Here is a 246359-nt window from a genome sequence, read left to right as displayed (position 1 = left end):
AATATTACAAAACCCAAAAACCAGAACGCTTAAGCCGAACACCTGAATTTATTCCGAAGAGAAACAAGAAGAAACTTATATAGTAGCAGTTTTATAATGCTATATCTTAACTACTAAAGTAATTTGATAAATTTTCCAACTTAACATTACATTCCTTCATGCTTTGGCATAAAAAAAAAATTAGAAGACTGATAGGTATAACGTTATATGACAGTACCAAATACCAACATATAAAATTTATACTATTAATTTTAACGAGATTGCCCCTTTGTCGTTCGTACGTGTGTAGTTCTCTTATCCCCGAAATACTCTTAACTCCTGGGATAAATCATCACACTTATCCTCGAAAAAGGACCCTTTTCTAATTATTTATTTTGTTATGTTATACCTTGAATTGTTATTTTAAAGGAAACTCGTTGAATAAATAACACTATTATATTGCATGACTATATTTAGTAATCATAGAGAAAAAATGATGTCTTAATTCTTATTAAGAACAAATAAGAATTCACAGAATTTTTGCCCCAAAACCTCGGTCTCTACAACTCTATGGTGATGCAACATATATTTGCATAGATTAAAGAAAGTTATCTCTTACAGTATACATGTATATGACCATATTTGAGGCTTTTTTTTTGTTCGAGCTAACGAGTTAATTTTCCGGGTTGAGAGTACTTGTCGGCTAATTTATAAAGCTCAAAATACAAGGTAGTTACCAATCATTCATCAGTATTTAAAATGTCGTTATACTAATAAGGGTAATCTCTCATTAAGTAATATTAGAACCAAATACATTATGAAGATCGACTGTATATATGCAAGTTCTCAAAAATAAAAATATCGAAGTAAGAAGGTAGAAACCAAAGCCAGCACCAAGAAGTTCTATCATGTGCAATACAAGGAATGAAGCCTCAATGTTGTAAGCGTTTTGAATTATGTAATATGGTAAACTTCGGTGAATAATTCATGCTAAAATAAAAATCAGACAAGGTCAGACAACTGGCCTGGTGAATACCCTCAGATATATTGGGTCCATCTGCTGTTGCATGGACACAGTGGTTTCTAAATACTAAAGCACTAATTATTTTATAGATATGTTGTGTACCTTTTATCATATTGTACGAATCATTACTCCATAGAAATATCGTAAATTATTACTTGTATTTTGGTACCATACAAGTTATTACCTGAACAATCTGGATTGTACAAGTATTACTAGTACAATTTTCTCAGTCAAAGTAGCAATAGTTTGTACATGGACATAAATACGATGTCCCTGGATTGGATTCATTTCCTCCCATCATACTGAAAATAAAGTATTTATACTATATATACTAGTGACATCTGATATTGTTACTACACTAAGATGAAAAATGTTTCGTCATTAGTAGAAAATATCATATTCAATTAAAATTATATCATGGTGATTTTTTAATAAGAATTAACTAAGGCTAAAGGTAAGAGACTGCAACTTATACTGTAATTTCAAGACTATGTCGTGAAAACGAAGAATACTGTCATATCAGAGGGCAATACCAAAACTCGCACTGTATCAAATGCTTGGAGCATGTACAATGTGTACTTACATGTAAGAGATAATTCTTTCTGTGCGATATTCATTTAGTATGTGCAATTTCTTTCTACCATCAGTTTATTTTGAAGTGCAAAATATTTACGTATTTAAGAAATACTTGTACAAAACAAAATTGTGCAGGTTATAACTTGTATGATGCCATTATATTAATTGCGTATACAATATTTCATACAAATAATTATAGCTTTGATAAGATAATGATATGCACAACATTGCAAATTTCAATATATGCGGTGCACATGATTCGAGGAGTAATCTCTCATCAGCAATATTAGAACCAAATGCATTGAAATGTTGTTATCCAAAAATAATCTTAGTGTGTTACTGTGTGTATACTAGCATACATGCTATAACACTATATAAACAGTGGGAAAGAGTAAAAACAACCGAGAATATTGCATTTAGCCAATTTTAACTTTTAAATAATGAGAAAAAATTAATACTAACATTTAAAACGTAACCATGATAACCGATCATGAATAAAAAGAAGGAATTAAACAACATTTTTTATTTTAGAAAATAATGTCTATCTTACCGCATTACTATAAAGTAGGGTGATTCAGCTTCTTGAGGAATTGGTCAAAAACTTTTTTTGTTCAAGTAGCACTTACTTTTATGAAACATCCGATATTTCATTTGCTCAAACACATTTTCAATAAATGGTCATGTCATTTGTCTCATTAGGAGACACTCATTTATAAAGTTAATTAAAAGTTTTAATAATACAGTAGATTTGCCGTCTAATAGTTTATATATAAAGTTAGTAGAACATTAATTTATCTTTGTGTTATATGGGAATATTTAAGAAAAATAATTCAAAGAAGACTTTACATTTAACAAGGAAGTGGAGCTCTTCTTCTATCTCTACACTTTTACAACTAAGACAAATTCTGCTTTGTTTTGGTATAATATAAGACCGTTCAGTGGACACTACATGTGCATTTATTCTAATTTTAGCAAGTGTTGACCTATTGAATTTGCTAAGATCTACATAACAATGTTTGCTATTTGATAGCTGCACACTGTTGAAATATTCTTCTTTCAATGTCTGTTATATTTATTTTTAGTGAGAATGGATTATTAAAGATAAATGAAAAACCAATATTATTTAAAGTATTTTTGAGTTGATTTACCCAAAAGTTTGGTTTCTCTTGTTGCTTTTAATGGTAATCGATTTAATTCCGCTAAGCTTGCCGCATTGGATGCTTTACAGTTAACCGAAAGTATCTTTGATTGATTTTATATGATGTTTCTCATATGGTGCAGAGTTACCATAATAGATTGACAAAGCCCATATTTCACTACCGTATAAGGAAGGAACTACTGATGTGTCAATTAGTAATAAGTTATATGATTTGTTTAGAACTATTAGTTTTTTGTTTTTGTTTTTGTTTTTGTTTTTAAGCGCTTTTCTTCTTTTCCTATCAGAATTGATCCAGATAATTTAATGTTTCTTGTATAGTTGATTGTCATGCCAAGATAGCAATATGAAGTCACGGTTTCTAGGGAGACAAAAAATGTCGCTATTGCAAGTAGAATTTGTTAGAATTAAATTTAATTAGTTTAGATTTATTGCTGTTCAAGAATAAAATTCTTGTAAAACGTGAAGGGCTATTTGAAGTCACTTTTCCGAATTGGATAAAAGGATTAAGTCGCCTGCGCATAATATTGAGTTTATTGTTGTTTCCCAAATTAAAATTGGGTCAACTTCATTTTATTCAAGAGTAGGAACAATGTTATTTATGTACATATTGAACAAAAAGGGGCTTAGTACTTCCCCTTGTTGTACTCTACATAAAGAATTGGGGAAGTCAAAACTATTTTTTAAACAGTAGCACTTATATTTCTGAGATAAGATATCGAAAATATTTGTCGAACCACTGAAGTTACCACCCAAAATAGCATTATTCGTGGTAAAACCCTTCTGCGGTCTTCTGGTTGCTTGTTCTACTTTTAAAAGTATAAATGGCGTCAAATCTCGAATGACTTGTAGTATGCAAGTGCTTTATGCGAGTATTATCAAGTTTAAATGATTCGGGGTTTAACCTGTGTAAAGGCTAAAAACCACTAATTCCACTTCCCATAGGCTTCTATGCTAATTTCACAATATTCAATGGCTTCTCTGGACTTTACCTTTACTTTAACCTGCAGAGGACTATATATCAGCATGATTCTACATATGTCAGCTCACAATCCTCAGAATGGCATGTGGGGTTAGCAGACTTGCAGTGCAGTACTGGTCACCGGAAGTGAAGGGTCTATAAATAGCATGGGAAATCCCAGTGTTTTCACAAGATAGGGGTATATTTAAAAATCATTATGGAGATTAGGCTTCACATCACAAGAAGCAAAATGCACCTATAAAATGTACAGAAATGTTTTTCCTTTCAGAAACTGTTTAAATTTTTTAAATAAGATGAGAACTTTTTTCACAGCACTATGAGGAACAGGGGTAATTTCTGCGTAGGACTATTTTTGCGTACGTTCCAAATGCTCATTGGTTGAATTGGTGGTCTGTAACCTAAAGCAGGGTCTTCCCGACCTAACATGAGACATACATCCTTTACCTAATCATTCAATCACTCCACCAGAATAGTTTATATCATTTTGACTGTAACATAATAATTAATTTCAAGGTTAAATTGACATTACAATTATTTTTAAACAAGTAGCAATCAAAGTCATCTTTCAAACACGACAAATTAAATGTCAATCACCTCCTAATTTCATATCATGTCCATCGATATTTGTATCACGTCAAAATGTAATTTATTACATAACATTTTAGGAATACATTATAAGCATTGAATCTTTAATTGAAACTGATATACAAGAAATAAGTCACAGTACAAGCTCGGGAAGACACCAAAAATTCCAGTGAATATGTCAATGAGTTCGAAATGATTTTTAATGGGTTTATTACATACCAAAGGCTTGTATGCTTAATACATACATGCTTATGTTAGAAAGAAAGACCATTTCTGGAAAGAATCGGTGACATACAATTTAAAATGAGATCGTCATCATCAATTGATATCGCATGCCCGTTTCCAATACGACAATCAATTTCCATTTGTCACATATTTTTTCTTCTTCTTTCACCAAACTACAAGACACAATAAGTGCTCACCCTTCCAGAGTACCATAGTTCGACTTGTTTTGTGTCTTATGTCCCTTTGGTTCCATCCCCAAGATTAACCTTCGTTTGTTTAATGATCCATTTTGCCACTTCTGCAAGATCTTTTTGTTAAAATTTTGGAAACATTTTTTTTTCAAAAAGACTTTTGACTATATTTATTTTCCTGACCCGTTTGTTCAATACGCATTTTACTATTTTTTACTAATTTACTAATGGCACATATGGTATGTATTCTTAAGTTCTTTTGAAGATACAAATATTCGAGATTTTTTAGTATTAAAATAAAAAGCAGTCGGTTGTATTTATTTCTTTACTGCCATAGTAAGTTTTGTATATGATGTTTTTGTCAAATTCAATATTTTGTCAGTCTCTTTGCAATTAGAAGTCTGTTTTTTATGGACCGTCAAAGTACTGTCGCTGCCTTTTTTGATTTTTTTAAATGATGCCCTTCTCAATGCTTATTATATTGTTTCGCCATATTTATCAATAGTATTTTCGTGAAATTGGTAGGTGCATTTAGATAAGGAAGTCGTTATTAGGGAGTTAAAGATATACATTAATAGTTTCTGAACTTGTAATTATATCGACGCGTGTTATTACTAAGAATATTTACGTAGTTTTGACATTTGACAATATTGATAGCATTTATTATTAACTTTTATGTATTAAAATACACAAATAGAAATTTTTGTTCCAATTTCATTAATGCAAAAAGTATAAGCAATGTTAACTAAGTTACATGTGCCTGTTGTAATATTTCTATCTTAGTTAAACAGTTGAAGCTCTCTTTTTACTTACAATATCAAATTATGTGAAGAAGGTGATAAACATCCAAAAGTTGTAGCATTTCTTGCAACACAAAATTATTTGTATTTTCAGTTCTTATTTATGTCGCAAGCTAAATTAAGTTTGTATACTTTGTTTTCGATTTTTTCGCAGGTCTACATCAATGTTTGTGCTACTTGAACCTCCATTTGGCTCAAGATGAAGATGGCGAGTCGTTCCCTGTTGTAGACAACACACTGAACACAGGCGAGTCGTTCCCTGTCGTAGACAACACACTGAACACAATTTTAGATATAAAAAAAGCTGTCCAAGATGCCATTAGAATGTTATCAATGCAACAAACTATGAGTTCATTAAAGCAGGTATCACAAAATGTATCAGATTCAAATAGAAATTCTTTGTTCAGTAAACTAAACCAAATAAAAGACATGCAGAGAAAATTTCGAAGCCCTCTGTCACCTGCTAGTGGATCAGCCAAATCAGATGCAATACATTTAAGCTCTATTCCACAGGATGCAAAAACGAGTGTTCCAACAAAGAACCACTTTACGACTTCAACACATACCTCGAATGGAGACAGATCATTAACAATCAATCAACATGTATCAAACTCACATTCTTTAGTCGTACAAGCTATGCCAATGCCCTTTGGATACAGAACACAACCTGTTCTCCAACCTTTATTACCAGAAAACAAAATTAATTATGCCGAAACAAGCTTAGATGGAACAACAGAACCGAAATCGTTAAAAAATAATGGAGCTAAATTCATGGCGTCGAAGATTTTAACAGGTCAGGATTCAACACTTTCAAACAAATTCATATCAGATCAAAAGTTTGATTCGATGAATATGCCATCCAATTTTCAAAACTCTGCATCGTCAAAAGATAACAAAAACTCAGCTTTAGATTCTGGCATAAGAATCTATTCGGAACCTAAGAATGCAGGGAAAAAAAGTTCATTAAACAACCAGCAGGAATCAAGTTCTCACTCGTCAATTAACGAACACGATTCACGTTCTCAACGGTCGAACAACAAACAGGGATTGAATTCTCTTTTGTCGGATAACCAAATAGAATCACGTTCCCATTTTTATAGTAACAAAGATGAACCAAGTTCAAATTGGTCAAATAAGCAACAAAGACCAAGTTCTCATTTGTCAAATAATCAACAGGGATCAAGTTCTCACTCATCAAATAACCAGCACGGACCAAGTTCTCATTCGTCAAATAACCAACAGGGACCAAGTTCTCATTTGTCAAATAAACAACAGGGATCAAGTTCTCACTCATCAAAAAACCAACAAGAATCAAGTTCTCATTCACCAAATAACCAACAGGGACCAAATTCAAATTATTCTAATAAACAACAAGGATCGAGATCCCACCCGTCAAATGACTACCAGGAATCGAGTTCTCATTCGTCAAATAATCAAAATGTGTGGAGATCACATTCATCAAATAACCAACAAGGTTCGAGTTCGCCTTCGTCAAATAACCAACATGGACCAAGTTCTCACTCGTTAAATAACAAAAAGGAATCGAGTTCCCACTCTTCAAATAACCAGCAAGAATCAATGTCTCGCACGTCAAATAACCAACAGGAATCGAGTTCTCGCTATTCAAATAATCAACAGGAATCGAGTTCTCGCTATTCAAATAACCAACATGAATCAAAATCCCACTCGTCAAATAACCAACAGAAATCAAGTTCTCACTCGTTAAATAGCAAACAGGAATCGAGTTCTCACTCTTCAAATAACCAGCAAGAATCAAGGTCTCACTCGTCAAATAACCAACTGAAATCAAGTTCTCACTCGTCAAATAACCAACAGAAATCAAGTTCTCACTCGTTAAATAGCAAACAGGAATCAAGTTCTCACTCGTCAAATAACAAACATGAGTCGAGTTCCCACTCGTCAAATAATCAACAGGAATCAAGTTCTCACTTGTCAAACAACCAGCAGGAATCAAGTTCTCACTCATCAAATAACCAACATGAATCAAGTTCCCACTCATTAAATAACCAACAGGAAATAAACTCCCGTTTATCTAAAACCAAAGGGAAATCACATTCGCATTCGTCAAAAAACCAAATGTCAACAAGTTCTGATTTGTCAAAGAATAAACAGTCTTTCAGTTCAGGTTCATCTTTTAGTCGGACAACTTCTCACTCTAGTCGAAAATCAAGTTCACACTCGTCTTTCAGCCGGAAAACGAGCTCCAAGTCTAGCCGAAAATCAGGATCCCACTCTAGCAGAAGAACAAGTTCCCACTCATCTTACAGCCGAAAATCAAGTTACCATTCGTCTAATAGGCGGAGAACTAGTTCTCATTCCTCTTATAGACGAAAATTCCATAACCGAGACTCTAAAAGTGCCAATACGTCAAATGAAAAACAGGCACCTAGTTCTGCTTTAGAAAACGATAAACAGAACAATTTGACTCCAAGTGAAACATATAACACACATTCTTTCCAATTGCGAAATAAAACTAAACAATTTGATCTTTCAACTAAAAGCGACAAAGGGCTAGCTGCTCAACCAATCGACGAAAATGAGATAAATAGACAAAGCTACGAGACAACACAGATGAAAACTAGTCAAATTGCAAACGGTTCTAGTTTTCAACATAAAACAGGAGAACAATTCAAATCATTGAACAAATTATCAACCGGACAAAAGCTGGCAAGTTCACAAAGATCGGGCTCGTCTGTGAACAATCTCAAGTTGAATAATAAGAGAAATGAAAGGAAAAGTCCATATAAACATCATACTAATACTTTAGAGTCAAGAATAACATCAACATCCAGAGAAAACGGCTTAGAACAGAACAGTGGTAAAAGCATCAAAATTTCAGAAAACATGTTGCCTGATATTGTACAACAATCTAAGTTTTCATTTCAAGATGCACATAAACATAAGTCGAACATTGACTCTAGTAATTTTTCCGCCGTGTCTCCCCAACATCAAATAAATACTTATTCGAGAAATGATCATGGAACAAACAATATGAAACTGATGGGAATATCTGAAGGAATTGTTTCTGGAATAAAAAGAAATACTAAAACTGTTGAATTAGGAAATAAACACACTTCTCAGACAGACATGGATATTCACAATATCCATACAGAAAGTGAGTATCCTCATTTAAGTGGACAGACACCATCTTTGGAGAAAAATAAAGTATTGCGTGGAAGCAGGTTTTCATTCAGTAATGGTCGTTCTAGTGACAATGTTAACTCATTTAGTGCAAATAGAAACATTCCAAGCAGCAGTGTTAATCCGACTCCTAAAGATGCCTCTGAAGGACATCATGAACTTTCTCAAATATCTGAACCTAATGAAAAATCTGAGGGACCAACAACCCTGCCTAAAGGCGTAAAAATGATAAAATCGACAAATTTAAACAGCAGCAGGAAGACTTCGATGAATACAAATAATTCATATCAAACGGATATACCAATCAACCATGCAAAGTCGCCTAGAAAATCAACGCAGATATTATCACAAAAGAGTGTGCCAAAAACATCTTCAGCTCCGATAACCTTTAGCAGGTTTTCTCACACAGTTAACTCAAAGTTATTAACTAATACTGGTGCCGTACCTAGCTTACAGTCTGTCATTTATTCAAAAGAAACGGCAAATAGTGACACTTATGGTAATAGGTTGAAAAATAAAACATTGGATATGAACCCAGTTCACCAAATCAACCAGTTCAATGAAAATGTTTATAACATTAGAGAGAAGACCAGTAAATTTATGCAAAATAATAACATACAAAAGAACATACAGTTGTCAGGCAATGGATATATACAATTATCAAAAGATGGTCAAACGGAACATGAGTTAGAGAATACTCCTAGTCTTTCGAATGTCCAGGGAGAGAATACTGTAACATCTATACAGTCTGGTGATAATTCAACATTCTCGCAAGGAACAATCATAGTTGAAAAAATACAAAGTGGCAATAAAAAGGATACACAGAGTAAAAAGGGGTATTTGCAAAAGAAATTGACGACCAATAATGCTGAACCTAAATCACACGATACTCAACATAGAACAAGAGTTCAGATGTCAACGTCTGCTAAACATACACCGAAGGAAAAACTTTTTCTGTCTCGACAGGAGTTGGAATCAAAACGTCATACACTCAGTCTTGATTTTCGTGTACATGTTTCGCCTGATAAAACAAACTCTAATGCAAGATACAATACATCACCAAAACCAGTTGATTCAAGTAATGCCGTTTCAATAGGAAGAAATAGTGACAGGTCCGAGCTTAGACAGAACGACAACATAAAAAGTTCACAACAAACTGGGCATCATCAAATGAACTTAAAGCAAATACAAAACAGAGTACTGAATACTACTGTAATTAATGATCGACGGGGAACTGCTGAAACGAATAAAGCTCTTCAAAGCAAGTTACCAGATAGTTTGACAGTCAACATGCACGTGTCGGATTATAACAGACAAAGCGAAATGAATAGATTCAACGATTATTCAGATCCTACTAAACCTTCTAGCATTAAAAATAATAATAATGGTGAAAACACTTTTACTGGAACCACAAGTAGTAGAAACCAGTTTACAAATCAGGAAATTGACAATAACCCTATTATTAGTGGCTCAATGTTAAAAATTATCCCAAAATCGAAAGACTCAAATAGTATGTTCCAAACAAGTTCGTTGCTCACTCCTAATAACCTTCCTGGTAAGTTTCCAACTCAGTCATCTATTAAAATACTAACAAGAAATACAGTTAAAATACAATCAGATAAAGTAAAAGGAAAATCAAGTGTTAACACTGGAGGTTCGGGAAAAGTGACCAGCGCTCCTATGGTACGAAGAGTACGACCAGATAATGAACGTGTTGAATATGCTATGGAAAGACCCATCTTTGGATCTAAACAACAGGCAAAGAACAGAGTTACGGACAGAGTACGTGAATTAAACGCTGAACGCGTTGAGTTTCTTTCTGATATGGTACGTCCAAAGCACAATTTGCTTCGTAACAAAAATAGTGATGGTTCTAGGTCGAAGACCAAAGGCATGAAAGCTCGCGAAAACGAAAGTTTGATTCATCGAAAGGAATTTGCCCAAGAGACGAGGGCTGATATAGCACATAGTTCGCCTACTAAAATAGGTAAAACACACGGTGGATTCATAAATAATGAAGTAGAGCCAGCTGAACATACTGGAGCACAACACAAAACTTCACCTAAAGACACCATAAATGATATTCACATTTCCAATCCTCAAATGACTTTAAAGTCACAAGGTCAACACCCTGGCAACAAAGATATTGCGAATAACAAAACTCGAGCTACTGACCCACTGCAAACTGTATCTGGTACAAAACAACAACCTCCATTGTCAACTAACATTATTCAAATTGCAAAGTTAGGTACAGCTACAATCTTCAAAAGTGTTGGAAAACAATCACCTGATACAAATGAAGTAGAGGCAACTGAACCATCTGAGATTGTTACAAGGACTCAACATTCAAACATAACAGTAACAACTGATTATTCTGGAAGACAATTTGAAGGCAACTTAGCAGACGTTTCAAAAAATTTACCGTATGGCTCGTTAGGAACCGAACCTCCCGAATTTCCGTCGAACTCTTTTAGCCGAGGTCCAATATTGATGAACAACCATTCAAGGGGAAATGAATACGGAAGCTCCGTCAGCCACAGTTCTCAAAGAGGTACTGTCAAAATACAAGTAGCACCCTTTAACGATCCATCAAAATCAAAATTAAAGATTCAGTCACAAAGCCAGCACTCGGATAATTATTCAACTGTACGAAACAAAAAAGAAAGAACCGGACTAGACTCTTTAAGTGGTCAAAACTTGCCAACCCGAATACTCGATAGTTACGGTGGTGCTGCTATTGGAGCAAGTCAAATAAGTGAATTCCATACTGGTCCTGTCGTAAAAGCAGGAGCCATTCGCAAGCCGATTCGAACTTCTCAAAGAATACCGCCATCCATTATAGGAAACCATAAAAACTCCCAACTACAAAGTGCGAATACACATAAGGGAATTCGGAATCAGATTACTTTTGGTAATAAAACACAGAAATCTGACTATGTAGCAGAAACAAAGACGCGGTCAGGACATGATACAAACATGGACCAAACATTAACCCGTACAGAAACAAGCCCACAAATAACTATTTCTCGATTTAAGACTCCTCGTCAAATTATAGGAAACAATGTAGAAATGTATGGAAACAAAGTAAATCATGGGAGTGGAAGTAGTCAAACCTTTACCCAAGGTTATGATCGTTTAAAAATTACAGATAACCTTCAAATCAGCCATCATCCGAAATCGCCAGTTTCCCAAACTTCAAAATTAAATTTGCACATATCAGGAGCTATGAATGATTTTCCTCCTGCGAATTTGGCATTAAATAGTAATAAACTTCAAAATATGAAAAATGAATTAGGTACAAGCGGAAAAATACCAGGAAGTATAGGGGCTAAAACCTCGTCTTTTGATTCACAGAGACACGAATTGGCAATTGAAACACGAGGAGAAGTTGAAAACACATCTACTATGGTTAACACGAAACGCGGTAAGGCCAAAAGTATGGAAATGGCAGAACCGTTGGAAATTCCAGAGGGGTTATCAACTTCTAAGATGTCAAAACTTGTATCTTTACGACATCTGAGTGGTGGTAATACAGAGAGATTAGAAAATGTTTTGGACGGAAGATTAGAAATGAATTACATAAATGAACAAACAATCAATAAAAATGGTAAAACACAAAACATAGGAGCAATAACAAGTCCTATCGAAATGAACAAAAACGTTGATGCGATTAAAAGCTCACAACAAAATAAAAGTGTTAGAATCTATAGTATAGATTCGCCATATACTAACCATAAACTTACCGAGTCTATATCCAAATTTTCTTCAAATAATTTTAGGACAAGCAATGCTGATTTACCAGTTGGTTTCCATCAATCAGTTTCAGTACCAAGCCCAGAAGTGATAGGACCGTCCAATGTGATAAAAACAGGGATAAACAAAGGTTTAACTGAAACAGTCCAATTAAACAATGATGGGAGAAGTAACTACAGAAATTCTCAAGTTCAACCAAGTACGACGAATGTTTTAAAAGGCACTCGAACAAAATTGAGTTCAAGCGATGTTTTACAAGAAAGAGTTATGGCAAATGATCTTAGGACAAGCAATGCTGATTTGCCGATTGATGTCCATCACCCAGTTTCAGTACCTAGCGCAGTGGTGGTAGGACCATCTAATATACTTAAAGTAGGGATAAACAAAGGTTTATCTGAAACGGTCCAAATTAACAATGATGTGAGAAGTAACTACAGAACTTCTCAAGTTCAACCAAGTACGACGAATGTTTTAAAAGGCACTCAAACAAAATTGAGTTCAAACGATGTTTTACAAGAGAGAGTTATGGCAAATGATTTAAGGATAAGCAATACTGATTTGCCAGTTGATGTCCATCAACCAGTTTCACTACCAAGCACAGTGGTGATAGAACCATCTAACGTAGCTAAAACAGGGATAAATAAAGGTTTAACTGAAACGTTCCAAACTAACAATGATGTAAAAAATAACTACAGAACTTTACCAGTTCAACCAAGTAAGACGAATGTTTTAGCAGACACTCAAACAAACATTATTTTACAGGAAAGAGGTAATACTAGTAAAGACTTTCGAACGTCCGGATTGGTCCATCAAACACAACCTCAAAGAACATCAGCTTTAAGTAAAGGAAATTTAGCAGTAGCTGACACTTATTCGGCTGTTGTAAGCTACGAACCAATAGTAAATGTCAGAAATTCGGACTCAAACAAACTTCTGCGTAATAATGGGGAACATAATGTAAAAACACCTTTCACTTCATCTCAACATGGCTCCAGTCAGGGTTCTGCTGACAATACAGCAGTCATTTCGTATAAGGGAGTTTCTGATATGACCAAAAATGCTGATAAAAATAAATATGTTTCAAATATGTCGAATTTACAATTAAATAATCCTCAGTCAAGCGTTAGCATCGATAGGGGTTCGCACAATGATATTCAGCTGGGATCAGGTGTTGATAAGTCAAAGAGTACTGAGAAAAACCAAGGTTCTCCAATAATTGGTCGGGGCGGGAGAAATGTAGGAAAAAGAGTTAATACTAACTACAATGCTAAAAATATAAATGATGCAACTCAGTTTCAAACTACATCGACTGACATTAATGGATTAAACAACAACAGATTTGCTCAAGGCAACTTCTTGACGAATGAATTGAATAGCAATATTGAAAGACAACCTGACACTACACGCCAAGACTTTAGAGGTATTAAATCAGCCAGTGGGACCTTTCGTACAATAGATGCGTCAATCGGTACTGTCTTACCAGAAAACTATCATTCTAGCACTCATGTTCACAATGAATATGAGTCATTTAAAAAACAACATGCTCCTGTAAGCTCTTATACAAGTAGTAATAATCAAATCCAAAACAGTGAAAATCCTTCTCCTACAACTGTATTACAACCCGCTATATCACAAAAGAAGCATTTTTCTAATCGAATACCAAACATAAGCGGCGAACATCTAGACATTGATCTTCCTGATGCCCCTGAACCGAATGAAGCACCAGATGGGGCACCTCAACTTCAAAGGTCAAAACAGAGCAAACTAAAGAACAGAATTGAAAGGTTGAAAATGGTACAGGAAAGGAGCGAAGAGACAACAGGAGGTACAAGTAAAACGTTGTCGGCAGGAAAGATCGAACGCTTAGAAAATGTATTGGATTCACATAGTGAAGTTTCAACTCCAATTAAACCTTTATCGAAAAATTTATCAAAAGCAGTAGAAGTACCAGTAAAGAATGTCAACAATATTCATACATCAGCAGGTCAGTCGTATACAAATCTAAATGCATCGCCTTCTCAAACTTCCATGTCGACAAAGATAATTCCAAGCACTCCAGTTTCAGGCTTTGAAACAAGCGGTTATGACAAAAAAGAACCACTCGGTTCTATTCAAGGGTCAAATGTAATTTACCAAAGTAACAGGACACATCCTGTGACACATGTGATTAATAACCAACGTATTTCAAACTCGAATACAAATGCTGAAAGAACAGAACAAGGAACTCAAAACAACTTGGCGGGCTTTGCACATATCGAGGCCTCTTCGATCCAAAATGAAATCGGATTAGATAAAATACGTTATATTCCTGTGGTAGGAAATAATCATAAAACTATATCAGCGGATAATCAGGTCATTAAACCAAGTATAAAACCAAGAATACAAGGTAAAGTGCAGATTTATGCAACGAATACAGAAAGAATTGAATCAGCTATGGAGTCGAGACCAGTACCTTCAAAGTCAAAAACATCAAATAAATTACGACGGATAAAAAGTGCTCTGGAGACGCGCTCTGAAGTGATTGAACCTTCTGATCAAACCGTTCTTTCAATTACGACACATCAAGCGAATGCTTTAAACCAGACAAATAAGCCGAAAAAAGGTTTGTGATTTTGTTTTATGCTATGCTTTACATTTTAAAATTCACATGATGGAGTTTTTAAGATGTAATCTTTTTTTTTCAATATTTCATTCTAGATGAATAATAAGTTTTTTTTAATATTAAATATGTAGATGCTAATCAAATTGATGCTAATGGTAAATAAAAAGTGTTGTGTTCATTCCATTTCTAAAAATGGATCAGTCAACTATTTTTTAACGCATTATATTTTTGTGTATTTTCTGCTTTAGAACTCAATGGCAGAGAGAATAGTGCCAGAATAGAACAAGCCTCGGACATCGGAACAATGGGACAGAGTATTACCAATTTCGATAATAATCGTCTTCTGTATAATGCATTTCGTCAATACCAACTGAAGCAAAGGACAAGACAAAAACGATCGGTTTCTTCAGTTTTTATAGGTCATTTGTTGGATAAACCTGTTAATGTCTTTGGAAACTCATTAGGAGACTTAAATTATCATGGAAACTCACTTGTACAAGGCAGTGTTGATAAATCTGTAAATAACCATGTTTATGTCGAAGCTCGAGACATATTAAACTCTAACTTTCGTAAAACTACAGTTAAAGTACCATCAACTACACCAAATACACGCAAACCTCTGTTAAAGCATATACAAATACAAACTATGGGGAGCGCACAAAAAGATGGTCAATATAAGTATTGGATGCATAAAGCACAACAATTATTGAAAAAATATAAAAATAACAATTTCCCATATAATCATTTATCTTACTTTGGAAAGAGAAAACGGCACAAGAAACGACATATAGATGAAAATATATATCAACTGATAAGCAGACCTGCGTTGAAAGGTTTACCTATAATATCCGTTAAAGATACATTTTCTGACGACAACAATAATCATGAAAAGAAAAGTCAAAACAACAACGATCAGAGACAAGAGAACTTTTTTAAAGGCAGTAGCTTCAATAATCAAATACCTCTTTCCGGAAAGCAAAACGATTTCAACAAGTTTGAAACTCATCAGAGGAATTTACATGGACTTTACCCCAAAGCATCCACAAACATCCAAACCAAAGATGCTTACGCAGCAATTGGATTATCTAATATTAACCAGATGATTTTTGAGAACAATCAGAACAGTTTTGACAAAGAAAAAAAGTCTGCTAGTAAAGCGGACAAAACAAAGGCCGAAAACAAAGTTAAGGATCTGGTTATCGATCATATTGAAATGAAAAACCAGAAAATGAAAGATTTTGTTTCAGACCACATGGATAATGCTAAATCGCAAGACATTCCTGAAGATATTTCTTTGTCAAAAGTCAAGATAGTTCCTGGTGGTTGTATAATTGAGGGAACTTTTTACCGTTACGAGGAGTTGCCAACTTTTCTCAAGGAGCACTACAAGGCTAAAGTTTTGAATGAACACACAAAACTTTCTATAGGCGATATTGAAAATGTTCTAAGTGACTACACAGATAGTAAAGGATCTATTTCGCAGGGGATTTCAGCCGATATTCCTATGGTTAACATGATAAAAACAATTGACGGAAAGCCCTTTTCTATACAACTACCTGGAGATTCTCAAGGATATGACATCTTAGTAGAGCCACATCTTCATGAGGGTTCACTGGAATTGGCAATCAAACATGCCAGAGATGTTGGAGGTAATTATTTGGAAACAAATTTATACATGTCATAGATAAAGGTCATATATGTATTGCCCTTAGTATCATATACTTTATAAAAAATCAGTAATATCATATGCGGATATTCTCCCAAATTTATATGATAAATACGATTATCTATAGGTTATCGTTAATAACCAAAATTAAATTTCTCGTGGCAAGAACACATTAAGAATTAATTTCAACACGTTTATAAAATCTAGGCGTTCTCCGGTGCTCGTGATCATATTTTGTTTAGTCAATATTTCCAATTATACATCCTGTTATTAATTAAACTTTATAAAGATTTTCGATGTTTTGTAATTGTAACAAATCAAAATAAAAAATAAAAAGCAGACATAACATTTATTAACTATAAAACATGCACAAATTTCTTTAAACGATATAACATATGTTTTAAATGTGTCTTACTACAAACAACTTTATAATACAAACCAAATGACAAAAAAAAATTACTTTTTTTTTCACAGTGCATAAAGAAAACCGAAAACCAAAGATAACTGCTAATCGCCAAAACAATTTAGAGATTGAGACATTGAATGAATTGAAAAAGAAAGGTGAACCAAAATTAAGAACTGACATCTTTGACAAAGCAGGTTCAAACCTTGCAAGCCTTGGAACAAATACAAAAATTGGAAACTTTCTTTCTAATGATAATTTCTATCCAAGCTATCAAGGCATGGACAGTCATCAAGTTACAAAAGTACCAACATCTTCGCAAAATAGACATCAACAAGATTTCTCCTCGAACACGTTTAACTCTGACCAAGGATCAAGTAGAAATGATATTAGTATGAACACCTTGCAAGTGAAGAGAATTTCAGGAACAGCTGGTATGCATGATATGACCGGATCTCTTATTTTATCAACAGAAAATAGGCATTCGTCAAGTGCTTCACCCAAACGAAGTCAGTCTATGCTTACTTATCGGGATACTGCTCGATCATCGTTTGGCGATGGTTTAAACTCTCTCAATATAAACACAAAAAGTATCAATTCTTTAAATTGGAATAAAAAAGGCATACAAAATTTGAGACAACATTTCAAACAAGTCGTTCCTAGATTATCAGCTCTGAAGGACAATTTCGCAGTGCAACTGAATTCTGCAGGACATTTTAACCAAGGCTTTCCAGTGGACTATAAATTGAACAAAATTAACGATATACACATGGTCGAAAATCATGACTTAATTCCGACTCCAGATATTCCACTCAAGTTATCAGGACAACACAACTTACATACTGTCATGAGCAAACTGATTAAGTCACCATTTCGTCATAAACCGTACCAAATCATGCATGTGCTAGCTTAAATATTATACTCTATGAGTCTCTCGTGTCGACGCTTTTTCATATTTCTATAGTTGTGAATTTAAGTAAGATGTAAGTTCGCTTATGGGTACTTTAGATTCTTCAGTCAATTATCTTTGGCTATTGCAGTTGAATTTATTTTCAAAAACATTTGGACATGGTTATTTTAATCATGTCAAATATTACTTATTTTTTCAGGTCAAACTGGTTTACAAGGCCATAATAGTGCAATGACCTAGAATTTGATATTGTCAGTGAATCATAACATGTAATCGAATTTCATTTTTTATGCTCTTCTATGAAAACTTTTGATATTATTCATTTTTTTTTGGAACAGAAATGCAAATAAGAAAAATGCTGCAACTTCTTTGTTATTTTATTTTAAACCAACTCGATGATTTTTTTCTGCCCTTTTCACATTTCACAATTACTATTATCTAACCTCACTTTGATGGTCACTAAATATTTTTTTTACTATTGTGGGTATTGGTAATCTTTACCATGCAATGTACTATATAATAATGATATTTCATAGTTTTCATTTTTATATAACGTGTGATTGAACAATTCCATTTCCTCTTAGCTGTCACTTTTATTACTAATTGACAACCTTTTGCTTTTCTTGTTTTCATAATTCAATAGTGTTTTAATTAATCTTTGTTAATATCATATATTGTTTTGTAACTTATATAATGTCTTTATTGTTATGAAATAACTGTCTTGTGTCTTGTTAATCATGATGTTACACTTCTGTGCCATTTTACACATTTTTTCATTGTGTAAATTATTATGATGTAAGTTGTTTAAACTCATCCTGAACATGCATTGTAGTACTTCAAGAAAAAAATCGGTTACATGCCTTATGCTATGAAATAAATAATTTATATACTGAAGCAGCAGTTGAAATATGTTTGTTCTTCCATTATTAAAACTAAATATATATATAAATACACACACACACATACACATATATATATATATATAGAGGGAGAGAGAGAGAGAGAGAGAGAGAGAGGTCTGAAAATTCCCAACGATGTTAGTACTGTCAAATTTGCAATGCAAATTTTTTGTCGTTCCCTCCGCGGGACTCGAATTCGTACCGCTGTGACATCTATGGCAACACCGCCTGCACAAAGTCCAGCGCCCTAGACCACTCAGCCAGCTAGGCTTTATAAAATTATAGCTTTCGCTGGCCGGGTCATTCCCCCTCGTAGGATTTATCTAGGGCTCTAACTTGGTACACGATGTATGGTAGAACGGGACAGTGGTCACAGCGGTACGAGTTCGAGTCCCGCGGAGGGAACGACCAAAAATTTGCATCGCAAATTTGACAGTTCTAACATCGTTGGGAATTTTTCAGACCTTTCTATACGTTTACATATCTTCCCTGTATCAATATGATCCGATGGAGCAGTGTAGCGAATAGAGTCGTCACATTCTGAGACGTTTGTGTAATGTTGATTTGTTGTGACATGCATCATTAATTTGATCCTCTATCCTACATAATAACATCTAAATCAACTGTCCCGTACTACTATACATCGTGTATTGAGTTACATCCCTAGATTACCCGGCCAGCGAAAGCTATATTTTTATATAGCCTAGCTGGCCGAGTGGTCTAGGGCGCTGGACTTTGTGCAGGCGGTGTTGCCATAGATGTCACAGCGGTACGAGTTCGAGTCCCGCGGAGGGAACGACCAAAAACTTGCATTCCAAATTTGACAGATCTAACATCGTATATATATATATATATATAGATATATATATATATATATATATATTACCTTGCTTCCAAAATAAACAGCATGAGCTATAAGAAAGTTAATAAAGGCCACATTAAACAAAAAACAAAATGTTCTTTATTTTAAGAAACCAATGAAATAACTAGTAATGACACATCGACATTAAACATCATTAATCAGTACGTATACATGAAAACCATTTTTTGTTTTGTTTTGTTTTGTTTTTGTTTTGTTTTGTTTTTTGTTTTGTTTTGTTTTACTTTTTTTGTTAGTTCGTTTACAAGCAAATCTATTTATATCATAACAATGACATACTTTAATTGATAATTGGGTTCGCCAATCAAACAATATTAAATTTACTCTGGTTTTGTCAAAAAAAAAATTTCAATGTAAGCATACACATCATTTAAGACTTTTCAAATTGATTAATACTTTTAAATTGTTTTTTAATCAAAATTTTTTGGTACATTACATTACGAAATAGTACCAACCGAATTCAATCATGTAACAACTTTATTGACGTTGAAAACACACTACTGTTAGGAAAGCTAATATTATAAACTCGAAATTTATTTATCTTGTTTTTATAACAATTTGCCTCAGTTTCATACAACAGATTCAATAGAAAGTGGACTAAGAGGCATAATTTAGACATACTAATCTTATGACTATTCATATAAAAAGCATTGATCTTAACAGTAATACATATTTATTTTATTGTTTGTGTCTGAAATAAATAATGGATGAAGTACATGGCGTCATTTCTGTGATGATCCAGATTAAACCAAGTTGTTTGGAAAGGACAAGGGCTAATATATTACCAAACATGATAAAAATACCGTAACAGTCTTAATTTTAATTTCAGAAAATACATTTGTACTAACTGACTATGTTTTCTGCTTTGTTTTTTTAAATATTTTCGAAATTGCACGCCGCTTGAGATTAATGATACTACAGACACTGTGAAGTCAGCTTCATATCTCGACCTACACTCAGAGATCGTAAAAAAGGAAATCTATTGACCGAACTATATGATAAACGCGATGACTTTTCATTCCGTATTGTCAACTTTCCTTTTATCAGTGGCAACATCTTTTCAGCACCTGTGTATGGAGTTTTCATATCACACCTCATACGTTATACCAGAGCTTGCCGTAACTATTCAGACTTTTTGTACCGCGTTAGACTTCTTACAATTAGGCTTCTTGTATGGAGTTATGTTAATTTAAGATTGAAGTCATCACTACAACAATTTGAGGTCGTCATCATGAACTCGTTACGGTGCATTCATCTGCAACATAATTCAACGCGTCAAAGTTTTCCCTTCCTCTCTCGTCTTCCCCGACTTTGTCCCTGGATTACATTCTTTAATTTTCCGCTAGAATATTAGTTCACTTGATTAATCTATCAATCCGACGTCTAAAAATACTGCTCTGAAAAAGAAATAATAAAAAGGTAAACTGCTTCTACAATTCGCATTTTTTTAAATATAGATATTTAACAATTTGAAAATGATAAATCAATTTTAATAATAATCACAATAGCCTCGAGCTTACATAGTTATGCTTAATTTGGAAACACGTGGGTTTTTTAATTTATTTATTGCACTTAAGTGCGTAATTTTAAGATATATGAATGTTCATTTTAAAGAAGTACTATATTATTTCTGACAAAGAAGGCATAATTGAATTTCACTGTATTGTATTCCTGAATAAATGTTAATAATATTATACGCCATTAAAGAAGAATGTGACTTTTCCTTGTTGTCTAGGTTGTTATAAAAAAAATATGATTTATTTAATTCACAGAATTTGACCAAATCATATAAATTCATTATTGGAAACAATTTTCTTCACAAAACAATGAAAAATGTACCTGAGTGAGAATATGAAATTACCAATTATCATGATTACAACACGAGAAATTTTCACTGATCCGGTATTGTCTTCAATTTGTACTAGGCTGAGATAAAGTCATTTAAGTCGTGGGTTAACTAATGTAACAAATTCAATGCCAAAAGGCACTTTCCTGTTTACATGGAGAGGCACACAATACTTACTTTTGATTAAATTTTGGAATTGAGACCATTTGAGAGAAAAAAAATATTGGGCCTCATTAAAGTATACTTTTTAATGCCCCATGTTTAAAAATAATATATTTTACATATTATGTAACTGTCTTATTTTGTAAAATTATGTAAAATTGAAATTTGGCAAATTGTTGTAAATATAGTAACAATAGTAATTTAATACCTGCTTAAAATTGTTTTACTGAATTTATAGTTTGTTGTTCCTATTTAAGTCAACATGCCGTTGCTGTCATGAAGTTATTTTTATCACTTAAATGTCAAAATATTTATGCAATGAGACAAGTCTTAAAAATATTTCTCACTTACTTAAGATGATATATTGATAGAAATGTAGGAAAAATTGCTTTTGTGTCTGTCTGTACTTCCGTGAGGTTAATCTTACACTTTCTTGTAAAACTGTTAACAGTTTCCAAAAAAGTCTTCTACATAATTCGTGAAAGTACTAATTAAGCCTGCTAAGAAAACTAGCATGAAAGAGTCTTTAATAAGGCATTACCTCTAGAAACACCCCTACTTGGCCTCAGTTGATTTTCGGTGATTTACATGTTTTTTTTACCTATGATTAGTATATGATATTTATATCAGTAGTTGACCAAAACAAGCAACGTTTATTACACCTATGATTAGGGGAGAAATCACTACAATGGACATACTCAAAGTATTCACCAGTGTTATTCTTGGATTCTTATACTTAAGTAAGTACTACAAAAATGAACTGTATTCATTCAATAGGTACAAACTATTTGAAACATATGCAGGATGCAAACGAACAAAACGTAGTCATTATCTTAAATCGGTCAAAATCTTAGTAAAACTGTTTGTTTTTATCATTTGAAACTTATTTCATCAATTAATTAAAGATACAAATATGTGTCTGGACTAAATGCGATTTTTACTTTGTTGTTTTTTATTTTATATTACCCACATCTCACAATGCATGTAGGATCCAGAAGTAATACATGTCGGCACATTCCTTAAAGTTCAAAGAGGATGTTTAACAACCAAATAATCCTAGATTTGATTACTATTCTCATCATACCTACCAAATATAATTTACAAAACGTCTGCCCCTTGCCCATTTTATTGACCTTCATCTAGAAATTATCATAATAAAAAAAAGCTGAACTCTATATAAAGAGCAAAGACTTTGTTTCACCAATCGTAAACAGCTCCACCACAGCTGCGAACGAATGCAGATTAGTCTATCAATTCATACGCTTCGCCAGATATTATGTCTAAGATTACTTATGGCTCGGTGATCAATACAAAAACTATGTTTCCATAGACTTATATCATCATTTCAAAAACTACGATCATCATGACCTGACCGACTGATTTAAATTGGAGTGTCCTTTTCCAATATGACAAACAACACATAGATATTCTTCCTCTTTCACTGAACTTGATCATAATCAAATAGAAAGGCCGGTGTTCTAAAAGAAACAGGGACTGCTAACCCTTACGAAGAACTTACGGTTTTAAAGAGATTTGTTCTAATCGTTTTCAAAATGTACTTGTTAATTTTTTTTGTGTAATGCGACTTGTTCTTTGTTTAATATCCTTCTTGGTTATTCCTGCATAAATCTTTTGTGTAATGCGCCTTGTTCTTTGTTAAAAGTATTTTTTCTTTCTGTTACTTCATCTGTTAACAGATAACACCTGGACTTCCTGGTTATTCCAGCATTGTTCTTTTGTGTAATGAGACTTTTTCTTTGTTTAATACCTTTTCGGTTATTCCTGCATTGTTCTTTTGTGTAATGCGACTTGTTCTTTGTTTAATGTCTTTCTTGGTTATTCCTGCAAAGTTCTTTTGCGTAATGCGACTTATTCTATGTCTAATGTCCTTCTTGGTAATTCCTGTATAGTTTTGTACATGGATTTCCATATGAACTTCCGGTATTGCTACTTCATCTGTTAGCAGATAACACCTGTAACACATTTGTTATTTATTTGTACTTCAGTACCAATGCTGTATCTATAATATTAGGCATTTTAATGTTTTATCTTTCCAAAAATAAAGTTTTTCTGTTTAATCTTACTGAACTTGTTTACTAAGCTGATAAACAAAGTAAAGTTTATTCGATAATTTGTGTTTTCATTAACATGCAGTTTACTTCTACAATTCCCAACGTTGACACACTAGTCTTTTTTTCAATTTCACTTTCTATACTTCTTAGACTTATATATATATATATATCCTTCTTGGGTTTTTTTTGTATTTGTATTTGTATTTTGAATTTAAGAAACTTCCAAATCGATTATCGTTTCATCTTGATTGTAATCGTTTCATCTTGATTGGATTTATACTTTTGATACATTTTAGGTACTTAATAAAAAAATATTCTCCATTATTCTTATGCATGACAAAGTTGATAGTCGTGTACCGTACTTACCGGCCTTGTCAATTAAACAAGAATTACTCATTGTTACAGTTCTATTGTTTTTATGCTTGTCATAACCACTATATTGTTAAACAGTAAATACAGCATGTTATTTCCATTAATGCTGAAGAGTTGAATCTGTAAAGTTTAGTATTAAAGATATCTGCTTACACGCCACAAAGCGGAGATTTTATGCGTTTTTATTATAAAGTGCATATATCTTCACATATGTGATCGTTTAAATAATGAAATTTGGTCCATGATTTAATATTGCCTCTCATATTTACTCTTTTTACAAACTGATGTTAGGTTGATTCTAGAAAAGCAGAAATGTATTTCCAAGGTAATTGATGTATTGAAGATATATGGTATTTGTTTCAACAGTTTTGTGTTCGGTCTTTACGAACTTGCTGTTACCATTTCCAGGAATGTTTTTTTAGTTTGTTTGATTTTATTATTTGCTTTTTTTCTGTTTTGCCCTGTGATGAGAAGCGATAATTTTATTTAAAATGGTTGAGTTTTGTTTTATTTCTAAATCGTACGATATTTCAGTTCGGTTTGTCGATGATCATCTACTTTTGGCACCCATCAACACAGAAGGAACACATATATGATATTGTACATTACCACCTGTACATGTGACATTAAGTGTTAGACCACCACACTTTATTACTTATTTATGTTCTAGTTCTAATTAATAACACTCCTTGTTAATTGTCTTGTAATCAATAGGGAAATGACCTGTTTCGGAAGCCTTCTGAACTAGATCTGGTCATTAAAAAAATGAAATACCAGGTAAATACAGACGTGTCAAAAGTTTGTCCTAAATACAAGTTATGTGGTTTGAACTTCTTCCGCGTTTGTAATAATGTTTTGCTGTCTAGCTAGTCTTTGGACAATACATCAAAAATAATGTTTGGAATAAAGTTTACAGTAATAATTTCTTATCTTATAGAACAATATCAAAGTTGCTTAAATAGAGAAATACACTGTGTCCCATCTCATTTACTCTTAAATCACAGTTTGAGCAATATATAGAGATATTCTACAATTTAACAAACATGGAATGTTTAAAATGGTATACTTTCTTTCTATAAATGAATGATGACTTTTTATATATTTATCCGTTAAAATCTCTCAAATCATTTTACATACAAAATTGTTAGAAGGGACTTAATTATTGCTATATTATAATAGAATATTTGCTCTATTAATTATGACAATTATCAAACATCAATTTTTTTAAGAATTGACCCTTATCAAAGAAACTAAACATCATGAGTTCCTAAAGCATTGAGAAAATGAAAAAAAAAGAAACAATGACACATTTATTTGAAACAAAGAATATGAAATAGTGACCACAACAATGACTTACTATCACGGTTTAGGCGTATCCAACTTTGATGTTCAGTAATGAAATAACGCCCTCGTATTTCCTACAGTCTACACAAAAAATTATGTCAGCGCTGCTATGTATATATCTAAATTTGTATTTAATGAATATGAATATGAATTTGGCCTTCTAGTCGTGTTACCTTCCTTTGAAGTATTTGTTGTTCTATCTTAGACCAAGTCAAAGAAACAAATGGACCAAAAATTGAAACATATTTGGATATATATACAAATATTTTTCATGAATTTGACAAAAATAAGTAGGGAAGAGAAAACACTTAATAGGGACATGGATGATAAATCCTAGTATGGAATTTTTAGTTGTCTCCTTTTGAACCAATACTTTCCAATCTTCAACTTCAAGTAATGATTTGACTTGAAGAAAGGTTTGGGGAAAATCTCAATTTGAGAACTGGGAACTGGCCTGGCATTCAAGAAAAAAGTTTGGGATTTCCTCAAATCCTATTTTTTTCGCAAATATTTATTTTCTAATGATCTGATTGGTCGAAATTTGAGTTGAGGATGGGTTTGGGCAAAACCTCAATTTTAGATTTTTTTAAACCGGGCTCTCAGAACTCCTTTTCATGACCACCAATATGATAATAACAAAACTTTTCAACAAACTCGACAACGGTAGTAAAATGTATAGCTATTTTTGCAGATATTGGACCAACAAAAGCACAGTGGGGTTTACAATGGGGCTGGCTTCCCGGATCACTAGGAAAAGTACGACCCATACGTTTAATTGGGAATCTCAAAACAGGAAAACATGGTAGAGTTTTATGGCGTCCTTTGAAAAATGACTTAATATTAGAACGTGATAGTTCTGATTCAAGTGATAGCTCAGACGAGTACAAAAAGAAATTTATCAAAAAACTGAAACGTCGACTGTCAAAGAGGAAGCGCACTTCTTTGCGGCGAAAATCAGCTAATGCATTAATTGAGAAATTCGTCAAGGACAAAATTTTGAGAAATAAAAAGGTAAATCGTTTCAAAAATAGTACAAATAATAAAAAGAGACTGCTTATTCATTCAAAAGATAAAGGGTCGGACAAAGTTAAACCAATAAGAAAGACTAGTTTAGTACCGAGACTCCGTCATAGACTACTGCCTGATTTTGATTATGGTACTACAATTACTCCTTTTAAAGCTCAAAATGTTCAGAAAATTCGAGGCAAAGGAGCTTCGCTTATCAAAGATGCAACAAAATTTGGTGGTGGAAGTATAAAAAGAAACAAATATGATGAACATGAAACCGAGATTGACGATGAGCCTACAGGCAACACAAACGGTGGACCTTATACAACCGAACAAACAGAATTTGAGGAGTCCTCACACAACACAACGAGTGGTACTAAACAGACAACTGAAGGGCAGGAAGTCGAAACGGAGGACACAACCCCGAAGTCTTCTTCAAAATATACTACAGAGGGTGAAATTGAAGCGGAAGAAACAACAACTGCTGGTTACAAAAAAAGTACAGCACAAACATCCTCTAAAACAACGAGCAGCGAACGAGAGACTGAAGCAGAGGAAGTTACTACCGTTACAGCTCTTAGTGGAACTGGAATTAAGAATAATTCGCATGATCATGAAATTGAAGTTGAACAAACAACAGGTCTGTCGACCTTGACTACAACACTAAGAATATTAACCGCTAAGTTTGTATCTAAGCAACAAAAAAGTACTAACTCCGGTCACTACACAAACCTTTCAGGCATTAACGATGGAGGATTAGCAACACCTTCCATGAAACTAAACGTGCCTCCTCCTCCTCCGAAGAGAGAACCTGGATCAGTTGCAAAAATATTCCCTGACACTATATCTACGAATAACTCTGGAACAAAACAAACTCAAAAAGATTTTGTTGATAGTCCTCTACCCGTTCATTTAGGAGATATAGCGCCTAGCAGTCCAATCGATTCAATCAGAGCCACGAACGTGGTAGGAAAAACACAAGACTCCTATAAAGATAAGTTAGGTAGCGGAAGAAGGCGTGTTGATGATAATGGTAAAACTACTTTGAAACCAACTGAAACAAATAAAAGAAAAGAAATCTTGACATTTAGTGGCAGAGTTATAAATAGTAGGATACCGGAAAGTGCGCATGAAGTTATATCTACAAAGAATGAAATCATTAATATACAATCATCAACACACAAACTGCCTACATCAATTACAAATAAAGATACAGGTGTAATTAATCCACAGAGAAGTAGTCTTATGCCAACGTCAGGAATGGTGAATGTTCAAAATACTCCAATTAACAGAAGTATTATGTTTCAGAGACATGGTATAACAATTCTAAAACCAACTAACTCTATAATTAGAACAAATGAAAAGGTTCTTAGTGAGTCTCCCGTAAAAAGAACAATTAATATAGCAAAAGTTGGTGCGAGTCATATTACTAAAACTACAAGCAAAATGCACCCTTCTGCAGTAAAGCAAGTCATGCTTGGTTCAAAGGGACTGAGACAAGGTTCAAATCAATTTAAGAAAGTTACAAAGTCAGAATCGATTGACAAAGCCATCGATTTGAAATTAACTAAAGGCGTGAATAACGGAGTCAATGGTAGGAGAAATGTCATTAAACACATCGGTGCTGGAAATGGAATAGGCGGTAAAGATATAGCTAAAAATCATGTGGTTGGCATTTCTAAAGGAATGCAAGACAATATAGCTGTAAATGAAAACAGGCCAATCCTGCAAGGGAACAAACCTTTTGTATCTAAGAAATCGGTAAGGAGTGGTACGTTCGGCATCGATGAACCACGAAATCCGGAGAATTATACAACTATAGACAATAGTGCTCAGCTGAAAAAAAGTGCTGATAGCAAAGCAGAAATTGCATGGCAACACAGAGTAACAAGTCCCCCCGTTTATCGGCAACAATCAGAAAATCGAAAGAAAAAAGCTGTTCAGACAAGTGATGCAATCAAAAATAGAAATCGCGTAATCGGGAAAACTGAAAAGACTGATATTTCTTGGGGTCCTGTAGCAACTAGTAATCCGATGTCACCGACTAGGAGTGGAAGTGTACTGACAGACACAATGAAATGGGGACATAAGGCTACTAGTAAACCAGTTTACCGAACAAAAGCACCTTCTCTAAAAGCACCAAATTCTCAAAGTATATCATGGGGTCCAAGGGCAACAAGTGGCCCTATAGAAAATCAACGATTCAGTACTGAAACCCCATTTAAACAAACGATTTCCAATCTAGTTTATAAAAATGATATTTCATCGAACAACCAACCAACAAGACAAATCAAAACTAGTCCTTCTGGTGGGTTATTCGATCAATTGAGAGCTCCTACAACTAGAAACTTAGGTTCTAACAGAGGTAGATTGACCATATCAGATGCTGGGAACAGTTCTAGATTAATGCCTTTATCGAATGGGCATGTAAAAAGTAAGATTCAGAAAAAGATTCAAGCAGATGAAACAATGACAAAGAAGTGGATAGAAACAAAACAAAGACAAGCAGTAGACATTGCTACAGAGTTAGAGGGAACCTGGAAAGGTAAAATAATAACATCTACGTATTTTTTTTATCTATTCTATTATTTATTTTGATTTTGATTTTGATTTCTTGTTTATTTTGATCATGAACTTTTGTTTTCAATTATTTCTCAACAATACTATTTCTCGGTATGATTCTTAAGTTCTTCTTAAACTTAATCACTTTATTTCATTTGCATATTTATCTCACTAAAATAGTTTTAAAAATGACGAATGTTTTTTTTTTAAATAACTGTGTCGGTGATTGTAATAATCCCTTCATTGCCCAAATAAAATCGGTTAACAGATATAAATCCGAATTTGTCTTTAGGCTGTTCTGGTATTTTTCTAGATATTTTAAGCTTCTGAATTGTGATTGCAGATGTTAATACAACTAAAATTGGTAATGCAGTAAGTGAATGTCCTGTATACAAAATCAAATATCAGGCTAATTCTGTCATATTAGATACAGTGGACAATAAGTGCAGAACGTATGTGTGAGAGAGTACTAGCGCTAGGTCTGCTATTGTGATATGCTAGTATTTAAAACTGAGAAGAAAGTCTAAAAGTAATGTTGAAAATGCAATGAATACATTTGTTTCTAGTAGTTGTAGAAAAAACAAAGAATTGTTTGAAAAGTCAAGCGTCAATTTCACAAAAAGTCGTAAGTGTAAAATTGATCGTAAGTTATGACGTAACAATGCTGTTTTCTGTTATGACAACATTACTTACGATCAACTTTACACATTAAGACTTTTTTGTGAAATAGATGCCAGAATCAATATTCTATTCCCCTGTATTTTATATATAATCAGATAAAAAGAAAATCGGAAATGTTAAAATTGGTATTGTTGTTATTCACTAGAAATAGGCGATATATACGTTTCTGGAGGCATTCTTCTCAGGACAGATAGATTTTTATGTGTATGCGCTTATTGTAACTTTTTTTGTCTTTTTATATACGGCAGTGCCAACATCATACACATTTTTTTTACCAAACTGAAAAATGTTGATGATCGTTAGCAAACTTGAACTTCAATTACATAATATATGTATTACACATTTCAATGAAATTCAGACAAAGAAAATGGTATGAAGATGAAATGGTACTTTCAAATAAAAATGAATTGCCACAACTTTCCTTTCATGATTTTTTTTTAACAAAACATTTTTGTGTTTAAGTTTTTGTCCTTTGATAAAGAGACAGTTACCTTTGCGTAGAAAGGGAAACATTTTTCACATCAGCTTTTTGTGGTTTACAGGGTCATCACTTGGCACAAGAAAACAAAACGTGAACAAATTCGTGAAAATACGTGGTATGGAACAAAAGTCTCCTACAGAGAAAGGTTAGTGCGTGTCTTTTTTGTTGTTCTTGTTTGTTTGGTTGGTTTGTTTTTGTTTTGTTTTGTTTTGTTTTTTGTTTCATTCTTTTCTGTAAGATCGATTTAATAATACCTGAGAAAGTATAATAAATGTTGAAGAGTATGGAATAGATCACATAAATGCATATAAAAGCAGGGTTATGTAGGCATTAACTACGGTTTACTGTATATTTCATGATAGAGAATAACACATTTATTCGAGCGATGATAGCTCTCGTTTACAAAGTTTTTGTAATTAATTAATCTTCACTTGCCTGAGCAATAAGTTGACAATTCATAGTCGACACAAATATATCCACCTAATAAAAAATAAATTCAAGTTTGATTAGCCACATTTTAGTATGGTTTAATGGAAAAGTTATATGCGAAATACTACAAAAATGGCACCGAAAGAAGCCATTGTTCAGTATTGTATCGTGCTGATAATGAATATACAAGGAATGTAGATCAATTGATGAGAAAACAAACATATCTAAAATTGACATTAATGACTACTCGGATTGTAACATAGTCATAATGGTAATTTATTATTTATGTCTACATTATTTTTTTTCAGACCCTATTACATTCCGGTGGTCACATACGTGGATTTAGCTAAAGTGTAAAGAGTATATTTTACTACCTGCTGAGAATTCCATAGTTCCTTATCATTGGAACGTCATCCTACAATTTCACATTTTCCGTGAAACACACGCATTTTGCGTTTGGCGTCAGATTTTTATTTTATTTTTATTTTTGAGGGGTTGTTTTCCATGGGCGTGGATTTTTGTGACTGTACATTTTCGAGTTTTTTATTCAGTCATCATCTTCTGGTCCAGTTTTCGAACTTTTTTGGAATCGAACACGCGAGTACTTCATGAAAGATTAAGTTTCCGCTTATAAACATTGTACAGTAGTGCTATATACATGTATGCACTTAACATGATTCTGTGACCATGAATTTTCTGGTTTGTGTCGATCACATCACAACAGATGTCTTCGAGGAAAATATCTTGAACTGTGTGTCTTTTGTTTAAGGAGAATAACACTGCAAACATTATACCTCCAACTTTTATGATTTCTCTACTTATACAGCTAATGCTGTATGTCTAACGCTGTCTGTCTATAAAATTATTACAATAAATGCTAATGAATGAATTTGTCTTGTTTTTCTTATTGCAATGTTTTAATGATATGTTACCTCTACAAATGAAAGAGGAAGCAAATCATATTCTCTCGAATACGTTCATATGTAATGATGTTTGCTGTATCATATTCATGATTTTGATATGAAGTGCACGATTGCAACATTACATGCAGGACATTCAGGATAACTAGTCAAAGGGTGGAATATCCCAGTAAGCAAAATTGTAAAATAAATTCACATTTTAAGGTTAGATCAAACGCTCTGTTCTTCACGAAAGTGGCGTTGATAATTTTACAGGCCTGATTTTCTGAAATTGGACTTGCGTAAAAGTAATAGATTAGAAGCAGTTTGTCCGATCGTCTCCAAACTTGGGTGATGTGCTGGTAATGATATAATCTTGAAAAGTATTGGATAAGTTTTCATAAAAAATGGCTGTGGGAAAAATATGCTTAATGCTCATTGCCTAGACATCGTCTTCAGTCTTCAAACTTGGAATAGGATTGATTTCCATAGAAGTACATTGGCGACGGGTGTCTTATTGGAACCGAATGTCTAATATGGAGGCGTGTGAACTTTCTTCGTAATCAAAAATTCGAATCAAAATTCAACCTCTCTCAGATAAATAAAACTAAAAAAAAACACATAAGCTTTGACTAAATTAGTGTACACGGCATAATGAAAACCCAATTGGTATCTATGAGAGTTCTACTTAGCACTTAAAAAACCTTTTTCCTGTAAATTGGTTGGTTTTTGAAATACATGCAAGAAAAGTTTGTCACTAGAAAATCCATGCATCTTCATTATATACTTGAAAAATAACAAGGGTCATTCCAAGAAACTACATAATCCTTGCATAATTGCAAAAGCAATTTAAATATTGGATGCACATTTGATATAAATATATCTAAATGGCACATTGCTTTACCATTTTAAAACGCATTTAGAATATTTCATAGAAAAATATTTCGAAATAGTGGTAGCAAACGGGATTAGGATATCAGCACTGTGAAACACATGAAACGCATATATTGGATCATCAGTTAAATATTCAATGGAATGTCCATGTATGTGTCCCCCATCCGCTCCGGGTATTCGCACAATGTTAGTCAGTCACCGTTATTTTTAAGCTAGTACGAGAGATTCTTGGTAACAACCCGTTAGAATTAATTTTAATGGAATCTGTCTCAGGGAAATATAGCCGGGTATCCACTTTGGCAGAAGAGACCTATTTTTAAAGATTAAATTTATTTGATGAAGAAGAAATGTTATTTGTGTGAAATTGAAGTAAGATACAGGAGCCATGGAATAGTAGGTTATTTTCGTTCTTCGTGATGGGCGAATTTTCGCTATTGTGATCCGTTTCTCTGCAGATTTATTTTTCGTGATTCGTGATGAAAGCGTTGTTCGTGAATCGGTTTCATTGGAGTTTTATGTTCGTTCTACGTGATTGAGACATATATTTCGTTCTCGTGATTTTTTTTCTATTCGGAAATAAAGAGTTCCATTGGGTTGTCTTTCTTTTTTTTTATTTGTTTATATCATAGCCAGGATTGTACATTACCACCTGACAAGGGTATTCAGGTAAAAGTAGGGAAAAAATAATATAAACAATAGAACAAAGATTACAATGTACACTGACTATTAATTTTATAACAATCTATATAAATTTATCCAAAGTAAGTATAACAAAAAAAGCAACCAAAAAAATAATAAAAAAAAGAAAAAATATGTATCACACATACGCACAATCAATTCACATATCATTTTGGAAATCTCAATAGTTTGACGGTATTGTTTGCTATTTACATTTTTATATGATTTATGAAAGAATAATAAAATATTACATGTTCAATTGGAATATAGTAAAAAAAATACTGAAAATTGATATTAAGAGGGGCCCAAAATCTCTCGTAATTCATAAGTTTACCATTCTTAATTGCTATCTGATATTCGAAGGATTTTTACTGCTCAATTTTGCACTGAACCCCAATAGTGTTCGATAAAGTTTCATTTAATTTACATATATAAATATACTTTTTTGCAATGAAAAACAATAAATTTAGCAAAAGTGATTAATAGATATAATCAAGGAGAATGTTAACTTTACTAAGAGTACAATTCACAAAAAATAACTTAATCCTATTATGAAAGCATTTCCAGAACCGACGAGTCACTCTACAACTATTAAATAAATGTTCTACTGTTTCCTCATCAGTTTTACAGAAAGTGCATATTTTGGATTCCTTAAGTTTTATTGTATACAAAAAACTATTTGTCGGAATAATTCTATGTAAAAATTTATACAGAAAGTTGTATAGGTAGGAATCTTTACATGTTTTTTTTTTTTTTTTTTCACAATAACAAAATATTCAGACCAATTAGCTATTTCAATGTCGAAACAGTCTTCCCATTTCAAATATTGCCTTTCTTGGCTTAAAAAGTTGTAGTGGCGCGATTTAATTTAGAACCTGAGAGAAGTCAACACGTAAACAAGTATTGAGCCAGTAATGTATTTGATTGTAGATTAATTGAACCAATCTATAACACAAAACAACCAGCTTCTGAATCTCTATTATCGAGATTGAGTGGGGATACTCCTTTACATTTTCGTGATCCGTGATCATGGAAATTTATTTTCTGTGAATCGTGATTGAGAAAAAAATCAATTCGTGAATCGTGATGAGACCCCCCCTCCAAATCAGGCCCCTAAATTGGAAGAGTAAATACTGTTACATTTCACCATATCCGTTCTTTTTCTTTATATGTGCTCGTTTTGTTTGTTGCTTATTGATTGTCGTTTTTGTTGTTTGGGGTTTTTTATTGTTTATTGTTTTTTTTTTTTTTTTTTTTATTTGTTTGTTTTATTTAATTCACCCTCACCGTGGATTCGCAACTGCATTACCGAGCTGCATGTGTTACATTAGTCCGAAAAGTAAATGGTACGACTTTATAAAACTTCGGTTATTTTGAATTTAATCGGAACCTGTCAGACTTTCTCGCCGAATAAATTTTGTTGAAAGGAAATGTCCGAGTAGTTCCAATTATTTGAATTTAGATGACGTCATGAAACGCTTTCGATAATGCTGCTAATGGTAAAATCCCGAGGAATCTTAGGGAAGCCGTCTGCTCGTTAAACTGAAGTCATGTAGATAGGTAGTTTTGTGAGAAAATACCACAACTTCAAGGGCAAATCACGAATTTCAGGGTGGCAGGGTGCACAAAAAGCTGTACTGTATGTGCTGTGGGGAACGAGACGCGTTTTTTTCGTATTGAGAACAATTTTAAAGTTTTCTTTTCCACTTCTTTCAGGAGCCAGGGGCAGGACAGGTGTAGCCCATCTGAGTTTGTTTTTTTTTGTGCATTACAGTATCTCCGCGTATTTGAGGTCCACCTTAAAGACACCGACAAATACATTTGTTTGTTTATCTCAATACTCGAATCTGACGTGAAAAAAAGAATGCTGATTTTGAAATTCCCGCCCCAATATTATATTTATGTTCACTTTTTAGGGGTGGAGCCACTGGAGGGGATGAAAAACTACAAATTAATTTTATTGGGCCTTATGTCTGCACATCAACTTACTCACATTTGTAGCTATATTTAAAATTTGTGCATTGGCTGCAAAAGTAGGGAGGTCAGTCAAAATATGAAGTATATAGAAAATGTACAAGTTTATATTAGTTTGATAGAGCCCAAGAAATGTAACTTACTGGTGCAAAAATTTTTAAAATCGGTCAAGGGGTTCAAAAGTTATTACAATTTAAAGTTCAAAATTTTGGTCATTTTTCTTGCGAAGGCAAAAATGTCACATTTTGAGCACTTCTGTGGCCCACATAAGTCAAACAGGTAAATAAATTCATACATTGTGTCTTAATCATTTAAATAAAGCCATTTCATACTTTGATTTAAGCCATTCAGGAAACTTGTATCTTAGATACAAAGAAAATTACACTTTTTTAAAATTGGCAAATAAACACTTTGGACTTAGTTTTTTTTTCCTATGTGTCAACAGCATCGTGAATTAAAGTGCCATTTTTGGATATTCATATTTGGAAATTGGAAGGTAGTAGAAATCTGATACTTTGCTGTTCTTTCAAGAGTAATCCATTAAACAGAAATAAATAAACAAATATTATGTCAAAACCTGATTTGTTTTTCATTGGAATCAGAAACACTGCGGCAGACCCCCTTTTTTTAAATGCATTTTTTCAACAAAAAAATACATTTTTGCTTACTAAGAATTCAAAAAAAATATTTAATTTTTTCTGTCACTTGTTTTGTGTGGCAATAAAGTTGCTTGACTTGAAAAATCATGTTTTTCAGCTCAAAAAAATTTTTTGAGATCGAAAATTTACATTTTAGGGTAAATTTTAGAGCTATTTTCAGTGGAAAAAATGGCGAAAGGTCAGACCAAAAAAGACATTTTGAATTTAAAAGCAGTTTTTAGCACATGACAGTTATTGTTATTGTGATTAAATATGTAAAAACACATTTTTATCAAGAAATAATTGAATTATATTTAAAAACCAACAAGCAAATGTTGAAAAATGGGGGTAAATCGAACATTTTTGAAAATTTCAGATTTTAAAAAAAACCCACATATTTATGCTTATATTGATCAAAATATCAACCTACCATATACTTATGTGGTACCATTTTAAAGCTTAGAATCTAAGCTATCACATGAAGATACTTTCATCTTATTTTGCTATAAAATGTTTAATGTGGATGAAAATTTGTTAGGCCTATACCTTAAATGAAGCCAGACGATAATCAAAATAAACATACATTTTTGCCGCAAAAAGTGGCAAAATAATATTATATCAAGGTCTGGTCAATTCTAAGATTCCTAATGTAGTCTTGTAATGTTTTCTTGTTTAAATAGGGTCTTTTAACATAATTATCTCATTATTATGTTAAAATTGAATAAAATTTCAAAAACAAATGCTGTTTTCCCAAGAAATTGAGAAAATTTTTATGAATACATTGACTTGAACCAATGCGCATCCTTTCACTATGGAACTTTGAAGCCCTAGCTGTTTCCTCATGTGTACTATTATGTACATTCAATGATAATAAACAAAATATCATCATTTGATTAAGTTTAATGAACTTTCCGAAGTTTCCATTTCAGGCCAGAAGGGTTTCTTCACCAGGATCTACTATGTCTGCCAAATCTACAAAAGAGATTATGTACATAAGGACATTACACCTATTAACATCATTTACCTTATCAATTTACTTACAGTTAGTTTACTTTCTATTAAATCATAATCTGGTTTGCTAACAATCTGAAAAAATGTAAAACTTTATTTGATGTTGGTTGCTCACAAAGCGGTTGACAAAAGATGTGGCGAGGAGTTAAAAACACCAAACTTCCTTTTCCAGAATAATTATCTTCATTTCAAAACAAGAAGATTGTTTTATAAGGTTATATTAATGTTATGTTAAATAACTTAATATGAATAATTTCGCTGCGTGATCCGTCTAGTTCTTCTATCAAGTGTTGAACTCTCTTACCAATCAGGTTATCGGGTTCAGGTGTGTCTGGAACTACCCTACTTACTGTACCCCACATGGTCCTACCTCAGACTCAGCCCATATTCGTCTCATAGCATAGCCCACTATGCTGCTCAGGCCATCTGAAATAAACAAGTAGTGGAATTCAATGAATATGTACTGTGAAGCAGTTTTAAAGCAGAGTCTAAACACAAAACTAATCGACAGTTCTTGTAAGTAATATATGATTCAAATGTAAATGCTTATTTGTTACCATAATTAAAAGACTCAAAAGTTTTACTATTAAAATAAATAAAGCTACTAAACTAAATCAAAGTATAAAAACTAACTTACCATGAATTCGAAACATTCCAGAACTCAACAAAATGAAACTAAAATGATGAAAAACAAACAGAAAATAAAACTAAATCATAATAAAATTTACATCAGTGTTTACTTTTTATATGACAAAATTTAATAAATATTTAGGCAGCCTGTTTACTAATACTTTCTTCTGAAATAAATCAATAATTAGAAGAAAAAACACAGTACAAGTATGTTTCATATACATACAACAAAAGATTGGTATTATGAGTCAATTAATGTGATCCTAAAAAGGCAAAAAAAATATTAAACCATAATTAATTAAAATTTAATGATAAATAATGTATATTACTAGGATTTTAAACCTTTTCCAAGCAATTGTACATGTATATGAATATTAAATAAGTAGAGCATCTACAATCCTCTAAAAAATGAATATGTAAGTTAGCTGTTAAAAATTGTACAATATGAATATATAAAGTAAACTTAAGAAGATGCAGGTCATATGTAAAATATGCAATTGCCACATATATAAATCTCATCAAATAAGTTCTATTTATCAAGTAAAGTACAAGCAGGGCTACATGATAATTGTTCTAATAAAAGTCATAATTAATATATATTAACTGATAAAATGAAAACCAGAAAAAAAAGTTGTGTATCATTTGAAGAAGCAATTTAAGGTTGAATTTTTTTTCTACATATGATAATTTTGAATAAATAAAACAGTTAAAATAAATATAAAGAAGGTTTATGCTTAAACATGTGAGTTTCATATAAATTGGGCACTACATATAAATTAAAATTGAATTATCAAGGAAATTAAATGCAATATGTGCAAATTCTCCCAACCAATAGAAAAAAAGCAAGGTAAAATACAGAGACTTCCGATAATATAGGAAAGTCGATAAAGTCCGAAAGATTTTGAATGGATTGCAATCAAACGTTGGGAGAATTAACCTCATTACATATTCATCGTTTAATAAAAATGTTATGGAAACATATTCCAACTAATGCTAAATGAGAGTAATCTTTTTTAAATCAGCTCATGCAGAATCAAACGAAAATCAGACCTTCCAAGAAGGTGAATATAGTTTTTAAGCTTGCAGATGATAAAAGGTCATTCTAGAATTTGACCTTACGGAAACAGGGCGATTAGGCTTATATTAGACATAATTTAGGTACTTACCGTAAGTGATTGGCCTCCATGGCCTAGGTCCATCGTTGTCTGCACCACCAGTCAAAAATCCGTCCAGAAAACAGTCGGTAAAAGGCATTTATCCACGAGTGTTCGAAAATCTTAACAGAAGCTATGGCGGATCAGTAACATCCGGTTAGCAAGAACGATAACCGGTCCCGCTTTAATTTTTGTGAAAACCACGCCCTGACCACCCTAATATCCAATCGATTCCGCAAGCTATTATTGTTTTTCTTCTGAAACCAGGGTTACGGATGGACGCAGAAAGGATTAAATTTTCGGAATCCGACTGTCAGTGCATTCCGGGTACGCAATAACTATTTTTTTTCAACATGTTTTTCCTTAAAATTGCGTAAAAAATATGTTTTGTAACCAAAAAATTAGCCTGACAACCGGATTATCAAAATTGAAGATATTTCCAAAAATTTAAGCCATAAATGAAGAAAATCGGTCCAGTAATAGCTTGCGGAATGAATTTTGAAATAGGTATGATCTTTGACACATAGTTTTTCAGGCGGCCATTTTTCTCAAAGTATCGTCACTTCAAACGTTTGTACCAAATGACCATCAACTCCAATAACAATGAAAGTTGTATATTTAGAAAGAGAAATGTCTCATCTTCAATTACATATATTTTTTATTGTCATGCAATGGATTTTTAACCATTTTCTAACTTGTTAAAGTTGACTCAAAATTGAGAATTTTGCTCTCGCAAGAATATCGATAAACGCACTACCGACCTCCCTAGCAAAAGATAGTTTTGTACTCCATTTCAACCAGTTGATGATTGAATATGTTTGAGAAGTTCCAAGAGTGTGGATAAGTCCAGATAATCATACATGTATGTCAGCTGAGGCATTTTTAAATTTGACATTTATAACACATTTATTACAGTCGGCCTCCAAAGAAGGCATCCTCTTTAAATAATTTTTTTTTTAAATGGCAGATCAGACTTTTGATAAAATTGGTTTTACAGTCATTTTTGTAGTAGACATATTATTCATGTTTCCAATTCCCTTTTTAATTTGTTTTTTGCCATTTTTGTCTCATCTGCGACAAAAGTAGCTGAAGGCGGAACTTAAGTTTTGTTCCAGTGACAGGGGCAGTTGATAGAAGTTCCCAATTTAACACCCATATGCTCTGTACTTACATTGATGACATTCCCAAACTTTTAATACAGACACCAAGTCTAAAAAATCTGGGACTGGCAGTAGGAGCAAAAAATCATTCCATCTTGTATGCTACTGTTGCAGGGGTTTCATTATTTTTTTTTTGCAAAGCAGGTACCTTAGGTTTTGTAGGAGGTACTTTTCATCATTTTCTTTTATGAACATATATGAAATTTTTAAATTCTGGAGATACATGTACATGTACCACTCCGCCCCTCCCTTTTTTGTTTTCTTAGGTGTACAGACTTATAATCAGGTGCTGTACTTGGGTTTGAATAGAAGAAATATTTCATTTGGGAATTTTTTTTCTCCCCTCCAAAAAAAAAACACCATGTCCCCAATTTTGTTTGCCTGGACCAAAGGTACATATTGTGAGCTATTTTCATCCCATTCATCACTCTGTCTGGTGTACACAGTGTATGTGAAATTGGTGTAGAGATCACAAGACCAAATCTCATATTTTTAACTTTTCTTCTATTTGGGCAACTAAAATAAAACAATATTTTTTACTGTACTGAAGACATTTTTACCAGACATATTGTCTGTCCTGCAGTATTTTATAGTCATTAACTTTTTAAAAAATTATCCTTATGACAAGCCTATATGGTCAAAATTGCAGTATGTTTATTTGGTTTTTTTTGTTTTTTTTTTTTCATAGACTTTCAGCCATAGATGAGTTTTATTCTGTAGTTGTTTTTAATATATTTCAAATGATGTCTTTTACTGATCCTGAAACTTCCGCAAATTTTTATTTAGTGATCAAGTCTTTGCCATATAAATTTCTGACAAGCCCCATCTCAAATTTAATGAACATGTTTAGTAATCATTGTTACGTTAGCCAAAGTCTACAAGCCAAGCATTTTTACCAGCCATGGATGTCGGCCTGGTGGCAAATTCAAAGAATGGTGATCCTCGAGGTTCCCAAGAATAAATTTAATTGGAAAAGAAGTACCTTTATTCATCAATCTTCTGACGAGAAATGAATGTTTTATACATTATAGATTTCTTGTATTTCACATTTCCCTAGTCAATATGAACTCACAATGTTTCCCTCGCGTAATGCACTTTGCTAAAGTATGCCAGTCAATGCCTACATGTATGTTGAATGCATGGCCCGAAATTTTTGGGGGGGCTAGTACCATTTAGAGAATTAGACTGAGAAGTTCTCAGAAAGATGGTGGAAGAGAGAAATTTCTTTATTGAAAAATTAAAGCAGTATGAAATATCAACTTTGTCACAGAACACAGGATGTGAACATACATGTACATGTACACAAGAATGACATGGCACATGCTCATGATCTCAATTTGATGTTTAGCTCACACTTTTTTTACAAAAATTACAAAGCACTTTGCTCTGAACTGAAAAAAAAAACATAACTTATTGATAAGTATTAAAATTGTGGTGAATCATACCATTCAATTAAAAAAAAACCTCTTACCTAACACCTTGAACAACTGTCCACGAAAGCCTGAACATACACATTGATTTTCCAACCCTTATTTAAGGTCAGAATTTCAGCCCCATTCCCAATGAGAAAAATGCTCTAAAAATCGCAATTGTTGGTTGTAAGATTTCCAATTGTCAATAGACATCCGGTTGCCTCGAGATAGTGATCGTGTTGTTATTTTTTTTTTTCCTACTGTGTCATACTTTGTTTATTTACATTTGGATCATCTGTCAGGTGTTTCGTTAGTTTTCCTTATACTATCAATGCCATTATGATTGCGTTGCAATCTATTCGATTCTGTCATCGTTGCGCTTGAAGGGAACTAAAAAAAGTAAAACAGACAAGCCAAAAAATGACCCATACAATATGTCGATAATATTTCTGACTGGGCAATTCAATTGCTGGCATGGCGATGTCTCATAATTCTAAGTTCTATAAAAAAAAAAAACGAGCTCAGCTGATAGTGCTTAATGTCAGAAATTAGATTCATTTGGCTTAATAAAATCAACATGAAAGAAAACTTAATTTTTAATATACATGTACTATTAAATGATTCAAATGACAAATGTTTTATTAATGTTTAAAACTAATGAAAAAGGAAAAAAAATCGCATTTTTAAGACGAATTTTTGATGAGAAATGTACATTTACAAACTTTTCTTCAGTCTCTGTTGTATTCAAATTGTCTTCCAAAGGAGATCTGCACTCTTCAATACTGAGGGAACTGTAGTGTTTCTCATCTTCATATCATTTCCCAAATTAGCAATTTTACACCCTTTTTTTCCCAATTGCATGGGCCCCGTGCCCCTTCCCAAGAACAGTAGGAAAATCACTGATACATGTACTATTACTTTTTTATTTTTAGTGTTGATAGCTGTACATTTCAAATATGTCATTTCTTTCTCCTGATGGAACTCCACATGGAGTGGGAGATAGAAGGCAAAGTGTTGCTATTGGTGTTTCGCCAACTCTACATGGAAGAAGGAGAAGTACTATTGGAAATCTTCTCAATATGGAAAGTCTGAAAGAGAGACAGGTAACTTCAAAGCCTAAAGTACATTGTATATCTATGAACATGTACATGATTGCAATAAAAAGTTCTAATTGTTCAGTCTATTTTCTGTATTTCTGTCAGCAGTAGTATAGCAGAGGTGTTTACTTACACAGATTTTCTGTATTTTCTAAGAATTTTGACTGCAAATTACGCTCTACAGACTGTGAATAACTCCATAGTACCTTTGTTAAAATTTCAGAAAGTTCAGGATTTTGCATATCATTTCCATAGAATACTGTGAAAAATATGGATTGTCATCAAGTAGTGTAAACAGGTTTGGTATAGGAGTGAACAGGGACATTAAGTTTTACTGCTTTATTTAATGAGATGTAACATCATCATTTCATGTTCATTTTATCATCAATTTCATGTTCATCATCTGAATATAGCTGAAATATTGCTGCTCGGACGTTAAACCCCAACAAACAAACAAACAATGTAACAATTTTGTAATTGCCAATTGTGGATAATCCTTATTCTTTTGATTTAGCAAAAAGCTAAAGAAGCAAGAGATGTAAGAAAATTACTGCTGCAAGCACAACACAAGTACATTCTACAAATGGTTGCATATCACCTGTCTTTGGACTATGGTGTGGTTGAAGAATGTGTGTTAGATTCAGAAAGGGTATGTCAAAATTTTACTTGAATTGCCAAAGGCAGAAGTAGACCATAGAGTCAGCTAGGTCACTATCATAAGTCTCATCCATCCCAAATACAGTCAAACTGGGATGGCTCAAACACATTGGATTTCTCTAACACAATTTAAAGTACCAAGTATGAAGTTGATTTGTGGGTAAACAATCATACAGTTCACAGACAAAAGGAAAGTAATCTATTCTAATGCTGCAACATATTCCAAGTAAAGGGCATTTGAAAGTACATTCTCGTTTTGCTAACATCTAATGCAAAGAAGTCAACATGTGAGATGTTAATGCCCTTATCATATATTTTAAGTGACCATTGTGTTAGTGATAATTACCAGGTGATGTTCCACAGGGAAATGATAAGTTACACTTAGGTATATGGCCTAGCAACACTTAGGCATGTGGGATTTGTTAAGACATGTTCCTAACTAATCAAAATCCTAGTATTTTACTAGTATGGGGAAAATGTAAACTATGCTACTGATACTTCAAGTACTTTTTGGTATGACTATCTTTACACATCTATACTAGTTTACAAAAACTGTATCTTAGATAATACTATAAACATTTTGATAGTTTTTATTTTAAAAAAAAGCATTGTTAATGCTTTTAAAGATGGAAAATACTTATTCATCTTTTAATATTGCAGCAAGTTACCTTGATAACAAGTTTTTGTGAAAAAGATGGATCTCGAAGTGTCATGTTCTTCTATCAGGATGCTATGGTCCCTACTCTTGAAGGCAAGTTTTATATTCTATCTTATAAAAGCTCTAAGACTATTTGATTCACATTAGCAATATTAATTTTAACCTATGAATCTTGCTGGAGCCTCCAAATTTGTCGCAGGGCATATATGCAGACTATATCTCCATTGTCAGGACAAGTTTCACCAACCATTAAGAGCCAAAATCTTTATAAACTGTAGATATATTTATTAACAAACTGTACATATTTATTCATTTTTCGGGAAAAATTCAATAACTCAATTATACACAACCCGAAAACACAATAAAATGACCCTACGGCTGAGAAACTTGCAAAGCGCTTTCGCAATTTATGAAAAAAAGGATTTCTATCGCAAATTTCAGCAAATATCCAAATAATAGCTAAATTATAGACAAACGTTAAAATGTAATATAGCACAATAAAACGATTATCTAAGCCTAAACCAAAAACTAAATTTATCAATGAAACTTTCAGTAAACTTTAGAAAAACCATGCAAATTCACTATACATGTAAATATATTGCTTCTGCATTATAGTGTCAGCTAAGCTAGGCTATCAGGCAGTTGATGAAATATAGAATGCCCAGTTGAGCTATGCCTGAATGGGTATTATTCATTTCGCGCCAAGCATGCAATGTTAGTAAATGATATGCATACATCAATAAAAGAAGTTGTTGATAATGTAATGATGGGTATGATATATGATATGATAATACGTAATGAAAATTACACATACAGTGACAATAGTATTTTTTGTACATTTGTAAATAGATCTGAACAATATATCCCTTTTTTGCTATTATGTAATAACAACAAGTTCAATTTCATGGTACTTCAGTGATTAAAACTGCAAATTTGTCAGCAGTATTCTCAAGTGAAAGGGGTCTTTCTAGCCATTTGTTATTTGTTTACCCATTATAAAAACTAAAACAAACATCTATTGATTAACACTTCATTTGTGTAATTAACTCCTTATGAGAAAATTCATTAGTAATGTTGCCATCTTTATTTCAGAGTGATGCATTGACAAATATTGGTGAAAAAAATCCACTGTTGACAAATAAATATTCTTTCTGTAAATTTGAAAGTAATCAAAATATTGGTAGCAAATATAGCCACCAAGAAGAACTTAGACTTAACATACCTGTTAACCTAGTCAGGCCTAATTGTGGGAGATCTCCATCAGTCCGTCATAAAATTGAGAGAGATTTGACAACATTATCAGCATATTTTTCAATGTTATAAATAAAATAAAACAGGATTTTAAATATTTTTTTTTCAAAACCATAAATACATGATATATACAAACGAATCAACAAAATTATTACACATTTATTCACAGAAGTGATGGTTGGTATGGCATAAAATAGATTTTGCCCTGTTCCAATGTTTATCACTGGCATGTCAATGAATCTGGCTTTGATGGACCTGCTTCCATCTTTAAAAATGCGAACAAGAGTAGCAAATAACATTTTGGCACCCCTTCTATTGCTTTCATCACTTAAAATACTGAAGGTTTCTGTTTACAGTTTTCAATCACTGTATGTTTGTAGCCTCAAGACTTAGTACGATAACCTGCTTTATGATTTGGGTGCATTTAGTCCTTTAACATTAAATTTCTCTGCAATTTTATTGTCAAGGAATGTTTTTTTTTTTTTTTTTTTTTCACAAAGTCAGTAAAATGATTAGCCATATGGAACGGCAAGTTGTGTTCGGCCCCAAAGTTCGTAAAATCTTGACATAACTATCCATTCAAAATTGTAAATCATGCTATTTGTAGATATGAACGAAGATAACTCTAGAGAGACTTGTATGTCAATCAGCTATTCCAAGCGTTTCGACAATAAAGCGCTTTCATGACCCATACAGTTGTTGACATAAACAAAAATGGAGCACAAAAATTGATGAAAGTTTGAGAAATTCAATTACGGGAGGTTTAACTAAGGAATTCTTGAAACCGGCAGATTGATGCCTCCTGCACAGGAGACTTATTTTTTGTGGGTCAAAAGGTAAAATAATGGGAGACTCTCACAAAAAACGGGAGGGTTAACACCTACGAGTGACTTGATGTTAAAAGTTCACTTTGGCTTCTAGATTGAGGGCTTTAGTTACGTTTTCCTTTTTTGTCTGATTATGCTTTTTCAGAATGTGGAAGAGTTGTTCCTGGTACTGTAAAAGGAACAATTGCACCTAGAGTTTTAGTAACAAGTGGAACTGGAGAAAAACTAAGAGGGACATGTATCTATTTTATAAGAACCAAGCAAGAAGTAGCATTAACAACCAAGAATATAAATGAAGTTAGTGACAACAAGTACTATCTTTTAAAAAAAAGAATAGCTTACGCAGTAAAATTTGTTCTTTTTATTATAAATTTTCTACATTAAAAAAAATTCTATTCTATTTTCTCCATGGTAGGAAATTTAACTGTATGAACATTAATGATATATTTTGCTGCATTTATAAATAGTTTCAACAACAACCTTGATGAAGATTATCTGACCTAAAACTCAGTGTTAACATGGTCACCTGTAGACCAAGTCAAAGTTCAAAAGAAATATCTCCTGGATTTATATGATTTTTGTCTGACATGCCATGTACAAATTTCAACATGACTGAAAGAGCTACTGATTGTAAAATTTTACAAACTTTAGAAAGATTTAAGCGTTCTTCTTTGCTTATAGGAGGTCACATTTGGTGTTCTAGATGCTACTGAACCTTCAGGAATTTTATCAGCATTTGAATGCATTATGTCCAAGCTGTATCAACAGTATTTAGGATCTTTGGAGACTTGGGGAGAACTGGACTCTGATCCTAATGGCAGAAAGTTAAGATCAGCATTTTTGGATGGCTTTGAAAGTTTTGTTAACTACCTTGGACGTAAGTTATGCTTTAGCAGTTAAGCATTTTGTGACTTTTGCACATATTCTTTTTATCAAGGGCTGTCTGTGCTAAGAACTATATCAGCTGCAATAAATGTTTTCTAGGCTAGTGGCTGAAGACACAAACTTGAAGGGGATAATGACAGGTTTTTTTATACTGCCTCCATTTAAAGTAAATATGAATTGTTCAATATATTTATTTGTCCCCAGCTCTCATCTGATACTCATCAGAAACTGCTGAATGGAATTTCTTGAAACTTTCACACATTCTATATTACATGAAGTTATTGCACGTCTTCTTTTCTGCATTTCCTTCTGATTGACTTTTTGGGTTTCATGATTGATATTAGTATTTGTATGTGAAATTGGAGTTGGTGGGATCAATAAGCTTACTTTTTGTAGCTTAAAAATGTTTTAACACCTATTTCTCGATATTTTTAGTGGTGATATATGTTCTATCTGAATTTTTTTTTTTAAACCCCTAATCATTAGTGAGCCATTGCTCAGATTTCTTGATGTTTTTTTTTTTTTTTTGTCACTGTAACTCAAGGGGACATGGAATACCAGGCATCCGTCCGTCTGTCGTACCATCTGTCCTCGTTTTCTGCACTTTTATTTTGTAGTGCTTTTACCAAATAAGTTTGTTTTTGGTATGTGGCCTTATTATGAAGAGTTGCAGTTACAGTTCAATGATTTTTTTTATGGTAGTTATGGCCTGTCGACTTCAGTGAATTTACAGTTTTCCACACTTTTTATTGAAATGCTTTTATCAATTGATTTTATCTTTTGTATGTGGCCTTATTACAAAGAGTTACAGATTAAGTTCGACTTTATAGCTGAATGATTTTTACAGAAGTTATTGCCCAAATGGACTTACCAAATATGAGTGAATTTAAAGTTTTCCACACTTTTTTTTTTTTTTTTTATCGTAGGAGACATTGGAACGCTGTTCTTTTATTGTTTTTTTGTTTTTGTTTTTTCAACTCACTTGTGTTTTTAAACAGTTTTAGCAGGGTAGAAAACTGACTCAAATTCTAGCCAGTCCTGAATACAATTTTTCAATATACTTACTATATGGCTATATAGATTTTTGCAAAAAATAGCCAGTCTCAGACTGGCGGGCAGGCTACTATTTCTAACTCTGGTTTCAGTAGCTGAGTTAGTAAAGTTAATACTTCATGTTTGTCTCATCCAGGTGAATTGCCACTATTATTTTTTATTTTTTATAAGATGCCCAAGCTAACTCAGGAGAAGGCGTAAGACTTGCAGCCAATACTAGTGAGAAGATAAATCTAAATACAGTCAAAAGTGCACAGGACTGTATCCAAGCTGCAGCTAATCCTGAAATTGTATCTGATTTAGAAGAATTGGCAACTGTATGGTGCAAACAGATAGAGCAGGTAACCACTTTCTAGGATCAGGACACCTCAGTTTTATTATCTGTGTTTTATTGTACCCTGCTTAACCCATTCAAGGCAAATGATGCCTCAAGGCATCACCAGGGTATGCAGAGTTGAAAATTATAGACTGCCCAACTGCCCGAGACTGCCTGTTTTATGATCGGGCAGTCACATGTTAAATTTCAACAGCCCGGTGGTCAGGCTATTTTTACAGGTGATTGGGATTACCCTTTTCTATTTTTGTAACGAGTTCTCGGTATTACCTCATTCATAATGGAACTTAAGAATCAAACCGATCAAGTAACATTACATTATCATGTGTTTTGCTTCAATCTCTGCAGGGAGCATGGTAAACTCTTGTGTTTCAAATCAAATCCCATTGGCTGATTTTTATTGAATCAACCAATAGCGATCGCGCTTATAAAACAAAAATATTGACGGAAAGGGAAAAAATGAATTTGTTTTTGTTAGATCTTCAAAAGTTGTGTCTACATATGTATGTGAACCTACCATTGGTAGGTCATTTCTACTGGAATGAGAACCTTTTTACAGTTCTACTGTGGGAACAGAAAATATACCGCTTTCTGAACTGTCAAAAAATATCTAGAAATACCAGTATTCAAACCCCAAAATTTGTATTTCAATCTCATTCCTTTGATAATCTAATGAGCCATAAATTTGACAACAGGTGTTAATTGTGTCGAAATAGGTAAAGAAATGTTTTATGACCAGTAAATATTCTCCGTGGAGCAATCAGCTGATCAGTGTTATCGAGGATGATTGACAATTACAAGAATGGATTCCGATTGGATACATCCGCATTTAATGTACAGCCAATCATTTAATAAAGATCAATTTAATTTGTTAATTACTGTCAATTTAACAGTCTTAATTTTGTAGAGCCAAGTGTGTTAACAAATTTTAGAATTACCATTTTTGATTAAAAATGTCAGTTACCTCCCTTATAATTCTTATTTTACATTTTCTGTAATTTCAACAATACAGTACATTTCCCAAGTTTCGTTTGCAATAATTAAAGAAAATAATACTCCTTTAGACTTGTGATGATTTCGGAAATTTGGTATCAGCATTATTGAATATTTGCTTTATTTCCCCAAATATTTAACCTCATGGTATGCAGTTAATGAAAAAATCCTTTCACGTCAATTTTCATTATAGATGGTAGTGATCAGAAGACTGAAAATTGGTTGGTGCATTAATTTGAATATAACTTGTTGCAAGTGAATTAATATTCAGCATAGTTTATAACTAAACAAAAAAAATAACTTGTGGCAAGTGAATAAATATTCAGCATAGTTTATAACTAAACAAACTTCAAGTTTAAGGCTGTCCATAAACATCACACATAATTTACTTGTAATGCTAGTAGAAAACAAGTACTATCTTTAAAAAAAGATAGCCGTCGCAGTAAAATTTGTTCTTTGTACTTATAATTTTCATCAGGAAATAACACATGGCACGCTATTTCAATTTTCTTTTTTTAACCCCACTAAGTTATCAGTATTTGGCCAATCAGGAAAAAGAACTGCAGTCAGGCGACTTGCGTTTCCATAGAAGAGCATCTTTAAGGTCAAAGGGTAAAAAACGAAGCTATAACTGACTGCGTCAGAAAAACACTGATTACAAACCTCCAGTTTTCTAACCAACTCTCCAACTGAAAAATAACTAATCTCCAGTTTTGAAGGAACCACTTTATTACATGTAACAGTCTTTACGACAATATTTTAAACTTCCCTCCCCAAAAAATGACCTTGATTCCAAGGAAAAGAATGAATTGTATGATCAATCTAAGCCAAAATGATTAATTGTTCCAAGCTTTAAAACAGAGTTTCAAATGGTTGATTTGTGACAACTTGCATGGAAAGTTATATTGTCAACTATGCCGTTCAGCTGTCTGGAGATCAGTCTGAGGATATTGACAGTATCTGAGTTTTTCAATTTGTTTAAAAGTAAAGTAACAATAATTGAAATCAAAATCTAATTTTCATTTCCTTAAAGCAGAACTTTTCAGATTGCATGCTGAATTACATTGTAGACTGAAAATGAAATGCTCTTTAAAGTCACCAGTAGTGTCTCAATTATATATGCACTTGTTGCAATGTGTTTTCATCAAGTGACAAATCATAAGTCATACATAGTGCAGAACATCTTTAGGTATATCAAATCATACTTTTTTGTCATGCCAACATTTTAAACATCAATACATTAGAATCTGAAAAGGAAAATAGATTGGCATTTTATTGCATAAATGTTCAGGGCGGGTAAATTTTAATCAGGACAGGTAACGTTTTGATGTAGACAGCCTTGTGGTCTGGTAGATATTTCTATGAGTTTCCTACCCTGGGCTGTGGCTGTATGATGACTTGAATGATGCCTCAAGGCATCACTGGGCTATGGATATATGATGCCTCAAGGCATCACCGGGCTATGGACGTATGATGCCTCAAGGCATCTTGAAACAAGTAAAATTATAAATTTTTTTAAAGGGAGTTTTCATACATACTTAACTTCAATGTTCCATACTAATTGTTAAAACCATATTTGTTATATCTCAAATTTTCATTTAATGCATTGAGTTTGAGAAAAATAAACATTTGAGCCAAGTATGAGTGGTTTTAATTATACTTTTATTTTGAGGTTACGTCAAGCCGCCATATTAACATCTCACCGGACAGATGCTTGCAATGTGGATGCCAAAAGATAGTTTTTTCTTAAATTACTCGATAGCTTTTGGAACACATACAGTACTGATTTCATTTTTGCTATCAAACTTTTAACAGAAAAAAAATAACGCATGAAAAAAGGCTTTATACCAGTACTTTCTGATACTGAGTAGGTGGTCAGGCTTTCGCTTCCTCTAGCATCGGAAATATTATTCTACGAACTTTCCCACAACTTAGTAGGTCTCTTGCCATATTAGGTTTCTCTGTATTATATAAAGTCAATGCTATCATGAGCAAATTTGTAGACAAGATGGTCTATCAGTATGTACCCAAGAGACAAGTTTCTGTAGATGAAGTAATGGTTCAAGGAAGGTTATCTTTCAAGCAATACATGCCAGCAAACCCTACAAAATGGGGAATCAGAAGCTGACACTGGATATACATGTATTTCGTTCTGCAAAATATACAGTGGTAGAACTGATTGGACAGCTAATGGTCTTGCCCATCATGTTGTAAAATCATGCTTAGAAGGAGCTGAAGTCCTAGGGCAGGGATACCATGTTTATATGGATAATGTTTTTACAACATCTGCTTGATGATCTATTTGAAAATCACAACACTGGTACCTGTGGTACAGTCAGGTCAAATCGTAGGGAGCTACCTAGGAACATTATGAGAAAGAACCCTGAAGGAATAACCAATCGTGGGAACATGCAGTTCAGGCAGAAAGGGGCCATCAATGCAACAGTATGGAAAGACAAAAAAAATGTAAGCGTTATTTCTACCATACATGACAGCAGCACTGGAACAGTACAAAGAAATGTACAACCGCCGAATGGTCAATACCAACAGCAGGACATACCATGCCCTCAAATGATTGTAGACTATACTAAGTATGTGGGTGGTGTTGATAGGGCTGATCAGTATATTCAGTATTATGTTTTCCAACACAAGACCTGAAATGGCCAAAGAGGATTTTACTATGCTTGAAATTCTGAAATTTAATGCCTTTAGGCTCTTCTTGTGCTCTCCAAACCATCAACCTGGACCAAATAGGAGATCATAGACCTTCTTAGATTTTTCTAAAGCTGTGGCTGAAGAATTGATTGGTGAACGTCCGTCACTAGTACTCGTGGAAGCTTGTCTTTCACAGAAACATCTACCAGGAACTTTCCAAACAAAAAGCTGGTGCCATGTGTGTCATTGGAGAGTGCACTCCAACCAAAAAGACAAATGAAACAAACCAGGTATAGACTGCATAGACTGTGGAAAACATTTATGTCTCCCTGATTGTTTTACCATCTTCCATAACAGAAAATCCTACTATTAACTGTCCATGCATCTTTATTGATGTTGACTTTGTTGTTTGAAACCTTATTTGAACTTTTTTTATTTGGAATTTTGGAGTTTAATGTTTGTTTAATTAATTTTTGAACTATAAAGAGTGGATTGTACATCTTAAGATGACTGATATTATCAGGCAGTTGCAAGAAAAAACTACAAAATACAAGCTCAATTTTAGCAGGCAAGTAAATTTATGTATTGATTTTTTTATGTTTGTTTCCTAAAATATTTTATTGAATGACTATTCAAAGCTATCAACTCCTGAAAAAGGCCCCTACTCAAACCTGAATATAGAATATCAGATTTAGAGAAAATTGAAAACAATTACAAGGTTAGAAAAATATTCTGCAATAAAAAAAATAATCTGGTAAAATTAATTAATTAACAAAATAATTAATTTAATTTAACTTGTCCTTTTTGCACAGAGTAATAAATCCAGATAAATCTACAATAAATTTTTAGTTTTATTCACTCAATATAGAACAATAAAATTAATCAATACAATGCATGATATTGGTAAACCATATGTGGTCGCTCGTCAAAATTAAGTTGAGTTATCTTTCTTTGCTTCATGTTTACATAACCACAAAATGGTGGATTATCTCGCCAGGTTTCTTTCGACATTTCTTCAGGATATCAGGCATTATATTGAGATTGTATTCCTTCCGATGAAGCAAAAACATTTTTTGACATCATGTAAAACTTCAGGAAACTCATTTTGTAAATGAACATGACGATATTAGGGGGAAAACAAAGGCTGGAAAACAGTCGTACTTGATAAATACTTGTCAATATTTCCCCACTCCCTTAGACTTTAAACTCAAGTCTCGGATACTGAAATTTCATAGAAGTTTGACTTTCCTGTTGGTTGTCTGATATAAATTGACAATTTTTTAGTAAGCCCCTAAAATTTCAAACCGCTAATCAACGTCAAATTTTATTACTCGTCCTTCAAAGTTGAGAAACACGTTGTAGCAAGCACATGTCAAAAATAAGTCCAGCCAGGAAACCACTCATGCTAACATTTAGTCCGGCGTTAGGAATGTGCAGTCAGATAAAATTCAGTACTGAAAGTGTTAAATCTGAAATAGTAATGATTTATTCCCTCTATTTGTCTGATTGTCACACTTATCCTGTGTCTAATAGAAATTATATACTAGTTGATAGATCAAAAAGAAGTTTGAACTTAGCATTTCTTCATTTCGTTGACAACTATAGTAAGAAGCTATCTCGTGAAACTGGAGATATACCGAAAAGATTTTTTAAAAAGCCTTTTTATGGTGTATTTATATATTTTTGCATTGGTCTCAGCAACTGCATGTCACAGCCAGATGATATCTGTTTATGCAACCTCAGTAAAAGGTCATATAACACACTTAGCAAATTCAAACATTTCACTAACCTACTTTCTGTTTACCTATTTAGTGGATATTTTCAAGCTGTTATGACGAAAGACAAGATTTGTTTCTACTTGTTCAGCAACTACATTTCAGAGTCACGTTATATTTGTTATACAACCTCATTTAGGTGTCTCTCACATTGTTTTACCAAATTCAGATCTTTTGCAAAACAACTTTTTTTTACCAACTTAATGGATATTTCCAAGCCTTCATGAATTAAAACATATTTGTTTCACTTAACCCAGCAATTTAAGATATGCCATATCAATTTTGATTTCAATTTAGGCGAATACAATTTCCTGTTTGTACTTTGACAAAGTGGTTATAATATGTATGGTTAAGTTGACATTACTATTTCATTTGTGACATTTGTTTGTTTTCATTGTATGACTTGACAGGTTTGCATAATTTTTTTGCCATTTTTTTAGATTTTAGCTGAAAGTGACCAGATGAGGAAGGAAGCTGATGATACAGGGCCAATGGCCGAGTTAGATCACTGGCGACAGCTTATGGCTAGATTTAATGCTCTGTTAGAACAGATCAAAAGTCACCAATGTCGCATGGTTATCAATACTATCAATATAGCAAAGTCAAAAGTTCTCAAGGTACAAAATTAATTTTCATAATTCAATTTGATATAGTTGTTTTGTATAGTCCTTTTTTATAAAAAAAATCTTTGAATAGTCATCAAATATTTTTTTTCAAATGATGTTTGTTTTTAGGAAATAAAATGATTTTGATTCATTTCACTTTCAGAAGATTTACATACAATGCTTAACCCTTAGGCTGCTACACGCGGCATATGTCGTTCCGGTAATTCGACTCGTCATTGCTACACGCGACAATTGTCGTTTCTCGGACCCATTTGTTTATCATAGTTTCTAAGCAACAAAGGGAATTCCCTTACCGACAATTACGTATGATAATTGTTACAGAGGTTTTGATTGGTTGAAATCTGAAGTATATTTGTACTTCTCGGACGTTTTTACTGTTTACAATGAAAAATAAAAATCGTAAATAAATTTTTGAAAATGTCGACCAAATGGCCGACGTAGATTGGAGTGATGATAAACAAGTGGCTAATTTTTTCATTGATAACGATGATGATGAGGAATTCGACTTAGTAGCATTTGAATCTTTTGATTGAAGCATTTTATCATTATGAAAATTTTATCTGAAGTTTCAAAATAGTTCTAACTATGAATTTACTATTTTTGAGTTAACGAGCTTTTTACTCACCTTTAACGAGTTTTTTGCTTACCTGGGACTTACCTGTAACTGTTCAAAGTATTTTTTCTTACTGTGAAACTGTTTTATGAAGTTTTATGTTTACTAATGTTGTGTTGTTGCAGAGTTTATTTTGATTGTTAGCATTAAATTATAAATACTAAATTTTCACCTTTATTTGCACCTGTACAGGTAAAAGTTGGCCAATGACAGAAAACAATAACAGAAATGGAAACTAGAGAATCTAACAATACATATACATATAACTTTTATTGGTGTATGATTAAAAATATTGAAGTTATACTTGATGAAACTTGGTATGCATTCCAGATCAAAATTGTCATTTTTTATTCAGCAGTACATAATAAAACAATAGAATTTATATTGGCAGTTGAAGGGTTAAGGAGATTAATAAAAAGAAATGGTAGTACTTGCTTTAGATACTGTGAATGTATTAATTGCATGGTGTACTAGTTTTCGCTATTTTTGCGGTTGCCTGAAGAACACGAAAAATAGTACCCATGAACATATATTCACATTACCAAGTCCTTTGACTGTTATAATCATGGTTTCCACAATTTTGAATAGAAACATTGTTTTGTGTGAGGGTCGTATCATTCAATGCAATCAAGTATGAATTTGTACTAAGTCTAGCATAAAAACGTATACAGTAAAAGTGAATCTTTAGATAAGAATATATACACTGTTAGATTAAAATAGTCATAGGAAATTAAATATGTGGACTTGTCAATTTGTTAATGACGTATTAACAGCTGTCATTAATTTATTGAAATATGAACAGTAAAGTAACTGATCATAAGAGGAATCGCACACTGCCCAAACTATTGAAAAACTATTTTCTTCAACCTTGAAAAGGTTTCAGAAACCGCAAAAATTAATATGTTTACAGTATTGGGTTATGCATAATCACTATCATTTCTATGATATGTTACAGAAATGGAAAGAGCTAGACAAGAAGATTACTGACAGTGCAAATGAAACCAAAGATAATGTTAAGTACTTGTATACACTAGAAAAGTACTGTGAACCTCTCTACAGATGTGATCCGGTAAATAAATTAAAACTACTATATAGGAATTCGTCCGTTATGATACTTATTTATAATTTTACACTTGTATAAGTTTGTTGAATTTTGTATTCGCAACTAACAATACTTTGCTTTTAGAAAAAACATATTCTGCATTTTAATTTCCTTGTACTTGGCATTTTATCAAAAATGCTGATTACACTCTGCAAATTTTTACAAAGTCAGTTGAGTCCTTTCTTAGCCCTGTTAAAATACCCCATCCAAAATATTCAAGAAGAAATTAAATGGGTTTCATATACTGTAGGTTTCCATGACCAACTCGTTACCTGGATTGATCAATGCCATTCGCATGATCCATAGTATTTCAAGATATTACAACACATCTGAAAGAATGACATCATTATTTATAAAGGTTTGTTATTTGGGGCTGACTACGAACAAGATGAAAAGAATTTCTTGAAAAAATGTGTCTAGTTGTACTGTAGTATATTTACTTAACTGAAAACATTGAAAAGTTTACATCATAGATTTATAAGCTCATTTTTTATTAAATATAGCTGCTCAGGTGTTAAACCCCAATAATCAATCAATCAATCGTTTTTTCATGAGGCAGGGTCCTTTGTTTCACCCATGGCCTTGTCTAAAGCAATAACTGAATAGAAATGTAATTGTGATGAGACATAAACCTATACAACTGAAAGAAATTCAAGCAAACAATACCATCCGACCTTCAGAATGTAGAAATCAGTACACATTTACGATTACTGTTATTGTTAGCATGTATTGTATCATTTATGTAAGTACATACTTGAATAAAATAAAATCCACTCAAATGATTTTTCATGTAGCTTGTTACCTCATTCTTTAATTCAATAAGTCTCAAATTATAAATAAAAACATACATTTGAAATGTTTCTTGCAGATTACAAACCAAATGGTTACTGCATGTAAGAACTACATCACAGATCAAGGATTGAGCAGGATTTGGGACCAAGAAAGGGAATCTTTGGTAGAGAAGCTAAAGAACTGTGTGTCCCTTTATAGGAACTATCAAAATGTATTTCAAAGAACAAAGCAGAAAATAGAACAAACACCTGGGGAAAAGCCATTTGAATTTTCAGAAATGTACATTTTTGGGAAGTTTGAAACATTCTGTAAGAGACTTGACAAGGTAAAGGTTGATAAAAAGAATGTAAAATGTGCTTGCATAGTAAAATGTGTCTCTCTTTGCCTTAAAAATGTGGTTTCTCAGTTAATTAAGTTTTACATACCTCAGTTTTTTAAAATTTAAATTCTAATGAAATAATTTTTTGCTTTTTATTAGCTTTCTGAAATCATGTCTCATACCTGTACATTTAATTACACTTATTTTAAACCCAATCTGAAGAAAGAACCTTATAATAGGGATGCAGCTTTAGCAACATCCTATATATGTAGATGCTCTGAAACATGAATAGATTATATTTGTTCTGTTGGAAGTTAAATATTTCAGAAATGATGTATGTAGTAAGGATGTGATTGTTTGAACTTTTAATGCAGACATACAGTGTGTGTGTGTGCTATATGAAGTTTGCATAATCCTATTGGTCAAGACATCAGCAATACAGCAATTTAGGGGTGCCTTATGAACAAAGTTAAATGTTCTTATATATACCCCCACTTGCAAGGGGGGATTTATAGTGATAGGGGTGTCCTGCATTCCATCACCCTAGGGGACCCATCTCTTATCTCTTACTCCTCCTGTACCACTGAATGGAAGTCCTTTCCTTAAAAATTCTCAACAACTTGCCTGAATAATAGGGGAATGTATAGGATTCAACCAGTCTGAAACAAGAAAAGTATGTATCATTTCACTAGCCTGAATCAATCTTTATTAGCCCTGGGCTTTGGGCTGGTGGCTAAAGAAAAGCACTGCAGTAAAACTTTCACCGATTTTTACTACTTATATCCATTGTGCACTTCCTATTTTAGATTTTGACCCAAATCAATATGGAGGTCCAAAGGTGCATGTTAACAAATGTGGGAGTAGGGATATCAAGTTAGTGAGCATTGCTCACAGTTTTTCTAGTTTTAGTACAAATAACTGTCCTTTATAGGCAAAGCCTAATTACACAGAGTTCCTATATATACTATTAATTTATAAAATTGAAACATTGACATTTTATTTTTAGATAATCACTCTCCTTAACTATATTGAGGCATTTTCAACACTGACAGAGTCGAAAATCGAAGGGATAGATCAATATTCTGGCAGATTTCAACAGATATTGGGAAGCATAAAGAAAAAGCCTTATGATGTGCTTGATCAGAGAAAACCAGACTTCGACAATGATTTTGAAGATTTCAAAAGACAGCTTTCAGATTTAGAAGTATGTTTAGTGTAACTTTTTTAGGTTGCTGTGATTATTTTGTTTCAATGACACAATTGAAATACACGAGTTTTATAAGTCTTTAGAATCAAATGGTGAAAGCATAATAATTTATTTAGGTATTTGTCACTTAGTACCTTGTTAATCCTCTTTACTCATTTATTTTTAGTTTGCAGCTACAATGCAGATTTCATACATATTGTAATGATCATAAAACATTTCAGTGTTCAGCCATCCACTTTTTCCTATGGACAGGAAATGACATTAAATTTCTGTTAAACTTCTCCTACAGTTGCCCTTTAGATAACTGTGATCTGAATTCCACTTGTCCTAAAGTCAGTTTTACTTGCCCAAGGCCATAGGACAATCTTTAAAGCCATACCCTGTATGCATATGAATTTGCATTTATAAAATTTTAAAATGTTCATAAAATAAATCTTTTTAAACAAAAGTAAACTTATTCTCAGTATCACTTACATTCAAACTCTTTAGAAGTGTCATAAAAATGTGTTATCATAAGTTCTAATGGAGTAATGCAAGTAACAAATCTGAACATGCAAACTTTTTTTTCTTCAATGTTGAAATCTTATTCTTTATTTTGTGAATTATGTTGTTATTCTGTTACCAGTGATTGGGATTACTGTGTGCCATGTGTCATAGTCATATTTCCTCTTAGAATGGCACATTGAGTGACTAATGTGTCGTGTCATGTGCACGCATTAAGTTTCCATCCTTGATGGTGGAGTGTTGTCCACTACTTGTGACAGTGAAACATAAAAAAGACATGAAAATGTCTTTAAACAATGTCTTTATTAGCTGCTGGCGGATGTTTTGATCACCACAGTTTTTAGGGGATTTTAAGACCAGGGAATGAAACAGTACTTTGTCGATTTTTTAGATTACATATTCTTGATCACTTACGTGTTTGAAAGAACAATGAACTTTGTTTTAAAGAATAAAAAATAATTTGATAATGATATCAGAAAAGCGTGGACTGGCGGTCCCATTATAAATTGAAAATGCCACCAAAGACAATTTTAAACTAGACCCAAAACAGAAGAAATTATCTTTTTCAATGCCTAAAAAAATATTAATGATGGGAATTACCAGAATCAAACTGCAATTGTTGTAGAAACTGACTTAGCAGCTGGACACAGTTATGAACCCCCTATTGAAAATATTGATAATGGTGGAGGTGGAGACATTATCTAGTCCTCAAGCACCCCAAAAAAATCCAAAATCTGATTGCAGCCAAACAAAAAATAGACTCTTTCCTCTCATTTTTGATGAACTACTTTGATAGCCAAGTTAAGGTCTAACTGATGGGGGATCTCTGGACTGTGATAAAGGACTGGACAGTACATTAGTATAAAAACTCAAACAACAGAAAAGTGATTTGATGTGATAATTAATTGACATGTTAAATGTAAACTCTTAAAAACATTAAATCTGTAGTGTTAATTTAAGTTTGTTTATGCTACAAATGTACATTTGCTCTTCAATATCTATGTCTAGCCGGCCTAAGCTGCTATTCCAAATTTTGTCCCATATTTTTTTAGAATGGCCCATTGAATTGAAGGTTAAGGGGGCCATAGTCCCATTGACAAAATTTTAATCCCAATCACTGTGTTACTAAGGTGTTAAGTAAGTATTAGTGATTTGGCTAAAATCCTTATTTACTACCAAATTTCTAGTCTAAAATATTGTTGCCATTGAAGATTTCAATGATCATTACTTATATTTGTCATAAGTGTTGCTTTGAAGCGAAGATGGCAAAAATATAATGAGATATTGTAGTTTGGAATTATAAAATTCTGTTTTAATAAGCAAATGATTGAAGACTCTGGCTCAATTAATAATGAGATAGAACTGACATGTACTCTAGTTTCTTTTTTTTTTTTTTTTATATATTTGCAAGTTTTAGAGAATTGCTCATTCAGTGATCATATTTTGACAAATAATAGTGCTAACTTTCATTTCATATATTTCATTATTTTCTATGTTACTCTATTCATCTTTTCTTCTTGTTTAAAAAGATAACCTAGAGTTCACTCCTCACAATAATTTGTTATAGAGTGGGCTGCAGAATTTCATGGATAGTTGCTTTGCCAGAACTACCTCAACCATAATGGCTTTAGAACTTCTAACAAGGTAATGGCTATAGTCTAGAGAACTTTAAGATGAGTAAAGCAGATTTTTACTTAATTCTGGTTAAATTCTGCAACTTTGATATATATGTATATATGTGTGAGACCTTTCATTGTCATACATATGTATTTGCATTCAGAATATTTTTCTGAGATTATTTTTAGCTCACCTGGCCAAAGGCCATGTGAGCTATTGCCATCACTTGGCATCTGTCATCGTTAACATTTTTTCAAAACTCTTCTCCTCTGACACTACTTGACCAATTGAAACCAAACTTGTTATGAATGTTCCTTGGGGTATCCTGCATAGAACTGATGTGGGGATTTTTGATCCGTCGAAAACATGGCCACGTTACTAAAAATAGAATATAGGGGTCAGACAGTAGTTTTTCGCATATATCTTGAAAACTGTTAGGTTAAGCTAAATTCTGACGCGGGTAAAAGTGTTCAGCATGGTGTCATCTATCTGCGGTTAAATTTTCATTTTAATCCATTAAGTCATGTTGGAGTAATTGCCCTTTTCAAAGTTTTTTGCTATTTTCAATGTTATTTCTTTCTAAAATCTTCTCCTCTGACACTACTGTACCAATTGAAACCAAACTTGATATGAATGTTCCTTGGGGTATCCTGCATAGAACTGATGTGGGGATTTTTGATCTGTCGAAAACATGGCCACATTACTAAAAATAGAATATAATGCTCAGACAGTAGTTTTTCGCATATATCTCAAAAACTGTTAGGTTTAGCTAAATTCTGACGTGGGTAAAAGTGTTCAGCATGGTATCATCTATCAGTGGTTAAATTTTCATTTTAATCCATTAAGTCATGTTGGAGTAATTGCCCTTTTCAAAGTTTTTTGCTATTTTCAATGTTATTTCTTTCAAAAATCTTCTCCTCTGACACTGCTGTACCAATTGAAACCAAACTTGGTATGAATGTTCCTTAGGGTATCCTGCATGAAACTCCTTATAAGAGTTATTGCCCTTGAAAGGGGAAAAATGACAGTTTTTTGGGGGTTTTTTGTTTTGTTTTTTTTACAGTTTTCAGCCAATATCTTCAAAACTATGATAGATAGAAAGAAACTTTCAATTGCTGAAATGATCCTTATAATAAGTCCCACCAAAGTCTTCTTGAGTCAAAATTGTTAGACAACTTCTTGTTAAATTTATTGCCCTTGAAAGACAGAATTGAACCAGGTGAGCAATTCAGGCACTTGGGAGCCTCTTATTTAATCAAGACAATGCTATATATTAAAATTTCAGATTTGAAAAATTGAAAATGGAAGCACTGAAGATAGATGACAAGTATGCCACTATTTTGCGCCAATATGGTGAAGAAGTAGAAGAGATTAGGAAGGTTTGGTTATCAAGAATCATATTTACCACCCTAAATAAAGATTGAAAGGAAAAAAAATCTTAATAAATTTGTTATAGTATTAGAGAGTCCATGTATCTATATTTTTTAAGGAATGTGGTGATTATATTATGTTTAATAGATAGAACTTCTTTAGACCAGCATTTTGAGCCCTCATTTACTGAAATAGAACAAGGGGTTGCCAAGTTATGACATTTTTAAAGTCCCAAAATCATCCCCCCTTTTTTCCACTCGCAATGAAATCAGAAAATGACTTTAAGCCATTTTTTTAAAACAAATACTGAAGCCATTATTGAAATGACATCATTCAACATTTATTTTCTCAAAGAATGGAATCTTTTTATTGAAATTACTATGTATCATGATCCAGCCTTTTCCGCTTTTAGGAATATAACCAAGCCAAGTACTACAGCAAGTCTGTTTTGACGGGGTCAAAAAAGCCTCCATGACCATTTTTCCCCTGCTAAAAAATAAAAATGCTTACTACAATCTTGTTTCTTGGCTTAATTCATAAGAGAACTACAAGAATTCTTCAAAACAGAAGTGTTAATAATCAATCCAAACATAAAATTTAAGATTGATCAACTACTTTATATCCCACTTCTACCATTTCAGCCTGTAATGGCAAAATGGCACTATAGCATCTGTAGTGCAGTGCAACTAATTCAGTATAAAGGTTACAGACCACCAATTCAACCAATGAGCATTTGGAACGTACGCAAAAATAGTCCTACGCAGAAATTACCCCTGTTCCTCATAGTGCTGTGAAAAAAGTTCTCATCTTATTTAAAAAATTTAAACAGTTTCTGAAAGGAAAAACATTTCTGTACATTTTATAGGTGCATTTTGCTTCTTGTGATGTGAAGCCTAATCTCCATAATGATTTTTAAATATACCCCTATCTTGTGAAAACACTGGGATTTCCCATGCTATTTATAGACCCTTCACATCCGGTGACCAGTACTGCACTGCAAGTCTGCTAACCCCACATGCCATTCTGAGGATTGTGAGCTGACATATGTAGAATCATGCTGATATATAGTCCTCTGCAGGTTAAAGTTAAGGTAAAGTCCAGAGAAGCCATTGAATATTGTGAAATTAGCATAGAAGCCTATGGGAAGTGGAATTAGTGGTTTTTAGCCTTAAGCTGAAGCCATGGCAAAATGAAAAGTTTCTTGAAATAGCTTTAAACTACTTGAAGATCTTGTTAACTTTGCCATGAGAGGAATACACTACAAAAATCCTTCAAAATATGCATTTTTTTTAAGTTATAGGTCTAAATTATGGAAAATTGGTCTTTTTGGCTGATTTTTATGTCCTATCTTGTAAAAAGTGAAGAAAATTTAGTAAAAATATCAAATATTAAACTTTGAGGGCTGTATTTACCTAAACATGGTGGTAATAAGCACTTGAAATCAAGTTTTGTGTAGATTTGAGCAAAAATTAGGTTAGAAATGAGGAAAAACTCACTTCCATTACTGCGGTTAAGGCCATATAAGCATTCCCCTATGGCAACATGGAAAATCCATTATTGAGTACTTTTTTTGCTTTAGGTGCCCTTTACTGGTCATGTTTTAATGTGAAAACACTGTATTTACAAATTTAAAGCCAAATATATCACCTTTTGTGAAAATTTAAAGATTTAGGATTTTTGACATGTGATCAAGAAAAAGGGGGAGGCATGTCAGAAATAAATTTTTAAAAATAGACCAATTTCTCAGAAAATGATTACTTCTAAAACTATTTCTTCATTAATATTGTTTAAAAACAAGTTGTGATTGATATTTTTTATTTGAAAAGTCAGAAAAAGTTCTTTGCAAATATTTAATGCATTTAAGTATGGTAGAATATTGTCACTTTTTTGCTCGCACAACTTGGTTACCCTATATTTAAAAATCAAATATTTAAAAAAGTGCTTGTCACATTTCACTGAAACTTTGCAAATGCATTCAGTATGTGTGTAGGAAGATACATGTATAGTTATTTATTTTTTCTAAGACAAAAAGTGACCCTTTAGGTTACAGACCACCAATTCAACCAATGAGCATTTGGAACGTACGCAAAAATAGTCCTACGCAGAAATTACCCCTGTTCCTCATAGTGCTGTGAAAAAAGTTCTCATCTTATTTAAAAAATTTAAACAGTTTCTGAAAGGAAAAACATTTCTGTACATTTTATAGGTGCATTTTGCTTCTTGTGATGTGAAGCCTAATCTCCATAATGATTTTTAAATATACCCCTATCTTGTGAAAACACTGGGATTTCCCATGCTATTTATAGACCCTTCACATCCGGTGACCAGTACTGCACTGCAAGTCTGCTAACCCCACATGCCATTCTGAGGATTGTGAGCTGACATATGTAGAATCATGCTGATATATAGTCCTCTGCAGGTTAAAGTTAAGGTAAAGTCCAGAGAAGCCATTGAATATTGTGAAATTAGCATAGAAGCCTATGGGAAGTGGAATTAGTGGTTTTTAGCCTAAAGACTGATAACCCATATCACTTAATGTATCATATCTTTAAAAGTAGTACAGATATGATCAAGAAAATTGGCATGCATTGTCGTTATAGAGTAAGCAAAATTTTTATTTTGGTTTTGAGTGTCGTCATGGAGAAATGGCAGCCATTTTGAATCAAGATGGCCGCCAAATTATGACAACAGTTGGTTTCTTTCACTTAGTCCAGATTTTTTTAAGCTAGTCCTTTCATGTTTTGTTATTTCCTGTATTAATACATTATTTATTTGTGTACTGTAGTATATTACATGAGAGACGAAAGGAAAGGCAGCCATTTTGAATAAAAATGGCCGCTGCTCTCGTTGATATCCATTTCGCAACCGAAAATTTTATTTTCAGCAATAACTTTCTTAAAAATCAACCTATTTTTACAATCTTGGTATCATTTTAATTGTCTCATTCTTATCTTTCTTTCTAAAACTGCATGTTTAACTTTAAATTGAATGTTGTAAAAGTACATGTACATGTATAGATTTGATAAATCAAGGATTTTTATAATAGACACTATAAAAATCCTAAGATAAGTGAGGAACTTTTAAATGGTAAGTTTCAAACTGGTTATTTTTTTTTAATGTTTACTTCTTGTTTTATCCAATGCTTCAGATGCTTTCATGTAAAATTGACCAAGTTTTGTAAGGTTACTTACTGAATTCATTTAAAATAGTTAATAAATCAAAATATCATGATTCTGCCATAATAGCTTTACACTATAATCATATGTTATTTCGGTAAGCGACTGTATTAGTGCAATGTAAGTGGTTCTCTTTTGTGTGTATGTGAATTTTTTACATCTTCAGGCAGTAATAAGCAGAGCGAAATCTTGATTTTACTTCATTTATTGTTTTTCTTGATCAAGACAATATTTAAATATAACTGCCATCATGATCATACAGTGAGTCAAGACAAACCAAATCTAATGAAAAAAAATATAAAAATCTATTTAAATATCAGTTAGTAAGAATATCTGTTGTAATTGCAAGAAATAATTACAAGAAAAATCAGTGTACACATGTAAGAATGTAAATACAACATGACAAGATAAAAAATTGAGTCAATGCAGTACTTTTGCAGTAAAATTGACCGCATGTTTTTTAAATGGTGTGATATTATAATAGAAAAAATATTTAATTTTCAAAATACTTATCTGATAAAACCACTAGCACAGTTATGTCAAGACATGAAAAATATCTATTTTTTTAAGGTGTCTTAATTAAGAATAATACATGCATTTTATGATAGCAGATATGATGCATGAGGTCAATTTCATTACAACATAACTTATGATTTTCCTATAAAAACAGCAATTACATCTATATGGAAAGTCCAAGGATTCTCTACAATAAAAGATCATTAATTTAGTATGTGTACTAGATGCTATAAATAAATAAAAATTGGTAAAATCATTGTACTACTGAAAGTATAACAGATATTAATTGTCTTGAATAAGTGTACATGTCATACACAAAGACCTAGGAAAAATATTCATCATAATACTTTTTATATTCAGAACAAATAGATTCAAACTGTGTTAAAAACCAGGTTCTACCACTGGTGTCCTTGGGGTTGATCTCAAAATCTGAATAAAAGATAACAAAAATTTCAACAACACTAATGTCATCTTTGTTGGGCCATTTGAAGACATTTTTCTTAAGGTTAGACATTGACCAGCAACATCAACCTGAAACTAAAACATTACAAAACTGTGAAATTAGTGTTACAATATATACCATTCAGCATGTAATTATACCCTAACTCTTGGCAATATTTATTTGTGTATCCTCATCTACATGAAATATGCATGTCCTCCATAACATGTGCTTTCACTTCAAGTCGGCCAGCGACAATGTTACAAAAATGAATCTGATGTCCAGCAGCAGGTAGCAATCCACATTTGAAGATCCAAAATTGTCTTGCGAACTCATTAGCATCATAAAGGAATTAAGAATTGACATCAGTTAACTGAAAGAAACAAGAAGGGACCACAAAGAACCAGGCTCAACAAGCAAAAAGATTCAATTAGTAGTCAAAAATGTTGTCAAAAACACAATTCTACTTAAACTTTAATGAATTATTATTTAAAAGCTAATTTAAAAAGTAAAATTTACAAACTGCTCTCAAATTCAATATTGCTCAATAATTCTAAAATGACTCTATCTAGATTATAGCATTCTGTACATTTTATTTTCAAATAAATCTTATCAATAAAAAGATTGACTAAAGAACTAACCGGATTAGTTTCTGTCTGTCAGTAGTTGATATATCTCCCCCTTGGTGATCCGAATTGCCAACAAGTACTCATTAGTAATATTGTCCAATTGAGTACTTGTTGATACATCCTTTAACAATTCTCCAAGTGTAATACATGTAGTTCTTGACTCAACAGTGGCTAATAAAATAATTACAGATCAATGACGGTTTGTTTATAACAATTAGTATAACTCACAATATTCATTAACCATAGCCAGCAAATTGAATTAGATAATAATATATCAAAACACCACAGACTGTTCAGAATATAGTAGTTGAAAAAATTAAATACATGTACATGCACTAAAATGTACAAGTAACAACTAAGGACGGAATTTCTTTCCCTATCAAAATGCTAAACACTTACTTAATACTGCTTGAATATTTAAAGAGCATTGGTAATGTTGGAAAAAAGTAAACAAGCACCCCCCTTTTCCTAAATGTCGTATTCGGTAGTAAATCAATCATATTCGTAGCAGAAGAGAAAAATAGAGATTTTAAATCCCATTATTCTTTGAATAATAAATTATCATTGACGCAAATCCTATGTAGAAACTCCAAATTTACTTACAAGCACAGTGCGAATCGATAACGGATTCCGTTAGGTCAGGGTCAGTCATGACGGTAAAAGTGTCTCGAACGCTCTATAGCCGCCTATTCCAACGCTTAAAATAAATATGTTCCTGATTACAAATCGAGAGCAAAGACAATTAAATTTAAAGAAAAAAACTTGAAGAATTCGAATATGCATGTCATTTAGCCGTACTCCGTATATTTACCTTATTTTTTTCTCTTCGAAGTATTGAAAACAAAATTTCAAGGTCGATTTGGGAAGTGTATCGGAAACGACTTCCATTCTAAAGATATTTAAATCCTAAGCTCTCATTGGGTGTTATTTTTATTTCAATATGACGTCAGGAACATATTTATTTTTAAGTTTGAAAAACGTATACTCCGCTGAAAAAACGTGCCGCGCGACGTTAAATACGTATTGGTACCGTTACTAAAATGACGATAATTTATCCCCGTTCCGAGAACTATAAACAACAAGACTTATATTCACTACAAAAATTATTTTATTAAATATTTATTCATAAAAAAAAGTCATAGCTAATGTAACCTCCGAAATAGAAGGATTTTGGTAACGTAAATACTAAGTCAAATTCTTTACCGGAAAACAAAATGGCGGCCATATATGGTCGCATTGGCATCTCTAATAGTATGTTTACCTTACATAGTCAGGCTTTCTTAAATGCAAGATTTTGCCAATATTTCGTATTAATTGCCTTAACTTTTATAAGGTAAAGATTCACTGCTTTGCCCCATCTTTTGATGAATGTATTATGGTTTATCCCTGATTGTCTGTCAGTCTGTTCACATGTTGTTTGTTTTAAAAACACTGTTTATATGAAAAGATCCTCCCTCTGATTTCACTGCTTACCAATTTTACATTTTAGAGTAACAGAATTTTAAACATCCCACCAAAAAAATGAAGGAACAGGTTTATCATGTGCATTAACTTATTTATTTCTATTATGCTCCGTCTAAAAAAAGATATCTTAGATATATCTGTCTTTCATTGACAATTTCTTGTCTTCTTTTCTTCACCTATTTTACTCAGGTTCTGGATTGCCACAAGCATAAGACTTCAAGAAAATTAGTATGGTATGCATTCATATCATATAATCTTTTCAAAATAGGCATTGTAACACATGTTATTTTTATATTGTGGATTAGAAATGCAAAAGACTGTTTTGGTAATATTAAGAGTTCATATTAAAAAGCTTTATATGGATAGTTTTATTTGTTTTTAGAATGTGCTTTTATACATTTAATTTCAGCTTTACATGAAGTATAGAGAAGAGCCACCTATTCCAAGAAATATGCCACCAGTTGCTGGTAAAGTCACATGGGTTAGGCAGCTGTCTCACAAGATTGAATATCCTATGACAATTTTCATGGTAAGTTTTCTATTGTTCTGTTTGGTAAAACAGTCAAACCTTGTTAAGCAGAAGTTGACTAGCATAGTTCAAGTCATCAGGGTAAAACTAGATTGGATTAAGAGGAGTTGCTGGGACTGTCAAATGATTCAGAGTTGTCTGAGATTTTGACTTTTCCGAGTTTGACACATCAAGGTTCCACTGTAACAGCAAAAATGATTTAATTTCTGATGTTTTTTAATTATTTCCCTGGGACTTTATAATTTTTTTTCCTGTCAGACCTATTTTTTTAAAGATTTGTTCTACTTTCCTCCTATATTCTAAACAGTTATTCACTGTGTTGTTGTTTTATACTGCCTAAATAAACTTATTTTGCTTTTTTATCTGTCAGATTTTAAATACAAGCGTGTAATTTATCATGCATTTGCTGCTTAGGCATCATTTACCTTGTAATATATCATAAAGAAACTAAAAATGACTATCTCTTTGTTTTTTTTCCTCAGAATCACTCCACATGCCTTAAAACAGAAGAAGCAAAGAAAATTGTTAGAGCTTACAACAGAATTGCTAAAGTACTTGTAGAGTATGAGATACTTTTTCACACTGCATGGGTCAAGTCAGTTGAGGTTGCTACACAGTGTAAGTTTCTATATGATTGGACATATCATTTGTACAGAGTAAAACATAATGAAACAAAGTTCAATACTTTTTTTAATAATTGTGACTCTTCCAAACCATCAGCATACATCTGCATGGCATACTTACACAGGATTAGTTTACCACTAAATTATAATGAGATCTATTTGCATTGTGAATTGATTGTTCAATTTTTTTTCTGGAACTACTGGAGGTAGAATTAGTAGTATTAGTCTTTGTCTCTAAATGGTCAATCTTATCTGACCAAATGTCATAATCATGCACCAAAACCAGGAATACTATGAGGGATTTTAGGATATAATTTTGTTATGAAAAGTTTTTTATGAGGGTTAATGGTAGCTTATTTTTATTTTTAATGTCCAAATTTGGGACAGTTTATCATTTGCTTGAGTCAAGCTGTTCATTCACACCTTGAATTGCCTTTCAGATTTACAAGTACCAGTATTAGTCAGGCATCCTCATAATCAGAACTTGCTTTTAGTTAATTTTGATCACTACATATTTGAAGTGATTAAAGAAGCAGAGTACATGATGAAACTAGACTTAGATATTCCAGAAGCTGCTAGGAAATTAGTGCATGCCAGAGACAGACTAAAAGACTCCAGGAACCAGATGCAGGTATCAAGATAATTCATACAATATTTAAATATAGCCTGGTTAATGAAACTACAATTTTCATTAATTGATAAAGTATATGGTTTTTATCTGGGTCTGTTGCTATTGTTGACAATAACCCCATGAGGAAGCACTGTTTCTCTTTTTTTTTATTGCAGATGCTTTTAGATGAGTATAATTTACTTAGAACAGAAATTCCAGGTGTTTTCCAAACTTTGTTTGGACCTACACTGAAAAAGGTGAGAATTTCTACATTTATTTTAGGACACATAATAGATGTTCTATTTTGAAGAAATATTATAGAACTTTATGATATCTGCTCTTAACAGAATAAATGTTGTACAATATTCATTCAACAAAGTATGCTTATTATGGATTTGTCTGAATGAAAGAAATATCTGTAGTACATTGACAGTTGTCACCAGGGTTCCAAAACCCCCATTTTGTTACATTGGGCATGACAAATTTTTCCTTTGGAAAACGGAAACTATCTTGAGTTATAGAGCTAGAAATAAGCAGTTCGTGTCTTAGCACTTCAAAATACTTAAATGAGATTTAGGCAAGAATTTAAAAAAAAAAAAAGTAGATGTACCTTTAAAGAAAAAGTTAGTTTGAAAAAGATATCTTTGCAGGCCATTCCAGTAAAAAAAATATTATCTCACCCACAGGTATTAAAGGTAAATCATGCATTTTGTGACACCACAATGAAGCATTTTATTATGTCTTGGAAATACAAAGGAGTTTTGGCAAGCAGGGCATTCTGATTTGGCAAATTTAAAGTAAGAAGTGGAAATTTGTGACGCCCTTGACTAATATTTCAATGTTCTTTAACTTTGCAAAACCTGGTTAGCGAATGTCAAATCTTACCATCGGATGTCTTGAGGTTTCTCTGTTTGTCTTTCTAAGTAGTGTTAGTTAATAATATTTCAATTTATAGTTGTTAGAGCTAACTGAAAAATATCCCCTTTTTTTTCTTTTTTTTTTTTTTTTTATTATTATTATTTTTTTTTTTATACACCCATCTAAGACAGGGACGTATTATGGTATACCATTGTCCGTCTATCTGTCGTCCAAACTTTGGACAATAACTCCAAAACACTTTCACCAACTTTATATTTGTTGAAGTAAGCTCCCTTTCAATTTTTATGAATTTCAGATTTTTCATTTCTGTGTTGTGAATTTTTTTACTTAAAAAGAGGGGGATTTTCAAGTTTTTCACACAATAACTCAAAAACACTTTCATAAACTTTTATGAAACTATGAAACTTTGGTGAATTGTTCATATCAATTGAAGTAAGCTTCCTTCCAATTTGTAAAAATGTCAAATTTACGTTTCTGTGTTATTAACTCTTTACAAAAAAGGTGGAAAGGGCCAAGGAAATTTTGAAAAATCATTGAAAACAGATCATTTGTTATGATCGACTAATAAATATAAAAGGTACTTGATAACCTTGTCAGAAAAGTGTGTTTTGAATAAGATAGAAATGTATGGGTGAAAAATCAAGACAACGAACTTAGTTAAACTTGAGGTAGCCTTGATAGTACCAAATTTTTTGTGCATTTTTTATTTACTTTTTTTTGGGGGGGATGGTGGGGGTATTTGACAGTGCTCACAGTATTTCTAGTTTGTCATATAAATTCATTAAAAGCATTAGGACAAGTTAAAAGGGCAACAGGTGTATCATGCACTTAAAGTGCAGCTCTTTATTTTAAAGGTTGTAGTGCAAAGTAACCATCTTGCAAGACAGCTTTTACTTCTAATGATCCAAGTTATATTTTTCTTTAAAGACTGACAAGTGCTTAATAATTTCAAGACTTTGTCATTGCTTTTTTATTTTAATGTAGGTTGATATTGCCATGAGACCTGGAGTCATTTCCCATACTTGGACATCTCTAAATCTGCCAACTTACTTTGATGAAGTAAAAACAGCCTTGACCGAACTCAAGAATGTTGTCAAACAGGTCATTTTTATAGTTTTTCAAAGTTATTCAAATTTTTACTTCTTGCCATGACAATTTTGAAGTTCTTGTGTGTTGATATTGGGTTAAGTCAAACCTTATGCACTAACACGGAAGGTCACATATTTACTAAAGATATATAAACAACCATTCTCTAAGTTTGCTTCAATTTTCATACCGCTTGACCGGTGTGAAAAAAAAAATGTTCTCATCAGTAGTGAATTTTTTATTCTCAGAGTTCAATTGGCTTAGAAATCGATTGTCTTGAACTCCATCTTGAATCACCTCGATTGCCATTGTACTTATATTTCAGTTAAATGAGATAATTTTGGTGTTTTCTTACCTTAAAAAAGAATTATGAAGGGACACAGGAAGATTTGAAGTGAAAAAACCTTTTAAATTGTCTGATTTCTTTTGTTTGGAATGTTTGTGCTTGTGTGATGTCAGCATGTTTCCTACAAATAAAAAATAAATGTTTTGTGCGCTTTTCATTTTGGGGTATTTTTTACGTTTTTAGGGCATTAGAGAAACAATCTATATTCAAAGCTTGTTGATTATGAATTTCTCACATCTCGTGAAATAAATTTTATAGTTTGAGTAGCTCGGCATGCCTAACAATCAAAAACTAAAATTTATTGCACTCGATGTGAGAAATTCCATAATCAACTTGTTATGGTTGTAAATTCTGTATTTTAATACCCCATACCCACAACCAAAATCTGTTCTTCTATCTAAGTACTTTTTTATGCGAGTCCTCTTATTATCATTCAATGGATTTTGATGTTTTTTTATGTGAAGGTTCAGTTTCACATGTAGATGTTCAAAACACATGGGTGTTGTTGCCAGATGCTTGCATATCTAACTAAGGCTTTTGAATTTTGCAAGTAGGGGATATCAGTGATCTCACTAGCAGTTCTAATTTTAAATTTATTTCTGTACATGCATTCCTTATTTTTGTGTTTTAAGAGGCTTTTTCATATTCTCATAAGAACATTGAAGTTTTATACCCAAAGTAAATTTATAACAAACTTATGATTAATATACAATTATGTATTCTTGTTCAAAGTCTTTAGAAACTTGGCTGAGGAGAGGGTCTTGCCTATTTTTTTTATTGACTTTATATGCAGGTAGTATATGCTGAAATTTAAATATTGCAAGGTTTATAATTTGTTTTGATAATTTGATATTTACTCCTATAACAAAATCTGTTGTAATTTTAAAGCTATGAAATTATTTCTTTACAGGTGAATGACATAAAGGAAACAAGAATTGACAATATGCTCACAGAAATAAGTGAAACATTGCTGTGTGATTTACCAGAGAAAACACCTTGGACTGTGGATGAATTTTTACAGAAAATGGAGGTTTGATTGCTTAAAATTAATGAATAGGAAAATATTTTTGAAAGTTATCATTTTGATAAAAAAAAAGTTGTACATTTAAAAATACAGAAGACTTGATGAGTTATCATCCAATTGGAGACAATGATAGTTAACTATACTTTAAGCCAAAATGATCTCATTGGCCAAAAAATCTGCTTGTTTTAATATTTTTGTTCTGTTTAGTGGAAGCTGCATGCTTTATTATTTTTTAATTCAATTTTACTAATTCAGTTTTATTCTGAAGTCAGAATTCAAACCATGATACCATTTTTTTTCATCTACCATTCTTGACTTTAATAGTTTTTCACTGCAAGTTTCCATATATATTGGTGGTTTTCTTAACATTTTGGTAGACACAATGAGAGGACAGGCATATTTGAATCTTTATGTCTTCTTAGGCATATTGTGGAGCTATGACAACTGATGTCAACAGAATGAGTATGGTGATTGAAGATGCTGTCAAGGAGTTAATTATGTTATTCTTACAACGTTCTCAAATGGAACAGAAGCCACCAGAATCAGAACAGAGCTCTGACACATCTATTCGTAAATATTCTTTTTATAATTTCCCTCTCAATCAAAGTTTTGGAAAATATAGGAATCACCCTTTCACTTCAGCTGTTCACATATCCTGTTAGCAAACTTCCCCTTTACCACTTAATGGATTTAGATGAAATTTCGTATTTCGTTGAAAGGTTGGGCACCATTTGTTAATTTAAAGGAAGATCATTTTGTTCTATGCCACTGTTTTACATGTCTGGACTTGGTCCCTGGATTACATTCTTTTGATTTCCGCTAAAATTTTGGTTCCCTTGATTACTCCTGCAACCTCCATTTGTTCAGCTGGCCTCATATAATTATGTTGGCTGTAAATGTACAAGATTTCCTTTAAGTATTACACACGAACAATCACTTATATGGTCTTAATTTTATTGAAGAGAGTGATATCATTGCCATAGATGTACCATCAGAGCCGCAAAATATTGAAGATTCAGATGGCACAGATGAACAGTCAGTGAGAGAAGCATGTGATGAGCTCAAAGATTACTTTAATCACAGACTTGTTGAATCTCTCCTGAAAGCCACCAGACATTCTCTTGACACAATGAGGAGACGTTTCTTTTCAAGGTTACCTTAATATTAATCATCTTGGTTTTAGCAGGGACAATATATGTATACACTAAATATGTGTGTGTGTGTTCATTCAGATTATTTTCACATGGGATCTTTTGGGCCAAAAAAATGGAGAGGGCCACAAATAGGAGATATCATTGTCTAATGACTACAGACATGTAATGGTTGCAATCATATCAAGACATATTGTTGTAATTGTCATTAGTGTCCTGAGTGTGTATGTTCTGTACACCGAGCATTAGTTCAAATCCACAATGAAAATGACACAGTGTTATAAACACTAGAACTGTGATTCCATTGCATTTCAAATATTTTTGTGTCCTTGATTCTTGACTTACTCAACAGTTGTGTGTTTTCACTTAGTATGGTCAAATAAATAGATGTGTATTATTTCACTTTTCAATGGATACTTTAAGATTGTTCTTTCTATGATGTAGACCTGTTTCAAAAATAAACACTTATCAGAATCTATTACAGTTGAATAATTTTTGTTATCTGACATTATTCTTGAATAGTTCAAGATTAATTTTCAGTGGTAGAAGAGGAGGAGCAGTACATTTTGATGAGAGTAATGGAGGTGTCAGTCTTGGAAGTAGAGTTCCTTTCTTTGTTGCAGATATTACACTTTGCATTCCAAATGTAGTAAGTAATTTTGTATATACAGTTAGCTCTACTTGTAAGTATACTTTGCTCAGGTCTTTTGCCAGCTAGCTTTAATTGAAGGAGGTAAAATATTGCATTTATTATTACATATAAACATAATGTATACCCATCAAAGACACTCACTTTAGCGTACTACCTTAATTAACTCGCAAATACATTACATTAAAATGTTTTGTATAATTTTATGAAATGGATAAATCTAACTAAGTTCTTATGTTTATATATATTATTTCTTGCCTGGCATAGTAATGCATGGGTGAAAGTTTTCCATATTTTGACAGAATTCCTTTCTTTTTTTTTTAAAGGCCCCAGGCCATTTTTGAGATATGTGTAAATCCAAGGATTTTTTAGTGGGTGGTGGGTAGAGGTCCATATTTTTTTACATATAAATAACATTTTGTCAATATCCAGATAATTTTTTGCAATGTTTTGTTAAAAAGGCAGATTTGTTTATCAAGAAGAAACCAAATTATCTCGAGCGTATATACCAATTGTAAAACACTAATTACTGTAGTTCATTTGTTTATCTTTACAATATTTTTATAACAACAAGCAACGGGAGATAAGTGAAACATGCAGTGTCTACTGTTGGACAGTGATACAAATTCTCTTGAAAAAAATGTCAAAAACCGATGACGATGGGCCTAGCTTGACAAAAAGGACAACAAAGGAGGTCCAAAAAGAAAATCACAAAACACCTCCATAGAAAAGTACATTTTTTGACAAGCTTGACAAAGTGTTGAATATGCCAAAAATGCTCTCAGAATGCAGGAGAATGCTTCTAAATTTTTTAAAAAAATTTATGGGGGGCATGTCTCAAGACCCCCCCTTCCCCAGCTGGTTCCCTACTGATTTCAGTATTTCAATGAAAAACAACTTTCAACCATGGTAATGTTAAAGGGAGATTTGTATGACTTGGGTTTCTGCATGTGTCAGTTTTGTATTTTAGGTTATGCATCCAGGTTTAGATGATATTCAGCAGGCATTGAACAAAGCTACACAGTGTACCTTAGAAATTAGTAAAGGTGTTTACCAGTGGGGACAGGATAGGGAAGACAGCAATGATAAGCAAGCCAATGTTGCAGATATCGGTAATTTTTTTTATTATTTGCATGTCATACACTGTTATTTTAAAGGATCCTCTTGGCCCGTTCTATGGCCGTCAAATAAGATATATCTACTTGTCTATACTCGACGTCACATACAGTCCATTTTCAAATTAAAGCTCTACTTTTGAAACTGTTGGGACTTACCACTAGAGTTGTTTCTCTTTTATTTAATCTGAAGATAGTTCACATATATGCATAATGTGTTAGTACCAACAAGTCGCTATTGGCTTAAATTGTGCATAACAAATCCTTATGGGAAAATCCCATACTAATATCTTCCATGTTGGTTTCTACAGGATGATTTGTTTACAAACTAAGTTAGTAAGTTCCCGTCCAACTCTGGTGACAATCGTCTTCTTGATCAACCTCTGGGTTCTTCTGTATTTTGACAAACCATTTATACGTAAACAATATCTAGCAACCCAATCACTGTAAGCATGGGCGATTTTTGACAATGTAAATTTTTGGACCAAGAATTAATATCTCACCGGAATTTAATGATTCAATATATGGGGAGAAGCCGTTTGGCTAAACGAATGAGCAAGTCATTTAAGACAATTTAGGTGTCAATAAAGTTGTTGAAATTGTACTAATTCATATTTTAACAGTATCTTATTTATGTGACGCCAAGTATAGAAGGGTATTAGGATGCTTTACCTATAGTCTTAAGAAAGTTTTGTTTAAATACATTTTAAAGGCTAAGACAGTGAAATTGTTTCAAGTCTGCAAATTCTTTTGAGAAATAAAAACACTGACAACAATAAGCAGATTTTACCTGATAACCTGATAAAATGGTTGTGTTGAAGAAGTAATACTCTTAGATGTGTTGACTGTCAAGACTTTTGTAAATCTAGGTGGAGTTATTTTGTGCAAAACTAAAAAAAGACTAATACTTCAACTTTATCAGTTAAAAAAATGTTTTCCTGACTGTTGTCAGGTGAGGGGGTATACTATTATACCCTTATACATGTCTCCATCCATTATATATGTTTTCTGTCAGTTTTCTCAGCAACTACTCATCACATGAGCTTGAAACTTTACATATTCTTCCTATAGGTATGCCATATGGTGGCATCCATTTTTGGAAACTTCCTGTTTACTCAGGACTTTTGTTTATTTTCCTTATATATTGTAATTGAAAGTTGGGTATCACTAGTGAGTCAGTGCTCAGATTTCTCGTTTCTTCTTAATACACCCTAAGACTTTAAATTTTTATAACTATCACTTGTACACCTTACTACACCTTTCCTGGACACTTTCAGATGTTGAAATGATTTTCGTGTGAGTCTGCTACCTTGATTTGTGGTGTAATTAAACAATTAAGGGGTGACAGGATGTCGACCTCTCGTTTTGGCTTCTTGCTCAATGACACTTGTAGGATGCCGAGTCTTTCAAACTTAGTTGACTTCATCCACTGAGATAATTGTTTGTTGAATTCTTGATTTCATGGTTCCACATCAACCACAAAAATAGATGTGCCGCAAGTAATAATGAAACCACAATAAGTCTATTTCAACTAGATTTATCACAGTATTTATTAATGGCTTTCTTATTAAAAAACATTTAATGATTTTTGTGCAAGTTGTAATTTATTAATCTTAACACTTACCAACAAATATTCTTAAAACATCCATCCAGAACTGTTGAATTCCTTGTCTCTTATGACTTAACTTGATAATGCGTATAGTGCTGATGATAATGATTATGGAATGTGTTCTATTGGAGAAAGTTTTGGTCAGATTTTAAACCCCACAGTCACCAATTGTTTTCCCATGGATAGACCCTTGTTGTTTTACTTATTTTCTTTGTGCTTTGAGGAATGGTTAGTAGCAATTAAAACTGGAATGGGATTGATTCACAGAAACCAGTCATTTGGACTTAGCACTAAATTATTTAGGTTGTTTGCCTAGATAGTGTCTCTGTTTTTAAATTTATTTCATCCAAACTTTGGTGAATGATTAGTATCATTAAAATCCAGGCGGGGATTGATTATAATATAAATTAGTCAAGGGGACCACTTTTGGGGTTTAAAGGTTTGGGGGATTAATGCTTGTTGCTTGGATAGCACCTCCATTTTTTAACTTTTTTTCTTCAATCTTTGGTCAGTTGTTTGTAGCATTAAAAGCTTGGGTGGGATTGATTTTCACAGAAATTTGTCAAGAGAGACCACTTTTTTGTAGGAAGACTTACTAAAAAATTATCTGTGTTGTTTGCCTGTATATTTCCTCGATTTGTATTTATATTATTAATTTATTGACTTTGGTGATTGGTTAGTAGCATTTAACTCCTGGCTGTGATTGTTTTTACAAAAAATGGTCAACCCTTTAGAAGGGGGACTAAGTAAATAGGCTTGACACATGGATACCACCCCTTTTTTATGGATTTTGTTCAAATTTTGGTGAATAGTTAGTACCAATTAAGACTTGGGTGGGATTTATTTTCACAGAAATATGTTAAGGGGGACCACTTATAAAACAAGTTTTATCAAAAATTGGTCATAGGAGATCACTTTTTTTGGGGAGGGGGATTTTGTAAATAATTAGGCTAATTGATGAAAGCTTGTTGCTGAACAATAATCAAATGTTGGCAGTGTTAAATAAATGAAATTGACATAAATCAATAAAATGTTATAAAGTTTTGTTCATCTTATACGTAGCTTCTCTTCAAACTTTATTCAGGTAATAGCTTTAGATTCTAAACCTTGTTTTTGGTCAAAGATTTTTTTTATTATGTTGAATAGTGGCAGATCTATGAAGTGGATGTACCTATTTGTTTCATGCAAGTAAGGGAAGATACTCAAGAATACATAATTTTTTAATACAAATTTATGAAAACTTGTTTAGTTTAGTGTTATTGTAAAAAAAGAAAATGCTGTTGATAAGTTTAATCTGAAAGGTGATCTCATGCTAGACTTCCAGTAAAAAATGTCTTGTAAAAAGTGATATTTTTTCTATGGCTCCATAATATGCCTTCAAATGCTTAGATTGCAATTTTAGTTCATCAGGACCCTAAGATCCCTGGCCTAAATTATTCCCTGTTAGAGCTTCCCCGCTTTTTGTAAAGGTATCTCTGACTAAGTACTTCAAATAAAACTTTAAATACACTGTTTTTTTATGTCTTTAGCTGAATTGGTTGTACATGTGACCACTCCCTCTGGCAAGAAAAATTTCTACAAAAGTATTGCAGAGAACAAGGATGTAGCCAAGTATGTAATGATGATGTCTTCTGCTATCAGTACACTAAAATCTGATGTAGTGGAAGCTTTACAGAGGTACTCAGATTACTCATTTCTATGGCAACAAGACAGAGAGGAAGCTGTTACTGTGAGTACTGGTTTGATTATATGATGTTTTCTCATTTCTGTACAAAGGATGATTAGGTTTTGTGTGTCGCAGCTGCTGTGTACATGATGTTTCTAAATGACAGTTACAATAATCACAGTTACTAACTTTTTAGGAATAAAGTTAATTAGTATACATTTTTTATTTCTTTAATTCTAATCATACTGAGGTCCAGAAGTGCTTTCTTTGTTATTATAATTTATATTGTAATATTTTTTGGCATCATAATACCTCTTAATTTGCATTTCCATCTGATTGAATTTTGCAGTTTCATATATCACATTGGTATTTAGATGTAAAATGGGAGGCATGCTTGAGGAAGTATCAATATGTGAGTATTGCTCACTGTATTTCTAGTTGATAACATGGTAATGATATCTTTTAGATATTGAGTGTAGCTTATCTTTTAAAAGGAATTCACCTCTACAGATCCAATACTGTCAGAATATAAAGCTAAGTTGGCAATGTTCAAGAAATTGGAGGACAACATAGATGATATCCAAGCTTCTGAAATTGTTGGCCCAATAGAACTTTTTACAGGTACTGTGTAGAATTGTTACAGATTTTGTCTTGTCATTTTTTTTCAAGATTTAGAGTTTTATTAACATCAGACTCTTGTGTGTACAGTAGAGTGGAGCATAATGGTATAGTCTGTACATTTTTTTTTATTGATAACAGTAGTAAACAACAACTGAAAATGTCAAAATATTGTGTATTAGCAAAAGAAATAGGTCTTTGCATGGATATTTAGGTATTGAATGACTTGTAATTGTTATGTTACCAGCTATTTATCATAAAATGTATTCTTTAGCTAATTGCACACCTTTCACATGCACTTAGATATTTCAATAAAAAGCTATAGTTTTGATTGATATTGTTACAACCATTCTTTCATTTTGTTTTGAATTAATGTTCTATATTATTTGTATACTCAGAAAAATTAAAGTTAGCTTTGAGGGTTGAGATTAAGGCTTGGAAACTTCTGTTTGGAAAAGAGCTAAACAATAAATTCAGAAATAAGATGGATGAAGTTCTGTCCTTTGTTGACGACTACAGTAAGAGATTGGCACGTCCAATTCGAGATTTACAGGATGTTAGAGAATCAATGAATGCTTTGGCTGATATCAGAAACAATCAAATTCATCTTGACATGTCCCTTGGTCCTATTGAGGTAAATATAGAAAAAATTTTAGTTTTGGTTTTATACCCTGCCACACAAAGTGGGGAAGTATTATATGATAATCTTTGAAAAATTGCGTGTCTGTCTGTCCCCATGGATTCCAGATCATTGCTTAAGGACAGATCTATGAATTAAAAAGTTTTCGCAGTTGTTTAGTACCATAAAATAAAGGTTAAAATAAATTTTCAAGAAAACGAAAAAAAAAATATAGTTTTTTAGTTAGGCCATTTTGAACATTTTGCCATCCCCCTTTTTTTCGCCATAACATTGGGGGTACCACTTAATGTTCCATTAATGCCCTTTTTAGCTCACCTGGCGAAAGGCCAAGTGAGCTTATGCCATCACTTGGCGTCCGTTGTCATTGTGGACAAATTTTCAAAAATCTTCTCCATGAAACTACTAGACTGACAGGTTTTAAACTTAGCATAATTGCTCCTTAAGATGTCCTGCACAAAATGATGGTTGGAATTTTTGATCCATGAAAAAACATGGTCATTGTTACTAAAAATAGAACATAGGGGTCAGATGGCAGTTTTTTGCAAATAACTCAAAAACCGTTGCCTTTAGCAAATTTTTTGCATGGGTAATATTGTTTAGCATCATGAGACAGACCTATGCCGAAATTTTCAAAACAATTTGTCAACTGATGTAGGAGTTACGGCCCATGAGCAGTTTTTTTATTTTTTTTTATTTTTTTTTTTTGGCATTTTTGGCATGTGCAAATTTGAAAATCTTCTCTAAAACCATTTAAGATCATTGAATGAAAATAATAGTTCTTTAGTGTATTGTGCTCAAAATGACTTGTGATTTTTAATCCGTGAATAGATATGACTGCCTTATGAACTTAAGGGTCGGAAGACAGGTTTAAGAAAATAATTCAAAAAATGTTGCCTTAAGCAAAATTCTGGTTCTGGTCATGAAAATGCTATTAAAAGCATTTCCTGCATTTGACAATTTAGTTGATTTTAACTTAGCCTGTCTCATTCCTCAAGTTTTTCAAATATGCAAATGGTTAACCAGGTGAGCGATTCAGGCTCTCTTGAGCCTCTAGTTTTATAGATAAAATATAGTTAAGTCTGATGTTAACATTTTAGGAGTCATATGCAGTATTGAATGATTTTGAAGTTACTATTCCAAAAGAAGAGAATGACAGAGTTGATTCAATGAGGTACTCATTTCAGAAGCTAATGAGAAGTGCTGTAAGTATAGTACTTTATATTTCATTATTCTTACTACTTTCCTTTAGTACCCTTTTGATTTTATTAGTCCCCTACTGGCAACTTTGGCTGAAGGGGACTTAAGTTTTGCACCCTGTCCGTTCTGCATATCAGTTTTCCCCACTATTTTAATCATGCTTGCAGATATACAATTAATATTTTGTCATTTGCTTTTACAATGACAAGTTACTGATGAAGTTATAATTTTGTTTGGTCTGTTGATTTTTTGCTGAGACACAGCCCTTGAACTTAGAAAATTCAAGCAATTACATAGTTTTCCTTTTTTTTTTTGGGGGGGGGGCATGATTGCTGATATACATTAAATGTTTTGTACATTGCTTAACCATGACAAGTTGCAGATCAAGCATGAATTTTGTTCTGGTTTGTTGAATTTTTGCTCAGTAATTGGCCTTGAAAAACTATTACAGTCTCGGTTTTTACAATTTTCTTGTTCACAAATTATGCATACAATTTAATTTGCATTCATATCTCTTCAAGATAGATTTCTTCAGGTAGGGGACTTTGTATTACCATGCATTACTCTCAGAATGCTTGTTTGCAATTTTCTTCTGTTTGTCAGCAAGGCACTTCATAACAAATGCTCTTTTTACCAAGTGGTAGAATACATAATTAAAATAAGTTTCTGTGATTGTAAGATTAAATGAAATCATGGACACTGGCTTAATTATGAATATTTACTGACTGATAATATAGCAAATTAATAGTTGAAGTATTAATTTGATACTCTCTGCATGCTGAAGTTGAAAAAAAAAAAATATTACTTTTTATTTCAGAACTTTGTTCAAGATGAACTTGTTCGAGTCCAACCTGGCTTCAAAAGTGAACTTTTGACATCTGTAGAAACATTTCACAAGGATGCAGGAGAATTTTCTTCAGCTTATGACACTGTAAGATTCTTATTCCCCCTATGTAAAGACACCTCAAAACTTTGTGATGTGTTGATTATACTTAATAAGACTGGCATTCATTAGTCATTGACAGACAATTATTAATTTGGGCTTTAAACTGTGATGTTGCATAGTTTGATTGAAAAAAAATTTGAATTAATTTTTTTCTCATGACTTATACATTTAACTTCATATAATTTACAACTACCGTAAAACCTGTACTTGCGACTCCCTCCCTAGAACAACCTCCTGCCTACAGCAACCTTTCTTATCCATCCCGAGGACTTTTCCATGCATTTTACCTTTATGTAGAGACAACCTGTAAAACATAACTAACGACCATCGTAAACCGATCCCCAGAATGCAAATCCCTGTGCAGAGCAACTTTCTCATTGCTTGATGAAACTGGAAGTTGACATTTTTTATCTCATTCAAAACAATATTTCGTATGAAACGGGATTTATGACAATCAATGAAACAATTTTCAAATTTTTCAAGAATGAAATTCATATTAACCAATCGAAAAATTGAGTTAAAAATGATCTTCATTCATGAAGTGAATACTATATACATAATTCCTAAGGAAAATCTTTGAAAAATGGCTTCTTTGAAGAGAAAGGTAATGGATCTTAACAAAAAATTGGAAGATTTAAAATTTTAGTGTACCCTGCAAAGAAAGTTGCAGAATTATTTGGTGTCAGGAAACCACAAATTCAGAATTTACGAAAACAAGAACTCTAGGTGTTAAACAACACTGAGAACAATGCCTCTTGATAAATTATTTTAAAATAAAGATATTTTTTTTTTACTAAGCATTTTAACAGAAGAAACATTATCCATTTTCAGTAAAATTAATAGACAATTTTATGACAAAGAGAGAGTTTAATATTTAAACATTGTTGGTATTATTAATTTTTAAGTAATGAAAATGCTTACTCATGCATTAAAGTACTTAAAAACTACATTATAAAATGTAATAGAAAAAAAGGGATATTGGAAAATGTAACAAATACAACAGTATATCAAAAATGAAATATATATGTAAATACAACACATGTTTTCAATACTCTACACAAGGAAATATATTCTGTTTTGAAAATCTTGATTACCTCTGCATAAAGACTCCCTGCCTTTAATGAACTTTTTTATCAGTGGCCCTTAATAGGTCACTATAGACAGGTTTAACTGTATTTTAATAAATTTGCTTATTTTTGCAACAGGAAGGTCCAATGTGTGAAGGAATTTCTCCAGATGAGGCAAATGATAGACTCCAAATATTCCAGGTTAGTTTAAAAAAAGAAAAACCTACTTGGCCTCTATGTATGCATAAAAAATAAACCTTGATCTGATAGCATTCAAATTTTCATTTATTGTGATTTATTGTTGTTTGATATATTTTTATAGAGATTTATTTATCAAAGATCATAAATTATAGCGTAAATTATACCCTGTCAACAAAGTTTGGGGGTTATATGAATTTCTATTCATCTGTTGACATAACTCCTAAACCCCTTTGCAAGGAAATTTTATTGGAAGATTTTGAATTATATGTAGCTGTGCATGAAAGAATAGGACATCTCAAAAGGTAAATAATCAAAATTAAGGATTGTACATGTTTGAATCTCATTAGGGTAATTTCTCCTAGATAACTCCAAGGAGTTTTTGGAATTTTTACTTCTAGATAACTTCAAAGGATTTTTTATGAATATTTAGGAAGGTAAGACATCATATCAAGGAATTTAATTAACTAATGTCCAAACATTCAAAGGGTGATAATCTCTGTTAACAGTTTTTTTGTTCTAACCACACAGCTTCTAAACCACCAAGGAATTTTTTATGAAGTTTTATATTAAGGTTAGGCATCATATGTTAATATGTAGATGTGAATGCTGCCTATTGCCTGCGATGGGAAACAATCAAAATTATTTATTTAATATTTTAAGTCTTTTGAAACAAGGCTTGTTTTCTTAGCAAGCTTACTCATAATATTTATAGTTGTGTAAGGGTCTTACCATAGATGTTTCAATTGCTAAAGAAAGGAATTACCTTTTTTATATTTCTTTGGTAAATGAATAACATCTTCTCTAGTTAAAAGCTTTTACCCGTAACCATTCTTGCTGTTTTAGAGCCAGTTTGATGAATTATACAACAAGTATGGAATTTATTCTGCGGGAGAACAGTTATTTGGTTTACCTGTAACTGACTATCCAACACTGATGAGAATTAAGAAAGAATTAGGCTTGTTACAGAAACTGTATGGATTATACAGTACTGTTATGAATGTCATCAATGGTTACTTTGATATTCTTTGGACTGAAGTTGACATTGAAAAAATCAATACAGAATTGAATGATCTTCAAAACAGGTATCCAACCCATTCATGAATAATACCAAGCAATTGCTTTAAAATATAGATTTGATTAAACTTCCCAACCACTTTGCAAGAGATATGTCATAAATTGGGATATTTTGTCATAGTTTTTTTGTTTTTTACTCCTATTTTGAAAGTGCCAAAATAAAACGATGCATAAATTTTTAAAAAAATACAATATTGCGTATTGGTAGGTGTTGACCCGAGCAACTTTAATGTTGTAGTATGTGACTGACTTGCATATAAACTGTTACAGTTGTGTTAAAAATGAATTATCATGAATGGCAGACAACAGGGATTGGATGTTTACAGAACCATTCAATTGACCAATTGTTTTATCCAGATTAACAACAGCAACAAAGCGTCATTGGTAGTTTCAACTTCTTGGATGATAAAGGATTGTTTGTTTTGACAGAGAATTGCTAAAATATCCCATTTTATGGTATTTACTCCATTGGTCTGTTTGTCCATCTGTAAAATTTTTGTTAATTTTCTTTGCAACTACTTATCACAGCCACTTTATATTTCTACAGAAGGTTTATATAGGAATGCCACATTGTGAATTTTATCTCAGACTGAAGCAACATCAATATACTGTTTGGTGACTTATTTTATATATTTGAACATACGGTTACTGTGGGCTGTAGGGGTTATCCTTTAGGGAGTGTATATACCCAACCAGGATTGATTTCAGAAGTTATGACCTATACTCTTAAGGAAGTAGGGCTTAAAATTTAACATTTTTAAAGTAAAATGGGATTTTATAAAATAAAATACTTTACCATCATTTTCAAAAGTAAGCAAGAAGCTATACAAAAAATAACAGGGGATGAAGGGGAGGCTAGGAGGGACCTATAATTTATGACGGTAAGTATTTGTTTTATAAAATTAATAAAAAACACAGAATCAAATGTAAAGCTGAATCCCCTGAACCAGAAGATGCAGGAGGTAAAACAACTTTTTGTGCCATTATCAAAGGTCCCAATGAAAATAAGCCTTCAGCTTGGGAAGATAATGATCTTAGGTAATGAGAAATGAAGGAATTTTCAGTTCTCCAGAAACGTGCTGATAAAACTTCCTCTAAAGAAGTATTATTAAACTGTGCACAAGATGTAGAAATAGCTCTAACATCGTGGGCTTTAATGTTCAAACTAGACAGATTCTTCACTAGAAGAATTGTAAGCTAACTGAATGGTCTTACAAATCCAGGTAGATAATGTTTTTACTGATAAATCTTTAACATTTTTCTTAATAGGAATAAACAGCCTAGCATTAGTCTTAGCTCTAATACTATGGGTTCTTTTTAAATAAATGAGTAAAATTCTGATAGAACAAAGTAGTTTACAAGTAGTATCAATAGGCAATGAAGGTATAACTATTGGCTCAGAACCTCTACTAGGAATCTGATTTTTGGCTAAAAAAGCTGGATCAGTTAAAAGAGTGACTGAAGATTTATCTCTATTGAACCGTAGACATGAATCAGAAGTAGAAAGAGCATGTATTTCGCTTCTTCTCTTACCTGAAGCTAATGCCAGTAGAAAACAACATTTATATGACAAAAATTTGATATCTACTTCTTCAGCTGGTTCAAAAGGAAAGGTTTTTAAAGATGATAAAACCCAACTTAAATTCCAAGAAGGAATTAAAACCTTCTATCTAGGACGTTCAAGAGTAAAATTCTTAACTAAAAGAGAAATGTACTCATTACTACCAAAATCAGGACCACTAAACAAGTGAATAGTTCTGGAAATAGCAGAACGATAACATTTAATTGTGGAAGGAGACAATTTTTTATCTTCAAAAAGGTAAATAAGAAATTCAGCTAACTGCTGAACTGTAATTTTGAGAGGATCAATTTCCTTCTCACTACACCAACTACTGAAGATTGTCCACTTAGCATCGTGTACGATGTTGGTAGAGTCTCTGACTGCTCGGGAGAGATGTCTGGCTGCTCGTTCAGAAAAGCCTCTATGAAACTATCCCTGAGAGAAGCCACACGAAAAGATGTTGATTCTCTGGATTGGGATGAAGAATCTTGCCCTTGAACTGGGAAAGAAGATTGTGTCTTACCAGTAGTAAGAGTGGACGAGCACAAGACAGTTGAAGAAGATCTGGATGCCAAGCTTGCTGGGCCAAGCTGGAGCAATAAGAATGGTTAGACATTGCTCCAAAGCAATCTTCTGAAGAACTGCTGACAGAAATCTGAATGGAGGGAATGCATATCCGAACATTCCTTCCCAAGGAAAACTCGTGGCGTCTACTGCATAAGCTTCTGGGTCCGGTTCAGGAGGCATGAACACCTGAAGTTTAAAGTTGAGACTTGTTGCAAATAGGTCTACATGAGGAGACACCCAATGAAGAGTTATTGCTTGAAATACTGACTGGAGAAGTTCCCATTCTGTATTCACTGGGGCTAGAGTTCTAGATAGAGAGTCTGCTAAGACATTGAGTTTCCCTGGAACATGACGAACTACTAGCTGAAGCTGAAGTTGATTGCAAAAAAAGAAGAATTTCTTTTGCAAGAAAAAATAGCTTGAAACAATGAGTTCCCCCTTGGTTTTTTAAGTAAGCAACAACCGTTGTATTGTCGGATGCAAGAACAAGAGACTTGTTTTGAGGAATAAGCTGAAAATGAGAGATTGCCAGAAGAACTGCTTTCATCTCTAGAAAATTGATTTGTTCTTTCAGTAACTCTGGGCTCCAGACCCCTGATACTGAACGACATTCCAGATACAACCCCCTACCGAGGATGGAGGCATCTGTGAATAGAGTCTGATTGGGAACTGGAAAGGACAGAAGCTGGCCTTTCAAAACATTCTCCTGAACAGTCCACCATTAAAGGTGGGGAGACAATTCCTGAGGAATAATTGGAATTTGATATTCCCAATTCTGAGAAGATGGGAGCCAATGTTGCAGTAGATAAAATTGGAGAGGTCGAATGTGTAGTCGACAAAGAGGAACAACATCTGCTAAAGAGTTCAAAAGACCTAGTAGCTGAGAAAATTGGTGAGCAGAAACTGTTTCCTGAGAAAGAAACTGATGAATTTTCAAGCTGTGGTTCTGAAATTTTTCCTGAGGAGGTAGAACTAGTCCTAGATGAGTCAGGTAATGTTCTCCCAGAAAAGTAAAGTCCTGAGAAGGAATCAGATCTGACTTTTTCCAAGAAATTATGAACCCCAGGGAAAGAAACAGTTTGATGACAAGATCTATGTTTATGAGAAGCTTGTCCTGAGAAAGGTCTTTCAACAGAGAATCGTCTAGATAAGAATGAATCTGAATGTCCTGAGAGTGAAGATGAGCTATGGCAGTCTGCATAAACTTGGTGAAAACTAGAGGTGCAGTAGACAGGCTGAATGGTAATGCTCTGAATTGGTAAACCTTGTTGTTCCAGACAAAACGAAGAAATTTTCAGTAAGAAGGACATATTGGAATATGGAAATAAGCATCTGTCAAATCCAGGGAAGTGGTCCACATACCTGGAAGTATTGAAGCTCTGATAGAACGATTGGTCTCCATCTTGAAATGGGGAACAACCAGATAAAGGTTGAGAATGGACAGGTCGATGACTGGTCTCATTCCTCCTGTTTTCTTTGGAACAAGGAAAATCCGAGAATAGAAACCTGGATCTATTGATGATACAGAAACTTTCTCTATTGCTTTCTTTGTCAAAAGACAATCTATCTCTGCTGACAGAAGAGATATTTTTTGCAGATGACTGGTGTTGGACATTGGAATAGGAACTGGTGAAAGAGGTGGTAGTTCCTTGAATTTTAGAGTTTGAATTAATTGAAGAAGAAAAAGCTTTATCACAAAACGGAACCAACTTACCCAAAGTGGAATTGAAAATATCATAATCCCTAATAATGATCATTAAAGGAAGTTATACCAAAACCACTTACCTTGGAAAAATGAGACTCATTGGCTATGATACCTTCATTAATAATTTGAAGAGAAGTGGATGTGATTGGATTCTGGGAAACTAGTATGAGACTTTGGTAGGTCATTAGACATACCACAAGAAACTTCAAAAGTTGAAGTGAGTCCCTTAGGTTTGGGAGGTGACTGAAATGGCACCTTATTGACATCTCTCATAATAGAGTCAACTGAATTTCTAAGATCCTTCAAAGTAGAAGGAGTATCCTCACTTCCAACAGCCTTGTTAGAATGGTAGGAGACCGAGCAATTACAGAATGAGCAGTATTACAAACCAAAACATTCTGAGGAACCTTGATCCTTATTTCACCTTCTTCACCAGAGGAAAAATTACCTTCCTGACTACCTGAGGCCACTGAAAAGCATTCCTCATCATCACTATCAAAACCTGGATAAGGGTATGTCTGAGGCCAGGGATGTCTTGACCAAGACATGGGGTTATTAGCCGAGGAGGGCAAAGTAACACCACAGTAAGACACTGGAGACCTTGAACCAGGTAAATTTAGACCCATAGAAACACCAGGAGTACAGGAAACTGAACCTGTGGTGTCTACTGGCCTAGATACTGTAAGAGTTACCGTACTTATAGTAGGGATTACTCTATTACTATCCACAGAACCTACAACCGGGGTCTGTGGAATAGTAGTGTTAGTCACCAAAGTTAAAACGTCCGTTGATTGACCAGACACATTTGGAGTAACCACCTGACTATCGTAAGGTAACGACCCATCCAAAAAAACATTGCCAGTAATGGCTTGAAATGGGCTACTAACATTAAACTCCATAATTAAGTATCAATATACAAAAATAATAAATATATAAAAGAAAATTCCTCAATAAAGGGGATTTCTAATACTACAAAATTTCAATATTATTCCCAATAGAATTTACCACATGCGTCTTCTTGCGCACGCAGAAATTAAATGGATGAATAAAGGGCAGATGGCTACAAAAAGGTCATCCCATTGGAAGATATTTTTAGATAGGGGATTCCGCCTGCTTGATTTGCACAGATGGACTTACTCAGAATTTATGATGGTAAAGTATGAATGTATTCAAATTTGAATGGCAAAAGAAAGGTTTTGGTTGATTTTGGGGAAAAGGAACCTCAAGCAAGCATTGTAAACCTAAACTATATAGGAGGAACTAAGTGATCTTGAATTGTGACGTAATCAATCATTTATATAAAAAAAAATTCAGTATTAAAAACATTTTTTTGATTAATTGTATATAAATAGGCTGAAGGAGAGTTGGTTCTCCCATGAAATCTAGAAAACTTGGAAAATATAAAAGGCAGGAAAACTCTCATAGAAATTTAATCACTGCCTTTTATAAGCCATGGATTAAAAATGCAAATATAAGTCTGTGCCTTTTAAACTGTATTTTTATAGGTGTCGAAGACTGCCAAAAGCCCTGAAAGACTGGCAAGCGTTCATTGATCTTAAAAAAAAGATTGATGACTTCAGTGAATCCTGTCCTTTGTTGGAATTGATGTCCAACAAGGCTATGAAAGACAGACATTGGGAAAGGATAGCCAAGCTTACTGGTCATACATTTGATCTTGACTCAGAAAATTTTATGCTTAGGGATATTATGAAAGCTCCTCTTTTGAAATACAAAGAAGACATTGAGGTAGGAATTAAAGTTCTCAATGCTTTTGTGCATATACTGAATATAAAGTTTCTGTTTAATATGTATAGATTTCATTGATACAATGTGTTTTTCCAATTCTGTTAAATTGAATAGGTTTATAAGGTAAACATTGTACGAAAAAGTCTTAAGGAAGCTACAGTGTTTTCCAAAAATATGCTGCAGAAATCTGTTGTGTTCATTCCTGTATTTTTAACATATTTATATACAATACTATTTTCTTATTGATGCTACCAATAGGTAGTAGTTAACATGATATTACTATTTGTAGGATGTATGTATCTCAGCAGTGAAGGAAAAAGATATAGAGGCTAAGTTATCACAGGTTGTTAATGATTGGAATGGTAGAATACTGTCATTCTCAAACTTCAAAGCTAGAGGAGAATTGTTGTTAAAGGGTGGTGAAACAGCAGAAATTATCACTTTCCTTGAAGACAGCCTGATGATTTTAAGCTCACTTTTGAGCAACAGGTAAGGGCTGTTCCAGCAAAACATACATGGGACCCAGGGACGACATTTAAAGAAATATATGTACATGGTTGTGGGTTGGTGGAAAATGCATTTATGGCACTGCACTGGGCTTCGAAATTCGCTTCTGTGAGTGGTTGTTGGGAAAATTTAATATCATTCTATTGAAAGTTGTTTTTTACTCTCTCGAAATGGTCCAAAATGAATCCCTGTCATTGTATAAACCTTTAGTATAGTTGAGTTGCACTCTTTTGTTGCTGGAAGTTCGCACCATTTTTACATGTGTTCCGCTTGGAAATCGCTGCATGTTTGTTTTGAAATTACTCTTCAGGTATTCTCAGGGTTTTGCTGTGGAGCAACCCGAGACATCCGAACATCAGAAAAGATGTCAACTTCTGTCGTTTGTTGATGTGGTTCATAAGTGTTTCTCGTCTCTCGATTTTTATGTAGATTAGACCGTTGATTTTCCTGTTTGGATGGTTTTACACTACTAATTTTTTGGGCCCTTTATAGCTTACTTTTCAGTGTGATCCAAGGCTCTGTGTCCAAGATTGTACTTAGACTTATTATTATGGTTTATACTTTAAATAAATTGTGACTTGGATTGAGAGTTGTCTCATTGGCACTCATACCACATCTTATATCTATTCAGTGTGTCTGAATTATCATCAAAGAAACTCTTCCACAATTAAATTTCTTTTGAAACTGAATTTGAACAGTTGTTATGCCAGAGCTACGAAACTATGCAGACTTTTTGTATCACGCTAAAACTCTAACAAATAGGCTTCTGGAACAAGGTTATGTTGTTTCAAGATTGAAGTCAGAAGTTTTATGGTCATTATCATGAACTCGTGGATCGTTATGGTGTATCCATCAGCACCATGAGAACTGATTTATTCAACGGGTCATAGTTTTCCTTCCCTCGTTTGTCTACCTTGGACTTGACTTTTTATGAGCAACTTGGCAGGTGTTTCTAGAAAAGCAGAGGACGCTTACCCTACCGGTGCACCTGGTCCATGCTCCAAGTTTTTGGTGGAGTCCAAGTTGCTCATTTACTTTTGTTACTTTGTATGTTTGATTTTATTTACTTTGTGTTCTTTGTTGTGTGTGTCTGTTTTCCATGTCTGGTCTTTGTCCCTGGATTACATTCTTTTGATTACCGCTATAAGCTTGGTTCCCTTGATTATTCTTTTAAATCACTATGTAGTCATTGCATATTGATATCAAATATAGCCCATTCCAAAACTTCAAAATGAAAGGGTAATGGCTATGGAGTGAATGTGTAGGTGACAAAAACACCAAATTATCAAAGAACAGGGCTTTTACTTCTGTTCTTCATCTCAGAAATTGTCAGAGAGTCTACAACAATTGACAAAATTTCCATACCTTTTAACAAGACAGCCTCCAGTGTGCAAATGAGCACATCGATATTGATAAACATCAAGATTACTTTATACTCTCTTGTTCCTCACCTGCACAGAGTGCATGCAAACTTGAGTGATGCTTAAATACAACAGATTTCCAGCTGAAAGTGCTAGGCATACAAGAAGAGAAGTTTTCTTGAAATCATTGATCCCCGATAAAACAAATGGATTCACTTCACACAATTATCAAGGCAATCATATGGATACACACAGAAATTTCGACTGATTAGATAAGATACAAAATAGTTCAGGCAATACACCAGCTTCATATACAGTCACTGTTGGATCAGTACAACTTTTGTATTATCTTCTATTTCTCTTCACATACCAAATATCATTGACCTGTGATATGAAGTGGTTGTTGAAAATTTGATGTGGACTAATACTCTTACAATTGTGAATACTAGAAAGGTAATCCTATATTCTGGCCTTCTTCGAAATTGCTCTTAGGCAAAACAAAAATCAAGATTTAGCTGTGCATTGAAAAGATGATATATGTGCATAAAAATGAATGTTAATATATGAAACGATTTTAATATACAGATATATGAATGCACAAGTGGTAAAAGCATTAGTCTATACATGAATATGTGCAACATGCAAGAAATAGGCAAAACAGCGAATATACATGTTTTTTAATTGGTGTCTTAGCTAGGCGAAATGGAGGGGCACTGTATCCCGCCCCTCTGCCCCTATTGAGTTACTCAGTACCCCCTTAATGCCCATTTATAATTACTTGAGGATTACACTTTTGTTAATAAATTACCCCAAGCCAATTAAGAAGTGTCACCTTCATTTACCACATGCTGTCGTAATTAACCTTCATGTATACCTCAGGTAATTATTGGTGATCAATCAGCTGATCAGGGTTGTCGGATGATGATCATTGACAAGAAGATATTAGATCCTGATTGATCTATCACCATCTCATGGACAGCCAATCATTGGTTAATGATTATTTTCTTTTGTACAATTAATTTCAAAAATACTTGACAGGTCTATGTTATGTAGAACCATGAGTGTACACAATTGTATTTTGCATATATTCGTTTATTCAATATGCCAGTTATCTCTGTCAGTTCAATTCTTTTTCAAATTTTCTATGTCATCAACAGTACAGGTAATTTTTCAAAAGTTACAATTACATTAGTTAGAGAAAATAATATGATTTTGGAATTAAATTGGAGCAATATTGAATACTTGTTTCATTTCATGCCACATTTTACCTCATAGTATGTCATAAATGTTAAGAATCACTTGTTCTTAATCTCCTTTATGGTGTGATAGTATACTGCTTTAAATTCTCCAAAAGCAATGTTAATTTTTGTCTACACACATCATTCTTGTATTATTTAATAATTATTTAATAAGAATACAAACATACAAGAAACACAAAAAAAAAATGAATAATGGTATTTCTGACTTAATGGAAACATAAATCTTAATAAACTTCAAATACACTAATGTTCCTTTTTGGTTGAAAAAAACATGCTACATGTTAAATTGCCCTCTTCCCTGCGCACCCTCTATTTTCAAATCCTAGCTAGAACACTGATTATGTGTGAATGGAATGAAGCATTCATGAAATCATGCAATGTCTTGCTATTATATGTATGAAATACATGTATGTCACATGCAGCTGAAATATATAAAAAAAAAATTAAAGAATCATCATGAGAATACTGTTAAAGAATATATATAAATTTTAATATACAGATAAATGAACACAAGCGGTAAAAGCTCTTGTCTATACATGAATATGTGTAACATGCAAATGAATAGGCAAAACTACAGAATATGTATAAATGAAATGAAGCATTGATGAAATCATGCTATGTCTTGCATTATCTGTATGAAATATGTCAAATGCAGCTGAATTATATAAAAAAGTAATGTATCACCATGGGAGTACTGTTACAGAATATATATAAATTTCCTTCTGTTGGTGCCTATAAACTTGGGTTTTTACCTCTATGGGTGGGTAGGAGTGGAAAAATATCGCTTCTATGGGAAGTTACAGACATTTTCAAGTGCCTTCCCTCCATCCCATGTATGTTTTACTGGAACAGCCTTAAGATTTTGTCACATGTAGACAAAATTACTGGATATGACAGAAAGGTTTGTATCCTATTTTACACCCTTGCAAACAAAAATTGAGAAAGGCATTTAAGAATTGCTAAGTCCATCTGTTTGTCTCTCTGTCTACCTAAGTACTTTGTAAACCAAATTCTTATCTCCTAACCTATTACTGTTAGATTTACTCCCATATTCCAAGCCAATCACTTAGTTGTTTCACTCACACTTGAAGTGTAAACTGCAATTTTGAAAAATCAGTATGTGCACTTCAACAGTTTGTTTGTTGGCTATTGTAACGCCCTGACTATTTTGGTAGTTGACTATAATTTTTGTGGGTCCCTGGTGTAGGAAGTAATAATAAAGATTGGATGGAAGTTCAATAATTTATGTAATTAGCAATCTTAAACTCTGCATACATAGGTAACAGCAATATGATAAATTAATAAAATGATACAGTGAATCCTAATCACAGAAATCTTTGACACATATATACTTGGAGCAAACTGCACTTGGGGCAGTTTGGTGTAGCATCAAACATTTTTCACAAGGTGACCAAGTTAATAAATAAAAACTCAATATCCCTTAATTCTATAAGGATTAAAGTAATAATTTGTGCACAAAGTAATTCACTTGGTGCAGCACCAAACACTTTTAGTTGATTTGACTTTGGGCCGTAATTTGCGTAGTAAGCTAATTGGCTTCTGCGACTGTCTGTCAAAAGATCAAAGGAACAGATGACAGCTTGGTGTACACCTACGCTGTTTATTTACATCATAACTAGGACATGACTTAGTACACAAACAACAGTAAACAACTACACACAATTACACATCACAAGGAATGGCGCCGAATTCAATGTGCAACTCCGAACACAGAGATAAATTTACAATAGTACAGTCAAGTGTGTTCGGGAAAACGATAAAATGATAATACAAGTATTATTTATAACAGGTAAGACAATTCTTCAGTCCAAGCACCAAGCATAGCAAAAATGACCAAATATCTGCATGTAAAAATACCGGTGAGTGAGAATATTACATGAAACCGTTAATTGACAATAATATGTCCAATATTGAAATTCACCGGAAGTAACAATATTTACTGGTATATACACAAGCTAATGATCTATAATAACCTTGTATTCATTCTTTTTTTCTTTTTTTTTGGCAGATACAATGCTCCATTTAAAAAGACTATACAAGAATGGGTTGCTAAATTGTCCAACACTAATGATATCTTGGAGAATTGGCTCATAGTACAAAATCTATGGGTCTACTTGGAAGCTGTGTTTGTTGGTGGAGATATTGCCAAGCAACTCCCACAGGCAAGTTTCAAATACAATTAAACATGGAGTAGAAATAGTTGTTACTTTAAAACTTTTCAGTCACTGTATTACTTTCTGTGATTTGATATATTTTGATCACTTTCATTCTCAATTTTATTTTCTATAGGAAGCAAAAAGATTTGCAAACATTGACAAATCATGGGTAAAAATAATACAAAGAGCTCATGAAGTAACCAATGTTGTACAGTGTTGTGTTGGTGATGAAACTCTTGGTCAGCTGTTACCACATTTACTTGAGCAGCTAGAGCTTTGTCAGAAGTCTTTAACTGGGTAAATAAAAAACTTGAATAGTTCGAAAAACTTAGGCATAATAAAGTTATTATACTGTCCATTTGTCAGTCTTTATATTTTGTAATCATAATTCCAACAACCCAGAGATTTAGATGAAATTATATGGAAAGGGTTGGCATCATTTAAATGTTTGTTTATAAAACAAAATAATTGTAAGGCACTAAGCTAATAAGACACAGTCAACTGAAAAATAATTGCACAATTTGTTTCTATTACAGATACTTAGAAAAGAAGCGACTTGTCTTTCCCAGATTTTTCTTTATATCAGATCCGGCATTGTTGGAAATTCTTGGTCAAGCAAGTGATTCTCATACAATTCAGGTAAACTATTATATCTAAGTTACATGGTTTACTAATTATTTTCTGTTTCATAACTCTCACAACATCATCACTACTTCACCATGATACTGCCTTCATATTAGACAAAGTTGTAGTCACAAAGGCGGGTGGATTGATTTTTTCAGAAATTTGTTGAGTGGACTTAATAGGTTCAAGTCCTTGATTTATGCTTGTTGCTATGATAGTGCCTTCATTTTTTATATCCTTCAAACTTATTAGTTTTACTATGAAAGCCTTTTTATTTCAGAACTGTTTTCTGGGGCTGTTTCTAGTGTGTAATTTAATAGCATACTGAGTTAATGGGTGTGCTCCCTGCTTAAATTCTTTTGTTTTCTTTTCAAACTATCAGGCAATTTTTATTGGGCTACTCAAAGCTAACTCTTTTTATATTATACTCCAGATCAATATGTGGATGGTATTTTGGAGCCATCACGTCTGTCCATCAATCCATCCAAATTTTGTCACAATTATCTTGGCTCACAATGGGTGGATTTAGTTCAGATTTGTAACTATATAGATGGTGCATAAGTTGTTAACTTTGTTTTGGGTGCTGTCCAATATCAATTTCATGTACCAGTGGGGATAATTTAGCAGGAAAACATGTGCAACTTCATGTTTCTTTTCACATCTTAAAATGTACAAAAGCATTTATTGCTTTATCAACAGAAAATGGAGAAAGACCTGATGTCATGATAGCAAACTCTCAAGCATATAGAAAATACTATTGTAATCTACCTATTATTTGCTTTAAACATCAAGATGATGACTTCAAGTCATTCAGTTACACTATTAAATCAAATGATGTAAAGTACACATTCTAAAGGAAATGAACAAGATTGCTTCTTTAAGAAATGTAATTAGATAGGTTAACGACAATATTAACTTATCTTTCAGTCACATCTTCTCGGAATATTTGAAAATGTAAATGAAGTTGAGTTCCACGAGAAAGATTATGATAGAATTATGTCAGTTTTATCCAGAGAGAATGAGAAGATTATGGTAAGACTTGGGATGTGGTGTTGTGATGGCAATGAAGAGAGGGATGATCTATAGAAATGTAAAAAGAATTTCATTTTCTTTGAAAAACAAGAAAAAAAGGTGTGGTGACCCCTGACTTTTACTTTTTAATATGAATGAATACAAAAAAGTTTTCTTTTTACAAATTTTAATTGATTAATGAGAGGTTACTCCTTGCATGAATACATAAATTTGCAATATTTTTATGATAGTTTTTTTAAATGGAGAAATTATGTAAATCTTTAGATAAAATATATAAGATACGTTCTACCTTAGGCACACACAAAAGGGTTGTATTTCTTTTTAAAAATCAAAACAAAATATTAATATTTAAGAGTGAATTTTTCGCAGGTTCAGTAATTTTTTCAATTTATGAATTTTTTATTTTGATTTTAATCAATCAGTAACGTTCCTAAAATTATAGGGAATACCACAGTAGAATATGTTTTACGCCTTAATTTAGTTTATTTTAAATATAAAATTTGAGTTTTCTTTTGTAGTTAGAAAAAGAAGTGATAGCTAAAGGCAATGTGGAGTCTTGGTTAGGAGAGCTTTTGAATGAACAGCAAAAGTCTTTACATGGAGTCATTAGGGATGCTTTTAGAGCTATCAACACTGATGGGTTTGAACTTCTTAGTTTTATCAACAATTTTCCAGCCCAGGTAATAAAATATCTTGTCTTGAACAAAGAAAATTGTGTATTTCAAACTGGTTTTACATGTCCTTAATTTGCAAAGCTATTATTTTACCTCCTCCAAAACACACAAACAAACTTTTACATGTAAGTCCATTTGAAGTGGATGGAATTATGTTTTGTGAGCTTGCTCAAAGTATTTCTAGTTCGGATTGAAAATTGTTAGTGCCAGGGACAATCGCTTGTAAATTCTTAAGCAATGTCAAAAGTCATAGAATATGCAAAACTACTCACATCTTCCTCATAAGATTACATGTATCTATTTACATTGTAACAATCTTAAATGAATCACAATTTATCAATTTTGTTGTATGTAAGGTTGGCTTGCTGGGTATTCAGATGATTTGGACAAGAGATGCAGAAATAGCTTTACAGAGTGCAAGAGGTGACAAGAAAATAATGCCAACTACAAACCAACGTTTCCTTGACATGCTGAATAAATTGATTGAGCAAACTACTCATGACTTGACTAAGTTTGAGAGAGTGAAATATGAAACACTTGTCACCATTCATGTTCATCAGAGAGATATATTTGATGATTTAGTAAGTGCTAAACGGGTTATGATGTTAACATGTTATTAACCTTGTCTTATAGAACAAGTTGATGAAAATTCTACTTGCCCAAATGGAAATCTATGTTGTCCTTTAGTAAATGCATGTTAAGTAATGAAAATGGTTTGGTTATCTTCTGAGCAAGCATGATATAACTTTTACTTGTCCGATTGGTAGTTTCACCCGTCCCGGGCCATAAGGCAACCTTTAACATCATTCCCTGTTAAGTATAGAACTTTAATTTATGATTTTAAAGTTCTAAACACTCTTAGTGTGAACTTTTCAGTTAACAGGATATTTAATAGAAATTTTTGTACGATTTTTTTTTTAGCGTATAATAACAAATTTTCAAAACACACCACCATTTTAACACATCTTCACCCACAGAGTACATGATTGCTAGATTGGTTCTTCTATTGGCTTTTATTTCATACATTCCCTTGCTAACAATTATATATGCCATCTCCTAATTCCTAATTTTAGACCAGAATGCACATAAAATCTCCAACAGATTTTGAGTGGTTGAAACAGGCTAGATTCTACTTTAAAGAAGACACAGATCAGTGTATTGTACAGATTACAGATGTAGACTTTATTTACCAGAACGAGTTTCTTGGATGTACTGATCGATTGGTCATTACTCCATTGACAGACAGGTAGTAGCTAGGAGTTATTTCCCTAGTCATAGTTACCTATAAGATGGTCTTATCCAGTTTTAACTGACTAACATTATATGTGCTTTGTTGAAAGAATTTCAGAGTTTATTCACAATTCTTTGCCATTGAGGGCTGTTAAAACATATGAGGTACCCGGGAAAGGCACAACTCATAGAAGCAAATTAGGATTCTAAATACTTTGGTTTCTTACACTGAACTGTTAAAATATAACCTACCATAGAGGCAATTGAAAGCACCATCCCTGGGTACCTCATATGATTAAATGTAACAGCCCTGCCCTGCCCCGACTGATCTGACTACAAATATAGGAAATAACATGAACAGTTAATTCAAAGTCACATCCACAACTAAAAGTAAACTATGATACTTCATTATATGCCCTTTATTTTCTTTAATTTGACCAATATCTTATTGATATGGCTTTAAACATCAAAGATTTTACTTGAGTGTGTCTTTTTTTGTTTTTAGGTGTTACATCACTTTAGCGCAAGCTTTAGGTATGTCTATGGGTGGTGCACCAGCAGGACCAGCTGGTACAGGCAAGACAGAAACAACAAAAGATATGGGCAAAGCTTTAGGAAAGTATGTTGTGGTCTTCAATTGCTCTGATCAGATGGATTTCAGAGGACTTGGAAGAATTTACAAAGGTACCAAGAAAATTTGTGAAATTTGATTTTCAGCTTGAATGCTTCAAATTTATTTTCTGTTTCAAAATTGCTTAAAATTTTTGGCTTCTGTAGCATATTTTTTGTTGAAAAATCACAGCTTCTAGTGACTAAATTGTTTTATGTTATACCTCCACTTCAGTCAGTGTGTTTTATACTGGAATCAAATTTAGTCACAATTATCTCAGCTTTCAGTGGATACATTAATTTCAAATTTGATGTATGGCTCCATATAGAATTGCCATACATTTTAAGAGATTGTGAGTTATGTCTTATATCAACATCCTGTTTTGTTGGACTTTGCCATTTTTCACTATATGGAATGATAGAGAAAACTTTTGTCACAAAATCTCACCCCCACAATGGATGGATAGGTCTCAAATTTAGTGTATGACTTTTTATAGATGGGGCGTACATTGTAACTGGTTTTGGTAAAACTTCCTGTTTGTACTTTATCTCAATTTTCTAGGCTCCCAGCACATACAATACTTACTTACCATGCAATTTGTAGTTTAGATTACAATAGAGGTATTCTAAGCACTACAATAAATGCAGCCTAGCTTAAGTTTTTTAAACAGATATCCTTCTTGTACTTTTTTTTCTTATCTAATTGCACTTTCAAAAACAAGTGTATGGATTTCAGGTCTTGCTCAGTCTGGATCTTGGGGTTGCTTTGATGAATTCAACAGAATTGAGCTTCCAGTATTGTCAGTAGCTGCCCAGCAGATTTACATAGTGTTAAATGCTAAAAAGGATAGAAAGAAAGAGTTCATCTTTACAGATGGTGATATTGTAGATCTGAACCCAGAATTTGGTATTTTCTTGACTATGGTATGAAACATTAAACTTCAATATAAAAAAAACTGGTAAATAAAAAATTCATTGAACATTGTTTGGTATTAAAAAAATTGTAAGTTGTCAGTGTTTATGAATCATCATTAATAATTCAAGCCTTTTGGGGGGGTTATTTTAATGAATTTTAGTTTAAAAAAATCAACTTAATTTTAGAATCCTGGTTATGCTGGACGTCAAGAACTACCAGAAAACTTGAAAGTGCAGTTTCGTACAGTTGCTATGATGGTTCCTGATAGACAGATTATTATGAGAGTTAAACTTGCTTCTTGTGGTTTCCTAGAAAATGTCATCCTTGCTCAAAAATTTTACACTCTCTACAAGTTGTGTGAAGAACAGCTTTCTAAGCAGGTATTTAGAAGGTTTAGTTGAAAAGAGTTTATTTGTTACCATCTGTCTTAGATACTTCTACTTAAATTGTTATATTCTCAATGGGCCATGATTAGAATTGTAGATTTGTGCATATAATACCCTGTCTTACAACAGAACTTTGCTTAAACTGTCTTAATCAGTTTCTCTTAATTGTTGCCTTTTGCATTTATCCGATTTCTTATGTAAATAGATAATTACATATTTCATATCAGAGTCATATGTCAGAAATATTAAAATTTGATTTTCAGGTTCATTATGACTTTGGTTTGAGAAACATCTTGTCTGTGTTGAGGACACTTGGTGCACAGAAGAGAGCTAGGCCTACAGAGACAGAAAGTACCATTGTCATGAGAGTGTTACGTGACATGAATTTATCTAAATTGGTTCGTATCAGTCATCTCCTAATCAGTAAAATTCCAGGTGCATGTTAACTTGATAATAAAGACGTATGATTGAATTTTGAATTTAAGACTGTAGTGAAGTCATCTTTGTGTAATTTCATTCAAACTGTTCAAGGTTCGACCACTGCAGTTGTATCATGCTGCACTTTGTGGAGCTATATTCATTATGTCCCAGACACTTTAAGTTGGGAGGCATATGTTCATCCATCTGTAACACACATTTACTCAAAAATGCTTGCACAAATTAAATTGAAACTTTGTGAAAGAGTATATATCCATAGTGGGACACTCTTATTGACTTTTAGGAAAATTCCATTGTTTTCGATTTTGAGTTATTGAAGTTAATTCATAAAAAAGGGTATTGTTTTTTTTTGTTTTTTTGTTTTTTTTTTTTTTATTGCATGATTCAAAAACACTTTCACTAATTAAAATGAAACTTGGGAATGTGTATATAACTGGAACGGTATGCTCCCTTTAAAACACTTGCATTAATTTGTTTGGTAGAGAATTACTGTAATATTTGATCCAAATCTGCATGGTCCTACTTTGAGTATTGGCTAAACAGTTGAGTCCATGTGGACTGTGGGGTCATCACTTTGTCTAGTTACTGCATGAAGTGCAAATAACTGGTTTTTTTTCTTAACTGTTAAACTGTAAAAATTGAGAAAAAAAATATTTTCTTATCAAAATACTTTCTTGTTGTTATAGTATTATAAATTTGGGGATTGGAAATGTCTGAATTTGCTTGGTTGGCAGTGAATGAAGAAAGTAAATATAGTTTCCTTTGATTCATGTCCTAATTTTTTTTGAAAATCGTATTTATAGGTAGATGAAGATGAGCCATTATTTATGAGTTTGATTGCTGACTTGTTCCCTGGTATTGTATTGGATAGTGCTACCTATGCTGATCTACAGGTAGCAATAGGAAATCAGGTTGAAGCTGCTGGATTAATTAACCATCCTCCATGGAACTTAAAGCTAGTACAGGTATTATTTTTGAGAATTGATTCAAAATTTTTTTCCGTGCCATTTTTAGCTCTGCTGTCTGAAAGGCCCTGTGAGCTATTGCCATCACTGTGTGTCTGTCTTTGTCGTCCATTAACTTTTTCAAATGTATTCTCTTCTGTAACAACTGAATAGAATGTAACCAAACTTTGCATGAATATTTCTTAGGTTTTTTTTTTAATGATTCTTGTATGGTGATTTTTGATCTGCCAAAAAAATTGTTCAGCATGATGGGTTAGAGTCATGCCGAAATTTTCAGAAAGTTTTATTAAGGGATGAATGAGTTTGGGTCCTGAAATTTTATTTTTTTTACAGAATTATACATTTGCAATTCTGAAAATCTTCTCCTGTGAATCAATTGGATGGATTGAAACAAAACAGCATACATGTTCTGTAGAACATCTTTAACAGTCTTTGCGTTGGGATGTTTTATCTTGGGGAAAAACGTGGTAGCCATTACTAAAAGTAGACCATAGGGTTAAATTGCAGAATTTTGCACATAACTCAAAAACAGTTGGGTTTATCTAAAATCTGGCACATGATAAATTGTTCAGCATGATGAGTTGGACCTATGTTGAATATTTCAGCAAGATCCATTGACAGATGAATGAGTTATGGGTCCTGAAATGGATTTTTTCCAGGATTTTGGCATTTCCAAATATGAAAATTTTCTCCTGCTAAACTACTGGTTAGATGTAACCAAACTTGGCAGGAATGCACCCTACAAATTCTGTGTATGGGAATTTTTTTGATCTGGCAAAAACTACAACCAATGTTACTAAAAATAGACCATAGATTTTTGGAAATAATTCGTAAACAAATGGGTTGAGCTAAATTCAGTCCGGGTAAAATTGATCAGCATGATAAGACCAGCCAAGACTGAAACTTTCTTAAAGATCTGTTGACTGATGTCTGAATTATTGCCCTTGAAGAGTAAAAAAATAACTATGAGAGATTAAATTTATAATATGAAAATCAGGTAGATAACTAAGATGCTCTTTATTGATAAATGATCCTTGTGACAATAGTACAATAAGGTCAAGAGTCCAGCTTTAGAAAGCTGAAAAGACTTTTTACCAGGTGAGTGATTCAGGCACTCTAGAGCCTCTAGTTTTGTTTAAAAATTGTTAATACAAAATCTCAGTAATGTTTTTGCCTAAATATAACTGAAATATTGCTCCTCGCCGTTAAACCCCAACAATCAATCAGTCATTAATGTTTTTGCCTTTCCATTTTTATGAGATACGCTTTCTTTTCTGAAATATATGACTATTACAATATCTTAAGTGAGTTATGGACTTAACTGATGAAAAAATGAAACTTACAATGAAAATGACAAAAATAAAAATATGTAATTTAGGCGGAGTGATCTCTCAACCACTAATACATACGTGTGAACCTACCAGCGGTAGTTCAATTCTACCGGAATGAGAACCTTCCTACCGTTCTACCATTTCCAAACATTATACTGTTAACAAATTTTGGACGCCATTTTTTTTTAATTACTAAAGGAAAAAACCTGAGAGGATTGAATAACGATATTTCCGGTTGTTCTCAGGTATGCAGGTGAACATCTTAATTAGGGTCATAAACAGTAATTTAGAGCTTTAGTGGTTATGAAAGAGACGTGATTTAAAGGTGTGATGTTATACAGGAGTTGATCGACAATTATCCCAAGTTTTAGTGGCACACGCTTTAAATGATTAAACAATTTATTACCGATGACTGGGACTCATTGTGTAAATATTGATGCAGGACATTTGATCTTTTGATGGTTATGGAAACATGGACCATGCATCCACTGAAAATAATGTTTTTTTATCCAAGTCAATGGAGCAAATATATGATTTTTTTCAATTTGGAGCACTCTCATCAACCGTCAAAATGCCGAAATGTAATATTTCATCATCAGCACCTCCTGCCAAGAAAGCAAAGTACTATTCCAAATTCAATGCTGCATGGAAGTCAAAGTTAAGTTGTGCCAAGCCAGTAATGACTATTTGAAATGAAATCATTTTGATGCAATAGTAGCTATTGTAGTGACAATTTTTAAATGAAAATTATTAATTAATAGTAGCTATATAGTAATGATGACACTTTTAAATTGACAGGTACTTATGTTTATGTTGTTCTTGTTACATAAATATTGTCATTAATAAATAAAATAAAATAAAATCATTAAAATGTTTAAGTGTTAATTCATCCAAAGGGTCATTCCAACTATTCAAATAGAGTATTCAGCATTTTTTCTCATGGAAACAGACTTAATGCAAGGTTTTCCATAAGTTTCACACATGTTTGACTTGTTATGTCCCAAAAAAAAAATGCCGATAAAAAACCTCCAGTTTTCAAACCAAATCTCCAGTTTTGAAGGAATTATTTTATCTTATGTATTCTAATAAGCCTCGCTTACATTTATTATCTTTCATTTTTATATGAGAATTTTGAATATTTTTTCAGTTGTTTGAGACACAAAGAGTTCGTCACGGTATGATGACACTTGGGCCTTCTGGTGCTGGGAAGACATGCTGTATTCATGTGCTGATGAAGTCAATGACTGACTGTGGGGCTCCTCACAGAGAAATGAGAATGAATCCAAAGGCTATTACTGCACCACAAATGTTTGGAAGATTAGATGTAGCTACAAATGATTGGACTGATGGAATATTCTCTACTTTATGGAGAAGAACTCTTAAAGCTAAAAAAGGTAACATGAAAGTGATAAAGAGTTGCTAGTTATGCCCCCTGCTTGAATGCAGGAGGTATATTGTGATCATGCTGTCTGACCATTTGTCCATCCATCCCAAATTCTCATCTTCAACTCTTCTCAAACAGCTGAATGGAATTTGATATTATTTTCAGAAATTTTTTATCTCTTGATGCCATTGTGCACCTCCTATTTTGTTTCCCATTGATTCAAGGACTGTCATTTATCAAAAAAAGGGGGACCATCTTCTAATCCATAACTCCTTTAGAACTACTAAATGGAATTCAACGAAGCTTTCATTCTTTTGCTAATAGTTTTCTATTTAAGAATATTGTAATTCCCAAATAACTTCTTGATATTATTTTCAGCTATTATTGCATATGATCATCAACTTTATTACAAGGGTTCACTAAATACATTAAAGTTAATGAATGATATTTTAGCTAACACTTGCATGTGACAATATTGTAGCAACAAGAGGTTTATATAGGGTATTTGATTCTTGCTGCTAAAATTTTACAATTAAACTATTGTATTTAAAGGAGAAAACATATGGATTGTCTTGGATGGCCCAGTTGATGCTATATGGATTGAGAATTTGAACTCTGTCCTAGATGACAACAAAACACTAACATTAGCCAATGGAGATCGTATTCCAATGTCACCTGCTTGTAAGATTGTGTTTGAGGTACACAACATTGACAATGCCTCTCCAGCTACCGTCTCTAGGAATGGTATGGTGTACATGAGTTCATCAGCTTTAGACTGGAGACCTATTTTACAGGTAGGAACTTATCTATTACTCATCCTACACTACTAAATGGAATTAAATGAACATTTCACGGAATCTTTATAACATATTCCAATTATGCAACCCCTCTAAAATTTTGATCCAAATTAATCCGGAGGTCATTAGGTTACCAAATGGGGAAGTAGGGGTTTCAAGTCAGTGAACAGTGCTCACAGTTTTTCTTGTTGAATAATATTTTAAAGAATAGTTAAAAAAAAAAAAATATGCAACTTAAGAATATTGTATTTTTAACCCTTAAGCTGCTATGCTATTTTGTATTGTTTTATTGTGTAATGCTGAATAAAAAATTGAAAATTGACTAATTGTGCTTAGTATGTTTGTTATTATTGATCTTAGACCAATAAAAGTTATATGTGAAAGTATTGTTGGATTCTAGAGTGTCATATTTCCACATTAGTTTGTTTCCATCTACAATTTATTACCTGTCCAGGTGCAAATAAATGTGAGATAATATAAGTTTTGATGATTTAATATTTGGAACAATTCCATAAACATAAAACTTAGTAATAATTAAACACTTATTAACACAAAACTTCTGAAAACATTTTTCACACATTAAAAAGTTAAAATACCCAGGTAAATATCAAGGTATGACACAGGTAAGTCAAAAACTTGTTTACTATGAAAACATCAAAGGAACGTTGAATAAGTTATCATCAACCTTCTTTTTTCGCATATCTTTGTTTTTCGAACAATGATAGTTATAGAGTCATCATCAATAAACATTTTTAGAGAATCCAAAGAAGTTCCATGCGGCACGTCTTTGGTTTAGTTTTTCTGGTAAGCACCACTGTCATTTCACACTCATCCATTGATGATTTATTTTTTCTGGTCTAAAATTTTCGAATTTGGCATCATCATCATTGGTATCATTGGAAAAAATGGTGACTGCACCTGCCATTTTCAGACATTTTTCTTCAAATGTATTTACTTTCGATTTTATCCTTGTAATTTATAAAAAAAATACGCCAGATTTCGACCAATCAAAACGTCTAAAAGAATTTATTTCCTTTATTACTGCTTCTAGAATTCCCTCCCTTTTCTAGGAACAACCGTAAACAACTGATTTCCAAAAAGAACAATAGTCGCGTGTAGCATACGTCAATAAAAATATTGAAACAACAATAGTCCCGTGTAGCAAACATCAATAAAAATATTGAAACAACAATAGTCGCACATAGCAGCTTAAGGGTTAAAATGTTCCAGAACAGTTTTGATGGATTCTATCAATTGTTATATTTGTACTTGTACTTTACCTAAAAATGAAAGTAGGTCTATAGGTCATTGAACATTGAAAAACTGATTTAATCTGTTTCAGGGTTGGCTCAAAACTAGGAATCCTGCTGAGGCTGATGTTCTTCTTGGTTTCTTTGACAAACTGTTCGAGGATGTCTACCTGTATGTTAATTTACAGCTCAATGCTAAAATGGATATTCTGCAGTGTAATCAGATAATGCAGGCAAGTAGTTAAATCCATATTTTTACATGACCACAAATTTCGAAGATTTTAGCAAAAATCAGAGGAAAAACACCAGACACGGAAAAAAGACACACACAACAAAGAACATGAATAACCAAAATAACAGGAATAACAGGTACAAAGAATGAAAATCAATTGTGCAACTCGGACCCACTATTAACTGGGTGCATGCAGGGATGATTTAAGCATGCTATGGTCCTATCATGCCTGCAATGGTCTTTATTGTAAGTGTTTGTTGCAGTTACATGCCTTTTTTCAGGGGTTCACTTGTCTTCAATTCTTGACTAGCTGAGGCTTGTACTTTCAAAAGAGACTTTTAAGCACTTTTGTGGTATTCAAATTATATTTCCCCTATCAGCACATAGCTATACCTTTTTTAACTAGTATATTACAGAATAATTCATTTTGACTGATAAATCTTGGTTTTATACTTATTCATTTGCAGGCCTGTGTTTTGTTGGAGGGTTTGATTCCAAAGAGAGATGATAAAGGAACATTGACAACTCCTCATCTGGAGAAATTGTTCATATTCAGTGTAATGTGGAGTCTTGGAGCACTCCTTGAGTTAGATGATAGAGCTAAGATGGAAGAGTTTATGTTAAAACATGATTGTGGACTTAATTTTCCTCCAACAAAAGAAGATGAAACAATTTTTGAGTATTTGGTGGATGAGAAAGGTAAACATTACAATGTTGCCAATTTATATGACCAAGTACCTGCTCATTATGTTTTCTACAGGTCAAAATACATTTTATAACTAGCATTTTTTGGCATTCAATCTGTGATTAATATTAATTATCTTGGTTTAAAGGGATTGTTTATTTGGAATAGGCTCATGATACTTCTCTTAAAATTTAGGGGAGTTATTGTCAGAGATTACAATACCTTCTTTGGTAAAAGTCTCAAGTTCATTTTTCATTCCACGTTTATAATGGAATTAATATTCAGTATGCAATACACTATTGTGAGGAACATTTTTCATTCCCCAGGTTAAAGTTTATTGTTTACACTAGATAATAGATTGATCTTGTCTAAAAGAGAAATAATGATATTAAGCTGATACTCACTGAACGAAATGGAAAGCAATATAACATATTCATGCATCCATTAGAAAATGATCACTAGATTTCCATCTGTTGTTATTATTTTGTATTTCTTTCTCAATAGGTGATTGGGTTCACTGGTCTACAAAAGTTGAGGAATACATTTATCCAAGTGACAGTGTACCAGAGTTTTCTTCCATTCTAGTACCAAATGTTGACAATATAAGGACTAACTTTCTTATAGATACAATAGCCAAACAAAATAAGGTAAATTACCAATATCAAACATTTAAACAGAAGGAAATGAAGTTTTAAATCAGTTCAGTGTGGTGAACTATGTGAAGTTATTGTTTTTACTCAACACAACTCAAGCCTTGAAGTATGACCTTGGGCAGCTGCACCTATCTGTCCTCTCATATGAAATCTATATCATCAGTTTAATAAAATTTTAGTTTCACCTTATTGAAACAGTTTGATGCACTGTTTGCAGAGCACATTGTAGAAAGCAGTGACAGTACAAGTGTGCCCCACTTGGCTAAGGCATTATTATTATTATTGTCCCCTAGACAATTGCTATTTTGCAAGAATGCCTTTTGTTTTAAGTTTTATGTTATTACAGTAAACCTACATTTAAATTTTCTGTACAGGATAGTTTCTATGATTTCCCATTTTAGGCTGTGTTGTTGATTGGTGAACAAGGTACTGCTAAGACTGTCATGATCAAAGGATACATGGCCAAATATGATCCAGACCAACATCTCAGTAAAAGCTTCAACTTCTCTTCTGCTTCCATACCTATGATGTTTCAGGTTTGTTTTATAGTTTTTGTAACTTGCCAAATTTTCTATTAAACTCAATATGCTGTACTGTCAGAGGAAGAGCTTTATTTTATAGGTACATGTTTTTTTTGGTTTGTAGTTCAGTCAAACCAACAATTCAATTTCCAATAAATGCAAGTTTTCCTTAAAATTTTTGATGATAAAATGAAGTCTATGATTCAATTTTTTATGAACTATTCTAATTTTGACAAATCATGAAGAATTATACCAAAAAATAAATGTATCTTCACACTTTCTTGTTTATTAATTTTAAAATGATTATATGTGTTATGATTAATGTAGGATGAAGTACAATTCTATGTCAACTAGGAAAAAAGCAGTTAAATTCCTAGTTATTGAGTAATTTCATAGCTAAGAAGAGGAAACAAAAGTTTGAATAAAACAAAATAACATTACATCTCAAATGAAATGGCACACCCTTGCACACAATCAGTTAGTTATACATCCTGATATTACATCTACTTGTAAACATTTATTGTACTCTTTACTATTATTTTTTGGTGCTATAGAGAACTATAGAGAGTTATGTTGACAAAAGAATGGGAAGTACCTATGGACCACCTGGAGGAAGGAAGATGACTGTGTTTGTTGATGATATCAACATGCCTATCATAAATGAGTGGGGAGATCAGGTTTGTTGTACATGTATCAGACATGATTTTTTTTTTTTTTGTATCCTAAAAAGTCTTTTCAAGAAATTTTATCAGAACTTTTTGCCAAATTGAAAATTAATCATAGGATGTTCACTGCTCATGTTCAGCCATTTTTGTCAGATTATCTGACTCCTCCGGTTTTATCCATTTCTTAGCATGAATTTTTTTTTTTTTTTTGCTCAGTGACCCCACTTTTCTTTCCATAATTTCATTAAACAAACCTTAAAATGTTGGAAATCTTTGTTATTCTTAAACAGAGCAGGGAACATCCTAAACATCAAAACAGTTTTGTGTGTGTGTGTGTGTACAGTCATCTGTAATCCCTTATTCCCCAATTGTGTGTGTGTATGTTACTGCGACATGAAACTTGGTACACATTTACATCAGGATGAAAACTTTTCAGGTTTATGCCATTTGTGGTTGTATTTGCATAAAACTGTTTTGTTCATGCATTATCTTTATTTACAGTGAAAAAAAAATTATTTATTATTGTTGGCAGTATGAGTAATCCATAATATTACATTGACTGATAAAGCTTTTTGAATTTTAGGTTACAAATGAAATCACTCGTCAGATGATGGAGATGCATGGAATGTACAGCCTTGACAAGCCTGGTGAATTTATATCAATTGTTGATGTACAGTTTTTGGCAGCTATGATCCATCCAGGTGGTGGTCGTAATGACATTCCACAGAGACTGAAGAGACAGTTCTCCATCTTCAACTGTACTCTGCCATCAAACAACTCAATAGACAAAATCTTTAGTAAGTAATGAATTTTGATTACTATTTGCCTTGAATGATGTGGAAAGCATGAATATCACAATGTAGTCAAAATAAGGACTCAGATAATTCAAATAATAACATAATTACACCAATATATACAAAATAATGTCAAGTTCCATGTTTGGACAGACAGTATCAAAGTGAGCAAAAAACTAGGGAGATGTAATGCTTATGGTAGTTCTTGTCCAGACATTTGAGTGACATTACAGTCGGAATGACATTGTCATTGCCAATAAAGGAAGAAAAATCCATGAGACAACAACCAAACTACTTTGTTTTATAAGGTATAGTTCAACACTGCAACATTCAATTTTCAACTATCATTAACATTAAAGGAGCTTGTCCGTGCACATCAAAATTGTACAAAACCAACACACTTAAGACAATCTGATGAATACAAAATATTTTTTTAAAAAAACTAAAAGGAACAAAAGGTCACCAAATAAGTTTCTGATTTGGAATATGAGCAGAAACAATCTTCCTTATATAAGTCACTGAGACATTCCTAAGATATAATGTTTTGTGTTGCATAATGTTTAAACAAATATTGAAAATATAATTTCAGCTATTATTGGTTGTGGATATTTCTGTCCTGGTAGATTTGAACCTGTAGTATGTGATCTTGTAAAGCTGCTTGTACCAGCTACTCGTGTGCTGTGGCAAATGACAAAGGTTGGTATCTGTCATAGAATAATGATATACAATCTAGAATAATTGTTGCTGGTAGATTGTTGTTACATTTTACTTTTTTTTTGTTAGTGGTCCGAAGAGAAGATTGTTAACTTGACTTGATACTTACATTATTACAAATTAAAAAATGCATGTTTTTATTTCAGATCAAAATGTTGCCTACCCCTGCCAAATTTCACTACATTTTCAACTTACGAGATTTATCACGTATATGGGAGGGAATGTTGAACATCAAAGGAAATGAATGCCAAGATGAAGAAATTTTAATGGGATTATGGAAACATGAATGTACCAGAGTAATTGCAGACAGGTTAGAAAATTTTTTAATAATGTCTATGGTGGATACCTTTAAGGAAAACTTAAGTCTGTTTTTAAATTGTTTAGATTCTCTCAGAAATAAGACTCATCGTTTTGAAGAAATTTATTGGTTGAATGTAACTAAATTCATTTTTTTTCAACTGAATGTCTATTTTATTGCAATTTCTTGTCATGTCAAACACTTTTGCAGATTTACTAATTTTGAAGATAAAAAGTGGTTTGAGAATGCACAAACCAGTGTCATCAAAAATAACATTGGAGAGGAGTTAGTCAGTATCTGCCCTGAGGAGCCATACTTTGTTGACTTCCTCCAGGAAGCACCAGAACCTACAGGAGAAGAAGCCGATGATGCTGTGTTGGAGGCTCCTAAAATCTATGAAATAGTTCGTACCTGTTTTTTTTAAAAAACATTCATGTATAAAAACAATAAACAATATTTTGTAAAACATGTCTGAATCTAACCCTTTATAAACTGAAAACCTGCTTAACCCAGTGCTTTTCTGAAATCTTGTCAAATCAGTTTTGTACATTTTGTAAACCTAAGTTAAAGATGACCAACATAGTAAGTCTGGTTATTGGATGATTTATTTGTTGATGTTTTACTTTTTCTTTGGATAACATACCTGATTTTTAAATACATGTAAGATAATGTAAAATACTTTTCTTATTCACATGTAGAAACTGCTACTCAGTGTTCAATCTTGGTGTATTTTAGAAATTTCTAAATCTCAATCTTTTATGAAAGTAGACGAAAGCCTTGACTGTAGATGAAAAAAAAAAGAAAAATTTTACTATGTCTATAGATACCAGGTTATGATTTCCTGAATGAAAAGTTACAGACCTTTATGCAGCAATACAATGAACTAGTTAGAGGTGGCCACATGGACCTGGTGTTCTTCAAAGATGCAATGGTTCATCTAATTAAGGTGACCTTGTCTACCTCTACATACAACCTGTAAAATTTTTGTATGACCATTGCATTGTTGCATGAAATGAGCTGTGCAGACTGGAAATGTACATTGTTCCTCATGATGAATGGAATCATCTAAAGATGGAATACAATAGATATGCATTACAACAAAGTTCCAAGAACCCAATCAAATGACAGCAATGTACTACAATGTGACATATCTTTTCAATCTTTTATTTGTTCCATTCATTCCCTAGGGTCATACTGAATTTTTACAGGTTGTAATGTGATATTATTTTAAAATGATTATGACATTAATGGTTTGTTGTAATTTTATTTTATCAAATGAAAAAATTATATTTTGTTTGAAATTTGTATTACATTTTAAATTGAACAACAGTGCTTTTATTGCATTAGAAATGAGACATATCATGCTTTTTTTGCTATACATCGTTAAATGTCTTTATATAATGTTTATCAAAGTTATGCAGTTATTATAGGAAAGAATTTCCTAACTGAAGAGACAAGAAATTTCTGTATTTAGCTGTACAAATTTCCTAATCTCACCATGGATTGAGACAGAACGTGCACTCATCCGCAAATAAATTGTAAAATTGAATAAAGAGTTAGTGAATGTTCATATTGTGCCAATATAGTTTGAAAATTCTTTTTAAAAATAATTTTATCGAGAATAAGTGGTTTTTGACTATTTTTTGCAATTTATCTCCAACGATTGTTTTAAAGTCTTTATATTTTTATTTCTCGTCATGACATATCACAGGCCACATTGATATATCATGATCAGTTGTTAAATTTGAGTCATTTCAGTTCAAACATAAAATCGGGAAACAAACTCAAAGTTAGAAAAAGAATCAAACAGCTTTTGCTCATGCATTCAACAAGGAAATTTCAGATTACCTTGTTGAGGGTATAATAATTTTCTAACTTGGTAGAGCTTGTACATAATGATTAAATCTTACGTGCAGATGTCTGAGATTTCCCGATCTTGCACTCATATAGGTGTTTGATTCTGAATGTCTTTTCATGCTTTAATTATAAATGTGCTTTTCCAAATCTTTTATGACATACTTGTGTAATAGTTTATTTCTCTATCTTTGTTAACCAACATGTCAAGTCATATTCTATTGATAGTTCAATCTTTAGTTGAATGATAGACTTGTGTTTTAGATCTCCAGGATTATCAGAACAAAGAGAGGAAATGCTTTATTGGTTGGTGTAGGAGGATCTGGAAAACAATCACTCACAAGACTTGCTTCGTTTATTGCTGGCTACAAAATATTTCAAATAACTTTAACTAGGTTGGTATTGTTATAGCAATACATTTCTCATTTAATTTTTTTTTTTTCAATTTAATAATGTAATAAACTTTACAAATTTTAGGCTGCTTATTACTATATTGATTACTGTTTACAAACTGATAAAAAAAATTATCTGTATATAATGGTTTTCAATAATATTTTTGTTGTAGATCATACAATGTCAGTAATTTGATGGATGATTTAAAGTATCTTTATCGTGTTGCTGGCATGGAAGGAAATGGCATCACATTCATCTTCACAGATAACGAAATCAAGGATGAAGCATTTCTGGAGTATCTCAACAATGTTCTCAGTTCTGGAGAGGTATACTACTCTTTTTTTAGACTCATAAAGACTAATGAAAAATATATTTATTGTTTTTTATTTTATTTATTTGACTAGAAAATAAGTTAAGTTCTAATAAAGTTATTAATTTTTTTGCAATGTAAATAAGATATAGACACTACACTTTTTATCATTCAGATAGATTATTTCTTGTCAGTGTTATTTGTAACGGTATTTTAGTTTTAAGAAATAATTAATAATTATCAATATTTTCAGTCTTCCTCTTCTTCAAGTGGTATGCCTCCACACTTGGATTTCTGCTTCCTCTAATCCCCTGTTCCATATAGCTTTTCTTGGATGGATGTTGCTAATTGCCTTATCAGTTGTCTCAGTGTTTCAGGGATATGGCATGTCTGTAGAATATGGGTTGTATCCTGTTCAGCCTCACCTCAGGGACACATAGGTGATGGTACAACTCTCGTCACTGTTTAAATGTTGAATTAGTCTTCTGAGCCCTGTCCTCAGTCTCTCAGTCTGAAGATTGACAGTTTGTTCTGGTCCCGATGACTGGTAGTAACTGTTCTGTTGTTAGGATATACAGTACAGAGATTTGATGGTCATCTTCTATACTAGGTAGACTGGATTTTCCTCCTGTTGTTGTCCTGCACATTGTTTTGCTTTGTTACCGTATAATTTGTTCATTTCAGTTTTCTAAATGGAATTTGTACCTAAAATTTTATATTTATACTGATTTCATTTTTAGCTCACCTTGATCAAAGGTCCCAGTGAGCATATGCCATCACATCAGTCATCCATAAACTTTTCACAATTTGCTCAACAATTTTACAGCATCTACAAAAGATCGATTTTTGGTTCTGCTTGATTAAACAAGATGACTCTAGAGGCTATTTAAGTTTCTTATTGGCCAATTTTTGAAGATCAACTCCTCTGAAACCACAGGTGCAAATATTTTGAAACTTAATAGGGTTGATGACATCAATATCCCCTACAAACAAACCACTTTTTGTTTGGCTCAGATGACTTGGAGGGTGGCTGTGGTTACTAAGGTTGCCATTGAAACTATGAGGAAACATATTTTGGCCTATATTTTTGCTTTTACTGAGCCAATGGTGACAAATCATTGCAGAAACCCTTTACTAACAGTCTACTATCTGTGTGGCACAGGTGGCTCATGGAGGGTTGGGGTACAGAAGTGATTTACATATAGGTAAATAACACTTTAAACATCAAATTATATGACCACATGATTTCAAAATATCAAGGTAAGTGATTCAGCCTCTCTAGAGCATCTAGTTTTATACTCTGCTCTCAAGGAGAGGATTCACTGTGATACCTTGTCCAACTATCCATTTGTCTGTCCATCACACATTTTTCATGACTGTTTTTCTTTTTGTGGAACTACTTTTCACAGCCATTTGATTTGACAAAAGCTTTATAAAGGGCTTAGGGGTAAACCTCTTCCTGTTTAATGACTTGATTTATATCATAAACTGAAGTTGGGGTTTTGGGTGTCATAAGTTGTCCTTGTCTCAAAGATTCTTGTTTGTTTAGGTTTCCAATCTACTTGCCAAAGATGAGCAAGATGAAATATGTAATGAACTGATTCCAGTGATGAAGAAAGAATTTCCAAGACGTCCACCAACCCAAGAAAATTTGTATGATTATTTCATCTCTAGAGCAAGAAACAATCTTCATACAGTATTATGTTTCTCTCCTGTAAGTATTATTTTTCATGATATTGAGTTACTTAGTAATGTAGCATTTTTCAGCTGAATCATTTTGAGATTTTATGATAAACTTCTTTGTCAATATATGTTCAGAAAAATACAAAATTCTAATAATAAGCATTTGCTGCTATTATAAGTTCAGATTTTGTATTTGTAGGTTGGAGAGAAGTTTCGCAACAGATCACTGAAGTTTCCTGGGTTGATATCGGGATGCACCATGGATTGGTTCAGTAAATGGCCAAAAGATGCATTGATAGCTGTATCCGGACATTTCTTGAACAATTTCAATATTGTAGCGACACCTGATGTTAAACTTCAGTTAATCCATACAATGGGAGTTGTACATGACAATGTTGCTCAGACTTGTGTTGATTATTTTCAGAGGTGCTTTTTTTTTTTAAGTCATGTTTTTATATTTGCATTGATTAAAGTATTTCCAATTTAAAATGCCATTTCAGAAAAATCTGCTTTGTATTTAGTTAGAAGTACTGGGAAAGGCATATTTAACCAGATTTTACAAAAGAAAAAAATCAGTTATTAGTTTTTGGATGTACAATAGCTGGGATGGCTGTCAAACATTGTCTGTGCAATAACTTGATAAAGTATGAGCCTATGAGGTAGATTCTTTTCCATTTGGGTATGTCGTTTCATGTGACAAAATGAATGTCAGATTTGATTTTTATTTATATCAACTTACGTATCTGGGTAGCAACCATTTTCGTTGCGAAAATATTTAGTTTGACCCTTGTCTGTGCAATAACTTAAAAAGAATGTGGCAGATTACTTTCAAATTTGGATGTTGTTGTTTCATGTGACCTTATGAATTCAGTTTTGATTTTTACTAATGTTGCTGATGTTGTTTCCAAGTGGCAGCTATATATGTTGCAAACATAAGAACTTTGACCATTGTCTGTGTAATAACTCATAAAGTATTAGGCAGACTCATTTCAAATTTAACAAAAAGTGACTTTCAATGTTGTCATATTTTAGTTGCAACTAATTAATCATTCACAGTTATAATTTCAAGGCAGGAAAATCCAGTTTGCTGTCAGTTTGACTGCCTCTTGATTAATTTATATATTGGTTGTTCCCCAGTACCTTATTTGTTAAAATGGAATGGCCCTAAAAGTATATGCAGTTACTAAGGTTTTCTTTTTTTGGAGGGGGTGGGCTTTTTATAAAATTACTTTTGGCTTGGAATTCATGTGAATTCTTAAATTTTATTTTCCCTTTTTTTTTGTGCGTGTAAAGTATATTTTTCTTTAATCTTTAAAAAAAAACTCTCTTTTCAGGTATCGAAGACAAACCCATGTAACTCCAAAATCGTACCTTTCTTTCCTTGATGGATATAAAAATGTGTATAGTGTGAAACATGAAGAAATTGGAGAAATGGCTAGAAGAATGAATACTGGATTAGAAAAATTGATTGAAGCTAGTGCTTCTGTTGATCAGTTATCAAAAGAACTTGTTGTTAAGGAGAAGGAATTAGCAGTAGCCAATGTCAAAGCTGACAAGGTATGATTATTTATACTTTCAAAAGAGATGTTTTGGTTCGAAGTAAAAATATATTGAAATCCAAATCACATCGCTTTTTTCAATGAACATTATTTTGGTGATTTTTATTAATGTGGGTATGAAGAAAATCACAAAAATAAGTTCTTATTAAAATACCATAAACACTTGTGATACCTGTTGTCATTACAACACACATAAAAGTGAAAGTTATACTTATGTGTGCCATACTGATGACATGTTAAAAAAGGAATATTAGAAATAATTGGTTTCATTATTCCTGAATAGCTGCTATATGAAAATTTTAGATGTGATATAAGTCTACATGGTATTTTGTGTTTAGTTGTATGATACTCAGACTAATTGTCAGTTATCTTAAATCTTTTCTCTAGGTGTTAGCTGAAGTAACTGTAAGTGCTGCAGCAGCAGAGAAAGTGAAATCTGAAGTGCAGAAGGTAAAGGATAAGGCACAGAAAATTGTAGATGAAATTAACGAAGAAAAGGCATTTGCAGAGGAAAAATTGGAAGCTGCCAAACCAGCCCTAGAAACAGCAGAAGCAGCCTTGAAGGTTTGTTTAATCCATAACAGTAATGCATTAGGCTCTACAACCTGATGATTTTAACAGCTTGGAACTGAACTTAGAATCCTGGCACTTTATCAACTAAGTTAAAGGAGTACTCAGTTGATGGATCTCATATTATTTAGATCTGCCTATCAGATAAAGCCACTGCTACATAGCATTATGTATTTCTACAATGATGGAAAAATACATTTTCAAGTTTTAAAATTTAAATATTGCTATTTTGTAGACAATCAAAGCATCTGATATTGCTACAGTTAAGAAACTTGGTAAACCACCCCATCTAATTATGAGGATTATGGATTGTGTACTCTTATTGTTCCAAAAGAGATTGGACCCTGTGACACAAGATCCTGAGAGACCTTGTTGTAAGCCATCATGGTCTGAGTCACTCAAGGTAACCACAGCGAAAAAAATTTCTATATATATCATGGTCCTAGAATTGTATGTTAAGAAGTTCATGGTAGCTGTTTCTTTAAATTGAAGATTAATCATTTGATAGAAAGTCTTGATTATAGTATGAAAAGGGGAAATTCTACTTTCTAATTTTCTGTTTTAAAAAGTACCGAATATACTCATGAATAAGTTTATCTGCATGTAAGTCGGAACCCTCTTCTCAGGCCCCCAAAAAAGACTGGAATCTAGCCTTGACCTGTTTACAAGTCAGTCTGAATTTTTACAGTTACAACAATCAGTGAAATTGTAAAGAAGGGCACAATTTTTGGTGGAAAATGTGAAGAATGATCATGTGTTCGTTGTTTTTTTGGTTTTTTGTTTTTTTTTTGTTTTTTGCTGCAAAAGTATTTACATCCAGGGCTTACGTTGTGTCCGATCAACATAAACATGTGTATGTTTTGGTTTTTTTTTTAATCAAATTGCTCATGTTTGAAATGATTTACATAACAAGCCATTTGAATTGTCATCATTCACTGTTTACCAGTGACCCAAGCAAGACCGCCATTTTACACTAATTTGTTTATACAACTAATGACCAGATTAGAATAGGAAAAACTAAGAAATGTGAAGAACTATTTTTTAACGGAAACTTGGACACGTATTGAGATCAAAGGATTTTAATAAATTAATTACCCATTAAGGTGGTCAAAGGATTGATTGCTCATTAATTTTATAACACCTTTTTACCCAGTAATCATCTTTCATTGTTTTCTTTTCAATGAAGACAGTTTTCCTTGACATATACACCATACCCATTATCGTTATATTGTTATGAAATTACCAATAATGATTATATTAACATCTTTTTATTACAATTTAAAATTAAATTTTAATTATTTCTTAGTATTGGTAATATTTCTTGTAAACTGTAGTACATCGCTTAGTCATGTTTCATTCCATCTTTTTGGTATTCGGATATATTCAACAACCATGTGACATGTAAGTGAAAATAACTAACACAAGAAGCTATACAGGAAATACAAAATTTATTAAAGATAGTTTAGTTGTAAGACATAATAAAAATAAAACTGCAAATATTCATTTATTTCATCACTTTATAAGCATACACAACAATAACAAATATGACATATAGGTCGACTTTTACAATACACAAGTGTGGCGCTGATCTGACTGTTCAAGGTAGTTGTCATTACATCGATTCTCCCACTTGCTCCAACTAGAATTTTTAACCCACAGCCAAGATCTCAAAAGTCGGAACCCCTCTAAGCAACTCAAAATTTACTCCCAAAAATCTGACTTATACGCAAGTATATACGGTAGTAATAATTTGAGAATACTGAATTAAAACTTACCTTTTAAGGCGGCATAATTGTTATAAAAGGGAAAAAAACTTTTATATATCTCAGCAAATTGAAATCTTAGTTTCTGGTTTGTTTCATTTTTTTCATACACATGCAGATAAAACATTAAATATTTTTGCAGTTGATGAGTGGTTCAGGTTTCCTGCCCAGTTTGCAGAGTTTCCAGAAAGATACAATTAACAATGAAACTGTAGAACTCCTTGAACCTTATTTTGTCATGGAAGATTATACTCTGGAAACTGCCAAGAAAGTGTGTGGAAGTGTATCTGGCCTTTTATCATGGACTACAGCCATGGCGTTCTTCTTTGGAATCAATAAAGAAGTTTTACCATTGAAGGTAGGCTAACCAGTAGATTAATTCACCTGAATATTTACATGAAACTGAAGTCTTGAATGAGAATTAGTATGATATGTAACCAGGAAACATCACGGAAATAGTATGGCCAATATGTCAGATCTAACACTGCTTAGATTGAAAGACAGAAAATCACAGACACCCAAGGATATGATTTCAAGTTCTCTTGTGAGGCTTTGCCAAGTTTAAGAACATTGAAATCTCACTTGGGAGTGTCTGACATTTCATGGTCTTAAATTTTGAAGCCAGTGATGGTGTTTGATTCCTTTTTCTCACTTTAAAAAATCAATTTTGTGATTAGCGTGCCAACTCAAAATGTCCTGCTTGCCACTGAAATGGCATGTTTTCATAATTAAAATCCCATCTTACATCAGAACTGTTCTCCAAATATGTAAAATGCTGCCTTTTATGCTATGTAATGAATTATTAGCAGTTCCTGCTATTTTAATTTTTACTTTGATTGAATTGTTTATTATTGATTAGAGAAAAAATTACTATGTGACAAAAGTTACTTAGGTTTTTCAAATCCTTTAGGCTAACTTAGCCAAACAAGAGTCCCGACTTGCTGTTGCAAGTGCAGAATTAAACAAAGCACAGGCTCAATTGGATGAGAAACAGGCAGAATTGGACAAAGTGCAGGCAATGTATGATGCTGCTATGGCTGAAAAACAGATTTTGCTAGATGATGCTGAATCCTGTAGGAGAAGGATGCAAGCAGCATCTGCCCTGATTGGAGGCTTGGGAGGAGAAAAAGTGAGATGGACAGAGCAAAGTAAACAGTTCAAAGCACAAATTGAAAGGTGAAGTTTATACATTTTTTTTACAGAAATGTTTTCTTCATTTTTTAGAAGATTTCCACATTTTCAAATTTCAGATTTTACCATTTGTTCTCTTATCTGCATAATTAAAAATAAATTTGCCATTTTTCACTTTCCTGTTGTTCTTTTTTACAATTATGACTGTATTTTTATAAAGAGCTTTCAAAGCATGTATCTATGTTAAAATGTTTGACTGATATTCTATACAAGTAAAATTTTCATATACCCATCTTTTGATTAAAACTGTTTATCTGTTTTTTCCATATACCAGAAAATAACTCAATAATAATTTGAGAGAGTTTGGTTTTTTTTGTTTAACATTATAATTTACCCTATGATTTTTTAAACCCCAAAATAAAGAAAAGGCATTAATGTGTGCTTCAGAGTGTTATTTTTTATGATGTTGTTTATTATAGATTAGTAGGAGATGTGTTGCTGTGTACTGGTTTCTTGTCATATTCTGGACCTTTCAACCAAGAGTTCAGAGACAAACTGATAATGAATTGGAAAAAAGAGATGTACACCAGGAAAATACCATATTCTCAAGAATTGAACCTGATTAGTATGCTTGTTGACAACACAACAGTAAGTAAATAGAAAGGATATTCTTGCGTAGCATTATCCCAGACAGTAAAGTTATGATCATGAAGAGTTTTTTGTATAGATCACAAGGGTTTGTTAGTAAATGTAAGGTTATTGCTCGATATCTTATTTTCTAGCTTACCCTGCCAAAGGCCATGTGAGGTATTTTCATCACTTTGTGTCTGTCATCATCCTCTATGTTCTGTTAATGTTTTTTTCAAAAGTGTTTTCTGATACTACTGGACAGAATTAAATGGAAAATGGTATGATTGTTTGTGGATACTCTGCACAAAATGACCATTATGTTTTTTGATCTATGAAAAAACATGGTCTACATTACTGAAATAAAAGATAGGGGCAGACAGCAGTATTTTGAATATACCCAAAACCATTAGGTTAAGCCAAATTATGACATATTTAAATTTTTCAGCATGTTGAGATCTATGGTCAAATTTTCCTGAAATTCTATATGAGCTTGAAGGTTGTCTTATTGCTGGGAACAAGTGAAACTATCAAAACTATAAATTTTTCAGCATGTTGAGATCTATTGATGGTCAAATTTTCTTGAAATTCTATATGACCATAAAGGTTGTCTTATTGCTGGGGACAAGTGAAACTATCAAGTTAAAACTATATTTGGCCAAAGGACAACCAAATATTATTCATTTTTTCAACATTCATTTACCAAATGACAACCAAGATTTCAATTTGGGCATGTGGAATTTTTTTGACATGAGTATGCAACTCCACTTATTGGAGATGTCCGTTTGTAGCTCACCTTGCCAAAGGCCAAATGAGCTTATGCCATCACTTGGCGTCCGTTGTCATCGTCGTGGACAAAATTTAAAAAATCTTCTCCTCTGAAACTACTGGACTGACAGGTTTTAAACATAAGATGATTGTTTTCTAGGGTGTTCTGCACAAAATGACAGTTGGGATTTTTGATCCATGAAAAAAGATGGCCGCTGTTACTAAAAAATAGAACATAGGGGTCTGATTGCAGTTTTTTGCAAATTACTCTAAAACTATTGCCTTTAGCAAATTTCTGGCATGGGTAAAATTGTTCAGCATCATGAGATGGACCTTTGTCAAAATTTTCAAAACAGTTGGTCAACTGATGTAGCAGTTACGGTCCCTGAAACAGTTTTTTTTTTTTTTTCATTTTTCGCACGTGCAACTTTGAAAATATTCTTCTCAAAATCCATTTCACAGAATTCAATGAAAGTTGGCATTTATGTTTCTTAGGGTATCCCACATGAAATGACCTTTGGGATTGTTGATTCATGAAAAAACATTGCCACCGTTACTAAAAATAGAACATAGGGGTCAGATGGCACTTTTTTGCAAATAACTCAAAAACCATTGCCTTTAGCAAATTTCTGGCTTGGATAATACTGTGCAGCATCATGAGATGGACCTATGCCAAAATTTTCAAAACGATTGGTCAACTGATGTAGAAGTTACGGCTCCTGAAACAGGTTTATTTGTATTTTCGCATGTGCAACTTTGAAAATCTTCTTCTCAAAATCCATTGCACAGAATTCAATGAAAGTTGACATATATGTTCCCTAGGGTATCACACACAAATTGACCATTGGGATTGTTGATTTATGAAAAAACATGGCCGCCATTACTAAAAATAGAACATAGGGGTCAGATGGCAGTTTTTTTTGCAAATTACTCAAAAACCGTTGCCTTTACCAAATTTCTGGCATTGGGTGAAATTGTGAAGCATCAGGAGAAGGACCTATGCCGAAATTTTTAAAACCATTCATTGACTAATGTAGGAGTTACGGCCCCTGAAACAGTTTTTTTTGTTGTTTTTTTTTTTTCGCATGTACAGCTTTGAAAATCTTCTTCTCTAAAACCATTTAAGATCATTGAATGAAAATAAGCATAATAGTTCTTTAGTGTATTGTGCTCAAAATGACTGTTGTGATTTTTAATCTATGAATAGATATGGCTGTCTATACTAAAAATGGAACTTAAGGGTCATAAGACTGGTTTTTTGAAAAAAAAATCAAAAATTGTTGCCTTTAGCAAAATTCTGGTTCAGGTCATGAAAATGCTATGAAAAGCATTTCCTGCATTTGACAGTTTAGTTGATTTTAACTTAGCCTGTCTCATTCCTCAAGTTTTTCTAAAAAAGCAAATGGTTAACCAGGTGAGCGATTCAGGCTCTCTTGAGCCTCTAGTTACCTTTCTTTTTGTCTTGATGTTTTCATTTTTAATGATCAACTATCTCGAAACCGCAAGTGCCAATGTTTTGAAACTTTATATGGATGTTAACCCCAATGCTCTTAACAAATAATCCAATTTTTGTGCTGCTCAAAAGTCTCAGCAGGTAGCAGAAATGATATAAGTATAGGACCTCTTAAATTTGATGAACTATTTGTTCCAAATGATGCAACTAAATGATTTCAATTCTCCAGATTGGAGATTCAGCTCATTAGAGCTATAGTTTATTAAAAGTGTAACTTTTCTCCCAAAACAGATTGGAGAGTGGAATATTCAGGGTTTACCAAATGATGAACTATCAGTACAGAATGGTATCATCACAACTAAGGCTACCAGATATCCACTGCTGATTGATCCTCAGGGTCAGGGGAAAAACTGGATCAAAAGTCGAGAGAAAGATCGGGAATTACAGGTAAATTGGATCAGGCCATTGCTCAAAATGTAACTGCTTTGTTTTTACTTTAATGCCTGTATGATAGGATTTTTATTGTCTAAATGCTAATAGTTTGCATGTAATATAACTTCATAAGGGAGTAAATGAATTATCTTCCAAGTGCAAATGCAGGAATTACAGAGTGAATTTTAACTACCATTGTCTTATAAACACATTTGTATTTCTGGTAGTTTAGACATTGCTAAATCTTGTATGCTTTTATTCTCAATAGTTGTTCATTTCAGGTGACCTCATTGAATCATAAATACTTTCGTACACATCTTGAAGATTGTCTCTCTTTGGGTCGTCCACTTTTACTAGAGGATATAGGAGAAGAGCTGGATCCTGCACTTGATAATGTGCTGGAGAAGAACTTCATCAAATCAGGATCTACATATAAAGTAAGATCTGGCATTTATTTTTCAACTTTCACAGTAGCTAAATGACCATATTGTGAAAACTTCTTCATGAAGGATGGAATAACAGCCCCAAATTAATGTGTTTATGGTCAAGATGGGTGTCTCAATCCTACATCTGCATCTCAATTAAAAGCAATCTTTATTTATACAGTATATAGTGATGGGGGTGTCTGTCTATCAATCTGTCCGTAACAAAACTTTCCATTGCAGATTTCTTGGCTTTTACTGGAATGATTAGATATTTGGTATATAGCTTACACATGATGACTCATACCATGTCTCCCTTCCCAGCTTTCTAGGTCATCTACTTCCTGTATTCTGAGCAACTTAGAATTTTTACATGTGTGGTTCTTGGATTTTTTCTGTCGCAGATTTCTCAGCACCCATTGGAAGGAATGATTATATTTTTGGTATATTGCTTAAGCATGATGATTTATATGGTGTGCCTTTTTTCAATTCAGGGTTCGTACAGGTCCTTGAATCTTTGAAAAGTCATGGAATTCCATTTTGAAAATTAAAGGCCTTAAAAGTCTTTGAATCCTGTATTTTTGCTAAAAGTCCTTGAAAAGTCATGGAATTTTATTCAAATGACATTTTGTTTTATTAAGTGCTAAAATAAGCAATTGACAGTCTTCTTTATCTCACGTTCGGGAAGGTAAGTCAAGGGGGAATAATCTGTTAAGTGTTCAAGGACTGGTTTCTGTTTGTGAATGTCATAAAGGGAACCAGATTTAACCAATGTCAAAACACCAAGACCTTATAAAACAAAATGCCAGGAAACTATTTTTCAACTTAAGTGGGTTGAAAAAAGAAGAATACAATAAAATACAATCATTAAAGATGTCAAGGTTAACAAAATTCTGTCACGTAGGACATGCGTTTCAAACCTAAAGTTCTCATCAGCTACAGTGGCCAAAATATATTGAAGGCAGAAATATTAGGGCAAAGTTTTTTATAGATCAAAGCAGTCTAATCTGGGTAAATCTGGAATTTAAGAAGCTTAGATTTTGCTCCTGTTAGAAGTCATGGTAATACATACCAGCTTTATGAATGTGTTCAAAACATTTGGCATACATAAATATGCTTACAGTAATTGAAAAACTTATAAAAAGATGTGCAATTGTTTGTGGTTTTGGGTATGGAATATTTTTTTAAAAATCCTGGAAAAGTCCTGGAAAATTGGAACAAAAAAGGTGTCTGAACCCTGTCCATTTTTCTAGGTTACCTACTTCCTGTTTTCCGAGGGACTTAAAATGTTTACATGTGCAGTATTTGTAAATTTTCCAGTGCAGATTTCTCAACATCCATTGAAAGGAATGATTAGATGTCTGGTGATATAGTGATTAGATGAGCTTTTGAAATATTTCTGCATACAAATCACAGCTTTGTCTGACATATTGTTGAATTTATTCAAAATTTCTGTTATCAGCCAGAAACCATGAAGCCACTGAGGACATTGACTCAACCTTAAACACTTCTAAGGTTACATGTACATAACACTTTTGGATATAACAAGAATGAATTTTGATAATATGTCAATGAACCTAATATGGTAAAAATTTCAAATTTCATTTACACTTTGAATCACCAAAACTCTTTTTGTTTTGGGGGATGTTTCTGTACCTAGCCGACAAATAAGATTTTTGTGTTTTGGAGGAGTAATCAAGGGAACCAAGGTTATAGTGGTAATCAAAAGAATGAAATCCAGGGACAAAGACCAGATATAGAAAACAGACATAACAGAGTAACTAAAATCGTACATACAAAGTAATAAAAGCAAATGAGCAACTCAGACTCCAATAAAAACTGGGAGCATGGACCAGGTGCACCAATAGGGTAAGCGTCCTCTGCTTTTCTACAAACACCAGCCGAGTTGCTTATAAAAAGTCAAGTCCGGGGTAGACGAAAGAGAAAAGAAAAGTGTTTTGGAGGAGTTGAGTATAGATTTAGTGAGCATTGCTCACAGTTTTTTCTGGTTTTCAATCCAAGAAAAAAAAGTGAGGCAATTGGCAGGTTTTTTTTTGTAGATCTATCATCTCTGTCCCTTCAAGTTGTCATGCATTATTATCATATTATATTAAAGTTTTTTTAAGTCTGGAATAGATGACATAGACTCCTTTTCAGGAATGAAAATTTAAAAATTGCCTTTTTAATTTGCTTATTTTATCAGATCTTGTTCATTTCAGGTGAAAGTTGGAGACAAAGAATGTGATGTTATGCAGAATTTTTACCTGTATATGACAACTAAGTTGGCTAACCCAGCTTATACACCAGAGGTAATAAATTATCTTGAAGACAAGATTCTTTTATTATGGTCAACTATTTATTTTACTGAAATATTTTAAGATATCAAATAATATAAATAAGGTTTGCTTATTTTTTTCATACGACTTTTGGAAATTTACCCTTGAACAGATCGTTTTAGAGATATTACAATAAAAAAAAAACTCAATGATACTTTAATATTTGTTAGGTTTTCTTTCAGGAAGTAAAAAAAAAAACTTTTTGTACATCATTTCATAGGTCAGTGCCAGAACATCCATTATAGATTTCACTGTTACAATGAAAGGGTTAGAAGATCAGCTTCTTGGACGTGTCATCTTAACAGAAAAGAGTGTAAGTCAGTCCTTAAATTTGTGTTTGATCAGTGTACTGTTATTGAAAATTCCACTTTACCTGATTAATGTAGGTAGTTCAATATAGGACTTTTAATTCCTTTCAACAAATTGCAATCTTCAAAAAAAAATTTGGATTTGCAAATCACATTCTCTGTTATAAATTCTATGAATCTAGTCTCACTATGAAGATAGATGCCATTAAAAAGTATTTCTTTGGTATCCTTATCCTTTCAACAAGGCCAGTTATCTTAAGAATTTAAGCAAAGTCAATTTGTTACACTTTATAAGTGAAACACAGTTTAGCCATAACCCTTACTTCACATTTTTTGTAAATTTTTTACAGGAATTAGAAGCAGATAGAGCCAAGCTGATGATGGATGTGAATACCAATAAAAGGAAGATGCAAGAACTTGAAGACAATCTACTGTACAAGCTGACTAGTACAAAGGTACTGTCAGGATTTTTGAGTTATGATCATGAATGACATGTGATCTTTTCTGTTATCTGATAGTTTGGTTATTTTGAATTTAAAATCTGTTATATTTTCTTGGAAACTGAATATTGTATTTCTAAGTTACAAGAGTGTCATTAATCAGAATTATCTACTGCGTCTACTCTTAATAGATCAAAGAGAGAACAAAATTTTATATGTTTTGAGTTATGTATCTGTTATTATTATTGTATTCATTCAAGTATTGCTACTTTTCAATTTGTCCTTAGAAAAACTTGTACAGGTAAGTAGAAGTGGTTGTGGACACTAATATATAGCTTAATTGTAATCTATATAGCACATGTGTGATAATTTAAATATCAATTTATAGCACCGTCCTATAATAGCTTGCTTCTATAATCTACCATATTACCAGTGATACTGCATGGCAATCAGGCGGCTGCACTTATTTTGCTTTAATTTCTCTCTCTGCTGTTTTAATATTGTATTACTACTTGTAAGGTGTGTTTCAATCATTAGACTTTTCTGTAAACAGGGATGATTTTCTTCCATTTTTAGTGAATTTCCACTATTTCAAATCCGGATTTTACTGTTACGATTCTTTTTTTACTGTATATTTACTTCTGCTTTTGCCAGTGTCTGCTTTGTTGACCTCGTAAAATTGTTTCTGTGTAAACCATAATAAAATTACATTTCATAACATTCAGTCACATAATTTTGTTTTTTCATTTATATTATGATTTATGAATGTTATTCTGCTTCCATTTTCTTTTAAATGAAACAATTTTAAAATTATCCTTCTAAAGTCTTATATAATTTGTCAATGCCATCTACATTTTATCTGTCTGTTCCTTTTTTTCTGGATTCTATCTAAGTGTAATCTGTTTATGATAATAAAATGATGAAATGATTTTAGGGATCTTTAGTTGATGATGAATCTTTGATTCAAGTGCTGTCTACAACCAAAGTCACAGCTGCTGAAGTCAGTGAAAAATTAATTGTTGCTGCAGAGACAGAAATCAAGATCAATGAAGCTAGAGAAGAATTCAGACCAGGTCAGAATTCAAATGTTTGTTTTCTTTAATCAAAATTTATATTTAACCCTTGTCATGCTGCACCTGGACTTGTCCGGGATTGGTTAAGTTTCCGCTTTATTGGTTCTGGCAGCGTTAATCTTAGTTTAGAAAAGCTTAATTTGTTTCCATCTGCAAGCAGTGTGACTGTGCTTTAAATTGATACTATCTGATATATAGTTTTAAAAGAAAAAATAATTACTGGAGAGCTGAAAAAAGACGTCATGAGTTTCCTCTGCCCAAAAAAGTGAGATTTTTTAGAGGGTAGAGTTCATTTCTCAGCCCCTTGTCAGAGCAGAATTGATCTATAGTGCTGTATTTTGTCTGGAATCTATTACCATTTCTATGTCAACCCCTTGTATTGACTACTTCCAGTTTTAGGCCAAAAATTGAAAAAAAAATTCTCATTTTTTCACACAAGTGACCCTTCAGGAGACTCCCAACCTCACACTAATGACTGCAACGAACCTTATTTGACTTCAGTGGCCTTCTCAGTGAACAAGCTGTGGGATGAATGTGCTTTGGTTCCTGTTTTGCTCCTGTTGAACCCCACATGTAGCAAAAAAATGGCCTGAAATGGACAAAAATTACCATTTTCGAATGACAGACCCATTTTACAGCATTGATTCCATGTTTGCAGTACTAAAGAAAAAGACTTTGCCAAAAACTTATGACTAACAAAACTGCAGGCAAAGAAAGTGCCACAGCATTAATCCAGTTTTCTTAACAGTTTAAAATTAATTTTGTTTTCATAATCCAATAAATGGTTCATATTGATATTTAATTTATGTTTTTGGTCTTTCAGTTGCTGCTAGAGGAAGTATTTTGTACTTCTTGATATGTGATATGAGTATGGTGAATAGAATGTATCAGATCTCCCTCAAACAATTCCTAGGACTCTTTGATATCTCCATGGCAAGGTGAGCAACTGGTCTATGTACTGCAAACTAGGGATTTATTTTTCAATGATTTTTTTTTTATACTGTTGTATGTACTTGTACTACTAAGATATAAACCTATATATGTATGATCCTAGTTTACATGATTTATATATTTGTTCATTGAAATAAGCAAATACAATGATTCATACACACCCATTTCTTCACATTTGTAGGTCAGAGAAGAGTCCAGTTACAGTAAAGAGGATAACCAATATTATAGAGTATCTCTCCTTTGAATCATTCAGATATACTTGTAGAGGATTGTATGAGGAACACAAGTTCCTCTTTGTTTTGTTAATAACATTCAAGATAGATTTACAGAATGGGAAAGTGAAACCTGAAGAATTTCAATCCTTCATCAAAGGTATGGTGATTTCATTTTACTTAATAATGGTTATTATCACTACTTCCATTAATTAGTGTGCTAGGGTAAAAAGTTGTATCTTTCCTAGTGATGGAAAAAATACACAAAAAGTTTTTAGATACTGCATTCAAAGGTAAAAATCTTTCTTTACTGTCTTTTGGTAACAATAAGTGTTTAGAAGTTCAATAAAAATTGAATGTTCTTTCATCTCTTGTAAAATGAATTAACAGACAATTTATGTTAATTTAATTCAGGTGGAGCAGCTTTGGATCTAAATGCTGTGACACCTAAACCAGCCAAGTGGATATCAGACATGACATGGTTAAATCTTGTACAACTGAGCAGTCTATCTCAATTCTCTGAGATCTTAAACCAGGTAAAAATCAAATAAATATTTACAATCAAATACATAAAGTTATGTTACAGTGCTTTGTTCAAAAACCACTTTTGGTATTAAGAGAAACACTGTTTATGTCTTTCCTTTTTAGAATTTATGTCTTCTACTTCTTGCTACTACATATTCACTGCTGTATATCAAAAGACCTTTGTCATGTTTATTTACATTCAATCAATAAGGCCAACTTTTTTTATGATCTCTTATGAAGGAATTTCTTTTTAAAAATTGGGTCAAGGGGAGCAAATAAAAATAAAAAATAAAAGTCAAAATCTTGGTGAGTCGATGGAAAAAATAAAAATAATATATTCTAATTGTGTGAAAAGTAAAAGCTTTTGATACCAAATTTTAATATACATTTTACTTCTCCAAGTATTAAGACTGATTGATACTGTTTTCACAATGAAATGCACACAGATTTTGACTCATCCACTTTCAGGAGTGCTTTTGGAAAGGTGTATGAAATATTTTCGATGTGTAGATACATTTGTACCCCTTTCCCAGTTTTTGACTACATTTTGAAAGTGTTATGAATGGGTATTTCAATTCATTTGTAAACATTTCAACACTTCAATATATTTTTGTCTAGGTAAATACATCAGAACCTATGCTACATTTGATCTAATTGTCACTGATCAGTTATGTTTATTAGAATCTCATTTGTATTGTGTCATAGGTATGACTGGATGTCAGCATCTTATTGATATAATATGTTTTGATCAAGGATCCAGAAACGGTAAAAGATGCCGGTCATTGACCGACAAATTTTGCAAATGAAGAACGACCATTTTCCAATATCGGACATAAAAAATGTCAACCCTTATAAATTACAGTCAGCCTGGTTTTATTACTGTATAAACATCCTGTCTACAGGTCTCCTAATTGTTTATTTGAAATTATTTGACAGGTGTACCTCAATATTAATAAGCCCATGTGCAGCCACCTGTGACTGCGATTTTACCTGTAATTGATTAGTTGATTGCATAATTTAATTAAAGCTACATGTGCAGCACCATTGCATATATGAATTAACTGAAGAAACTCTGAGAATTTTCATACATTTACTACTGGATTTAATAAAGGAAAAGATTGACAAATCCATCATTTTCCCGCCAATCTTTCAGTGGTAACAAAAGCACATGGTGCTGAAACTACTATTCTGTTGTAGTTTGTAATTATTAATTCATCGATTGAATCTTTTTAATACAGAAGTCAACAACCCATTAATGTTAATATACAAAATGTATTCACAATTTTATTTTAAAAATAATCAACATTTTTTTCGTCACTCAGAAGTTTTTGGCTGTTTGCCGATGTGATGAAAAAGTCTGAGAGGCACAATTTTTTTGTTTACATGTCAGAAAATCCATGTGTGGTCGCAACCAATTTGTTCACTCGTTCAGATATTTTGTAAAAGACAGAGTACGTGATTGAATAACACAAATTCCAATATTTATCTTTAAATAACTAAGGATTTTTAAAGTTAATTCTTGATCTAGACAGGTAAAAGACTGACACGAATGTCGGCTGAAAATTGATAAAATGTCCAACATGGGCTGTCAAAATTTCCGGACCCTTGGTTTTGATAATGGATTTTATTAGTAGGTGAAATGATCTTGATACAAAGCTGTAGCTGCAGCTGAGATGAGCCGTGTTGTCCATATTTGGTTTATGTAATTTGGTAGTTCAATTTATAGAAGTCTATGTTACAATTATGACATGTACATTTATTATAATGACCAGTAATCAGCAGCTGTCCAAGCCAGATAAAATTGTAGTTATAGGCAAGATGTTTACCAAGGCAGTATATAAATGTGATTCCTTTAATTTAACCATAGAGGATAATCTTATCTCTTGGTGGTTAAAGAGGAGCATTTTCCAGATAAGATGATTATTTTGAATTTGCAATTGGTTTGAAATAGTTACATCAGTATCAATCGCAGTGGTGGAATGTTGGATGAGTCTTGTTTTGTGAAATGCAAATTATGTGCAGTAGGTTTTTACTGTGTTACAAAATATGTTGAGATTTAGACATAACTTTTAGTGTAATATTGCGGGCTGGTTTGTTGGGCAGTATGCCAGAATGTTGTTTGGTTTTTTAGCATAATACTGCATTTATTATATTATCATACAGATCATGGAGTTAAATATATAAATCCTTGTGAAGTTGTTTGCATAACAAAAATGTTCATGAGACAGTGGCAGGACACCTTTGTTATAGCCAGTGCAGCCTTCTCATCAACAATCTCGTCAATTATTTTGTTGACGGATTGAGAAAGATTTACCTTTCTGCATTTCCAATAATAACCGGTTTGAAATAATCGTAGGCTGACCCTCCATCCGCTTTGTTGTTGTGGTCGGACATTGATCTTCAGTTTAATAAAACAATTGCTGATTGGTCGCTTCTTTTTTAATCATCCAATGAAAACTCGTGACCTATTTTCTTTTATTTTTAGCTTGGGATTTTCTTACAAATTTTCCAGGAGTCAGCGGAATTTACAAATATAAAATGACATTCACGTACTTTTATTTTTATTTTGTTTTTGGCTAAAATAGGGTTAGCAGTCCTGTAAAAAAATTTATAAGATTATAAAAAAATGTTGGCCTTACTTAAAATTATTTTTATAGGTAGCTCGAAATGAGAAAGGTTGGAAGAATTGGTTTGATACTGATGCTCCTGAAGAAGAACACATGCCAGATGGATACCACACATCACTTGATAGCTTTAGAAAACTGCTATTGATCAGGTATATAACTTAAATAGATTTTATTGTATTGGAGGCCACTTATTACAAGTTTATTTTGATAAATAATTTTGATACATGTATATCTTAACTGGTCTTTTTTTTTTTGTTTTTTCATTCAACCTTAACTATGATGTTTTTCTTAGTTTCACTCACAGTGATTTCTTAATACATAGATCATGGTGTCCAGACAGAACAGTACCACAAGCAAGAAAGTATATAGCAGACTCCATGGGACTTAGGTATGCTGAGGCAGTACTGCTGAACTTAGAAGAGACTTGGGCTGAGAGTGATCCTAGGACCCCATTAGTCTGTCTTCTGTCTATGGGTTCAGATCCTACTAACCAAATAGAGGCACTATCTAAGAAATTACAATTAGGTATCTATTACATAAAGGAAATTACTTGAACAATTAATCACGAGTGCCGCAAAAAGCAGAATTTGTTCTTTAATTGTGATATAATATTTAACACAAGTTATATGCCAGCTAAGCTTGCAAATATGTTAGAGATGTCAAATTAGATATACTTGGTGCTGCTTAAAAATTGTCTATAATATTACATAATATGCAGCTAGAAATTACAGGAATTGTTGTTGGTCACATGACCTAAACAAGACAACTTGGCACAAGAGCAGCAACACTGACTTTAGAGTAAGACTTTAAATTGTTCACTGGTTTTTAAGAACTATCTGTGTTTTATGATGACTTTTGTGTATTTGAATATTCCGCCACCAGCATTTAGGTATTAGGAGCATTGATTATACAGCTCTTTCTCCATAGATATGTATGTTTGCACCATAAATAACTGTAGCAACAGTATCCATTTTCTATATGGATCAATGCATTTCCACCTGCTTTAAATTCTGTCCATCTGACAGTTCCTCAGCCTCTAGCATTCCTGCCTCTTTATGATTGCATTTGATTGTATGATTTTTTTGGAATGTAAGTGATTTGATGTTACAGCTTGTAGGGGAGTAAGTATTTTTATGCACAAAAATCACAGTAATTTTCATCTCCACATATTTTACTATTCAGTGTCATTTTATTTCAGAATTCAGAGCTATATCTATGGGACAGGGTCAGGAAATTCATGCCAGAAAATTGATAAATCAGTTCATGCAATCAGTAAGTGTGTAGGCACTGTTTGAACACCATATTTTTTTAGAATTTTGAAGAAAAACTTCAGAATTTCAATGCATGAATGATTTAATGATATTTACTATAATTACAGAAATAAACAACTGCTTTGGTCATCTGTCAGAGAGTCTAGTTCATATATTAACTTTAACAGTTAGATTTAATGGAATTTCTCTATGATTGTGATTATCATTTTTCTTTTCATCTTGCTCTCTTTATGTTTACTACTTTATATATGATAAATGCTTAAAACCTTTGGTAAGAAACTCCACTAACTTGAGCCCTGCATGCATCAACAATGTGGGTTTTCTCTCAGTTCAACCGTCTGTTCATCTGTTAGCACAATCTCAAAGAAAGTACATAGTGCCCAACTTAATACAGTCGACTCCACTTAATCGCATATCGCTTTATTGCATATTTCGGTTATTAGCATAATTTTCTTCTGCACAAAACCATTTCCTATTATTCTATTAGGGAAAAAATCGCTTATTTGCATAGGCCTTGGAGGTGCATTTTGGTTTATTGCATAGAGAATTTTGCCTCGTCCAGGTAAAGACAGGTTTTCCCAAATTCTATTTTAAGCCTTCGGGTCATAAATATGTCAATCATATTTATTGTTGTAAAAACTAGATTATCATCAATCAGGAGGTGTTAATAATGGATTAAAAAAATCATGGACATAAAAGACAATATAAATGATTTCTAATTACATTAAAATAAACAAGCACCTAGGTGAACAATGACTTCTGACGACATGCCGAACATCACCTTATGATGCAGCTTGAGGTTCGGCTTGGGGTATTTTTTGTCCCTATTTAAATTCTTCCGACTACAAACGATTATCAATGTAAATTTAATTTTCTTTAATGAGCTGAACAGTTTTGAGTGAGCTTGGGTTACTAGGCATAAATATTATACGAAAATTAAAAGTCATTCATTCAGTACAATGTCTAATGAAATTCAACTACCCTAAGGTGCCCCATACTATCCACACTTCATAGGAATATATCGAGGTCAATGACGCGTATAATACACAACTATCAGTGTACAATGAACAGAGGAATAAAAACACACAGACCATTTCAAAAGTCCACAAACTGCAAACATTGATGAATATTACACTGAATCCTGGCTGAAATATGAAATATGGGATTTGCTTTCGTAGAAAGGTCAGGAAATTACTAGACTATTTATAGATGAGAAACGTGGTTTTACTTATAAATACACACAACATAAAGAAGGTCAATAAACAAGACAAACACAATATATATTATTATTTATTGATAAAAGAACAATACAATGAGAAGGTCTATAACAATTAAATACCAGATCAGAAATGTTGAACAGTGATATCCCTGGTTGATCCACAGTATCGTTGTCTTACCTGAACTCACACTTCCGGTAAAATCGTAATTTCGGTTATAAGAATAGCCCGGTTATTTGCATAATTTTTACTGGCAAATAGGCTATGCAATTAAGCGGAATCCACTGTATCGTACATGCTTTCATTATCATTTGAAGATAATTAGAATTTGGTAAGAAGAAATTGTGGGAATATTTTTGAAGAAATTCATTTTTAGCTCACTTAGACAGTTGCTGTATGTGAACTACTGTCATCACTTTTCATCTGTCATCTTCTTCAAGTACTTCTTTGTCTAAGAATCGCGCAAAATGTATATAAGGTGTGGCACATGAAGGAAAAAAAAACACAGAGATTTTATTGCATTAACTAATTAATTATACCTGATAACTACTAGAAATAACCATCAAAGTGTTTGTAAAATTTGCCTTTTTAAGATTTTGATAGGTCGAATTTAATTAAAATGCACAATGGAAAAATGGCTGGAAAAGTTTCCCACACTCTTTCCCTATACAAGCAGTCAAAAAATATCTATGTCACAGATGCTTCAGAATAAACTTATGTAGCTTTTTGTTTGTTTTCTAGATGTACTGAATATATTTTAGGCAAAATTGACTAAATTTGAGAGAATTATGTGCCACCTATTGCCTGATTCTTACACAGAATGGTACTTAATTGTTAACTTTTATTTCAAAATCTACTCATCTTAACTGTTTAGTGAGTGGTAATTTTAGTCACCAGCAACTTTTGAGTATTTACCTTAAAAATACTATTAATCAAGCTGATTGTCCATAAAATGTGCCTGCCACTGCTACTTTTAGATCACATGGGTAAAGTTTGCAATTTCCATATGTCTAAAAACTAGGAGAAATAAAGAAAAAAAAATAGTGACAGCATTTCTTAGTCTTAATTCCATTCTTTGTTCTCTCAAACCAAGATAGAGTACCAGTATTTGTCCCTGTTCTTCTGATAGTTCAAATTATATGGCCACCATATTTCTAATATTTCAGGTGCATTTTATGAACTTTAGTTCAGAAAGTTACTTGACATTTTGTAAACACTTTCTTTTGGTATGACCCTTTCTGACTTAAATCAGTATTCTAGTTGACCTTTACTCTTCAGACTGGATATGATTTAAAGTATTTATAAATACCGCTTTGATTTTAGGGAGGATGGGCATTGCTTCAGAATTGCCATTTGGGCTTAATGTTCATGGATGAGTTACTTGACATACTGATGGAAACCCAGCAGATACATGAACAGTTCAGAGTCTGGATCACTACAGAACCTCATCCAGGATTTCCTATCAGTTTACTACAGGTCAGTTTGGGTTAAAAACAAATTTATTGATTAAGACAAAAAATACAGCAATGTAGTCTTAATTTTTCAAACTAAAAATTTTATTGATATGACTGAAACTTTCTACAACAAACCACTAATTTTCTATAAATGAGAGTTGTTTAAATTCATCTTCTGAATGTTTGTTAGGCTTGTTATATTGTTTTATAGAGATGCTGGATAAGTTTGTACAAAGATGTTATTTTTGTTTCATAGACTTCTATTAAGTTCACCAATGAGCCACCCCAGGGTATAAAGGCTGGTCTAAAGAGAACATATGCCAGTATCACACAAGATTTCTTAGATGTTAGCAACATGCCACAGTGGAAAACCATACTGTATGCTGTTTCATTCTTGCATACTGTTGTTCAGGTATTAGAGGATTCTATTCCTATCTATTATTCAAAGTTTTTAGCAGTTACCATGTGTTGGATCCTATACTCAAATGTTTATTTTTAAACAAGTTACTTTGAATAATCTTTTACTAATATCTTACCAGTTGATATTTTTAATTAGTTTTTTCTGGAATGTACCATATTTTCCAGACTACAAGTCAATGTGGAGTAGAAGTTGAATTGCTTAATTCTGACCAAAATTGACGATAAAAGCATAGATAAGTTGAATTCGGCATATAAGTCAAGGGTCATTGATATTGTACGTGTCAGCGAAGATCCGAGTAGAGCAGTTTGTTTTCAACAATATATTATTCCAGCAGTGTTACTGAGTATAAGATTTCTGAATTGAATAAATATCTGTGTTTTTGTTAAAGTGTACTTTGTCCGCAAGTTCAATTATTTTTATTGAATGGCGTGTCAGTGGCTCTTAAGCCATAGATCATTAGAAGTACGAAATCGTAAACATGTCCAATGTGGGCAGCCATGTGTGAAATAAGCGGGAAATTTGTTTGATGAATTGGTCATAATTGCGAGCGGTATATGTAAACAATATTACCTGGTATTATGAAATGAAATAAAAAAATAATTGTTACCTGCAAATTTGGTTGCAATTAGCAATTTAGATAACACCTTAATTGAATTATAATTTGAGCCACGTGCGAATGTGTTGAGACATACTGTAAATGGGTATAAATTTGCATATTAAAGGACCGATAACTCCAAAATACTCGATAATGTTTTCCAAGTTAAAAAGTGAGTTTTGTTAACGTATCTTCTAGAGTTTTTATATTTTAGTGGTTTTAAAGTTTCTGAGTTTTTATTAACACCATCATATTTATTCATAAAGGATAGCGTCAATGATCAATAATATTCGAATTCAATCTCCAGTTTGACTGTTTGAATACTGTAAATGGGTATAAATTTGCATATTAAAGGACCGATAACTCCAAAATACTCGATAATGTTTTCCAAGTTAAAAAGTGAGTTTTGTTAACGTATCTTCTAGAGTTTTTATATTTTAGTGGTTTTAAAGTTTCTGAGTTTTTATTAACACCATCATATTTATTCATAAAGGATAGCGTCAATGATCAATAATATTCGAATTCAATCTCCAGTTTGACTGTTTGAGTGGCAGCTTTCATTAATTGCAGTTCACCAAAAATTTTGAATTAAAGCAATCAAAAGTGGACTAAACAAATCTAATGATATGCATTGTTGATGAATATTTTTCTTTAAAAATCCTTAGATAAGTCGAATTGGGCGATAAGTCAAGTCTGACACTTTAATGAAAAAAAATATTGACTTATAGTCTGGAAAATATGGTAACTATTTTGATTTTTGTCAATCTACATTTTTTTTACCATAAGGAAAAATAAATTCTATCAGTTCTTGTTCCCTTTGTTTTGTTTCTTTTTGGAGAATACCTTGTAGATGACAAGTCTGTTTTACTTATGTGCAGAAATAATTATGTCATTAACAGGAAAGAAGAAAATTTGGTCCACTTGGTTGGAATATTCCATATGAATTCAATACAGCTGATTGGGGAGCTAGTGTACAGTTCGTGCAAAATCATCTTGATGATGTTGATCCTAAAAAGGTCAGATTTAAAAAAAAAAAAAATATATCTAAGTGCATGTTTTGGTGATGTTTTTTTTTTTTTTGGTTTTTTTTTTTGAGAGGGGGGAGGGGGGGGGGTAAGTACTGACATAGTTGACAATTTGTTAAATTTTCAAGCGAATATTTAGGTTTATTCAACAGTCCTAACATTAAACATGTTAAATGCAGGTCATTTTTAATTAATAACAGGGAATTTCCTGGACCACTGTCAGATATATGCTTGGTGAAGTCCAGTATGGTGGCAGAGTTACAGATGATTATGACAAGAGGTTACTGAATACATATGGCAGGGTAAGACCTTAACTCTAAATATTTTTATTCTCTTGCTAAACACAACTGTGAGCTTGTAACACCTCAAAACACATCTGATCTCTCTAAAACCAGTATCTTTCAAGCAAATGTGGTGCATTCATCTTCTTTTTACTTTTGTTTAGGTTTTTGCAAACTTTTGTGTATGAAATTCTGTGAAAAAATAAATAATAATTTTTTTAAGTCAAAGGTCATAGTCACGCAGTTGATATCATTATATACTGAGGGGATGCTACACATTTACAAATATTTTCTTCAATTATTATACATGTATACTGGTGATCTAGAGTTTTTCCTTAAATTCCTGTAAAATACTTATAAGAACTGGAAAGGGACTGCACTAAACAACTGCATATTCCAATTGCCTAATCAGGCATGAGAAGCCAGCCTTAAACCTTTCTTCGGCAATTTCTAGATGCAGATGTTTCTAATTATATCAAATACACACGACTCAAGCATTTTTTGCATAGGCAGATCATGCCATCACTACTTTAGCAGTGCCTAGTTCACTAGTACGAAAACCTGTTATTTCATCTGCATGTACTATTTTAGTCCATTCATCTAGATTGAAATTTAATTTGCTGTGTGATGATAGGTGCAAGTTTTGGAATCATTGTTTAACAATCTTGACTTATAAGAGAGGTCCTAACATGCCCCCAGTTAATGTTTTGACAGGCTCTGTTAATTTAGAACCATGCATGGAAATACTTCTATTGCCTTTGTTAAGAGGAAAGCTGTAAATTTACTTCAAGACCATCAAAGTTTCAATTAATCCAGTTTTTACTAGAACTACATGCTTTTTTACATAAAACAAATTTTTGGACCAGACAAAAAGGTATCCTTAACCCAAACATTAAGTCATCCAAGTTGAAGAACACTAGGACCAGCTGTATGGTCATATTAGATTGGACACTTCTTACCACTTAAACTTTCTTTTAACCAGGTATGGTTTGGTGACTTCATGTTCACTGATGCATTCCAGTTCTACACAGGGTATAGAATACCTAAATACAAGACAATGGATGAAGTAATGGGAGCTATACTACAACTTCCTCTTGTCGATTCTCCTGAAGCTTTTGGTCTACATCCTAATGCTGATATAACGTAAGATAAATCCATTTGCAGAAAATTTTGAATGTCAAAAGTCTGTTAGTTTCACAACAAATTTCCTTATTTGTGTTTTCTTGCATATTTACTCTGAATAACTTTTTTTTTTTTTTGGGGAGTTATTTCTCATTGTAATAATCAGAATAATATGATGTGAAGTGAGGTTTTTGCAATGAATTGCTTAGCCATAGTCAGTAATTCTAGTTTAGATGCAAGTTTATCTTTAAAGTACTATCAAATCAGAAATTCTGTGCTTTTTATCATTACTTACTCAAATGCCATCTTTATCTTTCTGTGATATAAAGGGGAAAATCTTACATAATGTTATGTTTGACAGTTATGATTACAATCCATTTAGTGGTTTATATTTTATGCAATCATTACAAATTCATCCAGGAAATGATTCATTAATTGAATAATCCTAGATATCTTTGTTTCCATGGAACACTTTACATTATAATATAATTTTTGACTGGTTATAGTTAATAGATGCATATGCACATATAGTTTACTTTGCATGATTCTCAGTTTGAATAATATTTTAGAAGAAAAAATGAGCATTTGAATGTCTTTTTCCTTTTTTTTTTTTTTTTTTTTTGGTAAGAACCTTGTAATATTATGGATTCTGTTAGATCTGTAAGTTATGATTATAAACTGACTTCAGATACCAAACAAAGATGGCTACATCAGTATTGGAGACTATAATGAGTATCCAGCCTAAAGATAGTGGTGGTGGTAGTGGGGAGACCAGAGAAAGTGTTGTATATAGACTAGCTGGTGATATGTTAGGAAAACTACCACCTGACTATATACCTCATGAGGTAAGGAATTAACACAGATTGATCAAATGAGCACGATTTGGAAAATAATGTTATAGTAGTTTTTAAATCTTCAACACAATGCATAATTGTGTAAAATCTTTGTGATGCTTTTAATTTGAGGCATGCATTCATTGTTCAAGGATGTTTAAAAGTTATTGATGCACTATTCTCTTTACCAATAATGATTTTACAGATTTACAATCAACTTATTTATTTGTAGGTAAAAGACAGATTAAGGAAGTATGGACACTTACAACCTTTAAACATCTTTCTGAAACAAGAGATAGATAGAATGCAGAAAGTTATTGGTGTGGTCAGGACCACTCTGACAGATCTCAAGCTAGCTATTGATGGTACTATTATTATGAGTGAGGTGAGCTGTTAACTATAAAGTAAATTTTTAAAATATGTTAAGTATTTGGTCCTTTGTTTTTATCTGCTGAAATGAACATTCAGTTGATATACTGCATTTTTATCAACTATGAAATACTGACCTTGACATGGTGAATGTTTTTTTTCTATTTTTACATCTTAACATCATATATCATATTCGAAAACTTTTCTATGAATATTGATAATCATCAAATATCTCACATTTTGAAAAGTTCCCATTTGTTTTTAATCATTTTCTAGTTTCAATGTCCAAATTACCAGACATTAAATACAAAAATGAGGAGACAGATGTATCATGTGAATTAAGCACAGCTGTTTATGGACTAACTTTAGGATTATCTGAGTAAATATATGTACAAATGTGAATGTTTTATAAATATGTGTTTTTAGAACTTGAGGGATGCTTTAGATAACATGTTTGATGCCAGAGTTCCTAATCTGTGGAAAAAGATATCTTGGCAGTCATCAACACTTGGATTCTGGTTCACAGAGTTATTGGAGAGAAATGATCAGTTTAACTACTGGGTGTTTACTGGCAGGCCTGATGTTTTCTGGATGACTGGCTTCTTTAATCCCCAAGGTACAAAAATGTTATAATAGATCTGGGTACCTTTTACACTGGATGTGGATTAAGTATGTTTGTTGATATCAAAGACTGAAAAATAGGACGTACTTGTTTTTTTTTCTTGGAAAATGATCAGTCTATGTAACTGTGCTTCCTCGCCAAAGTCTATTTGAGCTTATGCCATCACTTGGCATCCAATGTCTATTAACTTTTGTTTTTAAATCTCCTCTGAGACCACAAGATGGCCATACCAAAACTATAAATAGATCAAGGGGCTAATCATTTAATTGTGACTATATCTTGAAAATTTGAAGAGATAGAGTGAATTTGAAAGCTGATGCAGATTTACAACTTTGAATTCAGGATCAATTTTCATTAACAACGTTAACTCCTTGTTAGAGTTATTGCCCTTGAAAGGCCACAAATGATGTTTTTGCCGTCTGCAGCCAGTATCTTGAAAACTATAATAGATAGGGAAAAAAAATTTCACTGTATATAAATGATCCTTATGGTAAGGTCTGCAAAAGTCTTATTTGGGTCAATGTTGTAGGACAACTCCTTGTTCAAGTCATTGCCCTTAAAAGGTGAAAAACGACATTTAAATATTAAACCAATATCTTCAAGTATAAAAGATAGAAAAAAAAACTTTTAATAGATGATCCCCTATATTAGGCCTACAAAAGTTTAGATAGAAATAAACTTTCAATTTATTTTATGATCCTTAAAATAAGGCCTACAAAAGTCTTTATAGGTCAAAGTTGTAGGACGACTTCTTGTTATAGTTATTGTCCTTGTAAGGCAAAAAAATGAGTAGGTGAGCAATTCAGGCTCATATGAGCCTCTTGTCAAACTTTCCAAGTCATTGAAAAAATGTAGTTCTGCCTAAGGTTAATTACCATACCTGTTAACCTAGTCAAACTTAATTGTAGGAGATTTCCTCCAAGACATCATAAAATTGCGGGAGATTTTGCGTGACGACATTATCAACATATTTTGTTGTTATGAATTAAATAAAACAAAGGATTTTAAATTTTTTTTTTTTTTCAAAACCATAAATACATGATATATACAAATGAATCAACAAAATGAATTACACATGTATTCACAGAAGTGATGCTTGGTATGGCATAAAATAGAGATTTTGCCCTATTCCAATGTTCATAACTGTCAATGAATATGGTTTTGATGGACCTGCTTCCATCTTTAAAAATGCGAACAAGAGTAGCAAAGAACTTTTTGGCACCCCTTCCATTGCTTTCATCACAAAAAATACTGCAGGTTTCTGTTTATAGTTTTCAATCACTGTAGGTTTGTAGCCTCAAGACTTGGTACGTTAACCTGCTTTATGATTTGGGTGCATTTAGTCTTTTTACATTAAAATTTCTCTGCAATTTTTTTACAAAGTCGGTAAAATGATCAGCCAAACAGAACAGAAATGTTGCGTTCAACCACTAAGTTTATAAAATCTTGACATAACTATCCATTCAAAATCGTAAATTATGCTATTTGTTGATATGAAAGAAGATACTTCTAGACAGACTTGTATATCAATCAGCTGTTCCAAGCTTTTTGACAATAAAGCGCTTTCACAACCTATGCATTTGTTAACATAAACGAAAATGGCAGACAAAAATTGATGAAAATTTGATAAATTCAATTACGGGAGGTTTTTACTGGAAAAATTCTTGAAACTGGGAGATTGATGCCTCCCACACAGGAGATTTTTTTTTTTGCGGGTGAAAAGGTAAAATTATGGGAGACTCCTGCAAAAACGGGAGGGTTAACACCTATGTTTATTACTATTTGAATTGAGTTCTACATCAGGTCAGTTTATGGCATTTTTTATATAGAGGGGTCACATCATTTAATATTAACATTTAAACAAGTGAGTCAATGCTGCTTTTGTAAATGACAGGTTTCTTGACTGCCATGAGACAGGAGGTGACCAGAGCACACAAAGGTTGGGCTTTAGATTCTGTCACATTACATAACGAAGTCATCAAACAGTTCAAAGAAGATATCAACACAGCACCACCAGTAAGTCTTAACTAACTTACCTATATATATAGTAGTATATAGTATTAAGTTCCAGTAGATATTTTCACATATTATTCTTAAAAAATATTATGTGAAACAGTTTTGTGTTTAGTTTGATACCAAGTGTAATATCTTCTCTGTTGTTTTTTCAGGAAGGAGTTTATGTATATGGTTTATACTTGGATGGTGCTGGATGGGACAGAAGAAATTGTCGATTGTGTGAACCTCCAGCCAAGGTTTTATTCACTCCCATGCCTGTTGTTCATATGTATGCCATCAATTCAACTGCACCCAAAGATCCAAGACTTTATCAGTGTCCTGTATATAAGAAACCACATAGAACTGACTTGACATATATAACGTTTATTGTACTGAAGACAGTACAGTCACCAGACCACTGGATTCTAAGAGGAGTTGCTGCACTGTGTGACATAAAGTAAACAACAGTCTGTATAGGCCATCCATCATATTACATAACAAAGAAATGAAAAATCTTGTCAATTATATCTGCATTTACCTTGACCTTGGCAAAGATATTATGCATGTTTTTATTGTTTTTATTAAGTTTACCTTGAAATTGTTAAGTACTGTTTTTTCAGCATGTTATGTGTTTTGCTTTATTATTAATAAACTTTTTTGACTTTTAATGTGTTTGTCTTGTTCAAGTTGAAATTCTTTTAAGTCTTAATTTGTTTCTAGCGAAAATTTTCTTTTATCTACTGGTACATTCATTAATAGTGCATTATTGTGCTTAAGTGGTCTTTTTTGCCAGATATCTTGCTTACGATAGAATTACTTACTTAGAAGTATGCATAGTGTGTAAGCTTCATTCTTTTTTTCAGTCTGATATTAGACAACCTTATGTTCAGAGGATAGTTTAATTCTAGGCTTAATATGTTGTTTTTTATTTTTACTGCATAATGGTTTTAAAAACTGCTTTAGTCATCAAATCATAGTTAAGTATAAATTATTCTGGCTTGGATTACTTCTTTGAAAGCCACCAAATCCAACTGTAATCTGGCACTGTTGTAAAGAAAGAGTATGTTGGGTACACTTCAGGTGCTGATGTGACGTATGAATACACTTGGCGAACTGAAATGAAAATATTAACCATGATTCAAGTTAGATTAGAAAAAAATAGAAATATTTGCTAAGTTGAATTCTTTTTTTTTTTTTTTGATGTAATAAGGGTGAATGCTCTAAAAGTTTTCACTGTATAATGTGCAAGTATTGTATTTTTTATTTATGTATTTGAATCAAAACTCTCCTGTGCCTTTAGTCTATACTGAAAAAAAATCTGATCAACAAAAAAAAAAACATATTTAATTATATACACTTATAATTGGCTGTCAGTCATGTTACATTCTGATGTTCAAGTATTAAAATATGCATATAACACTGAAAAAAAACTTATTACACGTTATCATTAATTCATCATCAATCTTATTCAGTTATTATTTTTTTTAATGACAAATTACTTTTGAAAGTGCAAGATACTTAATTTCTATTGAAAATTTGAATGAAATTACATGTATCACTATCTTCAAAAATTAATAATACAAGTTTGACATTTACTGTTTTTTATGCATCGACTTTTCAATGCAGTATTTTGACTCCTTGCAAAAAAATGTTATATGCAGACCCAGATGATTTTTTCTGGTATTTCGTTATTGCAGCACTCAGTTCATTATGATGTAGTCTGATATACAATAAATCATCACATGAAGTTGTGTTTAAGAATCAGTCAGATGGGGTCATTAGAAGAGACTAGGTGATTTATGCTTCAATTTTGATGCACCTAAATGTTGTTGAAAAATATTTTAATGGGTTACATTTAAGTGTAAAAAGCTTTATTTTACCTGCATAAAATTATCTTGCTATCTCATGCATTGTTTCTAGTTCACAATTTCCATGAATTTCCAACATGATATGTTCTGCAAAAATTAAGGTGTATCACCTTGGGCCTGACTTTTAAATGGACATGAATTTAAGTGTATCAAGGTGAAAACTAAGTCAGTAGTCATTACTGGTATTTTGCTGTCTAATTATTGAGGAATGATTTTTTTAAGTTGGTATTATTTTAGCAGGGAGCAAGTTGTGTAATCTCATGTAAAATAACTGCACAATGCTTGACCTGTAGTCAACTAATACAGATGTGTTTCCTATATACCTTTCCCTTCATGCTACTATCATAGGTGTATAAGGTTACATACATATATGTATACTACTAAATATTTCAAGTGTTACCTTTTCCCAGGGTCATTGAACCACCTTATGGAGTCATCCTGTGATACAACTCTGCAAACGAATACACCTAAATCTTAACAATTTTACAAGTGGAGTAATTCCAGAGATCCTAAAAATCCATGCTCTATCATGCATGGAAGGTTCAGATTTAATTAACAACAATAAGTGTTCTCAAGATGCCAATAACAGTAAACTGAATTTTTATATCTGGGCATTTATTTTATAATTGTAGGAATTCAAAATTATTATAATGCACAGTAGACACATCAAGTAAGCCATTAAATTAAAATTTAACAAAACTAAGAGAGCCATCAGAATTAGAACACGTTTTTACGTCACCTACATTTCACATTCTCCATGACGTAGAATAACGTGGTGTTCAACTATTGCATCGTGTAACGGTGGACAACTTCCGGTATTTTGTGTAGGCAGTTTACCACCTTGAACTTCTGTTAATATAATATTTTGTTAAGTTAAAAAGACATGAAGCACATAGATGTCAAGCCTCCCGATATTTCTACACTCCCGCTAACGTGCACGTCCCAAAGCGGGGGATTTAGCTGCATTCAGAAATTTCTCCCGTCTTATTAGAATCGTAATTGATTACTAAAGTTGTTCTCAAAACAAGTTGATATAGAAGCTGTGGTAAAGACTATCATTATACTACAGTGAAACATTGTGGGTTTTTTTCTTTCAGGGAGGGGATGTCACGAGATATTATTGCAGTGAGATTGGATTAAAGTTCAAATAAGGTCTTTTGTTATACGTAAATCAGGTCGGAAAAACAAAACTTCAGCAAATCTGCTTTGAGAAATTTTTGAAAGAGGGCATTTTTAAATGTTAACACCAATGAGAGCATCACATAGTACTTGTAGTTACGGTTTATCGTCACTTTTTTTTACATTCACCAACACTGACTCTGACTACAGACAAACCTGTGGAATTGAGAATAGCTTTTATCAATTCTGCAGTGAGTGTCAAAATGAATATACTTCTTATAGTGTTTTGAGATGTTCCCCTATATGTTTAAGGCGAACTCTATTCAAATAATAGTTGAACAATATGCGATTTAAACTGTAATTGAGTGGACTGTATCAAGCGAAACTCGGGTGTTTGTCATCAAATGGGACTATTTACAGAATTGATAAAAGCAGCACAGCATTTTTTTTTTATTTTTAATGTAACTTTCTCCTATCTAGAGCACGTTATGCTTTTTTCGACTTACATAGGTATGTCTGAAGTTAGAGGTGAACTTGAGACCTTCTTTGTCGAAAGGTAATAATGAACTTTAATGGGAAAGAGGTGTTTTATAATATTTTAAGCAATGATACAAGCATGAAAAGACTTCTTTATTGTCTTCGTTTTTTTTTATACTTTGCACCCAAGCTATATAATACCTTTTTGCAGGGAAGTTAGCGAATGTTCATCCGATTACATAGAAAACATGCTTTATGTGTAAAAATGAACCTTAAAAAGTGTGCGTTAGAAGCTCCAGTGTATATGAACTACATGCTAATATGTTTTTTTTAAACTAACCGGTGGCTTCCTCTGGTTCCATTTCCTCTGCCTCTATTGTTGTAGACTGTACTCGTTTCTCTGCCTCTGTTACTACTTTCTCTGTTGTTTTCTTTGTTGTGGACTTAATAGCCTTTGATTGTCTGGCTGTATTCTGAATCTTACCGGCAGGTGGTTTCCTTGTGGGATTGTAGAAATCATTTTGTTCCATCGGATCTTAAATGAAATAACACGTCATTTTATTGCAATGAGGTGTTCATGTATGGATTGGATTTGCTTTAGAGAAAGATCAACGTACCCATAATTAGAGAAGAGAGGGTATCATTTACAATGAAATCGCAATAAGTTTTTGTACTTGTAAGCCTGCTTTCTCGTAGCTACAGGTATAAGGTAAAGATTTCTTAATATTAAAGGCGCCAAGGTTTTTATAGGTATTTTTTTTGTCGATGTATATTCACCAGTCAGAGGGGTGAATTGTAATACACCACTGTCTGCCCGTGAATGATTTAATATTTGTGTATGTTGGTAAGGAACCAACCCTTCCGTTCTTTTTCTCAGTCATTGAATGTTAAACACCCAGTGAAGAAGTAGTAATGTTAATATTAATAAATATTTGCGTCCAAAATTATTTGAGGCTTTAGCTCAGTTATGTATTTCAAGCCGTGTTAAGTAGCACTCCAGCTAAGGATCATGCAAAATGTGATTCATGGGTAAAAAGCCTACATATTTTTATTTTTGATATTTTGTTTGAAATGTCATAGTAAACAGAAACTAACACGTGGTTTTTTATATAACCCGTGCTCTTAGGATATAAAAATTGTATAGAATGCACTGTAGATTTCAAAATTAAGGGAGATAACTCTGTAATTGACGCTCAAATACAATAGAATCTACTGGATTTTCAATGTTGATTATCTTCTAAGAGCAGACAGATTGAAATGAATAATTACATATTTTATAGTAAAGACCCATAAAACAACTTAATTACAAAAATAAAAATATGCAGCCTTTTTTTAGGGTGTATCACATTTTTTCAGATTTTGCATGATTCTTACAAAGACAGCTACTTAAATTTACCGTTTGCAAACGGTGTGGTAGGTATTGATGAATTGTTTGTGGTTACATCTTCTCCTCTTTCTATTTCTTCGGGTATATCTGTTGATCCCTCAGGGGAGGATGTTGTCGTCCTTAGACATTGAACACAGACAAATACTGAAACATAATTTTGTTGCTTTGGTAACTTCACTGAAGATAAACGGACTTCAACATAGTCACATAAGTATTGTTTTAAAATAATGACTTGAAATTACGCGACTGAATTTGTTGTTTCTGTTCCTATTCAGATAAAGCAGCGGTATTATCAGATTACATTTGTAGTGGCTCGTTGCACGAAGACGTCACTGACCAAGTTATGGTCTGCATACTATTCAGCTGGTCCAGCGTGTGGAGTTTTTGTATCAAAACTTACACGTTGTACATTTTACTATAAATTGCGGTCACTTACTTTTTCATATAGTGCTCAGTGGCTTACACCTAAGCTACTAGTAATTTGATAAGGTTATGTATTCATAGTAGATTGAGGTTGTCACTGTGATATGATCGAGTGCCCGTTTGCAATATGATAAATGATACCCCCTCCCCCTCCCCATCTGTTATTGAAAGATATATATAGTCTCTACTTAACCTCCGGAGCACCTGAGTTCTCTTGCAACTTCATAATATTTTTCATTAACCGATAAAAATGGAAATTCAACAAACACCATACAAGTTCTAGTGAGTTTTTTACGATTAAAAATTCGATTGCTTTGATTTAAAAAAAAAATAAAACCGAAATGATTATTTTTTTTAATAGAAGGTCTTGTGTGTACATTCTGGAAAGTGCAGTCTATATTTTGACCATCCACATTAAAATCTATTTCATCTCGAGTGACTTTCATTTCCTATTTGCTAAAATATCTTAAAACAAATTTTGAATAGAACATTGTTGTAACGCCTATTATTAGCTTTGTATTACCTACCTGACATTAATGTAAATATCCGTATCATTGTAAATACTCCCTACATATCAGATTTAACTATACTATGGATACAAGCAGGTTAAACCAACCCGTTTAGACAAATATGTTTCCTAGTCTAATAAACGTGTTCAGTTTCAGTTTGATTAATAATTGTTCAGGTAAAACCATTCTAACCAATCCAAGCAATTTCATTGTCACTGCCTTGTCCTTACAAGACAAAAAACTACCCCAACTAATACGTTACATGGTTATTTGGTTAATTACAAATGGCTTTAATTGTCACCTAAATGCTTAGGTTGTTGCAATCGTGTATTTTTATGTCATTTTGGTGTCTATAGAGAGTTGGTTTTTTTCGAGGCAGCGCACGTTTTTTTTTTTTTTTTTTTTTTTTTTTTTTTTTATCGATTAATTTTGTTTGAAACTCAAATTCAGAAGTTTGCATATCTCGCATTTTTAAACTGTTTTAACTTGAAAAAAATACCTTAGAGCTGAAGAGATGTGGACCTATTGACCATGAAGTTTATGACAGTACTATCAAGACAATTGAATATGTTATTAATGTACTATAGAGCTAACACGCGGATGATATATTTAATGATGGTCTTTTAAGTACCTCTCTTGCTATATTTAGAGTTATATATGAAAGTAAAGTTAATAAAGCATAAAACGGATTACTTTTTGAAACCAATGATTAATGACCAGTTGATACCAAAGGCGGAAACTGTACTTAATTTCATCCTCTTAAGACCCAATTTCGTTTAATTTCTTGGGCTGACTTAGTATGAAATGTGTTTCTCGTAGCTGTATGATGTCTTTACGTTCTTATAATTTCAAGCAAAATGAAAGCATTTCAAAATTTACTATCATGATTATAGTTCAATTTAATTCAATAAAAACGGTAGGTTATGGTATCTGTATTTGATGGCGGTACTGGGCATCCTTGTCGTAACCCTCATTATATCGCGATGTATATCGCATATGGACATTGGAACCTTTTATGTCTTTCCGCTTTTTCATGAGGGTGTGCATATTGCACATATACCAGACCATTACGTCCACTGATGGCCAGTTGAAGGCGTTTTTTAGCTTGTTTACGCGTGTTTTATAGCGCAGTGTATGACGTTTGGTCAATCATGTTTATATTGTCATGTATTGGTAATGGATTATCACTTGACATATACTATCAGTTGAGTGATTATTATTGATATTTTTCTGCACCTGTGATATAAACAGAACTGTACCTATCAAACAGCGACAGTTTGAGAGAAGCAATGGCATTGTTAAGTCTAGTTGGTAAGCGTGTTTCAGTTTATTGGTAAATTGTGATGATGCATTCATCATTCATGGGTTTTTTGTTTTGTTTTGTTTTATTTTGTTTTGATAATTTGGTTTTTTTTGTTTGTTTGTTTGTTTGTTTTTTGTTTGTTTTTTCTTTTTTTATTCCTCGTGATTAAGTGATAGAATTGCATTTCATTAACGGAGTTGTTTTCACAAGTTAAAGATCATGATTTATTTTTCTACTGAAGACACCGTATGAACTAAGAATTGTTTTAAAAATTTGAATGGTATATGTAGAAGTCTTTATATTTTTTTAATCAGTCAGGAGGATGTTCATGCAATATGTCAAAAACTACAGAATTTAATTTTTATAAATTTAATTCATTATATAACCAGTCTTAGTTTGTCATTCGGTTTTTGTACTTATATAAATTGTGTATTAAATTGACACTTTCCAAGAGTTATTGTACTTGATTTGGTATGATTAGGATGTGAATGGACGGTTTTCTCAAAAATACAGATCTGAATACAGAAAGGGCTATCGTTATAACATATGTAGATAGAAAAATCATTGTTTGGCGGGTTGAAACTCATCTACTATGCAAAGGTAGTATACGAATTCAATATGTACTGGTTCTTAAGATATCGAACGTTTTATTGTAAAATTGATTTGCATTTTTATTTTATTTCAGTGTTTGCATCGTTTGTTGTGTGCTTTACTGCTATAAGATTTCCGTACAACCCAAACCCTAGGTATTTTACAGAGGTTAAGGAAACTGTACCGGATGATATCGTCTGTCCATCTTACAACATCTACTATGATGACGATGATCTGGTGGTGATATTACGGAAAGATGCATGTGAAATGATCGTGGATAAATACTCTATCCAGAACTCCATTGACGTACTAGGACAACAAAGGGGAGATGATAAGTAGGTTTATATTCAGTAAAAATATTTTCAATGCAATTACTATGACATTATAAAATTCGTATTTTGTATTTCCGTATCATACTGCTTTAAAGGAAACCAATGAACAAAAGACGATCCCATTTTTCCACGGCTAGGACACACGGCATTCAAATAAGGTGCCTGTAAAGTTAACAACTTGTTGTATTTCAGGACGACATACGTTCCCATATTGAGGTTTAAAAACCTTTCACCTATTTGTCCATCGCTTCCATATGAGTACCGCGGGCTGAAGGTCATGGTACAGACCTCGCCAGGATGCCAACTGTAAGTACAACATAACTTTTCTTCACTACAACTCATTAAATGTTGTTAAATGTTCGGTGTCCGTTTACCGTTTCACGGAAAGCATAAAAGCATTTACCACCCACAGTAGCCGTGTAAGTCTCTCCTCTTACCTTACATTGTGTTAACTGAACATGCTTTGTAACTTGTTTTTATTATGTGCTTTCATGTGTGTGTGTGTGTGTGTGTTTTTCTATCTTGACAAAGAAATGCAGTAATAACACGTTTACTGTTTTGTATTTTTGTGATTATTTATTTTTATTTATTCTCGATAGACGTTTTTTTGCACGTATTGTTTTGTTTTGGTTTTTTTTTTTTTGGTTTTGTTTTTTTTTTGTTTAGTTTTTTGTTTTGTTTTGTTGTTTTTATTTGTTTGTGTTTTTGTTTTGTTTCTCATTCGTTTTCATTTACCGGTATTCAAACGAATTTTATTCAATTTTGCCTGTTTACTAATGATGCTACACCCCAAAAATTGCCGAGTTTTGTGTTTGTTTGTATTTGTCATATTATAACTAACTAGTATGAAATGTAATATTATGTTTGTATGGTTGTTGTACAACAGACAATAATGATTGATATGTTTGTTTTTAGGACTTTCGGAGTAAAACAGTTTTATGAAAGAAGACCTCATTCATCACAGCCTGTGTAAGTATCCATCTTATGTTAATTTGTTAAATACGGCTATTGGAAGTGAAAAGATTATTCCTTGTAAAGTTTCTACTTGGCACAATTAGATTTAAATCAAAGATGCCTTTAGAATTGGTCTAAATATATACTACATCTTTTGTTCATAGAAAAAAGAAATTAAGTTAAAAAGATACCTGAAAGTTTTTTTTTGTTGTTTTTCCCATCAGTATTGTTTCGACTTTAATGATAATCACTGACGAAAGAGCTATATTGACAGTTTTTTTTTTCTATTTTGCAGATTGGTGGCAAAGCCTGTCGTTGAAGTTATCTGATGTTAAGATAAACGTGTCGATCCTGTAAATCCATTGAATTTGTACACTGTTTCTATTAAAATTGCATACCTTAATTTTTTTTTGCATTTGAACTTGTCCCAAAACATTGCAAAGCTATTTTAAGTCGATATAATTACTTTTTGAGAAAACAAATGAATTGATTCCAAAGACCAAACGTAACTTCTGCGTCACAACAAAATCTTAACTTGCCTTCCAACAGAATCAAGTACAGTATATACAGAAATTACAGAAAATCAAGAAATTACAATGATAAACAAATTACTTAAAAAATCACACAACATTTAATAAATATATAGATACATTGGATTTCTCAGGACATGGATATTTTAGCATAGCACTTAATCACTTGACTCGTTATCCTCACGTTCCTTGGAGGGCCTACGTCGTGGCCATGTTGGCATTTGTCGGGGTTTGTTCCATGTTGGAACTTTCTGTTGTCTTTGTGTTAAAAGGTTCCTCAGGTCCGGAAGTGCTGGGATTCCAATTATCCTGCAAAAATAGAAGAAAAAAAAATGATTGCCTATGTAGATATGATAGAATCTGATGCTTAGTTTATTTTCAACTCCGTATAATACAATTAAAGGTCACCCTTTAATATCGGCGTCATATTCGTTGGTACAACTATAATAGAAAAAAGTATGCACTACATTTTCTTGTGTACCGTTTAACCAGATAGTTGCAGAGTCGAAAACAATTCACAAAGAGTCTGCGATGGGACATACCTGTATTATCTTTTTCATTCAAGTTAAAAAGTCTATCCGTACTTGCATTTCATCACAAAATGAAGTTAACACAGATTATGACCGTTTAGTCATAAAACAGATTTCCAAATAATCTCAATCTTTCGTCAATATATATATATATATATATATATACTACAATGGTGTCTTAAAATTTTGGCACATGAAATAAAGAATGTTACCTACATTTGGCAACGTCCTGGAACTGTATCAACGACAAAGAAATTGCCAGTCTGTCGTGTTTTGTGGAGACACGGGTAACCCGTCGGTGCTAAAGTCGTCGATCTGAAGTTTATTTCTGGCTTATACTTCCTGTCAAACACCAGACATGCAAAAATTAACACACAAGCTTCAGAGATTAAAAGGGCAAGGACATTTCCAAGTTTGGAACAATATACAACTAGCTCGGACTACTTATTGGACAAGGAATGTGTTTTCAGAAAAAATCGGTTCACAACTATAATGAACACCAATAAAATGACGTTTTTTATTCGTTTGATAGAGATATTTTTATGATCGCTACATTTCGTGTCAGTGAAATCAATTCCTTAATTACCTTTTCGAAACAACAAAAGTAAATCAAGTATCTTTTCCAGATTTATGTGTTTTATGTGGTACCCAAGGCATTATATTTTCCCAGAATAGTTGCCCAGTGAGCGGTGGTGTAAAGACTAGGTGATGACTATCAAAATCCATGTCGCAAGAGTAAAGATTCTCATAGGCAACAAAAAAGCATGCAATCATATTGAATGCATTATGGATTATGGGATCTATTCGTGGCTGTCAAACTTAAAACATTAAGGACGTATTTAGCGTTTTATTTCATTGTTTTTTTTTTTTGTTGTTTTTTTTTTGTTTTTTTATTTTGTAATATTAACTATAACTTCTTATTTTTTTAATTGATTCTGTCTTCACAAAGAAATGTCTTACCTTGTTAACAATGTATGCAGAGGAGTGAATCTACCAGCGGCCCACATGCCGTTCTGTGTGTTTTGTATTGCCCTTTCACTTACAACCCTAAAATAAGTAATTCAATCAAGGAAACCACTCATTAGCATCAACGAAAACTTACTTCAAAATTACATAGGTGTAGACTGTTTCATGTGAAAACTTTACCAACTCATGTTTCATGTGAAAAATTTTCCAACTCATATTGAGCACAAGGATAAGAAATATTAATGCATGGATCAACAGTTTAAGTACAAATAAATTCATATATTGAATGTTAGGACAACCAGCATGATGTCATCAAGTAACATTTATGTACATGACTGTTTTTATTTCTCCAGAAAATTGCCTCATATTACATATTCCGAACCAAGGCCTGTGTACATGTATTAATCATTTGTAACATTACTTAAGCATCCATGTAACATATTCTGATAGTGTCTGACTATATATGTTACGGTATCTAGATAAAACATTGTACTGAATAGAATTAACTTGTGTTGTCCTGAACTTGACTGGGTCAGCGATTTTAAGAACATATGTTAACCTTTAACCTGACAATAATTACCAATTATTTTTTTTTCTAAATACATGCACTCAGTAACACATAAAAACTTACATTTCACATTTTCCTTCGTCTAATGTAACAATAAATTTTCCATTCTCGTAACGAGAGTCAAAATCAGGGCATGACAATGGCTTAGGCGTCCCAGAATTAGGATTGATTACGGGAGCTTTGGTTGTCGGAGGTAAAGTTGGTGTAACTAGCCAAGTCGTGCCTTCGTTATCTCCATTTGATTTCGTCCCATTGTTTACAGTTACTACAGCAGAAGGTTCTTGTGACTGTATTGTTACTGAACTAGTACTAGTAGTTGTTTTAATAGCAGAAGTACTTCCCTTTCCACTTCCAGATAGATTTTGGCCATATTCCTCTTTCGAAGGGGTAGTAGTGATCAAATTACTGTCATTAATTAGAATTGGCTCGGATGTCCAAACTGTTTTCTCCGGTGATGGCTTAATCAAAAGATTATCGTCTTTTATCAACACTGGGACATTGCCGCCAGTTGGAATCTGAATTCCACCAAGATTGCTACCCTCAGGAACCGGCTCAATAATTACTCCATCGGGTAATGCTCCAGCCGCTGGTGAGCCTGAATCAGCGATGACTACTCCATCTGGTAAAGTTCCAAATGACGAGGAAGCAGGGACGGGCTCAATCAAAACACTGCCAGATCCAGGCCGCCCTGAATATGACAAGTTATCGACGACAATGTCCTGGTACTTAGTATCTGGTGGAATAATAGACGCAACATCGGGCAACCCGGTCGTAGCACATTTAATATTTGAAATACCTGTTAAAACAATAGTGAAACAAGGACTTAATAAAAATGCATATGGTGTTAAAGTGGTTTCAAGGATGATATTTAATGATTCTTGGGTGTTTATATATAAATCATAACTGATTTATATATCGCAACACGTGAGCACACGACCCTTTAATAGACGAACCTGTCATTGGTGTGTTTGAACACGTCGGAGCATCAGAGCATTAATAGCACAACACAATAGAAACAATACTTAAAACAATATTTCTAGTGGCTGTCGGAGAAAAAAAAATGTTACTTACATGATAGCGCACAGATAAGAAATGATATTAAGATCTTCATTGTCATGTCTGATTGTTAAGTTATGAGAAGTCTTTGGTTTGTGTAATTTATATATCCTTAAGTATGATTATTAATAATAATATTGAATCAACGTCATTTAGGAAGTAGACAGTTCCTACCTAATTTGTTGGCGGACACTGTGTGTCATATTTATATGATTGATAGGTAAACAACAAATACACAATCTACTTCAGAACACATCATGAAATTAAAAATGTTGACAATTAATAAAGCCGTTTTTTTTATGGAATATGATGGATTAAAGGAGAAAAGGCGTATTTCTTAAATAACAAGTTTCAAAGCATTTTACCACGTTTTTAGCTTCTTTAATTTTACGTTACACTGTACATTGGTACTGGTATGCCTAGACTTGCTACACGTCCTAAAATATGAAAATTCATTTATTGACCACTTAGGTAATGTATACGTAACTACTGACTGCAGCGAAAGGCTATCTCGCAACAATTAGTAGATTTGCCATCAGAGGGATGGGTGCAATCAAAAACTATTTCATGTCTCATTAGGTACACCGTGTGTTTTCTTTGATCTTAAAAAATGCCACATAAATTTATTATTACAATACGATACTCGTGATCAAAATGATGTCTGCTGTTTCACAAAAATAAATGAAACGTTAACCTCTCCATGACGTATATGTAAAAGAAGGTATGTACAGTGTTATTTTGCTACGAACAAATTAATTGGAATAAAAACTTCAATGATTAATACTTTATGGCATATAACAACATATTTACTGTATTTTGAATACTATGCATTCATTTTTTGTATTACAATGAATGATCCATGTTTACCAGAATGTTTGAATTAATAAACGATTTTCTTGAACAAATCTTACTTGTATGACTAACAAAAATGTTACCATAGCGCAAATACAATGATATAAAAATGATGGATGTGTATTGATGCACCAGTCCCACTGTGGTACAGGGAATTTAGATTAGTCAAATGCATTAAAAATAGTCTGACAAAGATTAAGGCAGTGATTAAGTTAATCAGTTCCAGGTGTTGAACTGCCGGTATTTAAAATTAATAAATCTGAATTATTTACAATGATTCACTGATATACTGATTGCAAACCCTTATTTTACGAAGCCTATTTTTGTTTAAACTTAAGATAAGAAGTTTGTTCTAACCATCTTTGCCTAGCATTCCTACAAAACACTCCAATATAAGTGAATGTCAATAAAATATACTAAACACCCACATTCAACTAAAAACAGCATTAAACTTTTTTCCTCATTATGACCAATAGTCAAACTTAAACCACAAAGAATAAACAAAATTAGCAGGAAACAAATAAGAAAAAAATAAGGCCTAATACAAGTGATCACACAAACCATATGGCCTATTTATGAATGTAGTGGATACATGTGCATTCATGTGCATGCATAAAGGCAAACAATAGCTTAGTTTGTTCATCAGGCTTGTCTAAAATAATCAAAACTTCCTGGGTTTCATAAAAATATGGTAAAGTTCTACATAAAACTAGGACCCTGAATTAAAAAGAAACAAGTCAATATAGTATTTTATTATGAAAATATACAAAGCACACATCAAATAAATTCTATAAAGTATTAACACCTTCTAAATGTAGTAGTTTGTAGTGGTTACATATAGAACTAACAAGCAGACAAATCCTAAAATGTTATACAGCCATTTTATTCCGTAGACTACATCTGTTTATTTTTTAATTTGTGAAATCAAACAAATTATATGTATCTATAGAATCATGTTTATGTCTTCAATAAAATTCCTGAACAAATTCAGAGAAAAATTGTCACCAATTTCAGAAATTTTAATGCTGTCTAACGAGAAATGCTTCCTGGGATAATATTAGTTTTATTCACACAAAGCATTGCTAGAAACTATAGCAGTTGATTACAGAAGAAAAAAATTATGAAATTATCTTTAACATAAGAGTAATACCCTGCATAAACATAAAACTATATCATTCTAGTTTCTAAGCACCAACCTAGATACAAATTTTCATAACACAAGTCATATTTTTTCTACTGCTAATTCAATACTTTTATTAAAAATGAAAAATATTTAAAAACTACAAAGACCTTGAGCACAGCTGACTAAAGGAAACCACCTACCTGTACCCCAGTAACCATGTGGTCAAAATATTAACTAAGTCATCAAACATGGTTACAAGTTGATGTTACTGCAGCCTGAATTTTCCTGAAACTAAAGTTTCAGTCCCTGTAAGAATCAGGCAGTAGGTGAAACATGGTATAGAAAAAAAACCATCATTTTGATAGTGTAATTTGACTATTTGCACCATTAGAATCAAGGAAAACAAGACAAGATTTTCCATATCATGCTGGACTTTTGAGTTACAATTTTGTTAAAATGCACTGAAAATGAACATTTCAAGGGCAGATAACTCTGTCAAAAACCTCATTTTTCTAAGGTTCTATCGAAAAACTTTTGAGCAAAATCTAGTGATGCAGAGATTGAATAGTGTTATTTTCAAATAGAGAAAGTATCCTTGAGTGATATTACATTGTCAGATCAGTGGGGTTTTGACATGCATATTTCTGATCTTTTCCTCATTCTTACAAACACTTACACTTAACCAACAAAGCTGATGGTATAAAAATATAGATATTGGTGCATCAATTGGTCCCTACAATAATATAATTACTCATGTTAAACATATCATTTATAGAGTAAAGCTAAATGCATATAATCTAGACAAGTGTAGTACTAGTAGTCAAAAGATACTGATGTTAATACTTAAACCATCATTGTTTTGAGAACAATATAATTTTTAGGTTATATTCACCACTTCAAATAAAAAAAAAATTCTGAGCAAATTAAATTAAAACACAACATAGATGAAAAGACAAGACAATACACACATAATAATGGGAAAAATATGTTTTCTCTACAGAAAAGGATCCTTTGAATGGATACATATTCCTGAGAACTATCCACTCACACAGTGATGAAAAATAAACATTATCATGAACTTCTGTAACATTTGTTTGTATAGAGAACACAGGCAATCACATCAGGAAAATTATGAATCTACAGTAAAATTTGGTGGTCATAATATTACAAAAACTTTCAATGCTTCATCCATAAATAGAAAATTAATACAAATTTTACTGATTTTGTTCCCTGAAATATAAAGTTATAAAAAATGATTGTCCCAAAACAATCAGCTTCAATTTTACAATGAGAATTTATCAAGTTAATAGAGGTATTTATAACTGAAAATATATACACAAGCCTTTAAATATCACAATATGAATAATAAAACAATTTCCAAAAATGTAACCACATAAACAAATAAAGCAAGGCAGATATATATCACACCAATAAAATGAAAGACTAGTATTTAGTAATAAATGATATGTTAACAACTGAATGGCTCTGTCTGACAATGCCCATCCACAAATGAAATATATAAGTTCCAGACCACTGCGAACCATCAGAACCTTAACAAAAAAAAACAAAAAACTAAGTGGTCAAAACCAAATAGTCAAGTCATACTTTCACAAAAAGACTTTTTCTTTTATAAATAAATACTTGGTTCCTGCTAATTTTCTAGCAGTTGGATTTTGAAATAGTAACTGTATTCTTATTGGATTTTTTTATACAACAGAAAATTGTCTCCCTTCACATGTATGAAATAATTCAATTTGAATCCATTAATACAACTTGAAGGTTTTAATATGACTAAATAATTCTACTCTTGCACTGTTATTCTAAAAAATGGTTATTTGAGTTGGAATGAAAACAGTCATTTTATTTCTACTATTCCCTAGTAACATTTTGAGGGATGAACATGCATCTATTGTATGATGCACACTCATAGTATGCGTAGACATATGGTCAGGTACATATTTACTACAAGATTAAGATCTAACAAAACAGTGTTTATAATTTGTGACAAAGTTATTCCTAAAACTGAAAATGTCAACATCAATAGACAGCCATACACAATTTGTGATGTAGATAGAGTATATTAAAACACTTCTAATAGTATATTGTAAAACTGTTAATGAACACTTGAAAAAATCATTCAGAAACAAGTTTTTAATTTGTGCTTTGAGTGAAAAGAATTTGTCAAAATGGGGAATACACACTGTCGATCCAATACAGCACTATGTACGCAGAGGGGAAAAAATCTGTAGCCCCATTTAAAAAACACTGCCAAGTTTTATGCTCACATTCACAAATGTAGAAATTATATGACAGGATTTTTTCATGTTCCACTCAAAAATCCCTGAACAAATGCTATAAAACAAAGTATCAAAACTTATAACTTATAATTATTTTCATTTGGTTATATAATGAGATAACATACAAGAAAAAAAAACTGCAAGACTGTAGATCAAATAGCAAGGGTGAAGTTAAAATATGTTTAACATAAATCAAGTGGTGGTCTAACATGGACAAACTGAAGAAAATTAGCACTTGTTCTCAATTGGCACTAGTTTATGTCAATATTCATTGGTCTCAGGAGACAATATTAGCTGCTTTAGCCATGCTGTAAAACACTGTGGTCTTGTCTTTCAGCAGATTATCTGGTGAACCATACTCCTTGATTAATCCCTGATCTAACACCATCACCCTGCAATATAAAATTATATCCAAGTTAAAAATCAAAGGATTGTGCAAAATATATTGAGTGGTGGTCAAATGTTTACTGTAACGTGAGTAAACCCGAAGAGGGAAATAACTTGTTCATTTTGTCAATTGTCACAAGTATATTTCAATATTTTCTGGTGAAGTTTGATACTTGAATTAGTGCTTCTATAAGTCAGCCATTAAAAATAATTTAGTAGCAAAAGCAGTTGTCATGCTTTCATGAAAGAGTAATCAAGGGAACCAAGGTTATAGCGGCAATCAAAAGAATGCAATCCAGGGACAAAGACCAGACATGGGAAACAGACACACACAACAAAGAACATAAAGCAACCAAAATCATACATAAAAGTAACAAAAGTAAATGAGCAACTCGGACTCGAACCAGGTGCACCGGTAGGGAAAGCATGCTTTTCTAGAAACACCCACAAAGTTGCTCATAAAAAGTCAAGTCCGGGGTAGACAAACAAGGAAAAGAAAACCATGACCCTTTGAATAAATCAGTTTTCATGGTGCTGATGGATAAACCATAACGATCCACAAGTTCATGACGACGACCATAATACTTCTGTAGTGATGACTTCAACCTTGTAGCAACATAACCCTGTTCCAGAAGCCTATTTGTTAGAGTTCTAGCACGATACAAAAAGTCTGCATAGTTTCGGCAAGCTCTGGCATAACTCCATACGCAGGAGTCAAAGGGATGTTGCCACAGATGAAAGGAAAGTTGACAATTCTGAATGAAAAGTCATCATGTTTGTCATAAAGTTTGGTCAATAGTTTTCCTTTACCATCGATTTCTAAGTGTAGGTCAAGATATGAGGCTGACTTCACAGTGTCTGTAGTATCCTTTCTCTCAAGTTCTTTTGGGTAGATGCGATGTATCAAATCCCCAAAATTAGGATTGTTTAAAGATAATACGTCATCTATATAGCGGAAACTGAGATAGAAGGATCTAGCCAAACGATATTCTTTCTTTCTGATCAGATCAGCTATAAAGTCCGCCTCATAAAAGTGAAGGAATAGGTCAGCAAGTAAAGGAGCACAATTTGTTCCCATTGGAATGCCGACCATTTGTTGAAAAATACGTCCACCAAACTGGACAAATATGTTGTCGATTAAAAATTCCAGCATTTTGTAAACATCTTCCTCTGTATATTTGAAAGATGATTTGGAATTATTTCTTACAAAGTATGAGGAATCTCTACCAAGAACTATATATTTGTATCTAGATGTACCATCTTTTTTGGAAAAACAACGATGTATAATGTTTTTAAGTCAGGATTTTAACGGAGTATGGGGAATAGAAGTATACAGTGTTAAAAAATCATAGGTTTTAATGCAATTATATTCAGATAGTAGTCTTGAACTGATTGTCTCCAAAAGATTTCGAATTTTTCAGTATCCACATTGAATTAATACCACTACGGGAGTAAGAAGTGTGGTAGGATGCAGACCCTCTTTGACAGTTGTGAGTATAGAAGTTAAAAGTTTTTAAAGAGGTTTGGTGGTACATTTTGCAGATCCAGCTATGAAACATTGTTTTTATGGATTCTTGTGAAGTTTAGGAATCCAGTACATAGACGGTAAATCAAAATCATCGTCCTTGGTAGAGAGACCAAAAGAGGATAGCACAGATTTATGGTTTTCCATAATCTCTTCTTTGGAGAGAGTGGTAGCAGTATAGGTCTTATCACTGCTATTATTTTCTATGTCTACCTCTGATAATAAACATTGGATATAAAACGTTTTGCAGACAAAAACAAAGTTGTTTTGGGCTTTGTGTGCTGGTACGACAACATATTCATCATGTATAGTTAACAATGTTTTTGCTACATCGGGGTCTTTGAAAACTGATGTAGCCTTGGCACTCATTGACCTACTTAAAACTTTCATTCGTTTCAAAATTAAAGACATCACGGCCTTTAACCACTCTGACAGAGAATCAATGTCTTCTTGTTCTCGTTTTATCCATTTTCTAGCATAGTCCTCGACAGCATTCTTAAGAACTTTAAAGTTATAATTCCAATTTATGGAGCGTGGTTCACGGTACTTGGGACCTTTAGAGAGGATATTACGCAGAGATTCGTTTTCGACAATAGCTAAATCTCCCGTAACGACGTGACCACAAGGACCATATTTGAATGGAAAGGTCTTGCAAGAACAGTCAGGTGGTCTAGCCTTGAAGTTCTCAATCTCGAGGTTCTGCAATAGCCTTTTATAATTGAAAATTTTGGATGCGATGGGTGAAGTATAGGAATGTGAAATAATTGGTATGGATTTGTCTTTGAAATATGGGGGAATTTTGTTGATAACTTTTTTGTGATGGAGGATGTTAGCCAAATTAATTGCATCTATACCTTTGTTGACAAACGGTAGTGGAAGAAATGATCGTTTTTCTTCATCTTGACTTTTCACACAAACTGATTTAAAGAGTCTGTGGAAACCAATATCCAAAATGATAGCAACAAGTCTGTATAATTATGAGGTGGGGTCAGAAACAGGAGTGTCAAGACTTGTTTTGTAAAGGGAGTGTAGTAGAGTGAGAGGTATAGAATAAAGTTTGGTTCTAATGTGATGAAGTACAAGAGGTTTTTGTATGAAAGGAAGGAGACCATGTATGAAGACATCATGTAACTTAGGTGAGGTATAGTGGCAATGGCCATGACTCCTTTCCCGTCTTGGATTTTTGTCAAATAAATTCATCACATGCTATTGTTATATTGGCTTGAAAGGTTTCCTACACCTTTGATGTTGTCATTGCATCCGTAAGGTATTGCATACCTAGTCTGTGTATCCAGTACTCCTCTCTTTCCCTACGATAGTTTTTACTTAGAACGGGACTGTTCGTAGGATGGTAATTTTTTTCTAAAATATGAACTTTCATGGAGAGGATTGAATGATCTTGTTGATTAAGGTGTTGATAAACTGTCGGGAATTTGGTGGTGTTAATTCCCGAACGATGACCGCACATTCTTTTATTTAATCGTTCTTGCGTTTCTCCGACATATATAAAACCATGTAAGTTGCATTCTAATCCATATATTAAGTTTGTTGATTTGCAACTTAAGTCATCGTGACTCCTTGTATAGAAGGTTTTGTTTGTAAGGGAACTGAAGAAGTAAGGGTCGGTTATAAGAATGTTGCATGCTTTGCAATTTTTAATACCACATTTTGATATGGTACAATGTGGTTCGTTATTGTGGTCGTCTAATATATCGTTTAAAGTGATGGAACATGGTTTGATAAGTTTAAAATAGTCAGAATTTTTGTACTGGAATAGATGGCCTGCAGACTGAACGTGTGATTGGGTACTTTTAGTTGAATTGGTCGGGGCATGAACTTTACCGCAAATGTATTTAAGGCAATGGAAGATCAGATTGACTTGAGTTACTACATGATTTTTTTAGGATCCAAAAAGTAACAATTGAACCTTATGTACTAGGCTGGTTGATATCAGTATTGAACAACACTTGGCTGGTTGATATCAGTATTGACCAACACTTGGCTGGCTGATATCAGTACTGACCAACACTTGGCTGGTTAATATTAGTACTGACCAACACTTGGCTGGTTGATATCAGTATTGACCAACATTTGGGAACCTTTAAAACAACCAATATCACAATATTTGCCACAATCAACATCAGTGAAATGTAGCAACTAAAATAGAAAAAAAATATCTTGACATATTGACCTACAAACATTTGGGCTAAAAACATGAAATCTAACATGAAGCCTAGACTAAATAATATATATAACTCTCTGAAAACAACACAGAACATGATTCCACTCAATATAAAACTATTTATTACAAATGATTATCATATTATTCACAACACTACAAACACAGTTCTATGACTATAATTGTCAGAAGTGATCCAGTACAGTGGGCCATCAACCGAACGGACATGAGAACAGGTTTATTGGTAAACTGATACATAATCCAACATCTAGCTGTTAATTAGAATAGTTATTGTCACAACTAATGACATATACGAGGAAGTATGTCCAATACTGTGTGAAATGGGGTTTTACCCATCCTAGTCTTAGATATTGACCCCAATTTTACAATAATTATACAACAGTACTTGTTTGAGACTTGTACATAAACCCAACATTGAATTAATTCTATTGTATTTCATGGAGAAACTAAAAAGTTAACATTCTATAAAACTTGTCTCATTGGAAAACTAAAAGGTGCTAGTTCAAAATATGTTTTCAATTTTTTTCTTAACATCTAGTAACCTAAATCAGGACTGCTGTCTCACAGAGGCCCTCTAAATTTGACAAAATATTAACAACTATACCACAGGTTTTTAAAATTCCTAAATATAAACAGTTTAAGACAACTTCAAAATATTACATTCCAATGTTAAGGTCATTCAATAATGATAAATCACCATTGTAAACATGCATCAAACCAGTAATCACCAAACCAAGACAGATGGGCAACAATTTTATCTTGTGACCTTGGGAATCACCAAACCAAGACAGATGGGCAACAATTTTATCTTGTGACCCTGTAGATATTAAATTTGATTACTTTCTCATGAAATCACAAACAAAGTAAAAACGATCATTACCCTCCAAACAAGTGATTGGTTATGTGGGTTACAATGAGATGGATGTATATTAAAATCATGACCTTTAAACAGTCAAATTTGATAATCTGTAGAACACCACCCTGACATTAGACCACAATAACAAGGAGTATAAGTTAATTGATTGTGTATTGATTATATCTACAATACTTTTCCAGGCCAAGAATTGATTTTATTTCATGGAAATAAAATAAAATCTTTCGTGCTGTAAAATTTGAATTTGTTTAGCAAAACCATAACAAGAATATTGAAATTGTTAACTTTACGCTTGGTAAAATTGACATGGATTGTAGTTTTCAATTCAATTTTTAAAATTTGATTGAACTGTTTGCATTACAAATATCCAATATCATAACTTCCTTAAAAGGTTTCATACTTAATTCAACTTGTTTAAACTTTCTATATTTATTGCATTTTGGATAATATGATAGGTATGTGGGACAGAAGTGGGTAAAAAAAGATATTTATGCAAAAGGAACAACAAACTATTAAGAAGGTACTGAAATACAAAAGCTATTTAAAATTAAATCAACAGACTCCATTGCAAAAATATTGGTCAATGATCTAAAATGAACAATCATGGATGCAAAGTCAACAGACATGCAAGGGAAAGACACTAGATGGCCATGATATAAACTGACATTAGTAGATATTCCATTTGATTTAACAACCCTTTGGACATAAAATCTAATGGCTACTTCATTATACAAAGACTGATTTCAAACCACTGATATCTAACCACAATTACAAAAATAAGTAGATCTACGCACACTTAATTGTTTTTATGGAAAATTAATCTCGAAAAAAGGATTGTGTTTACATGATATCATGATCTTATAGATATAAATTTCAGTTATTTCTCATAAAAAGTAAAAAGTACTAGACCACAATAATGAAGAAATTCTTTACCAGAATTTATTGCACATCTGGATAAATATGATGAAGGATAGGTATACATCTTAGACGTAATTTAGAAATTTACTCAAGTAAAATCAACATTTTACCATAAAAAAAACAACAGTAAGTGCATCATTACAAGTAATTAATTGTTTTTGTAGATGATATGTAAATGATTTCCATGTACCTATCAATCATCACACCTGAAATGTTCATACCTTAATTAAGATGTAAACAAACTTGTAGGTAAACATGACAGGTGATGATTCACCTGGTAATGAGAGGTAAGGACTCTATATGGTGTTATACTAAATGTTCCTATACAGAGCTACAGAGATGGTATGAATGATATCAAAACTGTACTCAATACAAAAGTACCAATCATTAGTATTTCCAATTTCAATATGCTGTTCACATGTTTCAAGGAGTAACCTCTCATCAACAGCATTAGAATCAAATCCTAATGGCTTACAAGGTCAGGGAGGTATATATGATCCATTTTAACAATTGTATATTTCATGAAGGGTTAATTCCCATAAACTTTAATTCAATTGAATCATGACCTTTGACTCCCACAGTTTTCTTTGAAGCTCAGTCCACTTTTAAGTATCCGTCCATATAAAATTAAGACACTGCCAATGGTAATTTGATTCATAGTGAAGAAAAAACAATCAATCAAACAATGTTTTTTTAACCTACATATGCTATATTTTTTATTAACAATAACCCTTTCTGTATTCAGATCTGTGTTTGAGAAAATCATACATTCATCTCCCACTAAAATCAACCAAATCAATCCTAATCAAAAACAATAAAACTTTCCAAGTGTTATTTTCATGTAAATCTATTTATTTTTTTCTCAAAAGCACAACAACCAAATGAAAAACTAAGACTGGTTATGTGATCTGTAACTGTCTCTGAGCAAGAAATAAAAGTGAGTTTGATGGGCTTTTGACATGCATGAATCACCTACTGTCTGATTTTATAAGAACTGCTATTTAATAGATAAATCGATCATTAACAAGACCTACTTGTTATAATCCAGGATGGTATTGAGACGGTGAGCTATGGTAAGTATAGTACAATCTTTAAACTCTTCTCTGATGGTTTTTTGTATCAACTCATCTGTTTCCATGTCAACAGCCGCTGTGGCTTCATCTAGAATCAGAATCTTTGTCTTTCGTAACAAAGTCCTAGCTAGACAAACCAACTGTCTTTGACCAACACTGAAAATCAAATCATAAAAAAACTGATAAATGTATACATTCGGCTCTTAAAGGATAAGGTACACTAACGGGTGTTTTTTGCCTCCTACTAGGTTGATTTTCCTTCCCTTATTTTAACTCCCTTCAAATTATTACCACACTCCCCTTACCACAATAACCTCCTAAGCTGTTTCTGATACTAAATTCTTAAATCTTTTATCAGATTACCACTGTGTTCCCTAAAAACTTAAGACTTTCAAATTTCAAACTCCGTACCTAAAATTGCTACTCCCTTATTTACCACACTTCTGACAGTGACTCTTACCTCATTACTACCTTGTTCACCACATTTAAGACTGAGGTTCAAGCTCATCACCTCTCATTAATACTTCCTCCATCTCCACACTCATGACTGAGTTTCAAATTAATAACCTCAAATCACTACCTCCTTTCACCAAACTCATGACTGAGATTCTTACCTCAGGTTACTACTTCCATCCTAACATTCATGACTGAGATTTTAACCTCAGTTTACTATCTCCTTCCCCATATTCATTACTAATATTCTTACCTCAGGTTACTACTTCCATCCCCACACTCATGACTGAGATTCTAACCTCAGGTTACTACTTCCATCACCACATTCAATGACTGATATTCTAACCTCAGGTTACTGCCTCCATCCCCACACTCATGACTGAGATTCTAATCTCAGGTTACTACTTCCATTACCACATTCATGACTGATATTCTAACCTCAGGTTACTGCCTCCATCCCCACACTCATGACTGAGATTCTAACCTCAGGTTGCTACTTCCATTACCACATTCATGACTGATATTCTAACCTCAGGTTACTGCCTCCATCTCACACTCAAGACTGAGATTCTAACCTCAGGTTACTACTTCCATCACCACATTCATGACTGATATTCTAACCTCAGGTTACTACCTCCATCCCTCCACTCATGACTAAGATTCTTACCTTACCTCAGGTTACTACCTCCATTAACACAATCATGACTGAGATTCTAACCTCAGGTTACTATCTCCATTACCACATTCATGACTGAGATTCTAACCTCAGATTACTACCTCCATCACCACATTCATGACCAAGATTCTTACCTCAAATTACTACCTCCTTCCCCACACTCATGACTGAGTCTTTCGGGTAACTCTGACACAAATTTCTTTAGATGGGCAAGTTCTAATGACCACCAGATCATTTCATCAGTATATTGATCAAATGGATCTAAATTCATCCTCAATGTCCCAGAAAATAAAACAGGGTCCTGCAAAATTCAGTAACATTTTAAAAATTTACTTGACATTTTGTTCAATCAATCTTCTTGTATGCCCTTTAATATGTATTTCAGTCAGTAGTATCTATAATCTTTTCACCAAGATAACAGGGCTGAAAAAGGATAAAGTCACATTCAACATTGAAAGCCAAAAAGTTGAATGGTAAATGCAAATAACATGGAAATAAAGCAAAATTTGTGTTTTTATTCACACTAATACCATGTACTGCTTTATTTATCAGTAAAGTAGTTCTTAAAATATCATACAGACAAAAGAATGGAAGAGCAAACTTTTCAAGCGAGGGTGTAAAAACAACTTGACCCACCTGAGGTAAAATGGTAAGTTTAGTCCTGAGGTCATGGAGTCCCATTTCTGATATGTTATATCCATCTATGACAATGTTCCCATCAGCAGCTTCTATCAGTCTGAACAAAGCCATCATCAATGAAGATTTACCTGCCCCTGTTCTACCCACTATACCAACCTGTAATTACTGTACTATACTATTTTCTTCCTTTCATACAATTATGTAAAAATCAACCTGATGCATATAATAAATGTAAAATTATGTTCAACTGACAGAATCCGTGAAAATTAGCAATGGTGAAAATTAATAGGTTTACAATAAGTATTTCTTACCATTATAGAAATAAAATTTATATCAGATTAGGTTTTAATTTTGATAATGGGTTATTTTCATTCAAAATTTTATTTTTGCATTTTTGTGAGAAAAAAACAAATTTTAGTGGGACATTTTTAACTGGAGTGTGATAAATGACAGATAGTCCCTAGTGTGTCCCATACAATAGAAAGTCATTGAACATGTCAACATGTTTGCATCCAATTATTGCAATTACATGTCAATATTAAGTCAAGCACACAACAAAAGTACTAAACTTAACCCTGTTAAGAATGGTCTACCATGAGAATGTATTCAAGAAAAACATTTACTTTTTCTCCACCATGGATCTGACATGATATTCCTTTAAGAACTAAGTCCAATCCTTGTCTGTACCGAGTTTTATACTCAACAAAATGACAGCTCCCCTGTTGAGGCCAGTCATGTGGAGGTTTTTTATAGGGCTTAATCCAGTCATCCTAAAAAAAAAACATTATATTTCATCAACAACTAAACATTTGTTTATTGTTCTTATTGCCTAACATCTAATTTGTCTTTTTATTCAGTGTTATAAACAAAATAAAATAGTTTTATCACAGTATCAGTAAATAGGCAAAACTTAGTATCAGCTAACAAAACATACACCCTTTTATGGCACTGAATTGAGACCTTAAAAGTCATTAAATTGGGCTGTGATCTAAGTGGTCATGTACTAGATTGGGCTGTGATCTAAGTGGCTGTGATCTAAGTGGTCATGGACTAGATTGGGCTGTGATCTAAGTGGTCATGTACTAGATTGGGCTGTGATCTAAGTGGTCATGGACTAGATTGGGCTGTGATCTAAGTGGTCATGTACTAGATTGGGCTGTGATCTAAGTGGTCATGGACTAGATTGGGCTGTGATCTAAGTGGTCATGGACTAGATTGGGCTGTGATCTAAGTGGTCAAGGACTAGACTGGGCTGTGATCTAAGTGGTCATAGACTATAATATCTAATGTTTTACTTGTGAAGTAAATAACTACAGAAGAAATTACCTCTGTGTCAACTTCAGCATATTCCTTAACTCTTTCTACTGAGACAACATTAGTCTCTAGATCGCTAGAATTCCTCACTAACATGTTCAATGCTCCTGTAATCTACAATACATGTTCAACTGAGTTTAGAACTTGTAGTAACTCATACTTGTATAAAAATTAAAAATTATGTAACATACACCATTACAGATTAATTAATACACAAATGTCTCTTTTTCAAAACTTTACTACTCCTTTACTGTAAATGCACTAATATTTCGGGTGTACTTATTTTCACTGTGGAAAGAAAACCATGAAAAACAACCAGCGTTATTGATTTTTTAACGCTATATATATCGGTAATCCCTTCTTTTCTGAAACCACAAAAATTGATATCCGCCAATATGTTCACTTGACAGAATCCACAAAAATTAACAACCATGAAAATTACTGTGAAAGTACTTTTAAGCATGGGTACCAATTTTCGTGGTTTAGGCAAAAAATATCTGTTCACAGATTCTTAAGTTCATGGGGCTGACAACTCACACATACCAACCGATTATACCTTTCCTTATCTTTTGGAACCAAATTTCATGGATTACGGAACCACGAAATCTGCAAAATTTGGTACCCCACGAACATTTATACTTTCAGTTATACATTTACAGTAATTAATGAAGTAAATGCCATAAGCTAAAACTTTTTTTTACTAATTTAATATTTAAAAAATTCAAAAAGTAATTTCATATTTCATCATGATAAAATTTCAAATGTTTTGCATCCAATTTTACATAATCTACATTAAAATGAATGTGGTTCTCATAGAACAGTATATATTAGAAATCTTAATTAAGGCTTGGTTTTATGAGACTTACCTGAAGAGCATATGTAACTGATAAACCCACTAAACCACCAGATATATCAGATACCACAGCAAACATGGCAGCAGAGAACACTATCAGATTGCCCAGGAACTCCAGCCTCCAGCCCAACCATCTGTAACAAATTATAGGGATAATGAATTCTCATACAGAATTTTATCATTTTGCAAATAAAAAGATATGTGTTTATCACTTTTTAATATTTGAATGAAAATTACATATAAATAATTTGGACAAGTTTGTAACATCAGTTTTACAGTGTGTAAACCTGAGCCACACCTGCCTAACAAAAATTAAAACAAAAATATAGTCTAGAGAAAATACAGTTCTGATAGATTTCATTGTATGAGTCAGTTTAAACAGTAATACATCTTTAAATAAAGAGAGAAATTTAAGTTTGAAAAATTATAGTGCCCTAGGTATGACACACTCCTGAAACTGATCTCGTGTCATCACTAACTGTTATAATAAGCTAAATATGACCCTCTCCTAAGTTACAAACTGATCAGGTGTCATCACTAACAGTAATAATGAGCTAAGTATGACCCCCCTAAGTTACAAACTGATCATGTGTCATCACTAACAGTTACTGTGAGCTAAGTACGACATTCTCCTAAGTTACAAACTGATCAGGTGTCATCACTAACAGTTACTGTGAACTAGGTATGACCCTCTCCTAAGATACAAACTGATCACGGGTCATCACTAACCTGTTAGATGCTATTTTAGTGAAGTAGAAACTGATGTTTTTGTCCACCCTGTCAAGTGACTCCTGTATAAATCTTGGCTGTTCTTTGTAAGCCCTCAGACTGGTGGCACCATTGACTGTCTCACTGAAGTGGTTAAAGATTGGAGACTTTGTGGTTGACTCTAATCTTTGTAACTGTCTAGATGTTGGAATATAAAATTTCTAAAAGCAAAAATAAATTTTATCTTGTTTAAGAATAATTACAAAACAATTTTATGTCTAATGTAGACATTAGCATGCTAACAACTCCCTAATCTATGTAAATTATAAAAACTGTAATGGTTTGTCATTTAGTTAATAGTATGGAATGTTTGTGCCTTGCTTTTTAATGTTTTCACCATCTCATATTTGCATCCTCTTTAAAATCAATCTGTCAATAACTTTTTAAACAAAAATTTACCCTGTAATTCCACATAGTGAAATTGGTAAAGTCTGACAAATCAAGAAGTTTATATCAGATGGCAACAGAAATGACTTACGACTTATCCATAAAAAGCCAAGTACAAATCAGAATTCAATCCATCTTTTGGGAGTCAAGATAATTGTGATGAAATTTGGACATAATGATGGATGGCCGCAATCACAGAAGAATGTATTTTTATTCGACTTAAACTCTAAAACTGATCTTTTAAGACAAGGTATAACAATCCCTTTGTTTAGTACAGGGCACATAGTTTGTCCAGTCAGGGCTATGTCAAGTTGCTGTAAATAAAGGCCATCCATTGTCTGTAGTAATATTGCATTTTTTGTTACTTCAAAGGGTCTTCTTTTAACAAGACAGTTTTTTATACTTCATATTAAAAGCCTTATGTACAAATTAAGTTTCAATACTGAACTTTATAATGGTCATTTTTTTAGAATTAGGGCTGCTATATCAGCTCATGAAGCAAGGTTAGAAGATTATTTAATCCAAACCTTGGGTAGGTGGTCCTCTGATTTTTACACTAGATACATTCATACTTCAAGTAAAATAATTCAACAGGCTCAAAGACAATTAGCTTTTACTAACTAAAGAAATGGTACTGACAACAAAGGATTCCATAACTTGGGGGGCTACATTTGTTTCACACTCGTATTTGGCAATTTCATTCAAATATATGCTAATATGTGTATGCAATCCCCCCACCTAGTTTTTTCTTTATGATTTTATGTTATAAGGGGGATAACTCTATAAGTTCGTTATTTTTCTTAGTGATCAGCTGACAGTCCCCAGGTTTTCCAAATTCTCAAGTTATAATTATATGTTAATAACTAAGTAGAGTTTGCTTACTCAGTAAATATATTGTAATTATTACAAATTCATAACAGGAATTTGTTTTAATTACTTGAAGCAATTTTTTGGATCAACATACATGTATTGCAAAGCAATTTTACCTTAACAATCAACAAAAAAATGTAAACAGACTCAAAGATAAATACTTTAATGCATGTAGTAATTCCCAAACTGATTCAAAGCAAACTATTATCAAGGACTAAGGAGATGCACAATAAAGTCAGTGACATCATCACTTCAATGACCTTTTTTTAAGTAACAAAATATATCATTTCAGTGACATCTATCCTATGCAATTAATAAATATTGCATATATATTCAGAAACATCGATTATCAATGAAATAATTGATAAAATTGAAATAAATTTCTGGTGTTGACTATTGAAAATTAAAAAAAATTAATAAATTAAATGAATTAAATAAAATAAAAATTATGAAATACCGGTAGATAAGTAAATTATTAGATATCAATATAGTTTTAATACACAATAATTGTATAGATCATGAATAAAAGATCTAATTTATCCTTTAGGTATCAGGTCATTTTATCATTTGACCAATTCATTTTCTGAATGATACTCAAAAGATTAGACTGAAATACAAAATTAAGTTAGGTTCAAAATGGAGATTGAAAAGTACACCACAAATTGGGGAAAGGAAGGTTTGATTTTAGATGGTTTCCAGTCAATTTCAATGTCAATTCAGTGAACTGTTCTACAATCACCATCCGAACATTTTTGATTTCTTGGAAAAGAACAGACTTATCTAGACAAACAACAGTCCGAAGATCAGAGCATCAGCTTTCAGATTCTATAGTGCTTGATTTTAGTGCGATTTACTGTGTTTTAGTGAACTATAAATAACATATTGGCTTTAGTGAACATAACTTTTAAACATTAAATATCCTGCTTAAATCCTACTTCCACCCTCCCATGGGTGCAGGGGGCGATGGCTAACAGAAGGAGTATTACATATACATGTATTTTCTCTAGTAAAAATCTCGAGTAAATGGTGCTGAATTTATCAAATTAAAAGACTGAATTTATACACTTTTTGTCATTGAAAAGCCTATGTCGCTGAAGTGAAAATATGACACATGCCACTGAATTTTTCATCTCCCTGATGGACAAAGTGACTCCACTGTATTTCATTCAATCATTGATTGGGGATATTACTATGTAGATAATATGAAGTACATACACATTGTATTGATTTAAAGTAAAAACAATATACAGATAAGTATAAAAGTATTTGTAGAGTGTTTGATTTGATTCATGTCATACTCATTTATCATTTTTTTTTTTATTTTAAGTCAATAAACTGTTATTGTTTTTCTACTACAATCCTAATCATTTTTCAAATCAATTTTAATTTCTATAGGATATGTTTATTACACTAGTGGATCCCCAATTGTGACTCTACAATATGCAGGTAGATCATGTGAGGGTAGAAAAGAAGACAGAGCCCAATTGTCTTATACTGTCAGTGACTGTGTATCATCAATTTATATACTGTCAATCCATTCTGGTTTCTCAAATAGAATGATTGCAGTATAAATACAATATATATTCTCACAATCAATGAGCTGGGAGGTTGTTAATAGATAACTGAAAATGAAAATGATAACTAGAAAAAATCTGAAAAGCTCACCACCACAGCAACCATATGATCAAAATATAAACAAAGTCATCAACTGTCAACCATGAAGTTGATGATGTGTCAGTCTAAACTCAAACAAAGTCATCAAATGTCAACCATGAAGTTGATGATGTGTCAGTCTAAACTCAAACAAAGTCATCAAATGTCAACCATGAAGTTGATGATGTGTCAGTCTAAACTCAAACAAAGTCATCAAATGTCAACCATGAAGTTGATGATATGTTAGTCTAAACTCAAATCCCAGGATATGGCATACATAAGTTAGCCTTTCTGTCAAATTATCAAAATGGCTGTGATAAGCAGAAGTAGAAAACTGTAACTAAAAAGATGTTGACAGATGAATGGACAATAAGATAGACAGAGGAAAAGAAACCATGATCACAATATACCTCTCGGAATGCAAGAGGTATACACCACATTTCTACAAGCAAAGCAGTCAGATTACAGACTTACCTGCATGAGATAATAGATAATACCCAGTGGTATAATAACAGAGAGGAAGTATGGTGTACTGTAGGAAATTACGATTACTGTACTGGCCGTCATAAATGAGGTGTTTAGAAACATCCTAAAGTTCATTGGTAACATGCTGTCTATAGTCTGTACATCACTGGAGAATCTGTTCACTATCCTACCAACAGGGGTTGTATCAAAGAATGCCATTGGTGCCTTCATCAGATTGTCTAACATATTAAAATGTAGGTGTGCTGAGGCCCTGACCTGGCGAAGTGTTGCCACCAGGGAATAAATCAATACCATAAAACCTGGTTCAATACAGAAAGACACAATAAAACAAACAGATTTACTTAAATCTGATTTTTAGTTAGAACCTTCTGCTCGTTTAAGATATAAAAATTTTCAATTACAAAATTAATATAAAATTACAAATTTGAATAGGTAACATAGTGAAGCACACTTATATCAACTGCAATGCTGTAGAAAAACTGTATTTTAAGCAATACCATCAAATACGATTTAATAAACCCAACAAAAATTACACATTGATAAATATTTGTAGTTTTCATTTCAGTGCTTTAGCCTCTACTCCAGTAATAGTAACCTTGAACAACCCCCAATCCACCATAAACGCCAAGAAATAACATATTCCTATCTTTATACTCTGTAGTATTAGCTTTGGAGTAGTCTTGTAATTCCTTATCATCAGTCCATATACTGAGCCAAATATTAGAGGCTATAGAAGCCCCTTGGTACAGTACAAACAATAACAGGATCCATATAGTAGCTGTCAATCCTATAGCCCTAAGGTACATCATAAATACTTTCCATGCAACCTTAAAGTATAAAACAAATTATATACAAAGTACTGTAAACAAAGATACATTTCCATGAATACATATTTTTTTGTGTAATAAGATGTCAATCCAGTTTTGCAGTAATTTAATTCAGTGAATATCACTCTCACAAAGATGTACTGTGAAAGTACTATTGTTCCTGAGGTACCAATTTTCATGGTTTTCATGGAAGGGTAAAATCATGAATTTGGTTCCCCCAAAAAAAGGAGATATCTATAGATGTGTAAACTGTAAACCTGAAAACCACAAATTCAAGAATCCACGAACTTGTATTTCTGCCCTAATCCACAAAAAATTGGTACCCATGAATTAAAGTACTTACAAGTTATTCTATTTTTAAGTAGATCATACCTGTTACAAAAAGCATTCTTTTTCGTCATCTTACAAAATCATACAGACACATATAAATATATTCTATTACCTAACAGTGATTTAAATGAAGTAAAAATTATATGTTAAAATTATTTTAAAGAATTTTGGACATAGAAATTTGTATGATAAAATTACCAGCATTAATTGTAAAAAGCCTCTTTCGAGTGGAAATAATTGGCAGGAAGATTAATGGGAATTTCAGTTTTTTTAATATAACAAGAAAAAGAGTTTGGTGAACCTTATTTTCTATTTGAAATATGAGAGAATAACAGTCTTAGTGTTCTTCATAGATTTTTACAAATTTCTAGATACCAGATTTTTTATAGCTTATGAAATAGTAAAAATTATAAAATGTAAAAAAAATTGCCTTTATTGAAAACTCAATTATCTCATAAATCAAATTTGTTGACCTATGATTCAGAGGTATTTTCATTTGAAGTTATCTTGGAGATAAACAGGAAAATCTAAATATAAAACATATTAGGTTGATCTACCTTAAAGAGACTTATTTTTGCTTGTGAAATTAGGGGAAAACTGGAAACCATTCAGAAGGAATACAGCTCTGTAGGCCACCATTGCAAGTAAGCCATATATAACTTAAGGTTAAAGTTCAATGCCATAAGCCACTATCCATGGTATGCAACACATCATCTGAAGGTGATCACCCACACACAAAATATCAAAAGCCCACATTGAAAGACAAAAAGTTACAGCCTAGACTTCTGTCACCCAAAATATCAGACTTTGACCTTGAGGTCAAATGTTCAAGGACAAAGGCCACTATCCATGGTATGCAACACATCATCTATAGATGATCCACCCACATGCATAATATTAAAAGCCTACATCCAAAGACAAAAAAGTTACAGCCTAGACACAAGTTTATAATGGACAGATTAAGTGATCACTAAAGGTGACCACCACTTTTTGTTGGGGGGGTGGCCATAAGTAACAGTAACATACGGAAGTCATCATTACTCCATATACTAAACTCACTTTTCCTTTCTCCCTCTTCTCTGCCTCAATCAATTTTTCTACTTGTTTCTTGTCACCGTCTTTTGGGGGAAGTAGTGACCTCTTATTTTCCATGGCATCAAAAGTTGAAATTCCTCGATTCAGTGGTGCTTTTGATTTAGACTTTGAACCTCTGAAAAAACAAAATTTCTTGCATTTAAAATCATCCAAAATGACAGTCTTAATTAATTTTAAACTTTTACTAGATACTGGTACTTCTTTTTTAATACTACTGATTCACTAGTAGAAAGTAGATACAATTCTGTCATTCATTGTTGCACAGTTGTAAAATTCATCATAAACCAATCCTGATACACAGTGTTAAAGGAGTACAATTTTTTGTTTTTTGGTTTTTTTTGTAAATTAAAATAAATAATTCAGAAGAATCTAAAACAAAATATAATATTTCTAAGTTGTAATGCATTTTAAGAATTTCGTAAATAGAACTACATTTATTAACTACTGAGGAGTTTATACCACCATGACTCCTCTTTTCAGTCTTCCATCAACAGCAACATGAACAAACAAAATATGAAAAGAAAAAAGATAATAAGAACCTACATGACAATTCATTTCCATTAATAAATGTGCCTCTACAGAAAGTAGATATTATGAATAGGTTTGACAAATATGACACCAGCTTACCTTTTTCTCACTTTCATTTCATCCCCAGAGGTTTGGGATGTATCAGAAGTTACAGATTCCAGTCTCTGTAGTATCTTACTCTTCATCTGTTCAACTACAAAGCAAAAAATCATGATAAAAAATTTCTTTATTATCTCCCCTTTTCCAATCTATCCATACAACTATATTAACATGAACATAGAATGCCAAATATGGCAAACCTACACTGAAAGTTGAAAAAAATATTATTCTTTATTTTTATTCACAGTCAATAATGTTGTCATAAGAAATTGCCAATATTTTTTTCATACCACTACAGCAGCCTGAAAGAGAAAATATCATTCAGTAAGGACAATGGAAAAACAATAAAATTGATGTTTAACAACAAACATGTCTATATACTTTCAGGGTCTTCCTCTACAGCATCTTCATCATCTTCTTCAGTTTCAGCTTTCTCTATCAGATAAGCCTTGAGAAACTGGGCAAAAGGACCATCATGGTCCATCAACTCCTCATATGATCCTATCTCTGATATCCGTCCATCTGTAATCACCACAACAGTATCTACCATAGGTAACCAATGGATACCATGAGTCACTAAAATTCTTGTCTGGAAGAAAAGCAAGGTTCATTTTAAAAGAGTACTTTTAAGTCTTGATTAAACAGAAAGTTGATACTATTCTGATTAATGACTTGAACTTAACACAAGAAAGCTTGGTTTAACATGAAAACCTAGGATACAAAATAGCAGTAAATAAACTAATAATTTGAGTTTTGTAAGACTAAAAGCAGGATTGATGAAGACAAAATTTCTAAGTCTACTGACAAAATTGTGTAAAGCAGGTAAAAAGAATGAAATACTTTTCAGTTATTTACCTTATGTTGTAAAAGTCCTTGTCTACCAATTACATTTTTGAAGATATGTTTTCCAACATGCGAGTCAACAGCACTGAGTGGATCATCTAACATGTAGATATCAGCATTGTTATATACTGCTCTAGCCACACTTACACGCTGTTTCTGTCCTCCACTCAGATTAATACCCTGCAATTAGATGGTAACCAAACATGTAAGTATCAGCATTAACATATACTGTGAAAGTACTTTAACTCGTGGATACCAATTTTTGTGGATTAGAAAAGTTAGTGGAATTTGTAGTTTTGAGGTTTTCAGTATACACTTCCAATGAAATCTCCTTTTTGTTAGGAATCAAATTTCCCACGAGAACCAGGAAAATTGGTACCTCACGAACAATAGTACTTTCACAGTATATTGTTTTATTTATGACTGGGCTACAAAAAAATCATCACTATCTCTTTATAGTCTAATTTACACCCTTCAATGGAAATAAATGACTACAAACAATATCTTAATATGAAACCTGTATTTAAAACAAAACATAACAAAAATTGTTATTCATGCAGTTGCACTTGTACATCATTAACTGATAAAAAGAAAACTAATTCTTTTCATAATACACAATATTCGTATTAAAATATACTCTACAACCAACAAAAACAAATCCTACCTTACAGTCACCTCTCATCACTCCTCATAATTTTACAGGATGATTTATTGGAGGAAAAATGCTGATTCAGTTTTATTTGACTGCTGCTTAGTGTCAAAAGGGAGGTAATTCATTTCAATTTTCATGTCAAATCAAATTCTTTTTGAACTTAAATAAAATTATCACTACATTCCTCCCTCCTTGAAAGCAAGGGTATACAAAACTTGAAAGATAGAACCATATACAAAAATTTAACCCTTGATTAGCTGAATATACCTTTTCACCAATTTCTGTCATATCTCCACCTGTAAGGATTTCAAAATCTGACTTTAGAGCACAAGAATCAACAACCTGGTCATACTTATTTTGGTCCATCTCTTTACCAAACAATATGTTGTCTCTGACCGTAGCATTCTGTATCCAGGCCTGTTGAGGAATGTAAGCTACTGTACCCTGTAGAATATATTAGTATTAAGAACTAAACGTTTCCCTTAATAATAAGTAAAAACCAAATTTTGTAACATCATAGTAAAAAAACATCTAAACCCTTTTATTTAGAGGAGTAAATTTCCTAAGATAGAAATTATACTGTACTCTTTCCATCTGATTATTATAACAGATCTCTTATCCATTAAGACATGGTTTTACAGTCTTGTTGTACAAAATGGGGACTTTTAACTTGTTTTTAAACCATGAACTAAAGATTTCTCAGATTGTTTAAATGTGTCTCACTGTTTATACATTATACTTACTTTTACATCAACACTACCTTTAACCTTTTCCATTTCTCCAAGGAAAGCTGATATCAACGATGATTTTCCAGCACCAACAGTTCCTACCACTGCTACTAACTTTCCCTCAGGAATCTCCAAGTTAATGCTATAAATAAAAATAAAGAGCTTAGCAGAAGCATGATAGGACCACAGTAGTCGAACCCTGAACAGTAACAGCATGTGTGGACATACTTAAGCAAAGTGACTTACAGTTCATTATATATACCACTGGCTTGGACACAATACAGCACAAAATTTGAAATTTAATTAAAATATTCCATAATTGGACCAAAAGTGAAAAAGTAGATTTTTTGGGGCCTGGGCCAATTTGGTACCCTTAAACTCCAAAATAGTAAAGGATACATGTATGCCTACTCCGTAGAAAAATTACAAAGGAGAATTTCAAAAGAAACAGACTTGAATCATAAAAAGCAGTTTAACAATAAGCTTTCTATTGATTCTAATGATGACATATTTTCCCCCTTTTAGCCCCTTTTTTCTAACAGGGATGGGACAAAAACCTCCAAAAATTACAGGTCCTTTCGCCATGTCCCTATGGACAATTTGTTAAAATTTCTAAAAGATAGGATAAGTTTTCTAATGTTATTGTAGTTATTATACAACAACAACAAAATATTTATAATAAAAACACTGACAGTATGAGTTTTAAGGTAGTAGACCTGGGGTACCCCCAAATTTTCCCATAATTCAATTTTCTTCAAATTTGTACATGATATTACACTGTGGGGCATCATTTGTCAAATTTTTAAGAAAATTCACCGTGTAGATTTTGAACAATAAAGACTAAAATCTTGCTATTTTCTTAAATCTGAATCATTGGCCAAACTGAACCATATCTGGTATTTTCGGGTCATTTTGACAATATATTTAAATAAATAAATGAATGTTAAGTGAAATACACTGTAAAAGACTTAATATATCAGATTTAATATCCAATTCTATTATTTTAATTTGTAGAAAATATACTAGGCTTATAATTTATCAAAATAACAAAAAAGGGGAGTCATTTTCAGCGATTGGCTTGTATAAAAATCTCTACTTTGCCAAAAATGTATAATTCAATTTTCGTACAAAACTGATATTATATGGACTATTCATATGCAAATCAATAAACAAATTTTCAGAAAAATTCACCGTGTATTTTAAAAAAAAAATGTTTTAATGATAGTAACATAAGGCATTGAATTTTTTTTTTTTTTTTGATAATTAATCATTATGGCTAAAATCATGTTAATATTCAATAAGGTTACCAAGTATCAAATATGATGACTTATATTGATGAAAGAGCATTGCCAGGCACAGCTTGAGTCAACTACTGTTGCAAATTATGTCACACAAATATCTATACTTCGGCACGAAGGGACAAACTTATATGCTAAACATAGTTCAATGCTGGATACAGTCATATGCTGAACAAAGCAACAAAATGAAAACAGAAAGCTTAAAGTCTTATAAGGAATTAAAGAAACTGTATATTTTGTTTAACTCTAAATGGTTAACAAGTTATAAAAACTGGCAATGTTATTGGTTAGCCGTTCCATCACATAACAGAGATCATTTCTTATATCAAGTTTAATATTATATCAAAAGAAATCTTGGTTGCCGTAAAAGGTATTATTTCAAACATTTTCCCACCTTATAAAATATATTCCTCAATGCATCCATTTGAAACATTTAATCAATACTTCAAAAGAGCATAGTTACTGGGGCTGGCATCCTTGTTCTAGAAGTTGAACCCATTCTTGGAGTTATTTCCCTTTAACATCAGTATCACTTCGAAGCTTGCATATTAGGAGTCATTCAAATGCTCTAGTGACTTAAATCCTTTCAATTTGGATTACCTCCCTTACCCAGGTTTACTACCTTCAATATTCAATTTTTTTTTTCATGAAATTTTTTTAGGTGCACTCTGGTAGACCAACTTTTTCAATTTTTTCTCGAATGACAGGTTAAGACTCTTACTCTTTTAAGGCAGGTTGAAGTTCTCTGTCCCAACTAAATGTTCCATTCTTGATTTTAATTACAGTTCCTGAAAATATGGAAGTAGAAACCTCATATAACTGACTAGCAAATCATCTGTAAAAATATGATTATCATTAAATAAATTTAGTCCAAGAATTCAAAAAAAAAATATGCCTTAAAACATGAGGTATGTTACTCCCTCACTTTGGTGTGTAAAGTCCCAAAACTCTAAAACCGAAAAGAAGGAAAATAATGAAAAATAAATGAGAGCCAGATTTAAAGACAATTACTATGACACAATTAACAATAATTCCTGTAAGCTTTGTAGTTAGTATACAATATGCAGGGAATTAGACTGATAGACAAACTACTGAATATTTTGAAATGCCAATATGGCAAAAAAACATCTTTATTTGATTGCACTGAAATTATGTTTATACACAGAAGTAAATTGGCAAAGCTATAGGATTGAATAGCCAACTATCTTGGAGGAACTTGTTATTTCTTGTAAGGATAAATTATTAATATCTATACCTTCTGGTGGTCTATGTTGTACATTATCTGGGTCAAGGTCACCATTCTTCAAAAACTTAGACAGTCTTTTTATTGATACATTTATCTGGGAAAGAAAAAATCTAATTTTTACTTAAAAAGCATTCTGCTGAAGGAAAATGCTAGAATTAAATTAATTCAGTAAGAAACTAGCAATACTGTAATCAAGAAAATACCCCTTGCTTCAAATGGACTTATAATGTTAAATGTTTTCAGAATAAATACAAATATCATCTTTCTTATTATGCTTCGGCATCACCTTTATCAAACTTTAAGCTATATAATAGTTTTGAGGAAGTCATGTGTCTTAAACAAGATGCCCAATAATCTCAACTTCTATTTAAGTTAGCATCATGACAAAGCTGAATACCAGATACTGTAACATTTCTCCAAATAATAAAAACAGTTTCTTAAATTCAACATGAGATTTTCACTTCATTTTCAATTCTTATAATAGAAAACAAAAATTAAAGTAATCTGAAAAAAAAAGCATGACAAAAAATATTTCAGAAAAAAAAAAGATCGACAAAAAATACTTCTGCAAAGGACAAAAAAGCAATATCATAAGATACAGTCACGTGCCATGTATTCTTACTATTGAATGAACCAAACCAGTGAAGCCATGTAAAACTTACCTGGATAACATATGAGATCATCATTGGTAAAAGATTGATGGGAAATCTAAGGATGTTGAACAGTGATAGAGATACAAAGGCTTTCTGTGCTGTCAGGTGGTTCTCACTGGAAATCAGTACATAGGTGGCAAAGGTTGCCAAGGTAACCTGAAAAATGAATTTCAATAATGAATAATGGATAAATAGTTAATATGTACAGCTTTCTGAACTCTTACCTCAAAACAAGTAAATGTATTAAAAGTGTAAAAAATCAACAAGTGTGCAACAAGGCGAGCAGTCAGGAAAAGTAGTGGTAATTATAACTTTCATAATAATGATGGGTCACAAAACATCTAAATGTAGAAAAACTGTGAGAAAAGATGGGAAAAAAAATAAGAGGTACACAATATGGTATCCTGTGATAAAGTTGTGAAAGTTACATCAAATGCCAGTCAGTGGTTTTAAAGGAGTTGTTGATTAGAAGATTCCCCCCCTGGTTGGACAAAGTCCATGTTTTGCATCAGGAAATCAAAAAGGTCTTTCAGATGGAAAATACAAAGTAGGGGGTACACAATGGCATCATATATTACAGAATTTGCGAAAGTTTTATCAATTGCCATTCAGTGGTTTCAGACAAGTTGTGGGTTAGAACTGGGGTCAGAAGATCAGATGAACAGGCTTAACCTCTTGCTAATCAAGGGGTAAAATAAAACTTCTCACTACAATTCATATAAAAAGTCATACAATATACAAAATATAAATATTTTTGTATTACTTAAACTTACCAAAAATGGAGCACATGTAAAGGAGAATGTACTGAAAGCTTGATAATAGGCATATCTCTTCAGAACATCTAGCTCTTTCTCTCTAATTCCAAGAATTTTCTTCTGGAATGATGGTTCCCATGCATATAACTTCAATACCTAAACAATGAATTGGAAATGAAGATTAAAGAATATAAAGATATGGATTAGAATATTAACAATAATTTTGAAGGTCGAGAATAAAATTACCAATGTCAACAGTATTCAAACCCAATGTTGATCCAGACAGTTTGAAATGGGGGTGTCGATAAAAAAGCAAAAGGGGACTTCATGGCTATTCATTGCTCATTTTTGCACAAATTTTGTATGAAATTAACAAAATTTTCCATAAAGGGGAGATCCAACCACTGCTAAGGTAGAAGTATGGTACTGGAGATACCTTCTGTCAAGACCTTAAAAACCAAGGTTGTACTTTAGATCGGTGATGTAAGTCAGTATGACCTTATTTTACCACTTAAAATAACCGATAATGTTCACAAAGGTGTGCAGTTGCATGTTAATGAAAATATTTGGCATAACTAAATATAGATAATAACAGTGCACTGACCTGACATAAAAACTGATGTATGGACGAGGCTTAGAACAGCTGGAAAAATGCCAAGCTGTGCTGAATTCATACATTAAAGTTTTTGTTAAATTAGTGCACTGTTATTGTCTTTATACTGCAACAAAATTTTGAACAAAAAATGACATTTTAAAAAGAAAAACAACATTTTTATCCAAAGAAGACAAAAACTGCAAAACAATGTATTGAGGCAAAATGTTATTTTCAGTCAGTGACCATATATCACTTGTAAATACACAGTCAATCAATTCTGACTGCTCAAATAGAATGGTTGCAATATAAATGCTTTTGTGCCTTAAATGTGTATCATCACTCATGCAGAAATTTTTCCACCAACTTAATCACTTCTGTAAACTATAAACTATATTAAGATATAAACATACGTGTAGGAAGTGTTATAGAAGAAAAAGTACATGGAGTCCTTGTCTGAATTATTTGAGTAGAGAACATTCACAGGTACCAATATAAAATCTAAACCGAGAAACAACAGGAAAACATTTATGAACTTTGTAATCAGTTTTAGAGAATGCATTTGTTTGTCTTTAACCTTATGGAAACTCTCTTAAATTACTTGAAACATTTCACAACCTTGATGCCATTTAGAACTTCATTCATCAATTTTAGTCGACTGTCCTTAAATCTCATGAGATCTGCCTGCATCTTACGTTGTTTGATAGATATAACAGCATTTAATGGTATCAACAAAATCATTACAGCAAGACCTAGAAATACAAGCATTCAAAATTATATATATTAAATAATATAATATACAGCAAAACCTATCTTAACCAAACCCCAAATAATTCAACAAACCAGTACTGTAAAAGTATTAATTTTCATGGCGTACTAATTTCAGTTATTTTTGTGATGGACAGAAAAGCACAAAAAATAGTACCTGGAAAGTTGATTTTTAACACTATAGAATGCTTATCATTTTCTGAAGCCGTGAAAATTGATAGCGTGAATATGTTCACTTTACAGAATCTTCGAAAATTAGCAACCACGAAAAATACCATTTACAAGTACATCAATTTCTTTGTATTTTGAACCCCTGTCAAGAAAAAGGTTAGAATGGTTTTATTGTAATAGGCGATTTGAAAATATAGTTTAGATATGAATTCCTCTACAATGTTGGTGGTCTTTGTGAAGTATGCTTGCCTCAAGTGTGGGTTCGATCCCTGTCATACCAAAGAATTTAAATTTGTAATCACTGCTTCTTCAACCAAAAATGCAGTGTATAAGACCACTGTTGAACAATCTTTAATTATCAAGAAACGTAGACAGAAGGCCTTGGAAAACACTCATATACACAACACTACTCCTTATATCTGGTGCAATGATAGGATAAACTTCTTCTTTCATTAAACATCTATTCAATCAAGTCCTGGGACACGGAAAAAGATAACATGTCACTCATTAAAGATCTATGAATTCTTTAATTTTACTTAAGTACAAACCTGCCAAAACTGAAGGTCCAAGTTGTAACCATAGTAACAGTGTTGCCATTATGATCTGGAAGGGGGCAGACCACAACATCCATAGGTATCCTGACATATCCTGTAACCTCTGACAGTCAACTGACATCAAGTTAACAATCTCCCCAACAGTTGATGTTTTACGGGCCTCATTATTCATTGTCAATGCCTGAAATAAAAACAAAAATGCATAAGATCATAAGCATACAAATAACAGCTCGATTTAGTTTGCAAATGAGTCACAAAAACACACTGTCCTTTTATTTAAATTGCAAATTAATAAAAAAGCAAAATTTTTGAATATTCAGTTATAGGGTAGAAGTTTTATATTTTATTATATTTTAGCTATCAGTTCTCCACTATCTAATACAACCCAGTTATAATTGTTTCAGTAAACAAAGTTCAAAACAATATTACTTAGATTCATAAAACTTAAAGGTTGTGTTACTTGTATTACTAATGAATTGTGCCATAATACATATGAAGACTTATTTTTATGTTATGACACTTAAAGCCAATTGAAATGTATTGGTCAGTGATTGTTTCTGTTTTTTTTTTTAATGACTCTCACATATTGTATTGCTTGAACATACATGTATACATGTTCTTCACTTTATCAGGATACTTTGTGGTGTATCCTTTATTATGGCAGTAGTTAATTTTTATGTGTTGTGTATTAAGCATGTCATAAATTCTGAGCAACATCAAATATTTAAGAGGGAATTCTGATTTTAACTATTTTTCCTACAGCGAAAATGTCATTTCCACATAACAGGTTGCTTTGAATAACTCAATACTGGGACTGTCAAATTAGTTCAAGTTATTTGAGACTTTGACTCACCCAAGATTGACACATCAAGGTTCAACTGCATACCAATTAAAGAACCTTAGTGAGCGCGCTCACATACCCCACACGTCCCCATGTTGGATACTCAAGTAAATTTGTTTGTAAGAGAAATACATGTAGAAGGACCCCAATAAAAAGAGGAATAAGAATGTTTTTAGGCTTTAGACCTTTATCTTCTAACTAAATTCTAATACTCAGAATGGTAGTTTCAAACTCCAGACTGTGATTTCTTTGAGATTTAGTTAATCCAAGGTAAATATCATTGTAGCGAAACAAAACATACACTTGACCTGTAACTTATCATGGTGAACTTATATACCAAAAATCATGTCATAATCAGCAAGCATTTAGAAAAATAAGTCTGGAAAACTGTTATTTCTGTGAAGTTTGTTAAGTTCAAGGCCAGCAATTTCAGTAAAAATTATCGGAGCGAAATGAAACGTGATCTTGACCTGTAACTTATCATGGTGAATTTATATACCAAATATCATGTAAATATCTGCAAGCGTTTAGAAAAAAAGCCCGGAAAACGTTTTTTTCTGTGAATTTTGCTAAGTTCAAGGCCTGTAATTTCAGTAAAAATCATCTGAGCATAACGAAACGTGATCTTGACCTGTAACTTATCATGATAAACTTATATACCAAAAATCATATCAATATCTGCAAGTGTTAAGAAAAAAAGTCTGGAAAACTGTTAATTCTGTTAATTTTGCTAAGTTCAAGGCCCGCAATTTTAGTTAAAATCATCAGAGTGGAAATAAAGTTTAACCTGACCTGTAACTTATCATGGTGAACTTATATACCAAAAATCATGTCAATATTTGCAAGTGTTTAGAAAAAAAGTCTGGAAAACTGAAGAAGGACTGATGGACAGGTCAAAAATTTTATATCCTTCGCAACTTCGTAACATGGGGTATAAATATAATCACTATCAAGCCCATATTTACACTAAGCGCAAACTCAAAGTCTACCTTTTTATAGACAGCTGCGACCATGGCAGACCTAGCTCTCATTCCAGTGGTCATACCAATGTGGAAATTCTGATGGAAAAATGTAGACTGTAGAAATGTCACAACAAAGAAAGAAGCAGCTAAAGTGTATCCATGCCATTCTGGTTGTACATTTCCTTCCACTCTCTTGTTTGTGGTGTAAGCTATCAAGGCACTTGAATGGAGAAAATTAGAAATATGTATTAAATCTACACCATACTTGTATCTTTAAAATAAAATAAAATCAATTTAAAAAGTTCAAATAATGAAAATGGATATGGTGAATATGTCAAAGAGATAAAAACCACAGTGGGATGAAAAATATTTAGCTTAGCTCAAGCAGACCAGTTGGTTAAAGTACAGCCCATACATATTTAAATACTTACTTTAGCAGAAGTGGTGAAGTAAACTGCAAAAGATCATACATAAATTTACACCCCCATGCTCTCAACATTGACGGACCATACACTTTAGTCAGGCATTTAAACAAGGAAGCTTTGTTCTCTTTTTTCTCTGGTTTTCCTGTCTTGAAGGATACAGAAGGCTGCTGGGATAACAGAGGGGTTTTCTCGGAATTATTTCTATTAATAGATTCCTTTGGTTGTTGATTGTACACAACTGTCTGTCTGAAAAATTATCAAATTATTTTGCATATTCTACTAGGTATAACAAGTTTAACAAGGAATTTTCAACTGAAGAATTAAGCAGTTTCATCACATTTCTAACAACAACTTTTCAAATCCGATACACACAATGAATTATTAACAAGTCTTTTAAGTAAAAGACTTTTTTGTCTAAATGTGTCAATATACAAAGTAGGTACATCCAGCAAGTGAAAAGCAAAACTTTACATCTACATGTTTCACATAACATGAAAATACTGAGAGTCAAATTAAACTGAAGCAATCAATATGCATTTTTAAAAACACGTTTTATTTCTAAACAATACTTTAAAGAAAAGACTAGTTGATTCTGAATGACCCCATGCACAGCACAGTGACATACTTCTGTAGAATGAACTTTAAATTTTAAAAAAAACTTCATTCATTTGTATTAAAGTTGAAATAACCAACTGCATTATAAATTGGATTCCCAATAATGGACAACCAATTTATGGTTTCTTCACACTCAGAACATTATGGCAACAAGAGGAGTGTCAGTGTATAATTCACTATTTACTTTAAATTTCTTAACTGTTTGAGTCATTGGATAGTGTGTGTAAATAGGGTAAATGTTTTTTTTCAGTAGTACTCCACATAAGAATTATGCAAAATGTGATTCATAGTTGGAAAGCCTAAATATTTTTTTTTTATATTTTGTTTAAAATGTCATACCAAACAGAAAGTAACATGTTTTTCATGTAACCCCTGTTCATAGGAGACAAAAATCATAAAGAAAGTACTGTAGAATCCAAAATTAACTCTGTAAATGACACTAAATTACAATAGAAACTATTGGATATTCCATGTGAATTATCTCCTAAGAGCAGACAGATTAGAATGAATAATTATACATTTCATCATATAGACCTATTAAGCAACATAATAACAAAAACGAAAATATGTAGCCTTTTTTTTAGGTGTATCACATTTTACAGAATTTCCATGATTCTTTGAAAGGCTATTACTTAAAAGGTGTCAGTGCTCAATTAGGAGAAGTATTATAATGTCATTACTCAAGATCTGATGATGATGGAGAGCTGGAAAAAAATCACATGACTTAGAGCATATCAGGAAAATATATGCTGACAATGACCATATGCTTGATTTTACAAGAACAATCAAATGAATAAAAAATAGCTTAACAAGTATTATTTTAATTTTTCCCCTGACCTTCTATGTTTAAAACCCAGTCCATCAAAAAGGGAAATCAGAAAACAATAAGAAAGAATTAGAGTTTCCTTCAATAATGACAATAAATAATTCTAAAATATATTAACATCAAACAAAGCGTTCATGAGTGATTATAAGATGTATGGGTGGATGGACAGATGGATAGTGGTATGAAATAACACTCCAACAAAAGTTGAACCTGTTATAAAGCAAGAGGCTCCCAGGAACCTGAATCGCTCACCTGGTTAAATTTTTGCCTTTCAAGGCAATAACTCTTAACAGGGAGTTGTCTGACAATTCTGACTCCACGAAGACTTTGGTAGAACTTGTCATAAGGATCATTTCATCAACTGAAAATTTCATTCTATCCATTATAGTTTTCAAGATATTGACTGAAAACTGCTAAAAACAAAATTTTTTGCCTTACATGGAGTCATCTGACAACTTTGATCCCTGGAGACTTTTGTAGGCCTTATAATAAGAATCATTTCAGCAATTGAAAGATATTAGCTAAACCTAAAGGTTTTGGAGTTATATGCACAAAACTACTGTCTGACCACTATGTTCTATTTTTAGTAACGATGGCCATGTTTTTTAACCGATCAAAAATCCAAACAATCATTTTGTTTAGGATACGTTATAAGACTAGAATACCACTTTTCATTTCACCGCAAAATAACATCCAAAAAAGACAAAAACCTTAAACATGGGTCAACAGATTTTCACAAAAATTTGACCACAGACAGATTTCATCATGCTGAATACTTTTGACCATTTCAGAATCTGGTTTAACCTAACGATTTTGGAGATATATGCAAAAATCTGCTGTCTGACCCCTATGTTCTATTTTTAGTAACGTCAGCCATGTTTTTTAACTGATGAAAAATCCAAACATTCATTTTGTGCAGGATACTCTAAGGAACAATCATTATAAGTTTCATGCAAATCTATTCAGTAGTTTCAAAGGAGAAGATGTTTGAAGAAATTGTTAACGACGATGCCGACTGACGTCAAATGATGGCAATAGCTCACATGGCCTACGGCCAGGTAAGCTAAAGAGAGAAATTTACAATTATTAAACTGGAAACTTACTCTTTAATCTTCTCATGTTTAATGTACTCAGCTTTCCATACTTTTTCAAACTGAGGTACAACCACATCATTTTTGTCCCTGGGATGTAAATCAGATATGTCAACCTCTTCCAAGGGACTTTTGTAACCCTTGATTATCAGCCTACAATATAAAAGTATGTAAATACATTTGTACAATATATTAAATTTGTTGACATGTTTGTACTTTACCTCCAAAAAAAAAAGCTAAGTAACTAATTAAGTTCATTCCACAAGGTTTATGAAATTGAAATCTATTCGGTAAAATGTCCAAAATGGCGATTGTTTCAGTAGGGGTACTGGATGTGTTTCTGCAGTTTAAAGTTCCACAAAATATTAAGCATTTTTATGTATAACTATTACTTTAGAAATTGCTTGATTTTTACAAGAATCTGTACTTAACTTGTATTGACACTTACCCTGTCAACCACCAAAATGTTAATCTTGACAGGAAAGAAGCTTCTACCTCTAAACATTGTTTCTATATAATAATAAGTATAATATGTCAAAACTATAAGCTATATATATTCATTTAAAAATGAACTCAAAATTAATTATTTTGTTAAATGACAAGCATTTTTCAAAGGCAAAAAAATCTGCCAAATATTGTGCAAAAAGATACATCAGCAAACTACTTGAATACTTGTCTTTGCCATATAAATTTCTGACAACAAGCCTGAGCTAAAAAATTTGGTTGAACTTAAATGTACATGTATATAGCAATTGTTGGCATGTTAACCTAATTGTGCAGGCCACCAGCATTTTTACCAGCAATGGGTGTCGGGTAGGTGTCAATTTCCAAGACTGATAGATATACTTACTGTACCAAGTTGATAATATCCTCTTCTCGTTATTTTCTCAGCAAAACAATGTAGAATGAACTGAACCAGAACAAGGAAGAAATAAACATAGAACAAACTAAACTTCAAAAAATCTTTGTCATAGGTCTGAAAAAAAAATAATGGTAATTAATTCAAGCAACTGTATTGGAAACTTGTTTTCTGATGCATTAATATGGATTATCAGATTGCATTATGATAAGTGAAAATATAGATAGGGTCAAGTTATAGATTAACTATCATTTTCTATTTTAGGGTGTAACTATCTTTAAATAGGCATGAATGTAACATGCATAGTCATTCTCCATGGAGGAAAAATTTTACAGCACATTTTTTGCTGATGTAGATGCATTAAAGATGTAAAATTTTCAATTTAAAAGTTTTAGTTTTTTTTTAGAATAAGATACATGTACCGCTACTCATTTCATTAGTGCATTCTTCCCTTCCTATTTTCTAAATATATATTTATATATATAAATATATTTTTTTTAAATATTTTGTTAAAAAATTACTCCAGCCTTAAAATTTTCTTTGCTTTAAAAAGTGTTAATTGCCAATTACAATAACCAGCATATATATAAGTTAGTACAGAAAAACTTCTCCAAACCGGACCTTCAGAAAACCGGTTTTCCCTTCAAACCGGCCGTTTACAAAAGTCCCAGCCGACACACCTTAAAACCTGTGTTTTTTGTCTTCAACAGACCAGCCACCTCCTAAAACCGTACATCAGCCGGTCTTTTTCATAGTTTTAGTTACATATTTCAAATAAAAACAACCTCTCAATTCCGGCCATTCGGTTATTGTTCACCTGTAATAAATGTCTCAACAAAACTGTAAATGATTATGTAATATTACGTAACTAATAATTCATTCACTGACCGGTTAGCATTTCATCAGTAGACAGATGATAATTGAAGAGGACAATAGTTTAAACAAAAAATTTAATCTAGACATTACATTTTGTCACTGGTTGGCTGTTAATTGGTGTGTACACATGTCAGGCAACCAGGGTCATTCAACAGTACGATATACAATCTTTTAACTGTCAGTTAATGTGACCTGTACCCAAGCCAAAACAAGATAGGGGTGAAATTATTAGACTTTGTTGATAGGTAATTTATGAAAACAATACAAATAATTAACATCAATAGCTCTTTGATCTTGAATACACATTCTTTCAAAACTGTGAACATTATTTTGTCTGCAGTAACCTTTGTAAAATCAAATTATTTACAATTTGATGCAAGCTTTGAAATGTAATAAAAGGCCAAAAGTTTTGAATAGGCATAAAACATGTCTCGACCAACAAACTGACAAGGTGTAGGGTTATAGAACACATTAATGGAAACAGCTCTTAGAATGCATTGTTATTTTTCACAAAACTGGCCACCCCTGTAAACCGACCATTTTTTCTTGTCCCAGTGGTGGCTGGTTTACAGAAGTTTCACTGTACAAAAAATATGTGTGCATGAATCAAAGACGTGGACATGGGGGAGGGTCATAATATGAAGTTCTTTCATAACAGAAACCCCATATACAGTCATGAAATCTGGACTTGTATGAATCAAAGCATATACCTATAAATTAAACAGTCATTTTTTTTTCATCCAGATATTTGTACTATATTTAGACTTAGGAAATTTTACTTTCTATTTTCTTATCTATTTTCCCACCCAAAACATGTGACATTGGAGGAAGAACAGCATGGAATTGTAAACAAGAGCCAGCCATTTTATTTTTTAATTCTAAGTGTTTTAGCCAGTATCAGATGGAATAAACATTGTTTTGGGGATTTTATATGTTCCTTGAATATGTAAATAAGTTTGTTCCAGTTGAAAATGCTTTTATGTTAAACCTTCATTCAACTTTGCATTTAAAAATAACCATGTGCATTTGGCAAAGGTTGAGTTACCTTTGACCATAGTCAGTTTTGATTGGCTCACAATAAATATTTTCATTAGATTAACGCTTCCCCTAAAATTAATTTGTAGGGTAACTATTTAAGAATCTTATCGGCACTGTCATAATAATCTTCTGATTGGCTTCAGTCGTAAATATGTCATTGTTTTATATAAACTGAGTCCATAATTGATGGGTTTTTCAGGCATAAAATGATTCTTTCACTATAATGGTAATAAAAGTTAATCATGGCAGACGATAATTTAATCAATATTTTGACCATGGTGGCCCCCATGCTAATACAGCTCATGGAGATCCATGATAGTAGAAATTTAATTTCAAACCAGGATTTACTTGAATACATAGCAGGTTACTGAGTGTGCATTATGTGATTGAGGTTATTTCTTCATAGACCAAAAAAAAATAAATAAAATCAGTCATTCCGTAAATGAATGATGTACAGGCAGTAATATTTCTGCATTTTTACTTGAAAGTTAGATGGAGAAAGAAACTGACCTTCGCTAAAGATTTTGTGTAAACAATTGTAAAACTTGTACCAAATCAAAATGTACCTTATAAAATGTATTCTTAACCTTGAATTCATTAGTTTAAACATGCATTGTGGTATTATTCATACATGAAATATTTACAACTTAATAATTATTTTTACTACCACTGACTACAAACAAAAATTGTAACATCTACATTAAGTTACATATGTTGCAGACAATGTGGGCTTCTAGTTTTGTTCATTCAACAACTTGACAAAGTGATGTTATTGAAAATATCGAACAAAAATGGCAGAATAAATTTCACCACTTCAATAAAATCAAGTTTAAGGGTTTTGGCAGTTTGGGAAACAACTTAACACTGGCTAGAGATGATAAAATCAAAATACCTTTAACTGGAAAGAATGTAAACAGTTCCTGAAAATGATTTACAGCTAATTGAAAAAGACCAGTTCCAATTTCAATACTAATTTATGTAGGCTAGTGAGTAATTTAAATAGCTCTCTAGGTAGAAATCTGCCCTACATTATACCAATGTGTCATACTTAATTACTTCAGAACACTTCTGGACACTGCCTTTTTTGTTTCCATGCAATAAATAAAAAAACTGGGGGATAAAGGGGAAAATATAACATGTAATTATGACAAAACACACCCATGCTTAACTTACATCTTGTATAATGAATGTATAGAACGGTACAACAGAAGCAATCAGGGTCAGGATCCAGAATAGGAACAATACACCTGAGGTTATAAATCCTCGGATCCTCTCCAAGTATATCAACAATATTGTCAACAGCTGCAAAATAATGTAAACAATACAGTTTAGAAAAAAAACGATTTTATTCTACATGTCAATTGTTTTTTTATTTGTTTTCTTGCTCTTTTTTTATGCAAAAAGTTAATTACTATCTTGAAATAATAAGGGTCAGAGGTCATCAATTTCATCATTGAAATAGTTCTGTTTTTATACATGTATACAGATGCATTGTTGGGTTATCTTCTCTTGGTTAATGCACGTCAAAAATATTTTTTCATGTTCTACACATTTTATTTCTGAAAGTTTAATTAATCTACCATTTGTTTCTACCAGTATATACAAGTATTCACAATTATTTCCTACAAAGAAAGTTTATGTCTGTTTCATGCACTAATATGAAAACAATTTACTTGAACTTAATTTTATAATAGTACATTTTTCATTTGGAAAATCAATTTGTATGTTAAGTCATTCACTTAACACTAAATTTTTTAAATGAATTTTTACATATCATAAAACTACATTTATGTAGCTGAACACCAAAAGTACTAATATAAATTCATTTTTTACCACATTTGTAATTTGAAGACAATGTCAATTTTAACACTTATAAACTGTATTATTTCTATGTAATTTTTTTTTATGTTTTATTAATAGTATGCAAAATAAGGCAAAACTGGATCACTGCAAAAATAACTTTTATAGCCCATACAATGATGATGTTCATGAGACAGTCTTCTCTTGAATAAATGGCAGTCACCTCAGGAACTTCTTTTGGAAGTTGACAGGAAATTGAGAAGGATATTTAAACTTTCTAATGATATCTATTGAATTGTCTGATAGCAATTTAAATCTCCTTCTATTTGTCCAGGCCACTATTTTAGGGATTTCATCCATTGATTGTTATTATATCAATGGAAGACCAACTTCATTCCCTGAACATCATCATTGTAAGTGATGTAATGTACAGTATTTCATGACTAATTTGAATATTCTGATTTTACAACTTACAAAAGTAGAAGCTTTAATTGAATGAGCCACAAACTGTGCATTGGACGGTGATGCTATATTTGGATCTGAGCTGTCACTGTTGTTTGCATCTCTCAGTACACTAACAATGGCAAGGAAGAATAAAACACCACTTATAAACTGAAAATAAAGAAATAGATTCCATAGATTTATTATTAACATATTACAATATTTACACAAAACCCTGTCAAATCATTAATTGATTAAATTGTTAAAGAGAGTTACCATACATGTAACTGCCAACCAAAAAATGTGCTGTAGTCAGTCATCTTACACATTGAACATTAAGTTGCATTGGTGGCCATGGGAGATCTCCCATAAAATAGTACCACATGGCTAAACTCTTACATAGTATTGATATCAGATGCCTTTCTCTTCAAACTGGAAATTTCAAAATTGTGGACATTTTAATCATCAAAACATTGCCAGCATGCAGTTATTTACACAGCATATTCAATCACTTGTTGTGTGAAAAAATATCATTTTGATAGTATTACCAACAAACGTAATCATAAAATCAAGTGATAAAAGTTCACAAGCTAGGATGTTCCTAAGCCAATTATCTTAAGGCTTGGATGAGATTATTTGATTGATATTTTATTGAACAATAAATCAAAAATACAGGTAAGATTAGCAGCGTCCCAAGTGTTGATCTTCTAACTGTGGAATTGTTGTTTAATCAATTACAATGAGTAGCAGACAACTTGTGTTCAATGCTTACATAACAATTAAATTGACCTTTTCTTATCCAGGCAAACTTCAGCAATAAATCTGTTGCAAGGCCATAAGAAATACTTTGTTACATGTATATGCCTGATTTTGCTATGACGAATTTGTTATATCAATGATGAAATGCATTAGTTTTATAACACTTGGACTGGGAAATATGTTCAAATGTGTTAAAAGCCTATACATTATAAGCGAACACTACTGTACACATGTATTTACACCTATGTTGTGCAGGTGCCAGTATGACTAACCTCCTTAGTAAGAGTTAGTTTTAAAAATCATTTTTTGGTCATTTTCTACATTCCAAAATATTTCCAAATTCAAATAATACTTTGTCATAAGATCAAAACATTTCATATTTTCAATAAGCATATTATAATACAAAGAAATTATACACATTCTACTTAAAGTCAATGAATTTTTGTAAAAGTCATCAATTTCACGAAGTTCTACCTGTAAAGTTATGACATCATAACATAATATAGCATTGTGATATCACTACTTCAGTTAGTATCATTTTACACTTATGACTTTATGAGAAATTGACCACTGTAGTACCTGCATCCTTTTCTTGTACAAATGTGTTAAAAGAAAATTCAATACATCAATGAAATTGTGCTTTCTTAAATTACAAAAAATCTGTAATACAGTAGACTTACAGTTTTAGACACACTTAAGAATGTATGAGGCCGAGGAACTCCATCTGCTCCTAACAGATGGTAAATATAGAAAGGAGCAGCCAGCCATAAGAAGCCACATGGTACCCATACTAACAGGGTCTGTTGAAAACATTCTGTAAACTGAGGGTAACTATTGTTCAATAGCAAATCTTCATCCTATACAAAAGAACAAGATAATTTTAGGCACAATCCAATTGTAACAATTTTCTGGCCTACACACACAATAATGTTTACTAGTCAGCTTAGCTGATAATTTCATTTTTTTTTATTCAAAGTATAGAATAAAAATTAGCTTCTATCTTTTAGCAGAGTTGATCAAAAGTGTATATGATGTATTAAATTTGTTATCACAAAGCCAGAAAATTGAACACTTCAATGAATACAAAGGCCCCTTAACAATTTTCTAAATGCTGAAAAATATTTACATCTGATTGATTAATGTCAAAATTAAATTGTCCCTTCATCAAAGCCTTATATAGTTTGGAATTATTTGAATTGCAGACTGATTGACATTAATGACATAACAGTACCAAGTTAGTTTATGGAAAACAACATTATCTTGCCAAGATGGGAAATAAACTATTTTCAAATGTTGGCAAATGCCGTTACTTAATTGCATAATACAGGAGACCAAAAAATAATAGTCTTGTTTCCTGCTTTTTAAGAAAAAAATTGGGGTAGGTAAGAAGTGAAATTATTTTATTTTTCAAAAGCATTTTACATTTAGTTAATGGAGAAACAATCCAGACTTAACAGTGGCCATAAAATGTTAAAGGTACAGTATAGGAAAAATACTAGGGTAAGTAGGGTAGCAGGCAGGAAGCAGAGATTTTTTTGGCCTGAGTATACTTCTTCCAAAATGTTTGATACAAGTCAAATTATTGTTAAATAAGTTGAATTAAACTGAAACTGGTGGTATGCCTACAACATAATGATGGAATATAATGAGAAAAATGAAGGTACCTTAGCATATTTCCTAGATAGAATCCCCAAATTCAACATTTAAAAAAGTTCATAAATTAGAACACGAGGTAGAATAATGCTCTAAAATAATTTTTTTTAAAAAGCATTTAAATGAAAATGCATATAATTGAAAGGAATTGAAATATAAACAAAACTCGTCATCCAATAATTACTTATTCACTGGAAAAAATAAAAAACACATGAATAAACACTTTGAAAATCAGATTCTCATCAGAACTTACAGAAGCTTATCAGAACAAAGTTTTACCTTTCAAAAATCTTTAAGTAAAGTGTCACGGTATAGTTTCTATTCAATAAAAAAATGGAGATGCAATAATTCCTTTTCCAAGTTTTAAAATGCACTAAAATACAAACCCAGATAGTTCCATTGCAGAACTCTTCAAACGTCTGCATCATCCAGCTGTATTACTAACATTACTGACAAGGGTTACTAACCACTTCCGGGTCAAATGGCTACCCCTACCTACATGTATGTAGTACCAAAAACACACCGAACCAAGATCTATGCATAGTAAATGCATTATTTGTATTTATTCTGATCAAAAGTAGTCAAAATAAAGCTAAGAATGTGTACATTAGAATCACATTTGTAGTTTATACTATAAAAGTGTATGAATATTATTGTTTACATGTGTGAGTAATTTGCCTCCATGCTGTCTTTTAGTTAGCAGAAAAGGTGAAAATGTGGTTTTTACTATTATTTAATCAGATAAATTTTGTAGAAAATCTAGTCATCGTACCATTAGAATAATGATTTTGATTGCCTCATTTTCCAGGCTTTACCATGGTATGCAACTTTAAGATGTCATAAATTTGTCGTGGAAATTCAGTGAAACTTTGAAAATTACTTTTTTAAGTGGAGTCCGAGTTGCTCATTTGCTTTTGTTACTTTGTATGTATGATTTTAGTTACTTCATATTCTTTGTTGTGTATGTCTGTTTTCCATGTCTGGTCTTTGTCCCAGGATAACATTATTTTGATTACCGTTATATAACCTTGGTTCCTTGATTATTCTTTAACATGTGAATTCGACGTAATGGAAACGTTAAAAGTGGTTAGCGAGACCATAAGCTAAATTATGGCATATTTTAGAGAAATGCATAATTTGATGAAAATTGCCTTTCCTGGTAATTATTTTTCATTTTCCCATAAAAACAGTGTAGTGATATTGGTAATCTGGCTATAGTTTAAGAGGTGCATTGTTCAAGATATTGTAAAAAAACAATATAACAATAGGATTTTTATCAGTAAAACTGACATCACTACTTGGGATATTCAAAGTGCTCAAATGGTCATACAACACAAACTAAGAATCACACAGTGACGAAATAGGCATGATATTGATTGTTGAAAGCTGTCCCATTTTTTTTTAATGATAAATGATATTAACTACTACAACTTATTGAATTGTCATATTTATCGAAATTGGTATGACAAGTTACCTAAAATTGTCATTTTAGGGAAAATATCACTGCAGGACAGGATATGAAAATGACTATGTCTTTGTAGTCCCAAGTCTAATTTTGATAGTTTTGGCCTTATAAGACTCACAATACCACAAGTTTTCATAAATTATAAGGGCCTGTGCAGGTCCGGATGTCAAAAGAATAGGCCTGCAGCAGCACTAGACTTGTCATAAAAGGCGACTAAATAGTGCTCAGAACCTTAGCCGGGGGCTAGGGCGCTCTGCCCACAGAGCAACTGGGTTGTGTGCCCCAGGTGGTGGAATGGGGTTACCCTGGTGTGTTGCATGCTGGGTTTGTCAGGCTATAATACGGAAAACCTGACGCAAACCATAGTGGTGAACCATGTTGGGGAAAGATGCCATGTTCCCCGCATGTTAAAAAACCCTACTGTGGTATTCTCCCAGAGTAGGAACCACAGGGCTCCACCACAGGTGGCTAAATTGCCCGACCCTACCCACGTCTCCCTATTTCCAGTGGCAGTCAAAATTTGTCGACCCCATTATCCTTTTGTCTCATCCCATTTTTCATTTCATCATCATTGCATGTTCATTTTATCATCCACTTCATGTTCGCCTGAATATAGCTGAAATAATGCTGCTCGGGCATTAAACCCCAACAAACAAACATAAATTATAAGAACAGAAAAACATAAAAAAAAAATCATAAAATGTTCTTTAGGTCTTACTAATCACTTCCTGGTCAAATAGCCAACTCTTCATATGTGGTACCAAAAACACACTGAACCTAGTTCTATGCATAGTAAGTGCATTATTTGTCTGTATTCTTTTCAAAAGTAGTCAAAATAAAGCTAAGAATGAACATATTTTATTGCCAATGAAGGGCCCATAGGGGGCTTCATGAGTATATTATACATACAAAGAGGAAAAGAGCAATGTGTACTTTAAAATCACATTTGTAACTTATTACAAAATATATGAATATTGTTGACAATAGACCATAGGCAATATATATTTATTAACTCAAACAAATTTAAATTAAATGGTTATGGCATGTAATATAAAGAATTACAAAGCAACATACAGTGTTCCAGCTAGAAATTGAAAGGGGCAGAGGGGCACCTTTGTAGTTTGAGAAGGGCACTTTTTTTTTGTTCGCATGTTTACCATGTCAAGTTGATTGTTTCATTTTCTATGTATGCAATTTTCTTTGTTTCTTTCTTTGTTTTTTTTTTTGTTTGAATTCTTCTTTCTGATAAGTAGCTGCTGAACCCCACCTCTTATGGTTTATATGAAAATTTTTTGATAGTTACTATATGCAAATATCAAAAAATTGTCATATTTACAATAAGTGGTACAATTCTACAGCTATGACATTATGTTTTTATTATGTGTCCACATTTTTGTAACTGTATATATGGTAGCAATAAAGATGTAAACATGTTTTGATTATTTATTACAATATGAAAACTATATCAAATAAAACATTTATATAATTTCAAAATTCATAGCATCACACACTACATTCATACTTCACATTCATTGCTTACAGGCTCAAAATACTCATATACACATTCACCCATACAAACAGCAGTTCATGAAAGTTACCAACATTGCTAACAACAAAATCTATCTCACATTCTTCAGAGAACAAACTTCTGAAACACTCACACACTTTCACCATACAAACTGCAGAAATCTACTACCTATCAAATACACACCAAAGTATACAAAAAAGTACAAAAATAAGTTAAGGCTATTGCATGTTTTTGATAACAACAATAAGTTCATTACATCTATCTATGAAAATTTGAATGTAGCACACTAGAAAATGTTCATTTGAATAAATGTTTTAGCACAATGAGTTGATTCTTCTGTCTCTAACTGTGAAAATCTGGTGACTCTGGACTGAATGATGTCTGCAAATATAGTCTCATCACAGTTCATTTTGATATTCAGGAGATGGTTTAGAGTGCTGGTCTTTAGACTGTTTCAGTGGCTGGTCTTGATGAGTTTGACTTGAGAGAATACCCTCTCTACTTCTGCTGTACTAAGAGGAAGAGTGGTGGCAATACTTATCAGTATATAACCCAACAGGTAGATGTCCTTCAGCCCTGTGGTTGGGTTATGCAGTAGTTGAAGTAGATGAGTGAGTGACTTGTTTTGTAGGTTCATGGTTATGATTAGCTGTATGAAGTCTTGCCATTGCGTCTGCAGTTCTTCTGGTTCATTGAAAAGTATTAACACACATTGGATAATCACACATGAATATTTTCATGAGCAGGATGTGACAGTGGTTTAACTTTTACAGGAATATTTATACATTTATTCTGACGCAACATTCTTTCATAAAGTTTATTATTAATTTAAGTATGCTGTATGAGCTGCTTTTTAGTAAGTAAATTAATTCTTTACATGTGTGAGTAATTTGCCTCCGTAATGTCGGTTATCAGAAAAGGTGAAAGTATTATTTAGTGAGGTGAATTTTGTGGAGAATCTACAATCATCATACCATTAGAATAATGATTTTGAAAGCCTTGTTATCCAAGCTTTGTAATGGTATGCAACTTTAAGATGTCATTTGTCCTGGAAATTCACAGTGAAACTTTGAAAATGTAAAGTAATGGAAATGTTAGAAGTAATTAGTGAGACCATAAGCTAAATTATGGCATATTTCAGAGAAATGCATAATTTGATGATAATTGCCTTTCGTGGTCATTATTGTCATTTTACTTTAAAATCAGTGTAGCGATATTGGTAATCTGGCTATGGTTTAAGAGGTGCATTGTGCAAGATATTGTAAAAAAAAACAACATAGCAAAAAGATTTCTATCAGTAAAACTGACTCATAACATAACGTCATCCCAGCAATTCCTAACATCACTTCTTTGGATATTCAAAGTACTCAAATGGTCATACAACACAAACTAAGAATCACTCAGTGATGAAATAGGCATGATATTGATCTTTGAAAGATGTCCTTTTTTATTTATGGTCAATGATATTTTCTACTACAACTTTTTGAATTGTCAGATATCAAAATTGGTATGACAAGTTACCTAAAATAGACATTTTAAGTAGTTTAGGGAAAATATCACTGAGGGGCATGATATAAAAATTATCATTTCTTTGTAGTCCCATGTCTGATTTAGAAAGTTTTGGCCTTATTAGACTCACAATACCACAAGCTTTCATAAAATATAAGAACAGAAAAACATAAAAAGAATAATAAAATGTCCTTAAGGTTTCACTTGCCACTTCCAGGTCAAATGGCCATCCCTACCTATGTAGTACCAAAAACATACTGAACCTAGATCTGTACTGAGTAAGTGAATTATTTGTGTGTCAAAAGTAGTCAAAATATAGCTAAGAATGTGTACTTTAAAATTACATTTGTAATTTACTACAAAAGAGTATGAATATTGTTTATTTCCCAAGCTTTGCAATGGTATGCAACTTTTAGAAGTCATTTGTCCTGGGAATTCACAGTGGAACTTTGAAAATAATTTTTTTAACATGTAAAGTAATGGAAACATTAGAAGTGGTTAGTGAGACTAATATTTCATTGAGTTAGCTCTTTTGTCAAAACACTGGTTCAAATGAACTTGTGATAATGTATCTCCTAAGTAGGTGCACCACCAAGATGTTCATGAATCAAGTTAGAAATTACTCTAATGATATTAACTTCTACTGTCCATAGATAGGTAAAATACTAGGCAGATAGATATAATTTTAATTCATTATGTCAGTGGGATAAATAATTGCATGCCTGTTCATAATGAGCCTTTGAAAGGCTCCAGGTGAATGCCTATGAAAATCCTTGACTTGAAAACTGATATCTTATGGATTTCTTGAACATGCACAAAGAATTGATACCTATTAACATATAAGCACAACATATTCAAATCCATTCAAAAACAACTATATCTTCCATTCTACCTATTTTCAGTTTTTTACTTGGATTTTTTATGTAAAATTTTTTTAGCATGTAAGCTTGCTTGCATTATAAAGGAACTTAATTTCAATTAATCACTTTAATCACTGGAGTAAAATATATATATTTGCTGTTTCAAACATAATAATTGATTTTACTGTGGCATATCAAGAATAAATATGACATGTGCCCACCCTAAAACCAATCTGAAACATTTTCCTTAATCGTATTACCTTGAAAGAGGCTATCATTGCACTTTCAAATCTAAGTCAACTAATAAAAACTTAATCTTAATAAAATGCAGATACATGAACAGGATGAATGAAGAGTGATACCTAAATGTACCAATGCAGCTTAAACTTGAAAGAACCTATTTTCAGCAGTCATATATACGACCCCTTTATTAGGGCTATATCTCGAACTGTATATCCTTTTGTTTTTAAGCATATATATATTATTCATATACGCTTTATGAAACATCAAAGTCTTTTTAAATATGGCATGTTTTTTTTTTGTTTTGTGTGTGTGTGTGTGTGTTTTTTTAAACAGGATAAAAATTCTAAGATTCAAGTTCGATAGCCTTGGATTTAGCAAGGTAATAAGATAAAAAATTACAACTGCTTCTTGAAAATTGTTTTGTTGTTTGTCTAGATAAGGTACCACAGTGTTTCGTTTTTAATTTACCAACACATGGCACAAGAACTTGTGTGCTTTATTTTCTGAAAAGACGTTAATACATGTAGATGCCTATTTTAGAAGACTTTAAATACATTTTACAGTCTTCCAGTTCATACCTGAACCTGAATTATTGTGACTACATTTTTCATTTTTTGCATGTTTTTTTTTTAAATCAAGTCACTGGATTAATTGATGAAGCAACTTCATTCTTGGTGCATTTTTTATTGATGCATATTCTACTCACAATACTCAACAATCGGTTCATCCTCGACCAATCCCGGCTATGCTCGGTGTCAATGCTGGGGTTGATCCCGGGATTGGCCGAGAAGTTGCGATTGAATACACAAGTTAAGTGCTATAATGAGTACAATCTGAATATAACTTGTACAATACTCTTGTCTGCTGAAGACCAATAAAATGACAGAGATTTACTGACTATAAGTCATATGCCTTATAGGGGAAGATAGGCCATGCATAGTCTATTTAGCAGTTACAAGTTGTAATAGAATTTAGAAATTATCTTTTTGTAAAGTTTTAATTATTTTACATCCCAAGTGTCAAGTATGTAAATAATCATGCATTTCAGGATCAATGCGGTGAATTTACACTCTAGCTACTTATCCAATACTTCAGCTCTATTTTTAAAACGTTTGCTCATGGAAAGAACAAATGAACATCATGCAGGGAAGATGTCCACCTGCTGATACAATTATACAACCTCGAGGACTATAACTTAATATTTCTTTTCATTGTAAGTTCTACAACATAAGAACTTGGAGATTGGTACATCATTCTTCTTTATTCCATGATGAAGATTGAATATGGGTCAGAAAAAAATCAGCAATCAACCTGGAGTCATTTTGTGTGCTGTATGATAAACATAACAGTAGCAACTACTAAATTTAAAGTAAGACACATCATCAAGACAAAAATCAATCTTTATATAATCATCTAAACTTGAAATGAGTGCATTACAAATGCACCATAGTCAAGATTTAAGAAAGGAGTAATCAAGGGAACCAAGGTTATAGCGGTAATCAAAAGAATGTTATCCAGAGACAAAGACCAGACGTGGAAAACAGACATACACAACAAAGAACATAAAGTAATTAAAATCATATATACAAAGTAACAAAAGCAAATGAGCAACTCGGACTCCACTAAAAACTGGGAGCATGGACCAGGTGCACCGGTAGGGTAAGCGTCCTCTTCTTTTCTAGAAACACCTGCCGAGTTGCTCATGAAAAGTCAAGTCTGTGGTAGACAAACGAGGAAAAGAAAACTATGACCGGTTGAATAAATCATTTTTCATGGTGCAGATGTATACACCATAACGGTCCAAGAGTTCATGATGATGACCATAAAACTTCTGTAGTGATGACTTTAATCTTGTAGCAACACAACCCTGGTCCAGAAGCCTATTTGTTAGAGTTCTAGCATGATACAAAAAGTCTGCGTAGTTTCGGCAAGCTCTGGCATAACTTATGAGTTGTGATATGAACACTCCATATGCAGATGCCGAAGGGATGTTGCCACAGATGAAAGGAAAGTTGACAATTCTGAATGAAAAGTCATCACATTTGTCGTAAAGTTTGGTAAAAAGTTTTCCTTAACCATCGATTTCTAAGTATAGGTCAAGATATGAGGCTGACAGTGTCTGTAGTATCCTCTATCTCAAGTTCTTTGGGGTAGATGCGATGTATCAAATCCCCGAAATTAGGATTGTTTAAAGATAATACGTCATCTATATAGCGGAAACTGAGATCAAAGGATCTAGCTGAATGATATTCTTTCTTTTGGATCAGATCAGCTATAAAGTCAGCCTCATAAGAGTGAAGGAATAGGTCAGCAAGTAAAGGAGCACAATTTGTTCCCATTGGAATGCCGACCGTTTGTTGAAAAACACGTCCACCACACTGGACAAATATGTTGTCGATTAAAAACTCCAGCATTTTGTAAACATCTTTCTCTGTATGTATGGAAGATGATTTGGAATTATTTCTTACAAAGTATGAGGAATCTCTACCAAGAACTATATATTTGTATCTAGGTGTACCATCTTTTTTTGAAAAACAACGATGTATAATATTTTTAAGTCGGGATTTTAACTGAGTATGGGGAATAGAAGTATACAGTGTTGAAAAACTGGTTGTCTCCAGGAGATCTTTCAAATTTTTCGGGATCCACATTGACTTAATACCACTACGGGAGTAACAAGTGTTGTACTAGGACTTTAGACCCTCTCTGACAGTTGTGAGTATAAAAGTTTTGAAAAAGATTTGTTGGTACATTTTGCATATCCAGCTATGAAACGTTGTTTGTATGGATTCTTGTTGAGTTAAGGAATCCAGTACATAGACGGTAAATCACAATCATCGTCCTTGGTAGAGAGACCAAAAGAGGATAGCACAGATATATGGTTTTCCACAATCTCTTCTTTGGAGAGTGTGGTAGGAATATATGTCTTATCACTGCTATTATTTTCTACGTCTACCTCTGATAATAAACATTGGATGTAAAATGTTTTACAGACAAAAACAATGTTGTTTTGGGTTTAGTCTACTGGTACGACAACATACTTTTCATGAATCGTTGGAAGGTTTGTATTCCGCATTTTACATCAATGTCATGTAAACATCAAAGTAACTTGGATTGATTTCATTCTGTGTCAGATGAAATCTTGATAGGCATCAGTGAAATTGAACATGATACAAACATATCACTGATTTCAAGAATTATGTCCCTTACCCTAGGTCTACCTCCTTAAGGAGTGAATGTAATTCTAAAAAAAAGTCCTATGGCAGATATTTAATGTATTTCAGGACAGAAGATTTTTTTCAATCATGCAAACCATACTAGTCTGACACACTGAATCTCACTTTTAATGTGCTAGATCACAGAAGATGCATCCTCCAGACAGGCATTTTACAGCATTCTGACTCCAAGTCAACCACTTATCACTCTATCTCCTATACTCCAAGTGCTGTAGTAAATAGGAGGGTTGCTTTACTATAAAACTCAGATTAAGGAAACAAAACAAGATGACAATAGTTTCAGATTTATTTTGTACATACAGTTGCCATATTTGATTGCACATTTACTGTTGGTGCATAGAAAATAACACTTCCTGCCACTGTACAATAATTTGCATGATAACTAGTACAAATAAAAACCTATCAAATATTCCCCAGAAAATTTGATTTAGTCTTAATTAATGAACCATGTTCCCCCCCTAAAAATTGGCAAATGGAAGAACTTTTAAAAATAAGCATGATAAAAGACTGCAATGATACCTTATAAATAACACTTACTGTAAATTCAGAAAATATTACCTGCATCAATTATTGTGATTTATCATTTTAGTCAAAAATGCAGTTTCAATTTTTGCACCTTTGAGTAAAACCTCAAATCAATAATGTTAAAAATCCATAATACAAGAGATTTTATCATTCTGATTTTAAGTATGTTGCATTTATCACAAAATTAAAAACATAGAAATTATTTCTGAGTTTACAATATATCTTATACAAATGATTCAAATACATGTAATTCGGTCATAAGAATTCCAAAAATCAAATTTAATTTTTTTGACAGTTACCAATTAACAATATTTTAAAACAAGGCACAGCTAATTAATCTGCATGGCAACTAATATAATACTATAATATGTTCATTTAAGTCTAACAAAGTAACCTATTTGACTTATTCAGTCCTAGGGTAAGGGACATTACTCTTGAAATCAGTGGTATGTTTGTATCATATTAAATTTCACCAAAGCCTTTCAAGCTTCCATTTGAAACAAAATGAAAATGAAATCAGCCCAAGTTACTTTAATGGTAAATACAAACGTTCCAATGATTTCTAAGAGTTGTGTCCCTTACCTTAGATCTACCACCTTAAATATAAACAGAAACAATGCCAATCAAAAGCCACATGATAATATAAAAACCAGATTCTGCATTTTATCCAATGTTTTTGTGCGATTTTTATCATTTATTGCATTACAAATTATAAAAATTACTATGCCATAAATTATCAAAGATGTTTTCAAATAAATTTATTTTATCTATGATTAAAAAAACTCTTAAGATCCCAAAAAGTGAAACTGAAGATCATCCTACGCTGCATTTTCTATTATCTTTGCAATAATCAAAATTATGTAGCTCTTAAATATTGGCAAGAAATATATAACAAGAAAAAAATAAAATTCAACAAGTAAAATAATGAACACAACGATGTAATTAAATGATAGGAGTTATAGCCCTTGAAAAGCAGAGTTCTAACTCCTTGTTAATACTAGAGTATTGCAGAAGCTTAAAAAAAACCTAAGGAACACAAGTGGTTTTGTTCTTATACAGTGAAATACTCGTGGAAAAAGGGAGTATTAGACATTTGAACCAGAAGCTTTAATTTCTACAATTCAATCTTATGATTGCGTGAACACATGATATAAATATGAGACAATTTAGACTAGTTAATGCTAAACTTGTTTCTGCCATTTCTAAGTTACCTAATTATTCTACAATAAATGTCTATTTTTCTACATCAAACAAATTTTGAAGGTCAATTTTTTTTTACAATTTACATAACAAAATATATATCAATCTATTCATTGTGCCTTAATCTAAAAACTGACACACACACACAAAAATGAGGGAAGGGACTACCTTAATAACTGGTAGCATTAGGAGTTCTTAAAAATACTAAAATCTATAATCATAAATAAATGATCAATTAAAATCACAGAAAAATTCTTTTTGCAAGAAAATATAAAAAATGCAAAACAATGGCATTATAAAACAAAAAGAATAGTCCTTTAAGTAATAAAGGATTCATTATGATTTAATTTGGAAGTAATTTGTTTTATATGCATAAGCTTTAGAGTAGGAGAATTTATCAAAAAATGTGTGTACAATGATTAGATAAAAAGTCAACTTTCAATGCAGAATATCATTTGTTTTTTAAGGATGATCATTGGGCATGTACTTAATTAATCATGTCATGAGAAATTTTGATTGTTGATAATTAATAACAAAAATTAGCAACAAAATACTTCAATCCATAAAAAAAAATTGGTGGGTAAAAAAAACTTTAAAAATGAACACAATGGCATTACCAGAATTTAGTTGAAAAATGGGCACCAATATAAAAATGTATAGTATATGGCACTTCTAAAGACATATTCTATATTGATATGCATTTTATTGATTTTGTAGGAACAAAAAAAGATAACTGACATTAAGTTCTTGCTGGGTTATCTCCCTTTCTATAACATTTATAAAATACTGACATGAAGGATAATTAGATTTGATGATTTTTTATACAACTTACTTGAATATTTTTTATACAAGACAAAATTATATTTTTATTACTAAAACCTACTTTTGCTAAAAACATTTCATATACAGATCTGTTTTGCTATCATGACTCATTAATATAAATAATATCCAACATTGTTCAGTGAATGGTAAGAGTCACTTAATTTATTTTTCTCAAGATTGTTGGTCAGAATTCAAGTCTCTTCATCACTGAATATCAGCAGTAAAATGTAATAAATTTGGACGAAATTTACTTCTTTACAAAGGCACCAAGGAAGTATGTCAGCATCATATTAAATAAATATTTTCAAAGCACATTTATTAAAATAAAATATAACAATGTTCAACAAGTGTGGCCCCACTGCCACATTATTAATATACAACAAACTGGCCAACAAAAATATCAACAAACTATGGCCAAAGTACCTCCATCAGTATCAACAACATGCATTTTATACCATATTCAAATGCAAATTCATTTCTCTATAATGAAAATGTACACCTCAAGATCACATATTATATGAGAAAATTGCAAATATGTCAATTTGGCAAAATGTCTGAAAGATTGGTCTTAAAATCCTACTGCCATTCACATAAAATGTAAAAATCACCATATTAGGGCATCCATAAATACTTCCTTAATATCAGTCTTCTAAATGTATAAGACAACCCTTCCAACCAAAGTGTTGGAAAATCAATTATAACTACTCTCATCCGATGGATGAACAGAGCCTAACAAGTTGACAAATCAACAGGCTCTACCATCAAACAAAAAATTACTGCACCAACTTTAACATAGCCTTTCCTCCGACACAAAAATGTCTGGACTATAAATAGAATATATTATTCAGCTGCCCTTTACAGCATCAATCACAGATCATGGTTACCAAGGAAACCAAGCACTTTAATGACTACTCATCATCTTTGTCAGGCTGAGGCTTAACATCACATGCTTCAAACAACTCCTCTGGAGTGTATCCAAGAAGACTCTGCAGATCACAGACAAACCGATATACATAACGCTTACCAGCGGTCTTGTGAATAATGTTTTTGTCATAGTAATATCTTAAACCTCTGCTAAGCTTTTCATAGTTCATTTTGGGTTTGTTTTTCCTTATTCCCCATCTGCGAGCCACTTCATCAGGATCAGAGAGTTTGAACTCCCAGCCATCTCCAGTCCAGCTAATGAAATGCTGGCATGTTTTGTCTGTGAGCTGCTCCAACAAAAACTGCCACAACTGAATTGGTCCACTGCCTGTAAGATAGAAAAAGAAAACATGTGAATCTAAGTTACATGCAATAACCTTTTTGTTACCAAACAAATAATAATTCACACCTGCATAGGTAATAAACAAGAATTTGTAATTCTAAACAGCAAAAGCGATATCAAACCAGTGTATAGATTTGCAGTATGCTATATTTTAAATACAGCTCTAAATTACCACTTCTATAACTTCATCTGAATTTTTACCATTGCACATTCTGAAGCCATGAGATAATAATAAAAATGTATTTTGACAGAATCACTTTTGATCAGATTTAATCCAAAATAACATTCTTGTGGAAAATAAAAATTAGGAGATATTTACCAGAATAACCAGCCAGAGCTGCAGCCTGTATAATTGGCTTACTTTCCCCATTATACATATCTGTAGGTGATGACTGGATGCTACGGTAACCACCGCTGCTGCGACTTGACCAGCTCTCATTCAGTTCCTGTTGTATACAGTCATGTTGAGTCCATGGAATCTCTTGCTTGATGTTAGGAACCATCTGGTAAGCTTGGTGGTCATAGTATGGATCTTGTGGAATGAAAGGGTCTGAAAGGGTAGGACAATATCAATGCATAAGTTCTCACATTCATTTTTCATTTATGCAAAAAAATGCTAAAATGGTATGAAAATAGATGTGCACAAAGTTTATATGAATAATTCTAGTACTATTTTTGCGATTGAATTCAAGCAAAATGAAAGTTGTTCACTTGTTCGTGTCAATTCACATAAACTTACTTCTGCAAATGTTATCTACAGGTGGTCTGTATTTTTGCTCTGGAATCATAGGATAAAATTCAGTAGGACTATGGTCATAGTAACTGTTGCTATGGAGACTGTCTACACTCTGGTAGTCAGATGTATCTTCGTAAGCCTCACTGTCATTTAAAGCCTTCATAGACTCACTGATCTGACCTCCATAAGAACCTGTAAATATAATACAAACCAACATTAATCCTTGGATTTTTTTCTGTACACTGTAGGTACATTTCTGATGAAAAGTAAATATATTGATACAATATGACAGTCTTAAGTTATACCAATACATTTGCGCTATAAAGACTTGAAAGGCCTAAAATATATCAGCTATCACTTATTGGATGTAAGGTGTACTGTTAATTTAATCACTGATCTATTAAACAGGGACAAGAAAATACATATTTTATCTACAAAATGTCCAACTTCAGCAGAAATCAGACACATAGTTAAATATATAAACTAAATACTAAGTATTCCTAATAGGACGCTGTAAAGTTTCAGTAACTAATACAAATCTCTGAAACATAGCACTTTTCAACATAGGTAGTTGATGAGAAATTATCTTCATGTAAAACAACATTTGTGAATTACAACACATAATGAATTCTTACAAGTAGTATCAAGTTAGAAGACAAAACTAAGACTTGGTGGATTATTTTCACTCTTGCATGACTCCCAATCACAGCTAAGTATTACAGAGGAGATTATTGCCCAGTTATATCATGACTAACTCTATGTTAACTTACATTTAGTGTCTATATAGGCTGCTGACTTGTTCTCCACATAACCTGTCAAATAAATAGACATTTAGTCATCTCTAGGTCCTTCAAGGGTCGCATGCACTTTTGTAACTTAACATTGTTATTTTTCATAAAGAACATTTATTGCATCTGTAGAATATGTTAACAAGATTTAGTGTAACCCCAGACTCCTTACTGTTTTACATTTTTCACATTAAGTGTATTTTATGGTTCAAAAATTACATACACAATTCTTTTGACCACCATAATATTTTACTCACAAGAACACTAAAAAAAAAATAAACTACAAGGTCTGAGGCTACTACATAAATTTACGAATTTCATGCATCAATTTAATACCAATTCGCATTTTACTGTGGACAGATGTAGGTCAAGCAGAAAGAATGGTATACAACAAGATTTACTTGTTAGCATGTTTTAATGTGGTCAACACAGCAAATATTGGGAAAAAGTCAGAAATAAACATACAGTAATAAAAAGATTGGTAACAGTGAAATCTGAATTTGAAAAAGCAGAATTCTGCTTTAAAATGGAAGAAAATAATGTCTGAACTATAGACTAAAAGAAAGTGAAGTACCTTGAAGCATTGAGTATCTATCAGCAAACTCTGGTACACACATGGGCTCACTATAATTCTGTGGAACATTACTCAAGGATACTCTCTCCTCAGCTGCCTCTGCAATACAATACAAATTTGTATCCTTCATTGTTTAGATTACACCACATCAAGTAGAAAATCAATACTTTTTTTTTCATTTGAAATATTTTCACATGGCCCTTTGATGGTATTATACTATCAAGTATCTAATTTATTGTCATTTAACTAATTTAGTAACCAATTTAATACTTAGCTAATTTTCACAAAGGGCAACAACAATTAACATCACTAGGTCCACTTTATGGACACTTAACAATCTTATCTAAGTAAATTTCTTTAGTGTCAATCTTTAGAGAACTATTTAAATTTTAATTGTCCTCTTTGTTTGATGTTTATACAAGGAAGTACTACAATGAAATAATGAAAAGACCCAAACAAATATTTCTCACACACAAATGAATCAATTTTCATTTTCCTTACCTTTTTTCAAACAGTCAAGATGCTCCCAAAGAATATCTCCCATGAAAGGTGGTGCCAATTGCAGAAAATCTTCTTTAGCCATTTTAGCAAGAGTTTGTCCCGTCATTCTAAAATTGTTCATATTGATACTCTCTAGATGGAACTCTTGAATGGCCCACTGTAGCCACTTGGTAATCTGTGCCTCAGTCCACTTAGCAGGGTCTGCAATATTATAATAGTAGATACAATGATACCTTCAATCTCCACTCATAATTTCCATATGTTGAAATTGAAATGCAAGCATTTTGAATTGCTAATCATTTCAATCATATTTGGAAAACAATTTTTTTTCTAGGAGAAGCCAAATTAATTTTGGCCATTTGCAGATTAGAGATCGCAACATGACGACCATCTCAAATGCACATCATCAGTTTAAAGTGATTAGAATGATCACCTGACGCATGTTTAATTAGAGAAAAATAAGCACCTTCATTATCAGGTTGCAGGTGAGATAACGAGAAAATTCATCAAACACAGGTATTTGATTAAAATCTGAACATCGGCAAAATCTCTAAAGTCAGTAGCACAGATCAAGTATGGTCTTACGGGACAGTATTCTTAATATAAAAATGATTCACTTTGGATCAAATAACATGTTATAATATCTGAAGTGGTGGACAAAATGAACCACCATAATCATTTAGAATTGTTTTCATAAATTGATACCTCAGATTTAATGTTATCAAGACCAATATAAAATTGCTCATTTCAGTCATTACTTTAAAATAACTATTTGGGATTAAGAGAGCTCTCAAATTTAAACTGTTTACAATATTTCATTTTGGTAATTTGTGTTTCAGTTTAAACTAAATTAGCCCAATCATTTCTATATTTTTTGCTTCACAATTTAGATGATTTAATTTTCCACTTGAAATTTACTCTACAAAACATCCAAGCTTAAAAGCCCAAAATATCATAGCAATGTCCTAATTTACAAATTACTGCTCATTATATTGATAGTTTTGAGGTCAACCTCCGCCTCCTAAATTGGACCATTATGGAACATCACATGATATTTAAAATTACAACCATAAACTTAATTGGAACAACTTAAAGTTGTCTATCACAATCAGCCACAGAAATTAGCTTGATATTGGGTCTTGTTTTTGGCTTTCATTTTTGTAATTTGAGGGTAAATTGAGATTATCTTTTCCAAAAATACCACTGGACTTTATCAATGGAGTTTTTAACTTTCAGACTTTAAAACTAAATTCAAATAAGGAGTTTATATTGTTTCCCTTTATAATACTCACTGCAAAGCACTTTTATAAACACTTCACTAGAGTACAATAGCATTTCTGTCACGGTTTGTTCTTTTTTTATAGTTTATACCTGTATGTGAATGTAACTATCATGTTTCAATGTAGAGAAATAAATCAACCTTTGAACTTTTAGGCTCCATTAAGTAAGGAGACTTACCTTTTGGGATGTCGTACTGCACTTTCTCAAAACTTTTGAAGCTATCAAGAATGGCTTGTGACATCTTCTGAGAAGTCCCTGGTGTCAGAGGTAGGACTTGAGTGGTCACTGGAATATCTGAAATATAAAAATTGCAAGTTATACCAATGCATCTAACAAATAAGGAAACTTTTGACAATTCTGACATTCTGATCAGTGTATTCATTGGTCCCCGTTTGCAACGACAGGAATTAATTTTCGTTTCATATACATCTCAGATCTAGTCCCGTAAATTAATAAAAAAAATACAAATATTCACATCAAATCTTGGTTATTTTTAAAAGATGTAACTCTATTTTAATGTGTTAATCATTCTTTTTTTTCCTTATTACTGGTAACCCATGTGTGGTAACCATTAGTTTAAAGAATTTTGACTGAACCATTTTCAATATTTTTTTTTGCATTAATTTTAATATTTAAGACTCTCAAAGTTCATATTCAATAATTCAAATAACTTTCACTAAAACTCTATATTTGACAAACACTTGAAATCTTAAATTTCACAATGAGTCATTGACTTTTTGACCTTAAAAGTGCTCTATGACTGTTTATACCATAAACCAATCCTCCTTAGCAAGTGCTTATCAAAATTCAGCAAGTGAGAAGAGACAGCTTTAAAATCATAGTTTTATTTCCCCTTATATTACAACAACACTAAAAGTTGCCATAACATTGCAGTATTAAGGGATACTTCTAACATGGCAACTGACACCTAGATTTTGGATTTGTTTAAATTGAGGTTTTATGTAACCCCAATTATATCAAGGTACACAATATAAACCACAATCCTGAGTCATAATTTAAATTTAAAATCTGCTCCAGATTTGTAACCTCTGACCTTTTGCTCAAACAGTTTCTTATAAGGTACATTCATAAATCTTATGCTAATAAGCTTGGACCACATGACCATTTTATGAATGAAACAGCTGCACCTGGGACTATCTCAAAACTTACTAAATTAACTAACATGTGCTTATCTACTACATCTTATCACTTGCATCTTTAATTTTTTTAACTTAAATCTGTTCTCCATTAAAACTGTCATTACATGGTAAAGTTATCAATTCACATGGAGGTGAAGTTGGGATATCAAACACAAAAATATTCTGCTTCTGAAAATTATTACACACCCTTGCATATCCAACAAAACAACTTAATTCCAAGACATATTTCCAAAAATCATTGCAAAAAGGTACCTCAAGTCACATATACAAATGAGCTGGGGTGCAACATAATACAGCACAACATTTAAAACATATCTAAATATTCTTAAAAAAATATGATACACATAATTTTATGTTAACAGAAAGGCTGGATTAATCATGTTTTTTTCTTTTATTCATAATGCATTATTTTTCAGAATGATTTGCAATTACTGATTCTCCATCAAAATCAAATTTTTGTCATAAACATCTATTAATAAATTTTAAATAAGAATTCTGATTCAAAAAGAAAATTAAAATTGAAAATGCAAGACTGAATAGCTCTCTTAGGAAACATTAAAATATGAACAGCTTGCATTGTACATGTGTTTCAATTTAAAGTTTAATTTCTACTTAAAAGTCACATTGACCCAGTAAAAAGATGTGTGGGTGTAACAGCTGATCTGAACAAAGACAACTTGGTGGTTTTTATATTATATAAGTTTGACCTGTATAGAGCCTTGGTATACAGACTGGCTTGTGGTCAGACAAAGAAGGATTAAGGATTGGTTGTTTAGATATCAATTTGATTTATCAACTTTTTTCTTTATAAAAGTTAGGGTTCTTGAAAAAAGATTAATTGAACCACTCCTAAAACTTATGTCTCAACCAATGAAATGTTTGTTAGGACATTTGAAGCAATGTTATGAAATGAATTAAAAGATGCTTTTAAATTAATTGCTTTAAGCTGAATTAATTTGTCCTACTTGACAATTATGCACAACTGCAAAAAAAAAAATCATGTTATTTATGTGAACATGAAACATAGAACCACCCAAATTATGATCATCACGTTTTTATGCAGTGCAAAAAAAATACAAAAGCAAGATCATCTTACCAAATTTACAGTTGATCAAATATCATACCAGCAAATAACCAACCATCTTATCTAGTCAACTCTAGACAGAGTGGTCAGGTCATGAGTAAAATGTCAACTTTGAGGGGGTGGGTCCATTTAATGCCCCTTAATAGATGAGGGTTTATTACATATAATTACCTTCCCTGAACTCATATCATGGAAATGGACATAATGAAAGCCAGGACTTTTATTACCAATATAGAAAGGTCTATGTGACAGATTAATTGTGGTGTTTACTTAAATTTACATCTAAATTTCTGATAAAAGCTAATTTCGAACATATGGCTGAAGGGCACTTAGGACTGGATAATATCTCCTATGGTGTTCATATCTCTTCAAACCTCTTTCTTAAAATTAGTTTTAAAAACTGTATAAATAATATATTACAAAATTCTGTACTTGTTTTACAAATGCTTTGAGCATAAAAATAAAATAACAGCATTTTCTTTTTCACTTCTACCAACATAAATTTATGTATCTGAGAGAATCAAAACACTGACACTATTTCTGGTGCATTCTATAAATTCAATGGGCTCCTAGTGGAACTTACAATTCACCTAATAACCACAGCCAATACTATTCATCAAAGGACTAATGAGACAAGAGTACTAAAACCACAGAGTATCAGACCACACAATGTTAACCACAAATTAATGCAGACTTTTGTACCAGTCATTTATTGTAACACATGCATAAAGAAAATGGCAAGGATGGTTAGAGTATTCAAATATTCCAAACAAATTAAATAATGCATATATAGTCATTTTGAAATTTGAAAAAATAAATGTACTGCTTATTTTCAAAGGCAATTCCTCACCACATTAGCATTTGCTTTCATCTATATTTCAGTCAGTTATTATTGGCAGGTAAAATGCTTAAAGCTATGAAGGTTGTATAGCATGCAATGTCAGTATTTAATTTCTTTATTAAAGACTTCTTCCAGTCATACCCTTTAATAAACACCATGAACCATTCTAATTGATATGACCCTAGTCTCAAATACCACAAAACAATGACTTTTGACCAATAACTATTGGCTAAATTGCTTAAGGCACCTCAGTTTGTATGAAATGCAATTCTCTTTATATGAAAAACTTATTATAACTAGAATTATCAAACAGTCAGCAAGTGATGAGAAAGCTAGTCTAGATAGGTACCAATAAAAGATCAACAGAATTTGAACAATTGTACTAAACCAAAACAGAGAGCACCTGTCGTCACAGCATCTCAGACAATCCTACACAGATGCTTCTACACACTCTTTCCTATTCTAACAAAAGTGGTGGCAACTAGTGGTCACTGCACCAGTTTCTTTCAGAGACTATCCCACACATATTGTCACCAGTAGTTAAAGGCACCTGATCCCACTAATGTACTAAGTACATGTATGTTTCCATTAATTACAAGAAAGACTATAAGTGGATATATCCTTAGCTAGAGCTTTTAAGTACCAGTAGCAGGAAAAAAGCTCTAAGACATCTCAGATTACAAAACTGATATCTCAATGTCAATTTAAATTAATACTTTTTAATTCAAAACACACTTCAAAATCAAGAAGAAAAACACAAGTCTGAGGGGGTTTTCTACCATCTGTTTAACTTTGAACTGTACAGGTTCTAGCTCTGATTGGTACTTCAAATCAGATGTTCTGAGGTTACTTGTATATTTGCATAACAAGATTTTAATTATGAGTGCACCACTTTGATTTAACTGAATATGATTATAAATAAACCATTTATATTTTTTTCTGACTGAGCACTTAAAACAGCTTCAATATTTATGAATTTTGGCACCTAACATCTTGACAATGAGGAAACATTAGACAAATATAGACATTAGTTTCAGTTCAACACTAGAAATAGATCAGATCTTCTTGGAAGTTACAAAATTTAAGAGTAGATATGCTAAAAACTCAACAAAATGTTTAAAATCAATTGTACATTTTTTTTTATATTTCACTAAGTTGTAAATATCCTTTAAGTACATTACTACAAGAAGTGATCACCACCTTGGGCTAAATAACCAATAAAAACCTATAAAAGGCAATAATTAGTAATCTTACAATCTGAAAATTAACTTCATTTTACAAATTATACCATGTCAAACATATCTTATATTTTAGAGGTAGGATGGTTAACATGGACACGTAGACTCCTATTATCATGTCGACTTATCAAAAAACATGATTTGCTAGTTTATTACAGAGTTTTATCAATCTGACATTACATGTGTAAATTCAACTGAAATGATGTTCCAAATATACTGCTTTTGTCATCAAAATGTTCACTTTAATGTTGTTTTTGTGTTGTTGAAACAAATTTATCTCCCAATAAACTTGTAACATAGATCTTATCTGCCAAGTGATTATTTCTTTTTTTATGTTTATTTCACTCGTCTACATGAATTACAGTTTATTTACATCTTTAAGAAGTGAATGTCCAACCTTAACAGAATAATGCATTGAAATCAAGGGGAGACAATGACAGAAAAAAATGATTACAAAATGAGACTATGTCACCAGATCTATAGTCAGAACACTGAACCCTACCAAACAAACATAAACCATACAGTGTTCTTATCAGTTTATTTTTGATATTGGTTAATCTCATAAATGTTGATAAAACAAGGGCTTTTGGTTTATTTTCAACATAAATACTGTGAAAACACCCTTACCTGCCACCTGAGAATGCAAAAATACTGCAAATATGACCAGCATAGAAAAATATACCGGGTAATTTCACTTCTTCTACATGTATACCAGCAACTTGTCTTATCTGACTTATATGGTTTCATTGTGTATTGAAAAAGACAGGTTTATTTGTTAAAATCTCATTTGAAACTTCTGAAGATTAAACCATTCTATTTGTTTCCAATTAACTCAGACATAACATGACTAAAAAAAAATGTTGACTCAATCTTTGATTAAAAGTTTACTTAAAAGGGGGAGGGAAGTGATTTGGTGGATTGTTACAGCCAGTTCTAATGTAACTGAATCATCCATGTGTGTATTATATTAATTCTGCAGGATTATCTCAAGCTAGCAGAAAGTTTAGTGTAGGAGTTTTAAAGACGTGTGTAGCTGGTTTGTTAATGAATGAAACTTTTGCGTGTTCCCTGCGTAGGAGATGACCTAGTGTGCTGCACGTTTTAGATTGCCTTCACCTGCCCTCTCAGTGTAGATAATTACACTGATCAACACAGGTGTTTTATACCAAATGGATTAAACTTCTGACCCAATCTAAATAAATAAATACTTATTCTTCATTTTTCTGCCAAGATGATGGGTAAAAGTGTTTCTATATAAACTTTGGGTGTCAGCGAAAATATAAGGTGCAAAAAAAGATGATATAAATTTGATAATTTCTATAATTTGCAGCCCTATCTCACTAAATGTTTAGATTGTACATATTTTGCCAAATAAATTAAGATTTTGAAGTGTGTGAAGAACGAACACCTGAGTTACTGATCACTACTTATCATTAAGTCTAGTTAGCCATGAAATAGTATAATATCAACAAGAATATTTGTTATGCAAAACACCATCTTTACAAAATAGATTTCCTACTTGTCTGACCAAAACGCAAATTTTACCTTTTCCTCCTAAACATAAGCAATCAAAGACTTGTCTGACTAACATAATTTTTGTTGGACATGTCTATCAGTCAGACAGTATTTCAGTCATAATGACTGTGCAAAGGCATAATTTTGGTCAGCAAAAACAAAAGACTCATGTTTTTATTACCTAAAAAAAACTTACAGGAATTAACACATAAAAGAGTGTAGTGGGCACCTGCACCAATCCAACATTTAGTGCTGAAGTTTAATGGTCTCAAGAACAATCATACATTATTATTACATGTTTGTCCAAAACTACCACCAATTAGAAATAGTTCTTCTATGTCATTATTGACTATGGTGTTTTTGATAACCATGAGAATCAAAGAAAAAGTTAAGGAGAAGGAGCATTTTAACACAGGGTCAAGTATGGGTGGATGTCAGATAAAAGCAATGATACTCTTGGTGCAAAGAATTTACACTTAACCCTATCTACTGATCTGTGGTGTCACAATGAGCATGTCAACCATACATTAGCAACTGTTAGAGAACTTAGTGAAAGGTGGAAAAATATTGATATGACCAACATAAACTAGAGACAAACTGCAACAACAGAATTTCACAGCTGAAAATTGGTTGTCAGAGATAAACGTGCTTCTTTTATTCTGTTATCATTTTCTCCTTTGCGAATTATTCTACCATTATTTTCACTCCTACTGAATTTGCAATGTTTCAGAATTCTATCCATCTCAGCTTTTTTTCATATTTACAATGCAAGTGAGGCCAATAGCAAGAACAAACTAAGTAGAACTTTAGGACAATTTCAATATTTAGTCATTTAAAAACCATAGGCTCTTTATATTTCCAAAATAAGTATTCTGCATACTATCAACAAATAAATTTACATACATGTACAGGTAACATATCTAACAGTGAAAACCAAAAACTTACTGGTAATAAAATATCTGTTAAATAAATAAGGGGGAAATAAGAAAAACAGATGCAAGTTTATATGCTCTTGATATAGTTTTGCAAGCAATGACAACTACTTAGAAAAATGCATGCATGGATAGACCATCTGATGAACTCACCTGCATTAGGAAGTCTCCCGTTGGTATGCCAGGACGGGAACAGAGATGTAATGCCCTTATTCTTTGACCCACGTTCAATAACCATATTCTTTTCTTTCTGAGTCATTTATAAACATCAAATACTACATCTGATTCAGAAGCCATTAAAGTTTCTACATAGTCCAGGTTAATAACTTAAACCTGACTACACCTTATCCATCACATAAATATTGCTTTATTCAATTTCCAGAGTTTCTTGTGTTCTCGATCCCTGTCTTTAATCAAGTTAGCTTAAGAGCTACTTCAACTTTGAAAACTTTTACAATCCTTCTTTTCTTCTCATGTAGTTAGTTAATTGATGTAACAGTCAGCTGATTTCAAGACACCTCTTTATCAGTGCTCTGCCAACTTTGTGACAATTGGTAAACTGCTTGTGTCAACGTTCCATTACATAAATGTACAAATAAAAATACTAAACACTTCAATCTTAATCAAAGTTTACACAAACAATAAGTCCACCTGTATCAACACAATGCTATCACAACCTTTCCCTCCATTATAAAAAATTTCTGTCTTTCCTACATTCACACTTCTATCATTGTCTGTTCTAATCCTCTATCAAAACCTTTATGTGCCCTACATTAAGATTGTACACACTTTTAATTCATCTATTCACCCCTGGGAACTTTTTACACCAACTTTAAAACTTTATGAATGAAACTAGATTACCTAGCAGGGTTCCATAAATCACTTAATGTTGGAAGCTCCAATCAAATTTCAACTTATTTACATAATTTATCTAAACCCCACCTCTTTATATTACTCCAAAGTTTTATGAATGAAAGAGTCACTGCTTAGTTTACATTTACCAGCGTGGCTGACCTACTTCTAAGTTTCATTAACAAAGTTTAACAGAGGCACCCATAGGGATACACAATACATTTAGTAATACTGTAAGAAAGGAAATGGCTTACAGTAAATGTCAAGTGTTATTTAAACGTTAAAATTACTATACATTTATTGTTTTATTGTTGTATTATTTTCTGGTTTTTTTTTTGTTTTTTGTTTATTTGCATTGCAAAAGTGACGTAAATCCATTGAAAGGTAACAGAGGTAAATAGGCATACACAACAAGACTTTATACCAACAAAATAAAATGAAGCCAATTTGTCTTATACAATGTAAGCTTAATAGCATGCAATAGTAGTCTCAGTTCAATGACTGATTAAGAAGTAAATCACACCTAAGAAATTTTCTTAAAAAATTCCTCATCAACCTGAGGGTCAAGAAAAAATGCAGATGTCAGCAAATTGATAACAGCAATGAAAAAAATCATCAGAGCCCCACCTGGGGAGGTGAATAGTAAATCACTCCTGGTCAACCCCTGTCATTCACCCCTTACTTTAAAGTTGAATGAAACTAGATAGTTGCCCCAGTATGATATAGTTATATGAGAAATCTAATTAAAACTGGACAGTACCACACCTTCCAAGCCAAGACAAATTCCCCTATCACCAATTAAATTCATCATAACATTCAGACTTCTTCTTCTAATTAGTTAATCTAATCTACTCCAGATAAAATAGAATGCCCCTGGGATCTGATACTACACTAGTTATCTCCTCTTCAAAGAAAATGCTTTAATTTTCAACCTATGTTTACACTGTGGTCAAATTTGTTTAAATTTGAACCAATTTATTCACAAATAGCAAGTACACAGACAATTACATTGAAATTGGATAAATGTGGTCAAAGCCATTTATTGATAGCTTCACCATCTACTTGTATATTAGACATAATGCTGTTTTTGTTTAAAAAGTGAACAGAGGTCCTGCTGGCATCTACCTGTTCTTAAATGACATTGTCCATTTTGCTATAAGCTCTGTCCATACGATCTTTTAAACTGTTCGTTATTGAAAGACTTACATGGTGATAAACCACTGGGAACAAAATTGGATTTTAGAGATATGAAATACTCTATGGCTCTTTACTTAGATCAACCTGTTGCATCACAAAGTTTAAGATGATTCACCAGTTTTTTGGCACTTATTAAATGTACACCCTAAACTTTATTCTATTAAATTTTCCTCAGGGCTACACTAATCAAATGTCAATGAAGTTGTACAATTCATTTGCATTTCTCCCAATATTTTCTTTCTTATTTGCATTTTAAAAGCATTGACATAAAATCTGACACCGTTTCTTTTTTTAAATGCCATTACACTTGACACACGCAACATGGTGAAAAAAGCTTTTGTGAGGTAGAAATCTATCTTGTCAACTCAATAACACAATCACAAAAACTTCTGATACCCTTAAAGCTATATTTAAAATCACAGGTGAGAATCCATTATAATTTACTTTTTAAGGCATAAAAAAAGATAATTATTCATTTCTTATTCTAACGGAAACTCGAAGGATGAAGGTATTGAAGCATAAAGGTGTTTCTTTGATAGTGTGACTTTCTGCATGGCATACTAAACCTGAATTAATGCTATAAATATAACTTGTGTTGCTTACTGGGTAATTTTCTTTCCTTCATTAGTGTCAATCCTCTTTAGAATAAAACCTTAACCATTGAACACTGACCTATGACGACTTTATGTCTGTTACTTAGCTTTATCACTATAAAATCAAAGATTTTAAAATGTATTTTAAATCAATTTAATTGTACAAATTATACAACTAAGTTTATGTCATAAATCTGTCCAAAAGATAACCCAAACATCCTATTACACTAATGCCTTGAAGATGAATTTCACCACTTAATAGATTGCAAAAATTAACATTTGAAACTATAAACAACTATTAGAAAATGAGTATATGAGTAACTTGACAAACTACTGTTCCTTCATTGTGGCCCTTTAATCAATACAAGAACTATAGACCATGGAACTCACTTGAAAATACTGACTGCTAATATCACTAAATCCCCATTACAGTTCACATACCTTGCCTTCTATCAAGTTCTAGTAAACTTTTCAAATCAAAGCAGAATTCCTCAGAATTCAGCATAGCCAACATAGACCTCTTTACACTGCTGCAACCTGACCCTAGAAGTACCATTATGGATTTTGACCAAAAGTTTTTTTCTGCTTTCATTTTATAGTTCCAGATAAGCATCAGTGCCCTCGTTACCTAAACCGCCTTCCAAGAAAAACCTTTTGGAGCTTATTTTGAGGAGCATTGTTGACTAATTAAAATCAAGGGTGCTTATTGTAAATTTTCAATATTTAAAATTAAATCGTGACGAAAAGAGATAATTCCATAACGGATATCCCGGGTATAACTGTATCAATTTTTAAACATGATGTGTACACAAATCAAGTGTTTTGATTCAAAAATTGTTTATAAGCGTGACCAACGCTTTACGAGGCAAACTACTTCAAGGTCAAGCTTACTGTGTAATATGCCATACATATTTTATTTGTCAAGCTCTTGTAAATATTATCCCTGAGTTTAAATGACTTCATTTACAAAAATCTCTCTTAAAATAAACAGAGTTGGGTCAAAGATTTTTAAATTTGAATGTAAAATGATATTCTAATTCTGTGAAAAGGGACAATTTTAGAAATTCAAATCAGTATTACATTATAGTCTTGAATGTAAACAAATCCTTTTTCAAGTTTAATTGTAAACAAAACAGTATATACAGACATGTGCTTAATTTACCATCTAAATCAGAAAACTTTGACTTAAAATTATGGAAAATTTAAAATTTGTATGAAGGCAACAAATGAAAACGATAAATGCACAAGAACATTTCATATGTTCACTTAGATAACTTAGTTGTATAAGGTGACTCTCATAAAAAAATACCAAGTTAATATCATGAGATCTTGCCTGAAAACTTTGTGGAGATCCTCCTACTTCAGGGACTGAGTGAAGTGGAAACATTTAGAATTGTCTGAAGACTTTTTAACCTTGAATGTAAAGGTGGAAACCTCTTTTATAAGACTCTGGCTATTAGAATCAAAGTGATGATCTGCTAATTAAAGATTTGTTCAACAGCTGAACAGCTGTTTGATCTGGGGCCAAAATTTACATTAAAAATGATCTCTTAATATCAAAATTATTACAATGTACTATTTTGAAGCAACTTGTTACTAAAGGCAAACTTGAGGTCAAGGTCATTAGTTTCCATAATAATTGCTGTGTTTTACTTTTATATCTGAATTTATTTTAAAAAAACCACACACACAACATGCACAAAGACCTAAGGTCTAAAATTAAGATTAAGATTTACATGCATTGAATCACATACTCCTTTTTTATGCCCTTGTGACATGATCAAATATAAATTTCAACTAAATGTAAAAATAAGATTTATCTGTCTGTTAATTTATACATGTGACACATTTAACCATTAGAAAGCAAATTGTAAGGGTTTTCTGAACATTCTATTTCCCTATCTCCAGAAATAATGAAGTATCTATAATTCAAACATGCCAGATAGGCAAGCTTATAAAAATAATGTTTTCCCTTACTCAAAAATGCAAAATAATATGCAGAAATTTGAAAATTGCAGAAGTCCAATTTAACCCTCTTTTAGAAAAAAAAACTAATTACAATTTAAACATTAATGATTTCCAAGTTCAGACAAACCAAACAATACATTTTCATCCCAATAACTATGTAACTAATACAGTAAAACAATGGGTTTCCTAAATCAAAAGAAGATTTTTAAAAATTTTTAGTTAGCATTCCAAATGATACCTTCTCTCATAAGAATAGACATACAATCAGAATTGATAATATGGCTTCTATATTATTCTTTATAACAATGCAGTTTCATTTCTGTGCTAATGAAATAACTTTGTGTCTATATCTGCCAAATAATTTATTTGAAACTGTACATTTCCTTTTCTTGTTCAAATGTTCTATATCTATAGAATCTTAATTAATGAGCCAATTAATAGTAATTACATTAAATACATTAATATTTTATATTTAATGCTAAATACTTCTTTAAATATTCAAGCCTTTTTTTTTCCATTGATAAAACACATGATAGTTTCACACTTACATAGATCAGGTAACATTCTGGTTTGAAGTATTGTTGTGCTATCAAAAAAATTAAACAGACTGAATTTTTATGACAATGAATAAATTTTATAACAAATTTGATTGTTTTTATAATAAATCTTCTTATAACTTTTACTATTGTAAAGCACAGTCCTAAGTGATAACTAATCCCCTTTACATGAAAATGCGTTATTATTAGAGGACTCTGATTCAATCATCACACTTGACAAAGGATTATCTCCCCTTCTTAAGAGGAGCTAATACTTAGAGTCAATAACCATTAGAGAGCTGTTTTGCTTTACTCTATGTTAAAAACTGTTTGTGTCATCTTTCACTGAACTAATCATCTTTAATTTATTTATAAACTTCTAATAAAATGACTAGACATTAATAAAAACATTAATTTAACCCAAAATACAACAACATTAGTAAGTTCATTATTTAGGAACACATGCTACAAACTTATATTGCACTGAGTGGATGAGTAATAATTTAGTGATTTTGCAGATGTATTCCTCTGAATGCTAAGCAAAAATTATCTGCAGGTTCAATTTTTTTAGTCACAAAATGACAGGGTTTTCTATGACCAAGATTTTCTAAACAAAAGGATGCATTGACCTAATAAAGAATCAGTGATTCAGCTCACTCACATACAGTAGATAAAAAAAAAAAGACAAATCACTGATTATGTGTCATTTAAATGAAGTAGGCTTTTGAAATTAAACAAATCTTCCCCAAAAAAAATTAAAATAAGTAATGACTTACTATTTTTAGCAATTTATAATAAAAGATGATAAATAAAATTGACATTTTTTTTTCAGTATTTTCTAAGAAGTAAGACTAATATTTAATTTAGTATATATTCAAAAGAGCAATCAAACAAAAGCTTGTACATATTCAAAATATCGCCAAAATTAGAACTATATTCAAATACTGAACTGGAACATAAGTTTGAAACTTATTTAGATAAGATAACCAACGATTCGTATAGGATTGGCTTATGCAAGTTGAGATGTAGTGCACATTCACTTGAAATAGAAAAAGGAAGATTTAGTGGCACACCAAGGGAACAAATACAAAATTATGTAGGTACTATCAGATAGAGAACGAATACCATTTTTTATTGGAATGTCCTACTTACAGCAATATTAGACATAAAATATTACCAAAAAATTATAATACGTGGCCTAGTATCCACAAACTTAAAGTTTCTTTTCGGTACAGAATCAAACATTCACCAGGGTAAAGTAGGGAAGTTTACTCAATGTGCTTTGAAATTGAGACAACAAGCTTATTCTTGCCAACCAGGACTGTAATTTTTTTATATATAGATGTATATTAACACTTAAAACACTTCTATAATTCAGATATGCCCATTTTTGTATATTTATTAAGGGATCTTCATTCCAATGTTCTTCATGTAAATATGCTATGAATATATTATAATCATAACTTATGGTGAGGAACTGTAAAAGTTTACAACCAATAAAGAAGCTGAATCTGAATATAAAACAAAACCAATACGTGTCTGGACCTCTGTCACCGTCATCTTCAATAAACACTAAGCAAATTAGAAAGTTACAAATTTCCATGTGTAATGTCCTAATGATAGCATATACTACTGAAAAAGTGGCAAAGTCTAACATGCTAAAAATTTGGGAAAAAAATAGATTACATTTCTCTAAAATAGGAGGTGCACATCTTCAATATGTATGTATACACTGTGCAAAGTTTGAATAATATTGCTTAAATACATGTACTTGAACTACTTCTTGCATCACAGATTACACAAAGAAGGAACCATTCACAACATTTAATGACAAAAAGGCTGCCCAAGTTCAACATGCTAAGAATGTAGAAAAAAATAATCAAATTTCTCCATAATAGGACGGCTCATCTTCAATATGTATACAATCACTGAGCAAATTTCGAATAAAATTGCTTTTACAATTTTTAAGGTACAGATTACACTAAGCGTGACAGACGGTAGGAATGGAGCGCTTACTAGACCTACTGCCACTGTTGGCATTGCAGGTAAAAAAAAACACTGTGGACATGATTACATGTTTTGGGAATCATAAGAGGTAACCAAAGTCAGATTAACATCATGCCAGAAAAATTATTATAATGACCAAAAACTTTATAATGCATAAAACATGAAATAAATTTATGAGCCTGATTTATGAGTTATAAATAACCCCTGAATATATCATATAAAACCATAGCAACATTTATAACAGAAGATAAATAAAAAATCCACTTATTATCTATTATCTGTGACATTACTACTTAAGAGTTAACACCTGAACTGGTATTTCTATACCTGTATGTAACCATCACTCAGAGTTAGGGAGCATCTGATAAAACATTCTATGTCCTAAATCAATACTGATGGGTTTTCAATACAAAAATATTTAAAGTCATCAGTGTCAGGTGACAGGTACCCCAGGCCTCCTGGGCTATCTTTCAATAATTTATTTAACCTTTTTACAGGCCTGGAAGCAAATGAATAAAATTATTGCACAGGACAATTTGTCAACAGTTTCGTGACACTAACAAGTCTTGTCATGCAGATGTCATCAAATCTCCAATTTTACATAAATTGGTCATAAGTTTATAATTTTATCTTAATTGGCAATAATTGTTAAAATGTGGGAAAATATTTCCACAGTTTGAGAATTCAACTTTAAAGGACAAGAGGTAGTACTTTTCTTAAACTTCTGCAGCAACATGAGAACTTAACAGTTTTCCCTGTGACAGATGCATGAAAGAGGCATAATAAATAGATGAGAAGTTTTCTGATATTCAAATTAATTAGTTTCAAATTCTCAGCACTGTAAATAAGAAGGATCTTTACCAAAGAGGAACTTCCTTGGTACAGATGAAAACCTTTGTACCTTTCAGCTGTCATTATTTATTTATGGTGGCCACTAGAACTTCCCTATAGAGTATACTTTCTATGTGTTTGACAACAACACATAGACTGGTAGTACCATGTCCTATATATTCCTTGTGTACTGGTCTCAGACATACACTTAATCTTTCTGTCCCAATACTTGCTTGTTGTGTAGTTTTATGACAGAAAATATGAATGACTTTTACAGAAAAAGTGAGTGACCTGTATGTATGTAGAATTTAAAATGATAGAAGAGAACAAAAACATTTCAAGAAAAATAAACGACCAAAGACTTAGACAAATGGCTGTTTACACTTTTTTTGACATTTAACTAAGTAAAGTTGTCAAAACTGAACAGAATTACAGATTATCATTTATTATCAATAATCCTTGATAACAGAAGTAATTGGATTAACTCTTATATGTTGAGAAAATAATCAATTAACTATTATTAATCAATTTGATTGATTGAATCTATTTTAATAAAGTGAATTGTCATCCTGCACTTGAAAATAGACAAATATTTCAGAAATTTGAACACTTAGGAAAAAATAAACCAAGACCAAAACTGCAAATAAATTCATTTAAGGCAACTACAAATACCCCATTGTACTTTTAATTCTGTATAGACAACTAAAAGTATCTCATCATAATTAATTAAAGGAGGTACTCATTATTCACATATATTACCACACAATTGCTTTACTCTGGGTGCTTAGAAGCCTTGAAATTTTCAAATTTCCTTTCTGTATATCAGGCTTCTTACAACAAATCTGACCAAAATTCATTGCCTAACTTTGTTTTGTACAGGCCTAACTTATAGCCAAATTATTTAAGACTGCATTAGTACCTCAAACCCCCTAAAACTATCATCATTAATTCTTGTCAAATATATTATAACATGCAAGATATAATAAATCTACAAAAGCTCTGGCAGAATGCATTATAAACCTAGAAAGAATAAGAAAATTCCATTTAAGCTATGAAATAATTTACTAAGTATTTATTTACCTCAATACCATTTTGTAGAAAAATTAAAAACCAACTTTTCTAGCTTTTTTTTGTTAGTTTGAAAAAATCTTAAACATGAAGTTGTGTTTGGGATACCCTGTCTCCTACTGGAGGCTGACATCAGACAGCACCTAAAATCGCTAAAAACATATGCTCCATCTTATAAGGCAATTTATCATATTTTGTTGGGAACCCTAGTTTTTTTACTTGAATGAATCCTAAAAACCAAGAAAAACTGGTACCCGACAATCAAAAAACCTTAAGTACAAAGAACCAGAACAAATCAGCTGATATTGGGTAAAGCATATTGACTTAATAAAATATTCTGATTCTTACTGCCATGAGTGAAAGGTGAGAAATTCTATATAATAACACATCAATGGGCAGCAGTAGAGAGAAAACATTATACATCATTATTTTATTCCACTAGTTATGGCTGTACATCTGGAAAATGGTGAACTTGACAAAGTTATGAGTTACATCTGGGTTAGGTTTATACAATGACATATGCCAGGCAAGCGAGGGAAGTGTGCTACCATTATTTCACATTAAAATACATTATAAACATCCAGATTGATCAAGAGTTAAGTTAACAGGCAGAGACTCAAGCCAGCCATATACATCAATGTTACTTGTAGGAACATTTTAAACAGATACAGGTTATATGCTTGGAATGATTTTCTGCATGTAAATTTCTCATGTCTATAGTTGTAAGCATAGCATGCCAAATACATGTCATTATAAAGATCTGTAAATAAGTTCTGTCTATGAATTTATATATCTTCAAACAATGACTTCACAACATTTTCATAGGTTATCAATATCATTTAATTTCTAACTTGAAAAGAATTGTTAAAGGTTGAAACTTTGCATCAGTTTGAAAATGTCACCCTTGACAGACTAATGTCTACATTCATTAACTGAATGCAGTATCAGCAAATTATAAAACTCAGAAAAGATTGTGCTGAAATAACCACTGAAAAGAATGTGCTGAAATAACCACTGAAATGAATGTGCTGAAATACCCACTCAAAAAAAAACTATGCATTGCCATTCTGTATATACCTCATTTTTTACACAACTATATTCTTTTCTGTACACATATTTGTATTTCAGAGAAAACCATACATTCAACTCACTATTACATTACCCAAATCAAGAATAACTCCTGCAAAATGTTGATTTCATAAACAACTTTCAAGTTTCATCTTATAAGTACAACAACTGAATGAAATACTAAGACTGGTTATGTGGTGTGTAACTGAATTAGAGGTAAATGCAACATTTGTGCATTTTAGACATGCATGTATCATCTTTATAAAGACAACTACTTAAAATTAAACCAATAAGAGGTCAACTTCAAAAGACTTGGCCTTATACATTATATTGTGACCCTGATTTTTATTTATCAGACCATCATGCAAAAAAATATATCTAACATTTTTCTATCCTACAATATAATTTATGAACTTTCAAAAATAGCTACCATTATAGGCAAAGTTTATAACTTTCGTCACCATAAAGGAAGTATATGTAAATTTATACAAAACCATTTCCAAGAATGAAACCTTGCATAATTTTCAAAAAAGTTAAATAACCAAATAAGGTACAAAACTCAGAGTCTTGTGTAACATGTTTATTAGCATAATTGGTAGCTGGGACCCAGACTTTATAATTGCAATGCTGCAGTAATTATCAGTAGTTAAGAAAAAAACAATCAATGCTAGGTAGAAATTATCTTTCATTGATTTTTGTAGAAATACAAGGGGTCAATTACAACTCCTGGGTTTTATCAACAATAGGTCAAGACAATATCTCTAAAATATGTTATTCTATTACATAAAATCAATCCTTTATAATATTCCATCTTCAGCTTCACTGATTTTGTTTCTAAACATGTCAATAAGATTTCATTTTTTGTTGCTTTTCTCCCAGTGATTGGGCCATTTTAACAAACAAACCCATTCTGAACGAGTGTTGCTACAACACAGCATCAGTATGGGTTAATTCTGACGTTGTGTTGTTGTATACCAAAAATTAAGAAATTCTTTTGATGTCTTTATTATCACAAAAAATGTGATTTTTAGTTAGAATCCAATGATTTTAGCTTCCAATTAAGAAATTAAACTATACACGGTTTTTACTTCAGTGGTGCAATCAGATACTGTAACAATGAGGCTTATTGCAATGAAACACTGAATTAACAGCTGTATACATTAGCACATGGTACACTTATCCACACTTAGAAGCAAAGTGATCAACTGCCATAACTGGCAAACAAAAATAATGGATTTTCATCAAAAAGTATCATCAGACTCTGAGGTCATAGTAACTAATATCTCTGTGAAGTTTAAAGAAATCCCAATAAAGCCTTCTAAAGATCACAGAAACATGGGTAAAAATTTTGGCTTAAGGAGGAAGACCTAGGGTAAGGGACACAACTCTTAAAAATCAGTTTGTATTCAGCATTTTCCATCAATCTTATGTAAGCGCCCAATTAACTTGGATTAATTTTATTCTGCTTCAAACAAAAGCTTGAGAGGCTTGGGTGAAAAGGAATATAATACAAACATATCACTGGTTTCATGAGTTATGTCCCTTAACCTAGGTCTACCTCCTTAAACTGAGGAGCATAGAAAAATGTAGTTGTTACCAATGCAACTATAGTCTGGTTTAAAAAGACATATATTTTGATCAAGGAACAGGTAGTCAATATCAACACTCAAAAAAAATCTTAACTTTAAAATTTTCCTTCTTCTTTATTCTACATTTATTCTTGCAAAAACAAAAATTGTTGAAAAACTGCAATAAGATGCAGTATGTTTTTTTTTGTGACAGAGAAAACATCCTAGAAATCCTACAATGATGTGTTGTAAAACAATACAGTAACCACCCAATCAGGGTTATCTATACACCTGAAGAGCTCTAACTGAGCGTGGAACATTTGTACATGATACCAACAAGAATCATGCATAGATTATGCATTTAAAATCAAAGAAATGCCATTCATTTATCAGAATAAAGATTTCTGACTTGTACACTTTCCAATAAATTCTTATTTTTTTATATCTATGATATGCATGAAATACTCTGAATAGTTAAGAAGGTCATCCCGGGAGATAAAAATGGTTATGGGCAAGAATAAACAATTATTGGTTGATTAGGATTGCTAAGACATACAGTTTTAACAACTATTATGATCTATTTTCTAGAATTGAAATAAAATGTTCATATCATGACAGATGATGGAAATGATGAAAAGAGAAAAAATATTGAGGGTTCAATATCTAAACCACAAAAAAGGAATTCAACTAGAACTGATTCATAGATCACAAATACCCTTAACATGAAATGAAGCAAGGTAAAAGAAAATAATTCATGATTGCACAAATAAATATCACACAAGATTTAAAGAATCTCCTTAAAAATTCAATATTTTAATATCATTTAATGACCAAAGTAACCATATAAAAGACCCAGTCAATCACCAGAAGTGTTTAAAATAAGATATTATTTCATCAATTTCCACTTTTAATAATAAACAAATATTTAATTAAAACATTCTGTGGTGTAAATTATAGTTTTGATAGTTGCAAATGAAACCAGATACACTTTCTGAACTTTCACCAAAGGTCATCTTCTGTTACATTCATTAATAATAGTTCAATATTTGAAAGGAGGGGGCAAAGTATTCACACATTATGGTAGCAGAACCAAAGGGTCCAACTTACTTCAATGAGGACTTAAGACTTCACTAATTTTGAGGAGGACGAAATGGTCCAACATACCAATACCAAAAGATCCCACATAATGGAAGACTTCCAGTATTAAAATGTCAGTATAAGATGGGTTTCTGCATTCCATCAGACACTGGGCTGAACTTGTTCAGAACTACTGATGAAAGATGAACATTAGTAAATCATAGACTTGTTATACAGATAAATGCTTTGTTATCCAAACAAATTTATCATCTTTCATTATGCCAGTGGAATCCTCCAAAATTTTGCATTTATTTTACTGTTGCATAATATAAGATATGAAGTCTGGTTGAAGATAAATATTCAGACATTGTGTACATGGTTGGAGCTTATGGCATATGTAAATTATGCATGAAGAGCCTGCCAAATTATGCTTCTTACATACCAATTGAAAGGACCTTTAAATGGAAATATTTAAATGTGTTGACTAACGTCTTGGTTCCATCAGTACTTTAATCATAAAAAAATGCAATTTTAAAAAAAAAACATATTTATTCTGAATCACGAGAACATCCATTTTATGTGAAATGCAACAGTGAATGTTCATTTATTCTGCATTCATTACTTAACCACAGTAAAATGTTAAACAAGTATCTAACTTTTGTGACAGCTGAATTTCTGCCGACACAGACTAAATTCAGAAAATTTGCAAGAGCTGAAAACTGGAAGTACGATTCCTTTATGTTATTCTGTGTTAATATGCTCTTGTGTTACCTTGACATGCATCGTGCATGTGAATGGATATTTGAAATTCAAATCAGTTCCCATGATTTCAATTTAGGGCAGTTAAGAAAATTGGGACAGAAAAAAACATTAATGTTAACCTTAGCAATACTTTAATTATGGCCTTTGTAAAATAACATACAAACTGTCTTGCTTTATGATGGTGATAATTAACAGAAAATGGATGTCTTAATATTCTGTCAGCCTTTCTCTGTAAATTACAGCATGAACACATTAACACATTTATATTATGCAGAGGAGACACAAATTGTACTGTATTTTGAAAATTCTGTTCACAGCACCTATTTCATGGACACTTTATAATGTCTAAGGACCAAAATGTGCAATGCTTTAATGTTGATAATATTTTGAACTGTATAAAAAAGGGGTTTAAATTAGTGTGGGTCCAAGGTGTGGACCTCTTACCTTCTATTATTTTTAATTATTTTTATTTCTAATTATTTAATGTTTTTGACAATTCATTAACCTAGGTCCTGGACCTTCAAATGTTTACATTGACACTAAAATGAGGACTTAAGGTAGTACACCTAGGGTAAGGGACAAAACTGTTTGCATCATATTCAAATTCACCAAAGCCTTTCAAGCTTTCATTTGAAACAGAATGAAATCAATCCAAGTTACTCTGATGCATACATGAGATTGATGAAAATGGTGAATACAAACATTCCAATGATTTGTAAGAGTTGTGTCCCTTACCCTTGGTCTACTTCCTTAAGGCTATCCTGAACCAGATTATTCATTTGAAACTTGGAAAAGTCCAGGACATACCAGTCTTGAAAGTAAATTAAACCCCTGAATAGTCTGTTCTGTTTATTTCATATGAATCTCTTGTTCTCCCTGTTTTTCATTAGTGTATTGTGCAGCATTTAAGGTTTTCAACTTAAAACTTCAATTCCCCTGCATGGGACCTCAAAAAGTTGCTAGGTACCTGTTCTCCATCAATCTGTGCTATTTACTGTTATCTTTACCACATCTCTTTATGAGTGAAGATAATTTGTAGGGACAATGTCAAAACATATTTTCTCAAACCACTGACATTGAAATAAATTAAGTCAGTGGTTAATTTCACAATCAGAAAACAAAAACAAACATTTCTAATTTTTAAATGGTTAACTGATCTTCCAAAAGAGGGATATGAGTAATCAAGGCTTTTGATGCAAACAATATTAAAATTGCCGACTTTTACTTATAAAAGAGAAAGGATTTCATTAAATTCATTGTTTGAAAATTCATTAACATACGGAAACATTAGTATTCATGTCATTAGAAGGAAGTTACAGGGAATAACAGTCAAGTTTAAATATGATTAAAACAAAAAGCCTTCAGACGCCAACCCATTAGAGCTGTCAGACCATGCAAACAAAAGGGAAGGCCTTTTTATGTTTTTTTTAATCTCATGCTATTATTTTTAGCACAGGTTAAGTGTCTGCAGAAATCTGTTGACAAAAGTTTCAGTTTAAAATACAAAGAACTTACTATTAACTTGTGACACAATGTACAGTTATTTTAAAATTGAAATGCACTGAGTTTGTAATGCATGGCAGTTTGTTCCATAATTGTCTCTGTGTTCAAAATTATTGAGTAAGTACTGCATATTGATTTTTTTCAATCAATAGTTATTAATCATGACTTACCAGATAATTTAATCAAGCATAACAATTTCAAAATTATTTAACCTCAATACAAAAAAGGTTAATCTACTTTCTTTTGGAAGATATATACTGTACACTAATTATTGTAGAAAAGTGTAAGTACATAAACTATCAAAAATGAGGAGACAATATGACTTTATAAGTTTCTAAAAACTATTAAAAGTCATAAGCTTTGGGAAAACTAAGGAAAAAAATCTGAAATTTAAAAAATGGTACCCAGGAGTTATAAATCTTTGAAATGCAAATATCTCTTAGGACAAAATAAAGGGCTCAAATGTGCCAATCTAAGTGTTTATGGTATGGTATTGCATAGGGAGGTCCCTTTGTCTTTGATATTATAACTTATTAATGTTTTTCCTTCAAATACAATTCTGCCAAAGGTTGCAATGCCATTATGCAACATGAAACCACAAAATATTCAGCTGCAACAGGGGACAGACATTTAATGTAGTTTTTCACAGAATGGTGGCAGCTCAGAGCAAAAATTTTTGCAGGTGGTGTAAGAATCTTTTTTTTTTGTCATGAACAAGTACAACATAGGAAGACTTAAGGCAATATAAATTATCAGCCATATAAGGGGAACTATAAATTCTACTTGTGTATATGACAAGGGTGACCTGACCCTGGGCTAACTTGACATTGATGTAGTAATCTATGTAAATCTGTAGGTGGTTGAATCTGTTTTTGAATTCTCTACTCATGTTGACTGCCTTGTATCAGACTATTATCTTGTAAAGTTGAGATCTATTTTGTAGTAAGTTTCATAGGTACAGATTATTAATGAGTGAACAAAATGAGGACCATATGCAGGATAAATGTTAAAACATTTTTATCTATAAAATATATTTTCCAGAGAAAAAATTGTAATTTTTTAATCAAAATACCTTTTGCTTATAGTACTTGAAAGTATTAATATCAAGCATTCAACTAACAAAACAAAATATTTTTTCTTCAATTGAACGAAGCAACATTATTTCCCCAGACGTGGCCCCATGTAAACCAATCTATAGTGTTAAGATCGTGATGTATTTATTGTATTAATTAAAGATTGACACATTTGATTGCTTATGTGTTATAGACTATAGTTAGGGACACCACACCATTGAGGTAAACCAACATGTTCATCTGTCATCCAAACTAGTGTATCTAAGACAATTACACAATCATTAATTAAAACACAACAACATAATGAAATTCATGAATGAGTTTTCCATCCTAAGACATCTTTTTTTTGTTTTTATTTTTTTATAGTAAACAAGAACTGCATACTAAATTAAGACTTAAAGATCAAAATAAACCTTGAGCATGCCATGTTAACCTGGCTTCAAATTTCGGTCACGACTACCCCTGCCAATCTCAGCATTTACATGCTAATAACAACTGAATCTATTTCAACTGTATATGGTTAAAATGATAAGTCTCTTAATGCTGTTAGTAACATGATAAACTTCTGATGGAAAAGTACCATATCCTTTTTATGATGACAATATAATAATCAATCTAAATGACCATTTACAAATTAGTTGTTTTGTAATTTCAATATGCCTTTTGAACCAAAATATGAAACTGCTGTTTCTTGAGTCTATCAAATATTAAGAGATGTCATAGGCAGATAGATCTAAGCCCACCAATTAATAGATAATTTTGGTTGGTTAAACAGAAAATAATTGCAAATCACTGGAACTATACCACACCCCTTTTCAAATTTTCTGGATCTACTACAGAATCTTACACCCAACTAGACCACTCGCATGGAAACTCACCTTCTTCAGAGATATCAGAGCACATGGACGGGGCCTTGTCAAGGGATGCTGTCCTATCTATACTGCCACAAGAGGACATACTGTCGAGACTGCCAAGTGATGGGACTCTGTGATCATCAATACTCTCTTGTCTGCAGAGACGTCCACGGTACACCTCCTCCATGCTGTCCTGTCTTGACGACCCAATACTGTATGTATCATCATTGATACTGTCCTGTCTACAGAAAGGGAACCGTTCTTCTTTCAGGGTAAACTGAGGGTCAAAGGTCACCTAAAAGAACCAAAAATAACATAAAAGACTTTGCAAAGAGATCTCAGCTGAAGTTGAATGATTTAGAAATCACTTGTCCTCTTGTTATGTACATAAAAATTATTTTTGTTTTGTTTCATGCTAAATATGGAAAATTGTAGACATTTCCTCATATATACTCAACTTTATTTTTCTATCACTATACAGTCAGAAATTTATTATAGATTAATTGTTGTAAAACAGTATTTGTTTGTTGTGGACTTAAATAAATAAAAAATTCAATCAAGAAAGGCTGATACCATAGTTCCCTTTAATACTATTTAAATCACAACGGTTTCAATATTTTTTTGTTAAAATATCATCCACAAGTATCATATTTCTTACAAAGTTGAATGCATTAGAAAGAAACAAATCAATTTCAAACAATACACATCTTAAATTTGTATGATTTATAAATGCAACTTTTAAAATAATCCCTTTCTGCATATCAATGCCCCTTTCAGATTGCTTCAAGCTATTCAAAACCTTTTGTGCACTCCAAGGGTAATCAGCTCTTTATTTCTGTTTTGATCAATTGCTATCAGAAATAATGCACCTCAAATACAACCTTAATTTCCATTTAATTTGAAAACATTTTCTTTCCAAATTGTTATAATTGAGTGTAATGACATTGAAAATATAACTGCCACAAAATGGCTCTCTATTATCAGGCTATTAATCTTCTAGGGTACAATTTGAATATTGTCACATCATTACAATTCTATAGAAATTTAGTTAAAGATTAAGTACCAAAAACACCAAGTAGAAAAGAGGAAGGTTGTGTAGGCTAAAGTTCAAAATGGACAAATAGACACAAAATCAAGCTATTATTATACCCAACTCTGCAATCTTTATGAGAGGGGGCTTTGCAATCATCTATTCCGTCCGTCAGTCAATTACACTTTTCTGTAGCAGATATCTCTACTTTCATTTAAGGGAATGCTAAGATATTTGGTATATTGCTTTAGCATAATGACTTGTGCCATTTTCAGATTATTCGCTCATCTACTTTCTCTTCACTAATCAACTTGGCAATTTTCAAGTGGTGCACAATGTAAATTTTCATAACAGATTTCTCTGCTACTATTGGAGAGAATGCATAAATAGAAGGTATATGCTTTTGTACGACAACTTGTACTGTGTCTTCCATTTTAAGGAGGTAGACCTATGGTAAGGGATATAACTCTTGAAATCAGTGATATGTTTGTATCATATTCAATATCACCAAAGCCTCTCAAGCTTTCATTCGAAGCTGAATAAAATCAATCCAAGAATACAAACATTCCAATGATTTTTAGGAGTTGTGTCCCATACCCTAGGTCTACCTCCTTAAGGTTCGTCACTTATTTACTTCCTGTTTACTTCAACTTAGTAATTTATATATTTATTTGGTTTGCACAATTTGAATTTATGTAACAGAATTCTCAGCTTCTATTAGACAGAATGATTACATATTTGGTGTATTGGTTGTGACATCTTTCACTTTTCCAGGTTTGATTGAAATGGTTAAGATGGGATATTCTTAGCTCAACCTAATGTGTAACATCTTGTTCTATGCCAGTAATGGATTCAGGAGGAGTGTTTGAGTTGGAACCCCTCATTTTCTTTGAAAATTTGAGAAAAAATAAGCAAATAATAACCTGGAATTAACCTTTTTTCTGGAACCCCACCCTTCTCAAGATCTTTGGATCCCCATGAAAGTTAAATGAATTATTTGCAAAAACTGCAGGTACTACATTGGCCTTGCCAAAGGCTTAAATATATATACCAGTATATATATATATATCACATGAAGTAGACTATGAAATAATTAAGAAATGGATTCTTTCAACAAAACCTTACCAGAAACATTATATCAACTCACAGAAGGCAGTTTATCAAGTCTTCTTCCAAGCAAATTTATTTAATCTTACTTATACAAAGAACAGCTATGATTCTTTATCATGAATGAAAACAACTTGTTCTACATTTTTTTAAAACACCTTTTGTATTGGCCAGTAACAAGGAAATTTCAACCAAGTAACTATGAACAGCTGAACTGAAAGTGAAATAGTCAGAACACATTTACTATATCGCTTGCAAGCTTCTAAGGATAAAGAGGTGACGTTATCGTATGACTTAGTGACTAAGGTAAAAATCAAGGGTAGATAACCATTGATTTTTGTTCTGATTAATTGTTATATAATTACTTGGTCTACATGATTTAATTGCAGTTTTCCATTAGACTGCTATTTCTGTCAACAAAAATTGATTGAACAATGGTCTTTAAGATACAAAAATCAATCCACTTTTATTAACTTTGAAATGATATTCTGTGGTTTGAAAGAATACACGGATAAACATTACATTTACTGCTGCTTATTTTACAAAGAAATTCGTGACAGATTACTTTGAGATAGCAGAACAAAAAAGACTGTCTTACGACTGGTTTGTTTCAAATATCCAATTATTTTACAAATCCATTTACAAACTCCTACATTTCTGTTATATTACATCCCAGAGTTTGGAGATAATAACACTACAACTGTATTTTTTTTTCCACTATCCTCTTCTAAAATCAAAAAATAAACTTCTATATGTTCAAAATCATGTAACTTCCTTATTCAAGTTAAAGGGTAACGACCATCAAAATTCAAAACTCATTTCTTCATCTGATGAATATTTAATGTTCGGAATAAAAAATATTTAAAGGATTAAAACTTTTTCATGCCTCCTACAGTTCTTAAAATATAAGCTCAAAACTGCAACAATGATTATCATTGGTTTTGACCTTTAAAGGGCAGTAACTCCTAATAACAGTATTTTATTACAAATTTATTTAATCTTTTGTAGGGCTTATCATAATGATCATTTCACTAACTGAAAGTTTCTATCTACAATTCCAAGTACTATCAAAAGCACACCCTATACTGGTGACAAGATTATACTGGTCACCAAATCAATGTATTAACAGAAAGCCTTTTGACTCTCATGCAACATTTGAGCAAAATCTGAGCAATGGTTTCAGACTCAGAAGAGATGTCCAGTTGGATCAGTTTAAATACACATTATGTAGACTATGACCGTGCATTGGTGACTCCAACAGTATCCCTGCTTTTCAAATGTTGTAAAATTGTGTTAATTTGTGTAAAATTATAACAAAAATGATCAAATAATAGCCTAGAATCCCCTGTTATCTAGAACCCCTTTAAATGAAACCCCTTTTCAAAATATCTCATTCCATACCCTGCTGTGTCCCCACAATGATATTAGAGGGAAATAAAAAAGTTTCTAAGTTTAAGAAATGGATAAATCTGAGAAAAAATTTCAATTCCAATGCAACTTTGATTTTGTTTAATATAGTCATAAACAATTGTGGATATTCTCATACTTAATTTTCAAACATAAGGCATCAGAACATAGTAAGTCATATATACTAATACAGGTTCAAGTGAAGAACAAACCAAGGTTATATTAACAGATCACCACAAAACCAAAATTTTTTACGTAAGCATTTAAAAATATATAAATATCCTAAAAATATAAGTCATAAAGTTAATTAAGGGATGAATAATACATCAAACGTTGACATATAAAAATAAAATGAGGTGATTTCCCAATAATCACAGCAATCAGTCAATAACAAGGAATTCCACCAGTAAAATAAGATGATAAGGAATTAGTTCAAATTATAGTCAAGACAATTTATCGACAGGTGTGCAAAGGTGTTATAATTTATTATCATTACACGTTCAAATGTCACCCAAGGGCACACAAGTGTACATATATGCAAATCACTGCTAAAAAATGACGATATTTAATCAAGCATTTAGTCCCTCATGGAAATAAGAATCACTTCATGCTGTTTTTTTCTTCTGTTTGACAAGAATAATTCTATTTTAATATGGCAGGATATTGTGGGATAAAGTCAACCTTTACACAGAGAGTGGGAGTATTTACAAACAGGATGACAAGACAGAGTCTGACACCGATTTCTATAACAAATGCAGAAACATGAGCAAAATGACAATACATCTAAATTTAAATTTGTATGAATTCTAAATTTACAAAATCTTCCATTCCATATGGTAATCTTAAAAATTGATCATAAGTAAATGTGAATTCTGTTTAGCTTTGTTGTTAGTTATTCATTGTCAGTGTTTAAAATGCAGGAAATCTACCCATTTAGAAAACAAAACTTTTATAGATATTTTGAATACAGTTCTAAATTGCACATCACTGATTAAAAAGTTTCTTTATATTTCATGCATTGGTTGGAATTACAGTTAGGTTATCTACGCAATAATTGTGGTTCTTGAAAAGCTAGAGAATTCCAAAAATCAAGCAAAAGTAGTGAATTCCATCATGAAAAGTCATCATATTCTATCAACAAATGCATAGCTTAAATGCGTATAAAAATCCCCTATTATGGTACTGGAAAAACCACATCTAGGCCATGTACCAAACATTAAAGAGTAAATTTCTAATAATATTAGCCTCGGGTCATCTGACCTCAGTTTTTACATCTATACAATGGTAGATCATTGTGTGTATTGGTTTTGTGGTTAAATAATAAACTAGAAATCATGGTGTATATCTTTGTGTTAAAACTGCTATAAAACATAATATAGTCCTCAATCTATATAAACCTGTCATTGAAAACCTTTGTCATTTTCCACTTCGAATTTAATTAGGAATACAATAAATGACGACCCACTTTATTTCAAGATGGTGCTTCCTTTTGTTTTAAATGGCACACGTTTTAATTGGCTTGAAGTTTCTTTTTTTAGGTTATACCTTTTTAAGTACTTCTGAACTTCATGTAATTTAAGCGCAATTCTTTTGTGAGCAACTTTCGTGACATGTTTATCCTTCTAATACTTAACAGTTATGAAAATATGAATAAAGATTGATGTATCAAAAGTGACAATTATTTTTTTTTTAAATCATGGCAACTTAAAAAGCTAATTAAAGACTATTTCTTATCCTTTCATCAATACAAGAGGATCAAAACGATCCCCCTTTCCCCCTCCCCTTTACATCAGAAAATTCAATATCATGCAAAATTTGTACAAAAATGAACAATTAATAGCCTTGTCCGACTTCTTTTTTGCAACCCTGTTTTCACTTTCATGGCAGTTATAAGTGTAACAAAATAATTTATATCTTGATTTACAGTGTGGACCCTTTCCCAAGAATATTTGTTATCTTTAAATAATACAATAACATGATCGTACACAAGGTCTTTATATATATCAAGTTTAGGGTCCTCATCCCCAGTCAATAAAAACAAGATTATATATCAATCATGCAAAATACCCAATATACAACTTCAGTTTAATCATTAAATAAATCAGTTACTTTTGGAATGCTTGGTGGCCTTTTCTTCTGCTTGGGCTTTTCTTTATGGAAGAATTCTATTTCATCCAGTATGTAATCGTAAGAGGCTGTTTGGAACTCCATCTCCTGTTAATGTATAAAAGAAAAAAACTTGTCAACTTATAAAATACTTTGAGAAAGTCTAGACCAAGTTAAAAAATCATACAAAATCTGACTTACCTGAGGCACTTTTCCACACTTTGGAAGAGTTTCACGGGAGCTTAATTTCCACAAAAGACTCTAAAACACTTTTAATCTGACAACGTTAGATGGTCTCCAATGACAGAAACTTCTTAGCATAAACCGTTAAAATTTGTTATTCTTGGAGCTTTCTGACCTAGTTTCCAGGCTGTCTTTATCGTTTCATTAACAAATCACCTGTCATGAAAGTTTGTGTCGTACACTCTGATTGGTTGACCAAGTTAATGTTTTTCTCAATGAAATCGTAGGTCTGTAGGCAAGTTTCTTTGTGTTTTCTAAACTTATCTTTTGATCAAGTTTTAAAAAGCACAGGAATTGTAATTAGTTTCATATCTAAGACAATTGAATCAGTTATCAGTTTGAATTCATGAAAGTCTTTTGAAGTTAACGGTTCAACACGGATAAGACCTCCCCCTCTTATGAGAT

The 246359-nt window shown here is 32.3% G+C and overlaps 7 protein-coding genes and 2 long non-coding RNA genes across 19 annotated transcripts; 3 read left to right on the top strand and 6 right to left on the bottom strand.

The window, feature by feature from the left end:
- Positions 1 to 22420: 22420 nt before the first annotated feature.
- Positions 22421 to 31639, top strand: LOC148616360 (uncharacterized). Of its 2 annotated transcripts, XM_088583299.1 has the most exons (5): positions 22421 to 22541; positions 26281 to 29142; positions 29503 to 29611; positions 30383 to 30466; positions 31059 to 31639. In XM_088583299.1, the coding sequence occupies exons 1-5, from the start codon at positions 22466 to 22468 to the stop codon at positions 31105 to 31107; spliced, it is 3180 nt and encodes a 1059-aa protein (XP_088439425.1). In that variant the 5' UTR covers positions 22421 to 22465; the 3' UTR covers positions 31108 to 31639. The 2 variants fall into 2 exon arrangements, with proteins under 2 accessions (XP_088439425.1, XP_088439427.1); XM_088583301.1 differs by lacking the exon at positions 29503 to 29611.
- Positions 31640 to 34680: 3041 nt separating this feature from the next.
- LOC148616357 (dynein axonemal heavy chain 8-like) lies at positions 34681 to 145181 on the top strand. 2 transcript variants are annotated; one of them, XM_088583290.1, is made up of 89 exons: positions 34682 to 34781; positions 42133 to 42303; positions 42812 to 42946; positions 43615 to 43705; positions 45836 to 45987; positions 46372 to 46567; positions 47800 to 47969; positions 53826 to 54002; positions 55580 to 55693; positions 55977 to 56084; positions 56595 to 56843; positions 57844 to 58041; positions 60116 to 60192; positions 61451 to 61544; positions 68170 to 68289; positions 68772 to 68907; positions 69353 to 69543; positions 69699 to 69779; positions 71386 to 71502; positions 72744 to 72863; positions 73280 to 73427; positions 73820 to 74009; positions 74549 to 74657; positions 75628 to 75769; positions 78911 to 79110; positions 79542 to 79668; positions 80064 to 80299; positions 81403 to 81507; positions 82320 to 82433; positions 83654 to 83716; positions 84560 to 84798; positions 90129 to 90369; positions 90659 to 90858; positions 95526 to 95679; positions 95807 to 95970; positions 96210 to 96312; positions 97225 to 97329; positions 97848 to 98009; positions 98360 to 98584; positions 99077 to 99249; positions 99739 to 99917; positions 100579 to 100766; positions 100944 to 101138; positions 101408 to 101542; positions 102386 to 102547; positions 105026 to 105272; positions 105815 to 106056; positions 107402 to 107542; positions 108009 to 108240; positions 108731 to 108873; positions 109281 to 109415; positions 109955 to 110077; positions 110649 to 110862; positions 111449 to 111555; positions 111720 to 111883; positions 112082 to 112274; positions 112695 to 112817; positions 113990 to 114120; positions 114291 to 114444; positions 115978 to 116142; positions 116311 to 116537; positions 117446 to 117668; positions 118058 to 118234; positions 118476 to 118643; positions 120146 to 120361; positions 120914 to 121179; positions 121614 to 121782; positions 124274 to 124429; positions 124696 to 124851; positions 127056 to 127145; positions 127393 to 127485; positions 127831 to 127935; positions 128855 to 128993; positions 129817 to 129931; positions 130126 to 130316; positions 130571 to 130692; positions 133339 to 133457; positions 133631 to 133833; positions 134507 to 134580; positions 137120 to 137272; positions 137507 to 137662; positions 139166 to 139282; positions 139492 to 139593; positions 140555 to 140715; positions 141383 to 141539; positions 141760 to 141912; positions 142323 to 142512; positions 144413 to 144534; positions 144687 to 145181. In XM_088583290.1, exons 2-89 carry the CDS (start codon positions 42157 to 42159, stop codon positions 144972 to 144974), a joined length of 13854 nt encoding a protein of 4617 aa, XP_088439416.1. In that variant the 5' UTR covers positions 34682 to 34781; positions 42133 to 42156; the 3' UTR covers positions 144975 to 145181. The 2 variants fall into 2 exon arrangements, 1 of the variants encoding a protein (XP_088439416.1); XR_015922164.1 differs by lacking the exons at positions 130126 to 130316; positions 130571 to 130692; positions 133339 to 133457; ... (10 more) ...; positions 144413 to 144534; positions 144687 to 145181 and adding an exon at positions 128208 to 128221 and having other exon boundaries at positions 34681 to 34781; positions 129817 to 129827.
- LOC148616359 (uncharacterized) lies at positions 35247 to 39366 on the bottom strand. 3 transcript variants are annotated; one of them, XR_015922167.1, is made up of 3 exons: positions 38641 to 39366; positions 37149 to 37270; positions 35247 to 36805 (listed from the first exon to the last, which is right to left on the bottom strand). It is a non-coding gene; the product is annotated as an uncharacterized LOC148616359 (long non-coding RNA). The 3 variants fall into 3 exon arrangements; XR_015922166.1 differs by having other exon boundaries at positions 37089 to 37270; positions 38641 to 39365; XR_015922165.1 differs by having other exon boundaries at positions 35247 to 37270; positions 38641 to 39365.
- On the bottom strand, positions 64705 to 67308 carry LOC148616358 (uncharacterized). Its single transcript, XR_015922168.1, has 3 exons — positions 67108 to 67308; positions 66900 to 66993; positions 64705 to 66467 (listed from the first exon to the last, which is right to left on the bottom strand). It is a non-coding gene; the product is annotated as an uncharacterized LOC148616358 (long non-coding RNA).
- Positions 145182 to 145341: 160 nt separating the features above from the next.
- LOC148616356 (uncharacterized) lies at positions 145342 to 150518 on the bottom strand. 4 transcript variants are annotated; one of them, XM_088583296.1, is made up of 7 exons: positions 150315 to 150501; positions 149374 to 149508; positions 148318 to 148512; positions 147125 to 147230; positions 146782 to 146832; positions 146394 to 146468; positions 145394 to 145626 (listed from the first exon to the last, which is right to left on the bottom strand). In XM_088583296.1, exons 1-6 carry the CDS (start codon positions 150340 to 150342, stop codon positions 146435 to 146437), a joined length of 549 nt encoding a protein of 182 aa, XP_088439422.1. In that variant the 5' UTR covers positions 150343 to 150501; the 3' UTR covers positions 145394 to 145626; positions 146394 to 146434. The 4 variants fall into 4 exon arrangements, with proteins under 4 accessions (XP_088439424.1, XP_088439422.1, XP_088439421.1 ...); XM_088583295.1 differs by lacking the exon at positions 146394 to 146468 and having other exon boundaries at positions 150315 to 150500; XM_088583298.1 differs by lacking the exons at positions 146394 to 146468; positions 149374 to 149508 and having other exon boundaries at positions 145342 to 145626; positions 150315 to 150518.
- A 946-nt stretch (positions 150519 to 151464) lies between these two features.
- On the top strand, positions 151465 to 153879 carry LOC148616355 (uncharacterized). Of its 2 annotated transcripts, none has more exons than XM_088583293.1 (5): positions 151465 to 151607; positions 152285 to 152525; positions 152715 to 152828; positions 153438 to 153491; positions 153772 to 153879. In XM_088583293.1, the coding sequence occupies exons 1-5, from the start codon at positions 151586 to 151588 to the stop codon at positions 153803 to 153805; spliced, it is 465 nt and encodes a 154-aa protein (XP_088439419.1). In that variant the 5' UTR covers positions 151465 to 151585; the 3' UTR covers positions 153806 to 153879. The 2 variants fall into 2 exon arrangements, with proteins under 2 accessions (XP_088439419.1, XP_088439418.1); XM_088583292.1 differs by lacking the exon at positions 151465 to 151607 and adding an exon at positions 151997 to 152199.
- Positions 153880 to 154088: 209 nt separating this feature from the next.
- LOC148616354 (uncharacterized) lies at positions 154089 to 157295 on the bottom strand. Its single transcript, XM_088583291.1, has 5 exons — positions 157142 to 157295; positions 156134 to 156866; positions 155497 to 155583; positions 154753 to 154878; positions 154089 to 154315 (listed from the first exon to the last, which is right to left on the bottom strand). The coding sequence occupies exons 1-5, from the start codon at positions 157185 to 157187 to the stop codon at positions 154165 to 154167; spliced, it is 1143 nt and encodes a 380-aa protein (XP_088439417.1). The 5' UTR covers positions 157188 to 157295; the 3' UTR covers positions 154089 to 154164.
- A 1420-nt stretch (positions 157296 to 158715) lies between these two features.
- Positions 158716 to 200284, bottom strand: LOC148616353 (multidrug resistance-associated protein 1-like). Of its 2 annotated transcripts, XM_088583288.1 has the most exons (32): positions 200186 to 200284; positions 198827 to 199003; positions 197421 to 197558; positions 196320 to 196448; positions 193224 to 193349; positions 192822 to 192883; positions 192386 to 192526; positions 191137 to 191160; positions 189848 to 190087; positions 189444 to 189636; positions 187608 to 187794; positions 186739 to 186872; positions 185547 to 185684; positions 184783 to 184929; positions 184130 to 184214; positions 183596 to 183662; positions 181592 to 181718; positions 181116 to 181292; positions 180209 to 180376; positions 179735 to 179942; positions 179354 to 179447; positions 178691 to 178841; positions 177070 to 177301; positions 176463 to 176773; positions 173040 to 173239; positions 172324 to 172444; positions 171470 to 171571; positions 170767 to 170913; positions 170141 to 170299; positions 169639 to 169805; positions 168337 to 168531; positions 158716 to 161790 (listed from the first exon to the last, which is right to left on the bottom strand). In XM_088583288.1, exons 1-32 carry the CDS (start codon positions 200225 to 200227, stop codon positions 161676 to 161678), a joined length of 4704 nt encoding a protein of 1567 aa, XP_088439414.1. In that variant the 5' UTR covers positions 200228 to 200284; the 3' UTR covers positions 158716 to 161675. The 2 variants fall into 2 exon arrangements, with proteins under 2 accessions (XP_088439414.1, XP_088439415.1); XM_088583289.1 differs by lacking the exon at positions 191137 to 191160.
- An 8624-nt stretch (positions 200285 to 208908) lies between these two features.
- Positions 208909 to 246112, bottom strand: LOC148616352 (protein C-ets-1-like). 2 transcript variants are annotated; one of them, XM_088583286.1, is made up of 10 exons: positions 245913 to 246112; positions 245715 to 245819; positions 240086 to 240356; positions 216512 to 216628; positions 215054 to 215254; positions 214553 to 214651; positions 213961 to 214002; positions 213194 to 213382; positions 212774 to 213004; positions 208909 to 212439 (listed from the first exon to the last, which is right to left on the bottom strand). In XM_088583286.1, the coding sequence occupies exons 2-10, from the start codon at positions 245814 to 245816 to the stop codon at positions 212096 to 212098; spliced, it is 1596 nt and encodes a 531-aa protein (XP_088439412.1). In that variant the 5' UTR covers positions 245817 to 245819; positions 245913 to 246112; the 3' UTR covers positions 208909 to 212095. The 2 variants fall into 2 exon arrangements, with proteins under 2 accessions (XP_088439412.1, XP_088439413.1); XM_088583287.1 differs by lacking the exons at positions 240086 to 240356; positions 245715 to 245819; positions 245913 to 246112 and adding an exon at positions 223258 to 223996.
- Positions 246113 to 246359: the final 247 nt, after the last annotated feature.

Source organism: Perna viridis, chromosome 5 (genome assembly GCF_037379345.1).
Source record: "Perna viridis isolate PV_CMFRI_1.1 ecotype Kerala chromosome 5, ASM3737934v1, whole genome shotgun sequence".
NCBI classification, from domain to species: domain Eukaryota; kingdom Metazoa; phylum Mollusca; class Bivalvia; order Mytilida; family Mytilidae; genus Perna; species Perna viridis.
Note: the sequence above shows the minus strand (reverse complement) of the source record. Positions and strands in the feature narration are given on the sequence as shown.

Bases quoted from the DNA above. Each gene is read 5' to 3' on its own strand.
- LOC148616353 (XM_088583288.1), bottom strand. From the start codon at position 200,227: ATGATGCAGACGTTTGAAGAGTTCTGCAATGGAACTATCTGG. The intron at 199,004-200,185 runs GTTTGTATTTTA...TCTTTTGTATAG, and splicing joins TCTGCAATGGAACTATCTGG to GATGAAGATTTGCTATTGAA. The intron at 170,914-171,469 runs GTAATTTCTTCT...TTTTTTTTTTAG, and splicing joins ATGCTGAAGTTGACACAGAG to GATGACTGGATTAAGCCCTA.
- LOC148616356 (XM_088583295.1), bottom strand. From the start codon at position 150,342: ATGATACGGATATTTACATTAATGTCAG. The intron at 149,509-150,314 runs GTAGGTAATACA...ATTATGTTTCAG, and splicing joins GATATTTACATTAATGTCAG to TATTTGTCTGTGTTCAATGT. The intron at 145,627-146,781 runs GTAACACTTGAA...TTTTCATTTCAG, and splicing joins TTCAATGACCCTGGGAAAAG to TTCGCCAAGTGTATTCATAC.
- LOC148616360 (XM_088583299.1), top strand. From the start codon at position 22,466: ATGATTAGGGGAGAAATCACTACAATGGACATACTCAAAGTATTCACC. The intron at 29,612-30,382 runs GTATGTGTGAGA...TGTGGTTTACAG, and splicing joins GTGGACAATAAGTGCAGAAC to GGTCATCACTTGGCACAAGA. The intron at 30,467-31,058 runs GTTAGTGCGTGT...ATTTTTTTTCAG, and splicing joins AAAGTCTCCTACAGAGAAAG to ACCCTATTACATTCCGGTGG.
- LOC148616354 (XM_088583291.1), bottom strand. From the start codon at position 157,187: ATGACAATGAAGATCTTAATATCATTTCTTATCTGTGCGCTATCAT. The intron at 156,867-157,141 runs GTAAGTAACATT...TTGTTTTAACAG, and splicing joins TCTTATCTGTGCGCTATCAT to GTATTTCAAATATTAAATGT. The intron at 154,316-154,752 runs GTAGGTAACATT...CTATTTTTGCAG, and splicing joins GTTCCAGGACGTTGCCAAAT to GATAATTGGAATCCCAGCAC.
- LOC148616357 (XM_088583290.1), top strand. From the start codon at position 42,157: ATGTCATTTCTTTCTCCTGATGGAACTCCACATGGAGTGGGAGATAGA. The intron at 82,434-83,653 runs GTAAGATTCTTA...TTTTTGCAACAG, and splicing joins TTTCTTCAGCTTATGACACT to GAAGGTCCAATGTGTGAAGG. The intron at 133,834-134,506 runs GTATCTATTACA...ATTTTATTTCAG, and splicing joins ATCTAAGAAATTACAATTAG to AATTCAGAGCTATATCTATG.
- LOC148616355 (XM_088583292.1), top strand. From the start codon at position 152,088: ATGGACGGTTTTCTCAAAAATACAGATCTGAATACAGAAAGGGCTATC. The intron at 152,200-152,284 runs GTAGTATACGAA...ATTTTATTTCAG, and splicing joins AACTCATCTACTATGCAAAG to TGTTTGCATCGTTTGTTGTG. The intron at 152,526-152,714 runs GTAGGTTTATAT...GTTGTATTTCAG, and splicing joins CAACAAAGGGGAGATGATAA to GACGACATACGTTCCCATAT.
- LOC148616352 (XM_088583286.1), bottom strand. From the start codon at position 245,816: ATGGAGTTCCAAACAGCCTCTTACGATTACATACTGGATGAAATAGAA. The intron at 216,629-240,085 runs GTGAGTTTCCAT...TTTATATTTCAG, and splicing joins CTCTGATATCTCTGAAGAAG to ATATTCCAGTGACCACTCAA. The intron at 214,652-215,053 runs GTAAGGAAAATG...ATTGTATTGCAG, and splicing joins TCTTGACTGTTTGAAAAAAG to AGGCAGCTGAGGAGAGAGTA.